The following is a 283,654-nucleotide window of genomic DNA, read 5'->3' as shown; positions in this document are numbered from 1 at the left end:
CAACTTCTTTGGAGGATAGGGACATAATTCAAAATGACCTTAGCAAGTTAGAGAAATGGTCAGAGGTAAACAGGATGAGGTTTAATAAAGAGAAATGCAAAGTGCTCCACTTAGGAAGGAACAATCAGTTCCATACATACAAGATGGGAAGCGACTGTCTAGGAAGGAGCATTGCGGAAAGGGATCTAGGGGTCATAGTGGACCACAAGTTGAATATGAGTCAACAGTGTGATGCTGTTGCAAAAAAAGCAAATATGATTCTAGGTTGTATCAACAGGTGTGTTGTAAGCAAAACTCGTGAAGTCATTCTGCCGCTCTACTCTGCACTAGTTAGGCCTCATCTGGAGTACTGTGTCCAGTTCTGGGCGCCACATTTCAAGAAAGATGTGGAGAAATTGGAAAGGGTACAGAGAAGAGTGACAAGAATGATTAAAGGTTTAGAGAACATGACCTATGAAGCCAGGCTTCATGAACTGGGCTTGTTTAGTTTGGAAAAAAGAAGATTAAGGGGGGACATGATAGCGGTTTTCAAATATCTAAAAGGGTGTCACAAGGAGGAAGGAGAAAATGTGTTCCTCTTGGTTTCTAAGGACAGGACAAGGAGTAATGGGCTTAAAGTGCAGCAGGGGAGGTTTAGATTGGACATTAGGAAAAAATTCCTAACTGTCAGGGTGGTCAAATATTGGAATAAATTGCCAAGGGAGGTGGTGGAATCTCCCTCTCTGGAGATATTTAAGAACAGGTTAGATAGACATCTGTCAGGGATGGTGTAGACGGAGCTTGGTCCTGCCTTGAGGGCGGGGGGCTGGACTCGATGACCTCTCGAGGTCCCTTCCAGTCCTATTATTCTATGATTCTATGAATTACATCCCTTATTACCATTTACTTCTATGAATGTAATTATGCTTTTCTTCACAAGTTATTCTAAAACCCTGCATGCTACTAAGGTCACACTAAAAGGTCTGTAACTATAAAGGTATGTCCATACTAGCCCCCTAGTTCGAACTAGGGTGGCTAATGTAGGCATTCGAACTTGCAAATGAAGCCCGGGATTTAAATATCCCGGGCTTAATTTTCATGTTCCCAGGTGGGTGTCATTTTTAAATCCCCTTAGTTCGAACTGACTGCCCGCTGCTACACGCAGCAGTCATTGCAGTTAATCCGAACTAAGGATATTTAAATCCCGGGCTTCATTTGCAAGTTCGAATGCCTACATTAGCCACCCTAGTTCAAACTAGGGGGCTAGTGTAGACATACCCTAACATATATTTCTCCTTTCTGAAATATAAGCATGATGTTAGCTATTTCTCCAGACATATGGTACTCCCCCCAAACAGATTCATTAAAAATTTTTGCTCGTTGGACTAGCAATGTTATGTTCCAGTTCTTTCAATATTCTCAGGAAAAAGTTATCCGATACCCCTGATTATAAGCACAGTAGGCTCTTTAAATTTTTTTTTCTACCTCAGCTGTGGAAATTTCCATTCCATTAGCCATACTGACTGCGTGCACATGTTCCATATTATTGTTACTGAAAATTTAGGCAAACTATTCATTTAGTTTTTGGGTCTACCTCAGCTTTAATCTCCTTCCCATCCACACTGTATAAATGGTCCAACTTCATCCTTTTCTATTCTCTTTTTATTTATATAACTAAAAACCCTCTTATTATTTATTTCAATTTCCTTGGCACGAGCTTGTTCAACTTGACTTTTAGCTTTTCTCACTTTATTCACACATTTTCTAACCTCCACAATGTAGCTTTCTTTGTTGATCAATTCCTAGTAACTTTTTTTGAGGTGGCTGTTCATCCACATGGGTCTGAAGCTTTCCCTGCTACTTTGTTCCTTTTCCTTGGTATGCAATTTTCGGATCATTTTTGTATAGCTGATTGAAAAAATTCCAAGCCACCTCTGCCTTGAAGTCCTTCAGTTTTTCAAGACACGTGCTTTATTGCATCAGCTTGCCAACTAAATCCTGATCACTGAGCACCTCGAAAAGAGTATTTCATGGTGGTAGTGTTGATACACCTGGAGCTGATTAACTTAGTCCAGCTAGTTTAACTGAATCCATTCAGGTTATCTAGACAGAGCCATGTTCATACTACTATATGATGCTGAGTCTGGCTAATGAATGGCTATAACTTCCTGTCACAGTCATGCCTATAACTTCCTGTACACTGGGCTAAGGAGAGAAAGAGAGAAGAGAAAGACTGAGAACAGTCTGGTTGATTTTCTTTTCATTAGATACAAATCTTCCTTGAGGGAGTGAGAGCAAAGACTTTCATGGTTCAAGATGCGGTTTCAGCAGCTGATAGCACTCAGCATCCCAGAGTCAGGTGTGCAGTTCTTAAGAGACCACACAGCGCTGCTGAGGAGATGAAGAGACAAGGACTGAGCTGAGATCAAGGTATTCATCTATGAAGAAAAGCGCCTCCAACTGAGGTGCAGCCTGCATGGTGAGCTTGTGGCTAAATTGTTCACTCCACCCAGTCTACCCTGTGAAAGCGGCAAACTCAGCCTCGTATTGTTAGGTATGCACCTGCTTGGTTTTTGTGTCTGAAGAATAAGATACTTTTCAAACCAACAGTTCTTTTGTGTAGTGAAACTCAGACAACAAAATGGGATGGATACAAAAAGCCAACATCAGCCAAAATCTAAGGGTTAGATATGTCCTGCCAAAAGAGCCCCAGGAGTGTTCAGGAAGACCAGCTGTGTTCAGGAAGGATGCATATGTGGAACAGTGGGACACCACTACCACAGCATCATAGAAGCTGGGGAAAATGCTGTGGCCCTATCTCATCCATCCCCAGGTGCATGGTTATCACAGTTTCATGGTAACTGCACCCGTTTCTGTCCACCCCATTGTGGTACACCCCAGGAGGGCTCACTCCAGTCTCCGTTTTACTTCTCTTTGGGCAGGGACCCTTGTCCAACTTCCTTTTGGTCAGGGGATTTAAGACTGCAACAGCTCCCTGTCTTACACTGTGAGATTCCCTGCAAGCCTAATGGCCCATGCTTTGTTTTCTCTCCAGCCTGCATCATGTCTGGGAGAGCAAAGAAATTGGAAATGCCTTGCTCCACTTCCCCCCTGCCGCTGCTGGTTAGTTTTCTGCAAGTGCCAGACCTTCGGGGGGACGAGGTGGGCTGGGGATGGAGCAAGAACAGGGAAGAGGTGGAAAGAGGGCAGAGCAAGGGCAGGGAGGGGGAAGATCCAGCGCAGAGATAGATTGGGCCTGGGATGAAGGAGGGTTGCCCAGACTGTTACCCTGGGACACAGTAACAATTAATTTAAAACCTAATTGGACCCTCCCTGACTTGTAATGGAGATGGTAAATACCCCAAGTCCCAGAAGAAGGGATCGCCTGAGGCCGATTACTCGTGGCCGTATCTATCACCGGCGTGTGGTTTACCAAATAAAACTCCGAGTCTCATTTTAGGGCCAAACCATATATTATAAATTTAAAATACAGAACAGCATATAACAATAACTCTATAATCCTCCCTATCCCCAAAGACAAAGTAGATAGTAAAGACCCCTAAACAATAGGACTATACATTACAGTCGCGTGGCCTAGAACAGCTGAGGCGCTCATGACCTCTATGCCTTGGCTATTTGCAAGCCGTGGCAGAGGAACAGTGAGGAGATCCCTTGATGTCACTTCAGGATCAGACCCTCTGGTTTGATGATGGATGGGATATGGACTATAAGTCGAAGGCCTTCCGCTCTCTGGTAATAATCCAATGGGATCTAAATGGTTTTCACCCAGAAATTCTCCACAGGTATAAAACCCCAAAAATAGAACCCACCACAGTCACACAAACACTACACTGACTAAGTTCACACTCTCACATTCTCTCACTCATTCTACCATTTACACTACCACAGAGAGACATTCTATAGAACCAAACGCAATCAGGAACCCAACAAGGAAAAGGGAACTCGAACCTCTATAGAACTGAGGTATTTAAGCACTCTCCAGTGGGAAAATACCAAAGGTGCTGAGTGCACTTTTTTGCGGGTGGGGTGCATAACATATTGAACCGTGTGCAATTATTTTGAGCCGAATGCAGAGCAATTTGGGCCGTGTGCACAACATTTGGTACTGAGTGCAAAGGATTAGAATGGGGTGCAAAGCACTAGTACCATGTGCAACTCGAAAAGGCGGAAGGAATAACGGTAGTTCAAATTAGGAGCTTTAATTCAAACTACCTAGTCCGTGCCACGTGCAGCCTCGGGCAGGTAGTTTGAGCTACGGGCATTTAAAAATGGTGGTGCCCGGAAACATGCAAATGAAGCCTGGGATATTTACATTCCGGGCTTCATATGCAAGTTCGAATGCCTACATTAGCCACTCTAGTTTGAACTAGGGTGGCAGTATAGACATACTGTAATAGATGTCATGAAGTCTCTGGCACGTCTCCCTTTTGGGGTTGAAACTCTGCTTGTGATAGGGTTTGTATTTTGGATATTTACATTATTTTATTAATTTACTAATTTATTAATTTTATTAATTTATTGGGTGACTTGTTTTCAAGCTACTATTCGGTATGGGTCAGGTAGGTACAGTTTGGTGTATTGGTTGATTGGTCAGACCTTTTGAAAGAGGGGATGTCTGTACCATTCTTATAGCAAGACATCCTTTTTAAAGAAGACCTTGCAGCGTTTCCTAAAGCTGATAAGGCTCTGGATTCACCTGATCTCCTCTCAAAAAGCAGTGTGGACATTTCCTTTTAGTGCAAAACCCCTTTTTTGTGCAAGATGCCTCACCCGGAGACACATAAGGATCTTGCACAAAAAGGGGTTTTTCTGCAGAAAGGAAATGTCCACACTTCTTGTTTTTGTGCAAAAACCCCTTGCACAAAAACAGCTCAAATAGATTATGCAAATTAATGCAACAAAATGCTAATCAATGCTTCATTTGCATACACTCTGCCGGCAAAAGCCAGCTGTGTAGACATAGCCTACTGTGATGTGTGATGGCTCCTAGTGCAGATCCAATCAACATCTGAAGCGAATGTTGTTTTTTGTGTGAATAAATAAAGTCTATTGATAAAAAATATCAGCTGTTTATGTTGAATTAAGCCAGGCCCTTTCACAGAATGGGACTGGAACTAGCGGTGCTGCAGCGCTCCCTGGCTTGACAATGGTTTCCTTCATATCCAGGGTTTACAGTTTGCTTCAGTGGCTCTTAGCACCCCCACTGTACAAACTGTTCTGGCACCTCTGGTGGAAAATGTAATTTTCTATCATGGTCAGACAGTAACATGCTCTTTCTTTTTCCTTTCAAGACCTTTGCACCTCTGCAGGGAAAGCACAAGGTACCAGGAAGCTGAGGAAGCAAACCCATCCATCTACTGTAGGCAAGGAGAAACAGAGTTCAAGATGAACTGATAGGTGGGATTCTAGATTAAATGACTCAGCAAAGAGGATCCCAGAAGGACTAAATGTAATATCAAAAGGAAAAGAATGCATGAAGGGTGTAAAGGGACACAGAAGCTGAACAGTGTGAAGAGAGATTGGCATACATATTCGTGCAGCAGGTTGAGGGAGGAAGAGAGAGCACAGCAAAATAAGCTGTTTGAATATTTACTTGTGTTCATAGCTATCAGAATGCAGACTCCACTGCCACCCTGTGTTTGTGCCCAGCCCCATGCCCTGAGGCCTCTCCAGGATATCATGTGGCTGAATCATGCCACAGGCGGTGAAGTAGGTACTGTATGTGAAAGGGCAAATGTGCCATGAGCATGCATCCACTTCAGTCCATTTGTGGCCCACATGTCTAAAATGTACCAGAAAAACCAAGGAGAGCAGGGGTGTAGTTATTGACAAGGGGTGAGGGGTTTGGGGCACCTTGGACTTTGACTGGTGACTGACAGCACTTGCCTCCAGCAAGAAAGAGTCTTTATTGTGATAGTTGGGGATCAGCTCTCTAACACCATCAGACTTTCAGCCACTCATATGCTCTCCTCTGGGCAGTGCCAGCTCTAACAATAGATGCACCCCAATTCCTGAGTCCCTTTGAATTATTCCCCAGTGATCTTCAACCCGACACAGAAATTCCAGATCCTCTACACCCGAATGTGCAGTGCACTCCAGTTTAACCTTAACCTGGCACATCTGTAAACTACAAGGGGTTGGTATACAGAAATTTCAGCCTAGTCAGTATGGGCATGTCTACACTAGCCCCCTAGTTCGAACTAGGGAGGCTAATGTAGGCATTCGAAGTTGCAAATGAAACCTGGGATTTAAATATCATCTGGAATGAGGTGTAACAGTTCATTCGAACTAAGGATTTAGTTCGAATTACCGTTTCACTGCCGCATGTAGCTGCGGGCAGTTACTTTGGGCTAGTGGAATTTCAAAATGGCAACCGGACAGGAACATGCAAATAAAGCCTGGGATATTTAAATCCTGGGCTTCGTTTGAAATTTTGAATGCCTACATTAGCCTCCCTAGTTCGAACTAGGGGGCTAGTGTAGACATACCCTATGATAGCAAGATAGCAAACCCACCATTAAACATCCCATTAACCTTTAATTAACGATAACAAAAAAAGGAAAGCAGTTAAAATACTTACAATGTAAAATATTAAATAAAGCTTTCATTCTAACATCATTTGTTCCTTTTGCCTTTGGTTTGAAAGTTTTTAGACGGAAACCTCCCTTGTCTGACAGTCTCTTAGACCAGGCCTGGGTAAGACATCCTCTGCAGGCTGCATGCAGCCCACAGATATAGCAGGGAACCTCAGACAGACTCCCTGCTTGCTCTGCCCCTGCATACCTCTCAGGAAAGCAGCTATTGGGCCATTTGTTTTCCACAGACTGTAAGCAGGGGAGAAGGGGGAGTGGTACTTCATGAGCTACTCCCGCCCCCAGCAAAATCCTATTGGCCAGCTTATGGCCAATGGGAGCTGCCTGTTTCAAGAACAAGCAGTGCTCGAAGCACCATCCTCCCTCCCCTCAGGCTTTTATTCACAGAGCACATGGCCCTGCAACCTGTGCGAGGGCAGGGCAGGTTCCTGACTGAGAAATGTGCTGGGCTTCTGGCTGGGAGTCTCACAGGTAAGTCTCCTGGACAGAGCCTGCCTCTGGTACCCCACCTTCTCCCTCCCCCCCAGCCCTCTGCCTCCTCCCTCTCCTACTCCACTACCCCCTCCCAGACTTTGCACCCCAATTCCCTGCCCCAGATCACAATCCCCACCTGCTCTAGGTCACAACCCAAACCCCTGTACTAGGTCACAACCCAAACCCCTGCACCCAAATCCTGTGCCCCAGGTTGCAACTGCTTCCTTCACCCAAACTCACTCCCAGACCTTACGGGCCCTCTGTACCCAAATCCCTTCTGCACCCAACCTCCATCCCAGACCCTGCACCTCCTTCATTGATATCACGAAAGAGTGCAGCCCTTGACCACTTTCCAAAATCTTGGCATACCCCTCCCATCAAAAATGATTGCCCACCCCATTTTAGACAGTATTAAGATACTTTAGAGAAGTGTCCTTTTAGAGAAGAAGTTAGTTGAGATGGACTTGAGCTGTCACTGCTGCTGTTCAGCTCCAATCCTGTTTCCAATGTGGTGTTTGGCATTCAGAGGCAGCAGGGTCACTCTCTGGCCAAGTCTACTCAGAACATTTCTCAGGATCATGATGAATAAGGCCTGGGGCCCCTAGAGATGGTTAGCGTTGGAGCCATGATGGTGAAGCTCTCTCCTATATCCAGTTATTGAACCCCAAGTATCTTTCTTTAAAGACTTACAAAGGGAATGGTAGATAGAATATTTTGTCCACCAATTAGGCCTAGTTTCTGACACTCCAATTTTGTTCCATTCATTTTGAATTCCACACTTCTCTTGTTTGCCCAGCATGATTTAACACAGTCATGAAGTTATATGAAGTTTTTGTTTGGACTACTTCACTTAACCTATAATAGCAAATGCTTATGAAAGATAATTATAACATCTTTTACATACTTTTTACAGTTGAGCTCACAATTAGAATAAATTTGTAGGCCCAATTATCACAACACCTCTCTGGCTTGAATGGGTTATCACTGAAACACAATCAACAGAAATAATGTCCCATCTAGTTATGAAGATAAAGTCCTGACCTCCTGAACACATTGGCATCATGCACCCTGCTAGTGCATTCCATGAATCTGTCCCTATTGTTAACCAGGCATACATAACAATGTATGTTATGTATGTAATTTATGTGCTTAATGGCCACAATGTAGTTTGAAAAGCCTACTGTCTCAAAGGCAGCAATTATTTCAAGAACATTTATAATGTCCACCACTTTTGGGCATTGGCTTATTGACCCACAAATCTCTGCCACAACAAACCCTAGAGTTGATTTGCCAATTCCAAACTGTTTAGTCATAGACCTGTAGCAGTCTGGAGTAGCCACCTGTCAGAAGACTGTAACATCTTGTTTCTGGACTGGCACCATGTTTCAGCCTCTCTCATGTGGGTGTCTGCTGGGCTCAGCTGGATGTGTTGGCAGCACTGGTGAAAGTAAATGGGCATGCGCTAATGCATAGCTCCAGCAAGAGCTGGCTGAGCTGTGGGGAAAGCCAGCATGGAGCTATTTAAAGAGTTGGCAAGGATCCAGGTTGCAATTGGACAGTACCTGTAAGAAATTTTAAGTTACTTCCACTGCTGGTTGGCAGGCAAAAATCATCCAAAATCCTTCCAATAAACTCTCATGAAAGGGACAGACAAGTTCATTATGCAACAAGTTTTACAGCTGGTTCAGCTGGCAAGGACACTAAGAACCCTGGAATATGTTGGGATATGCCCACACAAACTGCATAGTGGGCATGAGGGTCTGCATAATACAGCAGGGATTTGACAACCTAGTTGTAAGGCCCCAGTGTAGTATATACCTCGATAGTATTCATCACCATACAAATTTTGATAGGGATATGGGGAGGGTCATAAACCTGTTTCTGGTTGTGTTCAGGTTTGGTGCTGTCTGCCATTTTGAAAATGTTTTAATTGGTTTTTCTGTGTTTGGCCAGGGGAATGTTGTGTGCTTATGTTTCAACACACTTGGTTGCTTTTGTAAGAGAGTCCTTAAAGGAAAGGAGTTTTTAAAAGAAAGATTTGATTAGGTTTAGAGGAGAAAAGGAGGGGAATGTATAAAAAGCAACAAGAAAGAGAGGAGGTTTTTTGGAAAGATTAGCAAGCATCTGGTAAAAAGCTTAGTTTTCTTGGTCTTAAGTAGCACTTGAGACCCAAGTATCAACCCTATGTTCCATCAGAGAAGATGAAGACTTCCTTGATAGAAGGCACCATTTAATACTGCAGGCACAGTAGGCTGAAGAACCAGTGAGGGTAGTACAGAACAAGGAAGAAAACTGGCAGCATGTAACTTCCAGGAGAAGGAAGCCAACACAAGAATCCCCAATTCCGGTAGAGGTAAGTAACTGCTTTCAGGCTCTCTGCACAGTGGAGAATGCTTTGGCAGAGACCTCTCAGGGAAGAGATCAGAAGAAGAAACCATTGACCGGAAGGCATGGGATGTGTAGTCCTAGAGATGAGGGTTTCATGACCTCCACCCCAAGAGAAGAAGATGGGTGGTAGTGTTCGAGGACTCCCTCCTAAGGAGAGTCATCCATATGCTGTCCAGACTGGGAATCTCAAGAAGTGTGCTGCTTACCAGGAGCTAGAATTCAGTCTTCCAAAACCGATCAAACTTTCAGATCACTACCCCTTCCTGCTTCTTCATGTAGGAAGTAAAGATACGGCCAAGAATGACCTTGAGCAGGTCACTGCAGATTATGTAGCACTGGAAAGAAGGATCAAGGAATTTGAAGCACAAGTGGTGTTCTCATCCATCCTCCCTGTTGAAGAAAAAGGTCCAGGTAGGGATCGTTGAATCATGGAAGTAATGTGTGGTTCGCAGGCAGTGTCAGAGAGAGGGCTTGGTTGTTTTGACCATGGGATTCTGTTCTGCGCATAAGGATTGCTAGAAATAAATGGAATCCACCTAACCAAGAGAGGAAAGAGCATCTTCACGGGCAGGCTGCAAACCTAGTGAGGAGGACTTTAAACTAGGTTTATTGGGGGACAGTGACCTAAGCCTTCAGGTAAGTGGGGAAGTGGGATACTGAGAAGAAACAAAAGGAAGAAGGAGAAACAAAGGAGGACCCCTGTTCACATGAAGAAGATAGGGCAATCCTCTAGTTATCTAAGGTGTTTGTACACAAATGCAAGAAGTCTGGGAAACAAAAAGGAAGAATTAGAAGCCCTGGCACAGTCAAAGAACTATGATTTGATTGGAATAACAGAGATTTGATGGGATGACTCACATGACTGGAGCATTATCATGGAAGGGTATAAACTGATCTGGAAGAACAGACAGGGGAGAAAAGGAGGAGGAGTTGCACTGTATGTAAGGGTATGTCTACACTAGCTTGTTAGTTTGAGCTAGGTAGGCAAATGAGGGCAACCGGAGTTGCAAATGAAGCCCGGGATTTAAATATCCCGGGCTTCATTTGCATGTTCCCGGGTGCCGCAATTTTTAAATCCCCCTTAGTCCGAACTAACTGCCCACGGCTAGATGCAGCAGTTAAACGTTAATTCAAACTAACTCCTTAATTTGAATTAACCGTTACTCCTCGTGGAATGAGGTTTCTACAGGCATGTGAGCAACACGAGGGTACTGGCGGGGGAGCTCTTACTGGATGAGGGAGGTAAACTAGTGACAGATGATGTGGGAAAAGTTGAAGTACTCAATGCTTTTGTTGCCTGTGTCTTCACAGATAAGGTCAGCTCTCAGATTACTGCACTAGACAACGCAGTAGGGGAAGGAGGTGGGCAGCCCTCGGTAGAAAAAGAGCAGGTTAGAAACTATACAGGAAAGCTAGACATTTACAAATCCATGGGTTCAGATTGAATGCATCCGAGAGTACTGAGGGCGTTGGCAAATGTCACTGTCTTTGGCCATTATCTTTGAAAACTCATGGAGATCGGGAGAGATCCCAGATAATTATAAGAAGGCCCATCTTTAAAAAAGGGAAAAAGGACAATCCAGGGAACTACAGACCAATCAGCTTCCCCTCAGTCCCTGGAAAAATCATGAAGGGGATCCCCAAGGAATCCATTTTGAAGCACTTAGAAGAGGGGAAAGTGACCAGGAATACTCAACATGGATTCACCAAGGCCATCATGCCTGACCAACCTGATTAGCTTCTATCATGAGGTAACTGGCTTTGTGGACATGGGGAAGTCAGTGGATGTGATATACTTTGACTTTAGCAAAGCTTTTGATATGGTCTCCCACAATATTCTTGCCAGCAAGTTAAGGAAATATGTATTGGATAAATGGACTGTAAGATGGATAGAAAGCTGGCTAGATTGTCGGGCCCAAAGGGTAGTGATTAATGGCTCGATGTCTGGTTGGTGGCCCCTAGGATCAGTTCTAGGGCCTGTTTTGTTCAACATCTTTATTAATGACCTGGATGAGGGGATGGATTGCACCCTTAGCAGGTTTGCGGATGACACTAAGCTAGGGGGAGAGATAGATATTAAGGAAATTTGTTAGGGAAGTTGATTGGACTAAAGAAATTATGGATCTTAAAGTGGAGGAGGCCTGGAATTATTTTAAGTTAAAGTTACAGAAGCTGTCAGAAGCCTGTATCCCTAGAAAAGGGAACAAATTTATAGGCAGGTGTGTTAGACCAAGCATCTCAGAGAGGTGATTAAGAAAAAGCAGAAAGCATATAAGGAGTGGAAAATGGGAGGGATCAGTAAAGAAAGCTACCTTATTGAGGTTAGAGCATGTAGGGATAAAGTGAGAAAGGCTAAAAGTCAGGTAGAGTTGGACCTTGCAAAAGGAATTAAAACCAATAGTAAAAGGTTTTATAGCCATATAAATAGGAAAAAACAAAAAAAGAAGTAGGACCATTAATTACTAAGGATGGAGTGGAGGTTAAGGATAACCTAGGAATGGCCCAATATTTGAACAAATACTTTGCTTCAGTCTTTAATGAGGCTAATGAAGATCTTAGGGATAATGGTAAGTTAACAAATGGGACTGAGGATAAGGAGGTAGATATTATCATATCCGAGGTGAAAACCAAACTTGAACAGCTTAATGGGAGTAAATCGGGGGGCCCAGATGGTCTTCATCCAAGAATATTAAAGGAACTGGCACATGAACTTGCAAGTCCATTAGCAAAATTTTTTAATAAATCTCTAAACTCAGGGGTTGTACCATTTGACTGGAGAATTGCTAATATAGTTCCAATTTTTAAAAAAGGGAAAAAAAGCGACCCAGATAACTATAGGCCTGTTAGTTTGACATCTGTAGTATGTAAGATCCTGGAAAAAATTTTGAAGGAGAAAGTAGTTAGAGACATTGAGGCTAATGGCAATTGGGACAAATTACAACATGGTTTTACAAAAGGTAGATCGTGCCAAACCAACCTGATCTCCTTTTTTGAGAAAGTAACAGATTTTTTAGATAAAGGAAATGCAGTGGATCTAATCTACCTCGACTTTAGTAAAGCATTTGATACAGTACCACATGGGGAATTATTGGTTAAATTGGAAAAGATAGGGATTAATATGAAAGTTGAGAGGTGGATAAGCAACTGGTTAAAGGGGAGACTACAGCGGGTTATATTGAAAGGTGAACTGTCAGGTTGGAGGAAGGTTACTAGCGGAGTTCCTCAGAGATCAGTTTTGGGGCCAATTTTATTTAATCTTTTTATTGCTGATCTTGGCACCAAAAGTGGAAGTGTTCTAATAAAATTTGCTGATGACACAAAGTTGGGAGCTATTGCCAATTCAGAAAAGGATCGGGATATCATACAGGAAGATCTGGATGATCTTGTAAATTGGAGTGATAGCAATAGGATGAAATTTAATAGTGAGAAGTGTAAGGTTATGCATTTAGGGATTAATAACAAGAATTTTAGTTATAAGCTGGGGACACATCAGTTGGAAGTAACGGAGGAGGAGAAGGACCTCGGAGTCCTGGTTGATTATAGAATGACTATCAGCTGCCATTGTGACATGGCCGTGAAAAAGGCTAATACAATCTTGGGATGTATTAGGCGAGGTGTTTCCAGTAGGGATAAGGAGGTGTTAGTGCCATTATACAAGGCATTGGTGAGACCCCATTTGGAATACTGTGTGCAGTTCTGGTCTCCCATGTTTAAGAAGGATGAATTCAAACTGGAACAGGTACAAAGAAGGGCCACTAGGATGATCCGAGGAATGGAAAACCTGTCTTATGAAAGGAGACTCAAGGAGCTTGGCTTGTTTACTTTAACCAAAAGAAGGCTGAGGGGGGACATGATTGCACTTTTTAAATATATTAGAGGGATAAATACCAGGGAGGGAGAGGAATTATTTAAGTTTAATACCAATGTGGACACAAGAACAAATGGATATAAGCTGGCTAGTAGGAAGTTTAGACTTGAGATTAGACGAAGGTTTCTAACCATTAGAGGAGTGAAGTTCTGGAACGGCCTTCCGAGGGAAGTAGTGGGGGCAAAAGATCTATCTGGTTTCAAGATTAAACTAGATGGGTTTATGAAGGGGATGGTTTGATGAGATAACATGATCTTGGTAACTAATTGACCATTCATTATCAGTGGGAAATAGGTCAATGGAGGGATGATAGGAGTTACTATAGAGAACTTTCTGGGTGTCTGGCTGATGAGTCTTGCCCACATGCTCAGGGTTTAGCTGATCGCCATATTTGGGGTCGGGAAGGAATTTTCCTCCAGGGTAGATTGGCAGAGGCCCTGGAGGTTTTTCGCCTTCCTCTGTAGCATGGGGCACAGATCACAGCTAGAGGATTATCTGCATCTTGGGGTCTTCAAAGTATTTGAAGGCTTCAATATCTGAGATATAGGTGAGAGGATTATTCTAGGAGGGGTGGGTAAGATTTTGTGGCCTGCACTGTGCAGGGGGTCAGACTAGATGATCATAATGGTCCCTTCTGACCTTAAAGTCTATGAGTCTATATGTTGGAGGGCAGGGATAGGGTCCAGAGTGACCTAGACAAATGAGAGGATTGGGCCTAAAGAAATCTGATGAGGTTCAACAAGGACAAGTGCAGAGTCCTGCACTTGGGATGGAAGAATCCCAAGCACTGTTACAGGCTGGAGACCTACTGGCTAAGTATCAGTTCTGCAGAAAAGGACCTGGGGATTACAGTGGTTGAGAAGCTGGATATGAGCCAACGGTGTGCCCTTGTAGCCAGGAAGGGTTCATTAGGGTGGAGCATTGCCAACAGATCTAGAGAAGTTATTATTCCTTTTTATTCTGTACTGGTGAGGCCACATCTAGAGTTTTGTGTCCAGTTCTCGGGCCCCCACTACAAAAGGGATGTAGATGTATTGGAGAGGGTCCAGCGGAAGGCAACCAAATGATTAGGGGGCTGGAGCACATGACCTACAAGGGAAGGTTGAGGGATTTGGGCTTGTTTAGACTGCAGAAGTGAGGGGAGATTTGATAACAGCCTTCATCTTCCAAAGAGGATGGAGAGAGGCTGGATATTAGGAAAAACTATTTCACTAGGAGGGTGGGGAAGCACTGGAATGGATTACTTAGGGAGGTGGTGGAATCTCCATCCCTAGAGGTTTTTCAATACTGTCTTGACAAAGTCCTGACTGGGATGATTTAGTTGGGGTTGATCCTGCTTTGGGCAGGGGATTGGACTCGATGACTCCTGAGGTCTCTTGCAACCTTAGGATTCTATGATTCTTGCATACATTCAAAATCATAAAACACATAGTACTTCCGCTCTTCTGGAGACCAAATATTACACATATAACACTCGTGACCATTTGCTGGCTGTCTTTCAATTGCACTGTGGACACTTTTTGTTTTTAGACCTGTAATTTTTATCAGTTATAAAGATTTCTGGTTTTGCAATCAGCTTCACCATCTTCTGCCCTAATGCTGTGCCTTTCTAAGCAAGCTTCAAACCTGAAAAACAACTTGCAGCTGAGGCATCTTTTTTTTTCCATGGGGCACTTCAAGGCAGCTGGTGCTGTTACACATATGGCAATGGTTTTTACAGGCGTGCTGATGTTTGTGGCTGTACAGTGTGACAATTACAATGCTCCTTTAAAGGCTTAAATAACTAGGATATCATAATAATATTTGTCATGTAACAGAATAAAAATTTTTGGGGAGTGATGTGCCCCATCAGTTGTAAAAAATGCACCAATTCCCATTTTCATGATACATCATTGTAATAGTCACACCTAAGCTCGCTTCAAAAGAGCTTGAGTCTGTAAAACTAATCATTTTTTGGTCTGAAAAGCCCAGCTCCCGGGGAAGTCAGGGGTCCCCCTCTAATAGTTGGACAACCGTGAGTTTTTCACATGATGAAAGACAGTACGCTACCAGCAAAACACAGGTTGTTCCCCTGATTATTAAATACATGTGGTTTGTTTGTTTTAATGATTTTACTGTATGTGGTACTCTTTACTGGTCTAATAACACCTCCTTCTGTCCCAGATCACATGATCTCTGAGTGATTCTGCAACATCACAGTGATGTTATTTTTAAAAATCCATAGTGTTTACATTTTCCCAAGGCCTCCATAGAGAAAGGAAGGGGTGATTTAGCCTCAGTGTATCTAAATGTAGCTGTTCAAAATCTTCAGGCCCCCACCTGATCTTTAATGTCATCTAGCAAAGTTTGAATAGCAGTGTCAAAAGCAGCCTCTGTGAACCCTGTTATTCTGTCCAAATTAGCAAAACAAAATTCTTGAAAATACTCATAAGCATTAAATTCTCTTCAGAGTCATATGCAGGATCTCACACATTCCAAGTACGCCTGAAGAGGTGTATAAGGAGTGCGAGAATCTGCATCTTCAGAAGCAGGGATCAGGGGTTTATGTCCATTTCCCTTTCTGGTTAGGGGAATATTTCCTTAAAAGATCTCTGACTTTTTAAAGTATCTTTGCCAAAAGCCTCCTCAGTCTTTTAGACATCTCCCACTCTCCCTGCCAGCAACTCTTCTTTGCATTTTCAGTTTTCATGTTTAGTCACAGTTGCCCTTCACCACTTTCTCCAGTTTTACAATCCTCGCCCACATTTCTGTTATCTTTGGTATAAAGTCCCCTGTTCTTCTGGAGAGTGTTGCTTTGAAAACATCTCAAGTAGTGGTGTTGAAAACCTAGAACACAGGCAAGCACTATACAGCTTCTTACAAACAGCAGTTGATGCAACATCGTTGGCAGGGGGGTGTTATTTACAGCAACTTCTCTGGGCTGATCAGAAGCAGGAGGGCTGGACATTTGGCACTGCTCATGACGCTGGTGCTGGTGGTGTGTTTGCCCTTTGCACAGCTGAGTTCTTACATGCAGTGGTGGGCCCAACCCTTTTGCAGCACTTACCCACCTCCTTAGCTGTTCCAGAGTCGTTTGCTCTTTTAACAGCTGCTTGCTGTGTATAACAAAGGCTCTGGACACAGAGGACCATGAGGGACACATGTGTCCAAACACCACTGGCACCATCGGTGGACCAGAGCCTCTGCTCAGCCTAGGGGTAATGTGTGTGGGGGGCGGAGGACTGGCCCTAGCAGCAGGAGTCCGGCACCCCATCCTCACTGGCAGCCCCAGCTCACTCTGCTCTTCCATCCATAACATTGGGGGAGGGGGCAGGGCTGCCCAGCATTGGGGGAAGTGGAGTGATGTGGCCGGGGGAGTAGAGCGATCTGGTTCCGCTTGTCTCACTGCTGCAGGTTAATGTGGGGGTGGGACCCAGATCCCCAGCTTGACTCATCCCCCCAGGCCACATTGCTCAGTAAAGAGGGAAGAAGTAGGTTGGAGTGGAGCAAGGCAGAGGCAGAGCTGGGATTGGGGAGAGGCAGGGCCTGGGGCGGAGGGGGTGGGGAGACACTTTGGGAAAGGTCGTGTGGACAGTGCCTTCCCCCTCCCCCACCTCCACCCCACCTGCCCCCAGTCCCTCTTCACCAGTTGCCCCAGCTCTCAATGTTCTGAGCTAGTCAGAATCAGGGGAAATGGCTTCTTTATTCCCACACTTGGAAACTGCAGCTGCTTTAGAGGAAGTTTTTTTAGTCCTTTTCAAAGGCCTCTCCAATCTTCCTTCTTGTAAAATAATGCTTGGTAAAGCTGCCACTACCACATAACCCTGTATGCTTCTCTTACTAACAGCAACACACGCATATCCCCATATATTTCAAAATCTTTTCCACATAATCAGTTCCATGGCACTGAAACACTTTGTTATAGTGATGGTGCTGAAAAACAGGGTGTTCAAATGCAGTGTTTTTAAAGCGTTATTCCCACTTATGACTCCCGGGCGCACTGCAATGGCAAAATTCTCAACTAGGGCCAGCAAAACTTTTATTTCACAGTAAAACCAATGGGGCTTCTTTTTTATTAACACCAACAATTTCAGCCCCTATACACATCAACGCAAAAAAACTGTACACTAATTCCAATAACAGTTATTTCAAGAACTTCTTTAAAAAAGAACAATTCATACAATATTTTGCTCCACTCATCTGATGAAGTGGGTAGTGCCCACAAAAGCTCATGATACTATATATGCATTTTTGTTCGTCTCTAAGGGTACGTCTAGACTACAAGCTTTTTTTGACAGAGGCTTTGTCGACAGATACTGGCCATCAACTCAGAGCTGCTTCACAGGACTGTCTGCCTCAGAGACCTGGATACCATCTTGCTCGGATTTGCGGGGCTGGGTTTTCTGAACTGCAGTGGAGCACTCGATGGGACTCACATCCTGATTCACGCACCACTGCATCAAGAAGCACAGTATCATATGGGGTATGTCTACACTACAAAGTTAGTTCGAACTAACGGATGTTAGTTCGAACTAACTTTAATAGGCGCTACACTAGCGCTCCGCTAGTTCGAATTTGAATCGAACTAGCGGAGCGCTTAGTTCGAACTAGGTAAACCTCATTTTACGAGGATTAAGCCTAGTTCGAACTAGCTAGTTTGAATTAAGGGGTGTGTAGCCCCTTAATACGAACTAGTGGGAGGCTAGCCCTCCCCAGGTTTCCCTGGTGGCCACTCTGGCCAACACCAGGGAAACTCTATGCCCCCCTCCCAGCCCCGGACCTCTTAAAGGGGCACGGGCTGGCTACGGTGCCCGTGCCAGGTGCAAGCCTGCCAGCACCCAGCCAGCAGACCCTGCACCTGGCACAGCACAGAGCCACCCACCCAATGTCCCCCAGCCCACCCCCTCTTCCCGGGACCAGGCTGGCGGCTCCCGGGAGCTTGCCCTGGACCGCAAGAGGCGGGCACCTTCCTGGGCTAGTGCGGACATCGAGGACCTCGTCCACGATCTCCGCACTAGGCACAGGAAAGTGGCTGGCTAGGGCAGGAGAGCTGCCAGCCTGGCCACCCAGGAGCAGGTGTGCATGAAAATCAAGGGGGTCCACTGAGACCCCCGACCCTGAGCCCTGAGCTTACAATGGCCGTCCTGGGTCAGACCAAAGGTCCATCTAGCCCAGTAGCCTGTCTGCTGACAGCGGCCAACCCTAGGGACCCTGGAGGGGATGGACCGAAGACAGTGACCAAACCATTTGTCTCATGCCATCCCTCTCCAGCCTTCCACAAACTTTGGGCAGGGACACCACTCCTACCCCCTGGCTAAGACTACTCCATGGACCCAACCTCCATGACTTGATCTCACTTCCCTTTCAACTCTGTTCTAGTTGTAGCCTTCACAGCCTCCTGCAGCAAGGAGTTCTGCAGGTTAACTATTTGCTTTGGGAAGAACAACAACTTTCTCTTACTAGTTTCAAGCCTGATACCCATTCCTTTCCTTTGGTGTCCTCTAGTCCTTCTTTATGGGAACTCAGGAAGAACTTTTCTGAATGCACCCTCTCCACCCAACCCCTGCTTTTAGAGACCTCTATCCTGTCCCCCCTCCGTCTCCTCTTTTCTAAGCTGAACAGTCCCAGTCTCTGTAGCCTCTCTTCATCTGGGACCTGTTCCCAACCCCTGATCATGTTAGTTGCCCTCCCTTCTCCCAGCCTCTCTTCCCCTCTCCCACCTCCTTTTCCCAGTCTTCCCCAGTTTTGTTCAATAAAGACAGAGTCAATGTTGGAAGAAACGTTATCATTATTTTGTACATCAATAAGAAGGGGGGCTAGGGAAGGGTAAGTGGAAGGAGGTGAGGGAGGAATGGGGTACGAGCCCCCGATGGGGAGGACTGGGCTGGCTCTGCGGGCTTCTGGGGGTGGAAGCTCTCCTGCAGCCCCCCGATTGCCTCCTCTCCCCAGATGGCAGCCTGCGGCAAGTGCAGCCAGGCTGATGGCCGAGTGGTGTGATGTGCCGAGTGTGGGTACTCCGGGCACTCCAAGCCAGAACTTCTTTGCAAGCGGCACACCCCTTAGAACTGTCTGTCCGGGGTGGGGGTCGGGACCCTTTAAGCGCAGCCCTCGGCTAGCCTGAGACAGCATCTCCATGCTCTAAGTCCTCCTCTTATGCCCTGCCGGCACTGCTTCCGGCCATCCTTAAGCCCTGTTCAGAGTCCACTCAATGTGGACTTGCTAGTTCAAATTAGCAAAACGCTAATTCAAACTAGTTTTTAGTTCTAGACGCGTTAGTTCGAATTAACTAATTCGAACTAAGTTAGTTCGAACTAGCGCTGTAGTGTAGACGTACCCATATATAGTAGCCCAATGTCTGACTCTGTAATGCTGAAATGCTGGCTGTTCCCTCTGGGTGGCGCTGTTGCCTGAGTTACATCCTTCGCCTCCCGCCATGGCGCTCAGCTGACTTCTGCGCCGCTCAGCCGGGCCGCTGTGGGGGAACAAGTGGTGCAAGCAGCCGTTTGAGCCCTGTGGACCCCATGCAGCATAGGGGTGCATGGAGGTGCTGCATGGGGAGTGCAGGGCCCAAACGGCCACTTGTGCCACTTGCTCCCCAGCGGCGGCCCAGCTGAGTGGTGCAGAAGTCAGCAAGCACCACGGCGGGAGGGGAAAGGGGACGGGGTGGTGATGTACATGGCCAGGGGGTGGGGCCTGACTGTGTACATCACCACCCCGCTCCCTTCGCCTCCCACCGTGGCGCTCGGCTGGGCCGCCGCGGGGGAGCCCAAACGGTCAGCATTCCTCCGCCTGTACTGTGGTGCCTGAAGAGCCTCCTCCTTGGACCAGAGCTCCAAGAGGGCTTTTATCTTGGGCCTAGACCAGGAGGGTGCCCCTGGCTTCCTGTGGGGATGTGTCCCTGGAAGGGCCAGAGGGGTCTTGGGGGGCTTGTCCCTGGCACATGGTTCCAAGTGGCCATACCAGGAAGAGCTGCACAGTCAGGGTCCAGCTGGAGCTGGCTTGCTGCCAGAATGCTAATCCTGGGTGCCTGTGCCTTTTAAAGATGGCTAGAGGCAGGAACAATGAAGTTGAAAGCTGTGGCAGGAGTGTCCACGAGGGCTTCTTCCTGGAAGCCTTTATTTTCAACATAAATTCTTCCCCACTTCCACACTTGCCTTTTGTTGACAGAACTCTGTCGACGAAGGCATTATTCCTCATAAAACAAGGTTTACCACCGTTGACAAACCTGCCGCATTCTGTTGACTTACTGTCGACAGAACGTGGCAGTAGTGTAGACGCAGGTATAGTTTTGTCGACAAAAGTCCAATTTTGTCGACAAAACCCTGTAGTCTAGACACACCCTAAGGTGCTACCGAACTACTCGTTTTTTAAAAGTTGCAGACTAACACAGCTATCCCCTTTGAAACTTCTGTAATGGCAGGAAAAGCTGTTTATTGAGGAGTTGCCCTGCATCTTGATCTATTTGCTTATACACAAATGCTAGCAGTCTAAATAATAAAATGGGTGAACCAGAGTGCCTAGTTTTAAAGGAAAATATTGATATACTAGGCATCACGGAACCTTGGTGGAATTAGGACAATCAATGGGACACAGTCATACCAGGGTACAAAATATATCGGAAGGATAGAACAGGTGGTGCTAGTGAAAGAAAATGTAGAATCAAATAAAGTAAAAATCTTAAATCACCCTAAATGTTCCATAGAATCTCCACGGATAGTAATTCCATGCTCCAATAATAAGAATATAGGATTAGGAATAATTACCGAGCACCTGATCTGGACAGTGATAGTGACTATGAAATGCTAAGGGAGATTAGAGGCTATCAAAATAAAAAACTCCATAATAGTAGGGAATTTCAACTATCCCCATATTGACTGGGTACACATCACCTCAGGACAAGATGCAGAGATAAAATGTCTTGATACCTTAAATGACTGCTTCTTGATACTTTAAATGGCTGCTGGTTCTAGAACCTACAAGGGGAGAGGTTATTCTTGATTTAGTGCTAAGTGGAGCACAGGATCTGGTTCAAGATAACTGGACTACTTGGAAACAGTGACCATAATGTAATAAAATTTAACATCCCAGTGGTGGGGAAAATATGTCAGCAGCCCAACTCTTTAAAAGATGGTCACTTGAGGAGCCTTCTTGAGAACATTATAGACAGCCTCCAAGTAATTGCAATTATGACTCTAAAAGGACATGTGATGAGATCACATCTCTCTAGACTCCACTTTGGGATGTCAGTGTTTTTCCACAGACTGCTCTGGGAACGGAGCTTTGGGAACAAAAGGTTCCTGTCATGTACAAAAGCTATATCAGGGTATGTCTACACTGCCTCCCTAGTTTGAACTAGGGTGGTGTAGCGGGTGGCTCTGACCGCCACGTCACCTTTTAGGTCACTGCTCTCTGGCAGTGACAACCATAGCCTCTAAGCTTTCCCCTTCCGGGGGATGATGGGTTTGTGATAGGCCGGTAGGCCCTCAGGAGGCGGCTCCTCCACCTCCAGCACAGTGGGAGACGTGCCTGCCTCCCTGCGTTACCGCGCCTTAAACTAGTAGGCGAGTTTCTCCCCGGCCTTCCTTCAGGTCCGGGCTGTAGTCAGTCTGGGTATGTCTACACTACAAAGTTAGTTCGAACTAACTTTCCTAGGCGCTACACTAGCGCTCCGTTAGTTCGAACTTAATTCGAACTAACGGAGCGCTTAGTTCGAACTAGGTAAACCTCATTTTACGAGGACTAACGCCTAGTTCGAACTAGCTAGTTCGAACTAAGGGCTATGTAGCCCTTTAGTTCGAACTAGTGGGAGGCTAGCCCTCCCCAGGTTTCCCTGGTGGCCACTCTGGCCAACACCAGGGAAACTATGCCCCCCTCCCAGCCCCGGACCCCTTAAAGGGGCACGGGCTGGCTTCGGTGCCCGTGCCAGGTGCAAGCCTGCCAGCACCCAGCTAGCAGACCCTGCACCTGGCACGGCACAGAGCCACCCACCCGATGCCCCCCAGCCCAGCCCCTCTTGCCGGGACCAGGCTGGCGGCTCCCGGGAGCTTGCCCTGGACCGCAAGAGGCGGGCACCTTCCTGGGCTAGCGCGGACATCGTGGACCTCGTCCACGATCTCCGCACTAGGCACAGGAAAGTGGCCGGCTAGGACAGGAGAGCTGCTAGCCTGGCCACCCAGGAGCAGGTGTGCATGAAAATCAAGGGGGTCCACTGAGACCCCTGACCCTGAGCCCTGAGCTTACAATGGCCGTCCTGGGTCAGACCAAAGGTCCATCTAGCCCAGTAGCCTGTCTGCCAACAGCGGCCAACACTAGGGACCCTGGAGGGGATGGACTGAAGACAGTGACCAAGCCATTTGTCTCGTGCCATCCCTCTCCAGCCTTCCACAAACTTTGGGCAGGGACACCACTCCTACCCCCTGGCTAAGACTACTCCATGGACCCAACCTCCATGACTTGATCTCACTTCCCTTTCAACTCTGTTCTAGTTGTAGCCTTCACAGCCTCCTGCAGCAAGGAGTTCCACAGGTTGACTCTTTGCTTTGTCAAGAACAACTTTCTCTTACTAGTTTGAAGCCTGATACCCATTCCTTTCCTTTGGTGTCCTCTAGTCCTTCTTTATGGGAACTCAGGAAGAACTTTTCTGAATGCACCCTCTCCACCCAACCCCTGCTTTTAGAGACCTCTATCCTGTCCCCCCTCCGTCTCCGCTTTTCTAAGCTGAAAAGTCCCAGTCTCTGTAGCCTCTCTTCATCTGGGACCTGTTCCCAACCCCTGATCATGTTAGTTGCCCTCCCAGCCTTTCTCTTCCCCTCTCCCACCTCCTTTTCCCAGTCTCCCCCAGTTTTGTTCAATAAAGACAGAGTCAATGTTGGAAGAAACGTTATCTTTATTTTGTACATCAATAAGAAGGGGGGCTAGGGAAGGGTAAGTGGAAGGAGGTGAGGGAGGAATGGGGTATGAGCCCCCGATAGGGAGGACTGGGCTGGCTCTGTGGGCTTCTGGGGGTGGAAGCTCTCCTGCAGCCCCCCGATTGCCTCCTCTCCCCAGATGGCAGCCTGCGGCAAGTGCAGCCGGGCTGATGGCCGAGTGGTGTGATGTGCCCAGTGTGGGTACTCCGGGCACTCCAAGCCAGGACTGGTTTTCAAGCGGGGCACCCCTTAGAACTGTCTGTCTGGGGTGGGGGTCAGGACCCTTTAAGCGCAGCCCTCAGCTAGCCTGAGACAGCATCTCCACGCTCTAAGTCCTCCTCTGATGCCCTGCCGGCACTGCTTCCGGCCATCCTTAAGCCCTGTTCAGAGTCCACTCAATGTGGACTTGCTAGTTCCAATTAGCAAAACGCTAATTCGAACTAGTTTTTAGTTCTAGACGCGTTAGTTCGAATTAATTAATTCGAACTAAGTTAGTTCGAACTAGCGCTGTAGTGTAGACGTACCCTCTATTATTGCACCGGTCAGGGCCGGGCACCCAGTCTAGTCTTGCCCCTTTTAGGGGTCCTGCCCGACGCACGGTCGGTCTCAGATGCACCATAGGTAAACCCGCACCCTCGAGCAGGGCGGGCGACAAACACAGTCTATTAGGCCAGGCCCTCAAGCCGGGCAGCCCAGCCAACCCCACATTCGTAGGAGCTCCTCATTCAGGAGCTGGCCCGGTAGGGCATCGGCAGCCACGGTGAGGGGGGGAGACTACCACCCGGTTCGGGATAGCAGGGGGGGCGCAGGCCCACCCACCTCACTGCGCCCCGGCCCTGGGGCCCTGAATGCAGCCAGGCAGCTGCGACTGGCTCAGCAGGGCTCCGGCCCGTAACTTGCTGGCCGCGGGCGGCTCCCCGGCCGGCTATGCCCTGGGCCAGTTCTCGTCTCCCCCTTCCCCGGTACCTGTAGCTCCAGCAGGTCCATTGTGGAGTCGAGGTCGGTGTCGTCCCCACAGGGTCCAGGTGGCCCAATGCAGGGGTCAAGGGGTCGGAGCTCCAAAGCGTCCCACGGGCTCGTCCAGCCCCAGCATTCCAGTACCCATTGGGGGTCCAGTGGTTCGGGCCAGTCCTCTGTGTCCTTGGGTTGCTCTGCTGGCTGGCGTGGCAAGGCCTCAGCAGACCTAGCAGGGAAGCCTTGGCTGGCTTCCAGGGAGGCAGCTGAGAACGGCTTAGCCCAGATCTTAGCCTCCCCAGGCAGGAGCGCTGAACAGGCCTCCAGCTCCTTCAAAGGCTGAGCCCTGACTGAGCTCCCAGGCAGCCTTCTTATAGTCCTAGTCCCGCCCTTTGACTTCCGGTCAGGTGAGGGGGAGGGGCTAGGCTGGGCCCAAAATGGCTCCCAGAGGGGTTCCTTCACCTCCGGCTCAGTGGGGGCCATTCCCCGCCCGCACTCCACTCGTGAGAAGGAGGAGAGGCAGCGGGGTGCAGGGGCTGCTCTCTTCCTTCTCCCCCCACCCCGCTGGTTCCTGGTTCCTGCTCCTGCACCAGCTGGAGCCCTCCCCACCCAGCTGCCTGCCTGCCCGTCTGCTGAGGCCTGCTCCCCGGACGTCACTGCACCCCACCACCATCACCACCGCTACCACCACCTGCTGCTGTTGCTGCCTGGGGGGAGAGGGGGGGCCTGCCAGCTGCCCTCCCTCTCCCCTCCACCACTGCTCCAGAGGAGGAGGACCACCCCACCAGCATCCACCACCTGGAGGCCTTCCACTGCCGCCTGCCCACTGCTGCTGCTGCACCCCGCTGAGGGGGAGAAGAGGAGATCATCACCACCAAGAACTGTGGAGGGGGTTCGTTTATAGACTGAGCTTTTTCAACCTGCTCCGGGGTGGTGGTGAGTTGAACTGTTAAAAGGGGGGCTGGGGGAGAGGCTCGGAGCCCTCCCCCCAGTCCAGCTGCCCCCCCCACCCGCTGCCACCACCCCCAAGGCCCCCTCCACCACCCTTCGCCACCTGGACTGTCTCTTCTCCCCCTGGTGGGGTTTGCTGCCCCGCCTGCCACCTGGGACTCTGCTGCAGCGGTGGGCGAGGTTGAGCCCCACACAGAGCTCGTGGGTGTGCTCCCTCCCCCTCTTCTGGACTTGGCCCCCCTCCCTCAGCTACATCTGGCTGGGGGGCCACCCTTACCCCCGGTCACCCACCCTACCCCAGCAGCTTGGTTTTTTCCCCCACTGCCTGCCCCTCCCTGTTAGCTTAGTTTGGTTCCTTCCCTCCCTTCCCAAATCCACTTACCCACCACACCTGCTCCCAAAGTCATCTGCCACGCCCCTGCCCCAGCCAGCCCAAGAGTGTGTGCCCCGCCCCACCCAGCTGTTGTTTGCCTCCATTTTATCCCTCCCCACCCCCCCCCAGCCACCCCCCAGCCCTTGAGCACCACCTGATTTGCCTCGCCCCCTCCCTGCCCTGAGCGCTTGTGCCCCCCCTTTTAGTTAGCCCCCTTGTTCACTGCACCTCCCCAACGGCCCCACAACCCCCCCCCCCCCGTATCCCAGTGCAGCCGGAGGAGCCGGCCCCCGCCCTGTACCCGTTACCTTGCCCCCTGTCTGCCCTGCCGGCACCCTCCTCCTCCGCTCCAGCCTTGCGGGGAGGAGTGGTTGCTGGCCCCTCGGTTCCCCTGCTCTATCCGCCCCTTTTGGTTCTCTCTCTCCCAGCAACCAGTCGGCGGGAGGGAGTAGTTGCCCCCCCCTTTTTCCCCTTCCCTCCCAATTATACGCCCCCCCCCCACCCTCCCCTTCCCTTGCGTGCCCCCGCCCCCGTATTAGCGCCCTCCTCCTCTGCTACAGCCTTAGCAGGGAGGTGAGGCTGCTAACTCCCCCCCCCCAAATCTTCAGTTGCCCTCCCCAAAACCAGCACCCTCCCTCTCTCCCACCCCCTCCATTTCAGACACCCTCCTCCCTCGCCTGCTGTCTGGTGGGGAGGAGCGGTGAACCCTTCCTCCCCTTCCTGCTATCTGTGCCTCCTTCCTACCCCCTTCCATGATGGAGGCAGTCCCTACCGCGGCCCCCTCACTACCACCAGGCCCGACAACTGCTGCGGCTGACCTCCCGACCCTAGGCCCGAGCTCCGCCGCCGCCACGGCCGCCGCTCCCTCAGACACGGGAGCAACCATCACCTCGGCCGGAAAAAAGGGCGGGGGGAAGAAAAAGGGCAAAAACCCGGCCCCGAAGGCCAAATCCATCACGGCCAAAGCCGCCCCGCCCTCCGCAGCCCCTCCTTCCCCTGCTATTCCCTCCACCAGCTCTGGGGGCGACACAACCAAGGCCCCCAGAGCGTACGCCCAGGTGGCCGCTGCTACCCCCTCACCTGCCCCGTCATCGGCCCCGACTGCCGCCTCCAGCTCCATCCCTGGTGGCCGGGGCCCTTTTCCCACCATGACCAGGAGGCACGGCGTCCGCTGCCTCCTGGTCGCCGCCTCGCCCCACATGGAAACATACGTGCGGGCGTTGGCGAGGGTGGTGGGGGCCTCGGCCGTGGTGGCGGCCTCCAAGATGTACGGCAAGGCGGTGTTCTTCCTTGCCTCGGAGGCCGCCGCCCAGGAGGCGGTGGAGAGGGGCCTGGCGGTGGGGGGCGTGCACGTGCCCCTCGAACCGTTGGAGGACCTGGGCGTACGGGTGGTCCTCACCTCCGTTCCGCCCTTCCTCCCTAATGCCGCCCTGTTACCTTCCCTCTCCACCCTGGGGAAGCCCATCTCGACCATCAGCCCTCTCCCGCTGGGCTGTAAGGACCCCGCCCTCCGCCACGTTCTATCTTTCCGCCGGCAGGTACAACTGCAGCTGCCGCCGGCGGCGCGTGGCGGGGAGGCGCTCGAGGGGTCCTTCTTGGTGCCCTACCAGGGGGCCCATTATCGGATTCATTACTCCTCGGGGGAGACCCGGTGCTTCCTCTGCCGGGCGATGGGGCACGTCCGGAGGGACTGTCCCTTGGCCCGGTCGGAGGAGGCGTCCGGGCCCCCCGGGGCCCGTAAGGGCGCCGGCCCCACCACCGCCGGCCCCCCTGGTAGTCCGGGATCCGCGACCGCCCCTCCTCCAACCGACGGCCCTGCTCGGGAGCCAGAGGCGTCCCCCCTGGCGCGCCCGAGCGGGCAGGCGGGCCCCACCTCTATTCGGTCAGTCACCGCGGGGCCCGAGGAGGAGAGGGTGGCGCGGTTGCCGCAGGGCGAGGGAGAGGGCCCTCCCCGGGTGGAGGTATCCCCTTCCTTCCCACCCTTGCCACAACGCCGTCCCCGAACCCCAAAAGTGCCCCCCGGCCTTGCCCTCGCTGACCGGCCCTCCACTTCCACCTTGGAGGGCTGGACGCTCGTCGGGGGCAAGCGCAAAGCCCGCCGGTTGCGGGCTCAATCTCCCCCCTCCGATGAGGAGGGCGGGAAGGCCCCCCTCCGAAAGATCCCGAGGGGGGCCGGCGCTGCCCAGAGCGCCCCCGACGAGCATCAGCGGGAGGCGCCGGCCGAGGAAGCCGCGGCGGCGAGGGGGGACGACGCCGCCCCCCCTGCGGAGCTTCTCCACGAGGAGGCCTCGGGTGGAGCCCCCCCGACCCCGGTTCCAACTGAGCCCCCCTCCGTCCCCGCTGAGGTAATTGTTGCCTCGGCGGCCGGAGGGGAAGGCTCCGGGGCCGAGGGGATGGAGCTTAGCTCCATCTTCGAGGAGATCGAGGCCCTGGGTCTGACCCCGCTCACCCAGGGGGAGGACGACCCTCCGCCAGCGGGCCTCGGTCTGGGCGGCGACTCTATGGCGCCGCCCCCTCCTCTCCCCGATCCCGTGTCCCAGGTGGCTGACCCCGTCCTCACACTTGGGGCGCCCCTGATACTGCCCACTGGCCCGGCCGACTCGAGCGCCGGAACGGATGCCGCCGAGCCCTCCGGGGCGACGGCTAGCGCCGAGCGGCCGGGTCCCGGGGTTGGGGGTGCCCCCTCTCCAGCTACCGAGGCGGGGCAGTCATCCCCCTTTCCCGTTGGGGGCCCAGCAGAAAATGCCATCCAGGCCGACGCCGTGGCATTAATACCTGCCTCTCCACCTGAGCCCGGCGTCGGCGCGGGCCCCCTTCCTGTTCCCGACCCCCAACTTTCCATTCGGGAGGCGCCGCAGCCCGGTGGGATTGCCACAAGGGACCCTTTCCCAGACCCCGTCCAGGATCCCGATTCCCTCCCACGTCCCGATCCTCCCCCTACTCCCGCTTCCGCCCTTTACGAACCCATCTCCAGCCCCGAGTCCTCCCCTGTTCCCGATCCCTTTCCTACCCCGACCTCGGCCCCATTCTCTGTCCCCGACCCACTGTCCGGCCCTGAACCTACCCCTCCCCCCGGCTCTGCCGTGGAGGTAACCCCTCCCTTGCCGTCCCCCCCTTCTTTTCCCATCCTGGTCCCCGTCATGTTGCCCGATCCGTCCCTACCGCCCCCCCAAACATCCGCCAGTGCCACCCCCGCGAGGGCCGTCTCGTTCCCGCTAGCTGCGGGCGGCCCTTCGGGGGTCGTTTTTGTATCCCCGGTCCCCAACCCGTTGGGGGCTGCCTTGTTCCCTCCGCCGCCTCCTTCCCTGCCGGGGTCGGGGGCGGGCAGCGCGGCGCCAGCAGCAACGGCGCCGCGTCGGGGATCGGATCCCTGTTTGCCCGTCTCCGTGGCCCGTGAGCTTCATCCGGGGGCCCGGACGGAGGAGAATCCTGGTTCCCCCTCGGTGCTGAGGGGCGAGCTGCGCCAATTCCTCGCGGATAACCGCGGGGCGAAGGGAAAGGTGCAGCTCGCCCTCCAGCGCTGGGGGGACTTCCACTCCATCCTCCAGGCCACTAGAGCCTTGTTGCAGGAGGGGAGAGGGACCAGTAGGCAGGACGACGCGGCCTACCGTCAGACCCGCAGGTTTCGGGACGCTCTCCTGACCTTCGGGTCGGGGAGCGGTCTGCTGCGGGGCCTGCGTGAGGCCACCGACTCGCCTGTCCGCGAGGATCTACCCCAGCCCTCACTATGAACTGTACCATCCTCGCAACATTGAATGCCCGGGGCTGTAGGGCGGGTCTCCGCAGGAGCCGGGTGCTCTCCTTCCTTCGGGAGGGGGGGTACTCGGTGGTTTTCCTGCAGGAGACCCACACGACTCCAGCCGTCGAGGCTGGCTGGCGGCTGGAGTGGGGGGACGGGGTGTATTTTAGCCACCTCGGCGCCCACTCTGCCGGGGTGGCCACCCTGTTCTCCCCTGCCCTACGGCCCGAGGTGCTGGGGACCGCCGAGGTTGTCCCGGGCCGCCTGCTGCACGTCCGGGCCCGCGTGGAGGGGCGGACGTTGAACCTGGTCAACGTCTATGCCCCGAACGCGGGCCCGGACCAGGTCACCTTTTATCGGCAGGCGGCCACCTTCCTCGGCACTCTGGATCCTCGCGAGGGCCTGGTCCTGGGCGGGGACTTCAACACCACCCTCGATGACCGGGACCGTGTAGGACTCGCGAACTGCCAGGCCGCGGCGGACGTCCTCAGGGAGATAGTGGAACATCACTCCCTGGTGGACGTCTGGCGAGACCACCACCCGGACGACAGTACCACCTTCACTTACGTCCGGGTGGGGAAAACACGGTCAAGCCACTCCCGGTTGGATCGCATTTACCTGTCGCGATTCCATCTGGCACGAGCCCACTCCTCCAGCATCCGGCCGGCCCCGTTCACGGACCACCATTTGGTGTCCGTGAAGGCCTCTCTGACTTCGGAGAGGCTGGGGCCGGCCTATTGGCATTTTAACAATAGCTTGCTGGAGGACGTGGGCTTCGTGGCGTCCTTCCGGGAGTTCTGGCAGGCCTGGCGGGGGCAGCGGCCCGCCTTTCCCTCGGCGCGGCGATGGTGGGATGTGGGGAAGGTGCGCGCCCGGCTCTTCTGCCGTGACTACTCCCGGGGCGCCAGCCGGCGGAGGGATGCGGCGATAGGGCAGCTGGAGCGGGAGGTCTTGAAGCTTGAGAGGCGCCTGGCGTCCGCCCCCGAGGATCCACTCCTCCGTGAGGCGTGCCGGGAGAAGCGGGGAGAGCTCCGAGCCCTGGAAGATCACAGGGCCCGGGGCGCTTTTGTCCGATCCCGCATCCACCTCCTTCGGGAGATGGATCGCGGCTCCCGCTTCTTCTACGCCCTGGAGAAAAGGAGGGGGGCAAAAAAGCACGTCACCTGCCTCTTGGCAGAGGACGGCACCCCCCTCACGGATCCGGTGGAGATGCGTGGAAGGGCCAGGGCCTTCTACGCCAGTTTGTTCTCCCCGGATCCGACCGAAGCCGACGCCTGCAGGGCGCTCTGGACCGAGCTCCCGACGGTCAGCGCGGGCGACCGAGACCGGCTGGAGCTGCCTCTCACTCTGGCCGAGTTCTCGGAAGCCCTCCGTCTCATGCCCAACAACAAAACCCCGGGCATGGATGGGCTGACCGTGGAGTTCTACCGCGTGTTCTGGGACGTCCTCGGCCCGGACCTCGTCACCGTCTGGGCCGAGTCCCTGGAGAGCGGGGTCCTCCCTCTGTCGTGCAGGCGAGCGGTGCTCGCCTTACTGCCGAAGAAGGGGGACCTCCGCGACCTACGGAATTGGCGTCCCGTCTCGCTCCTCAGCACGGACTACAAGATCGTAGCGAAAACCATCTCGCTGCGGCTGCGGTCCGTGCTGGCGGACGTGATCCATCCCGACCAGACCTACACCGTCCCGGGCCGTAGTATATTTGATAACTTGTATTTGGTCCGGGATCTCTTAGAGCTCGGGTGTAGGGACGGCTTGTCGTTCGCCCTCCTGTCCCTGGACCAGGAGAAGGCGTTCGACAGGATGGACCACGGGTATCTCCTGGGCACCCTGCAGGCCTTCGGCTTCGGGCCCCGGTTTGTGGGTTTTCTCCGGGTGCTGTACGCCCTCGCGGAGTGTTTGGTCAGGCTCAACTGGACCCTGACCGAGCCGGTCAGCTTCGGGCGGGGGGTACGTCAGGGGTGTCCGCTGTCGGGCCAGTTGTACGCTCTGGCGATCGAGCCCTTCCTCTGTCTCCTCCGTAGGAGGTTGACGGGGTTGGTGCTTCGGGAGCCGGAGCTGCGGCTGGTCCTGTCGGCGTACGCCGATGACGTGCTCCTCGTGGTCCAGGACCCGGGCGACCTGGCGCGGGTGGAGGCTTGCCAAGCCGTCTACTCGGCAGCCTCCTCCGCCCGGGTCAACTGGGTCAAGAGCTCTGGCCTGGTGGTCGGGGACGGGTGGCGGGCCGGCTCCCTCCCACCCGCGCTTCAGGCCATCAGGTGGAGCGCGGGTCCGCTGCTCTATCTGGGCGTTTATTTATCCGCCACGCATCCGTCTCCGCCGGAAAACTGGCAAGGTTTGGAGGCCAGGGTGGGTGAGCGGCTGCGGAGATGGACGGGGCTGCTCCGGTGTCTCTCCCTTCGTGGGAGAGCGCTGGTACTCAATCAGCTGGTCCTGTCCATGCTCTGGCACCGGCTCAACACCCTGCGCCCGGCCCCGGAGGTCCTGGCCAAGCTCCAGAGGGCAGCTTTGGGGTTCTTTTGGCCAGGACTGCACTGGGTCTCTGCAGGGGTCCTGTCCCTCCCCCTGGAGGAGGGGGGTCAGGGCCTGGTCTGCATACGCAGCCAGGTCCGGACCTTCCGCCTCCAGGCCCTGCAGAGACTCCTCTTCAGTGCAGGTAGTCCGGCATGGGGCACCTTGGCGTGCGCTTTCCTCCGCCGCCTCCGAGGGCTCCGATACGACCGGCAGCTCTTTTTTATCCACCCGAGGGGTCTTCCGCGAGACCTCTCAGAGCTGCCGGAATTCTACCAGGACCTCCTCCAGACCTGGAAGCTGTTCTCGGCGACCAGGTCCGTTGTGGCCTCCGAGGGGGCAGACCTCCTCGCGGAGCCCCTGCTCCACAATCCAGCCTTGTGCGTGCAGGTGGCGGAGTCTCCCTCGGTGCGCCGGAGGTTGATCCTGGCAGAAACCACCATGGTCGGAGACCTCCTGGACTACGACAGGGGGGACTGGGTGGATCCCCGAGCGCTCGCTCGGCGCATGGGGCTCTCCACCCCCCGAACCCCTCTGCGCCTTCTCCAGGAGGTGAAGGCGGCTTTGCCGCAGCCCGCTCTCGACTTCCTGCAGCGGTCCTTGCGAGAGGGTACACCCCGCCCCTCCCCTCCTGCAAAGCCTCCGTCCCTGATTATTGGGCCCCTGTTCCACGGGCCCCCCCGGCCTCCCCACCCCTGGACCCCCAGCCGGCTGCAAAATCTGCAGCCGGTCTGTTTCCAAGCCGCGCCAAGGCAACATCTGTACACGCTCGTGCTCCACACCCTGCATTTCCCCACCCTCGTGTCCCGCCCTGATACCAAATGGCGGGACTATCTAAGACCCGTAGAGGGTGGGGAACCCCGGTGGGCCAGCGTCTATTCCGATCTAATTCCGCGGCCCATCGGGGACATCAGTTGGCGGCTCCTTCACGGAGCCGTGAGCACGGGCGTGTACTTGGCGCGGTTTACCCCCATCCCAGACACCTGCCCCTTCTGCGGCGTGAGGGAGAACCTGGCGCACGCCTACCTCGAATGCGCCAGGTTGCAGCCCCTATTCCGGCTCCTCCAGAACCTCTTATTGAGGTTCTGGCTGCACTTTTCCCCCCACCTATTCATTTACGCACACCCTATCCGTGGCCCCACAAAGTCGCGAGACCTCCTCGTCAACCTCCTCCTGGCCCTAGCTAAGAGCACCATCTACAATACCAGGAGGAGGATGCTAGACGAGGGGGTTCTCTGCGACTGTGGGGCCTATTTCCGCTCCTCCCTTGTGTCACGAATCCGGGCAGAGTTCCTCTGGGCGGCGTCCACTGGCTCCATCGACAGCTTTGAGGAGCAGTGGGCGCTGTCCGGGGTTCTCTGCTCGGTGTCCCCATCCGGCTCCCTTATTTTGAACCTCTAACCCGCACTCCTTGATCCTTTATTCATTATTTGTCCCAAGGAATTAGTTGGACATGGGTCCAGTGTCCCTCCCATAAGGCTGGGGAGGGGCTTTTAGAAGGTGGGCGGGCTTCGCCCGCCCACCATCCCATGTTTTCAAATAGAACCCCAGGCCCGAGCTCCGCCGCCGCCGCCACGGCCACCGCTCCCTCAGACACGGGAGCAACCGTCACCTCGGCCGGAAAAAAGGGCGGGGGGAAGAAAAAGGGCAAAAGCCCAGCCCCAAAGGCCAAATCCAGCACGGCCAAAGCCGCCCCGCCCTCCGCAGCCCCTCCTTCCCCTGCTGTCCCCTCCACCAGCTCTGGGGGTGACACAATCAAGACCCCCAGAGCGTACGCCCAGGTGGCCGCTGCTGCCCCCTCACCTGCCCCGTCATCGGCCCCGACTGCCGCCTCCAGCTCCATCCCCGGCGGCCGCGGCCCCTTTCCCACCATGACCAGGAGGCACGGCGTCCGCTGCCTCCTGGTTGCCGCCTCGCCCCACATGGAAACCTACGTGCGGGCGATGGCGAGGGTGGTGGGGGCCTCGGCCGTGGTGGCGGCCTCCAAGATGTACGGCAAGGCGGTCTTCTTCCTTGCCTCGGAGGCCGCCGCCCAGGAGGCGGTGGAGAGGGGCCTGGCGGTGGGGGGCGTGCACGTGCCCCTCGAACCTTTGGAGGACCTGGGCGTACGGGTGGTGCTCACCTCCGTCCCGCCCTTCCTCCCTAATGCCGCCCTGTTACCTTCCCTCTCCACCCTGGGGAAGCCCATCTCGACCATCAGCCCTCTCCCGCTGGGCTGTAAGGACCCCGCCCTCCGCCACGTTCTATCTTTCCGCCGGCAGGTACAACTGCAGCTGCCGCCGGCGGCGCGTGGCGGGGAGGCGCTCGAGGGGTCCTTCTTGGTGCCCTACCAGGGGGCCCATTATCGGATTCATTACTCCTCGGGGGAGACCCGGTGCTTCCTCTGCCGGGCGATGGGGCACGTCCGGAGGGACTGTCCCTTGGCCCGGTCGGAGGAGGCGTCCGGGCCCCCCGGGGCCTGTAAGGGCGCCGGCCTCACCACCGCCGGCCCCCCTGGTAGTCCGGGATCCGCGGCCGCCCCTCCTCCAACCGACGGCCCTGCTCGGGAGCCGGAGGCGCCCCCTCCGACGTGCCCGAGCGGGCAGGCGGGCCCCGCCTCTACACGATCTGTCTCTGCGGGGCCCGAGGAGGAGAGGGTGGCGCGGCTGCCGCCGGGCAAGGGAGAGGGCCCTCCCCAGGTGGAGGTATCCCCTTCCTTCCCACCCTTGCCACAACGCCGTCCCCGAACCCCAAAAGTGCCCCCCGGCCTTGCCCTCGCTGACCGGCCCTCCACTTCCACCTTGGAGGGCTGGACGCTCGTCGGGGGCAAGCGCAAAGCCCGCCGGTTGCGGGCTCAATCTCCCCCCTCCGATGAGGAGGGCGGGAAGGCCCCCCTCCGAAAGATCCCGAGGGGGGCCGGCGCTGCCCAGAGCGCCCCCGACGAGCATCAGCGGGAGGCGCCGGCCGAGGAAGCCGCGGCGGCGAGGGGGGACGACGCCGCCCCCCCTGCGGAGCTTCTCCACGAGGAGGCCTCGGGTGGAGCCCCCCCGACCCCGGTTCCAACTGAGCCCCCCTCCGTCCCCGCTGAGGTAATTGTTGCCTCGGCGGCCGGAGGGGAAGGCTCCGGGGCCGAGGGGATGGAGCTTAGCTCCATCTTCGAGGAGATCGAGGCCCTGGGTCTGACCCCGCTCACCCAGAGGGAGGACGACCCTCCGCCAGCGGGCCTCGGTCTGGGCGGCGACTCTATGGCGCCGCCCCCTCCTCTCCCCGATCCCGTGTCCCAGGTGGCTGACCCCGTCCTCACGCTCGGGGCGCCCCTGATATTACCCACTGGCCCGGCCGACTCGAGCGCCGGAACGGATGCCGCCGAGCCCTCTGGGGCGACGGCTGGCGCCGAGCGGCCGGGTCCCGGGGTTGGGGGTGCCCCCTTTCCAGCTACCGAGGCGGGGCAGTCACCCCCCTTTCCCGTTGGGGGCCCAGCAGAAAATGCCATCCAGGCCGACGCCGAGGCATTAACACCTGCCTCTCCACCTGAGCCCGGCGTCGGCGCGGGCCCCCTTCCTGTTCCCGACCCCCAACTTCCCATTCGGGAGGCGCCGCAGCCCGGTGGGATTGCCACAGGGGACCCTTTCCCAGACCCCGTCCAGGATTCCAATTCCCTCCCACGTCCCGATCCTCCCCCTACCCCCGCTTCCGCCCTTTACGAACCCATCTCCAGCCCCGAGTCCTCCCCTGTTCCCGATCCCTTCCCTACCCCTACCTCTGCCCCATTCCCTGTCCCCGACCCACTGTCCGGCCCTGAACCTACCCCTCCCCCCGGCTCTGCCGTGGAGGTAACCCCTCCCTTGCCGTCCCCCCCTTCTTTTCCCATCCTGGTCCCCGTCATGTTGCCCGATCCGTCCCTACTGCCCCCCCAAACATCCGCCAGTGCCACCCCCGCGAGGGCCGTCTCGTTCCCGCTAGCTACGGGCGGCCCTTCGGGGGTCGTTTTTGTATCCCCGGTCCCCAACCCGTTGGGGGCTGCCTTGTTCCCTCCGCCGCCTCCTTCCCTGCCGGGGTCGGGGGCGGGCAGCGCGGCGCTAGCAGCAACGGCGCCGCGTCGGGGATCGGATCCCTGTTTGTCCGTCTCCGTGGCCCGTGAGCTTCATCCGGGGGCCCGGACGGAGGAGAATCCTGGTTCCCCCTCGGTGCTGAAGGGCGAGCTGCGCCAATTCCTCGCGGATAACCGCGGGGCGAAGGGAAAGGTGCAGCTCGCCCTCCAGCGCTGGGGGGACTTCCACTCCATCCTCCAGGCCACTAGAGCCCTGTTGCAGGAGGGGAGAGGGACCAGTAGGCAGGACGACGCGGCCCACCGTCAGACCCGCAGGTTTCGGGACGCTCTCCTGACCTTCGGGTCGGGGAGCGGTCTGCTGCGGGGCCTGCGTGAGGCCGCCGACTCGCCTGTCCGCGAGGATCTACCCCAGCCCTCACTATGAATTCTACCATCTTCGCAACATTGAATGCCCGGGGCTGTAGGGCGGGTCTCCGCAGGAGCCGGGTGCTCTCCTTCCTTCGGGAGGGGGGGTACTCGGTGGTTTTCCTGCAGGAGACCCACACGACTCCAGCCGTCGAGGCTGGCTGGCGGCTGGAGTGGGGGGACGGGGTGTATTTTAGCCACCTCGGCGCCCGCTCGGCCGGGGTGGCCACCCTGTTCTCCCCTGCCCTACGGCCCGAGGTGCTGGGGACCGCCGAGGTTGTCCCGGGCCGCCTGCTGCACGTCCGGGCCCGCGTGGAGGGGCGGACGTTGAACCTGGTCAACGTCTACGCCCCGAACGCGGGCCCGGACCAGGTCACCTTCTATCGGCAGGCGGCCACCTTCCTCGGCACTCTGGATCCTCGCGAGGGCCTGGTCCTGGGCGGGGACTTCAACACCACCCTCGATGACCGGGACCGTGTAGGACTCGCGAACTGCCAGGCCGCGGCGGACGTCCTCAGGGAGATCGTGGAACATCACTCCCTGGTGGACGTCTGGCGAGACCACCACCCGGACGACAGTACCACCTTCACTTACGTCCGGGTGGGGAAAACACGGTCGAGCCACTCCCGGTTGGATCGCATTTACCTCTCACGATTCCATCTGGCACGAGCCCACTCCTCCAGCATCCGGCCGGCCCCGTTCACGGACCACCATTTGGTGTCCGTGAAGGCCTCTCTGACTTCGGAGAGGCTGGGGCCGGCCTATTGGCATTTTAACAATAGCTTGCTGGAGGACGTGGGCTTCGTGGCGTCCTTCCGGGAGTTCTGGCAGGCCTGGCGGGGGCAGCGGCCCGCCTTTCCCTCGGCGCGGCGATGGTGGGATGTGGGGAAGGTGCGCGCCCGGCTCTTCTGCCGTGACTACTCCCGGGGCGCCAGCCGGCGGAGGGATGCGGCGATAGAGCAGCTGGAGCGGGAGGTCTTGAAGCTTGAGAGGCGCCTGGCGTCCACCCCCGAGGATCCACTCCTCCGCGAGGCGTGCCGGGAGAAGCGGGAGGAGCTCCGAGCCCTGGAAGATCACAGGGCCCGGGGCGCTTTCGTTCGATCCCGCATCCACCTCCTTCGGGAGATGGATCGCGGCTCCCGCTTCTTCTATGCCCTGGAGAAAAGGAGGGGGGCAAAAAAGCACGTCACCTGCCTCTTGGCGGAGGACGGCACCCCCCTCACGGATCCGGTGGAGATGCGTGGAAGGGCCAGGGCCTTCTACGCCAGTTTGTTCTCCCCGGATCCGACCGAAGCCGACGCCTGCAGGGCGCTCTGGACCGAGCTCCCGACGGTCAGCGCGGGCGACCGAGACCGGCTGGAGCTGCCTCTCACTCTGGCCGAGTTCTCGGAAGCCCTCCGTCTCATGCCCAACAACAAAACCCCGGGCATGGACGGGCTGACCGTGGAGTTCTACCGCGTGTTCTGGGACGTCCTCGGCCCGGACCTCGTCACCGTCTGGGCCGAGTCCCTGGAGAGCGGGGTCCTCCCTCTGTCGTGCAGGCGAGCGGTGCTCGCCTTACTGCCGAAGAAGGGGGACCTCCGCGACCTACGGAATTGGCGTCCCGTCTCGCTCCTCAGCACGGACTACAAGATCGTAGCGAAAACCATCTCGCTGCGACTGCGGTCCGTGCTGGCGGACGTGATCCATCCCGACCAGACCTACACCGTCCCGGGCCGTAGTATATTTGATAACTTGTATTTGGTCCGGGATCTCTTAGAGCTCGGGTGTAGGGACGGCTTGTCGTTCGCCCTCCTGTCCCTGGACCAGGAGAAGGCGTTCGACAGGATGGACCACGGGTATCTCCTGGGCACCCTGCAGGCCTTCGGCTTCGGGCCCCGGTTTGTGGGTTTTCTCCGGGTGCTGTACGCCCTCGCGGAGTGTTTGGTCAGGCTCAACTGGACCCTGACCGAGCCGGTCAGCTTCGGGCGGGGGGTACGTCAGGGGTGTCCGCTGTCGGGCCAGCTGTACGCTCTGGCGATCGAGCCCTTCCTCTGTCTCCTCCGTAGGAGGTTGACGGGGTTGGTGCTTCGGGAGCCGGAGCTGCGGCTGGTCCTGTCGGCGTACGCCGATGACGTGCTCCTCGTGGTCCAGGACCCGGGCGACCTGGCGCGGGTGGAGGCTTGCCAAGCCGTCTACTCGGCAGCCTCCTCCGCCCGGGTCAACTGGGTCAAGAGCTCTGGCCTGGTGGTCGGGGACGGGTGGCGGGCCGGCTCCCTCCCACCCGCGCTTCAGGCCATCAGGTGGAGCGCGGGTCCGCTGCTCTATCTGGGCGTTTATTTATCCGCCACGCATCCCTCTCCGCCGGAAAACTGGCAAGGTTTGGAGGCCAGGGTGGGTGAGCGGCTGCGGAGATGGACGGGACTGCTCCGGTGTCTCTCCCTTCGCGGGAGAGCGCTGGTACTCAATCAGCTGGTCCTGTCCATGCTCTGGCACCGGCTCAACACCCTGCGCCCGGCCCCGGAGGTCCTGGCCAAGCTCCAGAGGGCGGCTTTGGGGTTCTTTTGGCCAGGACTGCACTGGGTCTCTGCAGGGGTCCTGTCCCTCCCCCTGGAGGAGGGGGGTCAGGGCCTGGTCTGCATACGCAGCCAGGTCCGGACCTTCCGCCTCCAGGCCCTGCAGAGACTCCTCTTCAGTGCAGGTAGTCCGGCATGGGGCACCTTGGCGCGCGCTTTCCTCCGCCGCCTCCGAGGGCTCCGATACGACCGGCAGCTCTTTTTCATCCACCCGAGGGGTCTTCCGCGAGACCTCTCAGAGCTGCCGGAATTCTACCAGGACCTCCTCCAGACCTGGAAGCTGTTCTCGGCGACCAGGTCCGTTGTGGCCTCCGAGGGGGCAGACCTCCTCGCGGAGCCCCTGCTCCGCAATCCAGCCTTGTGCGTGCAGGTGGCGGAGTCTCCCTCGGTGCGCCGGAGGCTGATCCTGGCAGAAACCACCATGGTCGGAGACCTCCTGGACTACGACAGGGGGGACTGGGTGGATCCCCGAGCGCTCGCTCGGCGCATGGGGCTCTCCACCCCCCGAACCCCTCTGCGCCTACTCCAGGAGGTGAAGGCGGCTTTGCCGCGGCCCGCTCTCGACTTCCTGCAGCGGTCCTTGCGAGAGGGTACACCCCGCCCCTCCCCTCCTGCAAAGCCTCCGTCCCTTATTATTGGGCCCCTGTTCCACGGGCCCCCCCGGCCTCCCCACCCCTGGACCCCCAGCCGGCTGCAAAATCTGCAGCAGGTCTGTTTCCAAGCCGCGCCAAGGCAACATCTGTACACGCTCGTGCTCCACACCCTGCATTTCCCCACCCTCGTGTCCCGCCCTGATACCAAATGGCGGGACTATCTAAGACCCGTAGAGGGTGGGGAACCCCGGTGGGCCAGCGTCTATTCCGATCTAATTCCGCGGCCCATCGGGGACATCAGTTGGCGGCTCCTTCACGGAGCCGTGAGCACGGGCGTGTACTTGGCGCGGTTTACCCTCATTCCAGACACCTACCCCTTCTGCGGCGTGAGGGAGAACCTGGCGCACGCCTACCTCGAATGCGCCAGGTTGCAGCCCCTATTCCGGCTCCTCCAGAACCTCTTATTGAGGTTCTGGCTGCACTTTTCCCCCCACCTATTCATCTACGCACACCCTATCCGTGGCCCCACAAAGTCGCGAGACCTCCTCGTCAACCTCCTCCTGGCCCTAGCTAAGAGCACCATCTACAATACCAGGAGGAGGATGCTAGACGAGGGGGTTCTCTGCGACTGTGGGGCCTACTTCCGCTCCTCCCTTGTGTCACGAATCCGAGCAGAGTTCCTCTGGGCGGCGTCCACTGGCTCCATCGACAGCTTTGAGGAGCAGTGGGCGCTGTCCGGGGTTCTCTGCTCGGTGTCCCCATCCGGCTCCCTTATTTTGAACCTCTAACCCGCACTCCTTGATCCTTTATTCATTATTTGTCCCAAGGAATTAGTTGGACATGGGTCCAGTGTCCCTCCCATAAGGCTGGGGAGGGGCTTTTAGAAGGTGGGCGGGCTTCGCCCGCCCACCATCCCATGTTTTCAAATAGTCGCCCGCACTCCACTCGCGAGAAGGAGAAGAGGCAGCGGGGTGCAGGGGCTGCCCTCTTCCTTCTCCCCCCATCCCGCTGGTTCCTGGTTCCTGGTTCCTGCTCCTGCACCAGCCGGAGCCCTCCCCACCCAGCTGCCCGCCCGTCTGCTGAGGCCTGCTCCCCGGACGTCACTGCACCCCACCACCATCACCACCGCTACCACCACCACCACCACCACCGCTACCGCTACCACCACCTGCTGCTGTTGCTGCCTGGGGGGAGAGGGGGGGCCTGCCAGCTGCCCTCCCTCTCCCCTCCACCACTGCTCCAGAGAAGGAGGACCACCCCACCAGCACCCACCACCCGGAGGCCTTCCACTGCCATCTGCCTGCTGCTGCTGCTGCACCCCGCTGAGGGGGAGAAGAGGAAACCACTGAGAACTGTGGGGGGGGTTTGTTCACAAACTGAACTTTTTCAATCCTCTCCGGGGTGGTGGTGAGTTGAACTGTTGAAAGGGGGGCTGGGGGAGAGGCTCAGAGCCCTCCCCCCAGTCCAGTTGCCCCCACCCACCCCACCCGCTGCCACCACCCCCAACGCCCCCTCCACCACCCCTTACCATCTGGACTGTCTCTTCTCCCCCTGGTGGGGTTTGCTGCCCTGCCTTCCACCTGGGACTCTGCTGCAGCGGTGGGCGAGGTTGAGCCCCACACAGTGCTCGTGGGTGTGCTCCCTCCCCCCTCTTCTGGACTTGGCCCCCCTCCCTCAGCTACATCTGGGTGGGGGGCCACCCTTACCCCCGGTCACCCACCCTACCCCAGCAGCTTGGTTTTTTTCCCCACTGCCTGCCCCTCCCTGTTAGCTTAGTTTGGTTCCTTCCCTCCCTTCCCAAATCCACTTACCCACCACACCTGCTCCCAAAGTCATCTGCCACGCCCCTGCCCCAGCCAGCCCAAGAGTGTGTGCCCCGCCCCACCCAGCTGTTGTTTGCTTCTATTTTATCCCTCCCCACCCCCCCACCCCCCCAGCCCTTGAGCACCACCCGATTTGCCTCGCCCCCTCTCTGCCCTGAGTGCTTGTGCCCCCCTCTTTTTAGTTACTCCCCTTGTTCACTGCACCTCCCCAACGGCCCCATAATCCCCCCTTGTATCCCAGTGCAGCCGGAGGAGCCGGCCCCCGCCCTGTACCCGTTACCTTGCCCCCTGTCTGCCCTGCCGGCACCCTCCTCCTCCGCTCCAGCCTTGCGGGGAGGAGTGGTTGCTGGCCCCTCGGTTCCCCTGCTCTATCCCCCCCTTTTGGTTCTCTCCCTCCCAGCAACCAGTCGGCGGGAGGGAGTAGTTGCCCCCCCTTTTTCCCCTTCTCCCCTTCCCTCCCAATTATACGCCCCCCCCACCCTCCCCTTGCGTGCCCCCGCCCCTGTATTAGCGCCCTCCTCCTCTGCTACAGTCTCAGCAGGGAGGTGAGGCTGCTAACTCCCCCCCCATATCTTCAGTTGCCCTCCCCAAAACCAGCACCCTCCCTCTCTCCCACCCCCTCCATTTCAGACACCCTCCTCCCTCGCCTGCTGTCTGGGGGGGAGGAGCGGTGAACCCTTGCTCCCCTTCCTGTTATCTGTGCCTCCTTCCTACCCCCCCCCCTTCCATGATGGAGGCAGTCCCTACCACGGCCCCCTCACTACCACCAGGCCCGACAACCGCTGCGGCTGACCTCCCGACCCTAGGCCCGAGCTCCGCCGCCGCCACGGCCGCCGCTCCCTCAGACACGGGAGCAACCATCACCTCGGCCGGTGTGACAGACCAGGCCGTGTCTGGGCACAGCTTAGGGCGTCCGCTCAGGGCGAGTTGCTCAAATCCGGGGCTCTTTACAGTCCCCCTGACTGGCGACCTCTCCACACAGGCCACAAACCAGTCTCACAGAGCGCTTCAGCTGCCTGCCTGAAGCCTCCTGAGCAAAACCCCTCCGACACCCCAGCAATATCCGTGCCCCAGATGGCCCCGGGCCTATACACAGGTGGGGGGTCCTAGCACCCAATCCCACCTACCCCGAACAAGTTCTGTCCGGTTCCAAGAAACCAGCCACAGATCCCTGGTCAATTTACCCTCTGGACCTTACCCACAAATCACGCTGGGCCAATCCTTTAGAATCTATATCTAAAGGTTTATTATCACAAGAAAGAAAAGCACGAGAGTAAGGTTATTAAAGTACAGTACGTTACATGCACCGAATCTCCCAGTCCTCGATGCAGGCTCTAGCAGCGATGTTGCAGCTGCTGGTTTAAAAGTTCTTATTGCACATCCTGCAATCAGGATGGGTTCACAGGTCTTCCGGGCTCTTCAATCCCTGCAATGCTGCCTCTGGGATGAAGTGCTGAGCTGAGAACAAAATGGCATCGACCACATGGCCTCTTTATACTCCTTCCTGGCCTCTTCTAGTCTGCAGCAAGTCACCTGGTCAGAGGCCAATCTCTATGTTTCCTGCTGGCTGCCCTCAGGTGACAAATCCCATTCTTTGGGTGTGTCCATAGCCCATTGAGAACCATTGTTCCACAGGGCTTTGCTACTCAGCCTGTCCATAGCCATGCTTAACCACATTCACAGAAATATTCAGCTTCCACACAGATTACAGATTCCTACCTACACACACAGACATTATACACTCACATAAATAGTGTACATAAGATCAACAAACAATAATCTCCTATTCAATACCCCACATGGCTCCCCCCACACCAATTTCTGGGGCCAACACCCCCACCTAGGGGTGCAGCAGCGATCTGGCTGCTTCCCTCCAATTCAGCAACGTGACACCCCCTACGCAAAATTGATGCAGGAAGTGATGCCAGTAACATCACTGAGGGCATCACAGGCCTTCCCCAACAAAATGGTGGCGTGTCTCAGTTTCCCTTCTTACATAGGACCTTCTGGCTGGAACCCTTTTTGTCCTGTAAGAAGTTCCAAGACCAGTTACAAGTGTTAACCACGAAATAGCAACATCACAATGTCCCCTTACATACCGTCTGTCGTTTGGTACATCTCCAGACAGATTACATGGTATTTTCATAAGCTCATGCACACTGTATACCGTTACAATTCTCTGCAACAATAATACATTGGTTACAAGAATTAACATCAGTAACAAGAACAATCCTATCTCAGGTGTATACTGAAATTCTTCGTCAGGCCCCTTCTCTGGCCCCACACCATTGCAGTTTTGGCCCTTCAGGTTTAAACTGCAAATCTTCTTGGCCAAAGCAAGTCCTGCCCCTCCCCCTTGTCCTCTGGGCTCCAGGCCTGAAACCTCTGGCCTGACCAAGACAATGGGCTGGCTGGGCGTGACTCCCTGGCTCACAATGGCCCTGGAATTCTCCCCCTTCCCCCACTCAGTGGGGTAACAGCAGTAAGCTGTAGACTCCCAAGTCTCTCCTCTGTCCCTCTCTAACCTCTGTTTCCACATGGAACCAGATATCAACCTCCCTGATTGAGTATGAGTGTCCACTGTGTCCAGAGATGGGAGCATAACTGCCATCTCCTGCATCCTAGGGAGGGTGACCACACAGCTGTTCTGCTCTGCATACTTAGCTACCCAGCCCTTCTCCTGAATCTGAGACACTAACTTCCCACTCTCCTCATTCATCTGGGAACAATCCTGTCCCACACACACTGACTTCCCAGCAAGCTGGTCGCCCACAGTCACTGGGTTAACCGCCTGCTCCAATTCTCTGGCTGTTCCTGCCTCATCTGGAACAACCCTCAGCCCCTCTGAGACCTCTCCACCACCATCCACACTGGGTTTCCCTAAACCCAAGTCATTGGAGTCACTGCTAACAGACAAATTTTGTCTGTCAGGCACCAAAACGAGTGCCTCACACAAGAAACTGCTGCCTTTTACAGGCAGAGCTTTCTCCTGAATGCCTTCTCTAAGCCAGGCATCGTCACCTCTCTCAGTTACTGCAAACTGCTTGCTACAAGCACTGCCAGGACTCTCCTCCCTATGAGCTTCCTTAAGCAGCAGTTCACCCTTCCCTGGCTCTGCAGTAGCATTGCCCTGCTGAGCCCCAACCAATTCCTCCTGCACTTCCCTTACTCCCTGAGTTATCTCTGGCCCCTCAGGTGGATTCACAGATAATCCCCTCTCAGGCACATAGACAGACCCACAAGAGACAGGGTCAGAGGCACCTTCACTCCCTGTGCAGCTCTCTAGATGGCTGTAAACGTCCACACCATCATTAGGCACCAGAGTTAACACACCCTTATTCTCTCCTTGTGCCCGGGCTAAGGGGTCTCCCTGCTCCCACCGAGTAGCTCCCCCCTCTGCCAGCAACACCGCAGCATCAGGCACAATATCAGGGTCACCACTGTCTGGTCTCTGGGGTTCTGGTAAAACACTGACTGTCTCTACCTGAGTCACCTCATCCCTCTCCCCAGCAGACACAAACCTTGGGCCACCCCCTTCCTGGGCCTTAGCTATATCCAGACCCAACTCTGGGACAACCACACTGCTCTCAGCCTTCACAGGCTGTGGGGCATCTTCCTCAGACACAGGAAGAAACTCTTCCCCACACACAGCCAGACAACCAGAGACAGCTTCTCCCTTGTCCCAACACCCCTGGCTAATCTCAGGCATAGAGCTAGCCACTGGGACAGCTTCCTTCACTGCCCCCTTGCTACTTCCACCAGCCAAATTGCCAGCTTGCACACACTGTGCTTCTTCACACAAATCACTTTCAGCTTGTGCAGGTTCAATTCCACAAGCCTCACCAGCCACCAGCTCCTCAACTAAAACTTCACTCTGGCCAGCCACTCCAGGCTGCCCCAGAGAAACATTTCCCTGATTTCTGGGCTCTTCCTGCCCTGGTTCTGATTCCAGCCTCACCTCTGAGGCATCAGACGGGCCCTCACCCACAGGCTCACTGCCCCCCTGAACAGACACACAGCCGTCTGCCACAGGCACACATGTAGAGACACTTTCCCCTTGGTTACAGGGAGACTGACCAGCTCCAGGAAACTTTTCATACCCACATGCACCCCTTTCCCCAACCTCCCTGTTAGCTACAGGTAACACAAAAGTTTTGCATTCACACATGCTTTGGGGTTGGGTCATCACATCAGCTGGGTAAAATACGTCTGCCATATCATAAGCACACCGCATACCCACAGAGCTATACATTGAACCTTCAGGAGAATACAGTCTCTCTTGTTCTTTTAGTCTCTTAAGCTGGAGGTCAAGTCTAGCATTTTCCTCCTTGGCTATGGCCATCTTCTTTGCATGCTCTGCCATTCTCTCTGCATGTTCTGCTTTTCTCATCTCAAGTTCCAGATCCATCTCCTGCTTTCTCTTAGCAATTTCTTCACCTGCCTTCCGCCTTCTTTCAGCAGCCTCCTTGGCTTGCTTCTGCTCCTTTTCATCCACATCTCTGGTTAATAACAGCACTACCAGATCTAGTTTAGAGGCCCTTTTCCTAAAGGCAATGCCTCTCCCCAAGCACAAATCCTTCAGAGCACTTTTGCTCAGACTCTCATATAATTCCGGGTTCATCGCAGCGGCTCTTTAATCAACCAAACTCTCAACACCAAAAATCAAATTTAGACAGCGTGGGGTCCTGATCCCAAAGCTCAATTGACCAAGATCTGTGGATCCTGCCGACTACGCCACTGTGACAGACCAGGCCGTGTCTGGGCACAGCTTAGGGCGTCCGCTCAGGGCGAGTTGCTCAAATCCGGGGCTCTTTACAGTCCCCCTGACTGGCGACCTCTCCACACAGGCCACAAACCAGTCTCACAGAGCGCTTCAGCTGCCTGCCTGAAGCCTCCTGAGCAAAACCCCTCCGACACCCCAGCAATATCCGTGCCCCAGATGGCCCCGGGCCTATACACAGGTGGGGGGTCCTAGCACCCAATCCCACCTACCCCGAACAAGTTCTGTCCGGTTCCAAGAAACCAGCCACAGATCCCTGGTCAATTTACCCTCTGGACCTTACCCACAAATCACGCTGGGCCAATCCTTTAGAATCTATATCTAAAGGTTTATCATCACAAGAAAGAAAAGCACGAGAGTAAGGTTATTAAAGTACAGTACGTTACATGCACCGAATCTCCCAGTTCTCGATGCAGGCTCTAGCAGAGATGTTGCAGCTGCTGGTTTAAAAGTTCTTATTGCACATCCTGCAATCAGGATGGGTTCACAGGTCTTCCGGGCTCTTCAATCCCTGCAATGCTGCCTCTGGGATGAAGTGCTGAACTGAGAACAAAATGGCATCGACAACATGGCCTCTTTATACTCCTTCCTGGCCTCTTCTAGTCTGCAGCAAGTCACCTGGTCAGAGGCCAATCTCTATGTTTCCTGCTGGCTGCCCTCAGGTGACAAATCCCATTCTTTGGGTGTGTCCATAGCCCATTGAGAACCATTGTTCCACAGGGCTTTGCTACTCAGCCTGTCCATAGCCATGCTTAACCACATTCACAGAAATATTCAGCTTCCACACAGATTACAGATTCCTACCTACACACACAGACATTATACACTCACATAAATAGTGTACATAAGATCAACAAACAATAATCTCCTATTCAATACCCCACATGGCTCCCCCCACACCAATTTCTGGGGCCAACACCCCCACCTAGGGGTGCAGCAGCGATCTGGCTGCTTCCCTCCAATTCAGCAATGTGACAGCCGGAAAAAAGGGCGGGGGGAAGAAAAAGGGCAAAAGCCCGGCCCCGAAGGCCAAATCCATCACGGCCAAAGCCGCCCCGCCCTCCGCAGCCCCTCCTTCCCCTGCTATCCCCTCCACCAGCTCTGGGGGTGACACAACTAAGGCCCCCAGAGCGTACGCCCAGGTGGCCGCTGCTACCCCCTCACCTGCCCCGTCATCGGCCCCGACTGCCGCCTCCAGCTCCATCCCTGGCGGCCGCGGCCCCTTTCCCACCATGACCAGGAGGCACGGCATCCGCTGCCTCCTGGTTGCCGCCTCTCCCCACATGGAAACCTACGTGCGGGCGATGGCGAGGGTGGTGGGGGCCTCGGCCGTGGTGGCGGCCTCCAAGATGTACGGCAAGGCGGTGTTCTTCCTTGCCTCGGAGGCCGCCGCCCAGGAGGCGGTGGAGAGGGGCCTGGCGGTGGGAGGCGTGCACGTGCCCCTCGAACCTCTGGAGGACCTGGGCGTACGGGTGGTGCTCACCTCCGTCCCGCCCTTCCTCCCTAATGCCGCCCTGTTACCTTCCCTCTCCACCCTGGGGAAGCCCATCTCGACCATCAGCCCTCTCCCGCTGGGCTGTAAGGACCCCGCCCTCCGCCACGTCCTATCCTTCCGCCGGCAGGTACAGCTGCAGCTGCCGCCGGCGGCGCGTGGCGGGGAGGCGCTTGAGGGGTCCTTCATGGTGCCCTACCAGGGGGCCCATTATCGGATTCATTACTCCTCGGGGGAGACCCGGTGCTTCCTCTGCCGGGCGATGGGGCACGTCCGGAGGGACTGTCCCTTGGCCCGGTCGGAGGAGGCGTCCGGGCCCCCCGGGGCCCGTAAGGGCGCCGGCCCCACCATCGCCGGCCCCCCTGGTAGTCCGGGATCCGCGGCCGCCCCTCCTCCAACCGACGGCCCTGCTCGGGAGCCAGAGGCGTTCCCCCTGGCGTGCCCGAGCGGGCAGGCGGGCCCCACCTCTATTAGGTCAGTCACTGCGGGGCCCGAGGAGGAGAGGGTGGCGCGGTTGCCACAGGGCGAGGGAGAGGGCCCTCCCCGGGTGGAGGTATCCCCTTCCTTCCCACCCTTGCCACAACGCCGTCCCCGAACCCCAAAAGTGCCCCCCGGCCTTGCCCTCGCTGACCGGCCCTCCACTTCCACCTCGGAGGGCTGGACGCTCGTCGGGGGCAAGCGCAAAGCCCGCCGGTTGCGGGCCCAATCTCCCCCCTCCGATGAGGAGGGCGGGAAGGCCCCCCTCCGAAAGATCCCGAGGGGGGCCGGCGCTGCCCAGAGCGCCCCCGACGAGCATCAGCGGGAGGCGCCGGCCGAGGAAGCCGCGGCGGCGAGGGGGGACGACGCCGCCCCCCCTGCGGAGCTTCTCCACGAGGAGGCCTCGGGTGGAGCCCCCCCGACCCCGGTTCCAACTGAGCCCCCCTCCGTCCCCGCTGAGGTAATTGTTGCCTCGGCGGCCGGAGGGGAAGGCTCCGGGGCCGAGGGGATGGAGCTTAGCTCCATCTTCGAGGAGATCGAGGCCCTGGGTCTGACCCCGCTCACCCAGGGGGAGGACGACCCTCCGCCAGCGGGCCTCGGTCTGGGCGGCGACTCTATGGCGCCGCCCCCTCCTCTCCCCGATCCCGTGTCCCAGGTGGCTGACCCCGTCCTCACGCTCGGGGCGCCCCTGATACTGCCCACTGGCCCGGCCGACTCGAGCGCCGGAACGGATGCCGCCGAGCCCTCTGGGGCGACGGCTGGCGCCGAGCGGCCGAGTCCCGAGGTTGGGGGTGCCCCCTCTCCAGCTACCGAGGCGGGGCAGTCATCCCCCTTTCCCGTTGGGGGCCCAGCAGAAAATGCCATCCAGGCCGACGCCGAGGCATTAACACTTGCCTCTCCACCTGAGCCCGGCGTCGGCGCGGGCCCCCTTCCTGTTCCCGACCCCCAACTTCCCATTCGGGAGGCGCCGCAGCCCGGTGGGATTGCCACAGGGGACCCTTTCCCAGACCCCGTCCGGGATCCCGATTCCCTCCCATGTCCCGATCCTCCCCCTACTCCCGCTTCCGCCCTTTATGAACCCATCTCCAGCCCCGAGTCCTCCCCTGTTCCCGATCCCTTTCCTACCCCCACCTCTGCCCCATTCCCTGTCCCCGACCCACTGTCCGGCCCTGAACCTACCCCTCCCCCCGGCTCTGCCGTGGAGGTAATCCCTCCCCTGCCGTCCCCCCCTTCTTTTCCCATCCTGGTCCCCGTCATGTTGCCCGATCCGTCCCTACTGCCCCCCCAAACATCCGCCAGTGCCACCCCCGCGAGGGCCGTCTCGTTCCCGCTAGCTGCGGGCGGCCCTTCGGGGGTCGTTTTTGTATCCCCGGTCCCCAACCCGTTGGGGGCTGCCTTGTTCCCTCCGCCGCCTCCTTCCCTGCCGGGGTCGGGGGCGGGCAGCGCGGCACCAGCAGCAACGGCGCCGCGTCGGGGATCGGATCCCTGTTTGTCCGTCTCCGTGGCCCGTGAGCTTCATCCGGGGGCCCGGACGGAGGAGAATCCTGGTTCCCCCTCGGTGCTGAAGGGCGAGCTGCGCCAATTCCTCGCGGATAACCGCGGGGCGAAGGGAAAGGTGCAGCTCGCCCTCCAGCGCTGGGGGGACTTCCACTCCATCCTCCAGGCCACTAGAGCCTTGTTGCAAGAGGGGAGAGGGACCAGCAGGCAGGACGACGCGGCCCACCGTCAGACCCGCAGGTTTCGGGACGCTCTCCTGACCTTCGGGTCGGGGAGCGGTCTGCTGCGGGGCCTGCGTGAGGCCGCCGACTCGCCTGTCCGCGAGGATCTACCCCAGCCCTCACTATGAATTCTACCATCTTTGCAACATTAAATGCCCGGGGCTGTAGGGCGGGTCTCCGCAGGAGCCGGGTGCTCTCCTTCCTTCGGGAGGGGGGGTACTCGGTGGTTTTCCTGCAGGAGACCCACACGACTCCAGCCGTCGAGGCTGGCTGGCGGCTGGAGTGGGGGGACGGGGTGTATTTTAGCCACCTCGGCGCCCGCTCGGCCGGGGTGACCACCCTGTTCTCCCCTGCCCTACGGCCCGAGGTGCTGGGGACCGCCGAGGTTGTCCCGGGCCGCCTGCTGCACGTCCGGGCCCGCGTGGAGGGGCGGACGTTGAACCTGGTCAACGTCTATGCCCCGAACGCGGGCCCGGACCAGGTCACCTTTTATCGGCAGGCGGCCACCTTCCTCGGCACTCTGGATCCTCGCGAGGGCCTGGTCCTGGGCGGGGACTTCAACACCACCCTCGATGACCGGGACCGTGTAGGACTCGCGAACTGCCAGGCCGCGGCGGACGTCCTCAGGGAGATCGTGGAACATCACTCCCTGGTGGACGTCTGGCGAGACCACCACCCGGACGACAGAACCACCTTCACTTACGTCCGGGTGGGGAAAACACGGTCGAGCCACTCCCGGTTGGATCGCATTTACCTATCACGATTCCATCTGGCACGAGCCCACTCCTCCAGCATCCGGCCGGCCCCGTTCACGGACCACCATTTGGTGTCCGTGAAGGCCTCTCTGACTTCGGAGAGGCTGGGGCCGGCCTATTGGCACTTTAACAATAGCTTGCTGGAGGACGTGGGCTTCGTGGCGTCCTTCCGGGAGTTCTGGCAGGCCTGGCGGGGGCAGCGGCCCGCCTTTCCCTCGGCGCGGCGATGGTGGGATGTGGGGAAGGTGCGCGCCCGGCTCTTCTGCCGTGACTACTCCCGGGGCGCCAGCCGGCGGAGGGATGCGGCGATAGAGCAGCTGGAGCGGGAGGTCTTGAAGCTTGAGAGGCGCCTGGCGTCCGCCCCCGAGGATCCACTCCTCCGCGAGTCGTGCCAGGAGAAGCGGGAGGAGCTCCGAGCCCTGGAAGATCACAGGGCCCGGGGCGCTTTTGTCCGATCCCGCATCCACCTCCTTCGGGAGATGGATCGCGGCTCCCGCTTCTTCTATGCCCTGGAGAAAAGGAGGGGGGCAAAAAAGCACGTCACCTGCCTCTTGGCGGAGGACGGCACCCCCCTCACGGATCCGGTGGAGATGCGTGGAAGGGCCAGGGCCTTCTACGCCAGTTTGTTCTCCCCGGATCCGACCGAAGCCGACGCCTGCAGGGCGCTCTGGACCGAGCTCCCGACGGTCAGCGCGGGCGACCGAGACCGGCTGGAGCTGCCTCTCACTCTGGCCGAGTTCTCGGAAGCCCTCCGTCTCATGCCCAACAACAAAACCCCGGGCATGGACGGGCTGACCGTGGAGTTCTACCGCGTGTTCTGGGACGTCCTCGGCCCGGACCTCGTCACCGTCTGGGCCGAGTCCCTGGAGAGCGGGGTCCTCCCTCTGTCGTGCAGGCGAGCGGTGCTCGCCTTACTGCCGAAGAAGGGGGACCTCCGCGACCTACGGAATTGGCGTCCCGTCTCGCTCCTCAGCACGGACTACAAGATCGTAGCGAAAACCATCTCGCTGCGACTGCGGTCCGTGCTGGCGGACGTGATCCATCCCGACCAGACCTACACCGTCCCGGGCCGTAGTATATTTGATAACTTGTATTTGGTCCGGGATCTCTTAGAGCTCGGGTGTAGGGACGGCTTGTCGTTCGCCCTCCTGTCCCTGGACCAGGAGAAGGCGTTCGACAGGATGGACCACGGGTATCTCCTGGGCACCCTGCAGGCCTTCGGCTTCGGGCCCCGGTTTGTGGGTTTTCTCCGGGTGCTGTACGCCCTCGCGGAGTGTTTGGTCAGGCTCAACTGGACCCTGACCGAGCCGGTCAGCTTCGGGCGGGGGGTACGTCAGGGGTGTCCGCTGTCGGGCCAGCTGTACGCTCTGGCGATCGAGCCCTTCCTCTGTCTCCTCCGTAGGAGGTTGACGGGGTTGGTGCTTCGGGAGCCGGAGCTGCGGCTGGTCCTGTCGGCGTACGCCGATGACGTGCTCCTCGTGGTCCAGGACCCGGGCGACCTGGCGCGGGTGGAGGCTTGCCAAGCCGTCTACTCGGCAGCCTCCTCCGCCCGCGTCAACTGGGTCAAGAGCTCTGGCCTGGTGGTCGGGGACGGGTGGCAGGCCGGCTCCCTCCCACCCGCGCTTCAGGCCATCAGGTGGAGCGCGGGTCCGCTGCTCTATCTGGGCGTTTATTTATCCGCCACGCATCCCTCTCCGCCGGAAAACTGGCAAGGTTTGGAGGCCAGGGTGGGTGAGCGGCTGCGGAGATGGACAGGACTGCTCCGGTGTCTCTCCCTTCGCGGGAGAGCGCTGGTGCTCAATCAGCTGGTCCTGTCCATGCTCTGGCACCGGCTCAACACCCTGCGCCCGGCCCCGGAGGTCCTGGCCAAGCTCCAGAGGGCAGCTTTGGGGTTCTTTTGGCCAGGACTGCACTGGGTCTCTGCAGGGGTCCTGTCCCTCCCCCTGGAGGAGGGGGGTCAGGGCCTGGTCTGCATACGCAGCCAGGTCCGGACCTTCCGCCTCCAGGCCCTGCAGAGACTCCTCTTCAGTGCAGGTAGTCCGGCATGGGGCACCTTGGCGCGCGCTTTCCTCCGCCGCCTCCGAGGGCTCCGATACGACCGGCAGCTCTTTTTTACCCACCCGAGGGGTCTTCCGCGAGACCTCTCAGAGCTGCCGGAATTCTACCAGGACCTCCTCCAGACCTGGAAGCTGTTCTCGGCGACCAGGTCCGTTGTGGCCTCCGAGGGGGCAGACCTCCTCGCGGAGCCCCTGCTCCACAATCCAGCCTTGTGTGTGCAGGTGGCGGAGTCTCCCTCGGTGCGCCGGAGGCTGATCCTGGCAGAAACCACCACGGTCGGAGACCTCCTGGACTACGACAGGGGGGACTGGGTGGATCCCCGAGCGCTCGCTCGGCGCATGGGGCTCTCCACCCCCCGAACCCCTCTGCGCCTACTCCAGGAGGTGAAGGCGGCTTTGCCGCGGCCCGCTCTCGACTTCCTGCAGCGGTCCTTGCGAGAGGGTACACCCCGCCCCTCCCCTCCTGCAAAGCCTCCGTCCCTGATTATTGGGCCCCTGTTCCACGGGCCCCCCCGGCCTCCCCACCCCTGGACCCCCAGCCGGCTGCAAAATCTGCAGCCGGTCTGTTTCCAAGCCGCGCCAAGGCAACATCTGTACACGCTCGTGCTCCACACCCTGCATTTCCCCACCCTCGTGTCCCGCCCTGATACCAAATGGCGGGACTATCTAAGACCCGTAGAGGGTGGGGAACCCCGGTGGGCCAGCGTCTATTCCGATCTAATTCCGCGGCCCATCGGGGACATCAGTTGGCGGCTCCTTCACGGAGCCGTGAGCACGGGCGTGTACTTGGCGCGGTTTACCCCCATTCCAGACACCTGCCCCTTCTGCGGCGTGAGGGAGAACCTGGCGCATATTTACCTGGAATGCGCCAGGTTGCAGCCCCTATTCCGGCTCCTCCAGAACCTCTTATTGAGGTTCTGGCTGCACTTTTCCCCCCACCTATTCATTTACGCACACCCTATCCGTGGCCCCACAAAGTCGTGAGACCTCCTCGTCAACCTCCTCCTGGCTCTAGCTAAGAGCACCATCTACAATACCAGGAGGAGGATGCTAGACGAGGGGGTTCTCTGCGACTGTGGGGCCTATTTCCGCTCCTCCCTTGTGTCACGAATCCGGGCAGAGTTCCTCTGGGCGGCGTCCACTGGCTCCATCGACAGCTTTGAGGAGCAGTGGGCGCTGTCCGGGGTTCTCTGCTCGGTGTCCCCATCCGGCTCCCTTATTTTGAACCTCTAACCCGCACTCCTTGATCCTTTATTCATTATTTGTCCCAAGCAATTAGTTGGACATGGGTCCAGTGTCCCTCCCATAAGGCTGGGGAGGGGCTTTTAGAAGGTGGGCGGGCTTCGCCCGCCCACCATCCCATGTTTTCAAATAGTCTCTCCACTCTGGGGAAACCCAGTTCAACTATCAGCCCTCTCCCGTTGGGCTGCAAGGACCCCACCCTCCGCCACGTCCTATCCTTCCGCTAGCAGGTACAGCTTCAGCTGCTGCCGGCGGCGCGTGGCGGGGAGGCGCTCGAGGGGTCCTTCCTGGTGCCCTACCAGGGGGCTCTCTACCGAGTCCACTACTCCTCGGGGGAGACCCGGTGCTTCCTCTGCCGGGCAATGGGGCATGTCCGGAGGGACTGTCCCATGGCCCGGTCGGGGGAGGCGTCCGGGACCTCCGGGGCCCGTGAGGACATTGGCCCCACCACCGCCAGCCCCCCTGGTAGTCTGGCCTCCGCGGCCGCCCCTCCTCCAACCGACGGCCCTGCTCGGGAGCCGGAGGCGCCCCCTCCGACGTGCCCGAGTGGGCAGGCGGGCCCCGCCTCTACACGATCTGTCTCTGCGGGGCCCGAGGAGGAGAGGGTGGCGCGGCTGCCACCGGGCAAGGGAGAGGGCCCTCCCCAGGTGGAGGTATCCCCCTCCTTCCCTCCTTTGCTACAACGCCCTCCCCGAAAATCAAACGTGCCCCCCGGCCTTGCCCCTGCTGACCAGCCCTCCACCTTCACCTTGGAGGACTGGACGCTCGTCCGGGGGAAGCGCAAAGCCCGCCGTTCGCGGGCTTCCTCTCCCCCCTCCGATGCGAGGCCCGCTGGCGGAGGGTCGTCCTCCCCCTGGGTGAGCGGGGTCAGACCCAGGGCCTCGATCTCCTCGAAGATGGAGCTAAGCTCCATCCCCTCGGCCCCGGAGCCTTCCCCTCCGGCCGCCGAGGCAACAATTACCTCAGCGGGGACGGAGGGGGGCTCAGTTGGAACCGGGGCCGGGGGAGCTCCACCCGAGGCCTCCTCGTGGAGAAGCTCCACAGGGGGGGCGTCGTCGTCCCCCCTCGCTGCCGCGGCCTCCTCGGCCGGCGCCTCCCGCTGATGCTCGTCGGGGGCGCTCTCGGCAGCGCCGGCCCCCCTCGGGATCTTTCGGAGGGGGGCCTTCCCGCCCTCCTCATCGGAGGGGGGAGATTGAGTCCGCAACCGGCGGGCTTTGCGCTTGCCCCCGACAAGCGTCCAGCCCTCCGAGGTGGAAGTGGAGGGCCGGTCAGCAAAGGCAAGGCCGGGGGGCACTTTCGGTGTTCGGAGACGGCGTTGTGGCAAGGGTGGGAAGGAAGGGGATACCTCCACCCGGGGAGGGCCCTCTCCCTCGCCCGGGGGCAACCGCGCCACCCTCTCCTCCTCGGGCCCCGCGGTGACTGATCGAATAGAGGTGGGGCCTGCCTGCCCGCTTAGGCACGCCAGAGGGGACGCCTCCGGCTCCCGAGCAGGGCCGTCGGTTGGAGGAGGGGCGGCCGCGGATCCCGGACTACTAGGGGGGCAGGCGGTGGTGGGGCCGGCGCCCTTACGGGCCACGGGGGGCCCAGACGCCTCCTCCGACCGGGCCAAGGGACAGTCCCTCCGGACGTGCCCCATCGCCCGGCAGAGGAAGCACCGGGTCTCCCCTGAGGAGTAGTGAATCCGATAATCGGCCCCCTGGTAGGGCACCAGGAAAGACCCCTCGAGCGCCTCCCCGCCACGCGCCGCCGGCAGCAGCTGAAGCTGTACCTGCTGGCGGAAGGATAGGACGTGGCGGAGGGTGGGGTTCTTGCAGCCCAACGGGAGAGGGCTGATAGTTGAACTGGGTTTCCCCAGAGTGGAGAGGGAGGGCAGTAGGGCGGCATTAGGGAGGAAGGGCGGGACGGAGGTGAGGACCACCCGTACGCCCAGGTCCTCTAGCGGTTCGAGGGGCACATGCACGCCTCCCACCGCCAGGCCCCTCTCCACCGCCTCCTGGGCGGCGGCCTCAGAGGCAAGGAAGAAGACCGCCTTGCCGTACATTTTGGAGGCCGCCACCACGGCCGAGGCCCCCACCACCCTCGCCATCGCCCGCACGTACGTTTCCACGTGGGGCGAGACGGAGACCAGGAGGCAGCGAACGCCGTGCCTCCTGGTCATGGTGGGAAAGGGGCCCCGGCCACCAGAGATGGAGCTGGAGGCGGCGTTCGGGGCTGATGACGGGGTGGGTGAGGGGGTAGCAGCGGCCACCTGGGCGTACGCTCTGGGGGCCTTGGTTGTGTCACCCCCAGAGCTGGTGGAGGGAACAGCAGGGGAAGGAGGGGCTGCGGAGGGCGGGGCAGCTTTGGCCGTGATGGGCTTGGCCTTTGGGGCCGGGCTTTTGCCCTTTTTCTTCCCCCCGCCCTTTTTCCCGGCCGAGGTGGTGGCTGCTCCTGTATCTGGGGGAGCGTTGGCTGTGGCAGCGGCGGAGCTCGGGCCTGGGGTCGGGAGGTCAGCCGCGGTATTCTTTGGGCCCGGTGGCAACAGGGGGACCACGGGAGGGAGGGAACCAGAAAAAGGGCAGGATAAGGACAAGGAAACCAAGAGGCCAGCAACCACTCCTCCCCGCAAGGCTGGAGGTAGAGGAGGAGGGCGCTGGCGGGGCAGACAGGGGGCAGGGTAACGGGTACTGGGCGGGGGCCGGCTCCTCCGGCTGCACTGGGATACAAGGGGAGGGGTTATGGGGCCGTTGGGAAGGTGCAGTGAACAGGGGGACTAACTAAAAGGGAGGGGGGAATGGGGCGCAAGCCCTCGGGGTAGGGGGAAACAAGGCAGACTGGGTAGTGCTCGGGGGCTGGCAGGCAGCTGGGGGTGGTAAAACGGAGGGGAAAACAACAACTGGGTGGGGCGGGGCACACACACTTGAGCTAGCTGGGGCAGGGGCGTGGCAGATAACAACTTTGGGAGCAGGTGTGGTGGGTAGGTGACTTTGGGAAGGGAGGGAAGGAACCAAACTAAGCTAACAGGGAGGGGCAGGCAGTGGGGGAAAAAACCAAGCTGCTGGGGTAGGGTGGGTGACCGGGGGTGAGGGTGGCCCCCCAGCCAGATGTAGCTGAGGGAGGGGGGCCAAGTCCAAAAGAGGGGGGGAGGGAGCACACCCACGAGCGCTGCGTGGGGCTTGACCTCGCCCACAGCTGCTGCAGAGTCCCAGATGGAAGGCAGGGCAGCAAACTCCACCAGGGGGAGAAGAGACAGTCCAGGTGGTGAAGGGCAGTGGAGGAGGTGTTGGGGGTGGTGGCAGCGGGTGGGGTGGGGTGGGCAGCTGGACTGGGGGGAGGGCTCTGAGCCTCTCCCCCAGCCCTCCTTTCAACAGTTCAGTTCACCACCACCCCTGGAGCAGATGAGGAAAAGCTCAGTTTTTAAACAAACCCCCTCCACAGTTCCCGATGGTGATGATCTCCTCTTCTCCCCCTCAGCGGGGTGCAGCAGCAGCAGTGGGCAGGCAGCAGTGGAAGGCCTCTGGGTGGTGGGTGCTGGTGGGGTGGTCCTCCTTCTCTGGAGCGGTGGAGGGGAGAGGGAGGGCAGCCGGCAGGTCCCCCCTCTCCCCCCAGGCAGCAACAGCAGCAGGTGGTGGTAGCAGTGGTGGTGGTGGGGTGCAGCGTCCGGGGAGCAGGCCTCAGCAGACGGGCGGGCGGGCAGGCAGGCAGCTGGGTGGGGAGGGCTCCAGCTGGTGCAGGAGCAGGAGCAGGAACCAAGGGAGGGGGGTAGAAGGAAGAGGGCAGCCCCTGCACCCTGCTGCCTCTCCTCCTTCTCATGAGTGGAGTGGGGGTCTATTTGGAATCATGGGAGGGTGGGCGGGCAAAGCCCGCCCACCTTCTAAAAGCCCCTCCCCAGCCTTATGGGAGGGACACTGGACCCATGTCCAACTGATTGCTTGGGACAAATAATGACAAAAGGATCAAAAAGTGCGGGCTAGAGGTTCAAAATAAGGGAGCCGGATGGGGACACCGAGCAGAGAACCCCGGACAGCGCCCACCGCTCCTCAAAGCTGTCGATGGAGCCAGTGGACGCCGCCCAGAGGAACTCTGCCCAGACTCGTGAAACCAGGGAGGAATGGAAATAAGCCCCACAGTCGCAGAGACCCCCCTCGTCCAACATCCTGCTCCTGGTATTGTAGATGGTGGTCTTAGCCAGGGCCAGGAGCAGGTTGACGAGGAGGTCTCGGGACTTTGTGGGGCCACGGATTGGGTGTGCGTAAATGAATAGGTGGGGGGAAAAGTGCAGCCAGAACCTCAATAAGAGGTTCTGGAGGAGCCGGAATAGGGGCTGCAACCTGGCGCATTCCAGGTAAATATGCACCAGGTTCTCCCTCACACCGCAGAAGGGGCAGGTGTCTGGGATGGGGGTAAACCGCGCCAAGTACACGCCCGTGCTCACGGCTCCGTGAAGGAGCCGCCAACTGATATCCCCGATGGGCCGCGGAATTAGATCGGAATAGACGCTGGCCCACCGGGGTTCCCCACCCTCTACGGGTCTTATATAGTCCCGCCATTTGGTATCAGGGTGGGACACGAGGGTGGGGAAATGCAGGGTGTGGAACATGAGCGTGTACAGATGTTGCCTTGGCCTCCGAGGCAAGGAAGAACACCGCCTTGCCGTACATTTTGGAGGCCGCCACCACGGCCGAGGCCCCCACCAGCCTCGCCAACGCCCGCACGTACATTTCCACGTGGGGCGAGGCGGCGACCAGGAGACAGCGAACGCCGTGCCTCCTGGTCATCGTGGGAAAGGGCCCCCAGCCGCCAGGGATGGAGCTGGAGGCGGCAGTCGGGGCTGATGACGGGGCAGGTGAGGGGGCGGCAGCGGCCACCTGGGCGTACGCTCTGGGGGGCTTGGTTGAGTCACCCCCAGAGCTGGTGGAGGGAACAGCAGGGGAAGGAGAGGCTGCGGAGGGCGGGGCGGCTTTGGCTGTGGTGGATTTGGCCTTCGGGGCTGGGCCTTTGCCCTTTTTCTTCCCCCCGCCCTTTTTTCCGGCCGAGGTGATGGTTGCTCCCGAATCTGAGGGAGCGGCAGCCGTGGCGGCGGCGGAGCTCGGGTCTGGGGTCGGGAGGTCAGCCACAGCAGTTGTTGGTCCCGGTGGTACCAAGGGGGGTGTGGGAACCCCAGGGGTTAACCACTCCTCCCCACCAGACAACAGGCGAGGGAGGAGGGTATCTGTGAGGGAAAGGGTGGGGAAAAGGGAGGGCACTGGTTTCGGGGATGGCGACTGAAGATGTGGGAGGAGAGGGTTAGCAGCCTCTCCTCCCTGCTGAGGCTGTAGTAGAGGAGGAGGGCGCTATTGTAGGGGCAGGAACACAGGAGGGAAGGGGGGTACAATTGGAGGAGGGGGGAAGGGGAAGGAAGGGGGAGCGTAACCGCTCCCTCCCGCTGACTGGTTGCTGGGAGGGAGGGAACCAGAAAAAGGGCAGGATAAGGACAAGGAAACCGAGGGGCCAGCAACCACTCCTCCCTGCAAGGCTAGAAGCGGAGGAGGAGGGTGCCGGCAGGGCAGACAGGGGGCAAGGTAACGGGTACAGGGCGGGGGCCGGCTCCTCCGGCTGCACTGGGATACAAGGGGGGGGGGGTTATGGGGCCGTTGGGGAGGTGCAATGAACAGGGGGACTAACTAAAAGGGGGGGCACAAGCGCTCAGGGCGGGGGGGGGCAAAGCAAACTGGGTAGTGCTCAAGGGCTGGCTGGTGGCGGGGGTGGGGGGAGGGATAAAATGGAGGCAAACAACAGCTGGGTGGGGCGGGGCACACACTCTTGGGCTGGCTGGGGCAGGGGCGTGGCAGATGACTTTGGGAGCAGGTGTGGTGGGTAAGTGACTTTGGGAAGGGAGGGAAGGAAACAAACTAAGCTAACAGGGAGGGGCAGGCAGTGGGGGAAAAAAAACAAGCTGCTGGGGTAGGGTGGGTGACCGGGGGTGAGGGTGGCCCCCCAGCCAGATGTAGCTGAGGGAGGGGGGCCAAGTCCAAAAGAGGGGGGGAGGGAGCACACCCACGAGCGCTGTGTGGGGCTCAACCTCACCCACAGCTGCTGCAGAGTCCCGGGTGGAGGGCAGGGCGGCAAACCCCACCAGGGGGAGAAGAGACAGTCCAGGTGGCGAAGGGTGGTGGAGGGGGCGTTGGGGGTGGTGGCAGTGGGTGGGGGGGGGGGGGGGCAGCTGGACTAGTGGGAGGGCTCTGAGCCTCTCCCCCAGCCCCCCTTTTAACAGTTCAATTCACCACCACCCCGGAGCAGATTAAAAAAAAAAAACTCAGTCTGTAAACGAACCCCCTCCACAGTTCTTGATGGTTTTCCTCTTCTCCCCCTCAGCGGGGTGCAGCAGCAGCAGCGGGCAGGCAGCAGCGGAAGGCCTCCGGGTGGTGGGTGCTGGTGGGGTGGTCCTCCTTCTCTGGAGCGGTGGAGGGGAGAGGGAGGGCAGCCGGCAGGCCCCTTCTCTCCCCCCAGGCAGCAACAGCAGCAGGTGGTGGTAGCGGTGGTGGTGGTGGTGGTGGTGGTGGGGTGCAGCGACGTCCGGGGAGCAGGCCTCAGCCGGAACCAAGGGAGGGGGGTAGAAGGAAGAGGGCAGCCCCTGCACCCTGCTGCCTCTCCTCCTTCTCATGAGTGGAGTGGGGTCTATTTGGAATCATGGGAGGGTGGGCGGTCGATTTGAAAACATGGGATGTTGGATGGAGCCAGTGGACGCCGCCCAGAGGAACTCTGCCCGGATTCGTGACACAAGGGAGGAGCGGAAATAGGCCCCACAGTCGCAGAGAACCCCCTCGTCTAGCATCCTCCTCCTGGTATTGTAGATGGTGCTCTTAGCTAGGGCCAGGAGGAGGTTGACGAGGAGGTCTCGCGACTTTGTGGGGCCACGGATAGGGTGTGCGTAAATGAATAGGTGGGGGGAAAAGTGCAGCCAGAACCTCAATAAGAGGTTCTGGAGGAGCCAGAAAAGGGGCTGCAACCTGGCGCATTCGAGGTAGGCGTGCGCCAGGTTCTCCCTCACGCCACAGAAGGGGCAGGTGTCTGGAATGGGGGTAAACCGCGCCAAGTACACGCCCGTGCTCACGGCTCCGTGAAGGAGCCGCCAACTGATGTCCCCGATGGGCCGCGGAATTAGATCGGAATAGACGCTGGCCCACCGGGGTTCCCCACCCTCTACGGGTCTTAGATAGTCCCGCCATTTGGTATCAGGGCGGGACACGAGGGTGGGGAAATGCAGGGTGTGGAGCACGAGCGTGTACAGATGTTGCCTTGGCGCGGCTTGGAAACAGACCGGCTGCAGATTTTGCAGCCGGCTGGGGGTCCAGGGGTGGGGAGGCCGGGGGGGCCCGTGGAACAGGGGCCCAATAATCAGGGACGGAGGCTTTGCAGGAGGGGAGGGGCGGGGTGTACCCTCTCGCAAGGACCGCTGCAGGAAGTCGAGAGCGGGCCGCGGCAAAGCCGCCTTCACCTCCTGGAGTAGGCGCAGAGAGGTTCGGGGGGTGGAGAGCCCCGTGCGCCGAGCGAGCGCTCGGGGATCCACCCAGTCCCCCCTGTCGTAGTCCAGGAGGTCTCCGACCGTGGTGGTTTCTGCCAGGATCAGCCTCCGGCGCACCGAGGGAGACTCCGCCACCTGCACACACAAGGCTGGATTGTGGAGCAGGGGCTCCGCGAGGAGGTCTGCCCCCTCGGAGGCCACAACGGACCTGGTCGCCGAGAACAGCTTCCAGGTCTGGAGGAGGTCCTGGTAGAATTCCGGCAGCTCTGAGAGGTCTCGCGGAAGACCTCCCGGGTGGATAAAAAAGAGCTGCCGGTCGTATCGGAGCCCTCGGAGGCGGCGGAGGAAAGCGCGCGCCAAGGTGCCCCATGCCGGACTACCTGCACTGAAGAGGAGTCTCTGCAGGGCCTGGAGGCGGAAGGTCCGGACCTGGCTGCGTATGCAGACCAGGCCCTGACCCCCCTCCTCCAGGGGGAGGGACAGGACCCCTGCAGAGACCCAGTGCAGTCCTAGCCAAAAGAACCCCAAAGCTGCCCTCTGGAGCTTGGCCAGGACCTCCGGGGCCGGGCGCAGGGTGTTGAGCCGGTGCCAGAGCATGGACAGGACCAGCTGATTGAGTACCAGCGCTCTCCCGCGAAGGGAGAGACACCGGAGCAGTCCCGTCCATCTCCGCAGCCGCTCACCCACCCTGGCCTCCAAACCTTGCCAGTTTTCCGGCGGAGAGGGATGCGTGGCGGATAAATAAACGCCCAGATAGAGCAGCGGACCCGCGCTCCACCTGATGGCCTCAAGCGCGGGTGGGAGGGAGCCGGCCCGCCACCCGTCCCCGACCACCAGGCCAGAGCTCTTGACCCAGTTGACCCGGGCGGAGGAGGCTGCCGAGTGGACGGCTTGGCAAGCCTCCACCCGCGCCAGGTCGCCCGGGTCCTGGACCACGAGGAGCACGTCATCGGCGTACGCCGACAGGACCAGCCGCAGCTCCGGCTCCCGAAGCACCAACCCCGTCAACCTCCTACGGAGGAGACAGAGGAAGGGCTCGATCGCCAGAGCGTACAGCTGGCCCGACAGCGGACACCCCTGACGTACCCCCCGCCCGAAGCTGACCAGCTCGGTCAGGGTCCAGTTGAGCCTGACCAAACACTCCGCGAGGGCGTACAGCACCCGGAGAAAACCCACAAACTGGGGCCCGAAGCCGAAGGCCTGCAGGGTGCCCAGGAGATACCCGTGGTCCATCCTGTCGAACGCCTTCTCCTGGTCCAGGGACAGGAGGGCGAACGACAAGCCGTCCCTACACCCGAGCTCCAAGAGATCCCGGACCAAATACAAGTTATCAAATATACTACGTCCCGGGACGGTGTAGGTCTGGTCGGGATGGATCACGTCCGCCAGCACGGACCGCAGTCGCAGCGAGATGGTTTTCGCTACGATCTTGTAGTCCGTGCTGAGGAGCGAGACGGGACTCCAATTCCGTAGGTCGCGGAGGTCCCCCTTCTTCGGCAGTAAGGCGAGCACCGCTCGCCTGCACGACAGAGGGAGGACCCCGCTCTCCAGGGACTCGGCCCAGACGGTGACGAGGTCCGGGCCGAGGACGTCCCAGAACACGCGGTAGAACTCCACGGTCAGCCCGTCCATGCCCGGGGTTTTGTTGTTGGGCATGAGACGGAGGGCTTCCGAGAACTCGGCCAGAGTGAGAGGCAGCTCCAGCCGGTCTCGGTCGCCCGCGCTGACCGTCGGGAGCTCGGTCCAGAGCGCCCTGCAGGCGTCGGCTTTGGTCGGATCCGGGGAGAACAAACTGGCGTAGAAGGCCCTGGCCCTTCCACGCATCTCCGCCGGATCCGTGAGGGGGGTGCCGTCCTCCGCCAAGAGGCAGGTGACGTGCTTTTTTGCTCCCTCCTTTTCTCCGGGGCGTAGAAGAAGCGGGAGCCGCGATCCATCTCCCGAAGAAGGTGGATGCGGGATCGGACAAAAGCGCCCCGGGCCCTGTGATCTTCCAGGGCTCGGAGCTCCTCCCGCTTCTCCCGGCACGCCTCGCGGAGGAGTGGATCCTCGGGGGCGGACGCCAGGCGCCTCTCAAGCTTCAAGACCTCCCGCTCCAGCTGCTCTATCGCCGCATCCCTCCGCCGGCTAGCGCCCCGGGAGTAGTCACGGCAGAAGAGCCGGGCGCGCACCTTCCCCACATCCCACCATCGCCGCGCCGAGGGAAAGGCGGGCCGCTGCCCCCGCCAGGCCTGCCAGAACTCCCGGAAGGACGCCACGAAGCCCACATCCTCCAGCAAGCTATTGTTAAAATGCCAATAGGCCGTCTGCCGATAAAAGGTGACCTGGTCCGGGCCCGCGTTCGGGGCATAGACGTTGACCAGGTTCAACGTCCGCCCCTCCATGCGGGCCCGGACGTGCAGCAGGCGGCCCGGGACAACCTCGGCGGTCCCCAGCAACTCGGGCCGTAGGGCAGGGGAGAACAGGGTGGCCACCCCGGCTGAGTGGGCGCCGAGGTGGCTAAAATACACCCCGTCCCCCCACTCCAGCCGCCAGCCAGCCTCGACGGCTGGAGTCGTGTGGGTCTCCTGCAGGAAAACCACCGAGTACCCCCCCTCCCGAAGGAAGGAGAGCACCCGGCTCCTGCGGAGACCCGCCCTACAGCCCCGGGTATTCAATGTTGCGAAGATGGTAGAATTCATAGTGAGGGCTGGGGTAGATCCTCGCGGACAGGCAAGTCGGCGGCCTCACGCAGGCCCCGCAGCAGACCGCTCCCCGACCCGAAGGTCAGGAGAGCGTCCCGAGACCTGCGGGTCTGACGGTAGGCCGCGTCGTCCTGCCTACTGGTCCCTCTCCCCTCCTGCAACAGGGCTCTAGTGGCCTGGAGGATGGAGTGGAAGTCCCCCCAGCGCTGGAGGGCGAGCTGCACCTTTCCTTTCGCCCCGCGGTTATCCGCGAGGAATTGGCGCAGCTCGCCCTTCAGCACCGAGGGGGCCCCCGGATGAGACTCACGGGCCACGGTGACAGACAAACAGGGATCCGATCCCCGACGTGGCGCCGTTACTGCTGGCGCCGCGCTGCCCGTCCCCGACCCCGGCAGGGAAGGAGGTGGCGGAGGGAACAAGGCAGCCCCCAACGGGTTGGGGACCGGGGATACAAAAACGACCCCCGAAGGGCCGCCCGCAGCTAGCGGGAACGAGACGGCCCTCGCGGGGGTGGCACTGGCGGATGTTTGGGGGGGCGGTAGGGACGGATCGGACAACATGACGGGGACCAGGATGGGAAAAGAAGGGGGGGACGGCAAGGGAGGGGTTACCTCCACAGCAGGGCCGGGGGGAGGGGTAGGTTCAGGGCCGGACAGTGGGTCGGGGACAGGGAATGGGGCAGAGGTAGGGGTAGGGAAGGGATCGGGAACAGGAGAGGACTCGGGGCTGGAGATGGGTTCATAAAGGGCGGAAGCGGGAGTAAGGGGGGGATCAGGGCGTGGGGGGGAATCGGGATCCTGGACGGGGTCTGGGAAGGGGTCCCCCGTGGCAGTCCTACCGAGCTGCGGCGCCTCCCGAGTGGGGACTTGGGGGTCGGGAACAAGAAGGGGGCCCGCGCCGACGCCAGGCTCAGGTATGGAGGTAGGTGTTAATGCCTCGGCGTCAGCCTGGATGGCGTTTTCTGCTGGGCCCCCAACGGGAAAGGGGGATGACTGCCCCACCTCAATTGCTGGAGAGGGGCACCCCCAACCCCGGGACCCGGCCGCTCGGCGCCAGCCGTCACCCCTGAGGGCTCGGCGGCATCCGTTCCGGCGCTCGAGTCGGCCGGGCCAGTGGGCAGTATCAGGGGCGCCCCGAGTATGAGGACGGGGTCAGCCACCTGGGACACGGGATCGGGGAGAGGAGGGGGCGGCGCCATAGAGTCGCCGCCCAGACCGAGGCCCGCTGGCGGAGGGTCGTCCTCCCCCTGGGTGAGCGGGGTCAGACATACCCCCAGAGAGTGATCCTTCAAGGTGGGTGAGCAAGTCATGGTCTTGAAGGTGCTCCAGGCCAATAAGATGGAAGCATCCTGGGATGGACTGTTCACAGTCCAACAGCACAGGAGCAGTTCATTACCTCACAGCATTTCTTGTCCCTGACCTTAAGCCTAAGGTATATCACATTAATTCTCTGAAGTCCTTTTATTCCCCAGAATTCAATGTCCTTCAGTTTACTGCCCAGGAGAAGGAGAACTCCGAGTGACTGCAGGGAGCCTACTACGAAGGGAAAGGCAAGTGTGGAGTAGAACAGGTAAGCCTCTCCATGAGATTGTGCAGCTGTTCACCAGGTTCACCCCAGTGTTCTCAGCCACCCCAGGACAGACCAAATGGGCATTACACTCCATTAACACAGGTGATACCCAATCAGGGCCCAACCCTACTGAATGGCTCCTTTAGCAAAGCAGCTATAGAGAAGGAGGTCAAGAACATGCTAGAGATGTGTGTAACTTGCCCTTTGGAGAGCGCATAGGCTTTTCCAATGATCCTAGTTTCCAAAACGAACAGAGAAATCCACTTTTGCATGGACTACTATAAGCTGAATGCTTTAACATTCAGACAACTATCCAATGCCACCACAGATGAGCTATTGGAGAAACTGGGGCGTGCCCATTTCATCTCCACCATAGACTTAACCAAGGGGTAGTGGTACCTCTGGAGAAAGCAGCCAAGGAAGTCAGCCTTCGTTACACATTCTGGGCTGTATGAGCTGCACCTGCAACCTTCCAAAGGCTTGTGGATAATCTACTAACCAGATTTGGGGAATTTGCAGAGGCCTATCTGGACAACGTGGCTGTATTCTATGATTCATGGGCAGAACACCTCCAAGCTGTCTTCCAATGCATAAGGGAGGCAGGGCTAACAGTTAAGGCCAAAAAATGTCAAATTGGCCTAAACAGGGTGACTTACCTTGGAAACCATCTAGGTCAAGGAACTATCAACCCTCCACAGGGTAAAGTAGAGATTATCCAAAACTGGCCTATCCCTAAATCAAAAACCAGGTACAATCCTTCTTAGGCTTAGCCAGTTATTACAGGCTATTTGAATCACACTATAGTAAGATCGCTGCACCAACAACAGATCTGACCAGGAAAAAGTAACCAAATGCAGTCCAATGGACTGACAACTGGCAGGAAGCCTCCCCCTTCCAGCTCCCTCCTCCCAGGTTTCCCCCTCCCCCACTCTCGTCCCTTCCCTCTCCTGCCCTCATTCTCCCCCCCCCCCCAGTTTTGTTCAATAAACAGAGTTTGTTTTTGTCAACACATGTCTTTATTTAATGGGAAGGGGGTTTAGGCAGGGGTCAGTGAAAGGATGTGAGGGTGAAATGAGGTACAAGCCCCCAGTGGGGCACACCAGGGAGGCATTAGTCCTCCTCTGGGTGGAAGCTATCCCGCAGGGCCTCCCAAATACAGACAGCCCCCCCCGATGGACCTCCCAGCTGGCAGCTGTGTGGGGCTGTGCTTACAGGCCAGCCAAGTGGTCGGCCTCTGCCATCCAGCATGGCAGGAAAGCCACCCCCTTCCTCTCACACAAATTATGCAGCACACAAGACGCTGCCACCATGTGCGGAATATTCTGCTCGGATAGGTCCAGGCAGGTGACAAGGCATCTAAAATGGGCCTTCAACCAGCTTAACGCCCCCTCCACCATGATGCAGGCCCTGCCGAGCTTGGCATTAAAGGCCTGTCGAGAGGGGTTGAGGTGTCCCGTGTAGGGCTTCATCAGCCAGGATTGTAGGGGATAGGCCTGATGTGGCGGTTGGGGAAGAAAGTCCTGGCATGCAGACTTTGGCACACAGAGGAGTTGTGGTAAACCAATGCGTCGTGTGCTTTGCCGTACCAGCCCACATTAACGTCTACAAAATGTGGTCAGACACAGCCTGCAGGATGACCAAGAAGTGTCCCTTCTGGTTGATGTAGAGGGTGGCCTGGTGGTCCAGGGCATGGATGGGGATGTTCATCGATTTTCCCCCCGCAGTTGGGGAAGCCCAGGGCGCTGAACCCCTCAATCACTGTGTCCACATTGGTGAGGCGGATGACTCTGCAGAGCAGCACTCTGTTGATGGCCTTGACCACCTGCAGAGGGACACACAAAACCACCGAGAGTAACTGGGGTGCCAGGGTGGCTGAGAGTGCTCCTTCCCCGCCACTGCCCCACGCCCCCACTCCCAGGAGCAACCCCCCTGCAATCCTGGCCACCACGGGCAGCACATAGTGCGAGTGGGACAGACCAACACCTCCCATGGAGGGGACTCCCCACCATTTCCCTGGGGTAGACCATCACCTCCTGCCTCCCCACCCAGGCACAGTGGTCGGAGACTGCCGTACCTGCATGAGCACTGCTCTGATGGTGGATCTCCCCACGCCGAACTGGTTTGCCACGGATTGATAGCTATCCGGCGTGGAGAGCTTCTCGAGGGTAATGGCCACACTCTTCTGGAGGGGAATGGCGGGTCTCATGTGTGTGTCCCATCACTGCAGAGCAGGGACGAGCTACTCACAGAGCTCCATGAAGGTGTCCTTCTTCATCCTGAAGTTCTGTGTCCATTGTTGGTTTCCCCAGCACTCCAGGACGATGTGGTCCCACCAGTTGCTGCTGGTGTCCAGACGCCAGATGCAGCGGGGCACGCTGGCATCCAGGAGCTGCAGCTGCTCCTCTCCGTACCCAAGGAAGGTCCAAAGGATGGTGTGGGTGTCGGGCTGCAGCAGATGCTGGGAAGCACCCTGCAGAAAGTGCAGCCAGGCTTGCAGCAACACATCCCAAATGAGCACTAGAGTGCCCAGTGGCAGCTCTGGCTCCATGGTGCCGAGTGCTGTGGTTTCCAAGTCAGGGAAATCAAAGCAGGCAGAGAAAAAATTACTTTGCTGTCCTTCAGCGAGGTAAGCAAGCAAGCAGGGAAAGCTGAGAACCGGCTGTCCAGGGGGGTCCCTTTAAGTACAAGCCTCAGATAGCCTCAGGCAGCAGCCACACAAAGTAACTCCTGACCGGATGACCTGCTGGAACTGGTTTCAGCTGCTCTTAAATGTGATTCAGCGTCCAATCAGTGTGGACGTGCTATTTCAAAATAGCAAAAAGCTATTTCTAAATGCATTTTGTGTGTAGGCGCGTTATTTCAAAATATCTTATTTCAAAATAACTATTTCAAAATAAGATATTTTGAAATAATGCTGTAGTGTAGACACACCCTTATTGTTTCCACCCACATTGAATGGGCCTACCCTGTATTTTAGTCTTTTCTATAGAATGTGTTCTTGTTACCCTTGATGTCTCTAGATAGACTGAGCTTGTTTTGTGCATGGTCTTTCTAATTTTTGTGACTATTTACTTGTGTTATTTGTTTAAATTCATCCTTTGTATCCATCTTTTGACCTTTTGTTGGACTCTTTCTTGGTTTTTAGATCATTGAGGACATCCAGGGTTTTCTCTTGCAATATTTCCAGTCTTATCTACCCAGTGGGAAAAACCACCAGCTGTCTTCAATTGTTTTTCCCCTTGGACTTGCTTACCATGGGACCTTACCTATCATCTGTATGGTTTGCTAAAGTCTGCCCTCTTGAAATTGATTGTCTTTATTTTGGTGTTCTCCCTCCTCCTGTTCCTTAGAATCATGAACGGTGTCGTTTCGTGATCACTTTCACTCAAAGTGCCTTCCACTTTCGCATGCTCAACCAGTTTGTCAAACCCACATCTAGAGCAGCTTCTCTCAGGAGCTTTCTCCACTTTCTGAAATAAATTATTGTCTCCAATACATTCCAAGAATGTTTTGGATAATCTGTGGCCTGCTGTGCTACTTTCTCACCACATGTCTGATAGTCGAACTTCTCCCATTACCACGATAACATAAGGTTGTTGTTATTTACTGACTTGTCCTCATTAGTTATAAACTTCTATCTGATGTATCCAGTATATCTTTTTTAAGATGAGAAGACCACATCATGCAATATATGGGTATACCATGAAGTTATATTGTGGTAATAAGGTATTATCTCTTTTTATTCTCTTTCCCTTTCTTTATTTAACAGTCTGTTTGCTTTTTTGACTGCTGCTGTACATTGAGTGGATGTTTTCAGAGAACCATTCACAATGAAATCCTAGATATCTCTCTTGAGTGGTAACTTTTCTCCTTCCCTGAGACTTTCACTCTCCTCAACTTTACAGAGGCTGTGTGACCACGGAACAGGTTCTACTGTGTCCTGGAAAGTCTCATTTATGTACGTCTCTGCCTTCCTGAGCTCCTCCAGTTTGGCCACCAAAGCCCATACAAGGCCCTGGAGGGCCAAGAGCGACTTGCACCTGCGTATAGAGCTGGCAATCAGACATACTGTATTGGGTGCAATGAATAGAATAGGCTAGCCTCCACGCTTGGTGATAGGCTTTTTCCTGTATTCTCTTTTTCATTCCTTGGGCTTATACTTTTTGAAGTTTGTTTTTAAATCAGGTTGCTTGTTTTTATTTTAAAGATGTTTAAATAAGAGGTCAGTGTATACAGGCCCTCTAAGGGTGTATCTACCCTACACGGAAGAATTCAGGAGACTGCTGCAATTGCAAATGTGAATTTCAGACATATAACGTTTAGTTTCATAAAATGTAAGTGCTATTGTGTGTGATTTAGTTATTATCATTCTTAATATGCTGCTGCAGCATCTGCAGCTTCACATAGACAATGAGTATTATGTACTATCTCCAAAACTGGTAAAAATCAAGTTATCAAAAAAAATCAAAGTTCATGGAACCTCGGGTCTGGGACTCTCAGATTTTGTTGGACTAGAGAGCCCAAGCACAGAGGTTGCTGGTGGCTGGGAGCAGAGACAGTAAAGCAGGAGTCTTACACTCAATTTACCAGTCCTCAACCCAAATCCCTGAACCAATGTAGCAAACCATAGTGGCTGAATTGGAGGTGCTCAGGAAGGCAGGAAGGTACACAGATGAGCAGGCTGGGGCTGGGAGGAGCTGGGAGGGTGCGAGTCTGTGGGGTCTGGATAGGCCGGGACAGGGAACTGATTACTTGAGACACCTCCCAGAGATGTGCAAATGGCTATATATTGGGATGTAAACACTGGCTGAAATGTAAGCACGTAACCAGCGGCGGATATAGGGCAGGGCGAGCGGGCGGCTGCCCCAGGCCCCGCTCTTCAATAGGCCCCGCGCCAGCGGGTCACTTTCTAGCTCTCGCCACTAGAGGGCGCCGCTGCCCCGCGCCTCACAGGGAAGCCAGGAGATCCTGGGAGCGGGTGGGAGCCGGGCAGCGAGATGCCGGAGCCCGTGGGCGGCGCTGTCAGGGCCCTGTCCCACAGAGCATCCCCCAGCGTCTGCAGTTCTGTCTCTAGAGCAGCCCGGCCGGCCCGCAGGCACTCTGGGGGGGGGGGGTCTCTGCTGGCGGGTGGGTACCGTGATGCACCTTTCCCCAGCTCCGCAGACCCAGACACGAGACCAACTCCTTGAAAGAGGAAATAAGAATAAAGCGGCAGCTTCTGCAGCCTGGCCCTGGGGGCGACTCTCCTAAGAGGCGCAGGAGCCTGCAACGCGGCGCTGTACCTAGCCCCGCTCCACCCCACATCTCCTGCCCCCCAGCTGCCGCCGGATCCTGCAGCCAGTCCTCTGCCCCAGCATGGGAAGGGGTGGTCTCGGTGTGGGGGAGCCCCGTGAGCCCCACATTAGCTGATCTGTGCCTGGGCGGGGGCTGGGCATCCGGGGCTATTCCATTCCTGCCCCAGTCATAGAGCGATGCGCTGGAGCAGCTGGGCACCGGAGGCCCACACAGCTGCCCTGGTGCCGATAAAGGGCGACTGAGCCACGTGGTTGCCCCCAACCAGAAGGGAGCCAGCCCACAAGCTGAGCAGCATCAGGCTGGCAGAGCAGTCTGCATGGGCCACTCCTAGGGGTGGGGGCTACAGTGGCAGGTTCGTTTGCTGTGTCCAAGCTCCGTTTCTTGGCAGGGGCCAGTCGGGGCAGCCTCTATGGCCCCTCCTCTGACCATGCATGGAGCCTGAGGTGCCGTCTCCTTTCCCTCCAGCTGCTCTGCAGGCTTCTGAGAGGCTGCTGGTTCAGAGTATGTCTACACTACAGCGCTAATTCGAACTAACTTAGAGGTCTATAAAAGCATGAGTGGGGTGGAGAGGGTGCATCAAGAAAAGTTCTTCATTAGTTCCCATAATAGAAGGACTAGAGGACACCAAACAAAGGAATGGGTAGCAGGCTTCAAACTAATAACAGACAGTTCTTCTTCACAAATCAAAGAGTCAACCTGTGGAACTCCTTGCTGCAGGAGGCTGTGAAGGCTACAACTAGAACAGAGTTTAAAGAGAAGTGAGATAAAGTCATGGAGGTTGGGTCCATGGAGTGGTATTAGCCAGGGGGTAGGAGTGGTGTCCCTGCCCAAAGTTTGTGGAAGGCTGGAGAGGGATGGCACGAGACAAATGGCTTGGTCACTGTCTTCGGTCCATTCCCTCCAGGGTCCCTAGGGTTGGCCGCTGTCGGCAGACAGGCTACTGGGCTAGATGGACCTTTGCTCTCACCCAGTACGGCCATTGTAAACTCAGGGCTCAGGGTCGGGGGTCTCAGTGGACCACCTTGATTTTCATGCACACCTGCTCCTGGGTGGCCAGGCTGGCAACTCTCATGCCCTACTTTCCTGTGCCTAGTGCGGAGGTCGTGGACGAGGTCCACGATGTCCGCACTAGACCAGGCGGGTGCCCGCCTCTTGCGGTCCCGGGCAAGCTCCCGGGAGCCACCAGCCTGGTCCCGGGAAGAGGGGGAAGGCTGGGGGGCATCAGGTGGCTGGCTCGAGCCGTGCCAGGTGCAGGGTCTGCTAGCTGGGTGCTGGCAGGCTTGCACCTGGCACGGGCATCGTAGCCAGCCCGTGCCCCTTTAAGGGGGGGGCAATAGAGTTTCCCTGGTGTTGGCCAGAGTAGCCACCAGGGAAAGCTGGGGAGGACTAGCATCCCACTAGTTCGAATTAAGGGGCTACTCACCCCTTAATTTGAACTAGTAAATTCGAACTAGGCTTAGTCCTCGTAGAATGAGGTTTACCTAGTTTGAACTAGCGGAGCGCTTAGTTCGAACTAGGTAAACCTCATTCTACGAGGACTAAGCCTAGTTCAAATTTACTAGTTCAAATTAAGTTCGAACTAGCGGAGCGTTAGTGTAGCGCCTATCAAAGTTAATTCGACCTAACGTCCGTTAGTTCGAATTAACTTTGTAGTGTAGACATACCCTCAGACACAGCAGCCAGCCCCTTCTAAACGGGGTCAGGATTTCCCTGCTCCCCGGGAGCCTCACTGCTCCAGTGCCTGGGGCTGGAGAAGGGGCTGATGCTGGGAAGAAGCCTTTTCCCACCGGAGCTGTGTCTAGACTGGCAAGTTTTCCTGCAAAATCACCTGCTTTTGCGGAAAAACTTGCCAGCTGTCTACACTGGCTGCTTGAATTTCTGCAAGAACACTGACTTCCTACTGTAAGAAATCAGTGCTTCTTGCAGAAATACTATGCTGATCCCGTTCGGGCAAAAGCCCTCTTGCGCAAATCATTACATGAGATCGTCAGTGCTTTTGCGGAAATTCAAGCGGCCAGTGTAGACAGCTGGCAAGTTTTCCGGAAAAGTGGCTGATTTTCTGGAAAAACTGGCCAGTCTAGACACAGCCATGGAGTGTTGCACATGAGGCTAGGGGAGCTTTCAGGGGTGTTAGGTATGTCTTCCCCCATGTCTGCTGACCCACTTTGGTTCATGCAAAGGCTATGTCTACACTGACAGCTTCTTGCGCAAGAACTCTTTTGTGGAAGAGTTCTTGCACAAAAAGTCTTTCACAAGAGTGCGTCTACACTGGCATGTGCTTTTGCACAAGAGATGTGCTTTTGCGCAAGAGCATCCATCGCAGTGTAGACGCTCTCTTGCGCAAGGAAGCTCTGATGGCCATTTTAACCATACGGGCTTCTTGCACAAGAAATTCATGTTGCCTGTCAACACTTGCCTCTTCTGGAAGAGCTCTTGCACAACACCGACCGCCCTGGTCATGTCCCTCCACCCCGCTTGCTGCCCCAGTCTCCTCTGATTCCGCTGAGCTGAGGATTGCTGAACCTCCTTCTGGTCGCTCCGACAATCACCCGAGCGAGGAGGTGAGGGGCGTCCGGGCCCTCCCTCTCTCCAGACCCCAGCCCAGGGCCCTAAGGCGGGGGAGAATTACCCCTCTCCCCTCACCTGGCTGATGGGGCAAGGTGCCCTGGGCTGCTTCCTTACCCTCCCGCTCACCAGTGGGCCTGTCCCCGTGCTTCTTCGAGGCTCTCAACCCCTTCATCCGCCTTCTCCCTCCTTCCTCCCCAGTCCTACAGCTCCTGCTGGTTTTATCCCAGGGAGGGTGCCGCCCCCCCCCCTCTCCAGGACGCCTGTGCAGGCATCCCACAAGCAGCTCCTCCCCTTTTCCTCCAGCTGCCCCCGCCCCCTCTTAGTGATCTCCTCCCGGCCAGCGTCGCTGGGTATCGAGGCTGCCGGTGGGTGGTCAGCGGGGGCACCGACCCTGAAGCGGCCGGGGCAGAGTATCCCCCCGCTGCCGCTGTCTCCCCCGCTGCGGGGGAAGCCTCCTCCCCGGCATCCGGGGAACCGCCGATTAAGCCACCTGCCGGGCGGCGCGTCTCTACCGCCGCTCCGGCAGCTTCTCTCGTGGCCGGGAAAGCTGCTCCGCGCCCCCCCGGCCCTCTGGGGGGGTTGCGGTTAGTACGGGGTTGCACCACCCCGTCACACACCTCCCCCTCTAAGTCATGTTCCGGGGCTCCCTCTACCCCCCTGTCCTTTCCGCGTGCGCCGCCCCTGGGCGGTGTATCACCTGGAAACAGTACAGCTGTAGGGACAAGTACCACCGCATTATTCGTGCATTTGTCTCTTTCATTGATTGGATCCATCTTAACGGTGCGTGGTCCGTGATCAGCAAGAATCGGGCCCCTAAAAGATAATAACATAAGGCCTCAATGGCCCACTTAACCGCTAGGGCCTCTTTTTCAACAGTCGCATAGCTTTTCTCCCGGGAGAACAGTTTGCGACTCACATATAAGACTGGGTGTTCCTCCCCTCCTACTTCTTGCACTAGTACAGCCCCTAATCCTACCTCGGAAGCGTCCGTTTGTAGAATGAACAGTTTCGAGAAATCTGGCTGTCGTAATACTGGGGCCGATACCAGACGTTGTTTGATGGTGAAGAACGCCTGCCTGCCTCTTTCGGTCCACTGCACTTTTTGGGGTTGACTATTTTTCCTCATGTCTGTTAGGGGGGCTGCTAGGGTTGCGAAGTCAGCTAAAAAATCGTCTATAGTACCCTGCTAACCCCAGGAACTGTCGTATTTGTCTCTTAGGGTACGTCTACACTACAGCGCTAGTTCGAATTAACTTAGTTCGAATTAGTTAATTCGAACTAAGCTAATTCGAACTAACGCGTCTAGAACTAAAAACTAGTTCGAATTAGCGTTTTGCTAATTCGAACTAGCGCGTCCACACTGATTGGATGCAGGGGGGCATTTAAGGGCAGCTGAAACCGGTTCTGGCAGGGCATCAGGTCAGTAGTTGCTTTGTGTGGCTGCTGTCTGAGGCTATCTGAGGCTCGAGCTTAAAGGGACCCCCCTGGACAGCCGGTTTTCAGCTTTTCCTGCTTGCTTGCCAACCTCGCCGAGGGACAGCAAAGCGTCGGTCTCTGTGCCCGTCTGTGTCGGTGCTTCCCTTCGGGGGGGGGGGCCGCCGCAGGTGGCAACATGGAGCCACAGCTCGCGCTGCACCTTCTGGTGCACTTTGTGGACTTGCTGCTGCAAGCCTGCCAGCAATGGCTCGAGGCTGCCTGGCACCACCTGGGGAACGTCAGCCCCCTGCCTCTCCGCCTGGCCACCCTGGGGGCCGTGGAGGAGCCGCGGCGGCGCCCCGGCACCGGCGTGCCCCGCCGCGTCTGGCGTCTGGACACCAGCAGCGACTGGTGGGACCGCATCGTCCTGGAGCGCTGGGAAGACCGACAGTGGACCCAGAACTTCAGGATGAGGAGGGACACCTTCCTGGAGCTCTGCGAGTGGCTCGACCCTGCCCTGCAAAGAAGGGACACTCGCATGAGACCCGCCATCCCCCTCCAGAAGCAGGTGGCCATCGCCCTCTGGAAGCTCTCCACGCCGGACAGCTACCGATCCATCGGGAACCATATCGGCGTGGGGAGATCCACCGTCGGAGCGGTGCTCATGCAGGTAAGGCACTCGTCGGCCACCGAGCCGGGGGGGAGGGGGGCTGCGAGGAGGGGATGGGCCGCCCCAGGGACAAAGGGGGGGGGGGGGAGGAGGCGAAAGCACCCCGCACCGGAGGGGTCGGGCTGTCCCGGCCGTACTACACGCCGCCAGGGGGGTTGCTTCCGGAAGTGGGGCGCGGGGCACTGCCAGGACACGCACGCTCCCAGCCACCCGGGCGCCCCACTGATTGGCGCTTTGCTGTGTCTCTCTCCGCAGGTGGTCAAGGCCATCAACCGGGTGCTGCTCCGCAGGGTGGTCCGCCTCGCCGACCCGGACACCGTCATCCGGGGATTCGGCGCCCTCGGCTTCCCCAACTGCGGGGGGGGCCATCGACGGGACGCACATCCCCATCCGTGCCCCGGAACACCAGGCGTCCCATTACGTCAACCGCAAGGGGTACTTCTCCATCCTCCTGCAGGCCGTGTGTGACCACCGGGGACAGTTCACGGACATAAATGTGGGCTGGTCCGGCAAAGCACACGAGGCCCGGGTGTACCGCAACTCCTCCGTGTGCCGGCGGCTGCAGGACGGGACCTTCTTCCCCGACCGCCACATCAGGGTCGGGGACGTGGACATGCCCGTGTGCCTGGTGGGGGATGCCGCCTACCCACTGCAGCCCTGGCTCATGAAGCCCTACACGGGGCACCTCAATCCCTCCCACCAGGCCTTCAATGCCAGGCTGACCAGGGCCCGCATCGTGGTGGAGGGGGCCTTCGGGCGACTGAAAGCCCGCTTTCGATGCCTCCTCACCCATCTGGACCTGGCCGAGCACAACATCCCTCCCGTGGTGGCGGCATGTTGTGTGCTCCACAATTTGTGTGAGCGGAAGGGGGAGGCTTTCCTGCCAGCCTGGATGGCTGAGGCTGACCGCATGGCTGGGAAGCCCAGCGGGGGGCCATCCGGATCCGGGAAGCCCTGCGGGAGAGCTTCCAGGTGGAGGAGGAGGAGGACTGACCTCTCCCTGCATGCCCCACTGGGGCTTTCTTCCACCCTATCCCCCCCTTCCCCTTTCCCCTCCCTACCTACTGTCAAATAAAGACACCTGTTTTTCAAACAAAAACGTCTGTTTATTTCACAGAACTGGGGTGGGGGGAGGGAGGAATGAAGGTGGAAGAAGGGAGGGGGAAACCTGGGACGAGGGAGCTGGAAGGGGAGGGGAGGGAAGGGAGGAAGGGAAAGGAAAGCTCAGGGGTGGGAGTCCGGCTGCCTCTCCCGTCTCACCACACTGCGGGTCCGGGGGCGTTGGTGGGGAATGGTTGTGGAGGGGGGGGCAGAGGGGACAGGGGGTGTGGAGGAAGCAGGAGCGGAAGCAGGAGCGAAAGCAGGAGGAGCAGGGGGAGCAGGGGGAGCAAGAGGGGGAGCAGGGGGAGGAGGAAATGGAAAGCGGTCCAGCAGGCTCTGGAGGTGGCCTCGCAGGGCATGGCCCTGCTCCTCCAGGGCCTCCAGACTCCTCTGGCGCAGCCTGAGGTCCTCCTGGACCCAGTGGTCCTGGAGACGGAGCTGTCGGTCCAGGAACCGGAGGTGCCGCCTCTGGTAGTCCTCCTGGTTCCTGGCTGTCCTGCTTGCCCGGGCACGGGCGGCTGCTGCAGGCGGTGTGGTGCGCCCTGCAGGCCCCGGTGCTGCAGCTGTGGTGCAAGAAGACCAGCGGTCAATTTCCCCAGGGGCCCAGGTGTGTGAAACCCAGCTCCCCTCTGCAAGGCCAGGGCCCCTGCAGGATCCCCAGCTGCTGCTCCGTGGTGGGCAAGGCCCAGGCACACGGTCCCGGGGCTCCCTCTCGCCCCAGCCCCCCGTACACATAAGGGGAACACGAGGGTACTCACAGGTGGACGCCTCCCCGGCCTCTGACGATGCAGGGGAGCGGCTCTGTGGCGTGCCTCGCGGGTCCCGGGTCCTGGGCAGGCTGGCGGCAGGCTCCTGGCTCTCAGAGCCCTCTTCCTCCTCCTCTGTCTCCAGGAGGGGTCCCTCTGCCCCGGGGTCAATCACGTCCCGGGGGGCAGGGACGGCATGAGGCCCCAGGATGCGGTCCAGGGCATGGAAGTGGGGGCAGGCCTCCGGGTCAGCCCCTGGCAGGCAAGCCCGGGAGTAGGACTGCCGCAAGTCCTTTATTTTGCAGCGCACCTGCTCCCGGCTGCGCTGGTGGCCCCTGGCGGCCAGGCTGGCAGCCATGCGTCCGTAGACGGCCGCGTTCCGGTGGCTAGTGCGGAGATCGTGGACATTGGAGGCTTCCCCCCAAACCTCGATGAGGTCCACGATCTCCGCACTTGACCAGGCGGGCGCCCGCCTTTTGCGCCCCCGGGCAGGCTCCCGGGAGCCGCCAGGCTGGTCCTGGGGAGCAGTGGAGGGCTGGGAGCCCTCGGATGGCTGGCTCATTCTGTGGCAGGTGCAGGCTGTGCAGGCACGGGTGCTGGCAGGCTTGCAACTGGCACAAAGTGAGTAGCCAGCCCGTGGCCCTTTAAGGGCTCCGGGGCCGGGAGGGGGGCAATAGAGTTTCCCTGGTGTTGGCCAGAGTGGCCACCAGGGAAACCTGGGAAGCCTTAGCCTCCCACTAGTTCGAACTAAAGGGCTACACAGCCCTTAGTTTGAACTAGCTAGTTCGAACTAGGCGTTAGTCCTCGTAAAATGAGGTTTACCTAGTTCGAACTAAGCGCTCCGTTAGTTCGAATTAAGTTCGAACTAACGGAACGCTAGTGTAGCGCCTAGGAAAGTTAGTTCGAACTAACGTCTGTTAGTTCGAACTAACTTTGTAGTATAGACATACCCACAGTTACTGGTAGAGGATAATCCCGTACCGCGCTTACTTTGTCTACTAGGGGTTTCAGATGCCCTCCTCCCACCGTATATCCTAAGTACGATATTTCCCGGCACCCAAACCTGCATTTCTTTGGGTTTGCTGTCAAGCCAGCGTCTGCCAGTGTCTCGAGTATGGCGCGCACCTGCTCCAGGTGCTGGCTCCAGGTCGCACTAAAGATGATGATGGCGTACGGCTGGTGTTTACGCAATACTCGGTCCATCAGTCACTGGAATGTCGCGGCTGCTCCATGGAGTCCGAAGGGTATAGTTATAAATTGATACAATCCAAACAGGGTCGCGAAGGCCGTTTTTCTCTGGCACCGGGGGCTAAGGGGATTTGCCAGTATCCCTTTGTGAGAGGTATTGCGCTTCCCCGATTCGTTCAAGCAGCTCATCCACCCGAGGCATGGGATAGGCATCAAAGCGGGAGATGGCATTCACCCCGTGGAAGTCTATACAAAACCGCAGCGTTTTGTCCGATTTTGGGACCAACACTATCGGGCTCCGCCAGTTGCTCCGAGACTCCTCCACTACCCCCCCACTGCAACATCATCTGTAATTCTTGTCTCACGGGTTCCCACAATTTCCGGGGTAATGGTCTGAGGGCATTACGAACCTTCTTCCCTGGTTCTGTATATATCTCGTGACTCGCAAGGGTGGTCTTACCTGGCCGATTGGTCAATACGTGGGGGTACGGCTGCAGCAACTGTTCCACCTCCTTCCTTTGCACCGGTGTCAGCTCTCCCTCTATACAGGGCTCCATCTCTGGTTCACACCATGGGCCGAAGTCCAGCTCAGGAGGCTGAGGGTCAATGAAAAGTGCTTCCCGAGGTTTCCACCTCTTTAGCATATTTACATGGTATATCTGGGTGTCTTTTCTCTTTCCATATAACTTTATCTCATAGTCCACCTTCCCAACCCTCCTTAGGACTTCGAACGGGCCTTGCCATTTCGCCATCAACTTAGAGTCCCGATCCGGCAGTAGCAATAGAACCCGGTCTCCCGGTGCGAACTCCCTCAAGCGGGCCCCCTGATTATATCGTGCCTCTTGTTGTCCCTGGGCTTTTCCTAAGTTGCCCTTCGCTAATTCCCCCAGGGCTTGTAATTTTTCCCGGAGGTGTAGCACATATTGGACCGTGCCCTGGGCCCCTGACTCTTGTTCCTCCCAGTGTTCTTTTACCAGGTCTAATATCCCCTGCGGTTGCCGCCATACAACAATTCAAAGGGGGAGTACCCCGAGGAGGCCTGTGGCACCTCCCGGATGGCGAATAACAGGGCTGGCACCAATTTATCCCAATCCCGGGGATCATCTTGTATAAATCATCTTAGCATCATTTTTAATGTCTTGTTGAACCTTTCTACAAGGCCATCAGTTTGAGGGTGGTATACGGAGGTGTGTAAGGTCTTAATTCTCAACATCCAGTATAGTTCGGCTATCACCCGGGAAGTTACATTCGGGCCTTGATCCGTCAATATCTCCCGGGGAAGACCCACCCTCGAAAAAAATTTTACCAGTTCCTCCGCGATCGTGGGGGCTGTGGTTGACCGTAAAGGGACCGCTTTGGGGTACCGGGATGCGTAGTCTATTACAACCAATATAAATTGATGTCCCCGGCCCAACCTTTCTACCGGCCCTACTAGGTCAAAGGCTATGCGTTCAAAAGGGACCCTGACCACTGGGAGGGGAACGAGCAGGGCCCTTGGGTCTCCTGCCGGAGCTGTCTGCTGACACTGGGGGCAAGAGTCACAAAAGTCTCGGACGGCCCGGTACACCCCCGGCCAGAAGAACCTTTGCAGTACCCGCTGTTGGGTTTTCTCCCGCCCCAGGTGCCCGACCCACGGGTTGGCATGAGCCAATTCCAATACCCACCACCTATACCCGTCCCTCCCTTTCACTAGTCACCTGGTATAAGTGGTCCCCCTGTACCTCAAACCGTGGACTCTGGCCGTATGTCCCCCGAGTCTCGCCTTCTTCGCTCGGCATTGACGCTTGTTCCCAGGCTCGTTGGAGTAAAGGGTCCTCCTGCTGGAGTTGGAGGAAATCCCCTTCCTCTATATCTAAGTTGAAGGGCTGGGCGTCGGCGCCGGAGCTGGGCTGATCGGTTGCTGTTACTCCGGCAGCCCGGGCCGGGGTTTCTTCTACTTGGGCCACCTCCAGCACTGCTTTCCCGGGAGCACCCTCCAGGGTCGTCATCGCCTGCCCCCACTGTTGTAGCAGGGGGTCCAGACCCGGCCAATCATATCCCAGTAGCGCCGGGTACGCCAGATTCGGGGCCAACGCCACCCGCCAAATCTCCGTGCACTACCCATCCCCGATCTGTACCCACGCCGTCGGATAAGGGCGGATGTCCCCGTGGACACACTGCATCCAAATGGGCCCCCTAGTGGCCGCTCCCGCTTCAACCAGGTCGGCTCGCACCATTGTTTGTCCACAGCTCGAGTCCACCAGTGCCTCCACAATCCACCCCCCTACCTTTATTCTCGCCATTACCTTACTCAGAAGGTTTCCTGGGGGCTGTGCATTGGAGGTCATCACTTTCCTGAATGTGCAGTCCATCTTGGGGCACTCTCGATGGAAGTGGCCCTTCTGCCCGCACTGGAAGCATATGAGTTTACCTAGTGGCCCAATCTTCCGTCCATCCTCCTTCTCTTCAAGGGGCACCCGCTTCTCATTTTTTGGCTCTTCTACAGGGTTTCGCCATACGGGGGCCAATTTTCGCCCCCAGGCCGGTCCTGGCTCCGCAGGCTGTCTCCGCTCACCTCCACCCCGTCTGGCAGTGCCCTTGCTCATGGTCGGGGTCCTTCCCGGTAGACCACTTCCTGGCGTCCTCCCCTGGTCCTCCGCCCCTTCTGCGGCCATGAAGTCCTCCATCAGGGTCATGGCCTCCGCTAGGGTTGAGAGGTGATGGCGTCGGACCCACCTCTGTCCTTCCACTGATAATATCTGTACGAACTGTTCCAAAATGACGGCTTCGGCCACCTGCATCCCGGTCTTAGTTTTGGGCTCCAGCCACCTCATCCCGGACTCCTTCAGGCGCTGGGCCTCTCTCCCTGTCGATAGCGTTCTTGTCGGAACCACTGGTGGTACGTTTCGGGGGTTATCCCTACCTGGTCCAATATGGCCTCCTTCACTTTATAGTAGTGGATAGCGTCTTTCGCGGACAACCCTTGGTATGCCCACTGGGCTGGCCCCGACAAATAGGGGGCCACTATAGTTGCCCAATGTTCTTCCGGCCATCTTGCCACTGTGGCCACTCTTTCAAATGTCACGAGGAATGCCTCGATGTTATCCTCTGGGCCCAACTTCGCCAGCCGAATGGGCAGCTGGGTCCCGCTAGCTCTGCCTTCCTCACCTGGCAGGGGGGCTTCCCCTCTACTCCGCCTGCCCTCGGTGGCCTGTTGCTGCTCCGTGAGCTCTCTGATCAGCTGCCACTGTTGCTCTTGGAACTGCGATGCCAGCTGCTGTAGGATCTGGGTCTGTTGGTGCTGCTGCTGGCCCTGATTCTCCATCACCCATTCTAACACCTTTGCTGGCTCCATTTGGTCTCCTTAAAAACACAAACTTCCTCCCTTATCCTTACCCTAGAGTCTCCCCAGTTCTCCTAGCGCCCCCTTACACTCGGGGCCTGGTACCCACATTCTCCACCACGTGTCACGGAGCCCCCGACCCCGACCGCCCTGGTCATGTCCCTCCGTCCTGCTTGTTGCCCCAGTCTCCTCTGATTCCGCTGAGCTGAGGATTGCTGAACCTCCTTCTGGTCGCTCCGACAATCACCTGAGCGGGGAGCTGAGCGGGGTCCGGGCCCTCCCTCTCTCCAGACCCCAGCTCAGGACCCTAAGGCGGGGGAGAATTACCTCTCTCCTCTCACCTGGCTGATGGGGCAAGGTGCCTCAACACATCAGCCCGCGGGCTCCTGTCTGCACCCGCCCTGGGCTGCTTCCTCACCCTCCCACTCACTGTCGGGTCTGTCCCGGTGCTTCTTCGAGGCTCTCAGCCCCTTCATCCGCCTTCTCCCTCCTTCCTCCCCAGTCCTATGGCTCCTGCCGGTTTTATCCCAGGGAGGGTGCCGCCCCTCCTCTCCAGGAAGCCTGCAAGCGGCTCCTCCCCTTTTCCTCCAGCTGCCCCCGCCCCCTCTTAGGGATCTCCTCCCGGCCAGCATCGCTGGGTATCGAGGCTGCTGGTGGGTGGTCGGCGGGGGCACCGACCCTGAAGCGGCAGAGGCAGAGTATCCCCCCGCTGCCGCTGTCTCCCCCGCCGCGGGGGAAGCCTCCTCCCCGGCGTCCGGGGAACCACCAATTAAGCCGCCTACCGGGTGGCGCGTCTCTGCCGCTGCTCCGGCAGCTTCTCTCGTGGCCGGGAAAGCTGCTCCGCGCCCCCTGGCCTTCCTGGGCGGTCGCGGTTAGTGCGTGGTTGCGCCACCCCGTCACAGCTTCTTCCTGAGAGGGAGCATCAGAGTTCTGACGCAAGGTCTGCGTCTAGACTGGCAAGCTGTCTACTTGCCAGCTGTCTACACTGGCCGTTTGAATTTCCGCAAGAACACTGACGGTCTCATGTAAGATTGTCAGTGTTCTTGCGGAAATACTATGCTGCTCCCATTCAGGCAAAAGCCCTCTTGCGCAAATGCTTTTGCGCAAGAGGGCCAGTGTAGACAACGTGGTATTGTTTTGAGCAAAAAAGCCCCGATCGCGAAAATGGCGATTGGGGCTTTCTTGAGCAAAACCACGTCTAGATTGGCACGAATGCTTTTCCGCAAAAAGTGCTTTTGCGGAAAAGCGTCCGTGCCAATCTAGACGCTTTTTCCCGCAAGTGCTTTTAACTGAAAAACTTTTCCGTTAAAAGCATTTGCGGAAAATCATGCCAGTCTAGACATAGCCAAGAAGCCCTGATTTTCTACAGTACAGGCAGTCCCCGACTTACGCGGATCCGACTTATGTCGGATCCGCACTTACGAACGGGGTTTTCTCGCCCCGGAGGTCAGGGCGAGAAAGCCCCGTTCGTAAGCTGCTCCGGTGCCCCTGGTCTGCTGGAGACCGTCTCCAGCAGACCAGGGGCACCGGGCGGGTTCCCGCGCTTCTGAGGCTTTGCCAGAGCAAAGCCTCAGAAGCGCGGGGAACCGCCGCTGCTGCCGCTTCAGTCTGGGTGCCTGTGGTCTGCTAGGGACCGTCCCCAGCAGACCACAGACACCCAGACTGAAGCGGCAGCAGCGGTGGTTCCCCGCGCCTCTGAGGCTTTGCCAGAGCAAAGCCTCAGAGGTGCGGCACCCCGCTGCCGCTGCGGCTCTGCTCCGCGTGTCCCTGGTCTGTTGGGGGGGGGGGGGCGCAGCTAGTGTGCTCCCCCCCCCCCCAGCAGACCAGGCTTTTGTTTTGGACTCTGGGGCAGAGCAGCTGGGGCGCTGCCGATTGGTCCTGCAGCGCCGCTCTGGGCACTACTGGACCAACCCGGCAGCACCCCAGCTGCTCTGCCCCAGGTCCTGATTCAGCCGCTGCTGGTCAGTTTCAGCAGCAGCTGAATCAGGACGCCTGGGACAGAGCAGATGGGGTGCTGCTGGGTTGGTCCAGTAGCACCGAGGAGCACCGAGTTGCTCTGCCTCAGGCTTCCTGGAATCAGCTGCTGATCAGTTTCAGCAGCAGCTGACTTGGGGACGCCTGGGGTTCTTAAGTTGATTCTGTATGTAAGTCAGAACTGGCGGTCAGTTTCAGCAGTGTCTGAATCTGGACGCCAGTTCCGACTTACATACAGATTCAACTTAAGAACAAACCTACAGTCCCTATCTTGTACGTAACCCGGGGACTGCCTGTACAACGTCAGTTTACTTGCACAAGAACGCGCGGCCAGTGTAAACAGGTGGCATGTTTTTGCGCAAGAGCGGCCGTTTTCGCGCAAGAACGCACCAGTGTAGACACAGCCACAGAGACTGTGAGGGGGGCAGTGGGAAGGTTTTTCATTTGATCGACTTTGCTTTAAGCAGACATTGGGGCATGGGGACAGTAGGAAGGTTTTTCTTTAGTCTGCATGGCTGGATAGTATACACTCAAGAATGCAGTGCTATATCAATAAGGTGGCAAGTGCTTAAGTGTTTTTTAGCATTAGCTGTCAAAACAAAAACAAATAGGACAATGACATGCATTGCACCGAGTAATTAAATTATAGAAATAACATTTGCAAGAAGCAAAACTACAATTAAAATGGGTTACAGTGATGGGAGTGCAATTCAGTGTTCCATGAGCAGCAGACAACATAAATGTGTGAAATGTTGAGACGTCATGTCCTGTCTTTAGCCCTTTTCCATTTTTAACCCCTTTTAAAATGTACTAAGCAAAAACTTCTACATAGTACAGGACGGGAGAAGGGCTGGGGCGTCTGCAGACCTACTGAGCACGCTCAGTGCCTCCAATTTGAGTTGAATTATAAAAAAGCAGGTTTAAGCAAATAAAAAAGCCCTTCTGCCACAGCCACCCTTTGACTGGTGCCTCATTCCCACAGGGGTGACAGTTTTTAAACCGTCTGCCCTTCCTGTGCTCGGGCTTTGCCCTCTGTGTTGCTCCAGCAGCGGAGTTTACCTGCCGCTCCTCCCTGCACCAGCCCTGAGTTTGCCCCAGCACTGATCCTAAATCTGCCTGTGGCCGCTTCACTCCCGCACAGTCAATGTTCACCCCCCTCCGCTGTGCAGCCCCTTTCCTCCCTTATTCTGCTTTTGTGGAAAAGCTTGCCAGCTGTCTACACTGGCCGCTTGAATTTCCACAAGAACACTGAGATCTCAAGTAAGAAATCAGTGCTTCTTGCGGAAATACTGTGCTGCTCCCGTTCGGGCAAAAGGGCCAGTGCAGACAGCTCAGATTTCTCTTCCGCAAAAAAGCTCCGATGGAGAAAATGGCGATGGGGGCTTTTTTGCGGAAAAGCGCGTCTAGATTGGCCACGGATGCTTTTCGCAAAAAGTAGCGTCCGTGCCAATCTAGACACTTTGTTCCAAAAATGCTTTTAACTGAAACTTTTCCGTTAAAAGCATTTGCGGAAAATCATGCCAGTCTAGACGTAGCCAGCCAGAGTGGGCAGGGAGAAGGGCAGTGGCGTCAGCAGAGCTACTGAGCATGCTCAGTGCCCTTAAAGTTCCCCTAAGTAGCGCAAGCGCACAGGCAACACACCACCGGAAGTGGAGGTCATGTGACACAGGGCGGTACAGCCCTGGCGGAAGCGCCAGTACCCGTGCCCCGCAGCTGAAGCTGAGACTCGGTACGTGCAGCCAGCGCGGCTCGGGTCCCGGGAGGGCGGGGTCGGTGCTCCTGGCGGGCTGGCACCCGCGGAAGGGGTCGCTCTCACTACCGGCGCGTCATTGGGGGGAGGCGGGGCAGCCCCCATGGTGAGTGCGGAAATCCCCGCCCCCTGCTGTGGGGCTGGGCCCTCGCTGGCCTCCCAGCCCCATTGCTGGGAAAGGGCAGGGGGTAGTCTCGTCCCAGCCCTACCGGGAGGGGGGTGCAGCATGGAGGCACGTGCGAGGGCGGTCACATGGCCGATGCCCCCTGTTCTTCATTAGGCGCCCTTGCCTGGACCAAAAAAAAGTTAAATTAGACTGGAAAAGGTATGAGAAGAGCCCCAACAACGGCTGTGGGTATGGTACAGTATCCGTCTGAGGAGAAATTAAAAACGCCTCGTCCCTGAGGGCAAGGGCACGGGGTATGTGCAGTTGCTCACTCTGCGGTTGGTCCATACGTGACATGAATGTATCTGGGCTAATGGCTTGAGTCTGTAGCGTAGCCCTTGAGTTACAGGACAGTAACTCAGACTAAGCTGAGCTGCTACCTTTTATAATGGTCTAGCACTTGAAACATGCCTGTTAGGGTTAGGGGGATGGGAGTTCTTCCACCCGCAGGGTGATGACCTCTTTTGCTCAGTGTGGGGTATTGACACCAGTGTTCTCTCTTAAGCTGTGCAGTAGCACTGCTTCACAGTTGATTAATCAGCTGTGATTAGAGTTGATTAATCTACACTAGGGCTAAAGTTGACCTAAATTACTCAAATCCAGCTACATGAATAATGTAGATGGAGTCTGTGTATCTTAGGTTGACTATCTGTGGCATCTACACTGCACCGGATGGATGCGAGAAACTTTCTTATTGGCTTACTTTAGGCTTTTCTCTCTGGTGGGAGCACATTCAGTAGTCGATTTAATGGGGCTTCACTAGACCTGGTAAATCAACTCCCACTGGATTGACCACCACAGCAAGACTCCCACAACTAGTAAACACAAGCCCTGAGAGGATAAATGCTGGCCTCTGGAGAGACACATAGCTGTCACCTGAGACTGATCAGGAAACAGAAGGAGAGAGTCAAAAATTGAATCCATGGCAGCATAGCTGGGTGGAGAACTGGCTTGGCTTAAACTTTGCTTCTCTCTTCTAACCTAAGGATTTCCTGTGCTGGAAATCCACTTGTCTAACAAACCCTACCATGAATAGGCTGCCTGGTGTCATTGGCTGATGTGCTTTGGTCTCTGAAGAATGTAAAAGGCTAACCAGAAGTCAGTCTAAGATGGACTTTCTGGGAGATCTCCTGGTGTAAAACAGTAGTGTTGGCAATGAACAGCAATCTTTAAGTGATCCATCCTCGGTTGTCCACACTCAGCTTCCAGCAAGCAGAAGCTAGCAACTCATGGGCTGTCTCTAGACTGCATCCCTTTTCCGTAAAAGGGATGCAAATTAGACACATCGCAATTGCAAATGAAGCGGGGATTTAAATCCCCCCCTGCTTCATTTGCATAAACATGGCTGCCGCTTTTTCCCGGTTCGGAGCTTTGCTGGAAAAAAGCGCCAGTCTAGACAGGGATCTTTCGGAAAATAAACCCTTTTCCGAAAGATCCCTTATTCCTTATTTTAAGAGGAATAAGGGATCTTTCGGAAAAGGGTTTATTTTCCGAAAGATCACAGTCTAGACTGGTGCTTTTTTCCAGCAAAGCTCCGAGCCAGAAAAAAGCGGCAGACATGTTTATGCAAATGAAGTGGGGGGGATTTAAATCCCCGCTTCATTTGCAATTGCGATGTGTCTAATTTGCATCCCTTTTACGGAAAAGGGATGCAGTCTAGACACAGCCATGGAGCTGTATCCCTGACCTTCTTAAATCATAGAATCCTAGGGTTGAAAGAGACCTCACGAGGTCACTGAGTCACACCCGCTGTTAAAAGCAGGACCAACCCTAACTGAATCCAAAGCCAAGGCTTTGTCAAGCTGGGACTTAAAAACCTTTAAGGAAGGAGATTTCACCACCTTCCCAGGTAACCTATTCCAGAGCTTCGCCACCCTCCTCGGGAAGTAGTTTTTCCTAATATCTAAACTAGATCCACCACCCTACTGCAACTTAATACCATTGCCCCTTGTTATGCTCTCCTACTGGGTAGCAATTCAAAGTTCAGATGGAAACAAAGGTGTGCATGAAAATTATAAAATTATTCTAGACAATTCTCACTTTTACACAAGGTAGCCAAAAATTGCTGCAGAATACAATTAAAAAACACTGTGCTGTATGATACCCATCTTACTGTGATGCAGATTGCTCCAGACCCTTGGCTGCCGGTGACAGTTTGTGACTCCAACCCAGGCATGAAGGTCAATGCATAGAAAGGCAGTGTTGTGCTGCAAAAGTGCTGTTACTCTAGCAAAGCCTGCTCCCTTCCACACACTCACATGTCGGAAGCTGGCACCTCTCCTGATATTTATGCAGGCAGGGGATTCTAACACTTTAATTGCTATAATAGCTGTGCCCTTTGTATGGTGCTAGGACGGGTGATGCAGATATGTGGTCCGAAGTACAAGTCCAGAACTGCTGCGATTAAGGTTTCCAAAGAAGAAAAATTCCACTCACACCCACCCCCTATGTCACACAGTATGCCTGCCCAAGCTGCCTGCCCATGCACATGAACATGCATCTAATTGTCCCCCATGTTTGTATGGATACACCTGATGCTCCACCCTGCTTGTATTAGTAAGCACACACCTGACTGTCTCTCTTCCCCCTCCTCCCCCCCATATGTTAGTGAGTATGTTAAGAATCCCTCCTGAGAGCAGAAAAGGGCCAAGTGAGACTCACTTTCCTGACATTCATAGGGGGCTCGTCTACACTGGCCCCTTTTCCGGAAGGGGCATGTAAATTTCACCTATCGTAGTAGGGAAATCCGCGGGGGATTTAAATATCCCCCGCGGCATTTAAATAAAAATGTCCGCCGCTTTTTTCCGGCTTTTAAAAAAGCCGGAAAAGAGCGTCTACACTGGCCCCGATCCTCCGGAAAAAGCGCCCTTTTCCGGAGGCTCTTATTCCTACTTCAAAGTAGGAATAAGAGCCTCCGGAAAAGGGCACTTTTTCTGGAGGATCGGGGCCAGTGTAGACGCTCTTTTCCGGCTTTTTTAAAAGCCGGAAAAAAGCGGCGGACATTTTTATTTAAATGCCGCGGGGGATATTTAAATCCCCCGCGGATTTCCCTACGATGACTAGTGAAATTTACATGCCCCTTCCGGAAAAGGGGCCAGTGTAGACGTAGCCAGGGTGTTTGCAGTCCTGGAACCAAAGGTAAGGGCTTCACATGAATGCTTGGCTTACTGTTCTTCAAGCTCCTTGTTATCTGATGGGGCCATTCCCATGCAAGGCTGATGCTGAGTTAACAAGTTTAATGTTTTCCCAGGTATCACATTTGCCTCTGTCAGACCTGGGTTCAGCTCTGTGTTTGCTTCCTCAGTGGCTCAGCTCTTCCTGTTCCCATGCAGCATGTAGAATTTCCGAGTTACTCAATGACAGGCAACCTTGTGTCTCAGGATTTCCAAGTGTGGGCTCCACGAGGAGTAACGGTAGTTCGGAATAGAGAGCCTAATCCAAACTACCTACTCCGTGCCGCGTGTAGCCGCGGGCACGGAGTCCGAACTACCGGGGCTTTAAAAATGGTGGCGCCCGGCAAGATGCAAATGAAGCCCAGGATATTTAAATCCCGGGCTTCATTTGCAACTTCGGATGCCTACATTAACCACCCTAGTTTGAACTAGGGTGGTAGTGTAGACATACCCAGAAATAGAAATGTAGCCTTGTTAGTCTGGTGTAGCTAAAACAAAATACAGGGCTATGTAGCACTTTAAAGACTAACAAGATGGTTTATTAGATGATGAGCTTTCGTGGGCCAGACCCACTTCCTCAGATCAAATAGTGGAAGAAAATTGTCACAAGCATATATACCAAAGGATACAATTTTAAAAAAAAATGAACACCTATGAAAAGGACAAATCAAATTTCAGAACAGAAGGGGAATGGGGGGGGGAGGGTAAATGTCTGTGAGCTAATGATATCAGAGGTGATAATTGGGGAAGCTATCTTTGTAATAGGCAAGATAACTAGATCCTTTATTCAAACTCAGGTGTAAAGTGTCGAATTTTAACATGAATAACAGTTCAGAGGATTCTCTTTCAAGTGCAGTCTTAAGAGGCTTTTGAAGCAGGATGCAGGTAATTAAGTCGTTGAGACAATGTCCTTTCTGGTTGAAATGGCGAGAAACTGTTTTTTCTTTGTGATCCTGTCTAATATCGGTTTTGTGGGCATTGATCCTTTGGCGAAGTGTCTGAGACATTTGTCCAATGTACATAGCAGATGGACACTTTCGGCACATGATAGCATAAATTATATTTCTGGATGCGCAGGAATGTGTGTTCTTGATCTTATAACTCCCTTGGTTAGGTACAATAATGGTATTAGCAGAGTGAATATGTGGACAAAGCTGGCAACGGGGTTTGTTGCAAGGGAAGGTACCAGGGTTGGTATTAGTGTGGTATGTCCTGTGGTTGTTGGTAAGAATCATCTTGAGGTTAGGTGGTTGTCTATAGGAGACTATGGGTCTGTCTCCCAGAGCCTCTTGGGCTGTGTCTACATTGGCCCCTATTCTGTAATAGGGATGCAAATGTAGCACTTTGGAATAGGCAAATCCGTGGGGGATTTAAATATCCCCCGCGGCATTTGCATGAACATGGCTGCCGCTTTTTTCCGGCTTGTAGATAAGCCGGAGAAAAGCGCCAGTCTGGACGCGATCCTCCGGAAAATAAGCTCTTTTCCGGAGGATCTCTTATTCCTACTTTCAAGAGATCCTCCGGAAAAGAGCTTATTTTCCGGAGGATCGCGTCCAGACTGGCGCTTTTCTCCGGCTTATCTACAAGCCGGAAAAAAGCGGCAGCCATGTTCATGCAAATGCCGCGGGGGATACTTAAATCCCCCGCGGATTTGCCTATTCCAAAGTGCTACATTTGCATCCCTATTACGGAATAGGGGCCAATGTTGACACAGCCTTGGAGTTTAGTATTCTGTTCCAGTATAGGCTGTAGTTTATTGATAATGTGTTGGACGGGTTTAAGTTGGGGGCTGCAGGTGATGACAAGTGGTGTTCTATTGTTGGTTTTCTTGGGTCTGTCTTGAAGTAGATGGTTTCTAAGTATTTGTCTGGCTCTTTCAATTTGCTTTTTTATTTCTCCGGGTGGGTAGTTGAGGTTTATAAATGCTTGGTAGAGATCCTGAAGTTTCTGGTCTCTGTCAGTGGGATTAGAGCAGTTGTGGTTGTATCTAAGGGCTTGGCTATAGATGATGGATTGTATGGTGTGTTCTGCATGGCAGCTGGAAGCATGTAGGTAACTGTATGAGTCAGTGGGTTTTCTGTAGAGAGTGGTGTCTAATTTTCCATTGTTGATTTGTACTGTGGTGTCCAGGAAATGGATCTCTCATGTAGAATGGTCCAGGCTGAGGTTGATGGTGGGGTGTAGGTTGTTGAAATCTCTGTGGAATGTCTCCAGTGTTTCTTGGCCATGCGTCCAGATCATAAAGATGTCATCGATGTAGCGTAAGTAGGATCTCGTTATCTTACCCATTACAAAGATAGCTTCCCCAATTATCCCCTCTAATATCATTAGCTCACAGACATTTACCTTCCCGCCCCCCCCCCCCCATTCCCCTTCTGTTCTGAAATTTGATTTGTCCTTTTCATATGTGTTCATTTTTTGTAATTGTATCCTTTGGTATATATGGTTGTGACAGTTTTCTTCCACTATTTGATCTGAGGAAGTGGGTCTGGCCCACGAAAGCTCATCATCTAATAAACCATCTTGTTAGTCTTTAAAGTGCTACATAGTCCTGCATTTTGTTTCCACTCAGAGATGGCACTGGCATGTTCTGTATCTAATAGCCTTTCTTTTGTGATGCCAACAAATCAAAGAATCTCTCCTCCTGCCAGCAAAGCAGTTAGCATTTTCACTGATAACTGCAGTCTCTGATAAGAATGTTGAATGTTAGAGCGGTTATTTGGCTAATCGTGTAGTCAGTACAGTTTGTATCGACTACCCCAGGGGTGGGCAATAATTTTTAAAAGGGAGCCACCCTGGAAGGGGAGGGACCTCAAGTGGAAGGGATGGGGCCAGGAGACTTCTTGTGCTTCGCGCCCCCACCCCTATCCTGATTGGCCTGGGGTGGGGGAGCACGAAAATTCTTTCCCCTTCTGCCCCTCCCCCTAGAGAGAAATGCCAGTTGTTTTAAAAGTGCCTAGCAGAAGACCTTGTGCACTTTCCCTGCCCCTAGGCCAATCAGGACCTGGGAGCTGGGGAGCGTGCTGTATCCTTGCCTCCGTGGGCTGGATCTGGCCCGCTAAGCAGGTTGATCCGGCCCGCGAAGGCCCTGCCACTCCCCCAACCCCAGGCCAATTAGGGCCTGGGCCCAGGGGAAGTGCAGGACGTTTCCTCCTCCCCGCCAGGAGCACATGGTGCTTTGAAGCACCGTTTGCTCCTGGCAGGGTGGGAGGAGACTTTGCACACTGCCCCATCCCTAAGCCCTGATTGGCCCGTGGGCGGGGGAGCACTGGAAGGGAGCACGGGCTAGGGTTGCCAGGTATCCGGTATTGACCTGGATAGTCTGGTATTTTTTGCCTCCTGTCCGGTAAAAACATTCAGAAAATACCAGACACCTAAAATGTCCAGTATTTTCTGATTATTTCCCCCACCCCACACACCCCTAGGAAGGAGGTGAAAATCCCGGGTGCTGTCTTGCGCAAGACCTTTTGCACAAGAACTCTTGTGCAAGAGCACGCCCACGCTGCCATGCGCTTTTGCGCAAGAGCGTCCATGGCAGTATGGATGTTCTCTTGCGCAAGAAAGCTCTGATGGCTATTTTAGCCATAGGGGTTTCTTGCACAAGAGGGTTTATTCCTCATGGGGAGAGGAATAACTTTTGCACTAGAAGCTCTCTCTTCTGATGCTTTACGGTAAATTTACTTGAGCAAGAACACGCGTGCAGTGTAGCTGCTCCTCAAGTTTTTGCACAAGAACAGCCGTTCTTGCGCAAAAAGCCTGCAGTGTAGACGTAGCCAGTGTCAGGTTGGGAGATTGAAAGGGCAAGGAGACTTCACATGCTCCCCACACCTAGGTCCTGATTGACTTCAGCAAAGCAGCAGCATCTCTTGCTGGAGGTATCCAGACATATGCTTATTTGCTACAAGACACAACTCTAAATCTCAGAGGTTTTGCTCCAGCAGAAGCAGGTGGTCAGTGTACCTTGGATGCCTTCCTTCTACACTGGAAAATAGGCTCCTCCATTCCCAGTTCCTCCAATTCAGAGTCTAAACAAAGCCATAATTATTCTGGGCAGGATAACAGTAGTTTTCAGATCTACTGCAGCAGTCACAAGCAGTTCATCAGCCTCTCCCAGTAATTCCACACCTGTTGACCCAGCACATATGTTGGATTTGCCATCCAGATTCATATTTTCTCCTTGTGACACCATGGCTTATGGATTTTGACAGATCTGGGACTCTCCTGTTTTGTAAGAGTAGGAGATTCCAATGAACTCTAAGAAACAGTCAGCTCAATGGTGTAAAGATCATAAATGGAAAAGAGCCTCCTTGTGAGCAACTCACCACCACAAACCCAGCCTCAGTTTCTTTTCAGTTTACAGTGGAGTGTTTGCACCATTATAAGCATATGGGACTTCAGTCTAGTACTGACTCGCCACACATACGGAGTTCCTGGTGCTCTCCTGAGCCTCTTTCATGTAAGAATCTATGAAGGTGGAAGGAGATGAAGGCTCTCGTGGTTGCTTTATATGGCTGTTTACAAAGAGAGAGTGTATCCTTCACCCACATCCGGCATTGCTTCTCAGGCTAGACACACAATTCCATCTTAACCAGTCCATAATCTTGCTAATATTTTCCCCTAGACCTTGTTCTTCCTTAATTAAGATGCTGACATTGGATGCTAAGAAGTCATTTGCTTTCTATGGGTATGTCTACACTACAGCGCTAGTTCGAACTAACTTAGTTCGAATTAGTTAATTCGAACTAAGCTAATTCGAACTAACGCGTCTAGAACTAAAAACTAGTTCGAATTAGCGTTTTGCTAATTCGAACTAGCAAGTCCACATTGAGTGGACTCTGAACAGGGCTTAAGGATGGCCGGAAGCAGTGCCGGCAGGGCATAAGAGAAGGACTTAGAGCATGGAGATGCTGTCTCAGGCTAGCCGAGGGCTGCGCTTAAAGGGTCCCGACCCCCACCCTGGACAGACAGTTCTAAGGGGTGCCCCGCTTGCAAAGAAGTTCTGGCTTGGAGTGCCCGGAGTACCCACACTGGGCACATCACACCACTCGGCCATCAGCCCGGCTGCACTTGCCGCAGGCTGCCATCTGGGGAGAGGGGGCAATCGGGGGGCTGCAGGAGAGCTTCCACCCCCAGAAGCCCGCAGAGCCAGCCCAGTCCTCCCCATCGGGGGCTCGTACCCCATTCCTCCCTCACCCCCTTCCACTTACCCTTCCCTAGCCCCCCTTCTTATTGATGTACAAAATAAAGATAACGTTTCTTCCAACATTGACTCTGTCTTTATTGAACAAAACTGGGGGAAGGAGGTGGGAGAGGGGAAGAGAGAGGCTGGGAGAGGGGAGGGCAACTAACATGATCAGGGGTTGGGAACAGGTCCCAGATGAAGAGAGGCTACAGAGACTGGGACTGTTCAGCTTAGAAAAGAGGAGACGGAGGGGGGACAGGATAGAGGTCTCTAAAAGCAGGGGTTGGGTGGAGAGGGTGCATTCAGAAAAGTTCTTCCTGAGTTCCCATAAAGAAGGACTAGAGGACACCAAAGGAAAGGAATGGGTAGCAGGCTTCAAACTAGTAAGAGAAAGTTGTTGTTCTTCATAAAGCAAATAGTTAACCTGCGGAACTCCTTGCTGCAGGAGGCTGTGAAGGCTACAACTAGAACAGAGTTGAAAGGGAAGTGAGATCAAGTCATGGAGGTTGGGTCCATGGAGTGGTATTAGCCAGGGGGTAGGAGTGGTGTCCCTGCCCAAGGTTTGTGGAAGGCTGGAGAGGGATGGCACGAGACAAATGGCTTGGTCACTGTCTTCGGTCCATCCCCTCCAGGGTCCCTAGGGTTGGCCGCTGTCGGCAGACAGGCTACTGGGCTAGATGGACCTTTGGTCTGACCCAGGACGGCCATTGTAAGCTCAGGGCTCAGGGTCGGGGGTCTCAGTGGACCCCCTTGATTTTCATGCACACCTGCTCCTGGGTGGCCAGGCTGGCAGCTCTCCTACCCTAGACGGCCACTTTCCTGTGCCTAGTGCGGAGATCGTGGACGAGGTCCACGATGTCCGCACTAGCCCAGGAAGGTGCCCGCCTCTTGCGGTCCAGGGCAAGCTCCTGGGAGCCGCCAGCCTGGTCCCGGGAAGAGGGGGTGGGCTGGGGGACATCGGGTGGGTGGCTCTGTGCTGTGCCAGGTGCACGGTCTGCTGGCTGGGTGCTGGCAGGCTTGCACCTGGCATGGGCACCGTAGCCAGCCCGTGCCCCTTTAAGAGGTCCGGGGCCGGGAGGGGGGCATAGAGTTTCCCTGGTGTTGGCCAGAGTGGCCACCAGGGAAACCTGGGGAGGGCTAGCCTCCCACTAGTTCGAATTAAGGGGCTACACACCCCTTAATTCGAACTAGCTAGTTCGAACTAGGCTTAATCCTCGTAAAATGAGGTTTACCTAGTTCGAACTAAGCGCTCCGCTAGTTCGATTCAAATTCGAACTAGCGGAGCGCTAGTGTAGCGCCTAGGAAAGTTAGTTCGAACTAACGTCCGTTAGTTCGAACTAACTTTTCAGTGTAGACATACCCTATTAGACTAGGTCTGTGAGTACAGGGATTCACCTAGATTCTTTGTCTCTTGCAGGAGAGAGAAGAAATCAGGTACTCACATCCCAGTGTCTTTCCAAGTAGATTAGACTCTTTACTGACAAGGGTTATAAATACACCATAAGGACAGACTTGACTTGGGCCTGTCTCTTACATATTGTCATTTTGGAGGACAATATGTAAGAGACAGAACTGCTGCCTGGAGCTTAGCTCATGGTTTCCCAGGGTGTTAATCCCTGGATTGTGCATCTAGGTTGGCTGCAGTATTTGGTGAGGTGGCGCTGCAGCACTTACCTAGCAAGGCCTCCTTGTCCCACTCCACTTACTGTGGCTCTTCAAGATAGATGCTGCATATTCATGCTCCCTACCTGCCTTGCCTCTTGCTCAGAATCCTACCTACATTTGGCCTTGAGGAGGTGGTGGGAGGGACTGAGCCCAGAACATGCTAAACCTCTGCTTTTATAGCCTTGCCTTTGAAGGGTCAGGACCAGGGAATGGGAGAGGCACAAGAGAACTCCACTGTGAGAAGTTCAGGTTGCAAGGCTGTATGTTCCTGAAGGGGTGAACGTGCAGAGTCCATTTCCAAGATCTCTTACAGGTCAGCATTTCCAAATGCTGCCTGCCATGGGCACCAGCTTCTTCTGGGCACCTACTGCTCTGCCCCAGGCTTAGCCTCCACTTGATGTCTTCCCTCATGCTCCCACCCTCTTGCTGCCTCTGTGCCAGGCTCCACTCCTTCCCCCAAGTTATCACCTCTTTCCCACCTCTTCCTGCACCTCTCCTGAGCATACCCTGCTCCTCCCTCCTCCCTCCTCTCCCTTTTCCCCCCCCCCCCCCCCCCCCCCCCCAACCTCCTGCACACTGTGAAACAGCTGACTGCAGTGGGTAGGAGGCACTGGGAGGAGTTAGCTTCCGGTGGAAGCTAAGCACCGGTTAACTTTTTTTAGTTGAGGGAGGGGAGGCTGTGCTGTCTGCAGTTTAACTGTTGGCGTAGAAGGGGGTCTAGAAGAAAGAATAGATCTGGAATCCAGGGCTTCTGGGTACCGTTCTGTCACTGTCTCTGTGGCTGCCCTTGGATAAGGCATTTAATTGTGCTGTGCCTTAATTCCACATTTGTAATATGAGGATAATGTGTCTTGCCTCCTCCCACTGGGTTGGCAAGGTGAACTCCTGTCATGCTGGGAGGCATGCTACAGTTGGGAGCACTATGGAACATCCTGTATCCACAGGTCCCTAGCATGCATTGACTAAGGACTTTTCTGATATATCTAATACTGTTCTGGGACAGACGAAAGAGCCAGTGGTAGCACCATATCCAACCTTAGACACCTGCAGTGGTGAGAGAAGATCCTGCAAGATAGCTCTGGCCTCTGATCCGTTACCATATCTCCATGGTTCTACTGTCTGGGATATGCACAAACTGTATAAAAAAAGAAGTGCAAGGGGCAGCAGCAGGGTTTAGTTGGCATCAGAAGAGGGATTTTGTGGTGGGAAAGAGTCTGACTACTCCAGCATGGGAGTGAAGAGGGGCTGGCTGTTCTGGCTGGCAGCAGAAGTGGGGGCCAGCTGCTCTGGTGGTGGAGAGGCAAGGGGGCCATCTGTTCCAGTGAGAGGGAGAAGAGAGTCTTGCTGCTCTGACAAGGGGAAGAAGGCTCAGCCACTTTAGTGGCAGGGAAGGAGCTCACCATTCTGTCGGAGGCGCCTGGCCACTGTGGCAAGGGGGAGTGGCTGACCGCATAAGGGGGAGTGACTGGTTATGTTGTTCTGCACTTGCCTTTTGCAACAGGAGTGTGTGCTGGTGACTCTACCCCTGAAGTTGCCTCTATGGATCCTGCTGCTGTCTCACCCAGCATGAGCTGCTGCTGTGCCTGGCTTCTTGTGCTGCTGGGGACGACTCTGCTTGGGGCAGCTCACAGACTGGGGCTGATCTACCAGCTCTGGCATAAGGTAAAACTGAGACAGTGCCTGCCTCCTTTTACATAGATGCCTGCCATGGGAGGGGATGTGGGTGCATGAGGAGAGTTTGGGTAACATCTGCACTGAGATCCCAGGACTGACTCACTGCACTGGTGGCTGCTCGCTTATGTGCAGATGAGGCTGCTGAGGACAGTGCACGTGGTAAGGCTGTTCCCCAAGCATAAGCTCTCACATATGCCCAGGTGGTGGCAATTCCTATATCAAATCTGTGGGTTTGGTGGAAAGGTCTCCCTAACCTGTGGCGTTCGTGCTCAGATATCCCATATTCCCAGGCCTGTTCTCACACTAGCTCTCACCCAGGGTAGCAGGATATCAAAGGATCTCTCTGTGTTTGAGTCCCATGAGTAGGGGCCCTAACAAATTCACGCTCCATTTTTGGTCAGTTTCACAGATGGAGGGTTTTAAAATTAGTTTAATATGTTCTGATGTTTACATCTGTCATTTCAGGGTGTTGTAACCAGCAGGGTCCTGACCCAATAGGCAGGTCACTAAAGCTATTGTAGGGTGGTAGGGTGGTACTTCTACCCTGCTGCTGGCAGAGGTTCTCTCTTCAGAGCTGGGCAGTCAAAGTGGAACAGTGCTGGCTGGGTGCCCAGCTCTGAAGTTGGTGCTGTTGCCAGCATCAGCACGGGTAGGAGGGTGGATTCCCATAGGTTTGGTTTTTCATCAGTGTCCTGTTGCAGCACAGGGAAGTGACAGTGGGAGCCAGGAAGCTTCTTTCATCCAGGGGAAGATTCCGTAGGTAGCCACCCCAGTCCTCCTCATCGGAGGCTCGTACCCCATTCCTCCCTCACCTCCTTCCACTTACTCCTCCCTAGCCCCCCTTCCTGATGTACAAAATAAAGGACACTTGTGGTCAAAAATAGAAACTCTCTTTATTTAACAAAACTGGGAGGGGGGATTAACCTCTGGGGAGACTGGGAAAAGGAGGTGGGAGAGGGGAAGAGAGAGGGTGGGAGAGGGGAGGGGGAAACCTGGGAGGAGGGAGCTGGAAGGAGGAAGCCAGGGGAACAAGGAGGAGGGGAAGTATCAAACTATGGTACGCCATATCTTCAGTACTGTGTACAGATGTGATTTCCTCACCCCAGAAAAGATATTTTGGCCTTGGAAAGGGTTCAGAAAAGGGCAACTAAAATGATCAGGGGTTTGGAACAGGTCCCATATGAAGAGAGGCTAAAGAGACTGGGACTTTTCAGCTTAGAAAAGAGGAGACTGAGGGGGGATATGATAGAGGTCTATAAAAGCATGAGTGGTGTGGAGAGGGTGCATAAAGAAACGTTCTTCATTAGTTCCTATAATAGAAGGACTAGAGGACACCAAATGAAATGAATGGGTAGCAGGCTTCAAACTAATAACAGACAGTTCTTCTTCACAAAGCAAATAGTCAACCTGTGGAACTCCTTGCTGCAGGAGGCTGTGAAGGCTAGAACTAGAACAGAGTTTAAAGAGAAGTTAGATAAAGTCATGGAGATTAGGTCCATGGAGTGGTATTAGCCAGGGGGTAGAAATGGTGTCCCTGGCCTCTGTTTGTGGAAGGCTGGAGATGGATGGCACGAGACAAATGGCTTGGTCGTTGTCTTCGGTCCATCCCGTCCAGGGTAGCTAGTGTTGGCCACTGTCAGCAGACAGGCTACTGGGCTAGATGGACCTTTGGTCTGACCCAGTACGGCCATTCTTATGTTCTAAGCTCAGGGCTCAGAGTCGGGCGTCTCAGTGGGCCACCTTGATTTTCATGCAAACTGCTCCTGGGTGGCCAGGCTGGCAGCTCTCCTGCCCTGGACAGCCACTTTCCTGTGCCTAGTGCAGAGGTCGTGGATGTTGGACGCCTCCCCCCAAACCTGGATGAGGTCCACGATCTCCGCACTAGACCAGGCGGGCGCCCACCTCTTGCGGCCCCGGTCACCAGCCTGGTCCCAGGAAGAGGCGGAGGTCTGGGTGGCAGCGGGTGGCTGGCTCGAGCTGTGCCAGGTGCAGGGTCTGCTGGCTGGGTGCTGGCAGGCTTGCACCTGGCACGTTCACCGTAGCCAGCCCGTACCCCTTTAAGGGCTCTGGGGCTGGGAGGGGGGCAGACAAGTTTCCCTGGTTGTGCCCAGAGTGGCCACCGGGGCAAGCTGGGAAGGGCTAGCCTCCCACTAGTTCGAATTAAGGGGCTACACAGCCCTTAATTCGAACTACTTAATTCGAACTAGGCGTTAGTCCTTGTAGAATGAGGTTTACCTAGTTCGAATTAAGTGCTCCGCTAGTTCGAATTAAGTTCGAACTAGCGGTTTGCATGTGTAGCACTTATGAAAGTTAATTCAAACTAATGGCTGTTAGTTCGAATTAACTTTGTAGTGTAGACATACCCTAAGTGGTTATCCCTGGATCCCAGTATGTGCTGGAGCTACAGCCCTCTGGCCATTAGCACCATCTCTGCCCTGCACAACGTTCCCCCACAGTGTTCATGGGGAGCCACCCAAACCCAGCACTCCCAGTTGGTGTCCTGACCACCGCCCAGAATCCTGCCTTGCCAGGCCAGCACTCTGCCAGTCTGTATTCTAGCCCAGCGCCCACCCCCCCTCCTACTTCAAAGGGTTGGGGCTCTGATGGTTCCTATTCTTCTCAGGCAGACCCGAAGAGTACCCGGCATGGTGGGGAGCTTGTTGCAGAGGTCCTGAAGGCCCATGGGGTGCGCTACTTGTTCACACTAGTAGGAGGCCATATTTCACCTATTCTGGTGGCCACTGAGAAGCTGGGCATCCGTGTGGTGGACACGAGACACGAGGCCACCGCTGTGTTTGCTGCCGATGCAGTCGCCAGGCTCTCAGGTATGCACTGCTCATGATCTCAGGGACATTGTCTAGGGTGCTCCCTACATCTCCCGTAGGCTGAGCTCTTCCCTGTCCCAACTCGGTTCATCTGTGCCCAGCTCACCGGTCTGTATCTGCTGGTGGGAATTACTATGACTGCAAGGCATGGAGAAAGGGGAGTTGGGGATGCAGATGGACTGACTCCATTATATGAATTTAGCTGGGTGCAGTGGGACACACTGTGGGACCTTCCTCCTAAGGCAGGGCATGACAGTGGGGCAGTGACCATCTTATCCCAGTGGTATCACTGGATTCCTTGGGTGCAGCCTGGGACTGGGGGATTACTATGCCCCCTTAACTCTTCAGCCTGGGTTGTCTCTCATTACGCCTTGCTAGTGCCAAGCTGCAAACCGCTCCAGGTGCTGTTATCACTCAGCACAACTGCATATGGAGCCCCACACCCAGCTAGATTACATAACTGCTCCCAGAGCCACTCATGAATCACACAGAAAGACACTTTCCAGGTTCCCCCAGCACAGAGATATCATCTTGATCAGTGCAAATTTGTTAGTTGGTTCACCATTTAATCTATGTCCCAACCTTTGTAAACCTGAACAGATTTACCAAATGCTTTAGGAAAACTCAACTGGTAAAGATAAACAGTAAAACAAGTTTGATTACAAAAGGTAGATTTTAAATTATTATTAGTGACAGGCAAAAAGTCAGCTAGTTACCACAGGAAACAAAATAAGTGCATAATCTGAATCTTAAAGATACTAGATGGTATTCAGATCAATCAGTTTTCTCACCTCAGAGGATATGGTTGTTCAGGATACGCAAGTTTCACCCTTGGAAAGTAATCCAGTTTTCTCTGTTGCAGTCATCAGGCTTCTGAGCATCCTTGGTGCTTGCAACATGGGTGATTGGGCAACAAAATGGCAGATTAAATTCAATGTTTATAAATGCAACAGTGGTTTTCAAACAATCATAAGCACCTTCTAGTGCAGGGCTACTCAACTTTGGAAGCCCCCAGGGGCCATGATACCCACAGCACATGCTGAGGGCCGCAACTTAAGCGCGGCTGCAAATATATGCAAGTATTTATGCAAATATATGCAAATAGTATCTTTCATACTGACGGGCATGAATACAAAGATTAAGGCAAGACTACACAACACACAGACCTCATTTAAGTCAGTCCTGCTGATATTAATAAAATTCAATATTTACCTAATTTCTACCCATATGACAGCATTGGGGAGGGAGGGGGGGAAGCTCTGCCGCCTCTTGCCATCCCCCACTCCTCCCCCTCTCTTCCTCCCTCAACTGGCCGGCAACACCTCCTTATGTGCAGATTCAGCTCTGTTTCTGGGAGGGCTCTGCTGCCTCTTGCTACCCACCCCTCCCCCCCCCAAACCGGTAGCAGTCAGGCACCGCGGGCCGCATGGAAAGGGGCCACAGGCCGTGTGTTGAGTAGCCCTATTCTAGTGCTTGCTCATGGCTATTCAGCATAAGTAAGCTTGCTAGCCTCATGCACCGCAGTGTGACCGATTTCCATCAGCAGTATCTGTATGGGGCTGGCTCCCACACCCCCTGGAGTGGTGTGCACATGCCTCTTTATATAGGCATACCTCCTGCCAGACCTCCCTCCATTTTCAGTTCCTTCTTGCCACCAGTGACCGTGTTTGGGACTTCAGTGCTTCACTGCTTGCTATTGTGTCATCTTTGGCTAAGTCTATACTGCCACTTTCCTGTGCTGTAACTTTTTGGCTCAGGTGTGTTGTAAAACACACACCCTGCTTCCCCCAGCACAGCAAGTTACAGCATTGTTTGCTGCTCCACTCATAAAGGTGGTTTACATAGAGCGCTGGGAGATCTCTGTCCTAGTGCTCCTGTCATGGCCACGCTTTCAATTTGAAGTTTTGATAAAGCCTTTATCTCAAGTAGTTAGTTGTCTGGCAATAGTTTCCCTCTAGTTCAGTGTTTCCCAATTGGTGCTCCGGGGACCCTGGGGTTCTGCGGAGCAAAACTAGGGGTTCCGTGAGGAGCTGGCACTCCCCCGCCCCCTCTGAAAGAGAGAGAGCCAGCTAGCCAGCAGACGCGTGGGCGGCGAGTTGTGTGGGCTCATGGTGCTCATGCTCCAGCTCTAACCCCTCCCCCCCCCCCCCGCGTGTCCTCCCACCCCAGCCCCAGAGCGTTTCTCCCCTGTCCCGGTCCTGTCCCTGCCATGTGCAACCTTCACTGAGCTCCCCCTTGCTGGCTGCTGCTGCCCTGAGCAGCGTGCTCAAACCATTGGGTGGGGAGACACCTGGATGTGACGTAACACGGCCTGGGATTTTAAACCTGCTGGGCGCTGTGTTGTGCTGCATGGCTGAGTTGCGGGTTCGGAGTCTGGGGACCGAGCACAGACTCCGGCCCTGCAAAGTGGAAGGCAGAAGGTACGGGAATGGGAGGAAAGGGGCTTGTGCAGAGGGAAAGGGGAAGGGCTGGGAGAGGAAGGTGCTTGTGCGGAGGCGGAGGGGAAGGGGAAGGCACCAAAGGGACAGGGGTGGAGGAGAGACAAATGCCAGGGGGCCAAGTGCAGACAATGAGGAAAAAGGCAGGAGGGGAGGTCAGTGGGAGGGGGACAGGGTGATGCTGGAAGGGGACAGAGTAAGGGCATTGGGGGCTAGAGGGGTGAGGGGAGGTGCTGGGAGAAGGCTTGAAAGAAGGGGTGGGCATGAGGAAGGCCGGGATGGAGAAAGTCATGTGTGAGGGCACAGGGGCATGAGGAGAAAGGGGGCAGGGGAAGTGAGGGAAGGGGGAGGCACCAGGAGGGTACAGGGGTAAGGGAAGGTGCAGGTGCCAAAGGATTCTGAGGGTGAAGCAGAAGGGCAGATAACTGCCGGGGAGGGACCACCATCAGAGGAGAGACACGGAGCAGGTTTGTAGAGGGAGGTGTTAGAAGAGGGGATGAGGAGGGGTAGCTCACATGATCAGAGTGGGGCTACTGGAGGAGTGGGCACAGGTAGGAGACGGGCTGGTGGAGGGGGACAGGTTGCAGGAGGTATGAGGACAGTGAGAAGAGCAGGAGTCAGGACAGCAGAGGAGGGTGAAGAGTGGGGGGGCAGCAGGCACCAGGGGAGCTGATGGAGCAAGGGGAGGAGACATGGCAGCAGAGGGAAAAGGTCGAGGTTTAAAAATATTTATTAATAACTTGTGTGGCACATCCAAACAAGCCACATGAACTCAGTACTGGTGCACAACACAATTCATTTTGCTCATGTGAAGAAACTCTTAGGCTCTGTCTACACTGGTTGTTTCTTGCGCAAGAACATCTTGTGCAAGAACACATCCATACTGCCATGTGCGAGCTGTGCTTTTGCACAAGAGCATCTATGGCAGTGTGGATGCTCTCTTGCCCAAGAAAGTGCCGATGGGCATTTTAGCCATAGGGCTTTCTTGCGCAAGAAATTCATGTTGCCTGTCTACACTGGCCTCTTCTGCAAGAATAATTGTGCAAAAGGGCTTATTCCTGAGTGGGAGCATCGTAGTTCTTGCGCAAGAAGTCCTTATTTCATACATGAGACCGACAGTGTACTTGCGCAAGAACACACGGCCAGTGTAGACAGGCAGCAAATCTTTGCGCAAGAGCAGCTGCTTTGGCACAAGATCATGCCAGCGTAAACACAGCCAAAGGGAGGGAGGAAGGCAGAGGCAGGGAATCGGCACTGGCTCAGCATGTCTGCATGGTTTGTGGGAAGGTGCAGGGAAATTGAGCTCAGCTGGGTTGCAGAGTGGGGAGGTTCGGGGAGCTGGGGTGGGTTGGGCTAGGGTGTGTGTGTGACTGTGACTGTGACTGTGACTCAGAGCTCAGTTTGACTGCAGGAGGAGGGAAGTGCCGGAAACTGGGGCTAGACTCAAGGGGAGTGAGGGGCAGGGAATCAGCTCTTGGCTCAGCAGTTTTGCGGGGCTTGGGGGAGGTGCAGGGAAACGGGGCTCAGCTGTGCTGTGGGGGAGGCATGCAGGGAACCAGTGCAGGGCTCAGCTGGGCTGAGGTGGATGGGGGAGGGCATACAGAACAGATGGTCAGCTCAACTGGGCTGTGAGGGGCTGCAGAGAACTAGTGCTGCACCCCCTTGGATTGTGGGGGATGGTTTTGGGGGAGGTGCAAGGAACCAGCAGGAGTGGGCAGCTCAGTTGGGTTCATGGGATAGAGGTGCAAAGAAGCCTAGTGGGGACGGGGGGGGAGGGGGGGCGGGCGCGGAACCAGGAGCCCTGAAATGACCTCCCCTGGACCAAAAATTCTTCATCTGGGACCAGTCAGGTCCAGAGGGTGCCAGATCAGGGAGGTCCAACTCCTACCCAAGTCTGCTCCTTGCACCCTACCCCCAATCTGCTCCTGCTCCCTCCCCCTGGCCAGACACCCTATATCCAGCCTGCTTCTGCACCCTACCTACCACCCAGACCTTGCCCCCTTCCGCCCTCCACCTCCTTCCCAGATCCTACACCCCATCCCTATCCTGCTCCTTGGCAGCCCTGCCATCCACCCTAGCACTGCCTTGGCCCCAGCACCTGGCCTCATACCCCAAAACTCAGCACCACCCTGGCCCTGGCCCCAGCACCCTGCCATCCACTCTAGCACCCAGCAGCACCCTGTTCCTTGTCCCAGAACCCTGCCAGTCACCCTAGTGCCCAGCAGTACCATGTCCCTGACCCCAGCACCCTGCCACCTGCCTGCCCCTGCACCTTGCCCCAGCACCCCGCCACCTGAGCCAGCATCCTTCCACCCAGCAGCACCCTCTCCCCAGCCCCAGCACCCACTAGCACTCTGTTCCCTAACCCCACCAGCACATCTGGGACCACATTAGTGAGGCTTGGGGGTTTTTGGAGGGTTTTTGTTTTGTTTTTTCAATCTCACTTGTGTGGCCCCTACTGCCTTTTCTGTGGGTCAGTGACCTTTGACTCAAAACAGGTTCCTCACCCCTCTCATATATAAAGACAATGCTAAAACCTTCTGAATTTGATATATTTTATTTAAAAATGAAGCCTGGCCAACAAGCCCTCAACTGGGACAAAACCCCCATTTCACTGCAGCATCATAACACTCCTGAACCACCTGACCCCAAATCTGAGCCTATCATACACTGGAACCTCCTGTCCTGAGCCTCTTACATCCCCAAACTCCTGCATCCCCACATCCTCAGTCTTCTGCTACAACATTCATCCACCATCCACACATCACAAATCTGTGTCCTGAGCCCATCATACTCCCAAACTTCTTGCCCTGAGTCCCTCACATATCCAGCCCAAACTCTTGCACCCTCACATCCACGAGCCCTAGCTTGCTCAGCACCCCAACCTTCCACCTGAACCCAACACTCCCCAGCCTAGAGCCCCCTCCCCGAGCCAACAGCCCCTTCTCCTGCATCCAAATTCCCTCCCAGAGCTTGTACTTCTCACCCCTTCCCACACCCAAATCCTTCATTCCCACCCCAGACCTCACTCTCACTAGGTTGAGACAGGTATAAGGGCTGGGGATAGCAAGTGATGGAGAGGAGGGGAACAGAGCAGATGAGGCCTCACGGAAGGGAGGTGGGGGTGTGTGTGTCTCGGGGAAGGAATGTGATTTTCATGAATTGGTGGGTCCCTGTCTCCTCCCACCCCCCCTCCCTTTTTTGGGGGGGGGGGGCTTGACAAACCTAGGGGTTCCTTGAAATTCTGAAAAGGGTTCCTCGGCCAAATAAAATTGGGAAACACTGCTCTAGTTAGTTAATTATTGTAGTTTAGAAAAGTTGTAAGTCCCTTGGGGACATTGGCTGGAGAGGAGGCTTACCCAGTTCCCCAAGCTTTAAGTTATGTAGTAACTGTGGCTGGCCCATGCCTCTTAGTGAACCTCAGAATAACTGTCTACAGTGCTTGGGAGAAACACTCTTTAGTGATAACTGCCACAGCTCGAAAAGGAGAGGGATATTCATTTTTGAAGGCTCTCCTGATGGAATCTGCTTTAGCACAGCTGGCAGCCACGTATCGCTGATCCTCGTCCTCGGCTCCAGATAAGAAGCCAAAGGTGATCACTAGAGGCAGGTCTTCAGGCCCACAGGAGGAGAAGATCAAGCAGGCAACTGACACGGACCCTGCATTAGCAGCTCCATCCACCTCCAAAGGCTCTGTCTGAGTGGGATAGTCCATCCCACTCCTGACTGCCTACCCTGGCCATGTCCCAATGGCTCTGGTGCTGCCCATGCCAGGGGTAGCCATGCCCCAACAAGGGAAAGCCCGTGGTTGGTCCACCTTGGTCCCCCGCATAGACAGCTCTCCCTCTTCAGTGGACTTTGTGCCACAAAACCCACTAACAGTCAGAAGACCCATAGCCTGGTGCAGTACCAAGGGCCCAAGGGTTCTTGGTGATTCAAGGCACTGGTAGCTGAGTGTAGACACATTTACCATATCTGGGAATGATTCTTTCTCTGGTCTAGCCACTGCTCCAGGGACAGGTCCTCTCCCCACTACATCATCATGTGGCAGGCACTGTCTAAATTCAAGTCCATCCTCAGAAAAGGAGGTCTGGGCTCTCACTAAAGAGAGCACTATAGCTGCCAGAGCAGAACTTCAGGTGGCATCTCATGGCTGACTTGGTGACCCATTCCATGATGACTGCTGTCTCCATGCAGAGGGTGTTTTGGCTGCTCTTCTCAGATCTCACCAATGTTCCTTCTAGTTTTTTCCATCTGCATGCAGAACAAATTTTGTTTGTTTGTGCACCTCCAGTAGAAACATGCTGCTGGCTGTGGTTGCTCTGCTAATCAGCTGGGCAGCATTTGAATCTCTCCTGCATGGCCGCCCAAGTGCATAGCTTACAGGAAACACTGCTCTCCACAGTAGTGCAACAGTCAATTCAGTACCTTCCCTTTTACAGGGCCTCCCTCTTTGCTAAGTAAACGGACACAGTTACACACATTGAAAGACTCAACACAACCCTGCAGACATTGGGCTCACCCATAAAAAGATTAAGCCACTGCCGTATCAGCCTCAAGCTTCCCACTCCCGTCAGGAAGTAACACAGAGCAAGTTCAGAAGCTATAGGACAGTGGTCCCCAACCTTTCGTGGCTGCTGGGCATCCAGGGGCGGGGCTGCTCATTTGCCGTGCACCCGGGGGCGGGGCCACCCATGCACCCTGTGCCTGGGGCTGGCACCGCGCATGTGCCACACATCCAGGGCAGGGGCCACCCATGAGCCATGCACCCGGGGTCGGCACCACACATGTGACGCACGCTGGGGGGGGCAGCTCAGATGTTTTGGCGGGCGCACATAAATGCCCCGCGGGCACTGCGTTGGGGACCACTGCTATAGGAGTCAGAGTAAACCATCCCAGTCTCCATCCCAAGTGGGCTCCCTCTGGTGGGGGGGTGGGGCGGTGACGTACACGGCCAAGGGACAGGGCTGTTTACATCCCGCCCCCCCTCCCCTTGCGGCGGCCCGGCTGAGGGGCACACCACTCAGTGCCACGGCCGGGGGAGGAGGAGGAAGGGGGGGGCCATGACGTACACAGCCCCGCCCCCTGGCCATGTACAACACTGCCCCACCTCCCTTCCTGTCCCACTGGGGCTCAGCTGAGCAGTGCAGCGCCAGCGCCACTCAGATGGGCTGCGGCTGGGGAGCAAGCGGCGGCAAGCGGCTGTTTGTGGTCCGGCTGCGGCCAGTGGCTGCGGCCCCCCCCTTCGCCATCCTAGCCAGCAACGTATCTCAAGCAAAACCGCTTCAATACCCCAGTGTTCCCTGTGTCATAGCCAGCACCACTTCTTACACAGGTGAGAAGTAATAAAACCCAGTCTCACCAACTCCAAACAGGTTCTCTCAGTACCAAAGGACCAGCCACAGTCCCAGGTCAGTCTATACCTCAGATCTTACTTTTAAAAGAGCACGCTCTACCCATCCTTTAGACCAAAGGATTATTAATAAAAAAAGAAAAGGTTGAGAGTGGGATTGTTGTATGTCATGTGCTTTCTTTAACAGTCATCAGGTTCTTGATGCAGGCTTTTAGCAGAGCTTACCAAACTTCTAGCTTAAAAGTCCCTGGAGTACATCCTATGTTAGGATGGGTCCACGAATCCTTCCGGGCCCTCTGTCCTTAGCCCAGGTGCTTCTAGAGCAGAGGGCAGGAGTGAAGACAAGATGGAGGCACCTCCAGGATACTTTTATAATCTTTACCCATGTGGAGGGAAAACCCATTCCTCTTCTGTATGCTGGTACCTCCCAAAATGGACTGATTACATGATCCACAAACTAATTTCCGTCCTTTTTATGCAAGGAGCTATGTAATCTCTAGGGCTACGTCTACACTGGCATCCTTTTCCGGAATGTTTAAAATGGAACAGTTTTCCGTTATAAGTATTTCTGGAAAAAGCGCATCTACACTGGCAGGATGCTTTTCCGGAAAAGCACTTTTTCCGGAAAAGCATCCGTGCCAATGTAGACGCGCTTTTCCGCAAAAAAGCCCCAATCGTCATTTTTGCGATCGGGGCTTTTTTGCGGAAAAGAAATCTGTGCTGTCTACACTGGCCCTTTTCCGGAAAAGCACTGATGATTTTACAGTAGATCGTCAGTGCTTTTCCGGAAATTCAAGGGGCCAGTGTAGACAGCTGGCAAGTTATTCCGGAAAAGCGGCTGATTTTCCGGAATAAGTGGCCAGTGTAGACACAGCCTAGGTGTGTCTTTTCTAAGCAGGAGGCCATTGTGTGCTCTTCAAGTGTCAATTGGCAACCGTTAAGAGCCTTTGTCCATGCAGCATTGAGCAATCGCTCCTCCTTGTAGAAAACATTTAAAATATAAATACAAAGCCCATATTCACAACTTTACACATGCATATTGTACAAGTACATGAGTAGCCTGCATAGAGCCAGCATAGTGTGAGTGTTCATTTGACATCTCACATTGCCCACTTTGCACCAAATTTAGGGCAAAAACACACTAGTGGGTGCAACAATGATCTGCCTATTCATGTTAAAACCCAATAACGTGACAGCACGGCCACAGCAATGGGGCTGTGACTAGCTCACCCCAGCAATGGGCAGAGCATAACCATGGCAACGGGGCAGTGACCAGCTCACCCCAGCAATGGGCGGGGCATGGCCATGAAAACAGGGGCTATGGCCAGCTCACACCAACAAGTGGCAGCTCAGCCAAGCAATGCACAGATCATTGAGTACTCTTTTTGCCTGGGGGATCAAGGCTCATCTGGCTTCCAAACACCTGCCTTAACCACTAGACACCACTCCCATTGCTGCTTCACCCAGCTGCCTGCCTGCTATAGGCCTTGTGCAGTGCAGTTCATATAATCTGCCCTGCTGTGGGCTGGCGGCTCTGCGTTGCAGGGACAGTTGGAGTTGCTGCAGTAACAGCAGGACCTGGGGTAACCAACACTGTGACAGCTGTGAAGAATGCCCAGATGGCAGAGTCCCCAGTGTTGCTGATTGGCGGGGCAGCTGCGACACTGCAGAAGGTGAGTCCTTGCTGCTGCCAAGAGCAGGAGCGAATGCCATGCTGCAGCAGGTGGATCCCCATTATGGTGGACCCACCACACCACAGCAGGAAATCACTTCCAGCTCCAGCCTTGGGCAGCTGGAGCTGTCCAAACAGAAGGGTCAGTTGCTGCCGGTGTGTGGAGCAGGAGCAGTCTGGCACAGATCCTGCTGAGGGGGAAAAGAGAGAGACGTCTTGTATTTCTCACCCCCATCTCCTGTTGGCTGTGAGGTCTTGTCCCCTCAGCCCAAGGATTTCTGCTGCCCCGTTGCCAGATGGATAGTCAAAGGGATATGGCCATGGCAACAGAGGGCAGTGACAAGCTCACTCCAGCAATGGGCAGGGCATAGCCAGGGCAACAAGAGAGCAGTGACCGGCTTGCACTAGCAGTGGGAGGGGCATGGCTATGGCAGTGGAAACGGGCTGTTCTTAGTCCTCAGGGAGGAAGCAGCCTGGCTGGGGGCATCCTTGGGCATTGGGTTCTGCCGGGCTGTCAGACTGCAGTTCTGTCTGTCTGCACAGGACCGGGGTGCTCTCCAAGACATCGACCAGCTGTGCCTCTTCAGGCCACTCTGCAAGTTCTGTGCGTCGGTGAAGACCGTGCGGGACATTGTCCCCACACTGCGAAAGGCCATCGTGGCAGCGCAGTCCGGCACTCCAGGTAAAAGCCTTTCTCCTGGGATTTACCCTCCTCTGCAGCAAAGGGGTTACTGGGCTGGGAGGTTTTCCTATCCCACATCTCGCTAGGTCTATCCCATTACCCTCTTGCTATCAGATCAAACTCACTTGATTGTAGGTCCCGGCCCTGTTTTCTGAGACTGCTGCAGGCTCCCAGGAACATGTACCCTTACCCCTGCCAGTGTTCCCAGCTGATCAGACAACTGGTTTCAATACCTTTCCATGAAGCTTAATCTGTGTTCCACTGTGGGTGCAAGCCCCAGGAGAGAGGAGCTGGAGAGTCAGTACCTGCTCTGAAAGTGGGGTTTGTATCAGGTCAGGGAACTGAACCTGTACTTCCTCTCTGGTTCAGCAAGGGCACCCTCTGTGGGCTTCTGGCTTCCCAGCCATCACCTCTCGTGAGCGGAAACCTCCTGCCTCCTGTCCAGGATTTTCCAGGCTGCAGAGTACCCTGCCCACACTGTGAGCTTCCCAGCAAGCCAGACTGAGCAGGCCTACTTTGCCTCTCTTCTCATGGGCTATATAGACAGCAGAATTGCCACAGGTCTAAGGAACCCCACAGCTTCTTCTAAGCAAGCACACTGATTCCTAAGGTGAAAGTACGACAGAGAAAACATATTAAAACAACTGAAAACCCTACACACAAGCTAATGAACTTACTGGAGATCACCCAACTCTAAGGACTCTGACCTCTAATTTGTCCTTCGTACCCCATCAAGGAGTTTCTCTGTGGTTATCAGGAATCTGAGAGTCACTCTCTATCCAGTGTTAGTGTTTGAAGAGACTTTGAATAGGTCAGCAGCCAGACAATGGATTTCTCCTCACAGTGCAGCTTCAGAACAGTGGGGTCTGCAGACACTTGCCTAGGAGCCCCACTCAATTTCACTGGTCTGGCCCACAGCTTTGAGTCATATCATGACATTCAAACCTTCCCAGGTTTGCATCAGGCCTGGCACCCCTGAAGCAGTTTGTATTTAATGGCATGCCAGGACTGAGAGAAACTTGGGAAGTTTCGAGTGCCAGTCAAACATAAGCACTGGCTTTCGGAATACAAGGAACTCGTGAAATACTTAATTCAGTAAGATTTGTCGAAAATGTTGCAGGAAATTGCCATACCTGTCCGAAGGCTAAACCACCTATTGGATGTACAGGGAGGGCCCCATGTGCTCCCTAAACGGATCCACCTCAAAAATACAGGCTTTCTGGTGTAATCAGGGGAGAAGGACTGGATTAAAGCAAACTGCCCAGGCATGTCCTGACCAGTAAAGCTCACTCAGATACTTTTAAACATGTGGGCATGGGGCAAGAGGGGAGGAGCTAAGAGTGTGGGATGGAAAAGATTTAAACATCCATCAGAGTCAACACTCAGTTGCTATAGATTGACAATGTACATCTCCGAGGGCCAGCATTGATCTTCCTTCACCAAGAGGGGGAACTGCAAGGCTGGTTCATGGTCTTCTCCTGCCCCCTGGGAAGAGAGTGTGGAAGGCAGCCTTGGGCAGGGCCAGGGTGCCCTGCCTATATTCACAGAAGGGACTATTGTAATCATCTCATCTGATCCCTCCCTGGTACAGGCCAGAGAACTTCTCTGAACCAGTTCCTGCTCCCTGTCGAGTAGATGTGTTAAAACTAGAGCACAGCTCTTGGAAATACTTTCTATCCTGATTGTAATACAGGCTGTGATGAAGAATGCATTGGTGGTTAATAGGTTAAGTGGATGAGTAATCTCTTTAAAAAATTGGACCTTTTTCTAGTCTGAATGTATCTATCTTCAGCTTCCAGCCATTCCATTGTTTATACCTGTCTCTGATAGACTGAAGAGACCAGGATCCATTTTTTGTCCTGCAGTAGGTGCTTAAGAACTGCCATCAAGTCCCCCCTTAACCTTCTTTTTGTTAAGTTAATTGAATTCAGCTCCCTGAGTCTATCCCTATAAAGGATGTTTTCCAGACATTCTTGGGGCTCTCTCTGAACCCTTTCCTATAGCTCTTCATAGCTTTCCTTTGCGGTGAAATAGCTTTTGTCTGGCCTGCCCTGACCCGTTGAGTGATTGTTTGGAGCATTGGCATCAGCATTGAGCAGAGCCCAGGTTCTATGGGACTACAGTATTGGGTAGAGGCAGAGTAGCCTGTTTTCCCCCCCCCCCCCCCCCCATGAGGTGACAATTTGGGGTGTCATTGTAGGGTAGGGCTGAATCCTGGTTTGCCTATGTCCTGCAGGACTATAATTCAGGATATTGGCATTGGACAGGATGGGAGCCTCTGAGGCCATGCCCTGGAGAGTGTTGGTGTTGTGTAGGGATGTTACCCATGCCCTGTGGGGCAGTGGCACTGGGCAGGGCCAGAGCCTAGTCTACCCATGGCTCTGTGCTACAGGCCCTGTCACTCTGTGCTACAGGCCCTGTGTTTGTGGAGTTCCCAATCGACGTTCTCTACCCATACCACTTGGTGGAGAAGGAGCTGGGCTTCAAAGGGACCTCCAGTGGGCTGCTGGGTGGCATCATCAACTGGTGAGTACAGCCCTGTCCTAATAAGGGCAGAACTGAGCCGGGAGCTAACAGCTGTCCCTTTACCTCACCCGCAGGTACCTGTGCAACCACCTCAGGAACCTATATGCAGGGGCCTGGGAGACAAGGGATGTCTCCCCGCTTCTCGTGCAGGTGCCACAGGCCACAACAGAGCAGGTGAGAGTCAGTGGATTGCCTGGTGCTCCCTCCTTTCAAGGATTCCCCCCGCCGCCCCCCCCCCGAACTGCTCATTAGCACACCGCCCTCCCGTGCACAGCAAGCACATCCTGAGAAGGAAAAGGGAAGGAGCATTGTTCCATGGGGCCCACATCATCCTACAGCGATAATTCTGCCCGTGTGTGTGCCCTTCATCTCTCTCTGCCAGCCACCTGTCCTGGCACTAGCTCTATCATGTCCTCAGAGCTGTAGTTTCAGTGATATCCTGCTTCCTAGCTTCCCTAACAGTTTTTTCCTCATCCTTGTGCCACTGGCTGAACTCTGCCCAGGAGCAGTTCCAAGGGCCTTGTGACACCTGCTCAGCCACTGGCACTGCTTCCACTGACTGGCGGTTCCTGCCCAGCTACTGACATAGACACACACATCCTCCACTCTGCCAGGCTGTGCACAGCAACTGTACTGACCCCTGCCAGGCTCTGATGATGCTACCCGTTTGTGTGCAGGTACAGCAGTGCATGGAGCTCGTCAGCCGTGCCAAGAAGCCTGTCATGCTCCTGGGTAGCCAGGTGACCCTGCCCCCAACTCCTGTGGAGAAGCTCAGGTGAAGAGATGGCTCTGTTTAGAGTCCTGCCCTAGGCCCAGCTCTCTGTGTGGGTAGGACCCTCAGGGCTCTTATCCTGCGTTTTCTGCTCTGCCCATCTGTAAGCTGGTGGCCTGGCTGTATGCACACCGGGTGAGAGCACCCACCTGTCCTGGCTTGACAGAGAGACCTGCAGCTGTCAGACTGGACAGAGGGAGAGCTGGAATAGGAGGGGGTTGCAGATTGAGATTGAGGGGCACAGGCAGAGCTGGATGGCATGCGGTCTGCATGGGCAGAGCCTGCTTTGTCTGGTTCCAAGGGGGCTGTCGTTTACTGAACCAGAAATGTCTTCCCCTGCAAGAAACAAGAATGTGGCATGTCTTCCTTCCACTCATGCAGCACGTGCTCATGCACACAGCCACTCATACGCTCCTCGCACCTCTCCTTCCTTGCATGTGCCACTCGCCTTGCCCTGCCAAACGCTCCCTCCTCAGACACTTTTCCGCTTGCTCACCCTCCTGGGTGCACGTATACACATGGGCGGTGCTAGTAATGCACGTGTTCACTGCAGGGCTCTGCACCACCTGTTGTGAGAGGTCTCAGCAGCTCACTCTTCCCTGTGTCCTACAGGGAAGCCCTGGAGGCCCTTGGCATCCCTTGCTTCCTGGGTGGGATGGCCCGTGGCATGCTGGGAAGAGACAGTCCACTACACATCCGCCAAAACCGCCGTGAGGCACTGAAGGCAGCTGATCTGGTCATTCTGGCAGGTGTGTGGGGTGCAGGATGGGAACCTGACCTGTAGGCTGTCACAGCTCTGGGTCATTGGATTTGGGAGTGACAGGAAGCTGGAGTGGGAGGGCAGTGGATTGTGGGGCAGGGCTGGAGGAGCCTGATGCTAGGTGTAGTGGGGCTGTGCAGTGGCAGTGGAGGGGTAACAATTGCAGTGGAGTGGGGTTGGATAGTGGGAGGGTAATGCTCAAGGGGACATGGTATGTGGGGTGAGGGCTGTGTAGTGGTGGGGCTGTGTAGTCTCAGGGTATGTCTACACTACCCTCCTAGTTCGAACTAGCGGGGTAATGTAGGCATACCGCACTTGCTAATGAAGCCCGGGATTTGAATTTCCCGGGCTTCATTAGGATAAGCGGGGAGCCACCATTTTTAAATCCCCGCTGCTTCGAACCCCGTGTAGCGCGGCTACACGGGGCTCGAACTAGGTAGTTCGGACTAGGGTGCCTATTCCGAACTACCGTTACTCCTCGTTTCACGGGGCTGGGCACTGGGAGTAATGCTTGAGGGGATATAGGGCTGTGTGGGTTGTGGAGTGAGGAAGCCAGATGTGGTAGGACTGAGCAGTGAATCAGAATCCCAGGGTTGGAAGAGACCTCAGGAGTCATCGAGTCCAACCCCCTGCCCAAAGCAGGACCAACCCCAACTAAACCATCCCAGCCAGGACTTTGTCAAGCTGGGACTTAAACACCTCTAGGGGTGGAGATTCCACCCCCTCCCTAGGGAACCCCTCCCAGTGCTTCACCATTCTCCTAGATAAATATTTGTACCTAATATCTAATCTACCCTCCCCCCATGCAACTTGAGACCATTGCTCTTCATTCTGCCGTCTGTCACTACTGAGAACAGCCTCTCTCCACCCTCTTTGAAACCCCCTTTCAGGTAGTTGAAGGCTGCTATCAGATCCCCCCTCACTCTTCTGTAGACTAAATAAGTCTAAATCCCTCAGCCTCTCCTCATTAGTCATGTGCTCCAGACCCCTGATCATTTTGGTTGCCCCCCCACTGGACTTTCTCCAGTTTGTCCACATCCTTTCTGTAATGGGGGACCCGGAATTGAATGCAATACTCCAGATGTGACCGCACCTGTGCTGAATAAAGGGGAATAATCACTTCTCTAGATCTGCTGGCAATGTTCCTCCTAATACAATCAAATACCATTTGCTGCCTTTGCTACACGGGCACCCCACTGACGCGTATCCAGCTTCTCATCCACTGTAATCCCCAGGTCCATTTCTGCTGAACTGCTGCTTAGCCAGTCAGTCCCCAGCCTGTAACAGCTCTTGGGATCCTTCCATCTCAAGTGCAGGACTCTGCCCTTGTCCTTGTTGAACCTCATCTGATTTCTTTTGACCCAAACCTCCAATTCATCTAGGTCACTCTGGACCCTCCAGTGTATCCACCTCTCCCCTAGCTTAGTGTCATCTGCAAACTTACTGAGGGTGTCAACCAACCCCTCATACAGGTCATTAAAAATGTTAAACAAAACCAGCCCCAGAACCGACCCTCAGGGCACTCCGCTTGATACCAACCAGACATAGAGCCACTGATCACTAATCATTGAGCCCAATGATCTAGCCAGCTTTCTATCCACCTTACAGGCCATATATTCAATCTATGCTTTTTTTAACTTGCTGGCAAGAATACAGGTGGAGACTATCAAAAGTCTTCCTAAAGTCAAGATGTATCACATCTAGTGCCTTCCCCATATTCTCAGAGCCAGTTACTTCCTCATAGAAGGCAGTCGGGTTGGTCAGGTGAATCCAGTGTTGATGATTCCTGATGACTTTTCTTTCTTCCAAAGTGCTTCAACGTGGGTAGTGCTCACAGGGTTACAGCCTGGGTGGGTTGTGGGGTGAAGAAAGCAGATGTTGGATGTGGTGGGACTGAGCAATAGTGGGAATGCTTAAGGCGTTATGAGGTTGTTCAGCTTGTGGGGTGGGGGAGCTGACCTGACCCTCACCCCTGTCATTCCCCACGGCAGGCACAGTGTGTGATTTCCGTTTATCCTATGGTCGAGTGCTGAGTCGGAGAAGCACAATTATTGCTATCAACCGGGACCGTGCCCAGCTGCTGCGCAATTCAGATGTCTTCTGGAAGCCTCACGTGGCCATCCAAGGTGAGAGGGGGACGAGTGCTTGGCATTCTGCATCAAAGTTGGCTGCCATTTTGCTGCTGCTGACCTCCCCCTGCTCCTGCTCCTGCCCATGCCTTGCCTCAGTGAGTGCCTGGACTCCTGCCCAGACTCAGGGAGCACCCAAGGCATCCTTCCCTGGAAGCAGAGTGGGCACAGGGGAGGGAACGACAGAATCACCACCTTGCTAACAGAGATGGACCCCAATGAGTAAGTGGCTCGTATGGGCAGCAGAGCCTGTCCACCGTGCAGCTGGTAGTAGGCTGGGACATGTGCCAAGCTCTACAGCTGTGTTGCTGCAGACCAACTATGCTCTGATACTGGCACCCCTTGGAGTCCGTGGTACCTGCTTCAGCTCAGCTTGTCCAGTCACAATCTCCTGCTGCCCACTCGCTCCATAGGAGACGCCGGCTCCTTCCTGCTCCGCCTTTCCCAAGGACTCATGGGTTACTCACCGCCTCAGGACTGGCCAGCAAGTCTGAAGGATGGCGACCACAGGAAGGAGAAAGCAAACCGGTAAGTGGCAGGGCTGATGGCGTGGCATAGTCCTCGCAGTGTTATCTGGGAGAGAGATTAGCTTGTTCCTGTGCCGGGTGGCAGGGGGCAGTGTCACTGCGGGAGAGGCAGTAGGGCTCAGCCCTGTGCCAGGCTGCGGAGGACAGTGTCCCCACAGGAGGGGCAGTAGGGCTCAGCTCTGTGCCAGGCTGCGGAGGACAGTGTCCCCACAGGAGGGGCAGTAGGGCTCAGCTCTGTGCCAGGCTGCGGAGGACAGTGTCACTGCGGGAGGGGCAGTAGGGCTCAGCTATGTGCCAGGCTGCGGAGGACAGTGTCCCCACAGGAGGGGCAGTAGGGCTCAGCTCTGTGCCAGGCTGCGGAGGACAGTGCCACTGCGGGAGGGGCAGTAGGGCTCAGCCCTGTGCCACGCTGCGGAGGACAGTGTCCCCACAGGAGGGGCAGTAGGGCTCAGCTATGTGCCAGGCTGCGGAGGACAGTGTCCCCACAGGAGGGGCAGTAGGGCTCAGCTCTGTGCCAGGCTGCGGAGGACAGTGTCCCCACAGGAGGGGCAGTAGGGCTCAGCTCTGTGCCAGGCTGCGGAGGACAGTGTCACTGCGGGAGGGGCAGTAGGGCTCAGCTCTGTGCCAGGCTGCGGAGGACAGTGCCACTGCGGGAGGGGCAGTAGGGCTCAGCCCTGTGCCAGGCTGCGGAGGACAGTGTCCCCACAGGAGGGGCAGTAGGGCTCAGCCCTGTGCCAGGCTGCGGAGGACAGTGTCACTGCGGGAGGGGCAGTAGGGCTCAGCCCTGTGCCAGGCTGCGGAGGACAGTGCCACTGCGGGAGGGGCAGTAGGGCTCAGCCCTGTGCCAGGCTGCGGAGGACAGTGTCCCCACAGGAGGGGCAGTAGGGCTCAGCTCTGTGCCAGGCTGCGGAGGACAGTGTCACTGCGGGAGGGGCAGTAGGGCTCAGCCCTGTGCCAGGCTGCGGAGGACAGTGTCCCCACAGGAGGGGCAGTAGGGCTCAGCCCTGTGCCAGGCTGCGGAGGACAGTGTCACTGCGGGAGGGGCAGTAGGGCTCAGCTCTGTGCCAGGCTGCGGAGGACAGTGTCCCCACAGGAGGGGCAGTAGGGCTCAGCCCTGTGCCAGGCTGCGGAGGACAGTGTCCCCACAGGAGGGGCAGTAGGGCTCAGCCCTGTGCCAAGTGGCAGGAGGCAGTGTCCCCACAGGAGGGGCAGTAGGGCTCAGCCCTGTGCCAAGTGGCAGGAGGCAGTGTCCCCACAGGAGGGGCAGTAGGGCTCAGCCCTGTGCCAAGTGGCAGGAGGCAGTGTCCCCACAGGAGGGTTCACCCCTGTACCAGGCTTTAGAGGGCAATGTCCCCACAGGAGGGGCAGTAGGGCTCAGCCCTGTGCCGGGCAGCAAGGGGCGGTGTCACTGCGGGAGGGGCCAGAGGGCTCAGTCTATGCTGTGTAGAAGTGGGGTGAATGGGCTGAGCTGAGCCTGAGTGCAGCCCCAGAGCCGGTCTTTGTCATGCTGTGAAGGGCTGACAGGGCTGCTGGCAGTGTAGTGACTGCCCTCCTCCCTTTCCCCCCCTTCCCCCCCTTCTCCCGCTGTGTGTAGGGAGAAGTCAGAGGAGACAACAGAGCAACACTTGAACCCACTCAAGCTCCTGCACCATGTAGATGACTTGCTGCCAGAGAACAGCCTGCTAGTTGTAGACGGGGGCGACTTCGTGGGGAGTGCTGCCTACATCATGTGGCCTCGGGGGCCCCTGTGCTGGCTGGACCCGGGTAATGGGGGCTCCCTGGAGCTGGCACTGCTCCCTATCCCACATAGGGGCTGAGATGGCGTCAGATCCTTTGCAAAGCTTCAGTAGTGTAGCTGAGCCCACAGTCTGTGTCCTACTGCTCTGAGCTAGGTCTGGCAGTTCCCAGAGGTGGTCTTCTGCCCCATCGGTGTGGAACCACTGCCCTGGTACAGACTGGACCCATAATGCCTGAGGAGGTGGTTAGCTGGCCTCACTGGAGGACAAAGCTTGGGGTGGGAGCAGCTGAAGGCACGCTGGACTGGTGACAGGAGCCCATGGGAGCAGGTATAGGGATGTTGAACCGTTGTGCAGGCTTTCTGCTCTGTGAGGGCTGGGCTCAGAAGGGGACAGGTGTAATTTTCATGCCTCTGCTTTCCCTGGCATGCCCTGGCGAATTCAGGCATCCCCTCTACATTGTCCTCTCTTCCCAGGAGCTTTCGGCACGCTGGGTGTTGGGGGAGGATTTGCTCTTGGAGCCAAACTGTGCCGGCCAGACTCCGAGGTCAGTAACCAGCCAGCCAAAGGAGGGGCTCTAGTGGGGTGCCCCATGGCCTGCCAGGGGATTTCTAACAGGCTGCTGTGTGGAAGGCAAGTGCCCCCTGGTCCTAATGGGGGCTCTTACCAGGCCTGCCATGGTGGCAGGGTATCCCCAGAGTATCGCTGGCTCTCAGGCTTCCCTCCATTTTCTTCACTTTGCCTGTGTCCTGCAAGAGGCCTCTCTCAACCACATTGGCCCCCACGCTTAGACCCAGCATGGGAGGCAGAGGCCACCCCTCCCTCCTCCTGTTCTAGTTAAAATGGGGGGAAGTGTTCACCCCTCCCAGGGCTCTGCCAGGGGAACTTCACCTCCCTCCCACGCCCTCAGGTCTGGATCATCTATGGAGATGGCTCCCTTGGCTACAGCATCATGGAGTTTGACACCTTTGTCCGTCACAAGGTAACCTCCTCCCCACTGCACCAGTGGAGTCCCTGGGGGGACCAAGCCCAGAGTCCCCTGAAATGGGGGGCTCTGCCCAACTGCCCCACATCAATGAGGTCCTTGCCCAGTTACCACCACATTGCACCAAGTTCAGACACAAATTGAGAACTAAAGGAGCACTGCACATATGGGAATGGCCACAGCCCTGAAGGCTGCAAATGTGTCTGTGGTCCCATTGCTAGGAATTGTTGGGCCCTCCCCTGCCCCTGTAAATGGGCTTGGGGCCATGAAGTTAATCTCGGCAGCATCCCCAGACCCTTCACAGCTCTCCCCTTCATTTCTGTTCATTTTCCAACGTGCAACATAGGGGCTGATTGGGGAGCGGGGACAAAACACAGAGGAGATCCAGGCAGCAGGAGCTGGCATGGACCCAGTATAGTGGGAGGGTCAGGGCCCTGAGGCAGAGATTGCCTTTCCCTTCTGGTCCACTTTCCTTGTTTTTTCAGACACCCGTCATCGCACTGGTAGGGAATGATGCCTGCTGGAGTCAGATCTCCCGTGAGCAGGTCCCTTTGCTGGGCAGCAACGTGGCCTGTGGCCTGGCCTATGTGGGTGAGTCTTGGCTACCATTAGCCAGTTGCTCTGGAGATATGACTCCAGAATACTGCATGGTAATGCATGCTTGATACGGGCCCTGGGCTCCTCTGGATCCTGGTACCTGTGCAGCCTGTCCCCAGGAAGGACACCCATTGTGTGCTGCTCCTAGGGAGGAACAGAACACAGGATGTTCCCAAAATTAGTGCGAGTCCTATGACTTCTCTGGATTTGTGTCCCAGCACTGATGCCTGAACTTGAAATGGCCCCTTTTTGATGGGCCACCACAGGCTGGGGAATTCCCTCCCAGGCTCCCCAGCTGCATTCCTGGAGGCTGCCCACCCCAGCCTGCCTTCCATCCCTCTCTGCTGCCTGCCACTCACCCCTGGTATGCCGCCCTGCTGGAACTGGCTCTGCCTGTTTGGGTGTCAGTGCTGTGTCTGGGCCCTGCTGCAGCCCGTGGTAGCATTGCTAATAGGTGGTCTTTTCCCTGAGCAGATTACCACTTGGTGGCCGAAGGCTTGGGGGGTAAAGGTTTCCTCCTCAGCCGCCAGAATGAAGAGCACATGGACCGAGTCATCCAAGCAGCCCAGGAGACCTGCAAGGAGGGACACCCCGCTCTGATCAACGCCCTGATTGGCAGAACCAGCTTCCGGGAGGGCTCCATCTCTGTGTAAGGCTGGGGCCAGGCCCAGCAGTGTTCCCTGTTCCCATATGAGGATACAGTAGCCTGCTGCAGGCCCCCTACGAACACCAGCATAGTACACCTTTTGGCACTTACTTGATCATCCTACTTGTCCTGGCCCCAGACCTGCTGAAGACTGACACCACTAAGGAGCTCAAGTCCCTGAACCGGAAACCTGTGCCAGGACAGGGTTCAGTCCCTTTCTTCTGCTGAGCCAAGGGGCTGAACCTGAAGGCAGCGCAGAGCTCTGAGGCACTGAGCCAGCACCAGCTTTCAGAGAGGGGATGCTCCCATCTTTGCCAGACACCCACACTGCCCCAAGGTGGCAGGGTCAAGTCACAGCTTCTTTCGGTACCACACTAGGCAGGTACCTACCTATGCAGTAAAGCCTCACTTAGCAGGTGCCAGTTGTGCTTTGCCAAACTCTTGGCAGTAGTGAGAGCAACTGCAGGGATGGACTGGGAAGTGGAGCTGCTGTATGTCTTGAGGGAGTTCTGGCAGGATTCAGTCTAGCTCCACCAGAGCTGACTGCTGTCACCCCTGCAGTGCACGGGGTGCACCTCCCTAGCTGGCCAGCCCAGGGACCTGGCTAGCCAGAGCCCTGTCATTCGTCACCCTCATACTCTCCAGCCTCACAGTTGCCATTGCACTGACACTTCCCTGCTGGCCTCCAGCTGCTGCCACAATTAGGAGCCTGCATGTTCAAAGAGCACAGGAAGAGCGATGTGTGCTGCTGCTGCTCCCCGCCCCAGGTGCTCAGCTGTCCATTGCCTTACTCCAGGGTAGCCCAGTCTGTTAGCAGGATGTTAACAGAGCAGTTCCCCCTCTCTCTCTTCAAGCACATGCACCCTACAGGGTTTTAGCCAACAATAAAGAGAAGGATGGTACCAGACTGTGGCTCTCTTGCTACTCTGTGGGAAGGATGTCATCCAGTTGCTAATAGAGGACACGTTGATCGGGTCAGTGCTCAGAGCATAAAGGAGAAGCTGTAGATGTGATGTGTCTTGACTATAGTCCATCTTTTGACACAACCCCCCATGACGGTCTCATACACAAACTGGGGAAGTAGGAAAGGACCATGAGGGCACAGTTAGTCCTGCCGTGTCAGTCCTGGGTGTGGTACAGTAGTTGACTTGAATAATACAAAGGAGAGCATGCTTATAACGGGGTTGCAAGCACTTTGCAGGACAAGTGTTCAAAACAATTTTTGAGAATTGATCTGAAGTTAAGATGAAATTCAGAAAAATGAAATTCATTCATTTAGGAAGGAAAAATTAATTACACACCTACAAAATGGGAGATGATTGGTGAAGTGCTGCAAAGGACCTTGTGGGTTATAGTAGACCATGAACAATAGGAGCCAACAATGTGGTGCATCTGTGGAAAAAGTCTTAATTCTGAAATGTATGAACAGGCATGGGGGTGTAAGACATGGGAGGTCACTGTCCTACTCCATACAGCAGTGATATAGTCTCAGCTGGAGTACTATATCCATTTCTAGCTGCCACACTTCAGATAAGATATGGGAACATAGAAAGAGTCCCGAGGAGAGCAAAAAACAAAGGATTTAGAAACCAGTCTGTGAGGAAAGGTTTAAAAACTGTATGTGGAGTTATGGGGGGGGGGGAGAGTGAGCAGGACTTGTTACCAGTCTTTGAATGTGTTAAGATCTACTGTAAGGCTGTGTCTAGACTGGCTAGTTTTTCCAGAAAATCAGCCGCTTTTCTGGAAAAACTTGCCAGCTGTCTACACTGGCCGCTTGAATTTCCGCAAAAGCACTGACTTCCTACTGTAAGAAATCAGTGCTGCTTGCGGAAATACTATTCTGCTCCCGTTCAGGCAAAAGTCCCTTTTGCGCAAAACTTTTGTGCAAAAGGGCCAGTGTAGAGAGCTCAGATTTGTTTCCGCAAAAAAGCCCTGATTGCAAAAATGGCAATCGGGGCTTTTTTGCGCAAAAGTGTGTCTAGATTGGCACATCTAGATTTTCTGCAAAAGCGTCTGTGCCAATCTAGATGCTCTTTTGCACAAATGCTTTTAATGGAAAACTTTTCCGTTAAAAGCATTTCTGGAAAATCATGCCAGTGCAGACGTAGCCATGGTGTGCAGGAAACTCCTCAAGCTCTGCGCCTGGGCTACGTCTAGACTGGCATGATTTTCCGCAAATGTTTTTAATGGAAAACTTTTCCGTTAAAAGCATTTGCGAAAAAGAGCATCTAGATTGGCACGGACACTTTTGCAGAAAATCTAGACGTGCCAATCTAGATGCGCTTTTGCGCAAAAAAGCCCCGATTGCCATTTTTGCGATCGGGGCTTTTTTGCGCAAAACAAATCTGAGCTGTCTACGCTGGCCCTTTTGCACAAAAGGACTTTTGCCCAAACGGGAGCAGCATAGTATTTCCGCAAGAAGCACTGATTTCTTACATGAGTAAGAAAGTGGCCAGTGTAGACAGCTGGCAAGTTTTTCCGCAAAAGCAAGTGCTTTTGAGAAAAAAACTTGCCAGTCTAGACACAGTCCTGGGCTGTGTCTACACTGGCATGAATTTCCGGAACTGCTTAAAACGGAATACTATTCCATTTTCAGTTTTTCCGGAAAAGGAGCGTCTACATTGGCGGGCTGCTTTTCTGGAAAAGCCCTTTTTCCGGAAAAGCGTCTGTGGCCAATGTAGACGCGCTTTTCCGGAAAAGAGCCCCGATCACCATTTTCGCGATCGGGGCTTTTTTCCGGAAAAGACTACTGGGCTGTCTACACTGGCCCTTTTCCGGAACAGTGTTCTGGAATAAGGACTTATGCCCGAGTGGGAGCAGAATAGTTTTTCCAGAATAGCGGCTGATTTTGTACAGTAGAGCGTCGTTGCTTTTCCGGAAATTCAAGGGCCAGTGTAGACAGCTCGCAGCTTATTCCAGAAAAGCGGCTGATTTTCCGGAATAAGTGGCCCAGTGTAGACACAGCCTTGATGTTTGGCAGTTCCTCCCTCTGGAGAGCAGAGAGCGTGTGGGGGTTTATGAGATGGTGAAGCCTTGGCTGGGCTCTGCAGAGGAAAGATGCAGGGGACTTGGCTGGTGGGCACCCTGCAGTTGAGTTCTAGACATGGGGGACTGGTTGTTCACCTCACACACACAGCTGCAGGGAGAGGGGCAAAGAAATTGCTTGTCATTGGGATCACTCTCTGCCCCAGAAGAAGTTTATTTGGTTGTCTGTATTGTTACAGACATAGCTGCTAGCTGCTGACAGGTATTTTGAAATAAATTACCAAAATAGTTGAACCTGGCATGATTATTTTGTGTCTGTGACAAAATATACAATTTTAAAACACTATGCACATAACTTTTTATTTTTTTGGTGCAGAATTCCCCCAGGAGTGGACAGAACTGCTCCTGCCTGAGGAGTCTGAGTAGTAGACGGTGCTGCCCCCCTCCGCCCCCCAAATGTTGGCCCAGCTCCCCAGTCTAACCCTACCCTGCCCTTGTTGCCATGGCTTGAGTGTTTTGAACCCACAAGTGGGTTGGAAGTAGCTGGAGGCTCGGCTAAGCCACCCTCTTCCCCTGGTGAATGTAGTGCCCGCTCCAGGTGCACTGCACATGGCCCAATGGCAAATGTAGATAGTATCCTTTATTGCTGATGTTGGCAGTTGGCAAGGCCATCCTGGTGAACAAAGAGGGGCACCAGGCTCATTTCCAGCATGACATGGGCATTTCTTTAACACACAACAAGCAGCTACCCCCCAACTCCCCATGGCTGGGGGTGATGTCAGGCAAAGGGGGGAAGGGATGGACTTTGCAGCATCTCCCCTAGACAGGCTGCCCCGAGAACAACTGCTTCTATAATGTGGTATTCCACTCTGCACCCCTTATTCAGGCCTAGGCCCATCTATGGCAAGAGGTACCACTGCCTCCCTTGACATTCATGGGATTCCTATAACCTAATACTGGGGCACTTTTCCTCCCTGACAGAGCAGCGCAGAAAGCAACTGGTGGGCCTTGTGCTTTGAGCGAGGACAGGGGCAAATGGCATTTTTCATATAATTGTATAAACATGGTGAAAATCCAGCAATGGAGGGAAACATCCCATACATTAAACATCTGCATGGAACAGCCACTCTTGAAGAACATGCAGTGGAGACACACAACAAATGTACACTCAAACCAATGTTCTCTCTGATCTTTTCCATCCATGTGCAGAATTTTTCCTTTTGTGTGCAGAATAATTTTACATGCACCAAGGCATGTGTGAATGTGCACCACCAGTAAACACTTTAAAAGCTGAGCTGTGGGCATTCTGTTAATCAGTTGGGCAGCATCTGAATGTCTCCTGAGCAGCTGCACAAGTACACAGCTTACAGGGAACATTGCCCCCAAAAATATACTGCACACAAACCACCTTTCTGTACACAAATGCACATATTCAAACACATACACACACACAAATGAGCTATAAATAAGGCTAGCCTCTCCAGTACCGGGCTCCCTAGAGGGCAGCTGCGCTGGGGCATTGACTGCATTTTCATGAAGCCCTGCAGTAAGCACACACACCCTGCAGCTCTATATGGGTACCTCTCGTAGTTGGACCAGCTTCCCAGCAGTACCCAGGCAAATGCCAGAGCTGGCCTGGGTATGAGCGAGCAATTGATGCCGTGAGCTCAGCTTGGGGGCCAGTCTGCCCATGTGTTACACTTTCATGGGCTCCATATGGGAAAGGCACATCCAGAATTCACCTCCTGTGCCCCACCAGCCTTCAGCACCTACCCAGCAGGGCCCCAGCTTGGAGCCTGTCTGCTGCTGCTGCCCAAAAAGGCTGCACTGTGCCTGGTGATGCTGAGGGGAGAAATGGCAGCCAGTGAACTGGGGCCTCCAGATCATATCCAGCGTGGTGTTTGTTGCTGCAGCTTGGTCCACAGTGTATGGGAAACCTCCCTAGTAGGCCTGACCTGCCCAACAAGCTCAGGAAAAGCCCAGGCTGGAAAGAGCTAGAGGCTTGGCTCCATGCCAGCTGGCTCCAGGGTGAGGCAGAGACACCCATGAGAGAGCCACAACGAACTCCAGGCCCCTTTTGCTTCATGCTGATCATTGGATCCTGGGGCTGCAGCCATCATCCCCTCACTGTTCCACCAAGAGCTCCAGCTGGGCAGGATCAGAGGCAGCAGAAGCCAGGCAGGGAGTGGGGTAGGGAGCACTGTAAAGAGCTTTGAATATTGACAGTGCAAACCTGGCACCAAGACTAATGCTATGGCAAGCTGAGAGCAAGGTGCCTCCACCAGGACAGCCCATGACAGGGTACAGTGGATCCTGGCTTCTGTGAAGCAGTCCTGGAGCAGCGCATGTGTGATGGAGGTCAGGGACCCTTGTCGATACTCTAATACTGTGCATGGGGGATGCCCTGCCTGAGAGGGCAGGAACAGGCCTTGGCCCTGGCTCTCAGCTGCCCCCCCTCCCCCAAGCCGCACAGGTTGGCACTTGGTAGCAAAACAGAGGGTGAGGCCAGTCCCACAGCAGCCCAGACTGAGCTTGCTGCAGCCAGCGCCCCAGGGCAGCCCTGATGCCCATCTTCCTGAGAACAAAGTCAAACTCCCACCTGCCAGGAAGGCTCCAGTTAGGGGGCTGGAAGGAGCATCAAAACTCCCATTCTTGGGGGCTGCAAATGCTGTTACCAGCAGGCTCCCTCCTGCCTAGAATACATGGCCCAGGAAGGACATGTATGTTGTCCTCCTGACCTGCCTGCATGAAGCACCATATTGGCGTGGCTGCTACAGCCTGGGAAGCTCCCTGCCAGGGTCACATGAGCAGCATGCATGAGCCTCTGCTCCAGCCCAGCCAGGGGACAGGCTCAAAGATTCTTTGGCTTCTAAAATGCAGTCAAGGAGAAGGCCTAATGAGCCACTCCCTGTCCTGTGCACTCCCTGCACACGGTATTGCCCAGAGAGAAGGGCCAGGCTGAGGAAGTGCCATGATCCAAGCTCCTCTCAGTCACTCATGCAGGGCACTGATTCTGATGCCACCCTGTAGACAGGCAAAGATGCTGTGCACACATACAGGGCCAGGCTGCTGCCTTGTAGCCAAGCAGGAACACAGCGGACTGAGAGTGACAAACATTGCAGCAGTGAGTGATCCTGAGTACAGCCATACAGCCCCAACCTCAGTGGGCTGCCACGCACTGCCCTGGTGGAGCACACCCGGGATCTCCAACCACCCATCCATGCTCTGCATATTAAAAGGCTGCAAGAGCCAAGTGCTGTACACATTTGGTCATTCTCAAAATGGCTTTGGCTTAATTTCTGGGTTCCTACTAATAGGAGCTTGGCGGCCTTGCCCAGGCATGCACTGTGGGTCTCTCTGGAGCTCTAAGCCCAGAGGGCAGCATGTGCTGGCGCCCACCAGAGAATAGCTCTTGTGCACTGTACCTGCTGCTCAGGGCACCTGCTCCTGTGCATGTTGCTGGATTAAGGCTCACAGCGGGAGTCACTGCCCACTACAGGGCTGGGCCTGGTTCCTGAATGTGGACCCTAAAATCATTTAGCAGAATCCTCACCATCTATTGCCCAGCACCCCCCCTACTTGGGTGAACAGCCCAGGCTGCGCCAGTTCCCACCACATGGCTTGTGTCATGGTGGCACTGGAGCCTGGCGGGGAGCAAACAGGTCACTCACAGGCACACATTGATCTGCTTTGAGAGCTCACGCTCCAGGTCCAGGATGAGAGCATCGAAGTCTTTGAGATTCAGACAGGGACTGAAGGGCACCTCAGGGTCATCAACCAGGGCAAAATCCCGCACAAAGACTGTCTGGCTATGGCTACTCAGTCCCCGCAGGTCCAACATCTCATTCTCACTGTCGCTGCCAGCCACCTCAGCGTAATCGGCCTCAGGGCCTGGTCCTGCTACCAGCCCATATTCCTGACTGCACACGCTCCACTCCCCAGCATAGCGGTTGCTGGGGGGGCTCTCCAGGCCTCGGGGCCGGTGGCGAGCCACCACCTCGCTTTCCGGCAGATCCAGACGCAGCGCAGGGTGGCGCCGCTGCCGCAAGCAGGTGAGCTGGGCCCCTTCCTGGCCCTCCATGCCACGCTCCTTCCTGTAGGGCACTGCAGAGACAGGGAAGCCAGTCATCTCAACGCTCTCCTCCCAAGCCAGACTGGCCAAGCGGGAGTTACGATCCCAAAGAGAGGAACCAGGGAAAGACTGACCATTGGGGGCTGTGGTTTTATGAGGAGGTGCCCCTATTGATGGGGAAGAAGACTAGCCAGTCAGAAATTCAAATCCCATGAGACAGTCTCAAGCTACGCACTCGACCACCTCCTCATCCACTGTTACGGTGCAGACCTGTGCCAGCACACTTCTCCCCCAGTAGTGAACTCTTCCTGCACCCCTGCCACGCAGCAACCCCCCAGTATCCCGCACTTCCTGCAACCCACCACGCAATCCCCCAGCAGCCCGCACTTCCTGCAACCCACCACACAACCCCCCAGCAGCCCGCTCTCCCTGCAACCCATCATGCAACCCCCCAGCATCCCACTCTCCCTCCCTGCAACCCCCCAGCAGCCCGCACTTCCTGCAACCCACCACACAACCCCCCAGCAGCCCGCTCTCCCTGCAACCCATCATGCAACCCCCCAGTATCCCGCACTTCCTGCAACCCACCACGCAACCCCCCAGCAGCCCGCACTTCCTGCAACCCACCACACAACCCCCCAGCAGCCCGCTCTCCCTGCAACCCACCACGCAGCAACCCCCCAGTATCCCGCACTTCCTGCAACCCACCACGCAACCCCCCAGCAGCCCGCACTTCCTGCAACCCACCACACAACCCCCCAGCAGCTCTCCCTGCAACCCATCATGCAACCCCCCAGCATCCCGCTCTCCCTGCAACCCACCATGCAACCCCCCAGCAGCCCGCACTTCCTGCAACCCACCACGCAACCCCCCAGCAGCCCGCTCTCCCTGCAACCCACCACGCAGCAACCCCCCAGCGTCGAGCTCTCCCTATAACCCACCGTGCAGTAACCCCCCAGCAGCCCGCTCTTCCTGCAACCCACTGCGCAGCAAGCCCCCAGCGTCGCACTCTTCCTCCACCCCCCACCCCACAGCAAGCCCCAGCAGTGTGCTCTCCCCACACCCCCACCCCGCAGTGAGCTCCCACTATCATGCTCTCACCATGCCCCAAACCTGTAGCAAGCCCCAGACAGCGCGCTTGGCCTGTACCCCCATCCCCCAGCGGCACACTCTCTCAGCATCCCAACTCGTAGCAACCCCCAAAAGCAAACTCTCCCTGCACTCCTACCCCACAGGAAGCCTCCAGCTGTGCACGCTCTCTACACCTCCACCCCACAGAAAGCCTCCACCGGCACCCTCCATGCACCCCTATTCTGCAGGAAGTCCCAGCAGTGTGCTCTCATCACACCCCCTCCATGCCCAGTTTGCAGCAAGCCCCCAGTGGTTCCCTCCCCACCACCCACACTCCGCAGCAATCCCCCAGTGGGGTCCTTCTTGCACCACCACCGGAAGCAAGCCTTCAGCAGCTCATTGTCTCTGCACTCCCGCCCTGCAACAAGCCCCTATCAGCATGCTATCCCCATACCTCCACCCTGCAGCGAGCCCACAGCATCACACTCCCTGCATCCCCAACCTGCAGCAAGCCAACAGCAGCATGCTCTGACTGCATCCCCACCTCATAGCAAGCCCCCAGCGGTGCTCTCCCTGCATCCACCGAGCAGCAAACCCCCAGTGGCATTCTCCCTGCATCCCCACCAAGCAGTGAACCCCCAGCGGCACACTCTCCCTGCACCCCTAACCCACAGCAAGCCTCCAGTGGCACTCCCCCTCCACCACCACCCCCATCTATGTACTCTGCCTGCACCTCCATGCCACAGCAAGCCCCAGCAGTGCACTTTCCCTGCACCCTCACCCCACAGCAAGCCTCTATGGGTGCACTCTCCGTGCACCCCTACTCCGTAGCGAGCCCCCAGTATGGCGCTCTCCCTGCATGCACACCCCACAGTGAGCCCCCAGCAGTGCACTCTCCCTGGACCCTCACCATGCAACAATTCCCTAGCAGCACCCTCCCCAGACCCCCACTCTGCAGCAAGCCCCCAGCAGCACATACTAACTGCACCCCTACTGCTCAGCAGCAAGCTCTAGTGGCACGCTCTCCCTACATTCTTACTCTGCAGCAAACCTCCAACAGCGCAGTCTGTCCAACCCCAGTCCCCAGCAGCATGCTCTCGCCCATCCCCCAGCCCAGAGCAGGCTGGTGGTCATACACTCTCTCCTCTGCGCGGCACTGACCGGGCCAGGCCTGCAGCAGGTAGTGCAGCACCTCGATGTGTCTCTTGAAGTCAACAGCGCTGGCAATCTCCTCACATCGGGCATAGCCGCAGGATCCCTGGTGCCCTGGCTCCTGATTCTGGTTGAGCAGCACTGGCCCGAAGCACACAGCAATGTTCTGGGAGTTCATGCGGTTAAAGTCATGAAAAGAGGCTACCAAGCTGAGATGGTCCAGCAGCACAGTCAGCGTAGCCTAGAGAGAGGGAAGTGTCAGTCCAGGGCCTGGCCCTGCAACACCCACCCAGTTTTGGGGGCTCAAGATCATCCCAAATGGCCCAAGTTGGTACCTCAGAGGTCACAGCCCTAGTCTGTGCCCAACTGTCAGGATTCTTGGAGGGAAAACAGAGGAAACTCAGAGGAGTGAGGAAAGTATAGGGAGGACTGGACTCTGAAGCCCAGGTGACTTGAAAATTGCCCTGTCTGCAAGACAAAGCCAACACGCTTCGCTTTGGGGAGAGCATTTGACTTCACATTATAAAAGTCAGCATTAAACACTGTCAACAGAGCCCCTGTTACATGGGTTAGAGCTCAAACAGTCATAATCAATCTTTGAAGGGGGACAGGGCTTCCAGTGGAAATCCACAGGGAATGGTTCAAGGCCTGATGCTATTTCAGGATTTTTATGAATGATTTGGAAGTAAAATATAGATTCATGGATTCTCAGGCCAGAAGGGACCACTGTGATCATATGGTCTGACCTCCTGTCTTACAATCGTAGAAGATGAGGACTAGAAGAAACCTCAGGAGGTCACCTAGTACAACTCCCTGCCACAACTAAATCATCCCAGCCAAGGCTGACTGGCACAGGCTTCAGGACTGGCCCGAACTGATTCCTATTTCAACCACAGCATAGGACTATCCTGTCTTGATTTTAAAATCACCAGTGATGGAGAATCTACCATGACTCCTGGTAAATTGTTTCAATGATTAATTAACCTCCCAAATAAAATGTGCAGAGGACCCAAGAACCGGAGCTGAAAATGATGTAAGGTGCACGCCTGTGTGGGCATGCACCAAGAATTTCAGTCCAGCCTACCTTCTCAGCAGACCCAGCAGCCACGGCCCCAGCCCGCATGACAACTGCCAGAGTTGGAGCCTGGGCCGCAGTACTAAAAATAGCACCACAGCCCCAGGTTCAGTCCCGGCACATGGGGCAGACACCTGACATGCAGTCCCACCACCGGGAGCAGCTGGGGCCATGGCTGTGTGGTAGCTGCTGGGGCTGGAACTGTGGTACTAAAAATAGCACCGCAGTCCAGGCTCGAGTCCCAAAGATTCTCTCCACCTCTCCTGCAAAGCCTCCGGCTTCACCTTCAGCAGCTTCGAGATGGACTGGGTCCAACAGGCCCCGAGGAGGGGCTGGAGTGGGTCGCTCATATCACCAGTAGCGGGGGTACTGCATACAACCTTGATGCTGTGAAAAGCCAATTCACCATCTCCAGGGATAACTCCAACAGCCTGCTGTACCTGCAAATAACCAGCTTGCAGCCCAAGGACACCACCCACTATTACTGTGTCAGATACACAGTGACACAAAACTTATTGATGCTCATATAAAAACTCAGTTTGCAGAATCTGCAGCCACCACATGGGGGCATGAGTTAAGCAAACAACCAGATATTGGGCTCAAAAAGGAAAGGGAGCCTCCAGGCAAATAAAATACAATCTGCCCTGGGACTTTAACCATTTCATTCCCTAGTAAGGTCCTCTGTTTGCTGCTAAAGTCCCCTGGAGCCCCTGGAGCAGACACCCACCAAAAGGAAAGGAAAAGAGAAAAGAAACAGAAGAGGCGGAGTGAGGGGGGATGGACAGGTCTGGGATCAGTTCTCCCTCTAAGCTGAGTGGCAGCCCAGCTTCACAAATGATTAATTCACAGGCTCGGAGCTCTGACCTGGCGGGGCTGATTAATCACCTGTGAAGCTGTGCTGCCATTCAGCTTAGAGGGAGAACTGTCTGGGATAGGGATGTTAAAATGTGGATAATTGACTAGTCGAGTAGTCGATGGAATTTCCATTGACGACTAGTTGAGTAGTCGATGGAATTTCCATCGACTACTCGATAGGCACTTCTGCATTCCTCCTTGGGGCTCTTGTCCATTTCAAAGGAGGAATGCGGAACTCCACGTACAGCCCGGGGCCAGCGGGAAGTCCCACTGACTCCGGGTTGCACACGGGTGCCTGCTTTGAAATGTACAAGAGTCCCCTGCAGAGGCTCTTCTGCATTTCAAAGCCATGAAGCCTGGAGTCAGCAGGGGACTCAGAGTGTCATTTCAGCGGTGCCCAGGGTCAGCTGGGGACTCTCAGGCTGACCCTGGGTTCTGGGGAAATGCCGTGTGGAGCCCGGGATCAGCTGGGGAGTCCCCAGCTGACCCCAGGCTCCATGGCTGCCCCTTTGAAACATGGAGTCAGCATTTCAAAGCGGCAACCACACAACTGATCCCCGGCTCAGCTGTGCGGTGCTGCCACTTTGAAGTACCCCTTCCCCCCCTTTGCTGCCTCTATCTCATAGAGGTAGCAAAGGGGGAGGAATCGATTAGTCTAGTAGTCGACAGACTATCTGATCAGCAAATGCTTATCGGATAGTCGACTAGTCAACTAGTCCTTAACACCCTTAGTCTGGGACGCACTGTGCTGGAGACAACACACTGTGGTGTGCAATGTTTCACTCAGGGTGCCCTGTTTAAATAGCACCTCATGGGGATCCAGAGAACAGATCTACTAGCAGTTGAACTATTCACTTCTGTTTCGGTTTTAAACATGAATGATGAATCCCTACCCTTTCCTCCATGGCTTGTCTTTGCCCCCAGCCAGTGAGTATTTGGGGGATGGGAGTTAAGGGCCCTAGCCTGGTTCTCTGATCCATCGCAGCCTCCCCGTGTGACCACTGACAAGTCCCGCAGAGTCAGATTTTTAGAGGTGTCTAGCCACCTAGAGACGCAGATAGGTGCTTGGTGGGATTTCCAGAAGTGTTCAGGTGTCTAACTCCCAGTGACTTCCATGTGAGCTGCACTTTACTTTCGTGCCCCTCACTCGGCATCTGTCTGTTATTTTCAGGTGCCTGAAAACAATCTGGCCCTGACAGATTTCACAAACAGAATTACTTTATTTCCATTGACTTGTAGTGGGAGTTAGTGGCCTCTTTCACTCAGGCTCTTTGGCAAATCCCATTAGCTACCGTTCGTGAGCTGGGACTCAAGCCGGAGCCACAGAGGTATTTTTAGTACCACAGTCCCGGCCCCAGCAGCCACCATGGAACTGCATCGTGGAAACCGGGTACTCTGAAAAGGAACAGGGAAGAAACATCACCGCATGAGCTGCCAGGATGGTAAGGCCAAAAGGGCAAATGGTACCCTTGGATGTGTAAGGGGAGCGGGTGGGCAATTTTTCCTCTGACCACCACACTGCAGAGACCAAGCTGGCATATGGCATCAAGTCTGGTCTACAGATTTAAAAGGATGTGGGAAAATTGGGGAGGTGCAGGAAAGCGCCACAGAAATGATGTGTGGGCTGAAGAAGGTGGCAGGCAGGCAGCAAGATACCTGAAGAGTTAATCACAGAGAAGATCGAGTGGTGACTCACACCAACAGCCCGCACGTATGTGGCAGGGACAGAGTTGAACAGTCTCTCACCTAAGAGATGGGGGATGCAACAGTCTATGGTGACACTGCAGTATCACCACACAGCCCCCCACAAGACTGCTCCAAGAGTACCGTGTCTTGGCTCCTCAGCCAGGTGTCCTCTTCTACCTGCCCACAGTTTCCATCTCCGCCCATTGGCAGGCACTCACCTTCTCGATGTCCGGCAGGCAGTCCAGCAGAGCGACCGTCTCCTCTGCATCCTGCCTGCTGAGTATGTCTTGAGCCGGGCGCTGGCCCATGGCCTCTAACACCACCTGGTACAGGGTTTTGGTGATGAGAGGTGTGGGCAGCTCCCGCAAATAGTCCTTCAGGATTCCTGCAGGAAAAAGGCCACATTCCAGTCAGCTCTTTTTTCGGTGCCAGAGGGTACAGGACCCATAGAATAGATGTAACTTCTGCTGTATAACCTTCTGCAGTAGGTTCTCTTTTGGCTGTATCTTCCTATATAATTCCTCGTTGGTAACCTTTCGCATCCATCAGAATCTTTCTATAACAACTCCTCTCGAACGCCAATATCCTTCTCTTTGAATCTTTCGTTATCACCCATGTCTCACATCCGTACAACATGCTGCTAAATACACACGTTTTCAAGATGCTCAGCTTCGTTCCTAAGCTAATTGCTTTACTTTTCCAGATCTTATCCATCGCCTTCAAACTTGCTCTTGCTTTCGCTATTCTAGTCGCTATTTCCTTACAGTCTAGATCATACATCATGTTACTCCCTAAATATGTGAACTTCTCTACGTTCTCTAGTTCGGGGTTTTACTGTGCTCTGGGAGAGGAACAGGATCTAGAGAGTTAGAAGGGACCCCTCCAAGCCCCTAGCTGGGATGGGTTCTGCGCTCAGTTCTGAGAACGGAGTGGGGGGTCTAGTGGCCAGGTATTGCAGTGACTTGCCTAAGGGGGCGCAGGGGGGGCCAGTGGCAATCCTGGAGCTGGGCTGGTGCTGCATGGGGCTAAACAGTGGCTGGGCACTGACCTGTGATGACATTGATGTCTGGATACAGCTGTTCAGAGAGCATCACGGCTGCACTGTCCCGCTCAAAGGCATCACGCAGCTCCTTCTTCACAGCCGCCGAGCCACACAGCCGGTAAAGCCCTACAATCTGGGCATAGCGGGTGTTGTCAAGCAGGAAAACCCAGCCCTCCCCACCTGCTGCAGGACCCAAAGAGCAGCATGGGGAGGGGACAGGATACATAGAGGGAAGAGAGCATAGAGCCCATACCTAGCTGGGATCCTGTCTACTCAGGAGCCATGCTCACTGGCTCCTCACCATGTACCTCCTGTGCTTGTGTTAGCTGCATGGCATGGAGCCGAAGTGCCAGGTGCTCTGTAGAGACCACTCCCTCACTACTCACCTTTAGTCCCCGCTTCTCAATCTGGGAGACGCATTTCTGTATCAGCAGCGGCACCTTGATGGCAGTGTTCTCTCTTTCCACCAAGTGACGCAGATCCATGCCAAAGACTCGGGGCTCCCGCTCACTAGGGCTGCTGGGTACGTCCCACTGCTCCACCAAAGTCAACTTGCAGTAGAGCAGCCCGCGTGGCTCCAGCCGCACTGCCAGCTGCTGGGCCCGGCACCCTGAAGAGTAGAGGGCACCAGCACGGGTTAGACCAGAGCAAGGACCAGCTGAGAAACTACAGCATCTGCCCCCCTTAAGTTCTGTCCCATGACCCCACACAGGCCTGCCCATCTGAGCACCATGAGACCCCCACCTCCTGCCCATTTATATGTACCCCAGAGACCTGCCCAGCTGAACCCCACATGGCTCTGCGCCCTGCCTATCTATAAATGCTCCCCAGAGCCCTGTACATATAAGTTACACTGGGCCCTGCCCCCTGCTTGGGTGTCACTGCCCTCTCTCAGGCCCTCACTCCATAACTATGGCTCCCACCTCACTGGCTGCTCCTGTTACCTTGGAAGACATGGGGCAAGACAATGGTGCCGTGGCAGCACACACGGTTCCGGCAGGAAGTTGGGTCCCAGGAGAAGACAATGACCTTGAGCTGTCGGGCACCATCCAGTTCCAAGTTGAAGGTGTGGTTGAGGCTGAGGAAGGCAGCAGTCCAGGGCAGCAGGGCCGTGCGTGCCTTGGGGACTGTGTCTACCTGCAGAACGCAGAACACCTCCCTGGATTCAGCCTTTGGAAGCTTAAGCTCCCCTGCACCGTACAAGTGGACACTAACTAGACCCGAAATAGGCTGCGCAAAGCGTGGCTGTGCCAAGGAGCTATAGGGCTGAAAGGCCCCCATGTCCAGTCTGACCCCAGGCTCATGCCTCTCTGGCCCAGGACAGCCATGCTTCTCCGCCTTGACCAGAAGCTCAGGGGAGTCGCCATCACTCAGATAGCCATCCTTGTTGGCTGCCTTGGCACGGAGTGGGCCCTGCTGGGATGCCACGCTGCTGTCCAGGTGGTAGCGGCTGATGACATTACATGACTCCTTGTGGGCATCCTGGGGTGAGGTGCTGCCACTGCCCTCCGGCTCCTGCCCCCGGGGCCGGCCACTACGCAGGCTTAGCTTCCTCCTCAGCTCGGGCAGTTTCTTCATCTTCAGGGAAAGGCGGCGCACAGTGCCCGGGGACTTCACTCTGCCCAGGGAGCGCCCCTTCTTGGAGATGTTAGGGCTCAGCAGGGGGGATGAGCCAGCCAACCCCACAGCCACACTCACACATGAAATCGGCAATTTCCCTGGGGGGGGGGAGAGACCTGATGAGATGGGTATTCCAGCCCCAGTGGACACTGGCATGCATGGGGAAAGGGAGCCCTTTCGTCTGGGGCATGGAAGGGAAGGGCCATTACAGAGAGCAGGGCCTGTAGGACCCAGAGCAGCCAAGACTGACTTTCTGGGGATGGAGAGAGGAGCTGATCCCACAGTGGGAATCAGACTGCATTGAAGATCGGGATGCAGGGGTAATGACCTGGAGAGGGGCTCTATGGGAAGAGGGGGACCCCACAGGATCAGGGAGGCCCCATGGGAGAGGATGGGCCCATGAGATCAAGGTGGGGACACACGGAAGCATCTGTATCTCATGTTTCTGCTATGCTGTTCACCCCACTCACACCCGGTTAGCACCGCGCTCCTCACCACAGGCCTGTGTCCTGCTGGCACCCTGGTCTTTGCCTTGGCTCACTGGCCCTGCTGGGGTAGGTGAATTCTGCAAGCTGAGGTGCTCCACTTGCCCAGCGACACTCCTGGGGGACCCTTCACCACCTGGCTCTGCCCCGCCAGGCCTGGCCCTGTCCCTGTCAGATTCCTGGCTCCCTGAGCCACTGCCTTGCTTCCTCCAGGAGCTGCCAGGCTCTGCACCATGCCTGATGCCCACAACATCCTCATCTTCAGGGATGGGGTTGTACCAGATCTCCCCTTCGCTGCCCGCCTCCTTCAGCTCTGTGCTGGCACTGGGAGCCAGCTCCTCCGAGCCCTGGGCCTTGCCCGAAGACAGGACCCAGTGACGGCTGCTCTTGTCCAGGCTCTGCAGGTAGGCACCATGACTGGAACACCTCACAGCACTGCCAGAGGTACAGAGCTCCACATAGCTGCACATCGACTCAGCCTCCTCGTCACCAGGAGTCTGGCTGGGCTGAGGAGATGGGGTCGCCAGGGCCAGGCCAGACCAAAGGCTAGGAAGCACTGGGGCTGAGGGGCTCTCCACAACACATGTCTCATCCTCAATAGCTGGCCCCGTGTGGGTGGGGGAGAACAGCTTCTGAGGGCACTGGGGGTTGCCATCAGTCTCTTGCGCACAGACAACTGGCCCTTCCCCTTCACCCTCATCCTGCAGCTCTGCAGAGGCCATGGCACTGGAAGGCACCTTCCGGCTGCAGGAATTACGTGGTGTCTCCCGGATGCCACATGAGAATCTGACCCAGCTCTGCTTCCTGGATACGGTGATGGCTGCCACTCTCTGACAACTCCTGTCAGGGTCCTGAGACGCTGACTTTGGCTGAGGGATGGGCTCCAGCTCCCCACGGGAATCCAGCATCCTGAAGGGGTGCTCTGTGGGGAACAGGAAATGTGAACTGAGAGTTAATATCAGCACATGCCCAGCGCAGACACAGCATACCTAGCGCATAAATCAGGTACACACCCAGCATGTACATACACAGTACCCAAGGCATGTATGCACTCAGTTCATACACACGCCATACTCAGTGGTTACACATCTATCAAAGTCCTCACCCAGCACACACAATCCAACATGTATTTAAAGCACACCTACTATATACACACCATTCCCAGGGCGTACTGTGACCCACAAACCTCTGAATGCCAAATGACAAGGGGTGCAGAGAGGTCACTGAAACTTCCTGCTTCTGTCATGGGAAGGCTCAAATAAAAACATTTCACAATTATAATATTGATAACTAGCACATTTAGGGCTCATGGCAGGGGACCTACGGTGTAGGGGGTGCAGGAGTCAGGGTTGGAGGTGAGGAGGGGTTCTGGTTAGGGAACCCTGAGTGTGTTGCGGGCAGTGAGGGAAGACGGAGAGGTGGGCAGGTGGTCCAAGGCCCCCTACCCTGCAATTTGTATCAGGGCTGCTTACTCTTCCCCTTTCTGTCCCTGTCAGGGAGCAAGAACAAAGTGTACAGCTCACCTGTCCCCTTCAGTCCCCAGCCAGAGTGAGGACTGCAGTAAACTGTGCATTTCCCCCCTCACTCCCTAATGAAGGGGAACGGTCAGCAGTGTCTCCATACAAATCTGGGGAGGAGCTTCAGCTTTCTCCCCTTCCCCATAACCCACCCCCGCCCCCGCCTCCCTAAAGGGCACCATGTGGGTAGGAGGCTCAGGAAAAAGGCACACCCCCAGCCAACCCCTTTCACCTATCTGGTGATTCTGTCTCTTTTCTGTGTGGTTTTATGAAAAGCAATCCCATTCCAGGGACATCCCATTTTCCTGGTATATCCAAATCCTTACCTACTTTTAAGTTATGATAAGGGAAAACTGCATAACAAATTTGGTGGTCCTAGCTCATACTTTTAGGAGTTCTTGAATAAACACAAACAAACAGACAAACAAACTCTTTCAAATTTAGAGGAGATAAAATACAACAATATCACTGTGAAGATTTATGTGGATATACTGAAAAATTACTGAGGACTGTCTAGAATCTTGGCACCAGCAAAGGTGAAGAAAAGGTTTCTCTCCAACAAAAAATGTTTCTCTGTCCAACTGTTTGCACATAAATTATTGCACACATGTTTCACAGTGGGTGCCTCCTCACCAGTCTGAACTGAATGCAAATGAGAATTGTAAGAATTTCAAAAGAAAAAACTAGGAAGAACAAAGCATTTGGGGGTGGAGAGCCCTTATCTGCAGGTGGGCATCAAATGCTAAGGCACAACAGTCAGATCTAAACTGGGGGACAAAATTGATGCAAGATATGCAACTCCAGCTACATGAATTGCACAGCTGGAGTCAACGTACCTCGCATTGATTTTCAGGGCAGACCCACTAAATTCAATGCCGGAAGATCAACCTCTGGAGCCTCAATTTTCATGGAAGTGTAGATGTGCCCTGTATTTGGAATGCAAAGATACCAGGCACCTTTCACAGAGGAAGAAAAAGGACAATGCTGTTGCTTTACGGAAAAGGGGCAGGATGTGACTGAGGCTAGTATAAGTTGGTATGGGGGTATGCCAGGCATGGACAATAATTTTTTGCCGGGGCTACTTCAAAAATTTTTGAAGTGGCCCCAGGCCACACTGGAAGGGGCAGGGCCTCAAACAGAAGGGGCAGGGGCAGGGCCAGGATGCTTCCGGACTTACCCACGCACAGACCATGATTGGTCTAAGGAGTGAGGGAGCCCCTTTGCCCCCCCTTCACACTAGGCACCCATGGCCCTGGTAGAGTTGCCAGATGATTTAACCAAAAATATCGAACACGAACACACACACACACACACACCACAACAAAAAAACACCGGGGAAAAAATTCTGTTGAGAAAAAACTCAAAGTTCTGGAGAAAAAAAAAAAGACCCGGAGAGTTCTTCAGCAAAAAAAAAAAAAAAAATTAAACAATTTTTAAAAACAGCATGGCCCCTTTAAGAAATGTTTTTGAGGCTTTTTGGCCATAACAGGCTGCCGGCGGCCATCTGCCATCTTGTCTTCCTGCTCCAGGCCAGACAGCTCCCCTGGGGAACCAGGTAAGCACCTGGGATTTTCACCTCCTCCCTGGGGAAAAAAAACAGAAAATACTGGACATTTTAGGTGTCTGGTATTTTCTGAATGTTTTTACCGGACAGGAGGCAAAAATACCAGATTATCCGGGTCAATACTGGACACCTGGCAGCCCTGGCCTATGCTCCCTTCCAGTGCTCCCCCGCCCCCGGGCCAATCAGGGCTTGGGAGCACACAAACCCTCCTCCTGCCCTGCCAGGAGCTCAGGGCACTTCTAAGAGCCGCATGCTCCTCACAGGCCGGGGCTGGGGCAGAGGAAGTTTCACACGCTCCTCCTGCCCCCACGCCAATCAGGGCTTGGGGATGGGGCAGTGTGCAAAGTCTCCTCCCACCCTGCCAGGAGCACACGGTGCTTCAAAGCACCGTGTGCTCCTGGCGGGGAGGAGGAAACGTCCTGCACTTCCCCTGGGCCCAGGCCCTAATTGGCCTGGGGTTGGGGGAGTGGCAGGGCCTTCGCGGGCCAGATCCAGCCCACAGAGGCCCTCTTGCCCACCCCTGGGGTATGCCATGCAGGCTGATAGTTTTGTGGGATGACTGGACATGGTTGGACATGTGTTGTTTTGCCTCATGTGGTTGGTAGTGGGAGCAAGCATGGGGTGGGGGTCAGGATTCAGGACTATGGCCATGTGGACTGGGGCTGCCATGGGTTGTAAAGGAGGAGATCTGGCCTTACCAAAACCTCTGGCTTGTTTCAGGTTTACTTGACATTGACTCTCATGTTGTAAATAAGCACCCTGACTTTCACAAAAATCAAGCTAATGACATTTCAAAACGAGGCCAAAACAAGCCAGTCCCCAAAAGATCCCTACTAAATCCTGCCAGTGTGCAATCTGGGACAGAAGTAGGCATGCCATGTACCTCTGAACTCCCCCCCATGTTCCCTGCTTGCCCTCCTTTGCCCCTGCTTGCTGGGAGACAATCAACAAAGAAAAAAGTGTAACAAGCAATAATAAGCTATAATAAGCTACAAGCCCAAAATTAGTCAAGACAGGGTGTGACCCAGGCAGGATAGATTGATTTAAATCAAGGTGATTTAAACCAATTTAAATCACTTAAAAAATCATTGATTTAAATGATATCCCACTGATATTTCTTCACATATTTCTTAAACCAGCAGCTGCCAACCACCTGTCCATGCCCCTAGCTGCTAATGAGTCCTACCGGCTGGGAAGCTCCATGCCTGTGTGTGCACTAAAAATTCTTCTCCCACAGTGAGTGGCACTGTAGACTGCCCCATGTGCCACAGCTGGAGCCAGGCTGCAGTAAGGCTGTCCCTGCTGGGGCAGCCTCACCACAGCCACAGTTCTAGCTCCAGCAGCAGCTGCATGGCAGGCTGCTGTCCTATGCCTGTTCCGTTGCAGGCAGTGTGGTTGGGACTAAGGAGCGGAGCCTTCACAGCCACAAGTGTCCCAGCCTTTATTGGGATTACTGAAGAGGATCAGGGTAGAGGCCCCGGGGAGCCAAACTGGGTGTCTGCGATTTCTGGGTGTCTCCAGATTTCTCTGGAGGGCCCGGCTTCCCCCCCTCCCCCTTCTCTGGCTTCCCCTGAGGGATCTCCCCTGCCAGCTCTGGCCTGCATCATGTGTCTGGCTGCTTCCTAACATCGCAGGGTGCCACAGCCAGCAGCGCTGGTTGGAGTTGTGTGGGGGAGCAGGGCTCCTTGACTCAAACCACTGGGTGGCAGGGGGGCTAGTATCGCCCAGCTGTCAGGTAGGTGCCGTGAGCCCGAGATGCACATGGGCTGAGTAACCCTGTGCCTCAAGACCCCAAATGTTAACTGCCTGGGGAGGAACTCTCGAGCCACCAGAAACATACACCTGTCCCTGTCACCTGCGCCGCAGACACCACTGAGTCTGTGTGTGTGTTGGGGTCTGGGCTGTCACTAGGCCTGGCAGGGCAGAGAGGGGAAGAGCAGTTTGCTGCACAATGGGAGGGCCATGTGGAGCATTGCATGGCAGTCTTTGAGCAGCCGCAAACCAGGCAGCAGTGCTTAGCTGGTGGCTGGGAGGCAGCGCAGGGCTAGATGAGGGGGATGGGGCAGGCACTGGGGGCTCCAGAAGTGGGATAGTGCTGGGGGGCTCTGGAGGTGGGGGGCTCAAAGAGGTAGGGGAGCGGGCTCTGGGGATGGGCTAATATTGGGGGCTGGGACTTGTGAGGAAGCTCGGGGGGTTGGAAGCAATGGGGCTCTAGAAACAGGAGACTGGCACTGGGGGTCTGGTGGTGGTGGAATTCTAAGGCTGGCACTGTGGGGCTCTGAGGGCAGGAGGCTGTCACGGGGGGAGGTGCAGGAATTCTGGGATCAGTGGCTGGCACTGTGGGTAGTAGAGGGGTGGGAGGTGCTGACACTGCGGCTTTTGGTGGACTGGTAACATTTTATTTGTAGATCTGCATATATATTATCTGCATGATGAAAATGCAAATAAGCAAATAAAATGATGCTGGTCCTCCAAAAGTTTGTGAATGGGTTTGCCATGCCCCCATATAAAAAAGGTTGGGAACCACTGTCTTAAACAACGGTGCAAATCTGAGCACTAAAACATGTTAATTTACAGCTCAGTATAGCATTTTACAACATCTATGAGGATATCCTTTGTGTGGTATTTTTAGATAACTTGATTTTTATCAGTTTAGGAAACAGTACATAATACTCATTATATGTGTCAAACTGCAGATGCAGCACTAGTACATTAGGAATGGCAAGAACTAAATCACATAGCACTTCTATTACATTAAACGAAATCTTAGCTTCATTTACACAAATACCCTCTTCCTTTTGTTGTCCTTATATATACCCCTGCCTCTGTAAATTCCACTCCAATTCATCTGATGAAGTGGGTATTATGCACGAAAGCTTATGCCCTAATACATCTGTTAGTCTCTACACTACAAAGAAAAGTTGGAAAAAGATACACAAATTGCAAACTATAATTTGCGTATCTTTTTCCGCTTTTCTTCCAAAAGAGGCTTTTCCAACATTTGGCCCATCTACACGGGATCAAATATTGGGAAAAAAAACCCTCTTTCAGAACATCTCTTCTCCCTTGTGAAATGAGGTTTACAGGGATGCCAACAAAATGTGTCCGCTTTTCCAACATTTTTTTTTCGGAAAAGTGAAAGCGTTCCTTGGACATGGCAGAGCTGTAGTCTAGACATACTTTAAGGTGCCACAAGACTCCTTGTTTTTGCAGATGCAGACTAACATGGCTACCCTTCTGGGACTAAATCTTAAATGTTACATAAATGTTTCACATTTGCAACTGCAGCAGTCTCTTTAGTTGCTGGCTGATGGCTGTCCTTACAGTCTTTTTTTTTTAACTCTGACAGACAAGTCCTCAGAATACTAAATGTACAATGTCTTTAAAATGTCTACAACTAGTTCTCATCATCCCCACTCCCACTGTCATTTTGATTCATAGATTGAAACAGAAATATGAGTTTTTCTGATTTTTCAACTCCCAAACTTTCTTAGATTTGTGTGAATAATATCAAACAATTACAATATTCTCTCTGTGCCTGCAGAGAAAATTACTGCTGTGAAAAGTTGACTTAGCAACTGAAGGAACTCTGTTTCAAGGTGCTTGCCTAATGCTTTCCACCAATTCAGGGGAGTGACTTTGTTCAAAACATCATCAGTAACTATTTACTGATCATATAATTTCACTCCAGCCCTGAAATTTGTTATGGCTGACATAACTGAGGAGTGATTTTGAGATGCCCTTGCCATGGCAGCAGCAGCATCTTCAGAAGTTAGGCTTCTACCTTTATATCTGGGGTTAAGAATGTTTACAAGAAAATGAGGTGAAGTTAGTGTTTGATCCATTTGCTTCTTTACTGGTATTTCTTTCCTCTATGTCTCTTGAAGTATCTTCTAAATTTTGACAGCATCAGCAAGGCAGCAGCAATTTCTCAGAAGTTTGTTTAAGGCTATGGTTTCAGGATACATCTACATTGTTCCTTAGTCCAATGTTAGATACTTTGGATATGATACTTCTATTTAATCACAGTTTTTGTCATCAAATTTTAAGAAAATAGGCCAATACTTAATAAATTGTTCAAAACAATCAACAAAAATCAATAAAATCCAATTTAAATAAAAATATTATTTAAATAAAAATCTAATTTTTAATTTTTTTCAATTGTCAATTTTTATCCACCCTGGACCGAGGGGATGGAGATGTGTGGCCATATATTACTGCAAGTAACAGTGTATGAATTACCGTATTTTCCGGCGTATAGGGCGACTGGGCGTATAAGACGACCCCCTATCTTTTTAATTAAAAGATAGGGTTTCATCTTATACCCCAGCGCCCCTCCGCCTCCTTTGCTCCCGGTGTCCCTGGTCTGCTGGAGATGGTCCCCAGCAGACCAGAGGCACCGGGAGCAAAGCCGCCAGGAGCGCCTGGGCTCCCCCCCCCCCTTCCCGCCGGAGCCCCTCCGCGGCTTTGAAAGCCTCGGGGGAAGCCGGCGGGGGGGCATCCCAGGCGCGCATGGGCTGCCCGCCCGCCGGAGCCCCTCCGCGGCTTTGAAAGCCTCGGGGGAAGCCGGTGGGGGGGCATCCCAGGCGCGCATGGGCTGCCCGCCCGCCGGAGCCCCTCCGCGGCTTTGAAAGCCTCGGGGGAAGCCGGCGGGGGGGCATCCCAGGCGCGCATGGGCTGCCCGCCCGCCGGAGCCCCTCCGCGGCTTTGAAAGCCTCGGGGGAAGCCGGCGGGGGGGCATCCCAGGCGCGCATGGGCTGCCCGCCCGCCGGAGCCCCTCCGCGGCTTTGAAAGCCTCGGGGGAAGCCGGCGGCGGGGCATCCCAGGCGCGCATGGGCTGCCCCCCCTCCGGAGCCCCTCCGCGCCGCGGAGGGGCTCCAGAGGGGGGGCAGCCCATGCGCGCCTGGGATGCCCCCCTGCCGGTTTCCCCCGAGGCTTTCAAAGCCGCGGAGGGGCTCCAGAGGGGGGGCAGCCCATGCGCGCCTGGGATGCCCCCCTGCCGGTTTCCCCCGAGGCTTTCAAAGCCGCGGAGGGGCTCCAGAGGGGGGGCAGCCCATGCGCGCCTGGGATGCCCCGCCGCCGGCTTCCCCCGAGGCTTTCAAAGCCGCGGAGGGGCTCCGGCGGGCGGGGCATCCGGCGTACAAGACGACCCCCGATTTTGGGGGGATGTTTTTTAACTTCAGAGGTCGTCTTGTACGCCGGAATATACGGTAGCTGTTACTGCTCAAGAGAAAATCTTGAGTCATTGTGGCTAGTTCTCTGAAAACATCTGTTCAATATGCAGCAGCAGTCAAAAAAGTAGAACAGATTGTTAGGAACCATTAGGAAAAGGATAAATAAGACGGTAAATACCATAATGACACTGGATATGTTGATACTACACCCACATCTTGAATACTGCATCTGGTTCCATCTCACAATTCAAAAATACATATTAGAATTGGAAAACATACAAAGAAGGGCAACTGATGACATACATTTGGGGGAGTTGTAAGAAATGAAAAGGACAGTTCATGGATTCAGGCTACTTAGTAAACTGACTACAAGCAAACAATATGTGTTTTAATATATCTGAGAACAAGAACTCATAGGATGGGAGGGCTCGATCCTGAAAAGCAGTGACAGAAAAAGAATTGAGGGTCATGGTGGATAATCAGCTGAACACAGGTGTTCCCAAGGTCATAGTATAGCCCAAAGAGCTAAACTGATCCTGGGATTCATAAACCAGGGAATCTCATGCAGGAGCAGAGAGGTTAGTTTACCTCTGTATTTGGCACTGGTGTGACCACTGCTGGAACTCTGTATTCAGCCCACAATTCAAGAAGGATGTTGATAAATTAGGGTACATCTACACTACAGCGCTATTTCAAAATATCTAATTTTGAAATAGTTATTTCGAAATAAGATATTTCGAAATAACACATCTACACACAAAATGCATTTTGAAATAGCATTTGGCTATTTTGAAATAGCGCATCCACACTGAGTGGATGCTGAATCGCATTTAAGGCCGGCCAGAAACAGTTACGGAAGGGCATCAGGTCAGGAGTTACTTTGTGTGGCTGCTGCCTGAGGCTATCTGAGGCCTGTTCTTAAAGGGTTCCCATCTCCAGACAGCCAGTTCTCAGCTTTCCCTGCTTGCTTGCCTATCTCAATGAGGGACAGCAAGGCATTTTGTCTCTGCGTGCTCTGGTTGTCCTCACTCGGGACACCACAGCTCTTTGCAACATGGAACCAAAGCTGCCCCTGGATATTCTGGTGCTTCTCGTGGACGTGCTGCTGCGAGCCTGGCTGCACTTTCTGCAGGCTATCATCTGGGAGGTCCATCAGGGGGCTGTCAGTATCCAGGAAGCCCTGCGGGAGAGCTTCCACCCTGAGGAGCACTTAGAGCCTCCCTTGGTGTGCCCCACTGGGGGCTTGTGCCTCATTCCTCCCTCACGTCCTTCCACTTACTCCTCCCAAACCCCCTTTCTCGATGTCAAATAAAATACACATATTTTCCTGAACACAAACTCTCCTTATTTAACAAAACTGGGTGCGGGGGGGATGGAACTCTGGTGAGACTGGGGAAAGGAGGCGGGAGAAGGGAGGACACGGGGTGGGAGAGGGGAGGGGGAAACCTGGGAGGAGGGAGCTGGAAGGGGGAAAAAGGGGAGGGGAGGCTCAGGGTTGGGGGTCTCGCCGGACCAACTGTCTCGCAGCACCGTGGGTGCAGGGACCTTGGTGTCCCGGGAGGGGTGGAAGGTGAGGAGGGGATGGAGGGGGAGAAGGAGCGAGAGGAGGAGCAGTAGCTGGGGAGGCGCAGTAGCTGGGGAGGCAGCAGGCACTGGAGTGGCAGGAGGCAGCACGCTCTGCACCAGGGTCTGCAGTTGTTGGCAGATGGCACAACCCTGGGCAAGCTGCTCCCGCCAGAGCTGCAGGTCTTCTTGCATCCAGTGCTGGAGGCTGCGGTACAGAGCTCACAATGCCCCCAGGTGCTGCTGTTGGTACCCCTCCACTGCACAGGTGGTCCCTCAGGTGTGGGAGGATGTCCCGGGTGGGGTAGTGCGCCCTGCACGCGCAGCTGGTGCGGCTGTGGAGAAACAAGAGAAGTGGTTAGTTATCTCTGGGGACACAGTGGGTGAAGCCCAGCCCCGCTCTGCAAGGCGAGGATGACCGTGCCCTGCACCATCAAAGCCGATGTGCTTGCACAGAGGCCATGTTTGGAATGTCCTACTATCCCCGGGAGTGGGAGCTACCTCAAGACCACACCCATGCCCCTGTGCTGTATATAGTGTGTGTGGGGAGGAGATGTCTCCTGCCTCTATGTAGAATGGCCTTGTGGAGGGAGGGTGTCCTGCTGTGCCCCACCCTGGAGTCAGGAGACTGTCATGCCTCTTCATACATACATGTGAGTGGCTAACAGGGTAAGGCCCCTGTGTGGCAGCCAACTGGGGCCACATGCCCAGGGTGGCACGGCACATGCTCACGCATGCACAGGTTGCTGCGTGATCCGTGGACAGCAAGGCCCACATGCCAGTCCCTGGTTTCCGTCCATTCCGCCCCCCTCCCATCCCGCATAAGGGGACAATGACGGCACTCACATGTTGATGCCTCCCTGGCCTCAGATGACACCAGCGACAGGCCTGCTGGGACAGCTCGGGGATCCTCCGCTCTCCTGCAGCTCCTGGCCCTCCTCCTCTTCCATGCCCTGGTCAGGGCCTTCTGCCCCAGGGTTGACAACCACCTGGGGGGGCACGGACCATCCCGCCCCCCAGGATGCGGTCCAGGGCATCAAAATAGGGGCAGGTGTCTGCCCCTGTGGCCTTGGCAAACGCCTGCTGCAGCTCCTTGATTTTCATGCGAACCTGCTCCTGTGTTCCCATGTGGCCTTTGGTGGCCGGGCTGGTAGCTATCCTGCCATAGATGGTCGCATTCCTCCATCTAGTGCAGAGATCATGGACATTGGGGGCATCCCCCCAAACCTGAATAATGTCCATGATCTCTACCCTGGACCAGGAAGGCACGGCCTTCTCTGGGCCCTGGCAGATTCCTGGGAGCTGGCAGACTGCTCCTGGGGAGCGGTGGAGGACTGGCTGCCAGTGACTTGCTGGCTCATGTTTTGGGGCCACTGGGTCGGGGCAGTGACTGCTGGCTCTGGGCTGGCAGGGTTAGAGTTGGCACAGGCACTGTGGCCAGAGTCTACCCCTTTAAGGGCTCCAGGGAGGGGGGAGGGAGAGGAGTGTTCTTGGTTGAGGCCAGAGTGGCCAGCAGGGCACCCTGGGAAGGGCTGGAGACCCTCTATTTTGAAATAAGTGTCTACACAGCACTTATTTTGAAATAGCAATTTCGAAATTGGTGTTATTCCTCGTGGAATGAAGTTTACCAATTTTGAAATAAGCCCTTCACTATTTCGATTTAATTTTGAAATAGCGGTTGGCTTGTGTAGATGCTGGGAAAATTATTTTGAAATAATGGCTGTTATTTGCTGTGTAGACCTACCCTTAGAGAGGGTCCAAGGAACCCTGAGCATGATTACAAAATATGCCTAATAGTTACAGACTCAGGGAACTCAATATAATTATCTTAACAAAGAAGATGAAGGGGTGACTTGATCACAGCAGCTACGTGGGAAAGAAATGTTCAATAACGGGGTCTTCAATTAGCAGAGAAAGGTCTGAAGTGATCCAAGTTAGACAAATTCAGACTGCAAAAAGGGGTGTTGATTTATAACAGGGAGAGTTATTAACCATTAGAACATTTTACCACGCTTCTAGGTGGACTCTCCATCACTGACCATTTTTAAATCAGACGGGATGTTTTTCTAAAAAACTCTGCTTTAGGAATTGTTCTGGTGAAGTTCTCTGGTCTATGTTATACAGAAGGTGAGGCTAGATGATCACACTTGTTATGTCTAGCCTTAGAATCTATGAAAAACACAGTGATCAGGGATATGAAGAAGAGAGTTTAAAAAAAAACTAGGACTATTCAGCTTAGAAAAAAGATGACCGACAGGGGATACAAAAGTCTACAAAATAATGACTGCCGAGGAGAAGATGAGTAAGGGCATATTATCAACCCCTTCACATCACAGAAGTACAGGGGTCATCCAAAATGAAATTAAAGCTAACATAAAGAAGTACCTCTTCACACCATGCACAGTCAACCTGTGGAACTCACTGGCATGGGTTTTTGTGAAAACTAGACGTATACCTGGGTTCAAGAAAGAATGAGCTAAGTTCATGCAGTACAGGTCCATCAAGATGGTTGTTAGATGAACAGGGATGAAACCCCCTGTCCTGAATCCCTGGCCTCTGTTTGCAAGAAACTGGGACAGGGTAATAGGAGGTGAATCACTTGATAATTGCTAAGTTGTGTTCATTCCCTCTGAAGCACCTGCATTGGAAGCTGTCAGCAGACAAGCCACCAGGCTGGAAGAGCCACTAATCTGACCCGGTATGGCTCTTCTTACATGAGGGGGGAGGCTGTTCTGGACACTCCCTACTGAGGCTGCTGCATTGCTGGGGAGAGGGATGGGCCATCCGCAATCCCTGCTCAGAGGAGGGCTATTTCCCACCCTTTCAGAGTAAATCCTCCCCCCAGTGCCTTGCCACCACCTCAGCACTGGCCCTCGGCCGCCAGGGCCTGACTGCCTCAGCATGTGCAGCGCTAACAGAGGTGCCATTGTGGGAGCACTGGCTGGATGGGTGGAGAGCTCCCAACACATACAGCTGCTCACAGCCCCTGCCAATTTGGATTTCCTGTTGTTTACTGCCTGGCTGTCAGAACAGCTCTCTCTCTTCCCAGCCTGGCTTGGCCCAGCCCCACAGTGCAGGGACACAGGGCCCTTTATGGGACAGAGCCCACCCCCTGTGTACAGCACCTGCCTACTACAGCACAAGCCCATAGACCTGCACCACATGGGCACACCAAACCTAGCACTGCAGAAGGGGCTAAGTCCTCTGCATATAAATCCCACTCGCCTCCCTCCCTACAATCATACCCCACTCCTTCCCCCCATACCTCATTGCCTCTCATCTTCTCCCCTCTCCTCACTCCCTCCCACAAACCTCTGCTCCCCCACCACAAGCACCTTATCCCCCACTCTTCATACTCACTCTGCTCCTCCCCGTGCACCCCAATCCCCACTCACATTATCCCCACTTCTCACATGCATTCTACTCCCCACCACACACTGTGCTCTCCCCTGTGCACTCCATTCTTCCCACTCACACCCCATTGCCCCTCACAGGCAACGTGCTCTCCCCTATGCATATGATAGTGTAATCATTAAAAAGGTACATGCAAGGCCCCCCTGCCCGCTGCCTCTATACCAGAGGCAGCGGGGGGAGGAGGAAAAGGCTTGCAGGGAGTCAGGCTCACGGGGAGCCACCTGCCCCCTCCTACTTGTTGCTTCCTCTGTATCAGAGGCAGAAGAGCTGGGGGAAGGGGGCAGGCGGGAGCCAGTACTCAGTAGGAGCTGGCTTTTAACCAGGCTCCCCGCAGGTACAATCTCCTCCCCCAACCCCACACTGCTGTCTCTAGTACGGAGGCAGCAGAGCTGGGGAGAGGAGTTGGCGGCTCCATGAGAGCCGATGCTCGCAGGGAGCCAACTTAGCTCGCATGGAGCTGCCTCTCTCCCTCCGTGTAAATATGTAACCACTTTTTAACATCCCTTCCCTACATCCCACTCTTCTCACATACACACCTCAACTATCCTATGGATCGGACCCAGGAGATTACCTGGAGGCCTGGTGGAGGGCGGCAGCAAGGCTCCATCCTGCTGCACTCCCCCAACCCGCTGTGCTCAGCTTCTCTGAGGCAGCAGGAAGTGGAGATGCCAAGTGCAGGAGGACAGGAGAGGGCAGCAGGGCAGGGTGGGGTGAAGCAGGCTGCTGGGCTCCTGCCACCGTGGTGTGAGGGACTCCTGCTGCCACCTGGTGTCAGGCCTCTGGTAATCTCCTGGTTTGCACCTCACAGGGAGGGGGCAAGGGAATAGAGCAGGGATGGAAAGGGGCACAGCGGGGGCACAGCAGGAGCACAGCAGGAGCAGGGCTTAGAGAAGAGGTGGTTGGGGGGGGGGAGTGGAGAAGAGAAGAGGTGGGGTGGGGGCAGAGCCTGTGGCAGGGAGCATGGTTGTCCCAGGCCCTGCATCTGGGCAGTTGCCTGGGTCCCGCATCCCACCTAGACATAGCCCTAACCCCTGCACATGCCAATGTTCCCCATTCCAGTCCCATACACCTTGTTCCTCGCTCCCTGTACACACACCCTGCTCCCCCATATATCTCCTGATCCCTTTCCCTGGCGCACACCTTGCTCCTCTTCCTTCTTCCCTGTACACACCCTGCTCCCCACTCCCCTAACACAAAGACTCTAGTGCCCCCTGATATCTTCCCAATGCCTCACTCCCCATGTAGATACCTCTTTATTTCCCTTTCCAATACACACCACCTGACCCCCTCACACTGTGCATGCTCCTTGCTCATCCTACACACACACCCTATTGCCCCCTACATCTCCACTTCTTGTTCTCCTCACAACCCTCGCTACCCTACCCTCCCACACACATGCACCACTCTGACCCCATAAACACATCCTGCTGCCACTTATATCCTCCCTACTCCTTGCTCCCCCCAGGATGTGCACACCCACCTCCCCTCCCCCACACATATGTTCATGCTGAGCTAAAGGGCTGATGTGGGTGCCAAAATCCATGTGAAAGTTGGGAGATTTCCCCAGATTTCTGAGGCCCAGTCTCTATCAAAGGGACAGTATGTGGGCCACATTCACATGGATTTCGCAGGGGGGCTGACCCATGCCAGCCAGGGTTCAATCCCCTGATTTCCTGGACCTGAAGCTGCTGGATTTGGGTAGGGGTACAGGTGGGGCATGACAGACAAGTGCTGGGCTGCACAGTGAGGAGGACATGCAGGGCTGGAGCCATTGCATCTTCAAGGAGACATGCTGCTGGCCCAGCAGAAGCATAAAGACCAAGAGCCAACTGGAGAAAAGAATCCATGGGAGTACCAGCATGGGAAATAGCACTGAATCTCTCACTCATTGGTTGATGGCAATTGGATACAGAGAACAGCACAACTCCAGGATCAAGCTGGGCACCCTGATGTACCCTGAGGCAACCCTGCCTCCTGATCCCACTGCACCATTGCCCCAAATCTGCCAGCAGCAGAATCTCTCCACCTCCCATACATACGTAGATCCCCAGCGTCCCAAACCAGCACTTCATCCCCAAAGCCAGCCAGCCTCCCTCTCACAGCAGTGATCCCGAGCCACTTCCACTGCTAATCCAATTCCATCTGTCCAGATTCAAGAGCCACCTCCTCTGCAGCATTATACCCCTGCTTGCTAGCACCCAGTCCAATCTTCCCTCCCTCACCCACAGCCCTTTGTCCGCTTCCTTTCTGGCTGGACATGGTCATCAATTCACCCCTGCTGTTCTCCAGGCTTGCCCACGTCCTCTGCCCTGACTCTCCTGGAAGCAAATCTGGAGAGAAACACTTGGTATACAGAGCAATCTGTGGGAGGGAGGCAGTCACTGGTGAGCACCTCCTCATCTGTGCTAAGTGTGCTGAGACACAGGATGGCCCTTTCCCCCTGTTCCTGTTGCATCACATAAGCCAAGATCCCCAGATGGACTACAGGCTGTTCTCCATCACAAACCCACCAGGAACTAGCACCTGCACCGGCTCTGACTGCAGGAAACCACTCAGGGATGGTCATCAATGACTCTTGTCAGAGGCCCCTTGCTGGGTCTCACCCCTTTACCACATCCTGAGAGTCTTGATGAGGGCTGGCTCAAGCATAAACAATTCCTGCCTTGGAATTTTAAAGAAACTTGAGGCGGGGGCTTCTTGCTACCACTTCGAGCCTCAGAACACTGTGTCGCTCTGGAACTGCAGGTGCTTCCAGTAGCAGCAAGAGCACATCACCCTGCATGAGCTCTGTCCCATCCAGACCTCTCAGATCCAGAGTACAAAGTTTCACTCCAAAGTTTCAAACCCCTGGGGTAGCCTCAGCCACAGAGCTACCAAATGAAAAGTGGAGGAAGTGGACTATTGAGCTGGGCTGGACCAAACCCATAGGGGTTGGTTTTGTTACAGTGCCAGTGACACAACTGCAAGCCTAGGTGTCTGGGGCCAGCTCTGGGTATGGACTGTGGGGGCCTCTGGTGGCATTGGGTCCATTGCTGTGTGACACATCCTGATCCAGCACAGTCCCATCAGCTACAGCTGCTATGACTATCTGAGTCACGTCTGTCAGGCTGGCATGGCTATGTGCTCGGCTGGCTCCCCCTTCTCTCCTCCTCCCCTTGTGGTAGGGGTCTTCCAAGCTCCATCCTTAGCTTCATCACTCGGGGGCCTCAGCTGCTTTGACTTTTTTCTCTGTTGGTTACTCACAGGTTTGCCTACTATCAACTGCACTCAGCGACAAGGTCCGTTGTGGCCACCGAGGGAGCAGACCTCCTCGCAGAGCCCCTGCTCCACAATCCAGCCTTGTGCGTGCAGATGGTGGAGTCTCTCTCGGTGCGCTAGAGGCTGATCCTGGCAGAAACCACCAAGGTTGGAGACCTCCTGGACTATGACGGGGGGACTGGGTGGATCCCCAAGTGCTCGATCAGTGCATAGGGCTCTTCACCCCCCGAACCCTCCTGCACTTACTCCAGAAGGTGAAGGCTGCCTTGCCGCAGCCCAATCTCGATTTCCTGCAGAAGTCCCTGCGAGAGAGGACACCCTGCTCCTTCCTTCCTGCAAACCCTTCGTCTATTGTTATTGGGCCCCTTCTCATATCTGGACCCCCAGCCGGCTGCAAGATCTGCAGCCAGTCTGCTTCTGAACCTCACCAAGAAAACATCTGTACGCTCATGCTCCACACTCTGCATTTCCTCATCCTTGTGTCCCACCCAGACTCTAAGTGGCAGAACTATTTAAGACCTGTGGAGGGTGGAGAATCCTGATGGGCCAGTGTGTATTCCACCCTAGTTCTGTGGCCCATCAGGGACATCAGTTGGTGGCTCCTGCTCAGAGCCGTGAGCATGTGCATGAACTTGGCACGGTTCACCTCTATTCCGGACACCTGCCCCTCCTGTGGAGTGAGGGAAAACCTGGCGCATGCATATCTAGAATGTGCCATGTTGCAACCCCTATTCTGGCTCCTCCAGAACCTCTTATCGAGGTTCTGGCTGCACTTCTCCCCTCACCTTTTCATTTACGCATATCCTATCTGTGGCCCCACAAAGTTGCAAGACCTCCTCTTCAACCTTCTCCTGGACTTAGCAAAAGCTGCCATCTACAACACCAGGAGGAGGATGCTGGACGAGGGGATTCTCTGTGACTGTGGGGCCTATTTCCATTCCTCCTTGGTTTCATGTATCCGGGCAGAGTTAGGGTTCAATAGGTTTGAGGAGCAGCGGGTGCTGTCCAGGGTTCTCTGCTCGGTGTCCATGTCCAGTTCCCTCATTTTAAACCTGTGACCCACACCCCCTGAGCCTTTAGTCATTATTTGTCCCCCGGGATTAGTTGGACATGGGTCCAGTCATCCCTTCCACAAGGCTGGGGGAGGGGCTTTTAGAATAGTACCATCAACTGCAGTCCCCTCCCAGCCCTCCTGGATCGGTTTGATTGGGTACTGACACCAGCTGAAACTCACCATGGCTTAAATACACCTCCTGAACTTTCCTGTCCTGGATGAGGGTGGGGGTGGGGCTCAAGCAAGTCCATCATCTAGTCTCTGACCCAGCCACTCCCCTGACCCATTCACCTGGGCCACGTCCAAATTAGGGATGCAATAGTGTAGTTGATTAACCAATAAGCAAAAGCTTATAGCAGTGGTCTCCAACACTTTTACACCCAAAATCACTTTTTAAATCTCCGAACAAGCGAAGATCTACCGCCCCACCCCTTCCTTGAAGCCCTGCCCCTTTCTTGAAGCCCTGCCCTCTCTATTCTCCTCCTGTCCATCATTTGCTATCTCCAGCCCTTACTTACACACTCTGATAAACAGTTTATTTTTAAATTATGCGATGTATAAAATTAAAATCACGTGTTTATAGTTATGAAATAAATGGTCTGTTTTTTAGTCATGCTATTTAAATCTAAAATGAAGCATTTATAATTATACATTTTTGTGGGGACAGTTCTGCGGCTGGGGGCAGGGGAGAGGGAACAGGGTGCTGGGAGGGCAGAGGACAGGGTTCTGCAACAGGGGACAGAGTGCCAGTGGGGACAGGAATAGGGACAGAGTTCTGTGGCTGGGGACAGGGAAGTGGGGACAGAGTTCGGGGAGTGGGGACAGAGTTCTGTGGCTTGGGACAGAGGAGTGGAGACAGAGTTAGGAGAGTGGGGACAGAGTTCTGTGGCTTGGGACAGAGGAGTGGAGACAGAGTTAGGAGAGTGGGGACAGAGTTCTGTGGCTGGGGAGTGGGGTGCCAGTGGAGGCAGAGAGTCCCCTGTATCTGCCTCCTCCCAGGATCCTCTGCCCCCAGAGGGAAACCAGAGCGTGCCTGCCCCGGGGCCAACCCACCCGCAGCACAGGGAAGCCCCACGCGCGCACACACCTGCCCCAGGGCCAACCCCACATAGGAGAGCCCCCTGCGCGCATGCCCCTCCCCGAGGCCGACCCCCCCCCCCCGGCACAGGAAAATCTCGTGCGCGCCTGCCCCGGGGGCCGACCCCCTCCTCCCGGCGCAGGGAAGCCTCGCATGCGCCTGTCCCGGGGCTGACCCCCCCAGCACAGGGAAGCCCCGCGCATGCACGCCTGCCCCGGGGCTGACCCCCTGGCGCAGCGAAGCCCCGCGCGCACCTGTCCCGGGGCCGACCCCCCGGCACAGGGAAGCCCCACGCATGCACGCCTGCCTCGGGGCTGACCCCCTGGCGCAGGAAAACCTTTCGCGCGCCTGCCCCAGGGCCGACCCTTCCCCCCCCGGCACAGGGAAACCCCGCGCGCGACTCCCCCGGGGCTGACTCACCCCTCCTGTGTGGTGCAGGGAGCCGATGCTCCCTCCCGTAGTACACCCGGCAGAGCAGCTAGTGCACTTCTGGAATCACCTGAAGTTGCGCTAAGCTGCGGGACTTCTGGCCATCCCCGGGAAGCCTACACTACCTCCATTGTCACTGGAAGTAGGTAGTGGGGCTTCTTGGGAGTAGGAGGGAAATGGGGGCGGGGCAGACAGGATGCCTCACGATCGACTGGTCGAGGCCTCGCGATTGACTGACCACGGGCTTATAGGTTAATGCTATAGACTACACACATTTCCCCACCACCCCCACCCCTTGCCAGTAAATTTTTTAGCAGGCTGGCCAGCAGCCTAGCTCAGTCCCAATCCCTGGACCTACTCCCACTGCAACTCTGCATTTAAAGTGTATTAGGAGCCAGGCAGACAGGCAGCCTGGCTCAGTTCTGGGTCATGCCGGATCTGGGAGCTCAGAGCCCTTGCTTCGGGACAGGGGCTGCCCAGAGACTATAAAATAGTTGACTAACCAATAAGAATTCATGAGGTTAATTGACTATTGAATTAATTGATATTTAACATCCCTAGTCCAAATTCTGCCACTTCTTACGTCATTGCCTCTCCAGATGACTTGTGCTTTCCACTCGCATGACCAGTGCTCCCAACCAGTCCCAATCATCACAATTTGCCACAAGCTGGCACCCTACTCCATCCCATTCATAATCTAGGAGCAGAAGGAACCACCAGAATGATCAGGATGAGTCCCACAATAATCCCTCAAGCGGATCTATCACAAAAACATCCCATCTGGATTCACAGCAGGCTCCTTACCCTGCAGCATCACCAATTACAGGGCTCAGAGCTTAGTGAGTCTGGCCCCAAAACCATGAGATGAGCTCCAAACTGTTGGCAATAGCTCAACCAACCAGTGCAGGAATGGAATCCTTGCCTTCTGGTTTTCAGGCCAATGGGATCATGGTTCCAGCCTTTCTCCCTTCCCATAAGAGCCAGAAATTCCCTATTTAATAAAAGCTGCCAATCTTCTCAACTCACAGGAGTCCCAGAGGTTTTGCCACACTCATGTGGTGCATCACTCTGGGAAGATTTGGTCATGCTATTCCTTGGCTCCTAGTTCTGACTATTCTTCCTCATCCCTCCACTACCCCTCCTCACAGCACCCTATAGCCTTAATCTGTACTCAGAAGGCACTGTCTCCCAGAGCCACGTTGGCACTGACATCCAGACCTTTCCCCCTTCCCCAAAACAGTTCCCAGCCAAACCTACTCCAGCACTACCCAGGCCAGTGCAAAGTCGCAAGCAGGGAGGGACTAGGCGTAGGCTGCGGTAGACAAACAGTATTTTGGTTTGGGTAGGCACCACAACTAAACCCAGCCAGCCTGGGGAAGAGGCTGCCCCATCTGCCCTGTCCTGGGGATTGCATGGAAGCGGGGGGGAGCTCTGAGACCGGGGACTGAGTGGGAGAGAGAGGCTGGGTCTGCGGGGGAAAGGAGGTTGGCTCTGCCCAGGGAAGCAGGAGGGACAGAGCGATCTAGTCTTCTTGCCCCTGGCGGCTTTAGGGGCGCTGGGTGGTCCGGTCCTGTCCTTAAGAGTCTCCCCCATTCTTTCCTTCCTTCTGCCACCTTTTTTCGGAGCGAGGCAACGGCTGGGGCTCGTGCGCCGCCCCCTAGAGCCCCCAATGGCCGGGTGCCCTGCAAGCCCTGCCCCTGGCGAGCCGATAGGGCGGAGCGCTTTGCTGCCCGAGCATCCTCGGGCCGGACCCGAGCCCGGGCCGGGCGTTCCCCTTCGCTGACAGCCACATCTTGGGCGGAGCAGCGTCCTCACCACCAGCGCTCTCGCCCTGTCCGGGAGCCCCCGCTCTCCCCAGGGGCGCCCGGCCTGGCCTCGCCGCCCCGCGCTCTTCCCGCTGCGCAACTCCGGGAAAGTTACAGCGGGGCGCTGCTCTGAGCGGCGCATCCCTGCCCTGCCAAGCTCGCTCTCGAGCCCCAGCACCCCCGCCCCGAGGCTCAGCGAGCCGGGCGGTACCTCGCTCCTTCGCATTAGACTTCTTCCTGGGGAGCTTCTCCTTGCCCCTCAGCCTGGAGAAGGTTCTCCGCAGCAGGGGCTCGGCCATGGCGGCTCCCCTCACGCTGCCCGGCGGCCCCCGCTGCCCGCGCACCGCTCGCCGCCATCCGCCCGCCGCTGCCCCGCCATCCCGCGGCTGGGCCGGGCCGGAATCCACAGGAAGCGCATTCCAGGAATGCCTTCCCAAACTCGGGCGGGCTCTGCCCCCGCCGCGGCCGCAGCGCGAGCTGCTGGGAGCTGTAGTTCCTGCCCGGAACTCGCCACTCGGATTCGCCCCCCGCCGCCGAGAGCCCGCAAGGATCACGCGTCCAGCCCCCCCGAGCCAGGGTTCCCGGGACCGGCGGGTCATGCCCGAGGCAAACTGCGCAAGAGGCATGGCTCCAGGGAGAGGGGGAGCTCTGGATTATGAGGTGACCCCTGCAGCACAGAGAGTGGGGTGGGAAACTCTGAAATACAGAGGTGGGGGGGCTCTGGGATTCGGTTTCGGTGGGGAACTCTAAAGGGATGGGGGCTCGAAAACGGGTGAGGTTCAATGGGGAGCACTGAAGGGGGGCTCTGGGTAGCACTGGCAGGGTCTTCCTGAGCGGGGATTGGGATAACTCCCTCTCCCCACCCCCAGTTTCCCAGGTGCAGAGGCTTTCTGCCTGCTGCAGCCCAAATTATTCAAAACAGCTCCTTATTCCCCCTAGGCACCACACACCCCTTGGGAAGGGAGGGACTTCCCATACTGCCTTTGCTGGAACCTCCCCTCCGGTACATGGAGGAAGCAACTACAGGTTGGACCTCTCTGGTCCTGGACCTGACTGCTCCCAAACGAGGGGATTTGCCAGACCACAGACAGTCTCTCCCCTTGTGCCTGTGCTGCCACCAAGCTAAGGCTCCAGCCTGCCCTTGCTGCTGCCTCAGCTCCCTGGGGCTCTCCCCAGACCTGCTGCGGCCAGGGCTGGAGCGCCAAGGATAGAGCTCCACCGCCACCTGGCTGCCCAGCCAGGAGAGAGCTCTGCGGCCATGCAGAGGGACATGGCCAGAGCTCCGTGTCCCGAGCCAGAATTCCCTGGCTGCCACTGGGGTCGGAGCTCCCCAGCCAGGGCCAGAGGTCCACAGCCATGGGGCAAGGGAGCTCTTCTGGGGCCAGAATTCCCCACCATGCCGTCCATCCTCACACACACACTCTCTGGACTCCCCGCTCTCTGGTGTCCCTTTCAGTGCTCCTGCCCTGTTTCCAGACCTCCCTCTTCCTGGGCTCTGTGGTCCATGCCAGACCATGGATGTTGCCAGATTAGGGAGTCCCGATTAAGGGAGGTACAACCGGTAGCCATTTTGAGCAGCCTGGAATTGCAGTGGGCAAAGAACCTACCTTGAGGACCTGCAAAGCTGCTGGCTAGGAGTTGCCTAGGTCAGCATCTCCCAGACAGCCTTTCTCTAGCACTCCAACTCTTGCTGCATCCCAGGTCCCTGTCCCAGGTTACCACCCAAATCCTCTGCACTCTCCCATCCCCAAGTCACAACTCCCTCCCAGACACTGCACCCACTCCTACACATCTCCCTGAGATCAGCATCTTCTTCTGCATCCACACTCCCAGAACCTGCAACCCAATTCCCTGCCCCTGGTCACAATCCCCTCCTTCACCCAAACTCTCTCACAGACCCCACACTCTCTTCTGCACCCTAATTTCCTACCCCAGGTTCCCTTTTGCACCCAACTTCTGTCCCAGATCCCACACCCCCTCCATAGAAAAGTGCTGTCCCTGACCACTACCAAAATCTCATCAGAAATTATTGCCCACCTGTGCCATGGAGTCTCATTCTTGCAGAGCACCAGGCCCAGTATCCCACAGGGACCTATTCCCACAGAGCATTCCCAAGCCAGGCCCCAGTGCCCTATGGTTCCCCATTCCTACTCAGCACTCCATGGCCAGGCCTCAGTGCCCCAGAGAGACCTGTTTCCACAGCACCCCACTTAGACAGGCCCCACTTGTGTCTCCTATGGGGACTCCCAGGGTTTGGTTTGGTTTTTTTAAGGAGAATTGAGATTTGTGGCTGTCAAGGCCAAAGGAGCCTACAGCCTGATCTCCTGCAGCACCACAAGAGAGAGCTTCACCCAGAGCCATTCCCACTATTCCTGCACTGAGCAGCAGTGTTGCTGTCACCCTGCACGGGGCCAGGCTGAGCTGGTGCAGAGCTGCCAGAGAGAGGCCCCGCCTTACAGCAGGGACTCCACGAGACAAAGAATTCACTCCATCCCTGAGCAAATCATTCCAATTGTTAATTTCCTTCTTGTTGAGAAATTGAACTTCATTCCCAATTTAAATTTGTCTCATTTCACCATCCAGCCATGTAATCTACTTATGCTCTATTCAGATCAGATACTTTTTCCTCACATGTGTGCTTCAAGACTTTGACCTTAATCTGCTCTTGAAGAAACTGAATAGAATGAACTCTATATTAATCTCACTATGCAGCCAGTTTTCCCAACCTCAGATTATTCGGTGCATTTTCCCAGAGCCCTTTCTCCCATATCAAGTTTCCTGTTGTAGTGTGGCCTACAGAACTGGGGGCAGCATTCAGCAATGCATTTCTATGCATCTAACATTCCCAACCCTGTGCATGTGCCAGCCATTAGTAGGCACTAGTCCCAATATATTTTGCCTCTTCACCCTACTTACCTGGTGCCAAAACCTTGCAAAAGCCCACTAATTTTGGAATTACAGGATCCAGGCCTCTGCTTGCCTTCAATAGGAAGAATAGGAAGAGCATGATGCAGAACCCATCTGACCTGCCCAGGGAGATCAGGATATTGAAGCCTATTGCTGCTACATGGGCTGTGGTTCTAAAGAGCAGAAGTAATGTCATGTGGAGAAGTTCTCTGTGGCTTGTAGGGCTGGACCTGGTGAATTTCATGACTTCGAATGAGCCTTCCTCAGAGTCTCTGTAGACGGAGCCATGTAAAATAGTTTACTCAGCATAGTCAAAGAAGCAGGGATTTAAATAATCCCCACTTCATTAAAATAAAAATGGCCGCCATGCTGTGCCGATGATCAGCTGATCCGGTAGAGCGCGACAGTCTAGACGCGGCGCGGTCGACAAGGGAAGCCTTTGTCAACCGCTCCGGTATGCCTCGTGGAATGTCTAGACTGCCGCGCTGTGCCAGATCAGCTGATCGTCAGCACAGAGCGGCGGCCATTTTTATTTTGAGCAGCATCCAGAACCACATGCCAGCACAGGGGATTCATGACCCATTGAAAACTACTACAGTACCTGTCACACTACTACAGCTCTGTAGGGGCAGATGATCATTTTGCAGGGCCCAGGGCAGTCCAATTTTGCGGGACTCCCCTTTGCCACGGCACATGCGCAGGGCTTCTTGAAGCGCGGGGCCCGGGGCGGCCGTCCCGCTCGCCCTGCCCTATATCCGCCCCTGGCTCTGTACATACTAGCTGCACGCTCCCTAATAAAACATATGCCACTTTCTCACAGCTATGACCTGTGACCTGTGACCACCACCAGTAACCTGCATCAGCCTCTTCTTCCCAAATGCGAGTTACCTGAAAGTGTAAGGGAGGGAGGACAACTGTATTGGAGACCTGAGCCTAGGGGATCCCCAAAAAACATTAGTAACTGGGGAGCAATGGAGGGTGAAATGGGAAAGTGGAGCCACAGCAAATATGATTAACTGGAGCCAGGACCAGATTAACTATCCTATGAGCCTCTGCAGGGTCTCGCATGTGGGAGTGGGGTCAGAGCTGAGGCAGTGGATTGTGGTGTGAGAAAAGATGCAGCTCCACCTCTGGGGTAGGGCAAAGGGTGGGACAGATGACTGGGGTGTAGGCTCTGGGAAGAGACAGGAGGTTGGGGTGCAGGTGGAGGTGCAGAGTCTGCGAGGGAATTTAGGTGCAGAAGGGAGCTGTGGGCTGGGGTAGGTGATTACAATGCAGAACAGGATGTGGAGTGCAGGCTCTGGCCAGGAGGCGCTTACTTTGGGTGGCTCATGGTCAGCCATGCAGCGAGGTATGGCAGGATCTCTGCCTGCCTTGGCGCCATAATACTCTGCTCCCTAAGATGTCTGGCCTGTCAAGACCTGAGACAGAGGTGCTAGGCCACTCTGCACAGTGCAGACTGCCTATGCCAGGCATGTCCAAAGTCCGGCCCGCGGGCCAATTGCGGCCTGTGTTCCGATTTAATACGGCCCCCGCTTCCTCCCCCTCTCCTGGCTCCCCGGCGCGCTTTTGAACTGGCGCGCCCAGCGTGCCGCTTCCGGCCGCGCCGCCGCCGCCCATGGCCTCCGCGGTCCTAGAGCCTGCCCTGTAGGGCACGTCCGCAGCCCCGCTCCCCCGCTCGGCTGCGGGTTCGCCCTACCCCCGGGCCGCAGTGAGGTCTGGGGCTGAGAGTGCGGGGACGGCCCTCACGCATGTTCACTTCTTCAAATCTGGCCCTCTTTGAAAAAAGTTTGGACACCCCTGGCCTATGCCCATAGGCACAGCCTAAACAGCTCACACTGACTGTGGTTCCCAGCCAGTGGGAGCTGTGGAGCCAGTGCTGGGGTCAGTGGCGGAGTGCAGAGATTCCCTGAATGCCCCTTACCCAGGCACCGTAGAGACATGATGTCAAACTGCTACTCATTGCTCCAGCCCCCCATTGGGGGCACTGAAGGTCTGGGACTGGTATCACAGCACCACAGTCCAGATGAAATCAAGCAGTGAGCTGTATCCAGCCTGCAGGGCCCTCTTTGCTTGAAGCTGTGAGTTTCCGCCTCTAAAGCCCCTATGTGATGTTATTGGATTCTGATTATGAACATGCAAATTATTGTTGCAACCAATTTTGATCCACTGATGCTGTTTATACTATTCATATACATGTATCTTGGTATTTGAAGTTATGAGTATTGGCCATGTACGTACTTGTATTTCATATGTATGTTTCTGGGAAACCTCAACACAGGGTTCATTCACCTAGGATGTGTCTATACTACATGGCTCCGTCGATGTAATAAGCAGAAAGAACTGGAATTGCTAACCAATAAATACAACTATGATATCATTGATATTACAGAAACCTGGTGGGATGGGACGCATGATTGGATTGTTGGTATGGAAGGGTACGGCTTGCTCAGGAAGGACAGTCAGGGAAAAAAGGGAGGAGAGGTTGCCTTGTATATTAAAAATGTACACACTTGGACTGAAGTGGAGATGAACGTAGGAGATAGCTGTGTAGAGAGTCTCTGGGTTAAGCTAAAAGGGGTAAAAAACGAGGGTGATATCATGCTAGGAGTCTACTACAGGCCACCTAGCCAGGTGGAAGAGGTGGATGAAGCCTTTTTTAAACAATTAACAAAACTATCCAAAGCCCAAGATTTGGTGGTGATGGGGGACTTCAACTATCCAGACATATGTTGGGAAACTAACACAGCGGGGCACAGGCTATCCAATAAGTTTCTGGACTGCATTGGAGACAACTTTCTGTTTCAGAAGGTTGAAAAAGCTACCAGAGGAGAAGCTGTTCTGGATTTGGTTTTAACAAATAGGGAGGAACTAGTTGAGAACTTGAAAGTGGAAGACAGTATAGGGGACAGTGATCATGAAATAATAGAGTTCATGATCTTAAGGAAAGGTAGAAGGGAGACCAGCACAATTGAGGTAATGGATTTCAGGAAGGCAGATTTTGATAAGCTCAGAGAACTTGTAGGTAAGGCCCCATGGGAAGCAAGACTGAAGGGAAAAACAACTGAGGAGAGTGGATAGGGACATAATTCAAAATTACCTTAGCAAGTTAGAGAAATGGTCAGAGGTAAACAGGATGAGGTTTAATAAAGAGAAATGCAAAGTGCTCCACTTAGGAAGGAACAATCAGTTCCATACATACAAGATGGGAAGCGACTGTCTAGGGAGGAGCATGGCGGAAAGAGATCTAGGGGTCATAGTGGACCACAAGTTGAATATGAGTCAACAGTGTGATGCTGTTGCAAAAAAAGCAAATATGATTCTAGGTTGTATCAACAGGTGTGTTGTAAGCAAAACTCGTGAAGTCATTCTGCCGCTCTACTCTGCATTAGTTAGGCCTCAGCTGGAGTACTGTGTCCAGTTCTGGGCACCACATTTCAAGAAAGATGTGGAGAAATTGGAAAGGGTACAGAGAAGAGCGACAAGAATGATTAAAGGCCTAGAGAACATGACCTATGAAGCCAGGCTTCATGAACTGGGCTTGTTTAGTTTGGAAAAAAAAAGATTAAGGGGGGGCATGATAGCCGTTTTCAAATATCTAAAAGGGTGTCACAAGGAGGAAGGAGAAAATTTGTTCCTCTTGGTTTCTGAGGACAGGACAAGGAGTAATGGGCTTAAAGTGCAGCAGGGGAGGTTTAGATTGGACATTAGGAAAAAATTCCTAACTGTCAGGGTGGTCAAATATTGGAATAAATTGCCAAAGGAGGTGATGGAATCTCCCTCTTTGGAGATATTTAAGAACAGGTTAGATAGACATCTGTCAGGGATGGTGTAGACGGAGCTTGGTCCTGCCTTGAGGGCAGGGGGCTGGACTCGATGACCTCTTGAGGTCCCTTCCAGTCCTATTATTCTATGATTCTATGATGGAGCCATGTAGATTAGGCTGATCGGCAGAGGGAAATAAAGCCGTGATTTAAATAATCGCTGCTTTATTTAAATTTAAATGGCTGCCACGCTCTGCCGACCAGCTGATGATCAGCTGTTTGTCGGCAGATCGGGGCAGTCTGGACACGCCGCTATTGACAAGGAAGCCCTGCTGGGCCTTGCTGGGCCAGCCGTAACTGTGGGGTGATCAATGCCACCCAAGCCAACCACCTGACTCCGGGGGAGCCACAGGCGTCGGAGGACCTCATGAGAGAGCAAGTGTCTGTCATGCAGCAGACACTGGCCCAGAAGGTCTGGGACAACACACAATGGTGAGCCCAGATGTGAAGATGATGGCATACCTGACACCAGTGCCAGTCCCATCTCCAGTCCCTGCTCCAGCCCCACCCCTGTCCCATGCCAATCTCGCCCCCCGCCCACGCCTGACCCCACTCCACATCACCCTCCTGCCTATCCCCCTTTTCTCCCTGGACCCCACCCCTCACCCTCTGCCATTTTCAGCCCCAGCTCTGATCTCCCCTCCCCCACCTCCTTTCTCCCCATATGCTGGTTCTCAGCCTGTTCCTCCTCCCCAGTTATTTTTATTATAACTTGTCGTGGGAAAGGCAGAGAGGGGCAAGGCACAGGCCCTTAGTGGGGAGGCCCTGGGGAGAGTTACTGGAGTCCTTCAGATAAACCCCCTCTCAGGGCCTCCTGGATGCACACCTCCACCTGATGAGCATGGTGAATAGCAACTGTGCATAACTGCTCCAAGTCCTGTCCCTCCCGGCCATCCTCTGCCCCCACCCCAGAAGGATGGCCTTCCTCTTCCACTCTCCAATGTTGTGGAGCACACATCATGCAGATGTTGTGCTCCCCCACATCTGGTAGAGGCTGGAGTTGCATAAGGGCATCATGCACCTTCCCCAACCAGCTGACGAAAATACCTGTGGTGGGACATTGTCTACAGGGCTAGATCTTCAGAAAATCGTCTTCTGAGATATAATGAGCAGTGTTCTTCCTGTAACAATGTCTCGAGGTAATCTGCAGAGAAACTGAATTGCTGCGGTTTGTAGAACGGACGGCAGGACTTTCACGCATTTCTGACCAAGTTGAAGACACTGTGTCGAAAAGTGTCTCGTAAGCAAAACTGATATGGGGAATGTTATACTCAGTTTTCTAATGGCCGAGTTATAAACACGACTGGTCTCTCACGTACTTTACACCTCTCGGAGGCAATACATGCAATGGCGTGAAAAAGCCTCTCATAATCAGAAGTGCTATAGGGGAATGTTGAATGAAGTGTTTCTAGCTAGCCACAGTTTCTTAAGCCCCACATAAGCTAACTCCGTAGAATTTGCTGAAATTGTGTCCAGATGAGGGCTCATGCAGCTCTTGTGAAACCTTTCTGTTCCGGGAAAATGACAGCTTTCATTTTTCCCGCTGTATGACCATCCCACCCAAAAGATGTAGTAGAACAGAGCTGTTGCTTTCTCTAGACGGTGTGGAAGGTTTTTCACACATTTCCGAGGCAATACAAGACACCTGGAGAGAAAGCGTCTCGTAAGCGAAACATATAAAGAGGAATATTGTAGACTGCCTGGTGACAGTGTTCGAATGGCCCAGGGTGCAAACATCTCAGTTACAGCTAAAAATCTATTGAAACCAGCTTCTTCTCTGAGGGACATTGTCTACAGGGCTAGCTCTTCAGAAAATCGTCTTCTGAGCTATAATGAGCGGTGTTCTTCCTGTAACAATGTCTCGAGGTGATCTGCAGAGAAACTGAATTGCTGCGGTTTGTAGAACGGACGGCAGGACTTTCACGCATTTCTGACCAAGTTGAAGACACTGTGTCGAAAAGTGTCTCGTAAGCAAAACTGATATGGGGAATGTGATACTCAGTTTTCTAATGGCCGAGTTATAAACACGACTGGTCTTGCTGAAAACGGTTTTCAAAAGAGGGATCATGCAGCAAAATGGAACACGCGCTTGTGAAACTCATCTTGTCGCGCTTGTGAAACTCATCTTGTCAGTGCCAATGAAGCCATTTTGCTCCGTGTAAGCATCTTCCAACGATCCCTTGTAGTTGAGATACGGTGTTGTGTTTGCCAGGACGTGCGGAAGGTTTTTCACACATTTATGAAGTACTTCAAGTAATTGGGAGGAAAAACGGAATCGTATGCAAAGCTGGCATAGTGGAATGTTGTCCTAAATGTATGCAGCTAGGTACAGTGTTTTGATGCACATTCGCGTGAATTCCATACCTTTTGCTGGAAACTGGCTCCAAATGAGGACTCACGTAGTTCTAGTGACAACTTTCCACTCAGAGAGAATGAAAACTGTACTTTTTCTCTCTATATCAAGGTGCCAAATACATCATGTGGTTGAATAGAGTTTTTGCGGTTTCTGCAGCGTCTCTCACGTACTTTACACCTCTCGGAGGCAATACATGCAATGGCGTGAAAAAGCCTCTCATAATCAGAAGTGCTATAGGGGAATGTTGAATGAAGTGTTTCTAGCTAGCCACAGTTTCTTAAGCCCCACATAAGCTAACTCCGTAGAGTTTGCTGAACTTGTGTCCAGATGAGGGCTCATGCAGCTCTTGTGAAACCTTTCTGTTCCGGGAAAATGACAGCTTTCATTTTTCCCGCTGTATGACAGTCCCACCCAAAAGATGTAGTAGAACAGAGCTGTTGCTTTCTCTAGACGGTGTGGAAGGTTTTTCACACATTTCCGAGGCAATACAAGACACCTGGAGAGAAAGCGTCTCGTAAGCGAAACATATAAAGAGGAATGTTGTAGACAGCTGGTGACAGTGTTCGAATGGCCCAGGGTGCAAACATCTCAGTTACAGCTAAAAAGCTATTGAAACCAGCTTCTTCTCTGAGGGACATTGTCTACAGGGCTAGCTCTTCAGAAAATCGTCTTCTGAGCTATAATGAGCGGTGTTCTTCCTGTAACAATGTCTCGAGGTGATCTGCAGAGAAACTGAATTGCTGCGATTTGTAGAACGGACGGCAGGACTTTCACGCATTTCTGACCAAGTTGAAGACACTGTGTCGAAAAGTGTCTCGTAAGCAAAACTGATATGGGGAATGTGCTACTCAGTTTTCTAATGGCCGAGTTATAAACACGACTGGTCTTGCTGAAAACGGTTTTCAAAAGAGGGATCATGCAGCAAAATGGAACACGCGCTTGTGAAACTCATCTTGTCGCGCTTGTGAAACTCATCTTGTCAGTGCCAATGAAGCCATTTTGCTCCGTGTAAGCATCTTCCAACGATCCCTTGTAGTTGAGATACGGTGTTGTGTGTGCCAGGACGTGCGGAAGGTTTTTCACACATTTATGAAGTACTTCAAGTAATTGGGAGGAAAAACGGAATCGTATGCAAAGCTGGCATAGTGGAATGTTGTCCTAAATGTATGCAGCTAGGTACAGTGTTTTGATGCACATTCGCGTGAATTCCATACCTTTTGCTGGAAACTGGCTCCAAATGAGGACTCACGTAGTTCTAGTGACAACTTTCCACTCAGAGAGAATGAAAACTGTACTTTTTCTCTCTATATCAAGGTGCCAAATACATCATGTGGTTGAATAGAGTTTTTGCGGTTTCTGCAGCGTCTCTCACGTACTTTACACCTCTCGGAGGCAATACATGCAATGGCGTGAAAAAGCCTCTCATAATCAGAAGTGCTATAGGGGAATGTTGAATGAAGTGTTTCTAGCTAGCCACAGTTTCTTAAGCCCCACATAAGCTAACTCCGTAGAGTTTGCTGAACTTGTGTCCAGATGAGGGCTCATGCAGCTCTTGTGAAACCTTTCTGTTCCGGGAAAATGACAGCTTTCATTTTTCCCGCTGTATGACAGTCCCACCCAAAAGATGTAGTAGAACAGAGCTGTTGCTTTCTCTAGACGGTGTGGAAGGTTTTTCACACATTTCCGAGGCAATACAAGACACCTGGAGAGAAAGCGTCTCGTAAGCGAAACATATAAAGAGGAATGTTGTAGACAGCTGGTGACAGTGTTCGAATGGCCCAGGGTGCAAACATCTCAGTTACAGCTAAAAAGCTATTGAAACCAGCTTCTTCTCTGAGGGACATTGTCTACAGGGCTAGCTCTTCAGAAAATCGTCTTCTGAGCTATAATGAGCGGTGTTCTTCCTGTAACAATGTCTCGAGGTGATCTGCAGAGAAACTGAATTGCTGCGATTTGTAGAACGGACGGCAGGACTTTCACGCATTTCTGACCAAGTTGAAGACACTGTGTCGAAAAGTGTCTCGTAAGCAAAACTGATATGGGGAATGTGCTACTCAGTTTTCTAATGGCCGAGTTATAAACACGACTGGTCTTGCTGAAAACGGTTTTCAAAAGAGGGATCATGCAGCAAAATGGAACACGCGCGTGTGAAACTCATCTTGTCGCGCTTGTGAAACTCATCTTGTCAGTGCCAATGAAGCCATTTTGCTCCGTGTAAGCATCTTCCAACGATCCCTTGTAGTTGAGATACGGTGTTGTGTGTGCCAGGACGTGCGGAAGGTTTTTCACACATTTATGAAGTACTTCAAGTAATTGGGAGGAAAAACGGAATCGTATGCAAAGCTGGCATAGTGGAATGTTGTCCTAAATGTATGCAGCTAGGTACAGTGTTTTGATGCACATTCGCGTGAATTCCATACCTTTTGCTGGAAACTGGCTCCAAATGAGGACTCACGTAGTTCTAGTGACAACTTTCCACTCAGAGAGAATGAAAACTGTACTTTTTCTCTCTATATCAAGGTGCCAAATACATCATGTGGTTGAATAGAGTTTTTGCGGTTTCTGCAGCGTCTCTCACGTACTTTACACCTCTCGGAGGCAATACATGCAATGGCGTGAAAAAGCCTCTCATAATCAGAAGTGCTATAGGGGAATGTTGAATGAAGTGTTTCTAGCTAGCCACAGTTTCTTAAGCCCCACATAAGCTAACTCCGTAGAGTTTGCTGAACTTGTGTCCAGATGAGGGCTCATGCAGCTCTTGTGAAACCTTTCTGTTCCGGGAAAATGACAGCTTTCATTTTTCCCGCTGTATGACAGTCCCACCCAAAAGATGTAGTAGAACAGAGCTGTTGCTTTCTCTAGACGGTGTGGAAGGTTTTTCACACATTTCCGAGGCAATACAAGACACCTGGAGAGAAAGCGTCTCGTAAGCGAAACATATAAAGAGGAATGTTGTAGACTGCTGGTGACAGTGTTCGAATGGCCCAGGGTGCAAACATCTCAGTTACAGCTAAAAATCTATTGAAACCAGCTTCTTCTCTGAGGGACATTGTCTACAGGGCTAGCTCTTCAGAAAATCGTCTTCTGAGCTATAATGAGCGGTGTTCTTCCTGTAACAATGTCTCGAGGTGATCTGCAGAGAAACTGAATTGCTGCGGTTTGTAGAACGGACGGCAGGACTTTCACGCATTTCTGACCAAGTTGAAGACACTGTGTCGAAAAGTGTCTCGTAAGCAAAACTGATATGGGGAATGTGATACTCAGTTTTCTAATGGCCGAGTTATAAACACGACTGGTCTTGCTGAAAACGGTTTTCAAAAGAGGGATCATGCAGCAAAATGGAACACGCGCGTGTGAAACTCATCTTGTCGCGCTTGTGAAACTCATCTTGTCAGTGCCAATGAAGCCATTTTGCTCCGTGTAAGCATCTTCCAACGATCCCTTGTAGTTGAGATACGGTGTTGTGTGTGCCAGGACGTGCGGAAGGTTTTTCACACATTTATGAAGTACTTCAAGTAATTGGGAGGAAAAACGGAATCGTATGCAAAGCTGGCATAGTGGAATGTTGTCCTAAATGTATGCAGCTAGGTACAGTGTTTTGATGCACATTCGCGTGAATTCCATACCTTTTGCTGGAAACTGGCTCCAAATGAGGACTCACGTAGTTCTAGTGACAACTTTCCACTCAGAGAGAATGAAAACTGTACTTTTTCTCTCTATATCAAGGTGCCAAATACATCATGTGGTTGAATAGAGTTTTTGCGGTTTCTGCAGCGTCTCTCACGTACTTTACACCTCTCGGAGGCAATACATGCAATGGCGTGAAAAAGCCTCTCATAATCAGAAGTGCTATAGGGGAATGTTGAATGAAGTGTTTCTAGCTAGCCACAGTTTCTTAAGCCCCACATAAGCTAACTCCGTAGAGTTTGCTGAACTTGTGTCCAGATGAGGGCTCATGCAGCTCTTGTGAAACCTTTCTGTTCCGGGAAAATGACAGCGTTCATTTTTCCCGCTGTATGACAGTCCCACCCAAAAGATGTAGTAGAACAGAGCTGTTGCTTTCTCTAGACGGTGTGGAAGGTTTTTCACACATTTCCGAGGCAATACAAGACACCTGGAGAGAAAGCGTCTCGTAAGCGAAACATATAAAGAGGAATGTTGTAGACTGCTGGTGACAGTGTTCGAATGGCCCAGGGTGCAAACATCTCAGTTACAGCTAAAAATCTATTGAAACCAGCTTCTTCTCTGAGGGACATTGTCTACAGGGCTAGCTCTTCAGAAAATCGTCTTCTGAGCTATAATGAGCGGTGTTCTTCCTGTAACAATGTCTCGAGGTGATCTGCAGAGAAACTGAATTGCTGCGGTTTGTAGAACGGACGGCAGGACTTTCACGCATTTCTGACCAAGTTGAAGACACTGTGTCGAAAAGTGTCTCGTAAGCAAAACTGATATGGGGAATGTGATACTCAGTTTTCTAATGGCCGAGTTATAAACACGACTGGTCTTGCTGAAAACGGTTTTCAAAAGAGGGATCATGCAGCAAAATGGAACACGCGCGTGTGAAACTCATCTTGTCGCGCTTGTGAAACTCATCTTGTCAGTGCCAATGAAGCCATTTTGCTCCGTGTAAGCATCTTCCAACGATCCCTTGTAGTTGAGATACGGTGTTGTGTGTGCCAGGACGTGCGGAAGGTTTTTCACACATTTATGAAGTACTTCAAGTAATTGGGAGGAAAAACGGAATCGTATGCAAAGCTGGCATAGTGGAATGTTGTCCTAAATGTATGCAGCTAGGTACAGTGTTTTGATGCACATTCGCGTGAATTCCATACCTTTTGCTGGAAACTGGCTCCAAATGAGGACTCACGTAGTTCTAGTGACAACTTTCCACTCAGAGAGAATGAAAACTGTACTTTTTCTCTCTATATCAAGGTGCCAAATACATCATGTGGTTGAATAGAGTTTTTGCGGTTTCTGCAGCGTCTCTCACGTACTTTACACCTCTCGGAGGCAATACATGCAATGGCGTGAAAAAGCCTCTCATAATCAGAAGTGCTATAGGGGAATGTTGAATGAAGTGTTTCTAGCTAGCCACAGTTTCTTAAGCCCCACATAAGCTAACTCCGTAGAGTTTGCTGAACTTGTGTCCAGATGAGGGCTCATGCAGCTCTTGTGAAACCTTTCTGTTCCGGGAAAATGACAGCGTTCATTTTTCCCGCTGTATGACAGTCCCACCCAAAAGATGTAGTAGAACAGAGCTGTTGCTTTCTCTAGACGGTGTGGAAGGTTTTTCACACATTTCCGAGGCAATACAAGACACCTGGAGAGAAAGCGTCTCGTAAGCGAAACATATAAAGAGGAATGTTGTAGACTGCTGGTGACAGTGTTCGAATGGCCCAGGGTGCAAACATCTCAGTTACAGCTAAAAATCTATTGAAACCAGCTTCTTCTCTGAGGGACATTGTCTACAGGGCTAGCTCTTCAGAAAATCGTCTTCTGAGCTATAATGAGCGGTGTTCTTCCTGTAACAATGTCTCGAGGTGATCTGCAGAGAAACTGAATTGCTGCGGTTTGTAGAACGGACGGCAGGACTTTCACGCATTTCTGACCAAGTTGAAGACACTGTGTCGAAAAGTGTCTCGTAAGCAAAACTGATATGGGGAATGTGATACTCAGTTTTCTAATGGCCGAGTTATAAACACGACTGGTCTTGCTGAAAACGGTTTTCAAAAGAGGGATCATGCAGCAAAATGGAACACGCGCGTGTGAAACTCATCTTGTCGCGCTTGTGAAACTCATCTTGTCAGTGCCAATGAAGCCATTTTGCTGCGTGTAAGCATCTTCCAACGATCCCTTGTAGTTGAGATACGGTGTTGTGTGTGCCAGGACGTGCGGAAGGTTTTTCACACATTTATGAAGTACTTCAAGTAATTGGGAGGAAAAACGGAATCGTATGCAAAGCTGGCATAGTGGAATGTTGTCCTAAATGTATGCAGCTAGGTACAGTGTTTTGATGCACATTCGCGTGAATTCCATACCTTTTGCTGGAAACTGGCTCCAAATGAGGACTCACGTAGTTCTAGTGACAACTTTCCACTCAGAGAGAATGAAAACTGTACTTTTTCTCTCTATATCAAGGTGCCAAATACATCATGTGGTTGAATAGAGTTTTTGCGGTTTCTGCAGCGTCTCTCACGTACTTTACACCTCTCGGAGGCAATACATGCAATGGCGTGAAAAAGCCTCTCATAATCAGAAGTGCTATAGGGGAATGTTGAATGAAGTGTTTCTAGCTAGCCACAGTTTCTTAAGCCCCACATAAGCTAACTCCGTAGAGTTTGCTGAACTTGTGTCCAGATGAGGGCTCATGCAGCTCTTGTGAAACCTTTCTGTTCCGGGAAAATGACAGCGTTCATTTTTCCCGCTGTATGACAGTCCCACCCAAAAGATGTAGTAGAACAGAGCTGTTGCTTTCTCTAGACGGTGTGGAAGGTTTTTCACACATTTCCGAGGCAATACAAGACACCTGGAGAGAAAGCGTCTCGTAAGCGAAACATATAAAGAGGAATGTTGTAGACTGCTGGTGACAGTGTTCGAATGGCCCAGGGTGCAAACATCTCAGTTACAGCTAAAAATCTATTGAAACCAGCTTCTTCTCTGAGGGACATTGTCTACAGGGCTAGCTCTTCAGAAAATCGTCTTCTGAGCTATAATGAGCGGTGTTCTTCCTGTAACAATGTCTCGAGGTGATCTGCAGAGAAACTGAATTGCTGCGGTTTGTAGAACGGACGGCAGGACTTTCACGCATTTCTGACCAAGTTGAAGACACTGTGTCGAAAAGTGTCTCGTAAGCAAAACTGATATGGGGAATGTGATACTCAGTTTTCTAATGGCCGAGTTATAAACACGACTGGTCTTGCTGAAAACGGTTTTCAAAAGAGGGATCATGCAGCAAAATGGAACACGCGCGTGTGAAACTCATCTTGTCGCGCTTGTGAAACTCATCTTGTCAGTGCCAATGAAGCCATTTTGCTCCGTGTAAGCATCTTCCAACGATCCCTTGTAGTTGAGATACGGTGTTGTGTGTGCCAGGACGTGCGGAAGGTTTTTCACACATTTATGAAGTACTTCAAGTAATTGGGAGGAAAAACGGAATCGTATGCAAAGCTGGCATAGTGGAATGTTGTCCTAAATGTATGCAGCTAGGTACAGTGTTTTGATGCACATTCGCGTGAATTCCATACCTTTTGCTGGAAACTGGCTCCAAATGAGGACTCACGTAGTTCTAGTGACAACTTTCCACTCAGAGAGAATGAAAACTGTACTTTTTCTCTCTATATCAAGGTGCCAAATACATCATGTGGTTGAATAGAGTTTTTGCGGTTTCTGCAGCGTCTCTCACGTACTTTACACCTCTCGGAGGCAATACATGCAATGGCGTGAAAAAGCCTCTCATAATCAGAAGTGCTATAGGGGAATGTTGAATGAAGTGTTTCTAGCTAGCCACAGTTTCTTAAGCCCCACATAAGCTAACTCCGTAGAGTTTGCTGAACTTGTGTCCAGATGAGGGCTCATGCAGCTCTTGTGAAACCTTTCTGTTCCGGGAAAATGACAGCGTTCATTTTTCCCGCTGTATGACAGTCCCACCCAAAAGATGTAGTAGAACAGAGCTGTTGCTTTCTCTAGACGGTGTGGAAGGTTTTTCACACATTTCCGAGGCAATACAAGACACCTGGAGAGAAAGCGTCTCGTAAGCGAAACATATAAAGAGGAATGTTGTAGACTGCTGGTGACAGTGTTCGAATGGCCCAGGGTGCAAACATCTCAGTTACAGCTAAAAATCTATTGAAACCAGCTTCTTCTCTGAGGGACATTGTCTACAGGGCTAGCTCTTCAGAAAATCGTCTTCTGAGCTATAATGAGCGGTGTTCTTCCTGTAACAATGTCTCGAGGTGATCTGCAGAGAAACTGAATTGCTGCGGTTTGTAGAACGGACGGCAGGACTTTCACGCATTTCTGACCAAGTTGAAGACACTGTGTCGAAAAGTGTCTCGTAAGCAAAACTGATATGGGGAATGTGATACTCAGTTTTCTAATGGCCGAGTTATAAACACGACTGGTCTTGCTGAAAACGGTTTTCAAAAGAGGGATCATGCAGCAAAATGGAACACGCGCGTGTGAAACTCATCTTGTCGCGCTTGTGAAACTCATCTTGTCAGTGCCAATGAAGCCATTTTGCTCCGTGTAAGCATCTTCCAACGATCCCTTGTAGTTGAGATACGGTGTTGTGTGTGCCAGGACGTGCGGAAGGTTTTTCACACATTTATGAAGTACTTCAAGTAATTGGGAGGAAAAACGGAATCGTATGCAAAGCTGGCATAGTGGAATGTTGTCCTAAATGTATGCAGCTAGGTACAGTGTTTTGATGCACATTCGCGTGAATTCCATACCTTTTGCTGGAAACTGGCTCCAAATGAGGACTCACGTAGTTCTAGTGACAACTTTCCACTCAGAGAGAATGAAAACTGTACTTTTTCTCTCTATATCAAGGTGCCAAATACATCATGTGGTTGAATAGAGTTTTTGCGGTTTCTGCAGCGTCTCTCACGTACTTTACACCTCTCGGAGGCAATACATGCAATGGCGTGAAAAAGCCTCTCATAATCAGAAGTGCTATAGGGGAATGTTGAATGAAGTGTTTCTAGCTAGCCACAGTTTCTTAAGCCCCACATAAGCTAACTCCGTAGAGTTTGCTGAACTTGTGTCCAGATGAGGGCTCATGCAGCTCTTGTGAAACCTTTCTGTTCCGGGAAAATGACAGCGTTCATTTTTCCCGCTGTATGACAGTCCCACCCAAAAGATGTAGTAGAACAGAGCTGTTGCTTTCTCTAGACGGTGTGGAAGGTTTTTCACACATTTCCGAGGCAATACAAGACACCTGGAGAGAAAGCGTCTCGTAAGCGAAACATATAAAGAGGAATGTTGTAGACTGCTGGTGACAGTGTTCGAATGGCCCAGGGTGCAAACATCTCAGTTACAGCTAAAAATCTATTGAAACCAGCTTCTTCTCTGAGGGACATTGTCTACAGGGCTAGCTCTTCAGAAAATCGTCTTCTGAGCTATAATGAGCGGTGTTCTTCCTGTAACAATGTCTCGAGGTGATCTGCAGAGAAACTGAATTGCTGCGGTTTGTAGAACGGACGGCAGGACTTTCACGCATTTCTGACCAAGTTGAAGACACTGTGTCGAAAAGTGTCTCGTAAGCAAAACTGATATGGGGAATGTGATACTCAGTTTTCTAATGGCCGAGTTATAAACACGACTGGTCTTGCTGAAAACGGTTTTCAAAAGAGGGATCATGCAGCAAAATGGAACACGCGCGTGTGAAACTCATCTTGTCGCGCTTGTGAAACTCATCTTGTCAGTGCCAATGAAGCCATTTTGCTCCGTGTAAGCATCTTCCAACGATCCCTTGTAGTTGAGATACGGTGTTGTGTGTGCCAGGACGTGCGGAAGGTTTTTCACACATTTATGAAGTACTTCAAGTAATTGGGAGGAAAAACGGAATCGTATGCAAAGCTGGCATAGTGGAATGTTGTCCTAAATGTATGCAGCTAGGTACAGTGTTTTGATGCACATTCGCGTGAATTCCATACCTTTTGCTGGAAACTGGCTCCAAATGAGGACTCACGTAGTTCTAGTGACAACTTTCCACTCAGAGAGAATGAAAACTGTACTTTTTCTCTCTATATCAAGGTGCCAAATACATCATGTGGTTGAATAGAGTTTTTGCGGTTTCTGCAGCGTCTCTCACGTACTTTACACCTCTCGGAGGCAATACATGCAATGGCGTGAAAAAGCCTCTCATAATCAGAAGTGCTATAGGGGAATGTTGAATGAAGTGTTTCTAGCTAGCCACAGTTTCTTAAGCCCCACATAAGCTAACTCCGTAGAGTTTGCTGAACTTGTGTCCAGATGAGGGCTCATGCAGCTCTTGTGAAACCTTTCTGTTCCGGGAAAATGACAGCGTTCATTTTTCCCGCTGTATGACAGTCCCACCCAAAAGATGTAGTAGAACAGAGCTGTTGCTTTCTCTAGACGGTGTGGAAGGTTTTTCACACATTTCCGAGGCAATACAAGACACCTGGAGAGAAAGCGTCTCGTAAGCGAAACATATAAAGAGGAATGTTGTAGACTGCTGGTGACAGTGTTCGAATGGCCCAGGGTGCAAACATCTCAGTTACAGCTAAAAATCTATTGAAACCAGCTTCTTCTCTGAGGGACATTGTCTACAGGGCTAGCTCTTCAGAAAATCGTCTTCTGAGCTATAATGAGCGGTGTTCTTCCTGTAACAATGTCTCGAGGTGATCTGCAGAGAAACTGAATTGCTGCGGTTTGTAGAACGGACGGCAGGACTTTCACGCATTTCTGACCAAGTTGAAGACACTGTGTCGAAAAGTGTCTCGTAAGCAAAACTGATATGGGGAATGTGATACTCAGTTTTCTAATGGCCGAGTTATAAACACGACTGGTCTTGCTGAAAACGGTTTTCAAAAGAGGGATCATGCAGCAAAATGGAACACGCGCGTGTGAAACTCATCTTGTCGCGCTTGTGAAACTCATCTTGTCAGTGCCAATGAAGCCATTTTGCTCCGTGTAAGCATCTTCCAACGATCCCTTGTAGTTGAGATACGGTGTTGTGTGTGCCAGGACGTGCGGAAGGTTTTTCACACATTTATGAAGTACTTCAAGTAATTGGGAGGAAAAACGGAATCGTATGCAAAGCTGGCATAGTGGAATGTTGTCCTAAATGTATGCAGCTAGGTACAGTGTTTTGATGCACATTCGCGTGAATTCCATACCTTTTGCTGGAAACTGGCTCCAAATGAGGACTCACGTAGTTCTAGTGACAACTTTCCACTCAGAGAGAATGAAAACTGTACTTTTTCTCTCTATATCAAGGTGCCAAATACATCATGTGGTTGAATAGAGTTTTTGCGGTTTCTGCAGCGTCTCTCACGTACTTTACACCTCTCGGAGGCAATACATGCAATGGCGTGAAAAAGCCTCTCATAATCAGAAGTGCTATAGGGGAATGTTGAATGAAGTGTTTCTAGCTAGCCACAGTTTCTTAAGCCCCACATAAGCTAACTCCGTAGAGTTTGCTGAACTTGTGTCCAGATGAGGGCTCATGCAGCTCTTGTGAAACCTTTCTGTTCCGGGAAAATGACAGCGTTCATTTTTCCCGCTGTATGACAGTCCCACCCAAAAGATGTAGTAGAACAGAGCTGTTGCTTTCTCTAGACGGTGTGGAAGGTTTTTCACACATTTCCGAGGCAATACAAGACACCTGGAGAGAAAGCGTCTCGTAAGCGAAACATATAAAGAGGAATGTTGTAGACTGCTGGTGACAGTGTTCGAATGGCCCAGGGTGCAAACATCTCAGTTACAGCTAAAAATCTATTGAAACCAGCTTCTTCTCTGAGGGACATTGTCTACAGGGCTAGCTCTTCAGAAAATCGTCTTCTGAGCTATAATGAGCGGTGTTCTTCCTGTAACAATGTCTCGAGGTGATCTGCAGAGAAACTGAATTGCTGCGGTTTGTAGAACGGACGGCAGGACTTTCACGCATTTCTGACCAAGTTGAAGACACTGTGTCGAAAAGTGTCTCGTAAGCAAAACTGATATGGGGAATGTGATACTCAGTTTTCTAATGGCCGAGTTATAAACACGACTGGTCTTGCTGAAAACGGTTTTCAAAAGAGGGATCATGCAGCAAAATGGAACACGCGCGTGTGAAACTCATCTTGTCGCGCTTGTGAAACTCATCTTGTCAGTGCCAGTGAAGCCATTTTGCTCCGTGTAAGCATCTTCCAACGATCCCTTGTAGTTGAGATACGGTGTTGTGTGTGCCAGGACGTGCGGAAGGTTTTTCACACATTTATGAAGTACTTCAAGTAATTGGGAGGAAAAACGGAATCGTATGCAAAGCTGGCATAGTGGAATGTTGTCCTAAATGTATGCAGCTAGGTACAGTGTTTTGATGCACATTCGCGTGAATTCCATACCTTTTGCTGGAAACTGGCTCCAAATGAGGACTCACGTAGTTCTAGTGACAACTTTCCACTCAGAGAGAATGAAAACTGTACTTTTTCTCTCTATATCAAGGTGCCAAATACATCATGTGGTTGAATAGAGTTTTTGCGGTTTCTGCAGCGTCTCTCACGTACTTTACACCTCTCGGAGGCAATACATGCAATGGCGTGAAAAAGCCTCTCATAATCAGAAGTGCTATAGGGGAATGTTGAATGAAGTGTTTCTAGCTAGCCACAGTTTCTTAAGCCCCACATAAGCTAACTCCGTAGAGTTTGCTGAACTTGTGTCCAGATGAGGGCTCATGCAGCTCTTGTGAAACCTTTCTGTTCCGGGAAAATGACAGCGTTCATTTTTCCCGCTGTATGACAGTCCCACCCAAAAGATGTAGTAGAACAGAGCTGTTGCTTTCTCTAGACGGTGTGGAAGGTTTTTCACACATTTCCGAGGCAATACAAGACACCTGGAGAGAAAGCGTCTCGTAAGCGAAACATATAAAGAGGAATGTTGTAGACTGCTGGTGACAGTGTTCGAATGGCCCAGGGTGCAAACATCTCAGTTACAGCTAAAAATCTATTGAAACCAGCTTCTTCTCTGAGGGACATTGTCTACAGGGCTAGCTCTTCAGAAAATCGTCTTCTGAGCTATAATGAGCGGTGTTCTTCCTGTAACAATGTCTCGAGGTGATCTGCAGAGAAACTGAATTGCTGCGGTTTGTAGAACGGACGGCAGGACTTTCACGCATTTCTGACCAAGTTGAAGACACTGTGTCGAAAAGTGTCTCGTAAGCAAAACTGATATGGGGAATGTGATACTCAGTTTTCTAATGGCCGAGTTATAAACACGACTGGTCTTGCTGAAAACGGTTTTCAAAAGAGGGATCATGCAGCAAAATGGAACACGCGCGTGTGAAACTCATCTTGTCGCGCTTGTGAAACTCATCTTGTCAGTGCCAATGAAGCCATTTTGCTCCGTGTAAGCATCTTCCAACGATCCCTTGTAGTTGAGATACGGTGTTGTGTGTGCCAGGACGTGCGGAAGGTTTTTCACACATTTATGAAGTACTTCAAGTAATTGGGAGGAAAAACGGAATCGTATGCAAAGCTGGCATAGTGGAATGTTGTCCTAAATGTATGCAGCTAGGTACAGTGTTTTGATGCACATTCGCGTGAATTCCATACCTTTTGCTGGAAACTGGCTCCAAATGAGGACTCACGTAGTTCTAGTGACAACTTTCCACTCAGAGAGAATGAAAACTGTACTTTTTCTCTCTATATCAAGGTGCCAAATACATCATGTGGTTGAATAGAGTTTTTGCGGTTTCTGCAGCGTCTCTCACGTACTTTACACCTCTCGGAGGCAATACATGCAATGGCGTGAAAAAGCCTCTCATAATCAGAAGTGCTATAGGGGAATGTTGAATGAAGTGTTTCTAGCTAGCCACAGTTTCTTAAGCCCCACATAAGCTAACTCCGTAGAGTTTGCTGAACTTGTGTCCAGATGAGGGCTCATGCAGCTCTTGTGAAACCTTTCTGTTCCGGGAAAATGACAGCGTTCATTTTTCCCGCTGTATGACAGTCCCACCCAAAAGATGTAGTAGAACAGAGCTGTTGCTTTCTCTAGACGGTGTGGAAGGTTTTTCACACATTTCCGAGGCAATACAAGACACCTGGAGAGAAAGCGTCTCGTAAGCGAAACATATAAAGAGGAATGTTGTAGACTGCTGGTGACAGTGTTCGAATGGCCCAGGGTGCAAACATCTCAGTTACAGCTAAAAATCTATTGAAACCAGCTTCTTCTCTGAGGGACATTGTCTACAGGGCTAGCTCTTCAGAAAATCGTCTTCTGAGCTATAATGAGCGGTGTTCTTCCTGTAACAATGTCTCGAGGTGATCTGCAGAGAAACTGAATTGCTGCGGTTTGTAGAACGGACGGCAGGACTTTCACGCATTTCTGACCAAGTTGAAGACACTGTGTCGAAAAGTGTCTCGTAAGCAAAACTGATATGGGGAATGTGATACTCAGTTTTCTAATGGCCGAGTTATAAACACGACTGGTCTTGCTGAAAACGGTTTTCAAAAGAGGGATCATGCAGCAAAATGGAACACGCGCGTGTGAAACTCATCTTGTCGCGCTTGTGAAACTCATCTTGTCAGTGCCAATGAAGCCATTTTGCTCCGTGTAAGCATCTTCCAACGATCCCTTGTAGTTGAGATACGGTGTTGTGTGTGCCAGGACGTGCGGAAGGTTTTTCACACATTTATGAAGTACTTCAAGTAATTGGGAGGAAAAACGGAATCGTATGCAAAGCTGGCATAGTGGAATGTTGTCCTAAATGTATGCAGCTAGGTACAGTGTTTTGATGCACATTCGCGTGAATTCCATACCTTTTGCTGGAAACTGGCTCCAAATGAGGACTCACGTAGTTCTAGTGACAACTTTCCACTCAGAGAGAATGAAAACTGTACTTTTTCTCTCTATATCAAGGTGCCAAATACATCATGTGGTTGAATAGAGTTTTTGCGGTTTCTGCAGCGTCTCTCACGTACTTTACACCTCTCGGAGGCAATACATGCAATGGCGTGAAAAAGCCTCTCATAATCAGAAGTGCTATAGGGGAATGTTGAATGAAGTGTTTCTAGCTAGCCACAGTTTCTTAAGCCCCACATAAGCTAACTCCGTAGAGTTTGCTGAACTTGTGTCCAGATGAGGGCTCATGCAGCTCTTGTGAAACCTTTCTGTTCCGGGAAAATGACAGCGTTCATTTTTCCCGCTGTATGACAGTCCCACCCAAAAGATGTAGTAGAACAGAGCTGTTGCTTTCTCTAGACGGTGTGGAAGGTTTTTCACACATTTCCGAGGCAATACAAGACACCTGGAGAGAAAGCGTCTCGTAAGCGAAACATATAAAGAGGAATGTTGTAGACTGCTGGTGACAGTGTTCGAATGGCCCAGGGTGCAAACATCTCAGTTACAGCTAAAAATCTATTGAAACCAGCTTCTTCTCTGAGGGACATTGTCTACAGGGCTAGCTCTTCAGAAAATCGTCTTCTGAGCTATAATGAGCGGTGTTCTTCCTGTAACAATGTCTCGAGGTGATCTGCAGAGAAACTGAATTGCTGCGGTTTGTAGAACGGACGGCAGGACTTTCACGCATTTCTGACCAAGTTGAAGACACTGTGTCGAAAAGTGTCTCGTAAGCAAAACTGATATGGGGAATGTGATACTCAGTTTTCTAATGGCCGAGTTATAAACACGACTGGTCTTGCTGAAAACGGTTTTCAAAAGAGGGATCATGCAGCAAAATGGAACACGCGCGTGTGAAACTCATCTTGTCGCGCTTGTGAAACTCATCTTGTCAGTGCCAATGAAGCCATTTTGCTCCGTGTAAGCATCTTCCAACGATCCCTTGTAGTTGAGATACGGTGTTGTGTGTGCCAGGACGTGCGGAAGGTTTTTCACACATTTATGAAGTACTTCAAGTAATTGGGAGGAAAAACGGAATCGTATGCAAAGCTGGCATAGTGGAATGTTGTCCTAAATGTATGCAGCTAGGTACAGTGTTTTGATGCACATTCGCGTGAATTCCATACCTTTTGCTGGAAACTGGCTCCAAATGAGGACTCACGTAGTTCTAGTGACAACTTTCCACTCAGAGAGAATGAAAACTGTACTTTTTCTCTCTATATCAAGGTGCCAAATACATCATGTGGTTGAATAGAGTTTTTGCGGTTTCTGCAGCGTCTCTCACGTACTTTACACCTCTCGGAGGCAATACATGCAATGGCGTGAAAAAGCCTCTCATAATCAGAAGTGCTATAGGGGAATGTTGAATGAAGTGTTTCTAGCTAGCCACAGTTTCTTAAGCCCCACATAAGCTAACTCCGTAGAGTTTGCTGAACTTGTGTCCAGATGAGGGCTCATGCAGCTCTTGTGAAACCTTTCTGTTCCGGGAAAATGACAGCGTTCATTTTTCCCGCTGTATGACAGTCCCACCCAAAAGATGTAGTAGAACAGAGCTGTTGCTTTCTCTAGACGGTGTGGAAGGTTTTTCACACATTTCCGAGGCAATACAAGACACCTGGAGAGAAAGCGTCTCGTAAGCGAAACATATAAAGAGGAATGTTGTAGACTGCTGGTGACAGTGTTCGAATGGCCCAGGGTGCAAACATCTCAGTTACAGCTAAAAATCTATTGAAACCAGCTTCTTCTCTGAGGGACATTGTCTACAGGGCTAGCTCTTCAGAAAATCGTCTTCTGAGCTATAATGAGCGGTGTTCTTCCTGTAACAATGTCTCGAGGTGATCTGCAGAGAAACTGAATTGCTGCGGTTTGTAGAACGGACGGCAGGACTTTCACGCATTTCTGACCAAGTTGAAGACACTGTGTCGAAAAGTGTCTCGTAAGCAAAACTGATATGGGGAATGTGATACTCAGTTTTCTAATGGCCGAGTTATAAACACGACTGGTCTTGCTGAAAACGGTTTTCAAAAGAGGGATCATGCAGCAAAATGGAACACGCGCGTGTGAAACTCATCTTGTCGCGCTTGTGAAACTCATCTTGTCAGTGCCAATGAAGCCATTTTGCTCCGTGTAAGCATCTTCCAACGATCCCTTGTAGTTGAGATACGGTGTTGTGTGTGCCAGGACGTGCGGAAGGTTTTTCACACATTTATGAAGTACTTCAAGTAATTGGGAGGAAAAACGGAATCGTATGCAAAGCTGGCATAGTGGAATGTTGTCCTAAATGTATGCAGCTAGGTACAGTGTTTTGATGCACATTCGCGTGAATTCCATACCTTTTGCTGGAAACTGGCTCCAAATGAGGACTCACGTAGTTCTAGTGACAACTTTCCACTCAGAGAGAATGAAAACTGTACTTTTTCTCTCTATATCAAGGTGCCAAATACATCATGTGGTTGAATAGAGTTTTTGCGGTTTCTGCAGCGTCTCTCACGTACTTTACACCTCTCGGAGGCAATACATGCAATGGCGTGAAAAAGCCTCTCATAATCAGAAGTGCTATAGGGGAATGTTGAATGAAGTGTTTCTAGCTAGCCACAGTTTCTTAAGCCCCACATAAGCTAACTCCGTAGAGTTTGCTGAACTTGTGTCCAGATGAGGGCTCATGCAGCTCTTGTGAAACCTTTCTGTTCCGGGAAAATGACAGCGTTCATTTTTCCCGCTGTATGACAGTCCCACCCAAAAGATGTAGTAGAACAGAGCTGTTGCTTTCTCTAGACGGTGTGGAAGGTTTTTCACACATTTCCGAGGCAATACAAGACACCTGGAGAGAAAGCGTCTCGTAAGCGAAACATATAAAGAGGAATGTTGTAGACTGCTGGTGACAGTGTTCGAATGGCCCAGGGTGCAAACATCTCAGTTACAGCTAAAAATCTATTGAAACCAGCTTCTTCTCTGAGGGACATTGTCTACAGGGCTAGCTCTTCAGAAAATCGTCTTCTGAGCTATAATGAGCGGTGTTCTTCCTGTAACAATGTCTCGAGGTGATCTGCAGAGAAACTGAATTGCTGCGGTTTGTAGAACGGACGGCAGGACTTTCACGCATTTCTGACCAAGTTGAAGACACTGTGTCGAAAAGTGTCTCGTAAGCAAAACTGATATGGGGAATGTGATACTCAGTTTTCTAATGGCCGAGTTATAAACACGACTGGTCTTGCTGAAAACGGTTTTCAAAAGAGGGATCATGCAGCAAAATGGAACACGCGCGTGTGAAACTCATCTTGTCGCGCTTGTGAAACTCATCTTGTCAGTGCCAATGAAGCCATTTTGCTCCGTGTAAGCATCTTCCAACGATCCCTTGTAGTTGAGATACGGTGTTGTGTGTGCCAGGACGTGCGGAAGGTTTTTCACACATTTATGAAGTACTTCAAGTAATTGGGAGGAAAAACGGAATCGTATGCAAAGCTGGCATAGTGGAATGTTGTCCTAAATGTATGCAGCTAGGTACAGTGTTTTGATGCACATTCGCGTGAATTCCATACCTTTTGCTGGAAACTGGCTCCAAATGAGGACTCACGTAGTTCTAGTGACAACTTTCCACTCAGAGAGAATGAAAACTGTACTTTTTCTCTCTATATCAAGGTGCCAAATACATCATGTGGTTGAATAGAGTTTTTGCGGTTTCTGCAGCGTCTCTCACGTACTTTACACCTCTCGGAGGCAATACATGCAATGGCGTGAAAAAGCCTCTCATAATCAGAAGTGCTATAGGGGAATGTTGAATGAAGTGTTTCTAGCTAGCCACAGTTTCTTAAGCCCCACATAAGCTAACTCCGTAGAGTTTGCTGAACTTGTGTCCAGATGAGGGCTCATGCAGCTCTTGTGAAACCTTTCTGTTCCGGGAAAATGACAGCGTTCATTTTTCCCGCTGTATGACAGTCCCACCCAAAAGATGTAGTAGAACAGAGCTGTTGCTTTCTCTAGACGGTGTGGAAGGTTTTTCACACATTTCCGAGGCAATACAAGACACCTGGAGAGAAAGCGTCTCGTAAGCGAAACATATAAAGAGGAATGTTGTAGACTGCTGGTGACAGTGTTCGAATGGCCCAGGGTGCAAACATCTCAGTTACAGCTAAAAATCTATTGAAACCAGCTTCTTCTCTGAGGGACATTGTCTACAGGGCTAGCTCTTCAGAAAATCGTCTTCTGAGCTATAATGAGCGGTGTTCTTCCTGTAACAATGTCTCGAGGTGATCTGCAGAGAAACTGAATTGCTGCGGTTTGTAGAACGGACGGCAGGACTTTCACGCATTTCTGACCAAGTTGAAGACACTGTGTCGAAAAGTGTCTCGTAAGCAAAACTGATATGGGGAATGTGATACTCAGTTTTCTAATGGCCGAGTTATAAACACGACTGGTCTTGCTGAAAACGGTTTTCAAAAGAGGGATCATGCAGCAAAATGGAACACGCGCGTGTGAAACTCATCTTGTCGCGCTTGTGAAACTCATCTTGTCAGTGCCAATGAAGCCATTTTGCTGCGTGTAAGCATCTTCCAACGATCCCTTGTAGTTGAGATACGGTGTTGTGTGTGCCAGGACGTGCGGAAGGTTTTTCACACATTTATGAAGTACTTCAAGTAATTGGGAGGAAAAACGGAATCGTATGCAAAGCTGGCATAGTGGAATGTTGTCCTAAATGTATGCAGCTAGGTACAGTGTTTTGATGCACATTCGCGTGAATTCCATACCTTTTGCTGGAAACTGGCTCCAAATGAGGACTCACGTAGTTCTAGTGACAACTTTCCACTCAGAGAGAATGAAAACTGTACTTTTTCTCTCTATATCAAGGTGCCAAATACATCATGTGGTTGAATAGAGTTTTTGCGGTTTCTGCAGCGTCTCTCACGTACTTTACACCTCTCGGAGGCAATACATGCAATGGCGTGAAAAAGCCTCTCATAATCAGAAGTGCTATAGGGGAATGTTGAATGAAGTGTTTCTAGCTAGCCACAGTTTCTTAAGCCCCACATAAGCTAACTCCGTAGAGTTTGCTGAACTTGTGTCCAGATGAGGGCTCATGCAGCTCTTGTGAAACCTTTCTGTTCCGGGAAAATGACAGCGTTCATTTTTCCCGCTGTATGACAGTCCCACCCAAAAGATGTAGTAGAACAGAGCTGTTGCTTTCTCTAGACGGTGTGGAAGGTTTTTCACACATTTCCGAGGCAATACAAGACACCTGGAGAGAAAGCGTCTCGTAAGCGAAACATATAAAGAGGAATGTTGTAGACTGCTGGTGACAGTGTTCGAATGGCCCAGGGTGCAAACATCTCAGTTACAGCTAAAAATCTATTGAAACCAGCTTCTTCTCTGAGGGACATTGTCTACAGGGCTAGCTCTTCAGAAAATCGTCTTCTGAGCTATAATGAGCGGTGTTCTTCCTGTAACAATGTCTCGAGGTGATCTGCAGAGAAACTGAATTGCTGCGGTTTGTAGAACGGACGGCAGGACTTTCACGCATTTCTGACCAAGTTGAAGACACTGTGTCGAAAAGTGTCTCGTAAGCAAAACTGATATGGGGAATGTGATACTCAGTTTTCTAATGGCCGAGTTATAAACACGACTGGTCTTGCTGAAAACGGTTTTCAAAAGAGGGATCATGCAGCAAAATGGAACACGCGCGTGTGAAACTCATCTTGTCGCGCTTGTGAAACTCATCTTGTCAGTGCCAATGAAGCCATTTTGCTCCGTGTAAGCATCTTCCAACGATCCCTTGTAGTTGAGATACGGTGTTGTGTGTGCCAGGACGTGCGGAAGGTTTTTCACACATTTATGAAGTACTTCAAGTAATTGGGAGGAAAAACGGAATCGTATGCAAAGCTGGCATAGTGGAATGTTGTCCTAAATGTATGCAGCTAGGTACAGTGTTTTGATGCACATTCGCGTGAATTCCATACCTTTTGCTGGAAACTGGCTCCAAATGAGGACTCACGTAGTTCTAGTGACAACTTTCCACTCAGAGAGAATGAAAACTGTACTTTTTCTCTCTATATCAAGGTGCCAAATACATCATGTGGTTGAATAGAGTTTTTGCGGTTTCTGCAGCGTCTCTCACGTACTTTACACCTCTCGGAGGCAATACATGCAATGGCGTGAAAAAGCCTCTCATAATCAGAAGTGCTATAGGGGAATGTTGAATGAAGTGTTTCTAGCTAGCCACAGTTTCTTAAGCCCCACATAAGCTAACTCCGTAGAGTTTGCTGAACTTGTGTCCAGATGAGGGCTCATGCAGCTCTTGTGAAACCTTTCTGTTCCGGGAAAATGACAGCGTTCATTTTTCCCGCTGTATGACAGTCCCACCCAAAAGATGTAGTAGAACAGAGCTGTTGCTTTCTCTAGACGGTGTGGAAGGTTTTTCACACATTTCCGAGGCAATACAAGACACCTGGAGAGAAAGCGTCTCGTAAGCGAAACATATAAAGAGGAATGTTGTAGACTGCTGGTGACAGTGTTCGAATGGCCCAGGGTGCAAACATCTCAGTTACAGCTAAAAATCTATTGAAACCAGCTTCTTCTCTGAGGGACATTGTCTACAGGGCTAGCTCTTCAGAAAATCGTCTTCTGAGCTATAATGAGCGGTGTTCTTCCTGTAACAATGTCTCGAGGTGATCTGCAGAGAAACTGAATTGCTGCGGTTTGTAGAACGGACGGCAGGACTTTCACGCATTTCTGACCAAGTTGAAGACACTGTGTCGAAAAGTGTCTCGTAAGCAAAACTGATATGGGGAATGTGATACTCAGTTTTCTAATGGCCGAGTTATAAACACGACTGGTCTTGCTGAAAACGGTTTTCAAAAGAGGGATCATGCAGCAAAATGGAACACGCGCGTGTGAAACTCATCTTGTCGCGCTTGTGAAACTCATCTTGTCAGTGCCAATGAAGCCATTTTGCTCCGTGTAAGCATCTTCCAACGATCCCTTGTAGTTGAGATACGGTGTTGTGTGTGCCAGGACGTGCGGAAGGTTTTTCACACATTTATGAAGTACTTCAAGTAATTGGGAGGAAAAACGGAATCGTATGCAAAGCTGGCATAGTGGAATGTTGTCCTAAATGTATGCAGCTAGGTACAGTGTTTTGATGCACATTCGCGTGAATTCCATACCTTTTGCTGGAAACTGGCTCCAAATGAGGACTCACGTAGTTCTAGTGACAACTTTCCACTCAGAGAGAATGAAAACTGTACTTTTTCTCTCTATATCAAGGTGCCAAATACATCATGTGGTTGAATAGAGTTTTTGCGGTTTCTGCAGCGTCTCTCACGTACTTTACACCTCTCGGAGGCAATACATGCAATGGCGTGAAAAAGCCTCTCATAATCAGAAGTGCTATAGGGGAATGTTGAATGAAGTGTTTCTAGCTAGCCACAGTTTCTTAAGCCCCACATAAGCTAACTCCGTAGAGTTTGCTGAACTTGTGTCCAGATGAGGGCTCATGCAGCTCTTGTGAAACCTTTCTGTTCCGGGAAAATGACAGCGTTCATTTTTCCCGCTGTATGACAGTCCCACCCAAAAGATGTAGTAGAACAGAGCTGTTGCTTTCTCTAGACGGTGTGGAAGGTTTTTCACACATTTCCGAGGCAATACAAGACACCTGGAGAGAAAGCGTCTCGTAAGCGAAACATATAAAGAGGAATGTTGTAGACTGCTGGTGACAGTGTTCGAATGGCCCAGGGTGCAAACATCTCAGTTACAGCTAAAAATCTATTGAAACCAGCTTCTTCTCTGAGGGACATTGTCTACAGGGCTAGCTCTTCAGAAAATCGTCTTCTGAGCTATAATGAGCGGTGTTCTTCCTGTAACAATGTCTCGAGGTGATCTGCAGAGAAACTGAATTGCTGCGGTTTGTAGAACGGACGGCAGGACTTTCACGCATTTCTGACCAAGTTGAAGACACTGTGTCGAAAAGTGTCTCGTAAGCAAAACTGATATGGGGAATGTGATACTCAGTTTTCTAATGGCCGAGTTATAAACACGACTGGTCTTGCTGAAAACGGTTTTCAAAAGAGGGATCATGCAGCAAAATGGAACACGCGCGTGTGAAACTCATCTTGTCGCGCTTGTGAAACTCATCTTGTCAGTGCCAATGAAGCCATTTTGCTCCGTGTAAGCATCTTCCAACGATCCCTTGTAGTTGAGATACGGTGTTGTGTGTGCCAGGACGTGCGGAAGGTTTTTCACACATTTATGAAGTACTTCAAGTAATTGGGAGGAAAAACGGAATCGTATGCAAAGCTGGCATAGTGGAATGTTGTCCTAAATGTATGCAGCTAGGTACAGTGTTTTGATGCACATTCGCGTGAATTCCATACCTTTTGCTGGAAACTGGCTCCAAATGAGGACTCACGTAGTTCTAGTGACAACTTTCCACTCAGAGAGAATGAAAACTGTACTTTTTCTCTCTATATCAAGGTGCCAAATACATCATGTGGTTGAATAGAGTTTTTGCGGTTTCTGCAGCGTCTCTCACGTACTTTACACCTCTCGGAGGCAATACATGCAATGGCGTGAAAAAGCCTCTCATAATCAGAAGTGCTATAGGGGAATGTTGAATGAAGTGTTTCTAGCTAGCCACAGTTTCTTAAGCCCCACATAAGCTAACTCCGTAGAGTTTGCTGAACTTGTGTCCAGATGAGGGCTCATGCAGCTCTTGTGAAACCTTTCTGTTCCGGGAAAATGACAGCGTTCATTTTTCCCGCTGTATGACAGTCCCACCCAAAAGATGTAGTAGAACAGAGCTGTTGCTTTCTCTAGACGGTGTGGAAGGTTTTTCACACATTTCCGAGGCAATACAAGACACCTGGAGAGAAAGCGTCTCGTAAGCGAAACATATAAAGAGGAATGTTGTAGACTGCTGGTGACAGTGTTCGAATGGCCCAGGGTGCAAACATCTCAGTTACAGCTAAAAATCTATTGAAACCAGCTTCTTCTCTGAGGGACATTGTCTACAGGGCTAGCTCTTCAGAAAATCGTCTTCTGAGCTATAATGAGCGGTGTTCTTCCTGTAACAATGTCTCGAGGTGATCTGCAGAGAAACTGAATTGCTGCGGTTTGTAGAACGGACGGCAGGACTTTCACGCATTTCTGACCAAGTTGAAGACACTGTGTCGAAAAGTGTCTCGTAAGCAAAACTGATATGGGGAATGTGATACTCAGTTTTCTAATGGCCGAGTTATAAACACGACTGGTCTTGCTGAAAACGGTTTTCAAAAGAGGGATCATGCAGCAAAATGGAACACGCGCGTGTGAAACTCATCTTGTCGCGCTTGTGAAACTCATCTTGTCAGTGCCAATGAAGCCATTTTGCTCCGTGTAAGCATCTTCCAACGATCCCTTGTAGTTGAGATACGGTGTTGTGTGTGCCAGGACGTGCGGAAGGTTTTTCACACATTTATGAAGTACTTCAAGTAATTGGGAGGAAAAACGGAATCGTATGCAAAGCTGGCATAGTGGAATGTTGTCCTAAATGTATGCAGCTAGGTACAGTGTTTTGATGCACATTCGCGTGAATTCCATACCTTTTGCTGGAAACTGGCTCCAAATGAGGACTCACGTAGTTCTAGTGACAACTTTCCACTCAGAGAGAATGAAAACTGTACTTTTTCTCTCTATATCAAGGTGCCAAATACATCATGTGGTTGAATAGAGTTTTTGCGGTTTCTGCAGCGTCTCTCACGTACTTTACACCTCTCGGAGGCAATACATGCAATGGCGTGAAAAAGCCTCTCATAATCAGAAGTGCTATAGGGGAATGTTGAATGAAGTGTTTCTAGCTAGCCACAGTTTCTTAAGCCCCACATAAGCTAACTCCGTAGAGTTTGCTGAACTTGTGTCCAGATGAGGGCTCATGCAGCTCTTGTGAAACCTTTCTGTTCCGGGAAAATGACAGCGTTCATTTTTCCCGCTGTATGACAGTCCCACCCAAAAGATGTAGTAGAACAGAGCTGTTGCTTTCTCTAGACGGTGTGGAAGGTTTTTCACACATTTCCGAGGCAATACAAGACACCTGGAGAGAAAGCGTCTCGTAAGCGAAACATATAAAGAGGAATGTTGTAGACTGCTGGTGACAGTGTTCGAATGGCCCAGGGTGCAAACATCTCAGTTACAGCTAAAAATCTATTGAAACCAGCTTCTTCTCTGAGGGACATTGTCTACAGGGCTAGCTCTTCAGAAAATCGTCTTCTGAGCTATAATGAGCGGTGTTCTTCCTGTAACAATGTCTCGAGGTGATCTGCAGAGAAACTGAATTGCTGCGGTTTGTAGAACGGACGGCAGGACTTTCACGCATTTCTGACCAAGTTGAAGACACTGTGTCGAAAAGTGTCTCGTAAGCAAAACTGATATGGGGAATGTGATACTCAGTTTTCTAATGGCCGAGTTATAAACACGACTGGTCTTGCTGAAAACGGTTTTCAAAAGAGGGATCATGCAGCAAAATGGAACACGCGCGTGTGAAACTCATCTTGTCGCGCTTGTGAAACTCATCTTGTCAGTGCCAATGAAGCCATTTTGCTGCGTGTAAGCATCTTCCAACGATCCCTTGTAGTTGAGATACGGTGTTGTGTGTGCCAGGACGTGCGGAAGGTTTTTCACACATTTATGAAGTACTTCAAGTAATTGGGAGGAAAAACGGAATCGTATGCAAAGCTGGCATAGTGGAATGTTGTCCTAAATGTATGCAGCTAGGTACAGTGTTTTGATGCACATTCGCGTGAATTCCATACCTTTTGCTGGAAACTGGCTCCAAATGAGGACTCACGTAGTTCTAGTGACAACTTTCCACTCAGAGAGAATGAAAACTGTACTTTTTCTCTCTATATCAAGGTGCCAAATACATCATGTGGTTGAATAGAGTTTTTGCGGTTTCTGCAGCGTCTCTCACGTACTTTACACCTCTCGGAGGCAATACATGCAATGGCGTGAAAAAGCCTCTCATAATCAGAAGTGCTATAGGGGAATGTTGAATGAAGTGTTTCTAGCTAGCCACAGTTTCTTAAGCCCCACATAAGCTAACTCCGTAGAGTTTGCTGAACTTGTGTCCAGATGAGGGCTCATGCAGCTCTTGTGAAACCTTTCTGTTCCGGGAAAATGACAGCGTTCATTTTTCCCGCTGTATGACAGTCCCACCCAAAAGATGTAGTAGAACAGAGCTGTTGCTTTCTCTAGACGGTGTGGAAGGTTTTTCACACATTTCCGAGGCAATACAAGACACCTGGAGAGAAAGCGTCTCGTAAGCGAAACATATAAAGAGGAATGTTGTAGACTGCTGGTGACAGTGTTCGAATGGCCCAGGGTGCAAACATCTCAGTTACAGCTAAAAATCTATTGAAACCAGCTTCTTCTCTGAGGGACATTGTCTACAGGGCTAGCTCTTCAGAAAATCGTCTTCTGAGCTATAATGAGCGGTGTTCTTCCTGTAACAATGTCTCGAGGTGATCTGCAGAGAAACTGAATTGCTGCGGTTTGTAGAACGGACGGCAGGACTTTCACGCATTTCTGACCAAGTTGAAGACACTGTGTCGAAAAGTGTCTCGTAAGCAAAACTGATATGGGGAATGTGATACTCAGTTTTCTAATGGCCGAGTTATAAACACGACTGGTCTTGCTGAAAACGGTTTTCAAAAGAGGGATCATGCAGCAAAATGGAACACGCGCGTGTGAAACTCATCTTGTCGCGCTTGTGAAACTCATCTTGTCAGTGCCAGTGAAGCCATTTTGCTCCGTGTAAGCATCTTCCAACGATCCCTTGTAGTTGAGATACGGTGTTGTGTGTGCCAGGACGTGCGGAAGGTTTTTCACACATTTATGAAGTACTTCAAGTAATTGGGAGGAAAAACGGAATCGTATGCAAAGCTGGCATAGTGGAATGTTGTCCTAAATGTATGCAGCTAGGTACAGTGTTTTGATGCACATTCGCGTGAATTCCATACCTTTTGCTGGAAACTGGCTCCAAATGAGGACTCACGTAGTTCTAGTGACAACTTTCCACTCAGAGAGAATGAAAACTGTACTTTTTCTCTCTATATCAAGGTGCCAAATACATCATGTGGTTGAATAGAGTTTTTGCGGTTTCTGCAGCGTCTCTCACGTACTTTACACCTCTCGGAGGCAATACATGCAATGGCGTGAAAAAGCCTCTCATAATCAGAAGTGCTATAGGGGAATGTTGAATGAAGTGTTTCTAGCTAGCCACAGTTTCTTAAGCCCCACATAAGCTAACTCCGTAGAGTTTGCTGAACTTGTGTCCAGATGAGGGCTCATGCAGCTCTTGTGAAACCTTTCTGTTCCGGGAAAATGACAGCGTTCATTTTTCCCGCTGTATGACAGTCCCACCCAAAAGATGTAGTAGAACAGAGCTGTTGCTTTCTCTAGACGGTGTGGAAGGTTTTTCACACATTTCCGAGGCAATACAAGACACCTGGAGAGAAAGCGTCTCGTAAGCGAAACATATAAAGAGGAATGTTGTAGACTGCTGGTGACAGTGTTCGAATGGCCCAGGGTGCAAACATCTCAGTTACAGCTAAAAATCTATTGAAACCAGCTTCTTCTCTGAGGGACATTGTCTACAGGGCTAGCTCTTCAGAAAATCGTCTTCTGAGCTATAATGAGCGGTGTTCTTCCTGTAACAATGTCTCGAGGTGATCTGCAGAGAAACTGAATTGCTGCGGTTTGTAGAACGGACGGCAGGACTTTCACGCATTTCTGACCAAGTTGAAGACACTGTGTCGAAAAGTGTCTCGTAAGCAAAACTGATATGGGGAATGTGATACTCAGTTTTCTAATGGCCGAGTTATAAACACGACTGGTCTTGCTGAAAACGGTTTTCAAAAGAGGGATCATGCAGCAAAATGGAACACGCGCGTGTGAAACTCATCTTGTCGCGCTTGTGAAACTCATCTTGTCAGTGCCAATGAAGCCATTTTGCTCCGTGTAAGCATCTTCCAACGATCCCTTGTAGTTGAGATACGGTGTTGTGTGTGCCAGGACGTGCGGAAGGTTTTTCACACATTTATGAAGTACTTCAAGTAATTGGGAGGAAAAACGGAATCGTATGCAAAGCTGGCATAGTGGAATGTTGTCCTAAATGTATGCAGCTAGGTACAGTGTTTTGATGCACATTCGCGTGAATTCCATACCTTTTGCTGGAAACTGGCTCCAAATGAGGACTCACGTAGTTCTAGTGACAACTTTCCACTCAGAGAGAATGAAAACTGTACTTTTTCTCTCTATATCAAGGTGCCAAATACATCATGTGGTTGAATAGAGTTTTTGCGGTTTCTGCAGCGTCTCTCACGTACTTTACACCTCTCGGAGGCAATACATGCAATGGCGTGAAAAAGCCTCTCATAATCAGAAGTGCTATAGGGGAATGTTGAATGAAGTGTTTCTAGCTAGCCACAGTTTCTTAAGCCCCACATAAGCTAACTCCGTAGAGTTTGCTGAACTTGTGTCCAGATGAGGGCTCATGCAGCTCTTGTGAAACCTTTCTGTTCCGGGAAAATGACAGCGTTCATTTTTCCCGCTGTATGACAGTCCCACCCAAAAGATGTAGTAGAACAGAGCTGTTGCTTTCTCTAGACGGTGTGGAAGGTTTTTCACACATTTCCGAGGCAATACAAGACACCTGGAGAGAAAGCGTCTCGTAAGCGAAACATATAAAGAGGAATGTTGTAGACTGCTGGTGACAGTGTTCGAATGGCCCAGGGTGCAAACATCTCAGTTACAGCTAAAAATCTATTGAAACCAGCTTCTTCTCTGAGGGACATTGTCTACAGGGCTAGCTCTTCAGAAAATCGTCTTCTGAGCTATAATGAGCGGTGTTCTTCCTGTAACAATGTCTCGAGGTGATCTGCAGAGAAACTGAATTGCTGCGGTTTGTAGAACGGACGGCAGGACTTTCACGCATTTCTGACCAAGTTGAAGACACTGTGTCGAAAAGTGTCTCGTAAGCAAAACTGATATGGGGAATGTGATACTCAGTTTTCTAATGGCCGAGTTATAAACACGACTGGTCTTGCTGAAAACGGTTTTCAAAAGAGGGATCATGCAGCAAAATGGAACACGCGCGTGTGAAACTCATCTTGTCGCGCTTGTGAAACTCATCTTGTCAGTGCCAATGAAGCCATTTTGCTCCGTGTAAGCATCTTCCAACGATCCCTTGTAGTTGAGATACGGTGTTGTGTGTGCCAGGACGTGCGGAAGGTTTTTCACACATTTATGAAGTACTTCAAGTAATTGGGAGGAAAAACGGAATCGTATGCAAAGCTGGCATAGTGGAATGTTGTCCTAAATGTATGCAGCTAGGTACAGTGTTTTGATGCACATTCGCGTGAATTCCATACCTTTTGCTGGAAACTGGCTCCAAATGAGGACTCACGTAGTTCTAGTGACAACTTTCCACTCAGAGAGAATGAAAACTGTACTTTTTCTCTCTATATCAAGGTGCCAAATACATCATGTGGTTGAATAGAGTTTTTGCGGTTTCTGCAGCGTCTCTCACGTACTTTACACCTCTCGGAGGCAATACATGCAATGGCGTGAAAAAGCCTCTCATAATCAGAAGTGCTATAGGGGAATGTTGAATGAAGTGTTTCTAGCTAGCCACAGTTTCTTAAGCCCCACATAAGCTAACTCCGTAGAGTTTGCTGAACTTGTGTCCAGATGAGGGCTCATGCAGCTCTTGTGAAACCTTTCTGTTCCGGGAAAATGACAGCGTTCATTTTTCCCGCTGTATGACAGTCCCACCCAAAAGATGTAGTAGAACAGAGCTGTTGCTTTCTCTAGACGGTGTGGAAGGTTTTTCACACATTTCCGAGGCAATACAAGACACCTGGAGAGAAAGCGTCTCGTAAGCGAAACATATAAAGAGGAATGTTGTAGACTGCTGGTGACAGTGTTCGAATGGCCCAGGGTGCAAACATCTCAGTTACAGCTAAAAATCTATTGAAACCAGCTTCTTCTCTGAGGGACATTGTCTACAGGGCTAGCTCTTCAGAAAATCGTCTTCTGAGCTATAATGAGCGGTGTTCTTCCTGTAACAATGTCTCGAGGTGATCTGCAGAGAAACTGAATTGCTGCGGTTTGTAGAACGGACGGCAGGACTTTCACGCATTTCTGACCAAGTTGAAGACACTGTGTCGAAAAGTGTCTCGTAAGCAAAACTGATATGGGGAATGTGATACTCAGTTTTCTAATGGCCGAGTTATAAACACGACTGGTCTTGCTGAAAACGGTTTTCAAAAGAGGGATCATGCAGCAAAATGGAACACGCGCGTGTGAAACTCATCTTGTCGCGCTTGTGAAACTCATCTTGTCAGTGCCAATGAAGCCATTTTGCTCCGTGTAAGCATCTTCCAACGATCCCTTGTAGTTGAGATACGGTGTTGTGTGTGCCAGGACGTGCGGAAGGTTTTTCACACATTTATGAAGTACTTCAAGTAATTGGGAGGAAAAACGGAATCGTATGCAAAGCTGGCATAGTGGAATGTTGTCCTAAATGTATGCAGCTAGGTACAGTGTTTTGATGCACATTCGCGTGAATTCCATACCTTTTGCTGGAAACTGGCTCCAAATGAGGACTCACGTAGTTCTAGTGACAACTTTCCACTCAGAGAGAATGAAAACTGTACTTTTTCTCTCTATATCAAGGTGCCAAATACATCATGTGGTTGAATAGAGTTTTTGCGGTTTCTGCAGCGTCTCTCACGTACTTTACACCTCTCGGAGGCAATACATGCAATGGCGTGAAAAAGCCTCTCATAATCAGAAGTGCTATAGGGGAATGTTGAATGAAGTGTTTCTAGCTAGCCACAGTTTCTTAAGCCCCACATAAGCTAACTCCGTAGAGTTTGCTGAACTTGTGTCCAGATGAGGGCTCATGCAGCTCTTGTGAAACCTTTCTGTTCCGGGAAAATGACAGCGTTCATTTTTCCCGCTGTATGACAGTCCCACCCAAAAGATGTAGTAGAACAGAGCTGTTGCTTTCTCTAGACGGTGTGGAAGGTTTTTCACACATTTCCGAGGCAATACAAGACACCTGGAGAGAAAGCGTCTCGTAAGCGAAACATATAAAGAGGAATGTTGTAGACTGCTGGTGACAGTGTTCGAATGGCCCAGGGTGCAAACATCTCAGTTACAGCTAAAAATCTATTGAAACCAGCTTCTTCTCTGAGGGACATTGTCTACAGGGCTAGCTCTTCAGAAAATCGTCTTCTGAGCTATAATGAGCGGTGTTCTTCCTGTAACAATGTCTCGAGGTGATCTGCAGAGAAACTGAATTGCTGCGGTTTGTAGAACGGACGGCAGGACTTTCACGCATTTCTGACCAAGTTGAAGACACTGTGTCGAAAAGTGTCTCGTAAGCAAAACTGATATGGGGAATGTGATACTCAGTTTTCTAATGGCCGAGTTATAAACACGACTGGTCTTGCTGAAAACGGTTTTCAAAAGAGGGATCATGCAGCAAAATGGAACACGCGCGTGTGAAACTCATCTTGTCGCGCTTGTGAAACTCATCTTGTCAGTGCCAATGAAGCCATTTTGCTCCGTGTAAGCATCTTCCAACGATCCCTTGTAGTTGAGATACGGTGTTGTGTGTGCCAGGACGTGCGGAAGGTTTTTCACACATTTATGAAGTACTTCAAGTAATTGGGAGGAAAAACGGAATCGTATGCAAAGCTGGCATAGTGGAATGTTGTCCTAAATGTATGCAGCTAGGTACAGTGTTTTGATGCACATTCGCGTGAATTCCATACCTTTTGCTGGAAACTGGCTCCAAATGAGGACTCACGTAGTTCTAGTGACAACTTTCCACTCAGAGAGAATGAAAACTGTACTTTTTCTCTCTATATCAAGGTGCCAAATACATCATGTGGTTGAATAGAGTTTTTGCGGTTTCTGCAGCGTCTCTCACGTACTTTACACCTCTCGGAGGCAATACATGCAATGGCGTGAAAAAGCCTCTCATAATCAGAAGTGCTATAGGGGAATGTTGAATGAAGTGTTTCTAGCTAGCCACAGTTTCTTAAGCCCCACATAAGCTAACTCCGTAGAGTTTGCTGAACTTGTGTCCAGATGAGGGCTCATGCAGCTCTTGTGAAACCTTTCTGTTCCGGGAAAATGACAGCGTTCATTTTTCCCGCTGTATGACAGTCCCACCCAAAAGATGTAGTAGAACAGAGCTGTTGCTTTCTCTAGACGGTGTGGAAGGTTTTTCACACATTTCCGAGGCAATACAAGACACCTGGAGAGAAAGCGTCTCGTAAGCGAAACATATAAAGAGGAATGTTGTAGACTGCTGGTGACAGTGTTCGAATGGCCCAGGGTGCAAACATCTCAGTTACAGCTAAAAATCTATTGAAACCAGCTTCTTCTCTGAGGGACATTGTCTACAGGGCTAGCTCTTCAGAAAATCGTCTTCTGAGCTATAATGAGCGGTGTTCTTCCTGTAACAATGTCTCGAGGTGATCTGCAGAGAAACTGAATTGCTGCGGTTTGTAGAACGGACGGCAGGACTTTCACGCATTTCTGACCAAGTTGAAGACACTGTGTCGAAAAGTGTCTCGTAAGCAAAACTGATATGGGGAATGTGATACTCAGTTTTCTAATGGCCGAGTTATAAACACGACTGGTCTTGCTGAAAACGGTTTTCAAAAGAGGGATCATGCAGCAAAATGGAACACGCGCGTGTGAAACTCATCTTGTCGCGCTTGTGAAACTCATCTTGTCAGTGCCAATGAAGCCATTTTGCTCCGTGTAAGCATCTTCCAACGATCCCTTGTAGTTGAGATACGGTGTTGTGTGTGCCAGGACGTGCGGAAGGTTTTTCACACATTTATGAAGTACTTCAAGTAATTGGGAGGAAAAACGGAATCGTATGCAAAGCTGGCATAGTGGAATGTTGTCCTAAATGTATGCAGCTAGGTACAGTGTTTTGATGCACATTCGCGTGAATTCCATACCTTTTGCTGGAAACTGGCTCCAAATGAGGACTCACGTAGTTCTAGTGACAACTTTCCACTCAGAGAGAATGAAAACTGTACTTTTTCTCTCTATATCAAGGTGCCAAATACATCATGTGGTTGAATAGAGTTTTTGCGGTTTCTGCAGCGTCTCTCACGTACTTTACACCTCTCGGAGGCAATACATGCAATGGCGTGAAAAAGCCTCTCATAATCAGAAGTGCTATAGGGGAATGTTGAATGAAGTGTTTCTAGCTAGCCACAGTTTCTTAAGCCCCACATAAGCTAACTCCGTAGAGTTTGCTGAACTTGTGTCCAGATGAGGGCTCATGCAGCTCTTGTGAAACCTTTCTGTTCCGGGAAAATGACAGCGTTCATTTTTCCCGCTGTATGACAGTCCCACCCAAAAGATGTAGTAGAACAGAGCTGTTGCTTTCTCTAGACGGTGTGGAAGGTTTTTCACACATTTCCGAGGCAATACAAGACACCTGGAGAGAAAGCGTCTCGTAAGCGAAACATATAAAGAGGAATGTTGTAGACTGCTGGTGACAGTGTTCGAATGGCCCAGGGTGCAAACATCTCAGTTACAGCTAAAAATCTATTGAAACCAGCTTCTTCTCTGAGGGACATTGTCTACAGGGCTAGCTCTTCAGAAAATCGTCTTCTGAGCTATAATGAGCGGTGTTCTTCCTGTAACAATGTCTCGAGGTGATCTGCAGAGAAACTGAATTGCTGCGGTTTGTAGAACGGACGGCAGGACTTTCACGCATTTCTGACCAAGTTGAAGACACTGTGTCGAAAAGTGTCTCGTAAGCAAAACTGATATGGGGAATGTGATACTCAGTTTTCTAATGGCCGAGTTATAAACACGACTGGTCTTGCTGAAAACGGTTTTCAAAAGAGGGATCATGCAGCAAAATGGAACACGCGCGTGTGAAACTCATCTTGTCGCGCTTGTGAAACTCATCTTGTCAGTGCCAATGAAGCCATTTTGCTCCGTGTAAGCATCTTCCAACGATCCCTTGTAGTTGAGATACGGTGTTGTGTGTGCCAGGACGTGCGGAAGGTTTTTCACACATTTATGAAGTACTTCAAGTAATTGGGAGGAAAAACGGAATCGTATGCAAAGCTGGCATAGTGGAATGTTGTCCTAAATGTATGCAGCTAGGTACAGTGTTTTGATGCACATTCGCGTGAATTCCATACCTTTTGCTGGAAACTGGCTCCAAATGAGGACTCACGTAGTTCTAGTGACAACTTTCCACTCAGAGAGAATGAAAACTGTACTTTTTCTCTCTATATCAAGGTGCCAAATACATCATGTGGTTGAATAGAGTTTTTGCGGTTTCTGCAGCGTCTCTCACGTACTTTACACCTCTCGGAGGCAATACATGCAATGGCGTGAAAAAGCCTCTCATAATCAGAAGTGCTATAGGGGAATGTTGAATGAAGTGTTTCTAGCTAGCCACAGTTTCTTAAGCCCCACATAAGCTAACTCCGTAGAGTTTGCTGAACTTGTGTCCAGATGAGGGCTCATGCAGCTCTTGTGAAACCTTTCTGTTCCGGGAAAATGACAGCGTTCATTTTTCCCGCTGTATGACAGTCCCACCCAAAAGATGTAGTAGAACAGAGCTGTTGCTTTCTCTAGACGGTGTGGAAGGTTTTTCACACATTTCCGAGGCAATACAAGACACCTGGAGAGAAAGCGTCTCGTAAGCGAAACATATAAAGAGGAATGTTGTAGACTGCTGGTGACAGTGTTCGAATGGCCCAGGGTGCAAACATCTCAGTTACAGCTAAAAATCTATTGAAACCAGCTTCTTCTCTGAGGGACATTGTCTACAGGGCTAGCTCTTCAGAAAATCGTCTTCTGAGCTATAATGAGCGGTGTTCTTCCTGTAACAATGTCTCGAGGTGATCTGCAGAGAAACTGAATTGCTGCGGTTTGTAGAACGGACGGCAGGACTTTCACGCATTTCTGACCAAGTTGAAGACACTGTGTCGAAAAGTGTCTCGTAAGCAAAACTGATATGGGGAATGTGATACTCAGTTTTCTAATGGCCGAGTTATAAACACGACTGGTCTTGCTGAAAACGGTTTTCAAAAGAGGGATCATGCAGCAAAATGGAACACGCGCGTGTGAAACTCATCTTGTCGCGCTTGTGAAACTCATCTTGTCAGTGCCAATGAAGCCATTTTGCTCCGTGTAAGCATCTTCCAACGATCCCTTGTAGTTGAGATACGGTGTTGTGTGTGCCAGGACGTGCGGAAGGTTTTTCACACATTTATGAAGTACTTCAAGTAATTGGGAGGAAAAACGGAATCGTATGCAAAGCTGGCATAGTGGAATGTTGTCCTAAATGTATGCAGCTAGGTACAGTGTTTTGATGCACATTCGCGTGAATTCCATACCTTTTGCTGGAAACTGGCTCCAAATGAGGACTCACGTAGTTCTAGTGACAACTTTCCACTCAGAGAGAATGAAAACTGTACTTTTTCTCTCTATATCAAGGTGCCAAATACATCATGTGGTTGAATAGAGTTTTTGCGGTTTCTGCAGCGTCTCTCACGTACTTTACACCTCTCGGAGGCAATACATGCAATGGCGTGAAAAAGCCTCTCATAATCAGAAGTGCTATAGGGGAATGTTGAATGAAGTGTTTCTAGCTAGCCACAGTTTCTTAAGCCCCACATAAGCTAACTCCGTAGAGTTTGCTGAACTTGTGTCCAGATGAGGGCTCATGCAGCTCTTGTGAAACCTTTCTGTTCCGGGAAAATGACAGCGTTCATTTTTCCCGCTGTATGACAGTCCCACCCAAAAGATGTAGTAGAACAGAGCTGTTGCTTTCTCTAGACGGTGTGGAAGGTTTTTCACACATTTCCGAGGCAATACAAGACACCTGGAGAGAAAGCGTCTCGTAAGCGAAACATATAAAGAGGAATGTTGTAGACTGCTGGTGACAGTGTTCGAATGGCCCAGGGTGCAAACATCTCAGTTACAGCTAAAAATCTATTGAAACCAGCTTCTTCTCTGAGGGACATTGTCTACAGGGCTAGCTCTTCAGAAAATCGTCTTCTGAGCTATAATGAGCGGTGTTCTTCCTGTAACAATGTCTCGAGGTGATCTGCAGAGAAACTGAATTGCTGCGGTTTGTAGAACGGACGGCAGGACTTTCACGCATTTCTGACCAAGTTGAAGACACTGTGTCGAAAAGTGTCTCGTAAGCAAAACTGATATGGGGAATGTGATACTCAGTTTTCTAATGGCCGAGTTATAAACACGACTGGTCTTGCTGAAAACGGTTTTCAAAAGAGGGATCATGCAGCAAAATGGAACACGCGCGTGTGAAACTCATCTTGTCGCGCTTGTGAAACTCATCTTGTCAGTGCCAATGAAGCCATTTTGCTCCGTGTAAGCATCTTCCAACGATCCCTTGTAGTTGAGATACGGTGTTGTGTGTGCCAGGACGTGCGGAAGGTTTTTCACACATTTATGAAGTACTTCAAGTAATTGGGAGGAAAAACGGAATCGTATGCAAAGCTGGCATAGTGGAATGTTGTCCTAAATGTATGCAGCTAGGTACAGTGTTTTGATGCACATTCGCGTGAATTCCATACCTTTTGCTGGAAACTGGCTCCAAATGAGGACTCACGTAGTTCTAGTGACAACTTTCCACTCAGAGAGAATGAAAACTGTACTTTTTCTCTCTATATCAAGGTGCCAAATACATCATGTGGTTGAATAGAGTTTTTGCGGTTTCTGCAGCGTCTCTCACGTACTTTACACCTCTCGGAGGCAATACATGCAATGGCGTGAAAAAGCCTCTCATAATCAGAAGTGCTATAGGGGAATGTTGAATGAAGTGTTTCTAGCTAGCCACAGTTTCTTAAGCCCCACATAAGCTAACTCCGTAGAGTTTGCTGAACTTGTGTCCAGATGAGGGCTCATGCAGCTCTTGTGAAACCTTTCTGTTCCGGGAAAATGACAGCGTTCATTTTTCCCGCTGTATGACAGTCCCACCCAAAAGATGTAGTAGAACAGAGCTGTTGCTTTCTCTAGACGGTGTGGAAGGTTTTTCACACATTTCCGAGGCAATACAAGACACCTGGAGAGAAAGCGTCTCGTAAGCGAAACATATAAAGAGGAATGTTGTAGACTGCTGGTGACAGTGTTCGAATGGCCCAGGGTGCAAACATCTCAGTTACAGCTAAAAATCTATTGAAACCAGCTTCTTCTCTGAGGGACATTGTCTACAGGGCTAGCTCTTCAGAAAATCGTCTTCTGAGCTATAATGAGCGGTGTTCTTCCTGTAACAATGTCTCGAGGTGATCTGCAGAGAAACTGAATTGCTGCGGTTTGTAGAACGGACGGCAGGACTTTCACGCATTTCTGACCAAGTTGAAGACACTGTGTCGAAAAGTGTCTCGTAAGCAAAACTGATATGGGGAATGTGATACTCAGTTTTCTAATGGCCGAGTTATAAACACGACTGGTCTTGCTGAAAACGGTTTTCAAAAGAGGGATCATGCAGCAAAATGGAACACGCGCGTGTGAAACTCATCTTGTCGCGCTTGTGAAACTCATCTTGTCAGTGCCAATGAAGCCATTTTGCTGCGTGTAAGCATCTTCCAACGATCCCTTGTAGTTGAGATACGGTGTTGTGTGTGCCAGGACGTGCGGAAGGTTTTTCACACATTTATGAAGTACTTCAAGTAATTGGGAGGAAAAACGGAATCGTATGCAAAGCTGGCATAGTGGAATGTTGTCCTAAATGTATGCAGCTAGGTACAGTGTTTTGATGCACATTCGCGTGAATTCCATACCTTTTGCTGGAAACTGGCTCCAAATGAGGACTCACGTAGTTCTAGTGACAACTTTCCACTCAGAGAGAATGAAAACTGTACTTTTTCTCTCTATATCAAGGTGCCAAATACATCATGTGGTTGAATAGAGTTTTTGCGGTTTCTGCAGCGTCTCTCACGTACTTTACACCTCTCGGAGGCAATACATGCAATGGCGTGAAAAAGCCTCTCATAATCAGAAGTGCTATAGGGGAATGTTGAATGAAGTGTTTCTAGCTAGCCACAGTTTCTTAAGCCCCACATAAGCTAACTCCGTAGAGTTTGCTGAACTTGTGTCCAGATGAGGGCTCATGCAGCTCTTGTGAAACCTTTCTGTTCCGGGAAAATGACAGCGTTCATTTTTCCCGCTGTATGACAGTCCCACCCAAAAGATGTAGTAGAACAGAGCTGTTGCTTTCTCTAGACGGTGTGGAAGGTTTTTCACACATTTCCGAGGCAATACAAGACACCTGGAGAGAAAGCGTCTCGTAAGCGAAACATATAAAGAGGAATGTTGTAGACTGCTGGTGACAGTGTTCGAATGGCCCAGGGTGCAAACATCTCAGTTACAGCTAAAAATCTATTGAAACCAGCTTCTTCTCTGAGGGACATTGTCTACAGGGCTAGCTCTTCAGAAAATCGTCTTCTGAGCTATAATGAGCGGTGTTCTTCCTGTAACAATGTCTCGAGGTGATCTGCAGAGAAACTGAATTGCTGCGGTTTGTAGAACGGACGGCAGGACTTTCACGCATTTCTGACCAAGTTGAAGACACTGTGTCGAAAAGTGTCTCGTAAGCAAAACTGATATGGGGAATGTGATACTCAGTTTTCTAATGGCCGAGTTATAAACACGACTGGTCTTGCTGAAAACGGTTTTCAAAAGAGGGATCATGCAGCAAAATGGAACACGCGCGTGTGAAACTCATCTTGTCGCGCTTGTGAAACTCATCTTGTCAGTGCCAATGAAGCCATTTTGCTGCGTGTAAGCATCTTCCAACGATCCCTTGTAGTTGAGATACGGTGTTGTGTGTGCCAGGACGTGCGGAAGGTTTTTCACACATTTATGAAGTACTTCAAGTAATTGGGAGGAAAAACGGAATCGTATGCAAAGCTGGCATAGTGGAATGTTGTCCTAAATGTATGCAGCTAGGTACAGTGTTTTGATGCACATTCGCGTGAATTCCATACCTTTTGCTGGAAACTGGCTCCAAATGAGGACTCACGTAGTTCTAGTGACAACTTTCCACTCAGAGAGAATGAAAACTGTACTTTTTCTCTCTATATCAAGGTGCCAAATACATCATGTGGTTGAATAGAGTTTTTGCGGTTTCTGCAGCGTCTCTCACGTACTTTACACCTCTCGGAGGCAATACATGCAATGGCGTGAAAAAGCCTCTCATAATCAGAAGTGCTATAGGGGAATGTTGAATGAAGTGTTTCTAGCTAGCCACAGTTTCTTAAGCCCCACATAAGCTAACTCCGTAGAGTTTGCTGAACTTGTGTCCAGATGAGGGCTCATGCAGCTCTTGTGAAACCTTTCTGTTCCGGGAAAATGACAGCTTTCATTTTTCCCGCTGTATGACAGTCCCACCCAAAAGATGTAGTAGAACAGAGCTGTTGCTTTCTCTAGACGGTGTGGAAGGTTTTTCACACATTTCCGAGGCAATACAAGACACCTGGAGAGAAAGCGTCTCGTAAGCGAAACATATAAAGAGGAATGTTGTAGACTGCTGGTGACAGTGTTCGAATGGCCCAGGGTGCAAACATCTCAGTTACAGCTAAAAATCTATTGAAACCAGCTTCTTCTCTGAGGGACATTGTCTACAGGGCTAGCTCTTCAGAAAATCGTCTTCTGAGCTATAATGAGCGGTGTTCTTCCTGTAACAATGTCTCGAGGTGATCTGCAGAGAAACTGAATTGCTGCGGTTTGTAGAACGGACGGCAGGACTTTCACGCATTTCTGACCAAGTTGAAGACACGAGAGTAAGCAAAACTGATATGGGGAATGTGATACTCAGTTTTCTAATGGCCGAGTTATAAACACGACTGGTCTTGCTGAAAACGGTTTTCAAAAGAGGGATCATGCAGCAAAATGGAACACGCGCTTGTGAAACTCATCTTGTCGCGCTTGTGAAACTCATCTTGTCAGTGCCAATGAAGCCATTTTGCTCCGTGTAAGCATCTTCCAACGATCCCTTGTAGTTGAGATACGGTGTTGTGTGTGCCAGGACGTGCGGAAGGTTTTTCACACATTTATGAAGTACTTCAAGTAATTGGGAGGAAAAACGGAATCGTATGCAAAGCTGGCATAGTGGAATGTTGTCCTAAATGTATGCAGCTAGGTACAGTGTTTTGATGCACATTCGCGTGAATTCCATACCTTTTGCTGGAAACTGGCTCCAAATGAGGACTCACCTAGTTCTAGTGACAACTTTCCACTCAGAGAGAATGAAAACTGTACTTTTTCTCTCTATATCAAGGTGCCAAATACATCATGTGGTTGAATAGAGTTTTTGCGGTTTCTGCAGCGTCTCTCACGTACTTTACACCTCTCGGAGGCAATACATGCAATGGCGTGAAAAAGCCTCTCATAATCAGAAGTGCTATAGGAGAATGTTGAATGAAGTGTTTCTAGCTAGCCACAGTTTCTTAAGCCCCACATAAGCTAACTCCGTAGAGTTTGCTGAACTTGTGTCCAGATGAGGGCTCATGCAGCTCTTGTGAAACCTTTCTGTTCCGGGAAAATGACAGCTTTCATTTTTCCCGCTGTATGACAGTCCCACCCAAAAGATGTAGTAGAACAGAGCTGTTGCTTTCTCTAGACGGTGTGGAAGGTTTTTCACACATTTCCGAGGCAATACAAGACACCTGGAGAGAAAGCGTCTCGTAAGCGAAACATATAAAGAGGAATGTTGTAGACTGCTGGTGACAGTGTTCGAATGGCCCAGGGTGCAAACATCTCAGTTACAGCTAAAAATCTATTGAAACCAGCTTCTTCTCTGAGGGACATTGTCTACAGGGCTAGCTCTTCAGAAAATCGTCTTCTGAGCTATAATGAGCGGTGTTCTTCCTGTAACAATGTCTCGAGGTGATCTGCAGAGAAACTGAATTGCTGCGGTTTGTAGAACGGACGGCAGGACTTTCACGCATTTCTGACCAAGTTGAAGACACTGTGTCGAAAAGTGTCTCGTAAGCAAAACTGATATGGGGAATGTGATACTCAGTTTTCTAATGGCCGAGTTATAAACACGACTGGTCTTGCTGAAAACGGTTTTCAAAAGAGGGATCATGCAGCAAAATGGAACACGCGCTTGTGAAACTCATCTTGTCGCGCTTGTGAAACTCATCTTGTCAGTGCCAATGAAGCCATTTTGCTCCGTGTAAGCATCTTCCAACGATCCCTTGTAGTTGAGATACGGTGTTGTGTGTGCCAGGACGTGCGGAAGGTTTTTCACACATTTATGAAGTACTTCAAGTAATTGGGAGGAAAAACGGAATCGTATGCAAAGCTGGCATAGTGGAATGTTGTCCTAAATGTATGCAGCTAGGTACAGTGTTTTGATGCACATTCGCGTGAATTCCATACCTTTTGCTGGAAACTGGCTCCAAATGAGGACTCACGTAGTTCTAGTGACAACTTTCCACTCAGAGAGAATGAAAACTGTACTTTTTCTCTCTATATCAAGGTGCCAAATACATCATGTGGTTGAATAGAGTTTTTGCGGTTTCTGCAGCGTCTCTCACGTACTTTACACCTCTCGGAGGCAATACATGCAATGGCGTGAAAAAGCCTCTCATAATCAGAAGTGCTATAGGGGAATGTTGAATGAAGTGTTTCTAGCTAGCCACAGTTTCTTAAGCCCCACATAAGCTAACTCCGTAGAGTTTGCTGAACTTGTGTCCAGATGAGGGCTCATGCAGCTCTTGTGAAACCTTTCTGTTCCGGGAAAATGACAGCTTTCATTTTTCCCGCTGTATGACAGTCCCACCCAAAAGATGTAGTAGAACAGAGCTGTTGCTTTCTCTAGACGGTGTGGAAGGTTTTTCACACATTTCCGAGGCAATACAAGACACCTGGAGAGAAAGCGTCTCGTAAGCGAAACATATAAAGAGGAATGTTGTAGACTGCTGGTGACAGTGTTCGAATGGCCCAGGGTGCAAACATCTCAGTTACAGCTAAAAATCTATTGAAACCAGCTTCTTCTCTGAGGGACATTGTCTACAGGGCTAGCTCTTCAGAAAATCGTCTTCTGAGCTATAATGAGCGGTGTTCTTCCTGTAACAATGTCTCGAGGTGATCTGCAGAGAAACTGAATTGCTGCGGTTTGTAGAACGGACGGCAGGACTTTCACGCATTTCTGACCAAGTTGAAGACACTGTGTCGAAAAGTGTCTCGTAAGCAAAACTGATATGGGGAATGTGATACTCAGTTTTCTAATGGCCGAGTTATAAACACGACTGGTCTTGCTGAAAACGGTTTTCAAAAGAGGGCTCATGCAGCAAAATGGAACACGCGCTTGTGAAACTCATCTTGTCGCGCTTGTGAAACTCATCTTGTCAGTGCCAGAATGAAAACTTTACTTTACTATAAGCAAGACTCAGGTTTGATTATATAAACTGGGTTTCAGGAAGGAGACGAATAAGATCAGAAGGAAGAAAAGGCTGGAAGAGAACTGAGGAGGGAAGACCTGGAAAAGAAGAACTCACCTCTGAGAGACAGCCTAAGACCAGAGAGACTGATATTGCCTGTCCAACACCGAAAAGCTGCCTGTCTTTAGCAGGATTGCTTAGTATTACATTTTTACTTAGCATGTGCTTGCTGCTTGTTTGGGAATTCTCAATACATAGAGGATAAGGACATTCCTCTTTCAGTGGCTAAAGATCCTGCCAACCCATGGGTTGCTACACCCTGAGCCAAGGCCAGCCTTAGTCCGATTCACCCGGTTCCCTTAAATTGGGCCCCAGGCCTAAAGGGGCCCCGTGCCCTGAACCCGGAAATGTGCTGGGTGCCATGGGCGGCAAGTTAATATTCAGAGCCGGGGGCCCTGCTCCAGCAATATTTGGAGCTGCGTCTCTCCCCCAGATCCTACCTGCTGGCCCCCCCCCCCCGTGCATCCTCCCACCCCGACCCCAGAGTAGTTCCCATCTTCAAAAAAGGGAAGAAGGACGATCCAGGGAACTATAGGCCGGTCAGTCTTACCTCGGTTCCTGGAAAAATCATGGAGGGGTTCCTTAAGGAATCCATTTTGAAGCACTTGGAAGAGGGAAAAGTGACCAGGAATAGTCAGCATGGATTCACAAAGGGCAAGTTGTGCCTGGCCAATCTGATTAGCTTCTATGATGAGGTAACTGGCTCTGTGGACATGGTAATGTCAGTGATGTGACATACCTTGACTTTAGCAAGGCTTTTGATATGGTCTCCCACAATATTCTTGCCAGCAAGTTAAGGGAATGTGGATTGGATAAATGGACGGTAAGATGGATACAAAGATGGCTAGAAGGCCGGGCCCAGCGGGTAGTGATCAATGGCTCGATGTCAGGATGGCGGTCGGTTTCTAGCGGAGTGCCCCAAGGTTCGGTTCTAGGACCGGTTTTCTTCAATATCTTTATTAATGACCTGGATGAGGGGATAGATTGCATCCTCAGCAAGTTTGCGGATGACACTAAGCTATGGGGAGAGGCAGATACGCTTGAGGGCAGACACAGAGTCCAGAGTGACTTAGACAATTTGGAGGATTGGGCCACAAGAAATCTGATGAGGTTCAACAAGGACAAATGCAGAGTCCTGCACTTGGGACGGAAGAATCCCAGGCATTGTTACAGGCTGGAGACTGAATGGTTAAGTAGCAGTTCTGCAAAAAAAGGACCTGGGAGTTACAGTGGATGAGAAGCTGGATATGAGTCAACAGGGTACCCTTGTCGCCAAGAAGGCTAATGGCATATTAGGGTGCATTAGGAGGAGTATTGTCAGCAGATCCAGAGACGTGATTATTCCCCTTTATTCAGCTCTGATGAGGCCACAACTGGAGTATTGCGTCCAGTTCTGAGCCCCCTCCCCACTACAAAAAGGATGTGGATGCATTGGAGACGGTCCAGCGGAGGGCAACCAAAATGATTAGGGGGCTGGAGCATATGAGGAGAGGCTGAGGGAGTCTGTTTAGTCTGCAGAATTGAAGATAGCAGCCTGCAACTTCCTGAAGGGAGATTCCAAAGAGGATGGAGAGAGGCTGTTCTGTATAGTGACAGATGGTAGAACAAGGAGCAATGGTCTCAAGTTGTGGTGGGAGAGGTCCAGGATGGATATTAGGAAAAACTATTTCACTAGGAGAGTGGTGAAGCACTGGAATGGGTTACCTAGGGAAGTAGTGGAGTCTCCATCCCTAGCAGTGTTTAAGTCTCGGCTTGACAAAGCCCTGGCCGGGTTGATTTAGTTGGGATTGGTCCTGCCTAGAGCAGGGGGCTGGACTTGATGACCTCCTGAGGTCTCTTCCAGTTCTATGATTCTAGGGGACAGCTGGCCCTTCTCACATAGAGTGGCGCAGACCAGGGTGCCGACACTGCACACGTTCGCATACACGGTAGTGGCAACAAAGGCTCCCACACTGATAGCCTGGGTACCATGGCCCAGGTTCTTGTGCCCAGCAGGCATTCCCCACTGCGGCACTTGGTGCAGCTCACGCCACCCACTGCAGCACACCAGTGTGGCTTACAGAAGAACTGCTGTACTTGTGTAAGAAGCCGCGAGTGTAGACATAGCCTTAGAGGGAACACTTCCCCCAGCCTCTCTTCCCCCGAGTTAATGTCACACACATTGGCTGTGTCTACACTGTACCCCTTTTCCAGAAAAGGGATACAGATTAGACAAGTCGGAATTGCAAATGAAGTGGGGGATTTAAATATCCGCCGCTGCATTTGCATGAACATGGCTGCCTCTTTTTTCCAGCACGGGGCTTTGCTGGGGAAAAGCGCCAGTCTAGTCGGGATCTTTCGGAAAATAAAGCCTTTTCCAAAAGGTCCCTTATTCCTGATTTTAAGAGGCTTTATTTTCCGAAAGATCCCGACTAGACTGGCGCTTTTCTCCGGCAAAGCCCCGAGCCGGAAAAAAAAAGCGGCAGCCATGTTCATGCAAATGCAGCGGGGGATATTTAAATCCCCCACTTCATTTGCAATTCCGACTTGTCTAATCTGCATCCCTTTTCCGGAAAAGGGGTGCAGTGTATACACAGCCATTGGGTAATGCAATTGCAGGATAGTCGCATGAGGGAGGTTTGGTGGGAGCCAAACTAATCCCTATTGGTAGGAGGATGATGGGAAAAGTCCTTCGAGAGGGGTGACATGACACCTTTTACTTCTGGTCATGTGTCCATCTTGCCCCGAGTATGTTACCTCCGGAGGCCTGGTTAACGGGGGTCAAGGGGTGTGGCTAATGGGGCACCACCAAACACTATACAAATCTGCCGCCCTTGCTGGCCCCGGAGGAGGAGTGTGCCAGCTGTGAGTTTAGTGCAGGGTTTTCCTGTGCTGTGGGAGGTGTGTATGTGTGTTGGCAGAGGGATTTTTTTGTGCCTTTTTTTTTTGCTCAATCAAAAAAATTCCTGGGCCCCCTTTTGAAACTTTTGTGTGTGTGTGTGGGTTTTTTTTTGGCTCAACTAAAATTGCTGCTGGGTCTGGTCAAAATTGTTCAAACTGGGCCCCGCATTTCCTAAAGCTGGCCCTGCCTTTAGCCCAAGGAATTGGCTACGGGTGGGTGTGTAAATTCACAGGGTTGCACCTTGAGCCCCGGGAACTGGGTAAAGGTGTGTGTCCCTACAAGTTTTTGTCACTGGAGCTGCCTTTTGGATACAAATAGTAAGAGAGATGTAGCCATGTTAGTCTGGTCTAGCTGAAATGTGTTCACTTTTTTTTGTTTGTATCCCTCTGGTATATATGGTCATGCCAATTTTCTTCCATGATTTGATCTGAGGAAGTGGGTCTGGCCCACGAAAGCTCATCACCTAATAAACCATCTTGTTAGCCTTTAAAGTGCTGCATAGTCCTGTATTTTGTGGAAGAAGTAAGCAGTAATCTCAAGATGGCACTGCTTTCCCACAACACTGCATGCTGCATTGTTCATACTATCAATGATGGTGCATCTCCCAGTGGGGAATATTCTCTGGGGATTCAGGTTTTGTCAACGTTTGGCTTTTGGCATGAGTTTTTCCACCTTGATAGTATAGATTAAGCCTCAGCCTGATTGGACTTGTGTTCTTATAACATCTGCTGTTTCCTGTCTGAATATTTCACATTCATTGGCATCAGCTTCTGAATCCGCGCATTGTACAATACAGTACTTGGTTTACTGAAAGAAAACCTGCTTTTTCCTGTTTGGTGTCCAATACCTCTAGAAGCTGACAATACCATAATATTTGTTTAGCTATACAATTCCTTAAATATCATGTAGCTTGCACTGATTAAGTGTGACAAAAGCTTTCATTATAGACATCACATGACTGCCTTTCGTGAAACCATAGGAGCCGGGAATCCCAAGTACCACCATGTCCTCTGCCAGTTGGCATCCAGAGCTGTGTGGCTCACAGTGAGGGGGCAGAGGCAGGGCAGAGGGAGGATCAAGGCCAGGCCAGGTTGCTTGTCCAAGCAGGCTCAGGGTTCCACCTCACACACCCAATGGTGCTCCTCTGTGCATGGGGCATCATACCACTGCCCGTCCTGCAGTGTCAATGCACAGTTCTCCTTGCTTCCGCCACTGGGTTCCCCTGTCTGCCAATAGCTGAAAGCAAAACAGGAAGAAATAGAGCAGGGCTGGAGATGCTGCAGTCCTCATGACACCCAAGGCCCCCTGTCTCACCCACCAGACCACACAGTCCCCAGACCATTTCACCTCAAGCAGCCACAAGCCCATGGGGACACCCCCCCCCTCCCCCGTCTCCATATTCCCTGCAGCACCAGTTGCCTTGCAAGTCCCATAGCCACCTTTGACACACACACCCTACCTTGCCCAATGACCAGCACAGTGGGAGGGATGCTGTGGTCCTGCAGCAAGGGATCTGGGACTTGCAAGAAACATGAGCAGGAACTGGAGTAGGCAGAACGGAGGAAGGAACTTGTGCTGGATTGGGCCAAGGACACAGAGACAATCCCCCATCTCACTCCTCCCCCACAAAGAGCTCGCAGCATGGCAGGTGAGGGGGGGCATAACCCCCATGGGCTCTTCTGCAAGAAACATTTCTGAGTCCCAACTGACCAGCTTACTAGAAATCACTTCCTCGGATCCCATCCCAGGGACCAGGACCAAAGGGACAATTGGAGGGAGGGGAAAGGAGAGTATCAGTAGCCAACATGGGACAGAAACGAGGTGGTGCAGTTTTGCAGCACATTGAGCAAATTTTGTAGTGCCCTAGGGAGCTGCATGTGTGAGGTGGTGCTGGCTCCAGCAGCTAGCTTCATCTTCCTAGCAGGGCTGTGCCTAGGAGGATGCAGCATTTGGGATGGCCCTAACTCTGACCATGCTCTGCCTTTTTCCATCCCACACTCCTCTCTTTCCCCTGAGTCTGCGGACTGTGATTGAGTGGGAAGTTCAGGAAGAGGAATGAACCCAGGTCTCATATAGTTGTGTCTTTGCGTGTGGGGGGGAGGTGTCACGCTATTGGATTTTAAAGAGAGCAGAAAGCACCTACTGGTGGCATTTGCCCCAAGTTGTGTACAGAGTGGGCCATGTGAGGTGTCAAATGGAAGCTTATGAGCTACTGATTCTGTGTATAATGCCTGTGTACTTGTATGATTTTTGTATATGAAGTTATGAGTATGGGCTCTATTCTTGTATTGTAAATATTCTCTGTCTGGGAGGGCGCAACAGGCCTGGACTATGTGAGGAATGATTGTTCAGTGAATGGCTGTGCTAACTAGCACTGCTTCATGGACAATGGCTCTCAGATGGCCAATACACTCCTAAGAAATGTGTTCGGAAACCTGCAAGCCAGCCAGTGCCTCATGTTTACTTGAGCCTGAGACCAGTTCCAGTTTGGAACCACCAGGAATATAAAAGTTCCAAAAGGGCAACTCCATCTTTGTTGTCAATCTTGTTCCTTATGCCAGATGCATCCTTGCTAGAGCCAGAGAGCCAGGAAGGACTCATCCTGCTAGAGGATGTACACCAGAGACTTTTAAACTAGTAGTTGGTAACATCTCTGCTAAGACCCTGCATCAAGAACTGAGTAATGTAATGCTCAACCTTTTCTTTCTTTTATAATAAATCTTTAGATTTTAGCTCCTAAAGGATTGGCCGAGAATGCTCTTGTAGGTAAAATCTGAAATCTAAATTATCCTGGGACTGTGGCTGGTTCTTTGGGACTGGTAGACTCTGGAGTTGGTGAGATTGGGTTTTATAACCTCTCACCTATGTGTGCAAGGCCTGGGTTTGATTATGGCACAGGGAAACCTGGGGTGTCTAAGGGGTTTTGCTTCTGAGGCGTCCTGCTTGCCAGATTGACAGCTGAAGTGCTCTATGTGACAGTTTGTGGCTCATATGGAAAGGGAAAGGGTGCTGGTTTTGAGCAACTTGCCCTGAGCTGACATGCTCAACAGTCTCCAGACTTGGCCCAGTCTGTCACAGGGGGCTATGGTCTGTAGTGGAAGTTGCAGATCCCATGTCTAGAAGTGCAGGGAGAGAAGCAAGTTGGGACAGAGGGCAGTAGCAGCTCGGTTGGAACAGCAAGGGTTGGGATTGAGGGGAGCAGAAATCTCAAGGACAGAATGGCAGGTGTTTGTGGGGGTAGATTAGGAAGGGGAACAGAAGTCCCAGCTCCAGAATGGGAAGGTTGGGGACTTTCACTGAGGGGCACATTGGGGGCAGAACTCAAGTCTGGAATAGCAGGGAGCTGCAGGTCAGGATGAGGGTCATTTTCCCACCTTACGGCTCTAGCTATTTGTCCCTATTTCAGGGCCAGGTCTTCCATACCTGGCATTGGTGGCTGGGTGAGTCCCGTCCACCCACATCCAAGCCCCCTCAAGTGCCTGGTCTGTGAGACCCATCCAGGAGGCTGGTACTTTCATGTAGGACACAATGTGAGCCTGAAATTCAGAGAGAATAGCATTAGTCTGGGGTGAACCTCCCACCGCAATCCTCCAGCCCCCTCCCCCCACAGCATGGAGGTTGCTGGACATGGACACGTCCTGATGCTGCCTGATGGCTAAATGGTGAAACAGGAGCTCAGAGTGACATGGCCCCAGGGTTATGGTAGCCCTCAGGAGTTCTGAGCTGGGTGGAACCTGCTTGGTGCAGCGTCTGCAGCTATGCAAGGCCATGCCAGGCATCTCCCCAACTTTGACTTGTTGACAGACCAACAATCCTCCCTGCAACTCGGGAGACTTCTGCTCCATCACTCCAACACAGCAAGTTGGAATGGGCTGTGTCACAGTGACAGACTAGATGCCAACTTTTGCCAAGGCTGTAGGTGTCACCTGAACACTGAGAAACACATGGCTGGCATGCTAACTAGCTCACCTGCATGTTAGTATTGTTCAATATAGGTGAGGAAGTTTCCCTGTGCAAGTAACAGTGTTTTTTCTTGAGATGTCTGTCCCTATGAGTGCTCTACATAGCCCTAGGCTACGTCTACACTGGCGGGTTATTGCATAAGAATGACCATTCCTCCACAGATCATCCACACTGCCCACCCGCTCTTGCGCAAGAAGATTTACAGTAAAGTATGGGAAGAGAGGGCTTCTTGCGCAAGAGCGACTCACATTTCTAACTGGGCGCTTTTTCCGGAGGATCAGGGCCAGTGTAGACGCTCTTTTCCGGCTTTTTTAAAAGCCGGAAAAAAGCGGCGGACATTTTTATTTAAATGCCGCGGGGGATATTTAAATCCCCCGCGGATTTCCCTACTACGATAGGTGAAATTAACATGCCCCTTCCGGAAAAGGGGCCAGTGTAGACGAGCCCATGATGTATACAAGTACAAGAAAGCAAGTTGCCATGGACTCAAAGGAAGGTCTAGTGAAAGCCCTGAGAACTAGGCTAAGATTTCAGGCTGGAGGAGATGGTGTCACATGTGGGAAGAGATTCTCAGTGTCCTTAAGGCATCTACACATCAGCAGGTGAGCAAACACTGAGGTTGCTTCTAGACTGGCATGATTTTGTGCAAAAGCACCTGCTTTTGCGCAAAATCTTGCCACCTGTCTACACTGGCTGCAAGTATTTGCGCAAGAACACTGACTTTGTAATGTACAAAATCAGTGGTTCTTGCGCAAATATTCCAACGCTCCCGCTCAGGGATAAGCCCTCTTGCGCAAGTATTCTTGCGCAAGAGGGCCAGTGTAGACAGCCACGTTAATTTCTTGCACAAGAAAACCCGATGGCTAAAATGGCCATCGGAGCTTTCTTGCGCAAGAGAGCATCTACGCTGGCACGGATGCTTTTGCACAAAGGCACATGCCAGTAGAGACGCTCTCTTGTGCAAATACTTTTAATGGAAAACTTTTCCGTTAAAAGTATTTGCGCAAAATCATGCCAGTCTAGACGCAGCCTGAGTATTTGTCCACCTGGGTGTGGAAAGACTGTTCATGGCAGGATGTACCTTAATGTATCTAAAATGTAGTGTAAAATCAGAGGGAGGAAGATGAGCTTGAGTTTTGTCACTTGTTGGGGAGAAGACCCCGTTCAGGGCAGGGTAAGGGTGCCCATCTCACACCAGTGATTCTCATATTCTGTTTTTTTATCCCCCACTTTGGCTATGTCTACACTGGCGGCTTCTTGTGCAAGAAAATCTTGCGCAAGAACACATCCATACTGCCATGTGCAAGCTGTGCTTTTGCGCAAGAGCATCCATGGCAGCGTGGACGCTCTCTTGCACAAGAAAGCTCTGATGAACATTTTAGCCGTAGGGCTTTCTTGCGCAAGAAATCCCTGCTGTGTGTCCACACTGCCCTCTTATGCAAGAGAGCTTACACCAGTTAGCAAAGAGAGTAGCTCTTGCACAAGAAACCCTCTCTTACCACGCTTTACTGTAAATCTTCTTGCGCAAGAGCAGGTGGGCAGTGTGGATGCTCTGTGGAAGAATGGTCATTCTTCTGCAATAACCCGCCAGTGTAGACATAGCCCTTGTGTTTCTAATTCCTCTGACCAAAGTTTGTATGCGCCTGCCCTCTTGCCCCCAGGGTGGGGGTGACCAAGAGGGCAGAGCCCAAATTGCCCCTATTTTCAGGGCAGTGCAGTTCAGCAGTCCCAGGAAAGGCTCTTCTCAGAGCTGGTAGAACTAAGAATGGCCCCAGGTATAGGCAGATCAGTCTCTAGGAGGGTATGTCTACACTACCCTCCTAGTTCGAACTAGCGGGGTAATGTAGGCATATCGCACTTGCAAATGAAGCCCGGGATTTGAATTTCCCGGGCTTCATTTGCATAAGCGGGGAGCCGCCGTTTTTAAAACCCCACTGGTTCGAACCCGGTGCAGCGCGGCTACACGGGGCTCGAACTAGGTAGTTCGGACTAAGCTTCCTATTCCGAACTACCGGTACCCTCGTTTTAAAAATGGCGGCTCCCCACTTATGCAAATGAAGCCTGGTAAATTCAAATCCCAGGCTTCATTTGCAAGTGCGGTATGCCTACATTACCCCGCTAGTTCGAACTAGCGGGGTAGTGTAGACATACCCGGAATGAGGAATTCAGAAGCAAGCTTGTGTCTTTATTCCTCTTCTTTTCTTTTCTTTTCCCGTAGGGAGAGAAATGGGGGGGAGATGCCCCCAGACAGGATAAAAAACAAAGGTCTTTTTTCTCCATCTTTTTAATCCCAAGCGAGTTTTAAAAAACCCAAAAAAGGGACACTATTAGGGAGAAAAAAGAAACAAAGTTAGCTACTATTTATGCTAATGATACAGATAAGGAAAAGACAACTACTCTCTAGTATGAAGCCAAAAGCTGGAACTGAGAGGCTAGATAGCTTCCAGGTATATCACAAGGAAGGGGGGGGGAGGAGTCTCAAAAGGCACTGCTATCTTCTGTTAGAGATGCAGGGGCACACATACACCTACACTGGAGTACCCATGCAGACACGCATATTGAAAATGTTAGACTTGGCAGTTGCGGCATGCATTACTTTCACTTCTACTCTCTGTATCTCATGCGATAAAGTGACATGCATGTTTTATACAGTAATTGACAATGTGCCTTCTCTGAACCCGTGAACCAGAGAATGGTCTTCTGCCCTCTGAGAAGGGCTATCAAAACTAATGGGACATTGTGAAACATTGCCTTCCAAAGAGTTGGTAAATGGATCTTTCACACGTGATGGTGCCATGTGTGCTCATCTTGAATGCTGGAAGAGGGGGATAAAACAGGGACAAAAATATTTTCTAGCTTCTGTAGGCAGGCCTGACGCTTGGGCCTTGTGCTTGAAGCAAAAGTTATACTATGAGTAACAGACAGGCCTTGTGAAAAGCAAATGTTTGCCTGCAAGTCAGTGTCTCTTGGCACTAGAATTCCTAGCACTGATAAAAGCATGTGAAGTATGTAAGCACAATCCACCAGGACAGTACAGGGACACCCAACTGAGTATATGATAAAATAGCTTGAAACAACAAGAGTGATAAAAGTATAACAACGAGGAGAGTCCAAGAGGAGGTACCAAATGTGTCATTAATGTGCAAGATGACACAGTGTGTATCATACAGTGTGTTCATTTCGGTCTATAAATATTAAATATCACTTAATTCTTTGGCCAGCCTATGAGGCAATAGTGAATCCATACTATCGATTGAGCCGAGACCATTGTCCCGGTACAAATATATAGGGGCTTAGAGGTCATCTGGCTATCAACAACTATTAATGTACTTGCTTCAATAATAAACCTGACTCAGGGGCCTTTGTATCTTATCTGAGTCTTTGGGGGCTCTCGTAAAGTCTATGATGCTAGCTACCTGTGTAGAGCTGGCACAATATACTGAGGGAGCATACAAAATTGAATGCAGCCAAATGTTTTTCATCACTGACTGAGCAGGAGACCTGTCAGGATGCCACTATGGATTCACAGTGAAACCTAAATTTACTGTATCACTGTCCTGAACTATTACAACTTCACTATTTGCACGTCATAGAGCTGGAAGCAGTGTTCCCTCTAAGCTGCAGGGTAGCATAGCTTCACAGGTGATTAATCATCCCCACCCAGTCAGAGTCTCCCTGCACAGAGCTGTGAAGCTGTGTTGCTGCTGAGCTTTGGGGGAACACTCGTTGGAAGTAGGGAAAAGGAGTAGAGATCCCCAAGTCAACCTGGGCTGATCCTACTGATGACATAGTTCTGACACCTTTTGGAACTGTAGACTGTAATTCATTTCCGTAATGTATTGCCTTCTTTAACTTGTACCCAGAGCCATCCCATCCATAGGATGGGCCAGGGCAACCACCACAGGCTCCATGCTTTGGGGGGTCCTGCACTTTAGGGAGACACAAATTCCAGGGTGGTCTGCAGGGTTAGCCAGGGGGCCTGGTGCCAGCAACAGCAAGAAACCCAGCTCCAGACTGCTCAGCTGGCTCCCAGCATCATTTGGGCTGTCTGTGGAAGCCAGAAAGAAAAGGCAGATAGGACTGGGGGGAGATGGCAAAGTACGGATGGGAGGAGGTAGGGTAGTGGCTTGGGAAAAGAGGCTGGGGATGGGTGGGTGGTGTGTTGTCTTCCTTAGAGATGGTCCTGCCTCTAAATAGTTCTCTTTTCCTTTCCCTAGTTAATAAATCCATAGTTAGCTTACTATTAGCTTGGCTACAAGTGTTATCGCTGGTGTGATGTCTGAGGTACAACTTATCAGGGATAAGTGTCTTGGGATTGGAAGCAACCTGAATCTTTCTGATCTTTGGTATCTGGCAACCAGCCTAGCGCTAGTCCAGTTTGCCTGGCTGACAAGATACATTAGGGAGCCCCAGAAGATGACTCTGTGGTAAGACTGTTGTAGGGCTTCAGGAGTTCACATGTGTTACTGGGTTGGTGAAATATAATTATAGACCATACAGCTGATTAGTAGGGAGTGCCCTGCTTTTTGACAGTCTATCCTAAGCTATTCACTGTTGTGAACCACTTCCAACAGCGTGACCAGCTGTTGCAGTGACGGGGGTCAGGGTCCATTGCAGCCAGTTGTTTTTCTGATCCATTTCACTGATTGCCTGGCAATTTGGGCTCACACTTGGCTGGGTCCCCAGCAAGAACAAGGGGATTCTCCCTGCCCTCCTCCCTTCTGGCTCTCTCCTCTTCTGGCCATTTTAATTATTGCCTCCAAATAGGGTGTCTTTCCCTGGTGCTGGGGAGCCAGGCTGCACTCACTTTGGCTCCCCACTCTGCTCCTGGGTCCTTTCCACAGCACCTCTCACTCATGTTCCTCCTTCCCAGCCTTTCCCCTACATCCCAGTACTTTCTAGCTCCCAGGACAGCCTGCTGCCCCACACGTGACCATCTCTTACCTGCTCAGCATGGCTGGTCACCTGGAGGAGCATGGCACCTAGAGAGGCACAGGAACGGTTGGCAGCATCCCAGGTGCCCAAGGAGCGGGACTGGAAGTAGCATCTATCCTGGAACAAAGTCCAGCCCATGCGACATGGGGCACAGACTGGGTGGAGGGGAGGAGGCACTGCATTAGTCATTGGGGCAGGGAAATGCCTGGGCAGCCTCAGAACCTAGGGCAGTTGGCAGAGACTGGCAGGGCTGCCCAGAAGTTTGAGGACTGAGAGCCTGGATTCTGCTGTCCACTCCCCAGTGATCATCACCAGGTCTCTGATCCTCCTGGATCCTGAGACCAAAATCAAAACTTTGCAAAGCTTTACTGTGGAGGTGCAGTCTAAGGTGATGGGAGGTCCCATTATACACTCCTCTTGGGGTAAGATGAAGCCAAATGTGCTGGTACAGTCACAGAAGGCTGCACCCAGTTCTATGTTTCATGACAACCAGATGCAGCTCCTGAACCTAAGGCAAGCCACTGGCACGGCTCCGAAGCCCATGAGCCCTGGGCCAATACCCATGGGAAACAACCATGCCTTGGATACAGAGCACCACCTCTACACACCACTGAGTGCTGCCCCAGGGAATTAACCCTATCCTGGTCTAGGGATCCATACACCCTAATGAGCTGAGCCACAGAAAGAAACTGCATAGCTAGCAAATTGGACACGGGCTAGTGGCTAGGCTGACAAGAGCAGGGACCCTGTAGGCTGGCCTGTAGGAGCAGCCACATGAATGATTGCAGCAGGGGGCTGGGAATTAGAGTAAGGAGCATATGGGATGGGGTGGGGCAGGAGTTTGGTCTGCCCCTGCATCTGCTCCCTGGAAGGAGTTTGATCCAAGTGGGGCAGCCTGCCACTTGGTGGCTTAGCTAACACAAGCCCTGGTCATCAGGATCGCAATGGGAACCCTGGGAGGGTGAACAAGTTAAGGCCAATGGGGAAAGGGTTGGCTTCAATCACTGAGCTCCATGGAAAAGCTTCCCCGGACTCCAGGACAGCCAGGTCAGGCTTTACATGGTCATCTCCCCTGAGATGCTGCAAGGGGCAGCTTCCTCCCACTCAGATTCACCACCTCAGGTTATCTGCAGACTCCGGCAGACGGAGTAACAATAGGGTCACATTTAGAAACTCAGACCCTGAATCACAACTCTGTAGGAAGCTCGCAGCTATTGGAACAGGAGCTCCTGAGACAAGGCCACCAGTGACAGAGACCAGACAATCCTTGTCATCATTTTCAGCAAAGGGATGAGGGCAAGCTGCCTAATATGAGAGTTGCAGAGTCCCATGGGATGGGCTGATTCCAGAGAGGACTTCTGGGTTCTATTCTCAGCTCTGGGATGTTAGTGGGAGACTTCTGGCTAGAATGGGGGCAGAGAAGGTTCATAGGTGCTGAAGCTAGGAATGCTGGGGATGTGGCTGAACTCCCTGGCTTGAAGTGGTGTCCATTAAATAGAGGGCATGCAGTTTGGTTCAATGGCTCTATACAAATTGTTCTAGTGCTCCCTGGGCAGGTTCCAACAGGTATATGGGCAGCAACAGCATGGCTTGGAGGCAGGACAGGGTAGGACTCTGATTGGCTCAGTTGAGGTGAAGGTCACAGGGCCAGGTAGGTCCTGTGGAACTCACCATGACAGAAGCGGGAGCAGAGGTCCTCACGGCTACCGTACACGACCCAACGGCTCCAGGGCCCATCCCCTGTGTACAGCATCACCACATGGTTTGGGCTGTTGCCATAATTGAAATAGAGATTCTCCCTGGCGAGCGCCAGCAACCCGTTGGCCCGGCACTCCCAGTGCTGCAGCTCCTTGTGGGCTTCACAGGGCTCCAGGCGCACAGCCACTCGACTAAGCTGCTTTGGCACAGCTACACACTGCTGGCTGGCCACATTCAACAGCTGGCCCCGGGACAGCCACTGGAAGTGCTGGCTGGGGGCGTCAGGGATGCAGGGTGCAGCTGTCACAGAGCCGCTGGCTGTTACATTCACACAGAGTCGGTGTGACTCACTGTAGATGAGGAAGGAGCCCGAGGCTGGTGGGAAAGAGAGATAAGTGCTGGGGGAGGAGCACCACAAGAAATGGGAGACTGGGTGAGAGGTCAGCATGATCCAGAGACCAGCTTCAGCAATAAGGTTGCCAACTCTCCAGTTGCTGAAAACTGTCTACCCCCAAGCTAGATCCCCTGCTCTGTCTCTTCTCCTCCCCCACTCTCCCAATCACTCACTGTCCCTTCCTCCTTGACACAACTGCTGCCTGCAGAGCTGGGCAGAGTGGGGCACAGTGATTGGACTCTGGCTAAGAACAAGTCAATTATCGGTCTGAGGGGGGTGTCAGTCCTTAGAGTGAGGGGTTGGGGCACAGTGAGGTGGATTCCAGAGCCAAAAGCTGGAGATGAGAGTCTGGGAGCCAATTCTCTTCCTCGGCAGTTAATTTGGTAACTGGAATTCTAGCAGCAATGAGTGGACATGTTCCCCTTTAACCGGACACCTGGCAACCCTACCCAGCAAAAGGAATGAGGAGCAGGAGTAAGGGCCAGTCCACCTAACTCTGAGGCCCGAAGGTTTCAGGAAAGGTTGGGAGGCAGAGGCCCCCCGAGAGCTCAGCAGGTGGAGCCAGCAGGGCACAGTGGGGCCATAGGCCTGGGATTCACTACCACAGATACTCACCCACGTGCCGGAGCAGCTGGTTCTCCACTTGCATCCTCTCAAGAGTTCTGGCCATTTCCATATCTGCAAGAGATGGAAAACTCTTCACCAGTGGTCTTGGCATGTCACATCAGTCGGGCATTGGGGAGGGGACGAGAGGGCAGGGGAATGGTCAGAGCTGGCAGCTATGAGCCAGGACTTCTCGGTTCTTGGGAGGAAGGTTAGGGCAGAGCAGTGGATGGCTCCTGGGAGGCTCAGAGTCAGGATGCCTGTGTTCTAATCACAGTTCTGCTGCTGTCAGGCTTAGTGACCTTGGTCAAGTCATTGTCCCTTTCAGAGCTAAGGATGAGGACATATCACAGTTTAGAGCCAGCCCAGGGTGAAAATCCCAGTCAATCACCTGTTGAACAACACTGGGGAGACCAGAGCTACCAGGCACCAGAACATCTTCGCTCTGCCCTCACTGTAGGTATACAGCCCAGTACTCTTTGTGATGTGGCCTGTGAGATATTTTGTTCACTGTTGCCCATGTGCAGGGTTGCCAGTTTTTGCTGGTTTCCATCCGTGTAGTTTTTTTTCCTACTGGTGTTATTAAAGTGACATGCACATAAAGCAAGGGCATGTGAAGTGAAGTGCATGCTGATTGCACACAGCATTGACTGTGAGAGCCACATGCTCCCTCTGCATCCAATAACTGTGCTGCTATGGTTCAATTGGCACACCCTGCACGTTCTAGGTATGCAAGTGCCATTAGCAAAATTATCCTCTCCCAGGACACTGTTGTGGTTGTGCCAACCTTGTGGCCCACTCACTAACCTATTGCTGATCTATTGGGAACAGGCTGGACCTTCTGCCTGTCCTTAGTTCACTCACAGGGGCAGGGCAAGCTCATCCATAGCAGCTTCTCCTGCACTGGATGACACTAGGGCTATGTCTAGACTGCAGGCTTCTTTCGAAAGAGGCTCTTTCAAAAGCATCTTTCGAAAGAGCCTCTTTCGAAAGATCGCGTCTAGACTGCAGGCGGATCTTTCGAAAGAGAAATCCACTTTTTCGAAAGAGAGCACCCAGCGAGTCTGGATGCTCTCTTTCGAAGACGGCCTCTTTACATTGAAGAACGCCTTCTTTCGAAAGAGGAACTTTCGAAAGAAGGCGTTCTTCCTCGTGAAATGAGGTTTACCGCCATCGAAAGAAAAGCCGCGTTCTTTCGAAATAATTTTGAAAGAACGCGGCTTGAGTCTGGACGCAGGGGAAGTTTTTTCGGGAAAAGGCTACTTTTCCCGAAAAAACCCCTGAGTCTGGACACGGCCTATGTAACACCCACCCTGCAGCAACCTGGAAAGCTCCTTCCAGCCCCATTCTGGAGAGGATGAGCTCACACAGGCCTCTCAGGGAAGTAGCGCCATATCTGGGTGTGGGAAGAGGGGGCAATGGCACTTTCTTTGTATTCCAGTAGTGCCTCAGGATTTAGTATGTACGCATTAGGAGGCCCAAGCACTAGGTGCTGTACAAACATGGAGCAGACGGATTGTCCCTCTTCCATAGAGCTCACAGTATCAGTTTAAGGCAAGAACAAGAGAGATGAGGATAGACAGATGGGGAAGTACCAGGAAACAGTGAGGCGATATTGGTCAGCTCCATAGGCTGTGGGCTCAGCACATCAGCAGCCTGCTGTCTTGCTTTCTATAGGCATCTCCGCAGAAGAGCACTCTGCAAAGTGATGCAAGGAGGATAATGCATTGCGGGTGTTTGTGGGGGATCCTCGGGCAGCCAGAGAAAGCTTGTTTGCCAGTGTGCCAGAACTGTGGCCTGGGCAGTTAGGGGCAGAGATGCCCTCTGGACAGTGGATGGGAGAGACATCCATGCAAGTGCAGGTGAGGGGAGGGAGATACTTACATTGGACAATGCCAAGTGTGAGGAGCAGCAGGTTCAGCAGCACAGAGACTCCCAGGACAGTCGCACGGGCCAAAGACCACCACTGGCCTCGTCTCCATTTCCACACTACGGGGATGGGAAATCAACATGGAAAAAGCACATTGCCTTGATAGCCAGAGAAGCCATCAGAGCTCTCTCCAATGACTCCCCCACTCCTGGGAGCATAATTTCACTCTAGGGAGGAATGGGGCACAGAGTGGTGAATGTGGCAAGCCAGTGGCAGAGCTAGGAATCCAGGGGTGTGTCTAAACTACATGGCTCCATCGATGGATCCATGTAGATTAGGCTGATCGGCAGAGGGAAATGATTATTTAAATCACGGCTTCATTTCTCTTTGCCGAACAAACAAATCTACATGGCTCCGTCAACGGAGCCATGTAGTCTAAACGTACCCCAGGAGTCCTGACTCCCATTTCCAGCCACTCTAACCACTAGACCCCACTTGTCTGCCATAGCTAGGGATGGAATCCACCCAGCAGTCCTGACTCCCAGCCCTGCCACTCCTTCCCTGCCCCCACCAATTAGATCACAGTCTGCTCCCAGAGCCAGGAATAGAATCCAGCACATTGGACCCTCTCCTGCCAGCCAATCCCAAACCCATTACCTGGAGCTTGAGCCAGCTGCCTCCTCCTTCCTCCAATAGCTAGATCGACAGCCTCATATTGGCTCTCCTCTTCAGCATGCTCATCACTGCTGGCTGGAGAGCGAAGCACAGGGTGACAGGTCCCCCACTGGCTCCATCAGCACCCATGGGATTCCACAATGTCCTTTCCCCCCACAGTTTATCAGTGCCCCTGGCACTATTTGATACCCAAAGGGGGGCTAGCGCCTGCCCACTTCCAAAGCCTTTTGGGAGGGACAGCTAGACCCAGGGTTCAACTGATTACGGGGGACAAATGATGAAAAACAGGATCAGGTATGCAGTCAAAGGTTCAAAATGAGGGAAATGGATGGGGACACCAAGCAGAGAACCTCGGACAGTGCCCACTGCTCCTTAAAGCTCTCTAGGGAGCCAGCGGATGCCACCCAGAGGAACTCTGTCCAGATGCATAAGACCAGGGAGGAACGGAAGTAGGCCCCACTGTTGCAGAGCACCCCCTCATTCAACATTCTCCTCCTGGCATTATAGATAGCAGCTTTTGCTAGGGCCAGGAGGAGGTTGATGAGATCTTGAAACTTTGTGGAGCCTCAGATAGGGTGTGTGTAAATGAAAAAGCAAGGGGAAAAGTGCAGCTGGAACTTCAGCGGGAGATTCTGGAGGAGCCAGAAATGGGGCTGCAACCTGGCGCATTGTAAGTAGGCATATACCAGGTTTTTCCTCATGCTGCTGAAGGGGCAGGTGTCGGGGATGGGGGTGAACCATACCAAGTACATGCCCATGTTCATGGCTCCATGGAGGAATCGCCAGCTCATGTCCCTGCTGGGCCATGGAATTAAGGTGGAGTACACACTGGCCCATTGGGGTTCCTCACCCTTGACAGGTCTTAGATGGTCCAGCCATTTGGTGTCAGGGCGGGACACAAGAGTGAGGAAATGCAACATGTGGAGCACAAGCATGTACAGATGGTCTCTGGACACCGTTCAGAAACAGACCAACTGCAAATTCTGTAGCCAGCTGGAGGTCCAGGGATATGGAGCCCAGGGGGGCTTGCGGAACAGGGACCCAAGAAAAAAGGGCTGGCGGGCTTGCAGTAAGGGAGGAGCGGGGTGTACCCTCTCACAAGGCTTGCTGCAGGAAATCGAGAGCGGGCTGTGAGAAAGCTGCCTTCACCTCCTGGAGCATGTGTAGAGGGCTTCAGAGGGTAGAGAGCACCATGCGCTGAGTGAGGTCTCTGACCTTGGTGGTTTCTGCCAGGACCAACCTCCAGCACACCGAGGGAGACTCCGCCACCTGCACACACAAGGCTGGATTGTGGAGCAGGGGCTCTACGAGGAAGTCTGTTCCCTTGGTGGCCACAACGGACCTGGTCACCGAGAACAGCATCCAGGTCTGGAAGAGTTCCTGGCAGAAAGATAAAAAAGAGCTGCCGGTTGTATAGGAGCCCTTGGAGGTAGCAGAGGAAGACGCGCACCAAAGTGCTCCATGCCGGACTACCTGCACTATACAGGAGTCTCTGCAAGCCTGGAGGTGGAAGGTCTGGACCTGGCTACACATGCAGACCAGGCCTTGGCCCCCCTCCTCCAGGGGAAGACACAGGACCCTTGCAGAGACCCAGTGCAGTCCTAGCCAGAAGAATTCCAGGGCTATCCTCTGGAGCCAGGCCAGAACCTCCAGGGCTGGACTCAGTGTGTTGAGCCAGTGCCAGAGCATGGACAGGACTAGTTCAGAACCAGCACCTTCCCATGCAGGGAGAGAATCAGCGGAGTCCTGTCCATCACCACAGCCGCTCACCCTCCCTGGCCTCCAAACCCTGCCAGAGAACTGGCGGGGAATGATGCGTGGCAGATAGAAAAACACTGAGATAAAGCAGCGGACCCACACTCCAACTGATGACCTGAAACACGGGTGGGAGGGAGCTTGTCTGCCATCCATCTCCAACCACCAGGCCAGAGCTCTTGACCTGGCTGACCCGGGTGGAGAAGGCCGCTGAATAGACGGCTTGGCAGGACTCCACCTGCACCAGGTCACCCACGTCCTGGATCAAGAGGAACACATCATCAGCATATGCCAACAGGACCAGATGCAGCTTTGGCTCTTGGAGCACCAACCCTGTCAACCTCTGATGGAGAAGATAGAGGAAGGGCTCTGATGGCCAGAGCATACAGCTGGCCCAACAGTGGACACTCCAGATATACTCCCCACCCGAAGCTGATCGGCTCAGTCAGGGTCCAATTTAGCCTGACCAAACACTCCACGGAGGCATACAGCACACAGAGAAAGCCCACGGAATGGGGCCTGAAGCTGAAAGCCTGCAGAGTACCCAGGAGATACCCATGGTCCACCCTGTTGAATGCCAATCTCCTGGCAGGTGCTGGCCAGGGCCAACACTCCTGAGTCAGAGACATGTGAAGGATAATGGCTGCTCCATACCTGCCTTCCCCCTTGCCTCGAAGTCCCATAGTCCCTCTAGTCCTGGTTCAACGATGTCAACGTTGCTGTATGTTGCCTTGCAGGCCATGGGGCACACACTGTGAGCTGGGAGTCCCCTGCACTCACAGCCCTGCCAACTGACTGGATTGCTAACATGTGTTTGCCAGCTGATAAAGTCAGCAGGATGGAAGGAGAAAAGCAGCAGGAAGAGGGGGCAATTCCTTAAAGTGGCAGTCTCTTGAACTTGTCAGTGATGGAGAATCCACTATAATCCTTGGTAAATATTTCTGATGGTTAATTACTCTCCCACTTAAAAATGCGTGTCTTCTTTCCAGTCTGTATCGATTTATAGCCATTGTATGGGGTTAGACCAGTGGTCACCAATCAGTAGATCGAGATCTACTGGTAGCTCTTGAAGCCTCTGACAGGGGATTCTGACTGGTTTGGCCAGAAACCTCTCAATTGCTGGCACTTCGGTTGCCCCTCTACCCACTGTCATGCTGTTCCTGTCCTCTTGCCTTGGAGCAGCCCCTTGGAAGCCTCCTGCTTGCTGAGGAGTGGGCTGATATCAGGATGTCCCTCCTCCCCCCAATCCTGTACCCCATCTCTACACAGAGAGAAGAGGATGGAGGGAGTTTGGCAATGCAAATCTCTGTCACTATCACACACTGACCTTCCCTCATCTCCTGACACAACATGTACATGGGGGATTGTTACTACTTTCACTGCTTGCAAAGTGGGTTATTTTTAGTTTCTGACTGGTCTGTGCATTTCATAACTCTCTCAGGCCTAAATGAGTACTAAAATGCCCAGCCAGTAATTATCCCTATGGTTGATTGTGCTCCTGGAGGTGGTTGGCATGTCCCTGCAGCCCCCTGAGAAGGTCAGAGCAGAGGTTCTCCTACATGCTGTCCTTGCCAGCAGACACCACTCCTGCAGCACCCCTTGATCAATAATGGAGAACTGTGGACAGTGGAGGCTTTGGGGTCAGTGCCTGTGAATGAGGGGCAGCACATGGAACCATTGCTGTACATGCTAGCTGCTTTTCGGGGTGGGGGTGGGGGGTAGGGCCCAGAGCAGGGGTGAAGCTGCTTTGGCTCTGCTGCTCCCAGGGTGGGCAGGACTTAAACCCACCAATCTGTGTTCCCCAGGCTGCTGTCCTATCCCCCACCCACTCAGGCAATGGCTGGGCTGCCAACACAGGCTGCCCCGAGGGATGGACCTGGCTCCTGTATTAGGAAGGCAGGATAAGGGACCTGCTGAAGGTAAGGCAGTGGGTGGCTTCTGGAGTGGCTTAGGCAATAGGGCATTTGCCTGGCGAACACATGGTGACAGGCTCAAGCCCTATCCTTCCCTTCCCCCCCCCCCCAAGCTCTCCTGCCCATCCTGGGAGCAACCAGACACAGGTCAAGCCCCCCCTCCCCCAAGGCAGAGTGGACCCTGGAGTGGGAGTGTCCTAGAGCAGTATCCCTCAACCCACAGGGGCACCAAAAAGAAGCCTGGGGGCACATCAACACAACTGAAATTTGGAGAAAACTGAAGTTTTGTTTTAAGTTTTACACCATTTGTATTATTTTTGTACTTTTTACACCCAAATATTTCATCATCCACCCAGCTACAATTAAGTTGTTTAAACAACTGTGTTGCAACAGTTAAAAAATGTGTGTTTGAGAAAACTGTAGGTACTGGGGGCACTTACCAATTTTTTTTCGAAAAAGGGGTATTTTATTAAAAAAAAAAAAGCTTGAGAAACACTGGCCTAGGGGATAGGGCATTTGCCACACACCCAAAACTAGAGCCTGCACCCCTATCCCAGCCTGGGGAAAGTAATTGAGATTCAGGGAGGAAGGGCAACAGAACGAGCAGGGTGAGGCCTCAGAGACGGGGTGGAGCAGGGGCAGGGCCCCAGAGAAGAGGGGAAGGAAGCCAGGCAAGGGTCTTTATGGAGAGGGACAGGGACACAGGGGTAGCATGAGGTGTAAACTGAGGAAAGCACCCACTCTCTCCCTCTGGACCATATGCAGGGAGGGAGGGCGACAATGAGGAGAGAATGTGGGTGAGCCACCGAGGAGAAAGTGGGGCAGAAGCCACTCATGCCTGCTCTCCTGGAGACAGTGAAGGAGGGTGCTAGAAAGAGGGACGAGGATTGTTGGGGAAGGTGGGAAAGGTGGCCACTGCTCCCTGCAAAGATGGAGGCAGGGGATGAGCGTGCCAAGGAGAGGGCAGGGCTGCAGTGGGAAGGACGAGTGGGGGGAGGAGGGGAAAGCTACCACTCTCTCCCACTAGGTTTTATGCAGTTAGGAAGGTTGTCAGTAGTAGAAGGGCATGAATGGGGAAACCGGGGGGAAGGGGGGAGGCAGAGAAGGCAACCCTGCCTCCCTGCAAGGCTGGAGGAAGAGGAAGAGAGCTCTAGTGGGATAGGACAATGGACAAGGTTACAGGTGCAGGGCAGAGGTGCTGGCCACTGGTCAATGGCAAGCAACATCAACAGGGAGTGCAGTGAATGGGGGGTCACTAACTAAGAAGGGAGGGAGGGGAGATGTGTGCTTAGGGAGGGGACCAGGGTGCAGTGGGTGGTAGGCAGGGGACTAATGGGAGGCTGTGGGGAGGGAGCAAAGAGAAGCAATAGGAGGGTGGGGCTGGTGGAGCACAGGGCAAGGCAACTGCTGAGATGGCAGGGCAGTCACCACAGCACACTCACTGGGGTCTGGGAGGGTCAGGCAAAGGAGCTGTGTGCAGATTGGGAGGCTGAGGGAGGACTGCAGCAGGGAAAAAAGGAAAAACAAATGAGGTCTCTAGGGTGGGGCAGGCAGCAGGGAGGCAAGCGGCTGTGATGGGGGAGTAAGAGAGGGGGTAAAAGAAGGGATGTGGGAAGCCCCCAAGCAAATGTAGCTGAGGGAGGGGTCCAAGTCTAGTGGGGTGGGGAGTGTGTCCACAAGACTTGTAGCTTCAGTCTTGTTGAGCCTGACCAAATAGTCCTCCAGTATTGGGGGGGTGGGGGAGCTGTGTGAGGAGAGCGTCGGCCATGGCAGCAGCAGAGTCCACGCCAGGGGTTGGGACGTCTGCCTCAGAGGTCTTTGGCTGACTTTGGGGTCATTGTGGATGGGATAAGGGGCAGGGGCCTCCTCCATCATGGCAGGAGGAGTCAGAGGGGGCACAGATGGTGGGGAAGAGAGGGAAGAGGTCAGCCTGTGCTCTCCACCAAGCAGCAGGGAGAGGAGGAGCAATGGAAGGGAAGGATAGGGGAAAGGGGGCGGGCTAACCACTTCTTCCCTCAGAAACAGAAACAGAAACAGGGGAGGAGGACACCCAATACGGGAACCGAGCAGGGGTGGGGCAGCAATCACTCCTCCCCGCTAGACTAGAGGCTGGGGAAGCGGGCACCGCGTGGGGGGAACCGAGGGAAAGGGGGGGCAGCAACCAGTGCTCCCAGCTTAGCTGGAGGCAGAGGAGGAAGACCTACAGAGAAGGACCGAGGTGCGGGAGGTGTCACGAGGGGGAACCTGGGACAGGACAATGGGTACATGAGCTCTCCTGACTTATGAAAATGAAGGCCTGGTCTTTTGCGCCTGTTAATTGGGGCTCACTAACAATCTACTCTCTGAGGTTACATTGCTTTATATTTGAGGTCCTTGATTGAAAGAGCACAATGGGCAAGGTTACAGGTGCAGGGCAGGAGTGCCAGCTCCTCTGGCTCCACTGGGACAGGGGATGTCTACAGCAACATCAAGGGGACTACAGGGAATGGGGCAGGACTTTGACATCCTTGGCTGAAAGGAGAAATCAAGGGAGCCACTCGGGCAGGGCAGGCAGCAGGGAGGCAAGCTTCTGTGGTGGGGGAACAAGGAGGAATAAAACAGTGGATGAGGGAGCCCCCCCCCCAATGAATTGCAGCTCAGGGAGGAGGGGCCAAGGCCAGGAGGGAGGGAAGTGCATCCACAAGACTTGTGGGGGTCAGTCTCTCGCCCACTGTTGCACAACAGTCCCAGGTGGAAAAAGGGGGGTGCAGTGGCTATGCCCTTGAGGGGTGCTGAGTAGGTCCAGGTGGAGGCTTCAGCGGCAGTAGAGGTGTGGGCAGCTGGACAGCGGGAAGGCCTCCGCACATCTCCCCCAGCCCTCTCGCAGCACTATTTGAATGCCGCTCCCCTAGCCTTGTGGGTGGGACCATTCGACCCGGTGGGACCATTCAACCCAGGAATCAACAGATTACAGGGGACAAAGGACGAAAAATAAGGTTGGGGGTGCAGATAGGTGAGACTAGAGAGAAGTGAAAATTGGCCCCACAGTTGCAGAGCATCCCCTCATCCAGCATCCTCCTCCTGGTGTTATAGGTAGCGGTGAGGCTTAGGAAAAGGGTTGGAGCAGGAGCAGGCCCCAGAGAAGGAGGGAAGGAAGCCAGACAAGGGTGTTTGGGTTGGAGGTAGATCTTACATTGCACTTAAATTGAAAAAGTGATCTTGTGGTTAAAAGGGTTGGAGACCCCTGGGTTAGACCTTCCTCTGCTATATTGAAGATGTATGTTCCTCATGTAGATACTTATAGACTGAGATCAAGTCACCGTTAATCTTCTGTTTGTTAATGTAAATAGAGTTCCTCGAGTCTATAAGCAGGTTTTCTATTTCTGTAATCATTCTTAAGGCTCCTGTCTGAGCCTCTTCAATTGGACACACCAGAATTGGACACACCAGTCCTGCAGCAATCACACAAGTGCCAGATACAAAGATCAAATAATCTCTCTGGGTATGTCTAAACTACCCCCCTAGTTCGAACTAGGGGGGGTAATGTAGTCATACGGAGTTGCAAATGAAGCCCGGGATTTGAATTTCCCGGGCTTCATTTGCATAAAGCCGGCCGGCGGCACGGGGTCCGACCTAGCCGGCATTTAAAAATGGCGCCGGCCGGCTTTATGCAAATGAAGCCCGGGAAATTCAAATCCCGGGCTTCATTTGCAACTCCGTATGACTACATTACCCCCCCTAGTTTGAACTAGGGGGGTAGTGTAGACATACCCTTCACTCCTACTTAAAATCCCCCTGTGTATGCATTAGCTATTTTGGCCACAGCATCACACAAGGAGCTCATGCACAGCTGATTTTCCATCTCAGCCCACAAAACCTTTTCAGAGTCAGTGCTTCCCAGGGTACAGTCCCCCATGCTGTCGGTGTAGCCTACCATTCTTGTTCCTAGAGACATATATTTAGCATATGCATATTGTATGCTTGGGCTCCATTTACTAAATGATTCAGATCACTCTGAGTGGGTGACCTGTTTTTTCTGTTATTTTCCACTCTTCCAATGTAAGCATCATAGGCAAACTTTATTATTGATAATTTTATGTTTTCTTCCAGATCACTAGTTAAAATGTTAGTGTAGGGCCAAGAACTGTTCCCTATAGGACCCTGCTAGAAACACAGTTGCTCAAGGATGACTCCCATTTATTATTTGAGACCTATCAACTAGCATTTAGACTATTTCCCATTAATTTTATAGCGTTCTAGGTTTTTGAGCATGGCATCAAGTCAAACATCTTACAGAAGTCTAAGTCTGTTACATTAGCACTGTTTATCAACCAAACTTGTAATCTCACTAACATCCAGGCAGTGTCACTGGAACTATTTCCATAAAGCTCTGTTGGCTGGCATTGTATTTGTTTCCCAGACAGGTAGAGTGGATCAGCAGAATGAGGACAGAAAGCAGGTGGGAAAAGGAGAGCAGTGCTACAGCAAAGCACTTGTTAGGGTAGGACTGTGGCTACTGCAGACGTTGTGGCAAATGGGGTTGATCATCTGGGCCCATTCTGGGCAATGACCAAAACTGGCAAACTTAAGCTCAACATAGTGGGGATTCTTCAGTGTTGGGGATGTTCAGGGTCGTAGCTCTAGCTTTTCCCCCCCCAATCAGCAGGGCCAGAAACTTTCATTTAAAGCCATGTTCTTCATATGGACAGTCCCTGCCCTCTCTGCGAAGATAGGTATGCTTGGGAATCGATGCCTGGCCCTCAGCTAGCTAGGAGAGGGGTGGTCGGAATATGTCTATTCAGTCCTTCTCATGCCCCAGTCTGAAGTAGGAAGCACAGTTAATTTTGCAGGGAGTCCAGAGGCAGCACCAGAGGTGCACTGGAAAAAGAGAAAGGAACCCAGAGGTAGCTCTGGCAAAACACTCCATGCTTTGGAGTGAAAGAATTTGAAAGCATCAGGGGGTGCCAGGCCCAGAGAGCAAGTAAGGCTGGCAGAGTGTGTGGGAGCTGAGCTAGGACACAGTGAACAGAGCACAGAAAGGGCACCATAGGGCAGCATATACCTCACAGCTGAACCTCCAGGCCACAGGGAGCATGTGGGACACTGTGGACACCCGTGGCAATTAGGGTGTTTTAGGGAAGAAGAGTACCTAGGGAGGCAGGATGAATATTCAGGCAGGCAGGGCATCACAGGAGTGGCATGTGTGCAGACCCCTAGCTTTCAGTCTTGCCCATGCCAAGAGCTGTCACTATCTCCTGTAGAGGGGGTAGGGACCATGGTTAAGCTGCAAAGTCACTGAAACGAGAGTGAGCTGCGCTGCTGGGCCAGGGCACACAGCCCCATATGAGACACTTTGCCCAGCGCACCCCCCACACCATGTAGGTGTGAAGATAGGAGAGACACTTACACAAGGACTACAGGCAAAAGCAGTGCCCTGCTGAGCACAAGGGGCAGGTTTCCCAGGACAGTTTCTTTTTTTCATATAGCTGTCCCAGAAAACATTCCAGGGTTTTTAGTACACAAGGCCAGCTGGCCAGCATAATGGGCTAAGAACCATCCCAAATGTCCTGGTATTTGTACCTCAGAGCTGGCAACCCTAATGGGGCAGCACAGAGCAGCCATGGTGGCCTAGCCAGGAGCACCAAGGCCAAGGAGGGGCATAGGCCAATGCGTCGTGTTGTTTCTGGGCTTGAAAGGGGAAGGTCCTACAAGTTATCGCCAGCCTGTGGCTTCACACAGCTGAGCTAGGAGCCCAATGTCACCACAACCATATCAGAGCAAGGCCAACGGAAACCCCTGTGCCCAGCTCATGTCCTGTCTCTTATCTCAGCCTCACACTCTATGTTCCCGCTGATGACAGGCCCTGGCACAGCTGGGCCCCACCTCTGGAATGGGGATGGTGTTGAGGGTTCTTCCCACCCTGCCCTCATATCCTGGGCCCCACATCTGGAATGGGGTTGGGCTGAGGGCTCTGCCTGCCCTGCTTCATGGTGCTTTCCCCACAGGTGGAATGGGGGCTGGCATTGAGAACTTTGCCTGCCCTGACCTTGGGGTTCTGGGCCCCACATCTGGAATGGGGCTAGTACTAAGGGCTCTGTGTGCTTTGGCCCCAGGATGCTGGGCCCCACACCTGGGATAGGGCTGGCTCTAAGGCCTCTGCCAACACTGACTCCAGGGTGCTGGGTCCCACAGCTGGAATGTGGTTGGTAATGAGGGTTCTGCCTGCCCTGCCCCCAGGGTCCCACATTTGGGATTAGGTTGGCACTGAAAGCCCTGCCTATCCTGCCCTCAGGTGCTGGGCCATACGGTAGGGATGGAGATGGTGCTAAGGGCTCTGTGTGGCTTGCCCCCAGAGTGCTGAGCCCTATGGCTGGGATGGGGCTTGCGCTTAGGCAGGGAGGGGCAAGATATGGCTCATAGATTGGATCCATCTGTGATGTAGTGTTGGTACCTTGCTGGTTGCTATGCTGGGCGGTGGGCTGTGGGTGACCCCCCCACTGGCGGCTATTTGTAACACGGCCCAGCAGGACAGGGGATGAGTCATTATGAAAGGAGCTCCCAACCTGTCCGACCAGTTGGCTCCCAGGGAGGAGACAAAGGAAGGTGGGCAAGGTCCAGCCCCTGGCTGGGAGGCAGGGCTGGAAGAGGGTTTTAGTTTCTGTCTGGAATCATGGAAAAAGCAGCCTAAGCAAGGGGCTGGGATTTAAGGGCCCAGTCTCCCACATCTCAAGGGGGGCTGAGGCACCCTAGGCCTGGCCCTGTAACCGGATTACATCTGTGCTGTATCCTGGAGAAACAATAAACTCCCTCTATTCTACCGGCTGGTGGAGTCTGTTCATGCCACTATGGGGGTGCAGGAGGTAGGGGAACCCCGACACGCCACCACACCATCCCACCATGACTTTGGATCTGGCATGTGGTCCACTTCATTGGGACCCTCAGGCAGGCTCCCTGCCTGCTGTAGCCCCAGGTCACTCAAAGCAGCTGGCTGCTCCATGTGCCTCTATGCTATGCACCTGGAGATGGGGAGACTTTGTGCACTCCCACCCCTTCACCCTGCACAATCACTGCAGCTCACATTGGCTAGATGGAGGAGCCAGGAACTTTTAGTGGTCTGGGGCTGCTGACCAGGAGCTGCATAGGTGAGCACCTCTTAGCCAGAACCTGCATTTGGCACCTCAACCTCTCCTACATCCCACCTCCATGCCCCAGATAATCACCATCTCCTGCCCCAGATCACTACCCAAACCCTTTGTATCTCCGCTCCCCCAAGTTGTAACTCCCTCCATGATCCTATAACCCCTCCTACACTCCTCCCCTGGTCAGAATCCTGTCCTGCCCCCTGACTGTCCTCATATCGCCCCACTCAGGGCAAGTTACAGTCTGTATGGGTGCTCATCATTGGCATTTGCCGCAACGGCTCTGCTTACCTAGTTGGCTGCCTGATCGGCCCGCGAACCAGAGCCTTTGTCTCCAGCCCCTAGTCAAGAGGAGTCTTGGCTGGCCTACTTCCAGCGTTGGCTGGCCCTCCCCAGCTTGTCTCCCTCCAAGGAGCTCCTGCTTCCCCTGCAGTGAGCCCTCCTCTGGCTCTCCCCCAGCAAACTGTGCTTCTCCCTTTATAGCTGACAGCTGGGCTCGCCTAGCCACCCGGGCTTCCCGGATCTCTGCCAGCTGGGGCTCAGTAGCCTAACTGCTTCAGCTGGGTTCTTCCAGCCACCCTAAGGCTCAAGGCCTGAGCCTTGGGCTTAAAGGCCCAGTGCAGGGCAGGCGCCCCTGTCACAGGTGGCCACTCAGGAGAGATCCAAATGCCACCCAGCTATTTAGCTGAGCCTTGGTGGGGGGGGGGGCTTTATAAGGCAGTGGGCAAGCGACCAAGGAGCTTGCGAACAGGTGATTGCTAACAGGGAGTTTTGAGAGGGAGTTGGGAAGGGGAGAGGGAAGGGTGGGAGATTCTCTTGTCTTTCTTTTTAAATCCCTTCTCCAGAACAGCAGCGATGGTTGATGATGCGTCTGCTGCTGTTGTTACCTGCACGGCGTGTGCCATGTTTGTTTTCCTCCCGGAAGAAAGAACAGATTTCATCTGCACGAAGTGCAAGCTAGTCGAGATTTTGGAAGAAAAAATTAGAGGACTGGAGGCCCAAGTGTCGACCTTACGCTTGATCAGAGAGGATGAAGACTTCCTCGATAGAAGGCAGCAATTGATCCTTCAAGCACGGCAGGCAGAGAAGCCAGTGAGGGCAGTACGTGACCAAGAAGAGAACTGGCAGCATGTAACTTCTAGAAGGGGAAAAAGGCCAGCACGGGATTCCCCCGATGCTATAGAGGTAAGCAATCGCTTTCAAGCTCTCTCCACAGGCTCTGCAGTGCTGAAAGCTCTGGAAGGGACCTCACAAGGTAGAAACCAGAAGGGAGCACCATCTACTGAAAGGCATGGGATGCGTAGTCCTAGGGATGGGGGTTCCACGGCCACCACCCCCAAAAGGAAACGACGGGTGGTGGTGGTCGGGGACTCCCTCCTAAGAGGGACTGAGCCATCCCTCTGCCGTCCGGACCTGGAATCTCGAGAGGTGTGCTGCTTACCGGGAGCTCGCATTCGGGATGTCACTGAGAGGCTTAGCAAGCTGATCAAACCTTCGGATCGCTACCCCTTCCTGCTTCTCCATGTAGGAACTAATGATACAGCCAAGAATGACCTTGAGCGGGTTGCTGCGGATTATGTAGCGCTGGGAAGAAGGATCCAAGAATTTGGAGCGCAAGTGGTGTTCTCGTCCATCCTCCCTGTTGAAGGGAAAGGACTGGGCAGGGATCGTCGAATTGAGGACGTAAATGCGTGGTTGCGCAGGTGGTGTCGCAGAGAGGGCTTTGGTTTCTTCGACCATGGGTCTCTGTTCCGGGCGCAAGGATTGTTAGGAAGGGATGGGATCCACCTAACGAAGAGAGGAAGGAGCATCTTCGCAGGCAGGCTTGCAAACCTAGTGAGGAGGGCTTTAAACTAGGTTCGTCGGGGGACGGTGATCAAAACCCTGAGGGGAGTGGGAAAGTCGGATACCGGGAAGAAATGCATAGAGCAAGGCACGAGAAAGGAGGTCCCCAGTTTCGAATGGAGAAGATAGGGCGATCAACTGGTTACCTGAAGTGTTTGTACACTAATGCGAGAAGCCTAGGCAACAAACAGGAAGAACTGGAGGCCCTGGCCCAGACCAAGAAATATGATTTAATTGGGATAACAGAGACTTGGTGGGATGACTCGCATGACTGGAGCGCTGTCATGGAAGGTTATAGATTGTTCAGGAAGAATAGGCAGGGGAGAAAAGGAGGAGGAGTTGCACTATATGTAAGAGAGCACTATGATTGCTCTGAACTCCAGTATAAAGAGGGAGAAAAACTTGTTGAAAGTCAGGTTTAAAGGAGCAAACAGCAGTGATGTTGTGGTTGGTGTCTGCTACAGGCCACCGAACCAGGTGGATGAGGTAGATGAGGCTTTCTTTGGACAACTGAGCGAAGCTTCCAGATCGCAGGCCCTGGTTCTCATGGGGGACTTTAATCACCCTGACATCTGTTGGGAAACCAATACGGCAGTACACGGGCAATCCAGGAAGTTTTTGGAGAATGTTGGGGATAACTTCTTGGTACAAGTGCTGAAGGATCCGACCAGGGGCCGGGCACAGCTTGACTTTCTCCTCACAAACAGGGAGGAACTAATAGGGGACGTAGAGGTGGGTGACAACCTGGGAAGCAGTGATCATGAGATGGTAGATTTCAGGATTCTGACCAAAGGAAGGAAAGAGTAGTAAAATACACACCTTGGACTTCAAAAAAGCAGATTTTGACTCCCTCAGAGATCTGATGGAAAGAATCCCCTGGGATGTTAACATGAAGGGGAAAGGAGTCCAGGACAGCTGGCAGTATTTTAAAGAAGCCTTATTGAAGGCACAGAAAGAAACCATCCCGACGCATAGCAAGAGAGGCAAACCTGGTAGGAGACCGGATTGGCTTACAGGGGAAATCCTTGGTGAACTTAAGCACAAAAAGGAAGCTTACAGAAAGTGGAAACTTGGACAAATGACTAGAGAGGAGTTTAAATGTATAGTTCGAGAATGCCGGGGGGCTATCAGGAATGCGAAAGCGCAAATGGAGTTGCGACTGGCTAAGGATGTGAAGGATAACAAGAAAGGTTTCTACAGGCATGTCAACAAGAAGAAGGTGATCAGAGAGGGTGTGCAGTCCCTAATGGATGAAGGAGGTAACCTAGTGACAGATGATGTGGGGAAAGCTGAAGTACTCAATGCTTTCTTTGCCTCTGTATTCACGGACAAGGTCGGCTCCTGGACTTCTGTGCTAAGTGACGCAAGACGAGAAGAAGATGGACAGCCCTTGGTGGGTAAAGAACAGGTTAGGAACTATTTAGAAAAGCTAAACGTACACAAATCCATGGGTCCAGACTTAATGCACCCGAGGGTACTGAGGGAGTTGGCAAATGTCATTGAGGAGCCTTTGGCCATTATCTTTGAAAAGTCGTGGAGATTGGGCGAAATCCCGGATGATTGGAAAAAGGCAAATGTAGTGCCCATCTTCAAAAAAGGGAAGAAGGACGATCCAGGGAACTCTAGGCCGGTCAGTCTTACCTCGGTTCCTGGAAAAATCATGGAAGGGATCCTAAAGGAATCCATTTTGAGACACTTGGATGAGAGGAAAGTGATCAGGAATAGTCACCATGGATTCACAAAGGGCAAGTCGTGCTTGACCAATCTGATTAGCTTCTATGATGAGGTAACTGGCTCAGTGGACATGGGGAAGTCAGTGGATGTTATATACCTTGACTTTAGCAAGGCTTTCGATACGGTCTCCCACGCTATTCTTGCCAGCAAGTTAAGGGAATGTGGATTGGATAAATGGACGGTAAGATGGATAGAAAGATGGCTAGAAGGCCGGGCCCAGCGGGTAGTGATCAACGGTTCGATGTCAGGATGGCGGTCGGTTTCTAGTGGAGTGCCCCAAGGTTCGGTTCTAGGACCGGTTTTGTTCAATATCTTTATTAATGACCTGGATGAGGGGATAGATTGCACCCTCAGCAAGTTTGCAGATGACACTAAGCTAGGGGGAGAGGTAGATACGCTTAAGGGCAGAGATAGGGTCCAGAGTGACTTGGACAAATTGGAGGATTGGGCCACTAGAAATCTCATGAGATTCAACAAAGACAAGTGTAGAGTCCTGCACTTGGGACGGAAGAATCCCAAGCATAGTTACAGGCTGGGGACCAACCAGTTAAGTAGTAGTTCTGCAGAAAAGGACCTGGGGGTTACAGTGGATGAGAAGCTAGATATGAGTCAACAGTGTGCCCTTGTAGCCAAGAAGGCTAATGGCATATTAGGATGCATTAAGAGGAGCATTGCCAGCAGATCCAGAGATGTCATTATTCCTTTATTCGGCTTTGGTGAGGCCACATCTGGTGGGCTACGTCTACACTGGCCCCTTTTCCGGAAGGGGCATGTTAATTTCAGCTATCGTAGTAGGGAAATCCGCGGGGGATTTAAATATCCCCCGCGGCATTTAAATAAAAATGTCCGCCGCTTTTTTCCGGCTTTTAGAAAAGCCGGAAAAGAGCGTCTACACTGGCCCCGATCCTCCGGAAAAAGCGCCCTTTTCCGGAGGATCTTATTCCTACTTCAAAGTAGGAATAAGATCCTCCGGAAAAGGGCGCTTTTTCCGGAGGATCGGGGCCAGTGTAGACGCTCTTTTCCGGCTTTTCTAAAAGCCGGAAAAAAGCGGCGGACATTTTTATTTAAATGCCGCGGGGGATATTTAAATCCCCCGCGGATTTCCCTACTACGATAGCTGAAATTAACATGCCCCTTCCGGAAAAGGGGCCAGTGTAGACGAGCCCCTGGAGTATAGTGTCCAGTTCTGGGCCCCCCACTACAAAAAGGATGTGGAAGCATTGGAGAGGGTGCAGTGGAGGGCAACCAAAATGATTAGGGGTCTGGAGCATATGACCTACGAGGAGAGGCTGAGGGACTTGGGTCTGTTTAGTCTGCAGAAGCGAAGAGTGAGGGGGGACTTGATAGCAGCCTTCAACTTCCTGAAGGGAGGTTCAAAAGAGGATGGAGAGAGGCTGTTCTTAGTAGTGACAGATGGCAGAACAAGGAGCAATGGTCTCAAGTTGTGGTGGGAGAGGTCCAGATTGGATATTAGGAAAAACTATTTTACTAGGAGGGTAGTGAAGCATTGGAATGGGTTACCTAGGGAAGTAGTGGAGTCTCCATCCCTAGAGGTGTTTAAGTCTCGGCTTGACAAAGCCCTAGCCGGGTTGATTTAGATGGGATTGGTCCTGCCTAGAGCGGGGGGCTGGACTTGACGACCTTCTGAGGTCTCTTCCAGTTCTATGATAAGGGGATGGTTGGATGAAATAACATGATCGTGGTAACTAATTGACCATTCATTATCAGTTGGAAATAGGTCAATGGAGGGATGATAGGAGTTGCTATAGGGAACTTTCTGGGTGTCTGGCTGGTGAGTCTTGCCCACATGCTCAGGGTTTAGCTGATCGCCATATTTGGGGTCGGGAAGGAATTTTCCTCCAGGGTAGATTGGCAGAGGCCCTGGAGGTTTTTCGCCTTCCTCTGTAGCATTGGGCACAGATCACAGCTGAAGGACTCTCTGCATGTTGGGGCCTTCAAAGTATTTGAAGGCTTCAATATCTGAGACATAGGTGAGAGGATTATTCTAAGAGGGATGGGCGAGATTCTGTGGCCTGCACTGTGCAGGGGGTCAGACTAGATGATCATAATGGTCCCTTCTGACCTTAAAGTCTATGAGTCACTGAAGCACAGTGGGGGGCGGATGCACCCCTGACACCACCCAAATGCTCAGCTTAAAGGAATCTCTGGTCACAACTCCCTCCTTTACCCACACTCTCAGACCCCACATCCTCTCTTGCACCCCATTCCCCTACTCCAGATCTACCCTTCTCCACCCGAACTCTGTCCCATACCCCGTATCCTATCCACAGGGAAGTGCAACTCTTGACCACTTTCCAAAATCTTGGCGTGCCCTCCCCAACAAAAGTTATTGCCCACCCCTGTAGTAAGGGTATGTCTACACTACAGCACTAATTCGAACTAACTTAATTTGAATTAGTTAATTTGAACTAAGATAATTCGAATTAGTGCATCTAGACCTAAAAATTAGTTCGAATTAGCATTTTGCTAATTCGGACTAGCATGTCCACATTGAGTGGACCCTGAACCGAGGTTAAGGATGGCCGGAAGCAGTGCCGGCAGAGCATCAGATTAGGACTTAGAGCGGGGAGCTGCTGTCTCAGACTAGCCGAGGGCTGTGCTGAAAGGGTCCCAACCCCCACCCCGGACAGACAGTTCTCAGGGGTTCCCCACCTGCAAAGCAGTCCTGGCTTGGAATGCTCTGAGTGTCCACACTCGGCACATCGCAGCACTCGGCCATCAGCCCGGCTGCACTTGCCGCAGGCTGCCATCCGGGGGGATCAATCAGGGGCCTGCACGAGAGCTTCCAACCCGAGGAGCCTGCAGAGCCACCCCAGTCCTCCCCATTGGGGGCTCGTACCCCATTCCTCCCTCACCACCTTCCACTTACCCCTCCCTAGCCCCCCTTCCTGCTGTACAAAATAAGGGACACGTGTGTTCAAAAATAGAATCTCTCTTTATTGAACAAAACTGGGGGAGACTGGGAAAAGGAGGTGGGAGAGGGGAAGAGAGAGGGTAGGAGAGGGGAGGGCAACTACAACGATCATGGGTTTGGAACAGGTCCCATATGAATAGAGGCTAAAGGGACTGGGACTTCTCAGCTTAGAAAAGAGGAGACTGAGGGGGGATATGATACAGGTCTATAAAAGCATGAGTGGGGTGGAGAGGGTGCATACAGAAAAGTTCTTCATTAGTTCCCATAATAGAAGGACTAGAGGACACCAAATGAAATGAATGGGTAGCAGGCTTCAAACTAACAAAGTTCTTTTTCACAGAGCAAATAGTCAACCTGTGGAACTCCTTGCTGCAGGAGGCTGTGAAGGCTAGAACTAAGAACAGAGTTTAAAGAGAAGTGAGATCAATTCATGGAGGTTGGGTCCATGGAGTGGTATTAGCCAAGGTGTAGAAATGGTGCCCCTGGCCTCTGTTTGTGGAAGGCTGGAGATGGATGGCACGAGACAAATGGCTTGGTCATTGTCTTCGGTCCATCCCCTCCAGGGTACTTAGTGTTGGCTGCTGTTGACAGACAGGCTACTGGGCTAGATGGACTTTTGGTCTGACTCAGTACGGCCATTCTAAGCTCAGGGTTGGGGGTCTCAGTGGACCACCTTGATTTTCATGCCAACCTGCTCCTGGGTGGCCAAGCTGTCACTATCCTGCCCTAGACTTCCACTTTCCTGTGCCTAGTGCGGAGGTCGTGGATGAGGTCCACCATGTCTGCACTAGACCAGGCAGGCGCCCGCCTCTTGCAGACCTGGGCAGGCTCCCGGGAGCTGCCAGCCTGGTCCCGGGAAGAGGGGGAGGGCTGGGTGGCAGCGGGTGGCTGGCTCGAGCCGTGCCAGGTGCAGGGTCTGCGGGCTGGGTGCTGGCAGGCTTGCACCTGGCACGGGAACCGTAGCCAGCCCGTGCCCCTTTAAGGGCTCTGGGGCCAGGAGGGGGCAGAAGAGTTCCCCTGGTGGTGCCCACAGTGGCCACCAGGGAAAGCTGGGGAGGGCTAGCCTCCCACTAGTTCGAATTAAGTGGCTACACAGCCCTTAATTCGAACTAGTTAATTCGAACTAGGCATCATTCCTCGTGGAATGAGGTTTACCTAGTTTGAATTAAGCGCACCGCTAGTTCGAATTAAGTTCGAACTAGCGGTTTGCATGTGTAGCGCCTATCAAAGTTAATTTGAACTAACATCTGTTAGTTCAAATTAACTTTGTAGTGTAGACATACCCTAAGGGCTTTGCTTACCCTGATCCAGTGTTTCCCCAGCTGGGATTGGGCTGGCACTAAGGGCTCTGTCCACTTTGGTCTAAGGCAGGCATGTCCAAAGTCCGGCCCGCGGGCCAATTGCGGCCCGTGTTCCGGTTTAATACGGCCCCCCGGGTAATTTGGCAATATCTATCTTTTATGGCCCCCAACGAATCCATATGTATTGAGATGAATACATTGTAAAATCTCAGTTAATGTCAGTTGGTCTAAATCAGTTATAAATATATTTGGACACAACATGTATACTTGGTGTTCTGTTCCTGTTCATATTTTTTGAACTTAAAAGTTGACAGACAACCTTTATTACCAATAATATGTAATGTACTTTACAATGTTCCTGACATATATTTCAGCTTCCTGGATTTTTTTTTTCCATCTGGCCTTCAGATATGAAAGGCAGAGTGATTTAACACCTGTTTAGATTTGTCATCCATGTGACGAAATGAAAAGTATGCCGTTTGCAATAAACTTTGCATAAAATAGTTAATTTGCATTTAATTTTAATGGTTCAAAGAATGTCAGGCAAAATGGTCGGCCCTCACGCATGTTCACTTCATCAAATCTGGCCCTCTTTGAAAAAAGTTTGGACACCCCTGGTCTAAGGGCACTGGGCCCCATGGCTGAGATGGGGCTGGCACTGTCAGCTCAGCTTGCCCTTTCCAAGTGCTAGGCTCCACAGCTGGGATGGAGCTGGCACCAAGGTTGCCCACCTAGGATGCTGGGTTCTCTGATTCATTTCTCTGGAAAAAGAAAGGTCTGAATGGTGTTTAACTTACAAAATGTGGACCCTCGCTCTGGCCCTAGGTGGGTCAGACCAATGAACAACAGAGTACTGAATCAGAAGCCCACAGGGACAGGCACTGAATCTTCAATGAGTCTCCTCCTATTTGCTGGGTCTTGTAATTCAATGGGTTTCACCAAGGTTACAGAGCAGAGATGCAATCTAATGAAACCTACCAGACAACTCTGTCTTTGGTTTCACATTCTTGGTACTTGTGTTGGCAAAAACCTGCTTCTCCCCTGCTCATCCGTGGGCTCTGTAGGGCAAGAGCACTCTGAGATGTGAAAAGAAGCAACAGAATTGCAAAATAACCCTTTGTTTTCCCATTTTAAAGAAGCAAAGCCACAAACTCTGTTCCTTTCCCTTCAGACCTGTCCCTGATGCACACTGGAGCTATGAGACATGCATGGAACAAGATCCAATAACCTTCAAATCCCTCCAAATGATTTCACAAGCCATGTGGTGATGGGGTAGCTACCCTCCACTGGCCTAACAAGGATTAAACTGGGCTCTGGGAAACAGCTGAGACTGTGGAGCCTGCAGCTGTGGCAGGCAGCAACCAATTAAGGCCAACTGGGCAGAGGTGTAGTGAGTGTTATGCACCCAGGGGCAAAAGAAAAATTTGCACACTCCCTCCCCCCCTGCGGCATGGCCCTGAACCTGGTGTGTGCCATGTGGCATGGCCCCTACAGTTTGGGGCTGGGCTCCCACATGCACTAACCCACTGGTGGAGATGGAGAAGGGTTGGGTTTGGAGCAGAGAGGCAGGGAGGAGGCTCCAGCTGCCGTGGCAGGCACAGTAGGAGCACGTGAGCTGAGGGATGATGGGAGGAGCAGAATGGGATTAAATTGGCGCCTCCCTAGCATGGTGCCCAGGGGCAACTGACCCCTCCAGCCCCCTTGCTACGCCACTGCTCCCCTCCTGCAGAACTATCATCTTACGCATGTGCAAGATCTATGAGAGCTGTCCCATGAATCTGCAGTTAGTGTTTGTGGCACCTGCTTCTGGGTGGTGTCTCAATGCAGAACTATCATCTTACGCATGTGCAAGATCTATGAGAGCTGTCCCATGAATCTGCAGTTAGTGTTTGTGGCACCTGCTTCTGGGTGGTGTCTCAATGCTGCCACATTCACCTCCAAAGAGGGGGCTTCCCAAAGTAGATCCTTGCTGCTGACCCCCAAGGCATCCACAGGTCCAGTCTCCTTTCAATGGGCCCACTTCCCAGGGCTCATTGATCTTGGATCTGGCTTTCATCCCCTCTCCAACCTTTGCAACTGCCCAGAGGTGCTCACCTTCCGTCATATACGTTCCCACCTCATTCACCCCATAGGGACAGTCTCTGCCTCACTTGTCCTAGGGACTATTCTACCAAGACGTAACAAAGTTTCCATGTAAAAGGACTCAATACAAAGCTAAAAACTTCAATGAGAGAATGATTAATACAGAGACATGTCTACATCTGTTGCAGGGAGACACCCCTGCCTGCCTCCACCCCTCTCCCCCAAAGTCTACAGCCTCATTGCAAAGCAGGGGAGGGGAAGGAAAGAGGCTGAGGCCCATCCAACGGGACTGAAGCAGTCATGAGCAAGCCATGCCCGGGAGCCATTCTCCTGTCCATTGCTGGTGCTGTGTTGCTTCAGGAATACTGAAATGCAGTCACCTCTAGCGTGGGCTGGACAGCTGTTTAACACCTGCACAAAGTTTCAGGCAGGGGGCAGTGCGAGCTGCCTTCCTGAAGAGCCCCCATCAGAACCACTGTGCCTTCCTGGCTTAGGAAAAGAATAAACAGGAGGACTGAAAATTAACCTGCCCAGTCTCACGTCCCCTAGGCAGGGAATGAGCCATCTACAGTAGGCCCCAGCTGGAGTTTCATGTCCAGTTCTGGGCGCCACATTTCAGGAAACATGGAGAAACAGGAGAAAGTCCAGAAAAGATCAATACAAATGATGAAAGGTCTAAAGAACATGAGATATGAGGCAAGGCTGAAGGAATTGGCCTTGTTTACCTTGGAAAAGAGAAGACTGAAAAGGGACATGAGAGCAGCTTTCAAGTATCTAACGGTACGTCTACACTACAGCGCTAATTCGAACTAATTTAGTTTGAATTAGTTAATTCGAACTAAGCTAATTCGAACTAATACATCCAGACTAAAAAACTAGTTCCAATTAGCGTTTTGCTAATTTGAACTAGCATGTCCACACAGAGTGGACCCTGAACCGGGGTTAAGGATGGCTGGAAGCAGTGCCGGCAGGGCATCAGATGAGGACTTAGAGCATGGAGCTGCTGTCTCAGGCTAGCCGAGGGCTGTGCTTAAAGGGACCGGACCCCCACCCCGGACAGACAGTTCTCAGGGGTGCCCCACTTGCAAAGCAGTCCTGGCTTGGATTGCCCGGAGTACCCACACTGGGCACATCACAGCACTCGGCCATCAAACCGGCTGCACTTGCTGCAGGCTGCCATCTGGGGAGAGGGGGCAATTGGGGGGCTGCAGGAGAGGTTCCACCCCCAGAAGCCCACAGAGCCAGCCCAGTCCTCCCCATCGGGGGCTCGTACCCCATTCCTCCCTCACCTCCTTCCACTTACCCCTCCCTAGCCCCCCTTCCTGATGTAGAAAATAAAGGACAATTGTGTTCAAAAATAGAATCTCTCTTTGTTGAACAAAACTGGGGAAGACTGGGAAAAGGAGGTGGGAGAGGGGAAGAGAGAGGGTGGGAGAGGGGAGGGCAACTAAAATGATCAGGGGTTTGGAACAGGTCCCATATGAAGAGAGGCTAAAGAGACTGGGACTTTTCAGCTTAGAAAAGAGGAGATGGAGGGGGGATATGATAGAGGTCTATAAAAGCATGAGTGGTGTGGAGAAGGTGCATACAGGAAAGTTCTTCATTAGTTCCCATAATAGAAGGACTAGAGGACACCAAAGGAAAGGAATGGGTAGCAGGCTTCAAACTAATAACAGAAAGTTCTTCTTCACAAAGCAAATAGTCAACCTGTGGAACTCCTTGCTGCAGGAGGCTGTGAAGGCTAGAACTAGAACAGAGTTTAAAGAGAAGTGAGATCAATTCATGGAGGCTGGGTCCATGGAGTGGTATTAGCCAGGAGGTAGGAGTAGTGTCCCTGCCCAAAGTTTGGGGAAGGCTGGAGAGGGATGGCACGAGACAAATGGCTTGGTCACTGTCTTTGGTCCATCCCCTCCAGGGTACCTAGGGTTGGCTGCTGTCGGCAGACAGGCTACTGGGCTAGATGGACCTTTGGTCTGACCCAGTACGGCCATTCTAAGCTCAGGACTCAGGGTCGGGGTCCTTGATTTTCATGCCAACCTGCTCCTGGGTGGCCAGGCTGGCAGCTCTCCTGCCCTAGACATCCGCTTTCCTGTGCCTAGTGCGGAGGTCATGGATGAGGTCCACCATGTCTGAACTGGACCAAGCAGGTGCCCGCCTCTTGCGGTCCTGGGCAAGCTCCCGGGAGCTGCCAGCCTGGTCCCAGGAAGAGGGGGAGGGCTGGGAGGGCATCGGGTGGCTGGCTTGAGCCGTGCCAGGTGCAGGGTCTGCTGGCTGGGTACTGGCAGGCTTGCACCTGGCACGGGCACCGTAGCCAGCCCGTGCCCCTTTAAGGGCTCTGGGGCCGGGAGGGGGGCAATAGAGTTTCCCTGGTGTTGGCCAGAGTGGCCACCAGGGAAAGCTGGGGAGGGCTAGCCTCCCACTAGTTCGAATTAAGGGGCTACACAGCCCTTAATTCCAACTAGTAAATTCGAACTAGGCTTAGTCCTCGTAAAATGAGGTTTACCTAGTTCGAACTAAGCGCTCTGCTAGTTCGAATTAAGTTCGAACTAGCGGAGAGCTAGTGTAGCGCCTATCAAAGTTAATTCGAACTAACGGACGTTAGTTCGAATTAACTTTGTAGTGTAGACATACCCTAAGAGTATCATAAGAAGGAGGAAGAAAAATTGTTCTCCTTGGCCTTTGAGGATAGAATGAGAAGCAATGGGCTTAAATTGCAGCAAGGGAGGTTTATGTTGGACATTAGGAAAAACTTCCTGCCTGTCAGGGTGGTTAAACACTGGAATAAATTGCCTAGGGAGATTGCGGAATCTCCATCATTGGAGATATTTAAGACCAAGTTAGACAGACACCTGTCAGGGATGAGCTAGGGCAACTCAACTTAGGAAGCCCCAGGGGCCACACTGATACTTACAAAACATGCTGAAGGCCTCAACTTAAGTGTGGTTGCATATGCAAGCAAATATATACAAATAGCTTCTCTCACACTGACAGGCATGAATACAAAGATTAAGGCAAGACTACACAACACACAGGCCCCATTTAAGTCAGTTCTGCTGATATTAATAAAATGCAACATTTTCCTGATTTCTACCCGTGACACCACTTTTCATGAGCAATGACAGTCCAAGAATTTAACTACTAAAACGCATATCAACAGATCATTACACTGACTCCTTTTTTGTTTTGGCTCCCACTTTGGAGGCCACATGTTGATCCCCACATAAACCCAAACTGCACCGTGGGGTGCAAACAAACTGGCGATGGGCAGCATGCAGCGCACGGGCCATGTGTTGAGTAGCCCTGGGTGCTTGGTCCTGCTGTGAGGGCAAGGGACTGGACTTGATGACCTCTTGAGGTCCCTTCCAGCTCTAGTGTTACGTGACTCTATACTGCCCGCATGGAATTAGATGGGGGCTCGTGCCCCCTAGAAGGGAAGGACCCCCAGAGCCCATCCATACCTCCGTGAGCCAGCCTGTTCCCCCTGCCCTGGGACTGAACTGGAGCCAGAGCCCCCTAGAGAGGCCCTGTAGCCTTTTGAGCACCAGTGAGATTTTGGTGCTAGGGCCCTCCCTCAAGTGGATCCTTTGAACTGGGGGTCAGGCCCTGTTTTCTCCCCCACTGTGGGGTCCCAGGGGCCAGGTCCTGTGGTGCCTCTAGGTCAGTGTTTTGGCGCGAGGGGAATGAATTGGCTAGCTCCGAAGCATTCCCCCCACAGTCCTCAGCAAGCCTGGGGGCAGGGCTGAGAGAATGGGAGAAGTGGGGGCAGGAGGTGGCTTCCGGGTATCAGTCTCTGCCCTTCACTGCCATTAGTTGGGTTGCACCGTGGGCCGGCAGGCAGCTCCCAGGATTGTCTCCTTTGAGCAGGGATGGCTTGATTGCAGCATGAGCTAGACAGGGCATGGTTGCTGAAGGCCCACGCCCTGCAGTTGTTCTCCACATTAATCAGATTGCAGCAAGCCAGGTTATGCTGGTCTGTGCTGCAGTCACATCTTTGCTACCCGTGTAGACAGTCCCTGAACCACTGGAACCTGAGCTTCTAGTCCAGCCTGGTGTGTGACCTCAGGCATGTCACAGCCCCCACTGTGCCTCAGTTTCCCCAGCTGTAAAATGGGAACAATGTTGGCCTCCTTGGGAAAGCCCTCTGAGTGTTACCAATGGGCAGAGTAAGGGCTGGCAAGGACAAGTCTTGCCTTGGTCATGCGGGGCTGGTACCATTCCAGTGGGTGGATGGTGCCATCAGTTGCTTGATAGCACTTTGTGTCCGGATGAAATCAAGTGAGGCAGGCCAGTGACAGACGGGTGAGTGGCTGAAAGTCAGTGGGTAGGGAACCGGGTGCCAGGCAGCAGGTCACTGGCAAATTCAGCATACGGGGAAGGGGGCTCCCCACGCCTCCGCTCCCAGCACTTGCGGGTGAAGTTCATATATGACAAAGCTCTTTTCCCCACCAGCCAAGACATCACTTTACTCCAGGTCTTTAACACGTGCTGTCCCTTGCCACAGGTGGAATGGGGGCTGGCATTAAGAACTTTGCCTGCACTGACCTTGGGGTTCTGGGCCCCACATCAGGAATGGGGCTAGTACTAAGGGCTCTGTGTGCTTTGGCCCCAGGATACTGGGCCCCACACCTGGGATAGGGCTGGCTCTAAGGCCTCTGCCCACACTGACTCCAGGGGGCTGGGTCCCACAGCTGGAATGTGGTTGGCAATGAGGGCTCTGCCTGCCCTGCCCCCAGGGTCCCACATTTGGGATGAGGTTGCCCCCTCCCACAGAGGGAGGAACCGGTCAGGCAAGTTAATCTTACTTTTAAAAGAGGCTGCTCCTGCCGAGAGTGCGTTCTGGGCGGCAGCACGTGGTCCAGCTGCCAGCTCACTGATCTAGCAGTAAGTGAGCCTGTGCAGCGTGTGCTCGCTCCCACCCTGGCCCAGTGACACCTAGCGTGACGCCCGGGGGCAATTGCCCTCCCTTTGCTACGCCTCTGCAACTGGGGTAGTATAAAGGGCTCCTGGCGAGGCAGAAAGCACACTCTTGTGCCAGCTGTGAAGCAGGAGGGACCTAACTGCCATGGATGATACAGAGGCCTCCTGAGACAGAGCAGGCTAGGGAAGCTCTGACCCAACAAAATCCCAAGCTGATGCCTTGGCCTCAAGGCCTAAGAGTACTAGGGCTGCAGGGAAACAACCAGGATGGAACACAGCAGCAGATCCACACCCCTTGCCAATGAGTGGCCATTTCAGACTGCAGCTTGCCCCTGAGACAGGGCCAGGAGGGATGTGGGCCTGCAGTAACTCAGGGACAGATAATGGAAGGCACTCTGAGGCTGAAGAGCTGATTCCCAAGGATACCATCAGGAGGCATCATGGTGGTGAGCCATGACTTGCTACATGTGAGGGAGAATGCGGACAGTTGTGGTCCTCTCCTGATACAAAGAAACTGGAACTAAAAGAGAGAATGGGAATCTCCATCATTGGAGATATTTAAGACCAAGTTAAAGAGACAGAATTGTGGAGCAGGAAAGACCTGGCTGCCAAGGAAGCTATAGAGGGTTCCTGAGACTGAGCCTTCCCACTTCGAGGCTGCAGGGCCAAAAACATAAAATTAAATAAAATTAAATTAAATCAGATTATTCACTAGGAGGCCTGTGGTATCTTAGGGTATGTTTAGACTACATTGGCCCCTTTAAAAGAGAGTGCCTACCTCTGTTGAAAAAGCGGCTTGCTTTGTCAACAGAACTGGCTGTATTCTAGACGCTCTTTTTTGACAAAGCCTCTGTTGACAGTAACTGTCGACAAAGCCTCTGTCAACAGAAGTCTAGGCTACGTCTACATTGGCCCCTTTTCCGGAAGGGGCATGGTAATTTTTGAAATCGCAATAGGGAAATGCGCGGGGGATTTAAATATCCCCCGCGGCATTTAAATAAAAATGTCCGCCGCTTTTTTCCAGCTTTTAGAAAAGCCGGAAAAGAGCGTCTACAATGGCCCCGATCCTCCGGAAAAAGCGCCCTTTTCCGGAGGATCTTATTCCTACTTTGAATAAGGAATAATCCCCCCGCGCATTTCCCTATTGCGATTTCAAAAATTACCATGCCCCTTCCGGAAAAGGGGCCAATGTAGTCTAAACATACCCTAAGATACCACAGGCCTCCTAGTTTTTGCGAATACAGACTAACATGGCTTCCCCTCTGAGAAGAGGAAGAGGCTGCTAATGGAATTACATGAGAGGTACTAAAGGAGTTGAAAAAATAGAACAGGTGTCCAGAAGTTAGTTTTGGTGGTTGGCTTTAGCTCAAGATATGCAAATGGTAAGGGGGCAGTGTCACTTCTGTATCCAGGTCATCAGTTCTCTGGCTACACCACCCAAAATAACTGCTGGAAACAAGCAAGACTGAACTGGGGAAAGGAACTGGACCTAGGCCAGAAATTTAGTTTGTGAAGAATTATTTTTAGGGTGAGATATTACATGCAACTAATTTCTCTAGTGCTGGGATGGGGAACCTACAATCTGCAAGTCAGTTCCAGCCCCTGGCTTGCCTTGATCCAGCCCACAGTAAGGCTTGGGGATTCCTCTCTGCATCAGGGCAAGCTGGCACTGGTGCACCAGCTCCATTGTGAGTTTCTGAGCATTGGTGCTCCTATGTGGCTGGCTCTGCCTAGCAGGGGAGAAGGAAGTGGCTCCGCACGCTGCTGTTCCCCCTTCTCCCTTTTCTGGGAGAACAGCTGTGCAGGGAAGTTCTGCATTCACCTCTAAGCTCTGCTCCTACTGGCTGGGAATTGTGGCCAATGGGAGTAGCAGGGGCACAGAGCCACCCAAAGTGCCTTTAATCCTTTACCCCCTCCCACATCCCCACCCTGTTCCTGCACTCCACCCTCAACCCACTCCTGCACCCTACCTCCCACCCAGACCCTTCACCTCATCTGCAGCCCGATCTCCAGCAGCCTCCTCCTGCACAAGAAAGGGGCTAGCCTAGAGGCTACAAAATCTGCTAGCCACAGGTCCCAGAAGAATTAATCCCAGATCTGTGGAGAAGCCCTAAGCCTCTATGCACCTCTCTGCACAGCAGGGCTGTGTCTACTCTGGCCACTTATTCTGGAAAATCGGCCGCTTTTCCGGAATAACTTGCCAGCTGTCTACACTGGCCCCTTGAATTTCCGGAAAAGCACTGACGATCTATTGTAAAATCATCAGTGCTTTTCCGGAAAAACTATGCTGCTTCTGTTCGGGCAAAAGTCCTTTTCCAGAAAACTGTTCCGGAAAAGGGCCAGTGTAGACAGCACAGATTTCTTTTCCTCAAAAAAGCCCCGATCGCGAAAATGACGATCGGGGCTTTTTTGCAGAAAAGCACGTCTACATTGGTACAGATGCTTTTCCGGAAAAAGTGCTTTTCCGGAAAAGCATCCTGCCAATGTAGACGTGCTTTTTCCGGAAATACTTATAATGGAAAACTGTTCCGTTTTAAGCATTTCCGGAAAATCATGCCAGTGTAGACGTAGCCCAAGTGTATGAGGGGAAACCTGGTGCCCTTAGTTGTGAGAGTAAGGTGTCTCATTCTCAGTTGGGAGCCACATCAATGAGGAACTTTTTTTCTCATCACTTGGGGTCAGGCCAGTGGGTGTGTGTTTGTTTTTGCTTCTGACTTGTGTGTTGCTCCCAAACTCATTTTTCTAGGGGTCAGAGGCCCCTACCCAAAAAAACCTTTCCCACTCCTGCTGTAGTGTATTAAGTTTAGCTTGCATCTTCTGTTTTGCTCAGTAACCTACTTTGTTCTGTGTTATCTCTGAGGACCACTTAGTCCTACTTCTTATACTTAATAAAATCATTTTCATTTATTAATAAACCTAAGCTATGTCTACACTCGTGGCTTCTTGCATCAGAAGTATGCAAATGAGGCTAAGATTGAAATATTGCCGAGCGTCATTTGCATACCTAATGAACCTCCATTTTTGCAGAAGAGGTTCTTGTGCCAGGGGGAGCTGTCTACACTGCCCCTTCTTGCACAAAAAAACCCTCTTGCGCAATGCTGTTACGCCAATTATTTTCAGTAATAATGGCATTGCGCAAGAGGGGTTTTCTTGCGCAAGGGGCAGTGTAGACAGCTCCTTCTGGCACAAGAACCTCTTCTGCAAAAATGGTGGCTCATTAGGTATGCAAATGAGGCTTGGCGATATTCCACGCTTAGCCTTATTTGCATACTTCTGACGCAAGAAGCTGCGAGTGAAGACATAGCCCTAGGCTACGTCTACACTGGCATGATTTTCTGAAAATGCTTTCAACGGAAAAGTTTTCTGTTAAAAGCATTTTCGGAAAAGCACATCTAGATTTGCAGGATGCTTTTCCGCAAAAGCACTTTTTGCGGAAAAGCGTCCGTGGCCAATCTTGATGCGCTTTTCCGCAAAAAAGCCCCGCTCGCCATTTTCGCCATCGGGGCTTTTTTGCGGAAAACAAATCTCTGCTGTCTACATTGGCCCTTTAGCGCAAAAGTTTTTCGGAAAAAGACTTTTGCCCGAACGGGAGCAGCATAGTATTTCCGCAAAAGCACTGACAATCTTACATGAGATTGTCAGTGCTTTTGCGGAAATTCAAGCGGACAGTGTAGACAACTGGCAAGTTTTTCCACAAAAGCAGATGATTTTGCGGAAAAACTTGCCAGTCTAGACACAGCCCTAGTGTTTAAGTTTTGAATTAAGTTTAACCGGTTTAATGATTAAACGTGGGTGGGTTCCCTTGCAGGCTCAGAGCCAGCAGCCCTCCATCACGAGGCTGCTCCTTGTTCACATCCCTAGCCAAAAAGGATGATAAAATACATTCAGTGTTAATTTCATTTTTATTTGATTTCATATTAAATATCTTAAGTAGTGCACCTTCTTGATAATGCCTTGATTTAATATTCTTCTTCCATTTCTGTTTCCATCTGCCCATGGATGGAACAAATTATTGGGAAAACTGCCCCAGATCCACCCTAACCCCCTGCCCTGAGTCCCACACCATCCTTCCCTGAGCTCCCCCACATTAGGGATGTTACCGTGTAATTGAATGGTTGTGTAAGTGCACCAATTTTTTTGCTGTTACATAACTATTTGATAATCCCTGGAGGTGGGGCCAGCAGCCAGTGCACTCCCAGCCCCACTCCCAAGGAGCCCCTTGCCTCTGATACAGAGGCAACAGCACAGGGTAGCAGGCAAGGGCTGGTCCACAAAGGTTTAAAAACCATACAGAGGCAGCAATGCAGGGTGGCAGTAACCCCTGTCTGTGGGGAGCTCAAACTCCTGTGGACAAGGGCTGCTATTGCGGAGCAGTCTCTGTCTGTGGCGAGCTTGGGCCTGTTGTGGACAGAGGCTGCTTCGCAGCAGCCTTTCCTGACTCCCATCCCCTGATAGAGGCAGCAGTGCAAGATGGGGGTGGAGAGGTGTGGCACCATGGAGCCACATGCGCAGAGAGCAGGCTTAAAAGCCAGCTCCCTGAGTGTGTTGGCTTCCACCTACCCCCCCCCCCCCATGCTACTGCCTCTCTATCAGAGGTAGCAGCACAGGGATGGGGAGGTGGATCCTGGGGAACAGGCTTACCATCAGCTCCCCACGGGCACCAATTCCTGCCTCCCCTGCCTTTGCGGGGGAGGGATACATAAAGTCCACAGGATTAACCAATAAACCCAGGTTAATCATGTAGTCATCTACACACTGCCATCCCTACCACACACTAAAGATGTAAGCAAGTAATCAAGTAGACTACTCACATTTCTCTTCCCCTCCCTTCTGCCTCTATAGCAGAGTCAGCAAGGGGACAGGGAACAAGAGCCCGTGCTAAGCCAGTTCCCCCCTGCACTGTCTCAGTGGTGCCACCTGCCTCCCCTCATCCAGGCTGCTGCTCAGGCTCACCATGGGTAGAGCCTGCTCCGCATGCCACAGCGGGTGGGGGAGAGCTCCTGGACCTGTTGCGAGCTGGAACTGAGATTTCCTTCCTTATTGACCTCACAATTAGATAATTATTTGATTCCTAATATCCCTACCACTCCCACACAGGCCCATCCGCCTGCCCCGCCCCCACACAGACCTTTGAGGAGCGGTGGGCGCTGTCCGGGGTTCTCTGCTCGGTGTCCCCATCCGGCTCCCTTATTTTGAACCTCTAACCCGCACTTTTTGATCCTTTATTCATTATTTGTCCCAAGCAATCAGTTGGACATGGGTCCAGTGTCCCTCCCATAAGGCTGGGGAGGGGCTTTTAGAAGGTGGGCAGGCTCTGCCCGCCCACCATCCCATGATTTCAAATAGGCCCACACAGACCCACCCACCCCCCCCACAGACCCACTCGCCTGCCCCGCCCCCACACAGGCCCACTCGCCTGCCCCGAGGCCCCGGCGGCGCCACTTACAAACGTCCGTTATTCTCCTCCCCCCGCCGGGCCCACCACATCTGCAGGGCCGGGGTCAGAGGCCGAAGCCGCCCCGCGCGGTGCAATGTGGGAGCGGGAGCTGTCGCCGTCGCCGCGCGCGGCAGGAAGGGTCACGTGACGGGTGCGGGCTGAGGCGCCGCGTCTCCTGGTCGGACACGGGCTCAGCAGAGCGCGGTGCCGGGCTCGCGCTGCTCCCACCATGGCCGCGCCCGCAGGTGAGGCCGCCCCGGGGCTTGTGGGCCCGATCTCTCCGCGTGCTGCCGGCCGTCTCCCTACGGTCCCAGCTTTTTCCGGGATTACGCAGCGAGCACTGCCAGGCTGGGCTCCTTCCCCGGGCGCAGTGGGGCTCGGCCCCCCTCTGCCCCCTGGCAAGAGCCTCTCCTACTCCACTGTCCAAACGGGGAGGGAAGATCTGTGCCCCCGCCCTGCTCTCGTGCTGCAGGGGTGCCCCTCTCTGCGCTTGCGGGGTGCTCTGCGTGGTAAACGTCCGCCTTAGTTCTGCACCTTTCCCTGTGGTGGAGTGTTTCAGGGGTGGTGGTTTTACCAAGGGATTGGAATGGGATAATTTCACCTTCCCAGTGACTTTTAGCATGGTTCTAACATCGGGGTTCTCAAGCTGTGGATCAAGACCCCAAGAAGGTTTGTAATCCTGTTTTAATGGGGTTGCCACATTTGCAATGGATTGCCAAAACTTTTGTTGTTCACAAGTGCCACCCCCCCCCTTTCAGGCCCATCCCCACAAACAAAAGGTTGGTGCAGCTTTAATGGTGCTTTGTCAGTAGGAGGGCTCTAGGTGCAAAATTATTTTGTGTATATTCTCATATGCTGATTTTTAGGGCTAGCACTGCATAAACACAGCCTTGTTTCTAAAAGCTGGGTAGTGGGCTCAAGTTACAGGCCACCTGCCTGGGGCTGAAGCCCCTTGGCTTTGGCCCTCACCCCCCAGGGTGGTCGGGGTTGGCTGTCTCAGGCTTCTCTTCCCCCCCCTTTCTGGGATAATTTAATAATTGTTGTCAGAAGGGGGTCACAATGCAATGAAGTTTGAGAAGCCTTGCTCCCTCTCTTCCTCAGCCCTCTGATTCCTCTTGGCCAGGGAGCTGCTCCTTGTTCTCCTGATTGTTGGGTAGGAGATGATTCTAACCTTTCCTCAATCTCAAAGCTTTTGCCTTTTGTATTTCTGTTGGTGGAAGGCACTTTGAATTGTATTTGCTCCAAAGCTTGTGGTACCAGAACTTTTCCTCAAGCTGCAGCTAAGCAATAGTAGCCTAAAATAACATAATTCTCATAAATTCCTCTGCTGCCCCACAGTTTTGAATAGTAGAGCTGCCCTTCTACATCTTGTTAATCTTGCTGTGATTTCACTGGACACCGGAAAACCTTCTTCAGAAGCTGAAGGATTGGACTTCTTTTTAACACAAGGGTGAAAGGCTTCTCAAACTAATGTCCTGAGTCTATCTCCATTCCTGTACTCCATGTCTCCATTCCTCCACTCCATGTCTCTTGAGAGTGCTTCCTGCTCACCCCTGGAAAAGGGCAAAGCCTGGCAGGAGAATTTAACTGGACACTAAGGGTATGTCTAGACTATAGGCTTTTGTTGACAGAGGCTTTGTTGACAGATACTGTTGACAATGCTTCTGTCAACAAAGAGCATCTAGAGTACATCCAGTTCTGTTGACAAAGCAAGCCACTTTGTCAACATGAGAGTGTAGACGCAAAGGACAGTGTACATGCAATAATGCTTTCTGTTGACAGAATTCTGTCGACAAAAGGCATTATTCCTCGTAGAATGAGGTTTATCGCCGTTGACAAAACTGCTGAGTTCTGTTGATGTTACGTCGACAGAACTCGGCGGTAGTGTAGATGCAGGTATAGTTTTGTCGACAAAAGGCTACTTTTGTCGACAAAACCCTGTAGTCTAGACATACCCTAAAATCAGGAATCTGTCTGCACAGCAGGGCTGTGTCTAGACTGGAAAGTTTTTCCGCAAAATCATCTGCTTTTGCGGAAAAACTTGTTAGCTGTCTACATTGGCCGCTTGAATTTCCGGAAAAGCACTGACAATCTTATGTAAGATCGTCAGTGCTTTTCCGGAAATACTATAGTGCTCCCGTTCGGGCAAAAGTCTTCTTCTGAAGGACTTTTGCACAAAAGGGCCAGTGTAGACAGCACAGTAGTGTTTTCCGCAAAAAAGCGCCGATCGCGAAAACGGCGGTCGGGGCTTTTTTGCGGAAAACCGCGTCTTTTGCGGAAAAGCATCTTTTGCGGAAAAGCATCCTGCAAATCTAGATGTGCTTTTCCGAAAATGCTTTTAATGGAAAACTTTTCCGTTAAAACCATTTTCGGAAAATCATGCCAGTGTAGACGTAGCCCAGGAGTTCTTATCCCCTCACAGTGTGCTCAGGGTTTCTTAAACTGTGTTCCATGGCACACAGAATGGTCACCCTTAAAGGGGCAGGTGACCTTTTTCGGGGGGAGAGAGGGGGGCTCAACAAAAAATCCTTGGTGTTCCCCATTAAAAAAAAATTGTTTGGTGTTCCTCGGTTTTAAGAAGTTTAAGAAACGCGTGCGTACATCCTGGAGTGACTATGCAGGTATACCTGTTTCCCCTGCCAGGGCTGATACAGAAAGCTCCACTGATAAAGGCATCATGTCACAGAACAAAACACATACTGACCTTTGGGGTAACAGTGGCCTGATCCCACAGGATCTCTTATGCCTTGGTTCCACAACTGTATTGATTTCCCAGAGAGAAATGAATTGAGGAAACTCCTCTTGGTGTCTCTTGAAATGCTGTGTGGCCTAGCAATCTGACCGAGAGACTGTGCCAAAAGTCAGTGAATTCTCTTTCTGCAGAATTCACTGGGATGATAAAACGTGTATTTGTGTAAACGTGTAACCACTGAATTTTTCAGTGGATACACATTAGGTGCTTGTGGGAAGAATGGTACCACCTCTCCTTCTCCCCCCTCTGTCCCCTGCTGCTGCTTCTGTATCAGAGGCAACAGTGTGTATGTGGGGGGCGGGGGCGGAGAGGGCAGGTGGCTCCACAAGAGTAGGTACGCATGGGGAGCCAGCTTAAAAGCTGGCTCTCCATGCATACCAGTGCCTGCCTTCCCCTCCCCCCCCAATTTTGTGCTGCTGTATCTGAAACACAAACAGCAGCATGGGGGTGGGGGCAGTCAGCTTGTCGGGAGCTGGTATGGATGGGGAGTGGGCTTGAAAGCTAGCTCCATGTGTGTACCAGCTTCCATCTGCCCTCCTCCTCCTCCCTGTGCTTCTGCCTCTGTAGACTAAAAAACTGGGACTTTCAGCTCAGAAAAGACTAAGGAGGGTATGATAGAGATCTATAAATTTATGACTGGTGTGGAGAAAATGAACACAGAAAAGTAATTGTTCCCATCATATAAGAACTAGGGGTTTCCAAATGAAGTTAAAAAGTAACAGGAAAAGGAAGTATTACTTCATATAACACATTGAAACTGTGGAACTCCTTGCCAGAGGATGTTGTGAAGGCCAGGACTTTAACAGGGTTAAAAAAAGAGAGAGATTAATTCATGGAGGACAGATCCATCAATGGCTATTAGCCACGATGAGTAGGAAGGGTGTCCCTAGCTTCTGGTTGTCAGAAGCTGGAAATGGACAATCGGTGGGATCACGTGATGATTCCCTGTTCTGTTCTCTGGAGGCACCTAGCATTGGCCACTGTCGGAATACAGGATGCTGGGCTAGATGGACTTTTAGTTTGGCGCAGTATGGTCGTTCTTATGTGGAGCAGGCACCTCTGCAGGAGCTGGCACATGTGGGTTAGTGCCTTAGTGTCTTGCATACCATGGAGTTCAAAGTTCATCTGTGTTCGTAAATGAATTGTAAGTAGTATCTGCAGATCCCTAGGGTCTAGCCCATGCTAACAGAGTTACCTTGCAGAGATGCATCTTCCATACATAAGGCAGCAGTGAAATGTTCAGTTAGTGTGTCTAGCTCTGTTGGCTGGTTACTTTGCTATGGCCACAACAGGAGAGTTGAAGGAGGCCCCTAAAGCTTCTGTGAGGCCAAAGGCCTGACATGCTTTTTGGGATCAGAGTGTATCATGTGACCCTGAACCCCATAAAAGGACACACAGACTCCCATAACTTCCATGTTTCTCCAGAGCTTGTGTGGCCAGGTCCTTGGGTGACCAAATGTTAACCAGTTGAGGGTGTATCATTGCTCACATTCTGTATGCGCAGCCCTGTCTGTCTGTGCTGTTCTGTCTGCTCCCAAGCTAAGTCTAAATCTTTGTGATGAGCAGAATTGCATCATCTCTTCCTGCTGAATGAAGGAACTGGAAATTCCATTGTAACCCTTTTAATGTGTTCAGCCCCCTCCTCATCCAGAGCTCCCGTATACTTTATCCAGGCCCTGTTTCTCCTGTCACCTACGCATAGGTGCTGGAACTAGGGGTGCTGGAACTAGGGGTGCTGGAGGTGCTCCTGCACTTCCTGATTTGAAGTCTTTTCCATTATATACAGTGTTTACAGTTTGGTTCAGTGGCTTTCAGAACCCCCTACTATAAACATTATTTCCACACTATTCACCCACAAATGTTGCCCTATTAAAGTTGATGATGTTACCTTGCTTAAGCATGCTGCTGTAATGCTTATCTGTCCCCTCCTTGTTTGTTGCACTCATGTCTAAGGCTAGGGTATAGGCTTCTTAGGGCAGGGTCCTGAGTTGTTTCTGGTTCTGAAGGGCACCTGACAACTTTCTGGGTGGCATTTAAATGATAATCTTGTGTTGCTTCTTCCAAACCCTGTGAAGAGATGAAATAATCTGGCCAATCCATGGAGAATTGGTATCTAAGTCATTGCTGAGGCTACCACCAGCGAGTAAATAAACCACCTTCCTGGTAAGAAATCCTCGGGGCCAGTCTTGTCTGACTTATTTGAGGAGCCAACATGGCTGGATCCATGATGCTCCTGTCAGATAGGTCACAGAGAAGAAGGGATTTTTCTTGGATGTATAGATGGTGAAGTGTTCAGTTATAAGAATTATTGAGACTGGGGGTTTAGGCTGCACCCCCATCTCGGAGACCATGGAAGGGTGTGTTTCTTGCCCTCCCCCTCCAACCACTCTCTGCTCAGTTTTAGATCTTTATTTAGAAACTGGAATTAAGTTGAATGATAGGAGAGGGATCATGTGATGATTCCCTGTTCTGTTCACTCCCTCTAGGACATCTGGCATTGGCCACTTTTGGAAGACAGGATACAGGGTTAGATGGACCTTTGGTCTGACCCAGTATGGTTATTCTTATGTAAGTTAGGCTGACACTACCACTACCACTTTGCTGGAGCGTGAGAGCGGGAGGAAGCAGGCTAAGAGAGCAAGCTTACTAAACCTGGCCAGGATCTGAAATCTCTCCTAGTGTTTGGAGCAGGGAGTGTATCAGTGAGTTGAGGCCATGGTGACTTATATTTATATTTCTGTCTTCCACCTCTCACTATTCTCTCCCCTTCCCATCCTCCAGAGAGACAGAGGCTGCTGACTCCTGTGAATACCTATGGATCTCAGGATGTGGGGGCCAGGCCTCGTGTGGACTCTGCCTCCCTCCTTCCTGAGGAGGAAGACTTACGCAGGCGCCTCAAGTACTTCTTCATGAGCCCGTGTGACAAGTTCCGTGCCAAGGGCCGCAAACCCTTCAAGCTGGTGCTGCAAATCATCAAGATCATCATTGTTACCATCCAGGTGTGTGGGGCCTGGCTGGGGGCACGGAGATGAGGGCGTGCCCAGAAAAGCACTGTACTCTCAGCTGTGGCCACCTGCGGCCCATTTTATTCTGGTTCCATCATTGTAACTTCTATCTCCTGTTATGTAGTGAGGAGGGATGTAAAATCCAGTTTAATTGTTTAACCAGTTATATGTTAATTTTAATAAGTTAACCGATTATAATGGGGGAGCTGGTGGAGGAGTGCTCCTGCCTGGCTGGGCTGGAGTGTCTTCCCCTCCCCCCTCTCCAAATTGTGAATGGAGGTTGCTCTGGCTGGGCTGTAGCAGCCTCCTGCCTTTGGCAGGCCCTGTGGGGCTGAAGCAGCCCCCTGCCTGTGGAGGGTTGCTCTAGCCTACTGATTAATCATATTGGAAAGCCTCCCTGTTAAGGTGAGGTTTACTGGTTAACTATTAACATCCCTAGTAGAGAGGAGCCTAGGGTACTGCTTAGTCTTGGGTATAAATCAGGTCTGGGCAAAATATGGCTCACCAAGCCACGGGATCCGGCCTGCAGAGGCAGTGGGGAGCCCCAGGCAGGCTCCCCTGCTTGCCCTGCACCTTGCTCAGAAACGCAGCTGTGGGGCACTTTCTCTTTGAGTCTGGAGAGGAGGGGGGAAGATTCAGATGCTGCTCCCACTCCCAGCACAATCCCATTGGCCAGTTTCTGGACAGACACTGGTCAGTGGCAGCTGCCTGTTTGAATAACAGGCAGCCACAAAGCACAATCCTCCTGCTCGCTCACTCACTCAAGCACATGGCTGAGCAGGCAGAAACATTTTAAGCTCTGCAAGCCTTTAGCTCTGCAGGCAGGCAGGCTACTAAGTCTGTTGGCAAGAACCTGCCTGTGGCACCTCAGCCCCTCCCTTCCCCAACCCTCTGCCAGATACTCCATGATGGCCCACCCCCAAAGCGTGGGTCTGGATTGGTTACCCCAATATACCATACCCTAGGGATGGCTCTGGAGAGGGAGCATAGGTGGGAAACAGAAATGCAAGGAGACACCTAGGCAGGAGAGAAGGAAAAAACCTTGACCCAAACAGGACCAGTGAGGGGACTGGAAGCAAAAGGAGACAAGTTTTACCAACATCTTAAAGATCTAGACTCCATCATTTCATATCTAGGAGAGGAGCTACTTGCAGAGGGAGGCCTTCCCAGACATGAGGATTTTCACAAGGAAGTTGCTCAACCAGAGGTTATGATGAGAAATGTCCTCCTTTCTCCAGATGCTTCCCACTTTCCCAAATATTGATGGAGGGAAGCTACGTGGAAGCAGAAGGCATAGCGTGGAGGGAGTGTGGCTTTCTCCTCAAAGATGATGCCAACTTTGTTCCTAAAAGTATCAATGACAGGGAAGCTTATTGTAGAGAGAGGAGCCATCTCCATGCTCCAAGACCCCAATAGCCTAATGTAATGCCATTACTACTACTATTGCAAATGGCATGTCCTCCATAGAATCATAGAATCATACGACTGGAAGGGACCTCAAGAGGTCATCGAGTCCAGCCCCCCCGCCCTCAAGGCAGGACCAAGCTCCATCTACACCATCCCTGACAGATGTCTATCTAACCTGTTCTTAAATATCTCCAGAGAGGGAGATTCCACCACCTCCCTTGGCAATTTATTCCAATATTTGACCACCCTGACAGTTAGGAATTTTTTCCTAATGTCCAATCTAAACCTCCCCTGCTGCACTTTAAGCCCATTACTCCTTGTCCTGTCCTCAGAAACCAAGAGGAACAAATTTTCTCCTTCTTCCTTGTGACACCCTTTTAGATATTTGAAAACCGCTATCATGTCCCCCCTTAATCTTCTTTTTTCCAAACTAAACAAGCCCAGTTCACGAAGCCTGGCTTCATAGGTCATGTTCTCTAGACCTTTAATCATTCTTGTCGCTCTTCTCTGTACCCGTTCCAATTTCTCCACATCTTTCTTGAAATGTGGCGCCCAGAACTGGACACAGTACTCCAGCTGAGGCCTAACTAGTGCAGAGTAGAGCGGCAGAATGACTTCACGAGTTTTGCTTACAACACACCAGTTGATACAACCTAGAATCATATTTGCTTTTTTTGCAACAGCATCACACTGTTGACTCATATTCAACTTGTGGTCCACTATGACCCCTAGGTCCCTTTCCGCCATGCTCCTTCCTAGACAGTCGCTTCCCATCTTGTATGTATGGAACTGATTGTTCCTTCCTAAGTGGAGCACTTTGCATTTCTCTTTATTAAAGCTCATCCTGTTTACCTCTGACCATTTCTCTAACTTGCTAAGGTCATTTTGAATTATGTCCCTATCCTCCAAAGAAGTCGCAACCCCACCCAGTTTGGTATCATCTGCAAACTTAATAAGCGTACTCTCTATCCCAATATCTACATCATTGATGAAGATATTGAACAGTACGGGTCCCAAAACAGACCCTTGAGGAACTCCACTTGTTATCCCTTTCCAGCAGGATTTAGAACCGTTAACAACAACTCTCTGACTACGGTTATCCAGCCAATTATGCACCATGGTGTTAGTACCATTCAGTAGAAGCTCATAGAACACACCACTGCTACCAGATATGATTGTCAGTCATTGCTTCTTTCCTCCAGCTCTTAATGGGGGAGGGATAGCTCAGTGGTTTGAGCATTTGGCCTGCTAAACCCAGGGTTGTGAGTTCAATCCTTGAGGGAGCTATTTAGGGATCTGGGGCAAATTTGTCAGGGATGGTACTTGGTCCTGCCATGGGGGCAGGGGACTGGACTTGATGACCTCTCAAGATCCCTTCCAGTTCTAGGAGATTGGTATATCTCCATATATTTTATAATATTCTAGCCAATGAGGTAGTTGTGGTGATTCTAGAAACGAGCTTCTGTGTTAAGTTGAGTGAGAGGAGATTGTGATATTTGAAAGGCTGATGCAGTCATCATTGTAGAGAGAGGAGCCTCACAGGGGCTATGTGAGTGAATGGCACTTGTGATGCTACAGAATGAAACACTCCAATGATAAGCTATTTCCAGAGGCAGCATTCTCTGCTGGTTTCATCCTCCTCTCCCCTTCTTCAGCTCATCCTCTTTGGGCTCAGCAATCAGATGGTGGTGACATTCAAGGAGGAGAATACCATTGCTTTCAAACACCTGTTTCTGAAGGACTATGTGGATGGGTCAGAGGACACATATGCTGTCTATACTCAGAGAGACCTCTATGATCACATGTTCTATGCTGTGGATAAGGTGAGAGGAAAGCACTGGGGTCGTGGGAGCCATAGGCAGGCTGGTAGAGTCTTGTGTGAATACAAAATTTGTATTTACTTATGACCTGCAAATGTGGCATGCAGATATCTGTGGCTATCTGGATTTTCAGGGCATGAGTCTTTGGGATAAGCAGAGTGGTGCGGGGCTGGGTCAGAGGGCTCTCTGTGACTCATAGCAGAGCATTACTAGGGTCTCTAGGGCAGGGTGGTAAAGTCTCCTTCTTTCCCAGTACTTGGCTATCCCTAACGAGACTATTGGACGCTATGCCTATGTGCGTGGGGAGTGTAGTGGGAACCAGTCGGCCCTCATGCTGTGCCAGCAGTACTACCGCAAAGGACAGATTGACCCTGCCAATGACACTTTCAACATTGACCCCAAGATCATCACAGGTAAGCAAGCCCCAGGCTGCTCAGTGCTTCTGTGTGCCTGTAGTACAATCAGGCTCTTGTATCTGCAAAAATGAGCCATGGATTAACACCCATGGATGCAGGTACCCAGGGAGAGAAAGCAGATATCTGCAAATTTGCAGCCTTCCAGGTACAAAATTTGTATTTGCGTCTGCACAAATGAGCTGTGGATACCCGCATCTGCAGGTGCAGATAACCTGTGGCTTTAAAGTGGCTATCTGTGGATTAGCAGGGCACAGGTGGATCTCTCTGTGGGTCCCATGAGCTGATGCTGGCTATTGCCCACTCATCCTGGCTTGATGAGTCATGTGGTGCCCAAGCTGCATGACAGCTGAAGAGGTGGCCGCAGGCATTGGCTACATGGCAGAGCTGAGGGTTTTGTTGGTAAGATGGCAATGCCTTGCAAAGCTTGGTCTTGCTGTCTGTGCCCTTTCTCTATCTAGGCTCTTGTCCTACACATCTTGTGGAGGGATCCATGCACCTCAGTGGGGACAGAGTGAGCCCCAGTGATTTATAGCTCCATTGGTGCCTTGCAAGGAGAGTGCACCCAAGACTTTGCTCACGCTAAATCCAAGGTGGGGGATGGTGGGAAGCTCTCCATTGGCAGGTGAGCTCCCTGGAGCCGTGCCCTGGCCTCAGGGATGGGGGGCATTTCTGGGAATGTTTTAAGTAGGCATGGTCTGTTGTACCCAGCCTGTGATGATTGCCCATGGCACAGTGGGGTAGATGCCATGTTAATGTGCTCTGTTAACATGTGAGGGGTTGCTTGGCTTAGACCAGCTTCTAGCTCTTGCTTGAAAAGCAGGCTTAGGTCCTTCTTCTCTGCTCCATCTTGGGGGACTAGTTGTTGCTGTGGCAAGTGGTGCCATTGTATGTGTGTGTATGCACATGTGGGGTGGGGGGAGGGTTTCCTTGCTGGTGGAAGAAGGAACAGCAGGCCCTGTGTGTGGGGGCTGACTGGGCTGGCTCTCTAAGAATATCCTCCCCTTCCTCTGCAGACTGCCTGGGCGTGGACCCCATGGAGAGGATTCCCTGGCCCCCACAGCCTGTGGAGAAGCTCTCCCTGCAGCCCCACCACAGCTACCGGAACTTCACACTCAAGTTTCACAAGTAAGTGCCTTATCTCTCCAGGCACGAGGGGTAGAGAGGCCTGAGTGACTTGAGGTCACTTCTCTTTCCAAGGGAACCACCAGAGGAGTGAGGTTCTGGAACAGTCTCCCAATAGGAGTTGCAGGGGCAAAAACTTGATAAGTTTTGACAGAGAGCTGGACGCGTTTGAATGCAATTGTATCAAGGTTGTTTGTGACAGTGGGAACAGGTCTCAACAGCCCTGGGGGAGGCCTCGCAGTTTGTCTTGTGTCAATAAAGGTCCTTTTCTGGAGGCAATGTCTTCTGACTCTTCACCCTCTTGTGGCCAGAAAGGCCATAACTTTTCAGCTGGGCTGCAACAATTCAGTTCCCCTTCTGGCGTGTCTTAAAGTCCAGGCCTCTTCCTCCAGTGGAAAATGAGGATTGGGTGGGGACCCAGCCCCACCCTTCACTCTGGGTCCCAGTCTAGGGATCCTGTAGATAGCAGCTGCCTGCGATGCCTCTCTAACTGCTTGCTGCTATAATTCTCTGGGTCACTTCCCCATGGCTCCAGCACGTTCTTCACCTTAACTCAGGGCCTTGTTCTGGTGGAGTCCCATCAGCCAGCCCAGAGCACCATCTGCTCTATTCCAGCTCTAGCAAGGAATTACTCTTGCTTTGGCTCTGCAGCTCTTCTTATACTGACCTGCTGGCCCATGATCGGTTGCTTCTCACAAAGTCACTTTAGGCAACTCAGTAGATGACCTCTCTACTGTTCTTTTCTGGGGAGGGGTATGGCAGGACCACTAGGCTTCCAGCAGGGGACTGTGATGGGGTGAGGTCACAGAAGACCCTTTGGGGGTGCCACCCGTGTGTGTTTACACAGCCACTGCAATTTGCCTTCCTGCTCTCTGGGGCTTCTCACTGCCCAGTCCCCTGCTGGGCCAGCTCTGCTGGTCTCCCCCAGCCAAGGCCCCATGCTGAGATTAGTGCCCCCCCTTCCCCGAACCTCTTCAGATCCAAGGAGAGTGCAGTTTTGGGCCCAGCTTCTTGCGATACCACTCCCCAAATGGGATGAAATCCCCCAATGAATTATTTGGGTAAGTCCCCTTTAGCAGTGAAAGGGGGAATGTACATACTGGTTGCCCTCCAGGTAACAATCATTTACACTGGGCTTGATAGTAAGTAAAAGTAATGTTGTTAAGTACAAGCAGCAGGATTTAAGTGGTAATAAGTCAGAACAGGCAGAGCAAAGTAGATTACAAATCAAAAGTATCGGAATATGCTTAGCTAATTCTAACACACAAATTCTCAGCACAAACTTCTTATAAATTCACCTTAAAACTGCTTCTGTTCCAGCTGCACCTCCAAAACCAGGGAAATTTCACTTCCTCTGAGGTCTCTGGTTCACCCTCCTCAGGTGTGTCCAGCCAGCCCAAAGACAAAAGACTCTTACCTTCCTATTCTTTTTAAAGAATTCCCTTATTGCATGGGGAGTCACCTGTCTGTTCCCTACCAACCACTGCTAAGACTTAAGGACAAAAGGCTAATTGCATATGATTGCCCAAACACTGATGCCCACTTGATGTCTTTCCATTCCCTACCCCATATGTCTAATTTTACACACAAGAGTGATACATAATACCAAAATAAGATAAACAGAAGCAGTGGATTGCAACATAAAGATTGTTAGGCTACATGGAATAATTTGCTTAAAGCACCTTTGAGTTAGGTATATTTATGTCCATAAGTCCATTTCATAAAGCATGGGCAGGGGCCCGTCACAGGGACCTCAGGGCCTAGTGCACCCCATTCCAGATAGATGAATCAACTTCCTCAACCAGAGGGGGAGCGTCACAGCCTGGGCTTCACAGGACACAGCTCAGTTCCCCAAGTACATATACATCTGACTTGCTCCTGTGGGCCTGGCTGAGCTGGCACCACCCCCCACTTCAGTGTTGCTCAGTTGCCATCACAGAACAGATGCTGTGAAGATGCCAAGTGAGCCACAGCCCTGCCCTCAGAAGCCTAATCTGAGTAGACAAGAGAGAGACAGAAGGGAACCAGGTGTGGAAGGGGAGTGACTGCCATGGTCATCAAACAGGCCAGTGGCAGAGTCCCAGCCTGGTGCTCTATCTGCTAGACCAAGCTGAATTATCACTGAGTGAAAGCAGCAATTCATCCTCCCCTCTCCCCCCACCAGCTGCGGGGATGAAACTGCAAGAACAATCTTCACATTTCTCAGTGGGGCAACCTGGTTCTGAGAATGATGAGAGAGTGACAGACAAAGTGGCTGGGCTCCGTGGCAGGGTAAAGTCATGGAGGAACACAGGGGTGCTGGCTGCCTGGGCTGAGTTGGAGGCAGAGGTAACACAGGAGGGTGGGCTGGCTGTTGGAACTGGGTGCTGGTGGGGAGACAGATGTGCTGGCCTGCTGACTGGCTGGACTGAGTTCAGAGGGACAGGTGGGCAGGTTGACTGACAGACCAGACACCCTAGTTAAACAAAACAGCTCAGTATCCTGAAAAGACCCTGCTCTTGTAAGAGTTCTTAGGAGCTGCTGAACATGGGCAGGCTGCCTAGCTGGGCTTTGAAATGCTGAACAAGCTGTTTTTGTTCTTTATGGGTCCCTCTTCCCCTTCTTGTGTGAGCTCTGGGGCCTGCCCCAGCCTGTGCTAGCGTAACCGCCTGCAGGTGGATTTGAACCTGGGACTTTTGGAGCTTAGTGTCAGAGTTTCTACAGTTTGAGCTATAAAGCCAACTGCTTTTTACCTTAGGCTGTAGAGCTCACTCATTCTTATCTCTTGCTGTAAGTGGTCTAAGTGCCACTACATGGAACAGTGAACCACACCCACTAGGTGTGTGGATTACACTAGCTCAGTGGTGTCGTTGCTGTATTGTCTACAAGAAATTCCACTTCTCCAGCGTTTATTCAACATGCTGCTAAATCTGGGGACTTCACAGTTACATTCATAGCATTGCTTTTAAGGTACCTCTGCACTGCCACTGGGAGGTGTGCATGCACACTACTCAAGCTGACACACTAAAAATAACTATATGACTGCCATGGCCTGGGTGGTGGCTCAAGCTAGTTGCTTGAACTGCTCCTCGGATGTTGGCTGGGGCTATACTAGGTTAACTAGCTTAAGCCATACTGCTGCAGTGTGAAGACATCACCTGATGAGAAACCAAGGCAGTGTTACTAATTGGATGGAGCAGTGAGTCAGAATTCTGGCTTCTGCTTCTGGCTCTGCCACTGATTCAGTGATTTCGGCTAAGTCACTGCATCACCATTTCCCAATCTGTAAACTGGGCCCAACACCTGCTTCTTAAGGTGTAGATTTTGGCTGAAAGGGGCTGTATGATGCAGAATTTCTTATTGTGATGCACAGCTCTCCCATTGGAGCATTAGTCTGATTGCTGTCTTCTACAGGCTCATTAATGTCACCATCCAGTTTAAACTGAAGGCTATCAACATCCAAACGATCATTAATAATGAGATCCCGGATTGCTACACCTTCACCATCACTGTGAGTAACCCTGGCCCAGCTCTCAGCCAGGACTGCACACGTCCCGCCTGTGCCAGAGAAATACATAGCCAGTACTCACTCCACAATGGCTGCAGCTGCCTGGGGGAAGCACGAGAGATGGACAAGCCCCGTTAGACTGTACTGCCTTCTGGGAAGGCCACTCCACAGCCTGCTTGTTCTTGCTGTTGGGGGAGCACTTGCTCTTGGGCTGAATTCCTCCCAGCTCTGTGCTCCAGGGCAATGAATCAGGCTGCAATACCACACAAGCGGAGGGTAGCTCCTTGGGCTGTGTCTCTAAGGTGGTGAACTGCCAGGACATAAGAGGAGGGTCTTGGGGAGCAGGCCAAGGTTTCTGGCCTTGGGGCAGTTCCAGTGGGTGTTGTATCAAGCAGGAAAACAATTGTGAAAATTGTCTTGATCCACAGTGCCATGTGCTGATTCTAGAGAATGCAAAGTCTGCTGCTGCTCATTCCTGTAGCCCTGTAGAGCCAGTGCAGATGCTGGACTGTAGTTGGCTCATGAGTCTGAGCCAAGGACTCTTCCCAGAGAGCCAGAAGAGCCCAAGGGGCTAGCTGAGCGAGTTCTCTGCCACAGGGTCAGTGCTGCTGGCACATGCAACTCTGCAAAGGAGGAGTGCAATAGGGGAGGGAGAGCTCAGAGGTGAAGTGGGGCTGTTGAGGACTATCTAGCCAGAGGGGTTCCTGGCAACCCCAGCCCTTCCGTGCTGTGAAGTAGCAGTCTTCCTCTGTCCTCATCAGATCACGTTTGACAACAAGGCACACAGTGGCCGGGTGAAGATCAGCCTGGACAACAAAGCTGACATTAAAGAGTGCAAGGATCCCAGCGTCTATGGCCGAGGTAGGGGTTGGGCAGGGCAGACAGAACGGGGCACTCTGCCCCTTTCCACCCCTGCTGAAATGAGCATTTGTGCAGCTGTACTGGCACTGCGGTGCACCATGAAGGCCTGTCCTTTCTAGACATCCCCCCTTCACAGTAAATGTGACCTCATCTCTGGGTGAGAAGGCTTCAGATAGATTTCTGCCAGGGGACAATCTGGGCAGGTGGGGGGATCTGTTTAGTACCTTTGGAGTGGTCTCTGGGTGATGTGACTCAGGACAGGTGTCCCTGAAAGACCATGGGCCACTTCTGTGATCAGAGCAGGACTGGCTCCACCCTGCTGTCTAGCAGACTGCTGGTGGTGGCTGCTCTCTGCAGGGCACTTTAGGCTGCTGCTGCATGTGGGCTCCTGGCATCATTGGCTCCATTCTCTGACCCTTGAGTGTTCAGCTCTTGCGGAGGAGCCTGTCTCTTTACCTGTGTCTCCTCCCCTGGGGCTCTCCCACACTGCACTGGGCTCCATTTGGCTGCCCTAGTATTACCTTGCTGAGGGGACCCTTTGCCTCTTCCAGGAGACAACACCTTCCGTGTGTTCTTCGATGTGGCTGTGATCCTTGTTTGTGTGCTGTCGTTCATCCTGTGTGCTCGCTCCATCATCCGGGGCCTGATGCTGCAGCAGGTGAGAACTGGCCAGGCATGCTGCGCTGATAGCATTAACGCTGGGAGTTCAACTGGGTGCAAACATCAGGTTCTGACAGCACAGCCCCATGCACCCCTGCAGTCTCAAGATGGATGGATCTCTGCTTGAGTATAAATCTGTGCTTACTGCAGCAATCCCCATTGAAGGCAGGTCTCACAGGCAGAAGGGTGGAATGCCTTGGGGCACACAACTACTGCATAAGCCTGAGGGATGTGGGTATCTCGGCGTGGCTGTTGTGAGGGTACCACCAATCCAAGATGGAGCTGTCAGAGACTGGTGCATCCAGCTGAATTGCCCTGCAGATCAGTGAAGTTAGAAATGTGATGATCTGACCTGGTCAGAAAGGCAAATATGAATTTATTTCGAGCTGGGTGGAAATCTTATGCTCCTGGAGCACTGGGCAGAGCTGGTAGGTTGGCTTTGTCTACTTCTTCCTCTGCAAGTGTGAGACTTCTGGGGGATGGGGCCCTGCTGCTCCCACTAGAGGCTTCTCTGCCTAGCAGCCATTTTCCAAATCAGATATCCTTGGGGAGTCTGCCTCAGCCCCCTGCCTCAGCAGCTGTGTCCTTGTGGCAGTTCTGTTACCTCTTTCCATTCTGCTTGCAGGAGTTGGGCCATTTCTTTCAGAGATGCTACAACCAGGACGTCTGCCTGTCAGACCGCATGGAGTTTGTGAATGGCTGGTACATCCTGCTGGTTGTGAGTGATGTCTTGACAGTGTCCGGGACCATCATGAAAATTGGAATTGAGTCAAAGGTGAGGGGATGACTAGGCATTCATTCCCATGTGTCCCCTTTCCCCCATGGGACTGTGCTGGGGAATCCTCCCAGAGAATCTCTGGCAAAACCTCTCCTCTTTCCACCCTGGAATTAATGCCAGGGCAGCAGTACTGGCAGAGGTGTGCATGGTTCCTGCAAGGCCAGACCTTTGCTCCCAGCAGGTGGTTGCTGTTCTCTTGTGGCTGTGGCCCTTGGATTCCTCCTTGGCCAGAAGAGGAAAGGGAGTTGCTGATTCCCTGGGAATGGACCATTTTCTTCTACCCCTCCTCCCCGCCCCCTGCCGCCCAGCTGTTAATAGCTGCAGCTTGAGGGGATCTACACTGAGAAAGTAGAGGAACCAGCTCCCTAGCATCTCAAGGACACTCAGAGGGAGTGAGTCACAAACCAGGGAGGCTGTAATGAATTTATAGATTCCAAGGAAAGAAGGGACCATTGTGATCATCTGGTCTGACACAAGCCGGAGAATTTCCCCAGAGCAGAGCCCTTAGAAAAACATCCAGTGCTGGGCATGGAACTCCAAGCCTAGGTGGAAATGCTAAACACCCTGCCTTTGTGTCATGTTCTCTCCTAGATCAGAGCTGTTGTAAGAGAAGTGCAATAATCCTGTGGGCTCAATAGCCTGCTATGGAGCTTGCACCATTTGCCTTGGAAAATGGACAGGGAAGGACCCCTTCTGAGACTGGGTGGCCCATACTCGCCCCATTCTTTGGAGTGAGGGAATGATCAGGGCTACTGAGCATGACTGTGGTCTTTATAGATCTGTACTGAACCCTGCATGATGATCTCTCCTCTCCCAAGACCATAACAACAGGTGTAGGGGACCCAACACTAGGGGCAGCTATACTGCTTTCTGGCCACTAGAGACTGCAGAGGCTAAAATGGGAGTGGGGGGCGGGGGGGGAATAGGGGCTGCTGTACTACAGCTGCATTACAGCTACTAGGAAAAGCAAAGGGGACTGGGGAGAAGGGCAGCTATGCTGCATGACGAGTAGTAGGGACAGCAGAAGATGAGAGGAGGAAAATGTTCTGCTGTTTCACATAATGGACACTAGGTCCTCGTGCCAGGTCTTTGTTCAGTTTTAAAAGGACTGAATGGCTCTTTCCTTTGCCTTGTGAAACCACGCCAGATATACTAGCCAGCCCTGTCCTGATCCTAAACCCAATGCATCCTGGCCCTTGGCCCACTGCAAAGGAGACCCCTGCCTTGATTAGGACTGACAGGTTGCTTCTGTTGTCCTGGAGCCAGGCTTGGGAATCTTCAGCGTCCTTCTTTCCCCTCTGGCTGGGTCCTGTTGCTTGAGCTGCCCCGTGCAGGACTGTCTCCTCTCCGCACCAGATGCTGCAAGGCATTTGCTGATGGAGCCCTCTTCCAATCCATCATTTTCCAAACGCATGTAACGGGCTGTATGCTGCCCTCAGTGTCTTGTATTGCTGCTCCTTGGACCTCCCTACCCCCTGGTTTCTGCTCCCATGACTGTAATGGATTCACAGATTCCAAATGGAGAAAGGACCATTGTGATCATCTGGTCTGACACAGGCCAGAAATTTCCCCAGCAGAGCCCTTTGAAAAAGTCTTGAATTAAGACTTTCCAGTGATGGAGAACTCACCACAATCCTGGGTAGGATGATGGTAAGTGGCAGGTAGTCTGGTACACTAATCACTGCAGCTTATGTTAATGAAGGAGGCCCATGTTTGCTGTGAAGCGCCTACCATGTCTTTCTGTCTGTAGAACTTGGCCAGCTATGATGTGTGCAGCATCCTCCTGGGCACCTCCACGCTCCTGGTCTGGGTTGGCGTTATCCGCTACCTCACCTTCTTCCAGAAATACAATGTGAGTGATACTGCATGCAGCACATAGCGAGAGTGAAACAATCCTGCCTGTACTCAGCTCAAAATAGAGGCCTGCGCAGACTTTGCGCTGCAATGCTGACCTGCAGCCATGCTCCGGTTATTCCAGATGAGATTTGCCTCTCCCCCAGTCTTGCCAATGTCCCACAGTGCTGACCCACAATCTCCCACTATGCCAGTCCTGTTCACAGCACACAAGTTGAATCTAGTGGAAGCTAGCTAATGATCTGTCCACTCAACGCATGCTCCAAAAGAACAGGGCCCCAAACACTCCCTTGGAGAACCATTCTGCCCCCTGATCTCTCGCCCTGATACTCAGTTTCATTGCTCTGTTATATTATGCTATTGTACCTGCTTCTCTTCCTTGGCCACCTTAATACCCCTCCTTCCCTGGGTTGACATGTCCCACTTATTCCTAGGAGCAGCTCCTGTATCTGCATATACTAGGGTCTCCCCAGCTATGCATAGCATCTCCTGCTGACTCTGGGGGAGAGTTCTTGCACTATTAGTGTTTTACAATTGTATCTGTCTTCCCATAGATTCTCATTGTGACCATGAGGGTCGCCCTCCCCAACGTGATCCGCTTCTGCTGCTGTGTGGCTGTTATTTACCTAGGCTACTGCTTCTGTGGATGGATTGTTCTGGGGCCATACCATGTCAAGGTACCACGGGGCACTATGCTATATTGGGGTTGATTGGAGAGACCAGGTCTACAGTGGGGAGTGTTGGGGAGAACACTACCATTCTGCGGGTGGCCATCAATCTGTGTGGCTAGAGGCATGGGGAGACTGCTCCATATTTTGGAGATGGCGGGGAGGAGTCTAGATCTGCTTACATTGGGAAGGGAGCTGTACCATGTGGGGGGGCAGATCTGTGTGTGTTGGGGCTGTGGAGATGTACCTTTTCTTGGGTGGAATTCCAAAGCTCTGGGATTTCTGTGGCTTGGAGTGCAGCTAGGGCTGGGGGCTTGGAGTCTCCCGCTGTGCTGGTAGTAACTCAGCCCTGCATCTCTCCCTGCCCGATAATATGGCAGCTACCCCCTCCAAGTTCCAGTAGAAACAAACTACAGGGAACACAGCAATTCTTCCTCCAACACCCAGCTGGAATCAACCTCTCCTTGTGCAGTGGGTAGCAGCAATGAGGAATCCCCCTCTCTGTTGCACTGTTTAGTGTAACATAGGTCCTGAGACAGATGAGGCTGCTGCAACAGAACTTCTTGCCAGTGGTTTGGCTTGTCCTGGCTTGGGTCTGCCAGAGCCTATGCTCCTGGTCAGGCAGGTGAGGTGAGGGGCAGAAGAAAGTGAAGCAAGCAGAAACTGGGATTCCTCAAGGGTCTGCTGCTGCCAGTCCCTTCCTTTCTCTACACCCACCTGGGGAAGCAGGGCTAATGGCCACATAGAGAATAGGGCCCTTTACTGTGAAGGGGAAGATCTATCATGGTGGTAGCTCTGCTGCTATTGAGCCCAGTGGTGCTCCAAGGTCTACCTGGCCATACCAGTACTCAGGGGTTTGGCTTTCTGTGCCCCATGTGCAGTTCCGCTCCCTCTCCATGGTGTCCGAGTGCCTCTTCTCCCTCATCAATGGGGATGACATGTTTGTGACCTTTGCCGAGATGCAACAGAACAGCTACCTTGTGTGGCTCTTCAGCCAGCTGTACCTCTACACCTTCATCAGCCTCTTCATCTACATGGTTCTCAGCCTCTTCATTGCACTCATCACTGGCTCCTATGAGACCATCAAGGTCAGTCAGGGAGTGCTGCCTTCACAGGGCTGCAGTGTTGGAGTCCAAAAGCCATGTGCAACCTGCATGAACTGGGCCTTGTCTCAGGTTCCCTCAGCCATCTCCATCTTGGGGTGGAGCATGGAAAGCTGGGATGTGAAGTGCTTGGCTGCAGCTGGCAAGCTTCCCCTGGGGACATGCTTTGGAGACAGTTTTGCTTGAGACCATATACACTTGTGTGCCTGAGGCTGCCCATTCCCAGCATGACTCCAAAGTGGCATTTCTGAGTGTTGGTCCCTCCAACACTGGCATGTCTGGCAGTGCTGCCATTGCCCTGATACTGCCAGTCCTCCTGAGGACTGTGAAGAATGGGTGTGAGGGCCCTGGAGCCTGCCTTTATGGGGATTGAGTAGGGAAGTCGTCTCTGGGGAAGCTGTGGCCTTCTTTTCAGTTCTGTGGAACTCCTGCGGTCCCTGGAACTTGCCTTGAGGACAAGCTTTCCCTTGGCTGCAGCAGGACGTGGGGAGCCGGACTGTCTCTGGCCCATTGGATCCTTGGCCTCTGTTAAGATCATCAGAGTCTCAGCTAGGCCATGGTCAAGTCTCCAGCATGCCCACACTAGCCCTCAGAACCAGGAATGTCCTGGATTGGCTCCAGTGATCCCTGAAAGTTGGGCACTTGTGTGGCTGCTCAGGAGAGATTCCAATGCCACCCAGCTGCTTAGCAGAGCGCCCACAGCTAGGTATTTTGTGTTTCTACTGGTGGTGCATGTTTGTACATGTCTCAGTGCACTTAGAAAAATGGATGGAAAAGATTGGAGGCCACATTGCTTGGCTCCCCCTCCTAGTGTCCCCAAGGAATTAGGAGCTGCTGGGGAAGGTTATCAGGCCAAGCTTGGTGGGAAGGCAGCATGCTGACTCCTCTCTGTTCATTTCTCCAGCACCAGTGTGAGGATGATGTGCCCATCACTCAGCTCCACATGTACATTGCCGAGTGCAAAGACAGCCCAAGATCTGGCAAGTTCCGCCGTCAGAGCAGCTCCTTGTGCTCGGTCTTCTGCTGCTGCGAGCAGTACGTATGCAGAGCAGGAACCAAACTGCTCCTAGGGTTGGGCCCAGCAGGCTCTGGGGACAGCGCAGGCAGAACCACTTGGCTCTCATCCTGTTCCAGGAACTCTCTAGGCTCAGAGCTGGGGGTGGCATTGGAGTTGTGGGGGGCAGGGAATGATTCCTGTGTGCTAAACAGAAAGTGAAATGCACATTATACCATAGGCAATAGAAGGGGCTTTGGAGCATGTTGCTCGTAAGTTACCAGGACCAGCTGGTGTTCCCCCAGGAACTGAAATATGAAATGGCAGTGTTTCTAATGTGTCACTGAAACAAGCCTGCCTGCCAGAGGGTTGAAAGGTAGCTAATGTAACACTGATTTTCTTTATTTAAAAAAAAAAAAAAAAAAGGCTCCAGAAGTGATCTTGGCCAGTAAATCTAACTTTGGTCTTGGGCAAGATGGTAGAAACAGTGGTAAAGAACAGATCAGACACACAGAGAAACATGGTGGAAGAGATTGAGGAAGAATCAAGGTGGTGGTTGTAAATAGTTAGGCATGACTGAAAGGTCAGCAGACGTGGGTAACAGCAAGCCAGTGAATCGTATACTTGGATTTTCAGAACAACAAGATCCCACCAAAGGCTGTTTTGGGATCTAAGTCACTACTGGATAACAGGGTAGGAGCCCTCATGGACCAATCACTGTTTAAATAAGAAGCCAAGAGTGGAAATTAAATGGTCATTTTTCAGAATGGAGAGAGTTAAACAATGGAGTCTCCCAAGGCTCCTGTGATGCTCATCCTATTCCCTAACGATCTGGAAAAGACATTGAACAGAGAAATGGCAAAGTTTGCAGATCGTACAGCATTATTCAAGATAGATAAATCCAAAGTAATAGTCTGGAAAAAATAGTAGCAACTACACCTGTCTAATAATGAGTTCTAAATTAGCTGTTACCATTCAAGAAAAAGATGTTGGAGTCACTATCTCTGGAAACTTTCAGGGGCCCTGCAGAGGCTGCCCCAAACATCCTATGGATGGGTTGAGCCCCCATATTCATGGTAGACTGGGGCCCAAGCACCCTGGAGGGGGGAAAAGGGCCTGATGTGGGACAGCAGCAGGGATGGTGAAGCAGAGCAACCTCACTGAGAGATGGACAGCAAAGCGGTGCAGGCTGCTGTGTGCATCACTCTGCTTCCTATAGCTCCCATATCTGTGGTAGTGTGGAGGGGCATACCCCAAGCCCTACTACTACCCTGTACCACCCTTCCCCAGCAAACTCATAGGTCAAATAGCTCAGGGGAGGGGCCTTCAGAGAAGGGGTACAAGAGAGGTGGGGTTGGAGCAGGAGTGGGAAGGGGTGGGGCCTGAGGCAAAGGAGTTGCCCCAGGCCTCTGGCACATGAATCCAGAGTTGGAGCTGGGGCTGTAGCACTCACTCTGTTTCCTCTGGTCCCTTTGCAGGGCTCCGCTGCAGGACAACACGCTGGTAGTGAATTGACAATGCAGCTGTTCCAGAGAGCCTGACCTTTGTACCTGGGTGAGAGAACAGAGCCTGTAACTGGACTGCCTGGAGATGAATCATGGGGACAGGACTGGCCCAGTGACCACACCCAATGGCAGCTGCCTCCTGGGCTGGATTCCAAGGACTGGTAGCAGAATTGGGGCTGTGTGGCCCCCAAGCAGAGACATAGGTGAGCTCTGTCCACCAAGATGAATCCTGGATTGGCTGAGTCAGCTTTTAGCCTATAGCACCAGCTGGGCTCTGCTCAGTCTGCTCTGGCCACATAAGCTGGAACCTGGAGCCACAGCTTTTATGTAGCACCTTCTCAGGCTTTTTTTTAACCAGAGTGTGTGATTCTGGGGGCGAGGAGGAAAGGTGGGGGAAGGAGGGGGAAAAGGGCTGAGAGCCTGCCAGAGTCACTGTTTTGGCTGTGGGAAGAAAGGATGTGGGTTTTCACATGGAGCCATGCAGAAATGGAACACGAATGAGACAAGGGCACTGCACTGGTGCCAGCATACCTGCCACATGGTAGTGCCATATCTCAGTAATGCTGTCCACTGCCCCTTCCAGCCAGAGGCCCATCAGGCAATGTTGACTTTATGTAGTGCGTGGTTTCCTGTGATGAAACCATTCCTCCCTTAGACAGGGGCTAAGATAGTTCAGAGAAGATGCTTCTTTTAATCCCCCTCTCAGTTGGGAACTGGTGCCATGCCAGAACCTGCTGTCTGTCACACTGCATGCTTCTCCGAGTCTCAGCTCTGTTTTGCAGAGATGCCCCAGCTTGTTGCATTGTGCTGTGCTGGCTGCTAGCTGCAGCCTGGATTCTTGATTTTAGTTTTGAAGGTGTTCTAAAAATGTGTTGAAGCCACCTCCCCAACATACTTGGGAAAGAGGGGGATGGGCTGTTTGAGCTGGGCCCTTCTTTCTGCCTTGGGATGTTTAAAAAAGCCTTTGGGGTCTTTATGCTTTGTCTGTCTGTTATCTATTAGGGATGTTAAATTTGGATTAATCAACTAATCATGTAGTGGATGGCACTTCCATGGATTAGTTGATAAGGGGGGCACTCGCTATCCCGCTGCGCCACTGCCTTTGAAATATACAAGAGCTGCCCACAGCTCTTGTACATTTCAAAGGAAGAAGCACAGCAGTCCCTAGGGCTGGAGCAGGGACTGTTTCACTTCCCGCTCATGCCCTTTGCCAGCTGCACCTCTGCCTCTCTGCAGAGATGGTGCTAGGGGGAACTGGCTTTTAAGCTGGCTCCTCCCAGCATCGGCTCCTGCTTCTCTCCCCCTCCTCCCTTGCTGTCTCTCTCTGATAGAGGCAGTGGGAGGGGGGAAGCAACTAGTTGAGTCACTACTCGAATACCCAATAAGCACAACTAGTCGCTTACATCCCTATTATCTATAGAAATAGTCTGCTCTCTCCTGTTCCTGCTGGAGGCCTCCTTGAAAGAGCAAGAAACTAGGAGTGGGGTATGGCTTCTGCCTGCTGTGGGAGGCCTTGCACAGATCTCTTCCACCTAGAGTGTCTAGAAAAGCCTTGAGTTCTGCACCAGTTCCTTCTTTTCCCCAAGGGCTATAGCTCATGTTCTCTGATGTTATAGTGCTACCTAGTCTCCAAGCCCTCCAGCACAGCAGAGAAGGGAGCCCTTGTTTCTGAGGGAAATAGCTGTGGGAAAGTACAGGTTTTTTGCTTCACAGGGCCCAGAGCCCTTGGGCAGTCACCTTGGGGTTTTAATACCTATAAAATCATATTTTCTTAAGAATCACTAGAGTGATGTTGCTGCGTCTCCCATGCATTGTTCACGGCTGGGCACTAGTGTGTGTGTGCTGAGGAAGGCTGCTGGCTAAGGTTCGGTGGGATTGGATCAGTCAGATCTTTCCGCTGGGCTATAAAGTGGTGTGGCCAACATTCACACCCAGGGAGTCACTCTGATTCTGGTTCAAGGCCTGCTGCTTGTTCTAAATCCCTCTCATTACCAGGGACTCTAGTGCCCTGCTTCTGTTCAAGTCCCTGTGAGTAGCTCCACAAGCCACAGCAGAACCCACCTATCCTGCACTCATCCTTCCTATAGTGTTTGGCTTATGCAGTTGCTGGTGAGCATCTGGGCCTGTCAGTACAGCTGCTCCTTTCCAGAAATCTGGCAAACACAGGGAAATGGACTAGGAGAGCTTCCCTTCCCATCCCTACCCAGGCTCCAGCCAGCTCTGGTGTGACTCCTAACCACTGTAGTTACAAAACAGGCAGATGGAAAGGCAATCTGATGAGGATGGAGTTTCTTAGGCTGCAGCTATGCTACACCACACTACTGGGTGTAGCTACATATGTCAGTGATAGGAGAGGCAGAGCCTTTCCTTGCTGCTGAGGACTTTTCCTGCTGTGGAAGGGGGGCTCTAGCAGCAGGATATGACCATGCTAAAACCTGCAGTGTCAATAAGAAGGCACAGCTTGGGTGAGGAGAGCAGTGTAGCATCTGTACTCAGTGTTCCCTTTAAGCTGCTGTGGCAGCATAGCATAACAGGTGATTAATTGGCCCCGCCCAGTCAGTCAGCTCCATGCACTGAGCCCTCAATGATTAGTCATCTATGAAACTGTCCAGCCACACAGTTTACGGGGAACACTGTACTCAAGTGCATACCCATTCCTCCAAGTGTGTTTTTCCCTGCCTAAGGCATGCCTCACAGTCTACACTACTTACAGCCATGCATGGGAGGGGTTACAAGGTGCTGAGAGTTGGTGGCAGGGCCTTTGTTCCTTTAAGGCAGTGTTTCCCAAACGGTGTTCTGTGGAACCCCGAGATTCCGTAAAGTGAAAATAAGGGTTCCATGAGAAAATTCCATTACAATAACATTTTATGATTTAAAAATAATATTATGTGATTTTTGTTTTTAAATATGTGCAATTAAACTACATGTTGATCTCATGATCATATTTAGCATTTGTTTATTATTATCCTTATTTATTTGTGGTCTACTTTTTCAGCTTCATATATTAGACTGTTATTAGGGGTTCTGCAAAATTCTTTCGAGTTTAAAAGGGTTCTGTGGCCAAATAAAATTGGAAAACACTGCTTTAAGGCCATGTAGCTTAGAGAACAGTAGGAGGAGATTGTGTCTCTGGTCCCCAGTGGGAGGGCCCATAATCTCTAGCTGGGCACATGGACCAAAATTCCTTACACTTGCTGCCCCCGCCTCCCCCCAGCCCCCCCACGGCATTGGTCAGCTTGAGCTCCAGGCCCTGTCTGTTTGTAATCAGTGCCAGAACATCACTCTGACAACTGCCTCGTGCGCTGAATATTGATGGACCCATGGTGCAGAAAATGGACTGGGCCAGACTTCTCCCAGCACCTTGTGCCCTGTGCAGTCAGTGGAGGCCTGCGGGGCTGGGCATGCTGGAGGCCACCTGGTGTTCCTATGAAACAAAATCTGTGGATAAACTGGCAATAGTTGTGTTGTCTTGGGACAGACTTTACAACATCCTGCCTTCACGTCTTGAGGAAGCACAAGCCTGCTCACCGCACTGAATTCACATACAGCCTGGGACTCTGCAGGAAAGGGTTCCAGGAAGGTCAGGGCTGTAGGTTGGCAGCAGCACTAGGAGCATTTACATTTTCCATTGGCAGAGCCCCCCACTCAAGAAGCTGGCACCTTCTTAGGCTTTTCAGGAGGCTCACTTTGTTGCGTTGGGGTCAGTGTAGCCAGTTGAGAGCTGGCCTGCAGACCCTCTCCCTGGTCAAGAGTTAGTGCTGGTAATGTCTGACCATCTATTGGAGGAGATTCAAATTCAATCAGGTCTTAGGACTGCTGAATCTGTGGGGATTCGTGTTGGTGGCAGGTGAGTGTGCCTGTGTGGCTGGGAGCCAACCCTGGTGTTGGTGACTTGGGTTGCATCTGTTAATGCCCGAGAGCTGTTACCTGTGATAAATTGTTCTTCAATCAGACTATTGCCTGAACCCTGATCAGCTCATACTGCAGCAAGCAGCTGGGTTCCTAGAGACTGCCTAGCAGTGGCATGTATGCAGCATCTCAAGTGGATTCCCTTCCTCCCTTGCTTAGGGTGTAGCATTCTTCCTGTTGACTGGTAGTAGGCTGAGTGACTTGTACATGTTTTGTTTGGCTTGGAGTATGACCACCTGTGCTCAATTCCTGATGTCCCAGGGCCACAGTGACTCT

The 283,654-nt window shown here is 52.6% G+C and overlaps 4 protein-coding genes across 10 annotated transcripts; 2 read left to right on the top strand and 2 right to left on the bottom strand.

Moving 5' to 3' along the window:
• Positions 1-85,247: 85,247 nt before the first annotated feature.
• On the top strand, positions 85,248-124,212 carry HACL2 (2-hydroxyacyl-CoA lyase 2). The gene is made up of 16 exons (XM_006127999.5): positions 85,248-85,404; positions 97,113-97,273; positions 99,909-100,110; positions 109,447-109,574; positions 110,117-110,255; positions 112,670-112,781; positions 112,856-112,955; positions 113,459-113,556; positions 114,166-114,302; positions 116,305-116,439; positions 116,856-116,970; positions 118,564-118,733; positions 119,182-119,252; positions 119,616-119,687; positions 120,176-120,281; positions 120,762-124,212. Exons 1-16 carry the CDS (start codon positions 85,263-85,265, stop codon positions 120,938-120,940), a joined length of 2,067 nt encoding a protein of 688 aa, XP_006128061.4. The 5' UTR covers positions 85,248-85,262; the 3' UTR covers positions 120,941-124,212.
• A 331-nt stretch (positions 124,213-124,543) lies between these two features.
• SYDE1 (synapse defective Rho GTPase activating protein 1) lies at positions 124,544-158,260 on the bottom strand. 4 transcript variants are annotated; one of them, XM_089774700.1, is made up of 10 exons: positions 147,641-150,040; positions 145,410-147,129; positions 139,330-139,419; positions 136,987-137,898; positions 135,816-136,589; positions 135,258-135,481; positions 134,878-135,004; positions 134,048-134,214; positions 130,223-130,454; positions 124,544-128,022 (listed from the first exon to the last, which is right to left on the bottom strand). In XM_089774700.1, exons 3-10 carry the CDS (start codon positions 139,334-139,336, stop codon positions 127,586-127,588), a joined length of 2,880 nt encoding a protein of 959 aa, XP_089630826.1. In that variant the 5' UTR covers positions 139,337-139,419; positions 145,410-147,129; positions 147,641-150,040; the 3' UTR covers positions 124,544-127,585. The 4 variants fall into 4 exon arrangements, with proteins under 4 accessions (XP_089630826.1, XP_075758228.1, XP_089630827.1 ...); XM_075902113.2 differs by lacking the exons at positions 145,410-147,129; positions 147,641-150,040 and adding an exon at positions 158,044-158,066; XM_089774701.1 differs by lacking the exon at positions 139,330-139,419.
• Positions 158,261-158,350: 90 nt separating this feature from the next.
• On the top strand, positions 158,351-282,413 carry MCOLN1 (mucolipin TRP cation channel 1). Of its 4 annotated transcripts, none has more exons than XM_075902115.2 (14): positions 158,351-158,492; positions 262,571-262,788; positions 265,857-266,024; positions 266,275-266,434; positions 267,451-267,562; positions 270,953-271,049; positions 271,808-271,907; positions 272,459-272,565; positions 273,193-273,342; positions 275,096-275,197; positions 275,754-275,876; positions 276,749-276,955; positions 277,875-278,005; positions 279,443-282,413. In XM_075902115.2, the coding sequence occupies exons 2-14, from the start codon at positions 262,699-262,701 to the stop codon at positions 279,477-279,479; spliced, it is 1,584 nt and encodes a 527-aa protein (XP_075758230.2). In that variant the 5' UTR covers positions 158,351-158,492; positions 262,571-262,698; the 3' UTR covers positions 279,480-282,413. The 4 variants fall into 4 exon arrangements, with proteins under 4 accessions (XP_075758230.2, XP_075758233.2, XP_075758232.2 ...); XM_075902114.2 differs by lacking the exon at positions 158,351-158,492 and adding an exon at positions 257,059-257,282; XM_075902118.2 differs by lacking the exons at positions 158,351-158,492; positions 276,749-276,955 and adding an exon at positions 257,056-257,282.
• On the bottom strand, positions 212,782-229,753 carry LOC102461842 (macrophage mannose receptor 1). The gene is made up of 8 exons (XM_075902122.2): positions 228,410-229,753; positions 225,983-226,075; positions 225,340-225,444; positions 223,468-223,530; positions 222,432-222,833; positions 220,770-220,915; positions 215,286-215,398; positions 212,782-213,098 (listed from the first exon to the last, which is right to left on the bottom strand). The coding sequence occupies exons 1-8, from the start codon at positions 228,495-228,497 to the stop codon at positions 212,972-212,974; spliced, it is 1,137 nt and encodes a 378-aa protein (XP_075758237.2). The 5' UTR covers positions 228,498-229,753; the 3' UTR covers positions 212,782-212,971.
• Positions 282,414-283,654: the final 1,241 nt, after the last annotated feature.

The sequence above is a fragment of the Pelodiscus sinensis genome, chromosome 31 (genome assembly GCF_052426305.1).
Source record: "Pelodiscus sinensis isolate ZL-2025 chromosome 31, ASM5242630v1, whole genome shotgun sequence".
In the NCBI taxonomy this organism is placed as follows: domain Eukaryota; kingdom Metazoa; phylum Chordata; order Testudines; family Trionychidae; genus Pelodiscus; species Pelodiscus sinensis.
The sequence above is the reverse complement of the archived record's forward strand: the minus strand, read 5'-3'. Positions and strand labels throughout refer to the sequence as shown.

Coding starts and splice junctions, on each gene's coding strand:
- MCOLN1 (XM_075902114.2), top strand. Junction 272,566..273,192: donor GGGGCCTGATGCTGCAGCAG/GTGAGAACTGGC, acceptor TTCTGCTTGCAG/GAGTTGGGCCATTTCTTTCA. Junction 275,198..275,753: donor CCTTCTTCCAGAAATACAAT/GTGAGTGATACT, acceptor GTCTTCCCATAG/ATTCTCATTGTGACCATGAG.
- HACL2 (XM_006127999.5), top strand. CDS start 85,263: ATGCTCAGTGCCCTTAAAGTTCCCCTAAGTAGCGCAAGCGCACAGGCA. Junction 112,782..112,855: donor CTGGGTGGCATCATCAACTG/GTGAGTACAGCC, acceptor CCTCACCCGCAG/GTACCTGTGCAACCACCTCA. Junction 119,688..120,175: donor ACACCTTTGTCCGTCACAAG/GTAACCTCCTCC, acceptor TTGTTTTTTCAG/ACACCCGTCATCGCACTGGT.
- SYDE1 (XM_075902112.2), bottom strand. CDS start 158,131: ATGGCCGAGCCCCTGCTGCGGAGAACCTTCTCCAGGCTGAGGGGCAAG. Junction 136,590..136,986: donor CAGCAGGACACAGGCCTGTG/GTGAGGAGCGCG, acceptor CCCCCCCCCCAG/GGAAATTGCCGATTTCATGT. Junction 128,023..130,222: donor CCTGCTGCAGGCCTGGCCCG/GTCAGTGCCGCG, acceptor CTGTCTCTGCAG/TGCCCTACAGGAAGGAGCGT.
- LOC102461842 (XM_075902122.2), bottom strand. CDS start 228,497: ATGGCCTGCAAGGCAACATACAGCAACGTTGACATCGTTGAACCAGGA. Junction 226,076..228,409: donor CGAGGCAAGGGGGAAGGCAG/GTATGGAGCAGC, acceptor TTCGCTCTCCAG/CCAGCAGTGATGAGCATGCT. Junction 215,399..220,769: donor TGACCAGCCATGCTGAGCAG/GTAAGAGATGGT, acceptor TCTGAATTTCAG/GCTCACATTGTGTCCTACAT.